The sequence below is a fragment of the Notolabrus celidotus genome, chromosome 20, assembly GCF_009762535.1.
Source record: "Notolabrus celidotus isolate fNotCel1 chromosome 20, fNotCel1.pri, whole genome shotgun sequence".
Lineage (NCBI taxonomy): Eukaryota > Metazoa > Chordata > Actinopteri > Labriformes > Labridae > Notolabrus > Notolabrus celidotus.
The window spans coordinates 11364671-11580738 of record NC_048291.1 but is presented as its reverse complement, the minus strand read 5'-3'; the positions used below and the strand labels follow the sequence as shown (position 1 = coordinate 11580738).

The window sequence follows — 216068 nt, the reverse complement described above, 5'->3', positions numbered from 1 at the left end:
CCTTAGACACGTTTTTTTTTAAGCATTTAGCACTATCAAACCAGATAAGTATTACCTTGGGACCTCTGGTAAGGTGAGAATTACCCCTGACAGGCAGCCATATTGTCTGTTTCTTTTTGGTTGGGTGGCTGTGGCATGGTGGTAGAGTCGGTCGTCTCTCAATTGGAAGGTCGGGGGTTCGATCCCAGGTCCAGGGTTCGATCCCAGGTCCAATTGTCCACAGGCCGAAGTGTCCTTTGGCAAGACACTTAACCCCGAACTACCCCCGGTGAATAGGATTAGTTAATACTGATTGGCAATGACATACGTAGCTGCTTCTCCCATCAGCGTATGAACGTGGTGTGAATAGGTGAATGGTGACATGTAATGTTAAAGCACTTTGAATATTCAAAGGACCAGAGAAAGAGTAATATAAACACAGTCCATTTACCATTATTATGTGTTCTTAACACAAGTCTTTATGGAAATTCACCGGACGTGGATGTCTTCTTCTTTCATTAATTTCCAGCAGGCTGCGCACTGTAGTGTCACGCTGTGCCCCGAGACAAGGTGGATGTCATGCAGCGCCTCAATGTTTTTAATCAGAAATGACAGAAAACTTGAGTAAATTACAGACTTTGCTTATCTAATGCAAACGCACCAAACCAAACACTGACATAAGGGGTAATTCTCATATTACCATATCATATTGAGGTCCCCAGGTAATATTAATCCCTAAATTACACAAATAGGGCTTAACACTCTGAACTGGGAAGTTGCACGACATAATATCTACGTTCATGTTTACCAGCTCATTGTTTTCTTCATGGTGTTATTTTCTCCGGTCAGGAGCTTTTATCTGGCCATAAACAGACTGAAATGAAAACTGATGCCTCTGAATGACTCATAAAAGCGAACCAGGTCACCAGCGAAAACATAAGCTATTGCTTTTTTTATAGTGATTTTTAATGACCTTAACTGCTTCTACAGAGTCTTTCTCAGTCGAGGCGGTTTGCAGCACACTGAAGAAACAGACTTTTTTCATTTTCCGCAGCAAATATTCAAAGTGAGGGATACATTTGGGTGTTTAGATGAGAGCAGGATGAGCCTCTGATAGCAAAACTGTCTATGCATGTACTGGACTAGATGAGCAAAGAGAAAATACATACTGTTTAGTCAAATTAATTCTGCATACATTGTCCACTCTGTGCCAAAATCCACTCAAAGCAAATTCCTGACGATTGATTTAAGTATATGTGTATATATATATAAATATATATATATATTTTTTTCAAGTAATGTTTGTTTTTGGGGGGCATTTTTGCCTTTAATGATAGGACAGCTGAAGAGAGACAGGAAATATGGGGAGTGGAGAATGGGGGAGGACATGCAGCAAATGGTCGACCGGCCGGGAGTCAAACCGGCGAACTCTGCGACGAGGACTGTAGCCTCTATACATGGGGCGCTTAGACCACTAGGCCACCTGCGCCCCTTTGAGTGAATATTTAATGTTTGAGATGATCAGCTGCGTTTGAGAATTTTTTATTTATTTATTTATTTTTTTTTTTCACAACCCAGATGTCTTCCTCCTCTGTCACCGTAGTTCAATATGACAAGTCAGCATCATTGTAAAAATATTCTTCTGTCTGACCTACTAGTCCAAAATATCTGTATCATCCTGATCTCAACAAAGTCATCCCCATCATTCTTGAAAGTCAGGACAGCACACACTGAACTGGAAAAACACTGGATTAACCAATCGTATCTGAATGTTAAATTTTTTTTTTCCTTTGAACAACCCGTTATCAAGACTTGATCCAATCCTACAGCCTTAACTGCTCCTAATAGTCTCCGTGTCTGTGAATCTCTATGCAGCATGTTGGTTTCTCACACTGCTTTCACACAAACATTGCTGCTCAAAGCCATGATAGATTCTTTTAATATTCATTGCTCTGTTTTTTCTAACTCTTATCATCTTGCGCAGGCCTCTCAGTTTATTTCCCTTTCTTTCCATCTCTGGTGTTGCTTTTGGTTCACCTCTCCTTATCTGCTGGAGCTTGCAGGTGAGAGAAGGCCGAGCAATCTCTTTCCTGCTCTTTAAAGTCCAACAGGCAGGATACTGCTGAGAGCTGCCTCTCTTCTCCTGCACTTGTTTGTTCTCAATTCATCTCCCCTATCTTCTCTCCGGAGAGGGTGCAGACCAGCGCAGATGTTATGAAAAGACCACTACATACACACAGCTCTGACACACCTACATGTCCTTTACACCTCTGTGTTGGGTGTACAGAGAGGAGCCCATCAGGGGACTTTTCTCTGCATATGCATCCTGCCACGATCACATCCTTTCTGTTTTGAACTGAGCTGAAGAGAGGCCCTGTATGAGGCCATCGGTTGATCAAATGAAAAGTTTCCAGTGGTCACCTCCCGGCTCCTGACTGTGTGTCCGCTCGGCTGTCAGCGGGAGAGCCAGGGAAATATCGGGAGACGCTGCTGTCACACCCAGATCTCTGCTTTGATGAGTCACATCAAACGATGTCCATATCTAAACGTCACCCTCAAAGGAAAAACTGGGGGAGGTGTGTGTGTGTGTATCTGTGTGTGTGTTTGTGGAAGATATACCAAAATAAAAGAAGAAAGGATGAGAAAAACAGCACATAAAAACATAATAAACAGCCTCTTTTGTTTTACTCTGAGCTGTTGATGACTTATTTAGAAGTGCCAGCTGTAGAACTACAGTCTACTTTAAGGCTTTGTGTGCTGAGGATTGTGTGTTTTGTCAAGATGCAAGATGCCAAGCAGAGATAATAGACCTCTAAAGAGATATTAAGGCTTGGAAGTCTCTTGCCGGGCTATTCATAGGTAGAGATTTAACCGCTAACCTCACTAATGTAGCAAATTTGAATCTGAATCTGCAACTTTTCACCCCGAACTTCTCCACAGGAAGCTCACGTGTGAACGCAGCAGGTAAAAGTCCGGAAAACCCATCTGGAGGCAGCAGGTAGAGGTTTTGACATTTATATGATATCACATGACAAGTGTGATTATTTTACAAGTAATGAAGCTGCTTTATACTCTTTGCTGTTCGGCAGTGTGACCTTTTCCATTCATCTGTGTATACTGTGAATACAGATGTACAAGTAGCCTTGATTAAAATTCAAAAAACCTGCGACCATGCGTTGAACTTTGCTGTCTTGGACTTCTTGTTAACACTACACTGAGATTTCTGCAGCATCCTTTTTATCTTATGTTCTTCCTCCTTAGACCCCTTTCCTTCTGTCAGACATTGGTGTAGCAACAAGCAGGCAGGAATGCATATTTGAAAAAGGCTCTGGTTTGAATTTGAACCATGATTCCTAAAGCTGCTTCCCTTAGGGCCTTTGTCCATTAGTCGATTCTTGTGCTGGCAGCTCTTATTTTCTTTACAAAACTAATGCAGGTCAGCATTTTCAGTGGTGTCCTGATGCAAAAATCCCTTAGTGACAGCAGTTTTTTCTCAAAGTGCTCACAGTGCTATGAGTTAAAAATAGTTAAACTTTTGGAACCTTAGTGCTGGTTCTCTATCAACCACCAATCAAAAACGGGTTGGGATTGTGATGTCACCTTTGTCCATACAGAGATCCATAAAGAGGAGAAACTAACTGCTCATGTAACAGTTACTAAAGGTAAACGAAAGTGCAGTGGGACAACTTTTGTCACCTTGCAACAGTGCTGAAGACGTGCTCTGATTTTGAGGTCATGGGTGCTGCCAGTGCAAAACAAAAGGTGTTGAAAGGACACAGGCCCTCACTCTGTTTTGTTGCTTCTGCAGATGATACTTCTCTCTTTGGTACCCCTCTCATTTCCCTCCTTTGTTCTGTTTGCTGGCTCCTCTTTATTGGCATCGAGTTCAAACTACAGCTGCCAATAAAGAGGCTTTTTCCTGTGATGAAGATTTAATGTACTTGTCACATGGCGCGATGGGCATATGTTTGCCCCCCGTCGCTGCCTTCTCAAAATTCAACCAGGGAGAAGGTAGGAGGCATGCATTTATTCATCATTTCCTAGAGGTTCATGGTGGCGATGTCTCAAGCAAATTGACAAATGTAGTAAGACACCGAGTTGGAAATGTTTCAGGGTTGTTTCCGAGTGCGCTGCTCAGTTTTTGAACATGTATCCTCCACTCAAGGCGATATGGCACTTCTTTCCTCCTCTGTGTTTTGACTGTTTGCCGCTGAGTCTTCTCACTTGTTTTCTTTTTGGCTCAGCTTTTCTTAAACTCCAGCTTGCTTCATGCTATTTTTCCCGAAGAATGGAGAGGCGTGTGTTTGTTTCAGATGCCACTACTGAAAAAAGAAAACTGGGTTAAAGTGCTAAAGTGTGTGCAGATCAGGGGAATTTCACCCTCCCTCTGTCTCTTTTTATTAAAACTTTTCTAAAGGCCACTGAGAGGTTTTGCTTTAAGTAAACATGGAACACCTGCGGTCAGGAGCAGTAAAATAGTTGCATTGAAGCTACACACTTAAGGAGTATTCAGACAAATTCAATCAATTACGACACAATCATTGTTTATTGCTTATCTGTACCTAAATCTGGCCTGAAATCATCAAGTCTGTTGCCTTACACAAAATGCTTCATCCTGCCGAATCACCTGCTAAAAAGCTCATTCCACAGAAAAGGCGAAGGGAAGAGGGCTGAGTTTAAAACCCCTTTCACACATGCACCTCACTTCTGAAATTTTCCCACACTGAGCGCAGTAGGGGTTGATCCGTGAATACATAAACATGAATCCATTCATCCTAACTTCAAGGTGGTTTGTCTCTGTAAGCCCTGTCATTGTGTTGGTCTAGTTGAAGTGTGAACACAGACGCTAATAGTCTAAAACCTCCGAAGTGATCAAGTGGCAGAATGGTTTCCACTGTAATGTTGAATACTAAAAATCTCCATCTAAGAGTGGCTTGTGCAAGATATATTTCTAGGACTTCCAGGGCCTCAATGTCCAGAAGTTCATATAGTTTATGTATGAAGGGGCTGGAGATATTTGAAGCTTTATGCCTTCATTAATCTTTTGAAAATGACAAAGAAGGGAAGATTGTGCTTTGAAGAGATATAAGAAAAAGGACCCTCCTGGTGCAGACTTTAAAGGAGAGTCCTGCATGTTTTGTGATATGTGCTTTAAGTTCTTATGTAGGTGCTCCTGTGGCTTCCTGCATATTTGTAAGTTCTCTCTAGCTTTAGTTTTTGCCACCCTGCCTTCTCTGCTGTGTTTTGATGAAAGTGATCAGGCATCCAGTGCCAGCACGGGGCCCGGCTCACTCATTAAAAATGCTAATGTCTCCTGCCGGGTCTTTGATGCGGGACCCAGGCACACAAAGCCAGCCAAGGTTACCAAGGGCCTGTGTAATCCTTTATCCGGGGCCCGACGCAGGGAGACCCCCAGCCGAGAGCCCTGACAGTCACAATCAATCATGTCGGGGATGCGTCACACACGTCTGTTGACCCCCTGCAGCACGCTCTGCTTTAATTAGCTAACGTAGGAGAGTGTGCTTCGCGCGCGCGCGTGCGCGCGCGCACACACACACACACACACACACACACACACACACACACACACACACACACACACACACACACACACACACACACACACACACACACACACACACAGGTTTATGTGGTCTAGAAACATAAAAGTACATGAATTACGGCCTCCTGCTTCTGGAGTGGCTTCAGAAAAAATCAAGCTGTGCATTTCTGAAGTTGTCCAACGTTAGTGACTTGAATTTCTGTTACTGGTGTGTGTGTGTGTGTTAAGTCTAATGGACACAAGTATGTGAGAGTGGGGGAGCAGAAATCTCTGATATCTCATTTTCCGAGAGGGGAGAAAGGGAGAGTGGAAGTTTGTGCGTGGGTGTGCAGGGGGTCGGACCAGAGCAGAGGATTGAGATGGGGGTTGTTTTGAAGTCTGCCTGACATCATGTAAACAAAGCTCGTCTAAACCCTTGATGGGAGGAGGGGCAACAGCTGAGATGATGGTGTGTGTGCGTTTGAGGGTGTATGTGATAAAGTCTGGTCTGACTCTGAACATCACCACAGCATCATGAAGCAGTGTCTCCTAGCCAACGCTCACCTTTGAAAACATCTAATTCTCTTAGGCTATACACTTTAAGGCGGGGCATAGGTTATTGACGCTGCCTTCTTTATTTTAACAGAGGACAAACTATGAAATCAAAATACATGCCAAATAATTCTCTCTCAAAAATGGCTTCTGTCACTGTAGCTGGTTCTTGTCATGCTGATTTATGTCCAAGTGATCATTAGTTTTAATTAGTCATTTCATTATAAAAAGAGTGGATGTGACATTATGATTGACAGCTCTGTTGGCGAATGTGGGCTCTTGCAGCGTTCTGTACCAGATTTGCAGAGTAGAGGAAGAGAGGTGAGAGAAAATGAAACAAACACTAACACAAGAGTCAGTGAACTTTCCATAACCATGAGTGTCTGCTTCAAATCAACACAAGAATCTGTTCAGCTGTGGATTGTACCCACCTGAGGGACCTTTGATGTTTTATCTGTGAGTTCAATGTGTGTTTTGGTTAACGTTGCGGGTGTGACGTCAGTACCCTGATGCTTCCACGTCACTTCTTAGCAAGCCTTGGCTGCACCAATGCAGCATGTCAGGGAGGAGAACTTTTGGCTTCAAAGCTCACAATGTGCAGAAAGTGATGCTGTCCATTTTGAATACAGTCTGTGTTTCCTGTAAAGGGGAAAAAGTGGCAGAAAAACATTACTACACAGGAATGTTTTCCAACATGGTGAGTGGGACTCTCAATAAAAGCATTCACGTTACTATTATTACTATTATACACTATTATTATTATTATTATTACTTATTACTATTATTATTCATATGCTACATTATTAAATGTTACTAACACTGCTTCACAATCATGTTGCTGTTCAGTGATTCTGCATGACATAAGGTCACAGCAACGAATGTTTTTTCAGTGGACAAAAATATAAGTATTTTTGTATGGTGACTTTTCAAGAATGAGCATTGACTCCTCCCCTCTGTTGATCAGCTAACAGACCTCCATGATTAAGAATATCGACCTGTTGGAAGGCGGAGTCTTATTTCAAACGTACCCTACTCCGGAACAAGCGCCAACCTCCGGTCTAAAAATATGAGTCCAATGGAGAAGTGCTAAAAACTGCAGTTCATCGAGGATCCACTTGAGGCTGGCCTTGGAAGTACCGGAAGTCACATACACATGAATGGGAAAAAGACGATCTTTACAGCAAAAATAAACGTTTACAGCCTGCTACAAAAAACGAGTATAGTCAGGATAGTTCATTTTTTGAGAGGCACAAACTGTGAGGGGGTGAATTTTTTTCTAACACGACAATTTTGAAGATATTGAGATTACGAGTCTTCCAATGAGAGGCACAGCTGCCTGCGGGAACACTCTAGCTGTTGGCTAGGAGGCTGAAACTCCGCCTCTTTACGTCACACTGGCTCGACAGCAGCAATATGACTGCCGCCGCCGATAGGCCTCAGAACAGCTCTTCAGAAACAAATGGGTGACGTCACGGATCCTATGTCCATATTTTATACAGTCTATGCTCCGGAGCAGAAAAAGTTACCATATACCCCTTTTCGACCAATGCAAACCTGGTTGTTGTTCCGAGCTGGTGCTACGCTGGTTCGGAGCTGGTTGAACTTGTGAACCAACTCGGCAGCAGTTTGTTTTTTCACCCGCTCGAGCCCTTGGAAGAGCCACGTTATGACGCCACTTCTACGTGACCGCTTTTCCCAGCAGTGCTAGCACAAACTTTCCCTCACAATAACAACGATGGCGGACAACGTAGCATGTTTGCTGGTGTTGCTCCTGGCTTTTCATAATCACATGTGGTCCCGAAGAGAACTTATCCAACTTTATCAACACTTCTGTGCTACTCGTCATGCTTTACATGGACGACGACTTCACCCCTCGCCTCTAACGTAAGTGATTTGCAGTTCTAGACAGGCAAAGAGTTGGTGCTGCTCTGAAAAAACTGAGAAATAATTGAGCACCGGCTCCGAACCGACCCTGAAACTGCCTCGTTGGAAAAGGGGTAATAGTGATCTAGAAAAGAACCACCTTAGTAGAACTGGAGACCTGGACAAAATCTTGAAGCTATCACAGTAAACAAACATCAGAGCAAAATATCTCTCATCAATTTCTTCTCACAGTGGAGAGGACGGTGCATTCAGGGGAATTTGGACTCCTGATCCAGTTATTTCTAAAATCCAGAAAAGGTCTTTGTAATAAAAGCTGAAATATTGTGCACAGAAAAGCCGCTTTTATGTCACACATGTGCTCACACAAGCTACACAGTATTTGCTCCTTTTTACACAGCACACAGTTAGTATCTTATTTGCAGTCTTGTGTCGTGTATTTACATACTTAAAGTGGCTGATATTAGAATTCAGAACAGGCAGCCTGATGCAGAGCTTCCCTTAGGAGCAGAGTTTCTTTGCTCTTTGTAACAAACTTCTGAATCGGCTGCACACACAGTAGGCTCAACTCCAAACAATACCTGAGCATACCTTCTTTTCCTGCTGTCACGCTCTGCTTTTATTTCGTGTATTCTTGGCTTCCCCAGCCCTGAGCGCTTGGCACAAAGCTTGTGTGTGGCCTCATCATCATCCACTGTACTCAAAAATAGAGTGCTGCTCTCGCTTCAGAGCGGGGCAAACTCTTGTTTGCTCTGAGTCCTGACAGCGGAGCAGTGTGGTTGGAAGGTGGCTCAAAGGCAGCAGAGCAGACCAGGTGTGTGTGTGCACGCGTCTGGGTGTGTGCTTTTTCAGCCTTGATGAGAGCAGGTGCCTGCTGGAATGAATGTGATTCGTTTCTATGTGGGAGCAGGGAGCGATCGGTTTGGCATGAAACAACCTGTTACATCTCCTCCTCCTCCTCCTCCTCCTACTCCTCCTCCAGCTCCTCCACTTTTCCTGGTGCCACACGTCAAGAGGAGGCAGGAATGCAGGAAAGGGGAAACAACAACAGAGAATGTCCTTCTCCCCGGAGCTATCTGGCAGGGTTGGATTACAAACTGAACACACACAAATCTGTGCACACACACTCAAGTCTTTGTAGTGAATCTACCTCTTGTCTCACCTTTGCCCATTCCTGGTGGCTGAAATGTGAGAGTGCGCTGGCTCCAGGGCTTGGCTCTGGTTGGGGCTTGGCACAACCTCTACCTTTAAAAAAAAACTACAAATTCCTAAGCCTTTAAGGAAGCACAAGTTTCCCTCTCAGCTTTCTAAACTGTTCACAGAGGTGAGAAGGATGTACACAGTAATCAGCTAGGCACACAGGAGGAGCGGCTATAGAAAAACAGGCAGCCAGAGAGAAAGAGGACAGAGCTGGCTAACTTGTCACCCAGTCAGTCGGCTGATCAGTCGGGCAGCCAGACAAACATTTTGTCAGGCTGTCAGTCAACCAGCCAGTCAGGCTCGCCAGAAAACCCGACACTCAGAAGGGGAAACATAAAATGAAAAGAGAAACCAGAGTGTCCGATGGCAGCTCCAACTTTGAGATGCCAGAGGAAGCGACACTTTGTCACCCAACACTTTAATTACCCATGTGTGTGTGTGTGTGTGTGTGTGTGTGTGTGTGTGTGTGTGTGTGTGTGTGTGAGCCATGTGTGTGTGTGAGCCATGTTTGTGTGTGTGTGTGTGTGTGTGTGTGAGAGCCATGTGTGTGTGAGAGCCATGTGTGTGTGAGAGCCGTGTGTGTGTGAGAGCCGTGTGTGTGTGTGTGTGTGTGTGTGTGTGTGTGTGTGTGTGTGTGTGTGTGTGTGTGTGTGTGTATGTGTGCACCAGCAGTGCCAGACCTGTTTGGCCAGATAGGATGACTGTCACCTCTCATCTTTTCAAATTAGTCCTCCTCCACTTCCCACCTCCTCCTCCACCTCCTCCAGTGGGCAAACCCATACCAAGTTTCTGCAGCGCACTTTTCAACACAGTCCCATGTAGATTACTCGCAGATATTTGACCCTATTTTTTTTCCTTTTCAGCATTGTAAATATATCCCTTTATCTTTTATACATCTGCTCCTGAAACCTGTTTTCATGCTTTTTTATCTCACAGCACATACTCACAGCCCAGAAGTTATGTTTTCATGCAGGAGATTACACGTACCCCTGATGCCTTGGTGTAAGTTCTGATCCTTTTTGCTGTTTTACATTATTTGTAAGCAGATACTGGCAGGATTTTAACCTTTCTTCATTTGAACATTGTCAGTGCATTGTAGAACTTTTGGAAAAATGTGTCCTTTTGTCCACCAAAATTATCCAAATTTGGACTTAGTAAAACTCGGACAACTTACCAGGATGAGTCAAGAGAGCCAAGTTAAAGTCACTCGAACAGCAGATTTTAAGTTAGCTAGCTACTAGCCATCCATAAGGTTAACCTTGAACATGATTTAACTACTGGATCCATGACGTTTCATCAGTTAAAATTCCTATTAATAATGGGTAGACTGAAGGTATTTTTGATGCAGAGAACAGATTGCAGCAGAACCAATGAGTGGGTCTTCCCATTGAGAGAGGCAGGATGCACATTTATTCATGAGACACAGCTCTGTATCTTCATGGATAACTTGTAACAACAAGGGGACCAATCTAAATTCAATGTTAATGAATGAGATGTGTTTTGTAAACGTCCACTAGTTCCCAAACAGTCAGTTGAGGTTTGTTTTGGGTACTAGGGACTCAACTCTAACTCGACTTGAACACTAGGGACTCTAGACTTGACTCACACTTGAAGTTTGTTGACTCAACTGCAACAAAGCAACCTGGATCTTGTTCTTTCAGGTTATACAGATGAGATCATTATTTCTCAGTTATGATAACATGATACTCTCAATATGAATAAGGGACTGTTAAACATGATGATGCTGGTAAAAGTGGTCTTACAACCTTTCTTCAGTGTGTCACTTTTTGCAACCTGCAAGACTGTTTAAACAACAATGTTTTAATGTCTTTTTGTAACAGTAACTATCACCATTGTTCACCTCTAGATTGTTACTTTTTTAATCTTCAAGAATACTCCACTGGTTTGCCTCATTAATTTGTTCATCTAACCACCTCAACATCAGCCAAACCTTCAATCTTTTGATCTCTGCAAAAATTTTTACCAACCAACCATCACTGCCCCCCTGACCCCTCACCTGCACATGCTGACTCAAGGTGTTCACTTACCCTCTTTGCTTTGGTCCTTCTCTTCTGCCAAGTACCTCTGATATGCACAAACACACACCTGCAGCCAACAATAGAGGCCTTATTCAGGGTGGGCACACTGCTGATCCAGTCGGACCTCTATCAAGGACTGTGATCTGGACATGGGCGGCTGCCATACAAAGACCACAGTGCTGCAGAGAGTTACTTTAAAGTGCTCCAGTCTGAACAGTATGATGGTTTCATTCAATCTGCTTTCTTAGCAACAATCTAATCACCCAGAAAAGAAAATATGTTATCTGGTGAGTGTTGTATCTTTATGTTAAAGCTCCTGTTGGGAACTTTTTAGTTTGTGTAAATTTATAGTGACTCATTTCCAGGTTGGGATTTCTGAAAGAAAATTTCATCATACTTTCTTTCAAAAGTCAAATCAGTCCCATCAGGAACCTTGGCCTTGGAAAATGTGAAACAAAGACTGTTTCAAAAGCTTGCTTTCAATCACTGAACTTACCCCCACCATCTACCGGTGTATGCTTACAAACCTGTTGGCTTTTATAGCTCCATAAAGGCATCAACATTCATTTAAGTCTAAGTCATTACCAGATAAAAGCTCCTAATAGGAGCTTGAAATTGTATGACTGCATCGGGGCAGAGAAATGCAACAGATACAGAAGTGCCAATAACTGCAGTTCCCTGTAAGTCCACTGGAGGCTGGTTCTAAAAGAGAGTCAGTCCCCATTAGGACCAATATTAAAATAATAATCTTTAAGCTCTAAATGATGCTTGGTGACAGCCTGATACAAAAAAATGCTTATGGCTTCTTAGGGCCTGGAATTTGGTTGCATATGAAATGTGATCTGAGCACCTCAAAATATATTCAGGAGCATTTGTGCAAGTGCAATAATTGTTGTTGTGCAACCATTGGCTTTGTACAGAATATGCAATGCCTAGCATGCTGTTCACCAGTGTCTTGCTTTCCCTTTAGTGAAGTGGGAAAGTTCAGAGCAAGTTTGCTATGTCTCACTGTCTTAGCCTCTCTACTTAGATAAATACACAAACTCCTGACAGTTATCATTTCAAATCGGATCTTGTTCCGCAGCAAACATGGTGGTTTCCTGGCTGCCAGCTAATGAATAAACCATGGGCACAGAGTGTTCAACTTTGATACCTTGGTGTTGTCCTTCAGCTCCACCCTCTCATCCAAGTATGAGCACCTCCTGATTCAGAAAACCAACACAGCATCAAGGCTTCTGAAAGAAAGTCGACAAACCAGTGGGTGATGTGTTCACAGCCAGTATATATACAGCCTATGTGTTTAATGTGGAGTTGGTTTTCTCCAGCACATTAAAGGAAGATATAGTGTTTCAAAAGCTGAACTGAGCACTCTATGATATAACCGTCTGCTGTCATTGTAGTTAGGATGCTGATGCCAGATTTAACCACGTCTTGATCCTCTGTTTTCCCCCTTCCGGTGCTGCTTGGCCTCAGACATAACAACATCCCCGTGGCCATGACATAGCTGTCTAAATAACATGCTTGTTAGGAATCTCCCTTGATGTCAGTTGCTGCACAGAGGGATGAAAGCAGGCGAATGAAAGAGAGGCCAAAAGCCATCAGATGCATCTTCACCAGCCGCCTTTGGCTTCAAAGTCAAACCTCAGGCGCTGTGACAGAGAACAACAGCTGAGGACGTCATGGAGGACATAGGACATTTAACCGAACCTCCCTGCTGCCCCAAAGCAACTCTGACAGCACAAGCAAGGTGGAAAAACAAAGATGCAAAAGAAGGTTTGAAGTCAAATGAGGAAGAGAGACGAAAACAAGGAGAGCCAGAGAGAGCCAGGGAGGGTTCATGGGGGTCGGTGTGTGCACACATCAGGGTGGCAGGGAGATCAGAGCACCAGAGAGCGTTCCTGTGTTTGGGATAGGAGGGAAAGATAAATAAGCCAGGATGGCTGCACAAAGAGAGGCACGGAGGAAATGGGAATGTAAAGATTCCTTAAGGAAAATCTCTCTCTCTCTCTCTCTCTCTCTCTCTCTCTCTCTCTCTCTCTCTCTCTCTCTCTCACACACACAAATACTCTCACATATGGGTTCAGATGGAACAAACTGGTGAACAGATGTGTGTGTGTGTGTGTGTGTGTGTGTGTGTGTGTGTGTGTGTGTGTGTGTGTGTGCGCGCACGTGTGTGTTCTGTAACCATGGAACACAAGTTTTAGGAGTTTGTTATGGATTTGTTTTCAAAATGACAGGCTTTCACAACAACTCCCTCCACTGCTGCGTGCCAGTAGAGAGCGTATGTTTTACATCATGAGTCTGTCTGCTTCCTTGCAGCAAAAAATGTGCTAGGAGCAAAAGATCTGGCCATTTCGTATCTCTGTCTAAATTATCTTTCACAGGAATGCTTGCTCGTTTCTTGCAGTGAAATCAATTCAGAATCTGAAGTTTTCCTTACCATTCTTCTTATTTTTCTGAAATATGTATCTGTTCTCACAAACTTTTTCAACCCTTTTACTTTTATTTCTTACCTTTAACAAAATCCTGAATGCCTGGTCAGCATCATCTTAGACACCAGCCATTCTAGGCACCATTCCTATAAAGGTATGCCTATAGCAACCTGTTACGTAAACAGTATTTTCTGTATGAATATTTTATTTGCCTGTATTTAGGGGCGACTGGTACAGATGGGTTAGCAGGGCTAAGATTTCAGAAATACTCATCAAACAGATTTGTTATATTTTTGTTGAAACCTAGAGTTGAAAAGTAGTACCATTTATTCCTGTGGTAGAGTACTACAGTGTTTTTGACATTACCACGGCACACTGTACCATTAATACCATGGTACTTGTACTATAGTAATACCCCAGTACTCTTGTTGTAGTACCACTATGTTAGGTGCCATGGGATGTCATAAATACAACAGTACTTGAACATAGAATAGAAGGGGCGGCTGTGGCTCAGTGGGTAGAGTCGGTCGTCTATCAATTGGAAGGTTGGCGATTCGATCCCAGCTCCGGCAGTCACATGCTGAAGTGTTGTTGAGCAAGACACTGAACCCCGAATCCCTCTGTTGTTCATAGGTGTTTGAATGTGAACGAATGAGATCAGCTAATACTGATGGTCCCTTACTAAATAGCGGCCTCTACCATCAGTGAGTGAATGGGTATGAATGGATGAATGTGACAAGTAGTGTAAAAGCGTGTTGAGTGGTCAGAAAGACTAGAAAAGCGCTATATAAGTACAAGTCCATTTACCATTTCCATTTAAACAATAAGAGTGAAAGTACCATAATACTGCCAGTTTTTATCTAAGTACACAAACCACAGTACTGAAATTCCATTGTACATTTTCATAATAATATTTGTACTATACATACATACCATGTGCCAAGGTAGGAACGATAGTAAATACCAAAAAGTACATACTTGACTTACTTTTGGAGCAATCCTCAAGTGGCCACTGGAGGAACTGCGGTATTTGGCACTTCTGTTTTGGCCTCATTTGTCAGCCTTGCTATTTGTTGCTTTAACACCTGTAGTCAAAAATGAGTTTGTCCAATGAGTTTTGGTCATTAGTGTGAGACTGTTAAAAAGTATTGCATCCTTTTGTTAGGCGACCACTTGCTGGTAAGTTGACGGCTAATGTTGCCTCTGATATATAACCAGATGCTTCTGAAAAATATAAGACTGAAGCTGGACTTAATAAGACTGTTTGTGATTTATGAGATATGCTCTCACAAGACTAATAATGAACCTCCATGCTGATTATTCATAGAATTTTCCTTCCTTTTGTGTGTTCAGAAAAATGTAAACCAGCACCTGCTGTAAAGCATTTCCTTACACGGGGAGCCAAAGGGGTAAAGAGAAGATATTGGCTCAACACAATGGCCGTAAAAATCCAAAGCATCCCAAACAAACTTCATCACTCCCCTGCTGGCCTGTCCTCCCCTCTGATCTCTCTCCTCTTTCATCCTCCTCTGCTTTGGCCCCCTCTTCCTCTCTCCCTCTCTCTACGTTGTCCCCATTCTCGCTCCTTTTCGTCTCTAAGCAACAAGGCAATGGACGTCTCAGCAGAGAGCGAGCGGCAGACAGAAAGATAACGAGCTGTTCTTGAAACTTTGGAGACAGCTATGCCAGGAATGCAGGTGCCTGCTGTGAGGACAACAAAGTGAGGAGGACCTCCGTAGGAGCGCAGCGTAGGCAAGCAGCACGTCAGTGTGAGGGAACCCAGCCCACATTTCAACTCTGCTCGCCTGCTTCTCATGCAAAGCAGTTGTTCAAAGTTTCAAAGGTGTGTTTGTCACTTTGCCAGGCTCCTTGAGACGATGTATGACGACAAGTCCGAAGCCCCTGCGAAAAAACAAGATGTGTACTTAACAAGATGGACAAAAGTTCCCATTAAATATTTAGTCCCCATGCAATGCCCAGCATGAAAATAAGCGTCTATAAAACTGAAAGTATGAATTTAACCAAGTAAATGACATCTTCCATCATCTCAGCCTTTTATTTTCAGACAAGGACTAACAGGGTGGGCTGTTGTCCTGGGTGGCAAAGAGAAACATATTTCACCCCATAAAAAACACACTGAAGAAGTTTTGACTTTTTTTCTTGCTCTCTCTCTCTCTTTCTTTAACTCTCCACCTCTCTTTTTCTCTCCGTCTCTCTGCCTCTCAGCCGTCTACATTTCCCTTCATCCCTCTCCTTCACTCTATAGTCTCTCTCTCCTTGTCTGTGTTTTATTCAGCAGAAAACAGAGAAGCCACATCACAGGGAGAGCAGCAGAGTTTGAAAAGGAGGAAGAGAAAAGAAAAAGAAGAGAAGAGTTTAAAACAAAGTGTAGGAGAGAGCTTGAGAGAGCGTGTGATGTGGCTGAGTAAAAGGACACAGATGACAGAGAATACTTGAAATGAAAAAAAGAACATTATTTAGTGGTGTGTGTGTGTGTGTGTGTGTGTGTGTGTGTGTGTGTGTGTGTGTGTGTGTGTGTGTGTGTGTGTGTGTGTGTGTACATTGATCTGTGTGTCCCTTCAAATGCATGAAAGCAAAGAGTGTGAGCAAAGAGTATTGACCTGTTTGTGTGTCATCTAGTGAAAACATGGCCGTGTGTGTGCATGAAAGCTTTTCTTTTTCTGTATTTTTCAGTCTATTTCTCAGTTTCAGGTTCTGTGCACAAATGTGTGTATTTGTGTGTGTATGTGAGTGTGTGTGGGCAGCTGCCCATCTGCCTGGTGGAGTCCTGGGGCCCTGTGGCCCTCAAAGTCATCAACTGATGTGATTTAGTGCTGCGGGTCAAAGGTCAAGAGCCCCTAGTCTCCATCTGCGCCTGAAGAAAAGGCCATCAGGAAGGGATTAGACTGGAGTCAATGGTCCCAGTGACATGTCTGCCACCAGTTTTCTCTCTCTCTCTCTCTCTCTCTCTCTCTCTCTCTCTCTCTCTCTCTCTCACTCTCTCTCTCTCTCTCTCTCTCTCTCTCTCTCTCTCTCTTTCACTTTTATTTTTATCATCCTGCCATTGATGAACCAAAAGAACAAAAATATTTACTCTAGTGTTAGCATTAGAATTGGCTTATATCAATTTTAGAACACATAGGTAATCACTGTCCATGGTAGTCTGGTGACGATAAACTTCATTGGAACAGATACAGACTTCTCAAAAGTTCTGTTGTAGTCAGCAGTTAGCGTTGAACAGCTTCAAACCACAACTTACTTTGCAACGTTTCAGTCTCCAGCGTAAATACCATCATTTCTTGGTTCCTCAGAGTCGCGCCCGTTCATCTCTGCCTGGTGAGTCTCAGTTCAGCAGTGAATTAGCTTGGTAGCAGTAATGCTACCCTCAGTCATTCGACCACAGTGTTGGCAAGCAGGCTGCACTGACCTGTCAAGAGTCTCTCATAAACTGTGAAGAATGTTTACTGTGGACAGTTGAAGTTGTAATCTGACCACTCACCTTTGTTTTCTCTTTCAAACAAATGTCACAAGCTTGGAGGCTTGTTTAAAATCTGAATTATGATCTGACCGCTCATGTTTGTTGCTTTAAAACCTCAGCAGTTACTTTGATGTGTTCAGTGTCACCAAAACCAATGGACTGAGCCACAAGAATAAAGCAATGTTGTAATAAACCACAGTTTTACTTTTTAGTAAGCATTTCATGAGTATTAGCAGGAGCGGTTCTGTAATAGCATTAGCATGCTGTAAGCCATATTTCCCAGTTGTGTTTAGCTCTGAGTCCTGAGACTTCCACAGTAAATTCTTTGAACCTGCACAGAGCTCTTTAATATCCACATTTCAGAAGACAGCGGTGGAAACCTGAGGAAAATGCTATTTATGAGGAGCTGTTTGACTGACAGACAGGCCTGCAATGGCTGAAGACAAGTGTGTTTGATGAAACATGGCAGGAGCCAAATCCCAGTCAGCCCCGTTATTGAACCTCCTGAAGTAGGACTGTATTGTGGAAAAGTTCCCCAAAGTGGTTTAGAAGACGAGCCCGTTTCTCCGCAGGTGAAGGGAAAACTGGCGAGCTGGGGGAATAATGTTTATGTATTAGATTTCAAACACTTCCTTCCTGTGAGGAAATCCAGATGTAAAGGTATGTTCTTCTGCCTCAAGGATCTGACGAATTTCTTCTTCTTTTTCTGCTTTTTTTCTGCGGTTTCTTCTTCTTCATGGTGTCGCTGTGGATTGACAGAGTTTGGCTCTCCATCATCTCGACACAGAGGATGTTTGAGCTAAATATGCATGCAGGTCGCAGCCGAATGTGTCTCTTGGCATTCTTTCAAAATGTATCATGTGGGCAAAGTGTGTTTTCTCACAGCCCCAGACACCTTAAAGTTTGTGTGGTGGAATATTAAAAAATACCTACCTTTAAAAGGCAATATCGGTTAAAGGCGCTTCCAACAGACAAACCAATTTCTGGGCCATTTAAGTGCCTTTTAAGAAAATAGCCCATTGTATGATGAGAGAACTTTAATCTTCAAACAAACCTTATCCAGCTCTTGTGGGTTTTTTTCCTCACCGCTCTTATCTACTAGTGAGCGTTGTCGGCAGAGTGAATTTCTATATAGTCTTACTTTCTTTGTCAGCACATATAAACAAACCCAAGGCCCTCACAAATACGTACCTCCCTGCTTCTGAAAGTTTGATAAAGTCCTTTTTTTCCTCCCTTTCTCCTGCTGCTCAGAGAGGAGAAAAACGGGTTGTTAGCTCTTTGAGCTGGCTATCAGAAAATCCGGGGGAAAATTACGCTGAGCACAGCAGCCGTACAGCAAAGGGTGATTACAAATTCAAATGGATGCTTTTACATCAATGGAAGGCTTTGAAGACCTCTTAATGAGCAGATAGCTGGAGTTAAACATTTGTGGAAGTGCCATCTTCGAAAGAGAAAAAAGGGAGAAAGAGGAGAAGAGGCGAGAGGGGAGAAAAAGGGGGAGAAGGGAAGGGTTTTTTGATCCTGGCAGATATCTGCAGGGCAGTTCCGAGCAACTGTCTATCTCGGACCAGTGATTGTCTTCTGAGAGCTTGCTGTTCAAGGCTGTGTTTGGAAATCCAGGGTTAGACAGGGGCTCTGTGAACAAACTTGCACCAGGACAGCATCCTTGCTGCTGTGTACTGATCAATGTCTGTCAGATTTGAAAGACTGGCGTATGTGATGAAAGCTGGATTGAGATACAAAAAGGGAGAGTGGGAGATAGAAGAGCGCTGCAGAGAGCCGCGTGTACCACAGAATCAAATATTGAAAATAAAAGAAGAAGAAAAAGGCGAAGGAGAAGTTGAAGAAAATGCTAAATATAGTGAGGGATCTTCTGAAAGGAATCAAGGATGAAACTTGAAGGAGGGAAGCAATGAAAGAGAGAAAGGAGCAGAGAAAGAGAGCAAAGGGAAGGATAAACAAACATAGGGAGGGAGAGGGAGATGATGGTGTTGTTCCTCCATCTCAGCAAAGCAGCGGGAGTGTAGTGGAGCTTTGAACTTGGCCCCCATTAGAGGCCTGATGACGGTTTGAAGCGAACGGTTGAAACGAGCCGGAGTATTTTAGATGTTAATTTGTTTGCGTTGTGTGTGTGTGTGTGTGTGTGTGTGTGTGTGTGTGTGTGTGTGTGCGCGTACGTGTGTGGGTGTATTTTCTCAGGGCCTTCCGAATCGTTACTAGTCACACCCAATTTAACACAGCAGGATAAAATGCTTCCTTTAGCTTTGTTGTTTTCTTCTCTTTTCCTTTCGTCTCATTTTCTCTCTTACCTTTTTTATGTTTCCAGACAGAAGAAGAGGCCTCATGGTTGTTACAGCAGGACTTCAAGTTAAATTCAGCTGTTTCATGGAAAGCAGATATGAATCATCTCCACACTGTCATGATGTTATTTAGTTTGTTCTCACTCTGTTGTTTTCAATCATGGCTTGTGAATGCACTGATAGAGAGATACATCTTGATCTGCGAAAGCATGCAAAGTAGACTGCATCAAACATTACTGTGCTCACATTTGTCCATCACCCATTTGTTAAAGATAGTTTCTGTGTGGCACTGTGAGGAGTTTGAAGATGTTACTGAATGAAAGTGTCTGTAAAATACAAACCCCTTGGCTATAAAGTCTCACACTGGTGGTGGAATGATGATGCTCTTCAGTGGTGTGACTTCTGTCGCCCCCCCTTTCACACATAAACTCCTGATATTTTCCTGACAACTTCAAGTCACTCAGTCTGAAAGCTGACTAAAATTCCCTTCAACACATGTATCCCTCACCCAGAGATCATCAGGATCAAAAAGATGAGTCATCTGCGATGGAAAACATGATATAACAAACCAAGGCAAGAAGTGAGGAGTATAAAGCTGCAAAACTTTGCTCAGTGGAATATGTTTCATTCTGCAAAAAATGATATTTAAATAAGGGTTCCTTCATGGTTTCCTTGGCCTTTGGAGCAAGTCTCAAGTGGACACTCAGGGCCTGATCACATCAGGATTGTAAGGCTTTTGTGCCCGCCAAACCTGTGAAAGTGAGACAAAAAGCATCTAATCAAGCCCACAAAAGATGAAAATGTGCCACAAACGTCGCTACATGACAAATAGTGTTCCTGGGCACGGATGCTTTTTGCACATATTTAAATTATGCACTCATTTTTTCTTTTAATTCTCTGCAAGTTAACCCCATGACATAAACACTGGTTGGAACAGCTACATTAGGTTGGAGTAAAATTTTTAATATCCTCTGAAAGTTGGTGGTAACCGTGCTGCAGTTTGGTAAAGGATGTTACAATTAAACTTTATGGTGATCATGACAGCAATCACACCTCTGGATGTTCCCTTAAAGTAACCAATCTTGTCTGTAAATAAATAATACTTTGAAATTACTATTATTGTTAAAATCAGGACTTTAATCAGTCTAGGGCTCAACCCCAAACATATTTGCACACTTTGTCCACATGTGTGGAGTTGTTCTGGAGTTGTTATGCACAACATGTCTTTTTTTAATTTAAACCAGCTGCTCTTGCTCAGCTTTGATATAAATGGTGAAATTTGTATCACATGAATCTACTTCATAATCAAACTATAAAAAAAATGTTGCCTCACCACTCAGCTTATCTTTATGTGAACAGATCTGAGCTTGGTCAGGATGAGAGTGCACATCACAACTCCATAACCAGACATAAAATCAGAGTAAACTGCGCAGAGCTGTTGGACTTTAATAGTGTTTGGGCTTGGGTGTCATTGGACGTTGTGTCGGAAGATGGTGGGGTAAATTCTGATCAATCATTAGTGATATTACTGAATACGACCCACTCATAGTGGATTCCCCCCTCAGGAACTGCAGTTTTTCCCACTTCCACATTGGATAATCCTTTAACACAAGAGCTTGTTGCTTTGTCTACACATCAGGTGACCCCAACTTTGTGCAGACTTTTTGCTCTGGCAGGAAAAATGTGCTTAAATTTAGGTGAATGCAATCAGCTGTTTGCATTAAGAAATGCCTGTAAGCCCTACTATATAACTCAGTACATTTTCAGGAGTGAAATACAAGCTGTGAAAGGGGCTTAAGCTTCAGTTAGAGCTCAGCAACCAAAAGGTTTAATAACTAAGCATTACATCTCTGTTATCACGTAAAAATGAAACGTGTGTTTGGAAGAAGGCAGCTGAGATGGAGCCAAACAGGAGGAGGTCAGCTGACTTTTTTTTTTATGGCCTCTTTGACCTCTGACCCCTGGCTGTATCTCCCATCAGGTCTGCGGCAGTCGGTCAGATCAGAGAGCCAGACTGGCACCACCACCTCCAGATTGACTCCCAGTCTTTGTCCCCCAGCTTACCCAGCCAGGGTGACAGGTTCTAGGGGACACGGCTGGGGGTTGGAGCGGGGGGGCCTGGTTGTGTGTCTGGATGGGTCTGGTGTGTAAACACTGAGTATCCTTGATCCTGTGACACATGAAAGGGGGTCTGCCTGTGGGGTTGCCGGCCGTCGTCTATATGTCATCCCCCTCAACACACACACATATTAACATACACACACATGACAGCAGATTTATGTATTTATGCACTGCAGCGGCACAGCTCAAAGGGAAATGGCTGAAGGGGGTTGGGGGAGAGTAGAAAGGAGTAAGGCTGTTTGGTCTGCAGACAGAGACTGATGGGGTGCGGGGGGGGGGGGGGGGGGCTGAAGGGGGTTGGAGGGGGGTGTATAGGTGACAGGAGAGCTTGAAGGGCAGGAGGGAGACATCTGGGAAGCGATGATGCTGATTCATACATGAGTTACAGCTCAGCCCATCCAGAAAGTGCAGCTGTAAAGGCTTACTCAGAGCGCACAGTGCAACTACACTGAAGCATCTCTGACAGAAACATAAACTACAGAGTCAGTTCCAGTTACACACAGAATGTATTTCAAAGTTTTACTCTCTTTAAATTAATTATAACTCAAAATAGATTATTGATCTACTTAATGATGATAAACCCAGAAGAGCCCTTAGAAACTTCAGAATGGTTGATCCTCCAGTCAGGACTAAACAAGGAGAAGCTAATTTTATCCTCTATGCAGTTAACTTTATGATGATTTCAAATGCGCTCAACCCTCGCCAATTTCAGCTCTAAGTCAAAAACGTACTCTCCTGTGACTTTGATTAAGTTTTCTCCCTACAGCATTTTCATTCCCTCTCTTGGAATTGAAACATCTTACAACTTTACTGCACTTCAGTCTGCACTATATTTAACATATTCTATTTCCTTATAGCTTTAAAAAAAATCATCATACCCATCTTTTTAATGTTTTTAATGCTTGTAGTTTTTCAATGTCTAATCCATTCTGTGCATCTGCAGGGTGCATGGAATGGTCTCTTTGTTTAAAACGCACCATAGATATTAAAGCAGAGCGGCCGTGTTTTGTTTTAAATCAGGTTAGATAAGTAATTAAATGTCCCATAATAAGTTTAATAATAACACTGAGGACACTATGCGTAGTTTGTGGTTTACAGCAGATAAAAAGTAATATCAGGTCATCTGGTTCCTTTTTTCTGACCTTTACCCATTTTTAGTTTATCGATCAGTACTTTCAATTGCAAATACTCTATAATCATATATTGCAATAGGATGCCTTCATGTGTGAAAACTGAATGGTGATGTTAAGATAAGAAAAGTGGAATAAGCATAATTATAAAGACAGTCAGACATCTAGATTCAGAAATATGTAGTACCAGAAACTCAACACTAGAGGGCAGAGATCCTGATGTCCATCCATGTCATATGTGACAAATTTTATAGTTTATGACCAGATTACTTCCTATAGCAAGCATAAAAAAACTGTTTTCTCAAAATAAATAAATAAATAAATACCCTGTTGTGCATAATGGCACAGCCTGTATATGAGGGGTTGAGCCCCACAAAGCCCCAGACTGATTTTACCCAGAGGTTGCCGGTGGACCTGATGCTTTTTCATCTCAGGTCTGACACCTGACTCCGAGACCTGAGGATGTCATAATATGTAGGCTACACTATAGGAGTATTAGACTACATTAATGTGGCCAAATATTCCTTTATTATTTCCATTGCCTCCTTTGTTCCTTCCATCTCAATTAAAAAATCCGTGTAGGGACTCAGCTGAGTAGTAGTAATAGAAACAGGAAATGATGTTGAGCCATCTGGTTCTGTCCAATCAGAAACAAAAAGTGTTGTCCCTACCCTTTCTAGTTTGGTGAAATGTTGTCATGTTTTGCCCTTCAGGTTCACTGTAGTTTTGACCAATCAGAATCATGTATTCTATACAATTAGGTCATTTGTAATCATAATTATCACTCAGCTCTCAGACAGCAATACACATTGCTGAATTATCCTTATGGGGAAATATACAGTGAGTAGTGTATGATTTCAGACATACCCTGAGTGCGTGAATATATGTGAATGATTTTGGTTTATACTGATATGCACTCTTCCATCACTGTATGAATGTGGTGTGAATAGATGATTGTGACATGTACATGTAGTGTAAAAGCACTGAGTTTAAGGAAACAAGAAAAGCACTACAGAGGCACAGCCCATTTACCATTAATATTGCCATGTGATCTGAGAGGGTGAGGATGCTATCATGATCATTGCAATGCACCCACCTGTTAGTCAATCGTAAAAAATATTGCTGCTTATAACACAAAAGCATCTAGATACTAATTTACAACAGACCAATCTATTTTACACTTAATATCAAGAGTGGCTTTCTTTTATACCATATGTTGAAATAAAAGGAGTACAGAATACTTTCTGGCGCTGCAGGGCTATGTCATATAAAGAGTTTCATTACGCTTTAATTCAAACCTATTACCTGGCCTTTTTGCTAATCACTCGGCTGTTTTCAATTCTAATTGGTCAAAACCCTGAACAAACCCTTGATAACCCCACGGCAACGGTAAGCATTTATGAAAAACAATTAATGACAGAAACAACCAGGATGTTGCCACATTTGTCAACACAGCTGTCAATCAATCACCTTATAAAATCTATTAACTAATCGAAACTTGATTTCTTAGCGTGATAAAAACTCCCTCTAATGACAGAAAGCATGTTTGAAAGAATTGATTTGATGCATATTTTATTTCGTACTCATACATCTCTCAGCTGTACGTCTCTTCGTTTCATTGTAACACTGACCCATGTTCCATCTGTTATAATGGAGGAGGCAAGCTTTAGGAACTTTGCAGCAGGCATAGACTGTATAAATAATGGACGTAGTATCCCTGACGTCACCCATCTGTTCCTGAGCGCTGTTTTGAAGCCTATTGGCGGCGTCAGCCATATTGGTAATGCAAAATATCTGTCAAAATGTCAAAATGTCAATTTAATCCTCATTGAATAAATATAAAAACAAGCAAGAGGGTATTTCATTTTGTAAGATTTCCAACTCTGAACTGAACTTTTAGATTGAAGCATCTCCTTGGATGCTCAGTGTATGGGCTGTATTTTGTTTTTTACCAAACCTTAACCCTTACAACATTTTTCAGGTCCTCACTGCCAACATTACATTTCGTCCCTTTCAACATATTTTTTAAAAAGTAAATGACCTGACTCATTGAGTTATATTTCACACATTTAAAACATGAGGTTCAACGCTAGCTGATGATCAATAATAATGGCCTGAATTTAAATGATATTATACTGAACATATTTTCACAAAATAAGTTTAAATAGATATAAAACACTGTGTTTTAATAAAAATATTATTTTGTGCTACAACTCATTTGTTTGTCTTGTTCATATACTTCATGTACATGGTCTTGTGTCTGTCATTATTAAGAAAAACAAACGTTAATTGGTCAAATAGCCTTTGCTCTTTAAATTAACAGCCTCTACATACTTGTAAAATTTTCCTAAGTTTGATTGTTTCTGTTTTTTGGTGACCTCTAATTCCGATCATAAGTTGGTCGGCTAAAGCCATTTGTATTTTAATCTCTTGCCCCCCCCTGTCCAGCTGGTCGATTTCTTTCAAAAGTCACAGAATTCTGACTTCTCTAAAACCTGGTCTACATTCATCAATAAACTTACCTCTATAACTGCCTGATTCCCAATCCACAGTATTAACCCAAACACATAGACCAACTTCTTTTACTTAGACACACCACATGCGCACACGTGCACGCACAGGCACACACACACGCACACACCCTCTCCCTTTATGTCCCCTAACCGCACTCACACTCCCTCACTGTACTATAAAACGTTAAATGTATGTCAACATCACTCAACATATTTGACTTGAAGTATTATTATTATTATTTTTTTAATTTACTTATTTTCTTTGTTATTATCATGTATATGCATGTGTGCATACATGTGTATGTATGTATGTATGTATGTATGTATGTATGTATGTATGTATGTATGTATGTATGTATGTATGTATGTATGTATGTATGTGTATATGTTGTTTTGGGTTTTTTGGGGGGGTTTTTGTACATGTGTGGCTAAAATAAATCAAATAATAAAATAAAATAAATAAATAAATAAAAAAGTCACAGAATTCTTAACCACTGTCCTTAAAGTTGGTCTTTCAACAATCAGCTTTCATCAGCTTCTTGAACCTTTTCTTGATTTAATTGTTATGTTTTTAACTTGCCGTTCATTTTACACAACTGAGTAGACGTTGAGTTTAAATGATTTATTGTGTTGGCAGTCAGGTCTGACCTAACGATCAATCTTACTCAGCTGATATTAACAGTTTATGTTAATTTTGAAGTGTTCATGTCCCAGACATGATGGTGGATTACTCTTCTATAACTTGTCTTGTTAATGTGTACATTAATTCTTAAAGTGATAAAATTAGTAAAGAGAGTTTTGCGTTTGATTTGCCACACTGATTTAAAGTCCTCAGACTATTTTGGGTCATAGGGGTGCTGGAGCCTCTCCCAGCTGTCATTCGACGAGGGCAGGGATCACCCTGGACAGGTCGCCAGCCTGTCACAGGGCTAACATATAAACAGACAACTGACACACTCACAAGACACACTCACGGGCAATTTAGAGTGACATGTCTTGGGCATGTCTTTGGACTGTGGGAGGAAGCCGGAGTACATGAGGTAACCCATGCATGCACAGGCAGAACAGCACTCAACACACTTGTCTTATCTTATTATTATTCCCTCTGAAATGTGACCTGCTAATTTAAGGCAAGACAAGATATAACAAGATAAGAAAGAATGAGACGAGAGGACTTCATTGAAATTGAAGAGATCTAAAGCACCAGAGTGCCCCTTAATTATGGTCTAATAAGTAAAATACAAGGTGTGTGAGGGATAAATGCACAGAAACTGTCCAGAGAAAGAAGGAGCGATACAATAATTGAAGTGCAATGAGTTAAGTACAAAATTAAGCCAAGAAGAAAAGCAGGGACCTTCTTAGTGCTTTTTAAAACGCACTTAATCAATAACAACACAAAACACCCTAAACTGCATCAAAACACATTTTTGAAAAATGAAATCAGGTCATTTTATAAATCCTTTGGATCTGGAGCTATTTCCTGACATGCTTGTATATTTCTCAGCAATTTTTAGTCACAGGTCGAATCTAAACAAAGTTAAAAATTTCAAGATTTTCAAAGTTCTTCCAGTTTCATAAAAATGATCTATGGATGATTTCAGACAATAATTCTCCAGCTAAATTGACCAGAAACAACTCAGGGGATCTCCTCGTCATGGCTTCAATGTTGGACTCTGTGCTTAAAGCTTCTGACTGTCATATCATATTATGTTTGCTCAGAATCACAGATGTTTTTTTCATCATCAAAACACACACAAGAATCATTTCAGCTCCAAGAACAGTCCTGGCAAACAGCTAAGCCTTCAAGAGTGGAGAGAGAGGGAGAGAAAAGGACAGAAATAAAGGGGGATGTCTGGGTAACTTCAATAGCCTCTCTGTGTCCATCTAATATGGAGGGCTTGCATGCTGGGAGTTGGCCCTTTCCATTCAGACAGACCTCGAAATCATAAAGACCTCTTCTATGGCCCCCAACCTGAAACCCACCCACCAAAGCCCTCGCTAGCATAGGCCCCTTCCATGGGAACTTGCAATCTGCAACGTAATCCCACTTTGGCCCCTGGAGAAGCCTTTCCAAACAAACCATGTGAGTCCTAATACCCCAGGCTTCACAAGTGGCTACTGGCTAGGCCCGAGCTCCACCACCAACAACAACTTGGCCCTCCTTCTTCTTTCTTTCTCATTCTCTTGCTTTTCTTCTTTCTCCGGATAGACGACAAAAGAAAGGGATCTCCTTCTAATTGCTTCGAAGATTGAAAAGCTGAGCAGGGCGGTGGGCGGCTACATCGGGGAAATGAGACGGTGGCTCTGGAGGCAGCGGGGGACTGTCAGTCTGGCTTTGCCTGCCTTGGGTGTGCGGTAGCTGGGATAAAGGAGCTGGCAGGATAGGCTCTGCTGCAGAGCCGGGCCGAGTGGATCAGAGTAGAGGCGGGCGACTCCCAGGGCCCGGCTTTACAACTCTGGCCAAATGGAGGACTATGAGAATGTGGAGGAGCTGAAGCAGCCCTGCTGGAGGCCCTGTGCACTCATGGGAAAGGACGTCTGGTCTTCACAACCGGGATTCAGAAACCATAGGCTGCTAAGAACAACGTGTTCAAGCCAAGAAGGAGATTCTGACAGAGAGGAGGCAGAAACATGGAGTATTGGTAGACGTCCAAACCTTTTGCCCTGTATGAACAGTCCAGCCACCATTGATCAGTGTGAGGTGGATGATAGAGTGTGTGGACACTCAGTTGGGGTGGTCCATGACCTTTGAATCTGTTGCTAAGACATGCAGAGATGCTAATAATACACACACACGCTCGCTCTCATACACACACCTGACCTCTGTGGTAGCCACAGCCACTCTCGACCAGCCTGCACGCAGCAGAAGCAGCTCCTCTCAGGCTTTTCGCAGGAGTTTCTCTTCACTGTTTGTTAGCTTAAATGTAACTTTGAACAAAATATATTCTGCTTTCATGATTAAGACAATCAGTCATCTTCCTGTAAGGCCTCAAGGAAACAAAAGTTGGGGAAAATGTGTCGGGTCAACGTAGCTATCACGTCACTTTCAAGTTCAAAGATCAAATATAAAAGAGGCCGCTCCTCCTCATGTGTAGGGACATGAGATCCAAAGGATTTTGGCCTCACTGGCTCCGCAAAGTTCCATCAGCCTCCCCTCCCTGACCTCCTTTCATCCCTCCATCCCTCTGCCTTTCTTCTTTTTAATACAAATCAGCCACTCAATGCCATGCACATGTTTTAGTGTTTTTTGAACTCGGGCAGAGAACTTCAAACAGCTTTCAAAGTGAGCAGACTTTTCTCTCTCGCTCTTTCTCTCTCTCTCTCTCTCTCTCTCTTGCTCTCTATCTTTTCTCTTTTTGAAAGAACACAGGCGTGCGTCTGAGCACACCTGATCACAAGGTCGAGAGATGGGGATTATGATATGCAAATGAGGCTTTGTTATCAGCGTTGACATTCGTTATAAAGCTGCACCTTGGAGAGGTGAGATGAAAAGGTGGCAACTCACCCCCCCACCCCTTTTAGCATAACTTCCCCTCTTGAACACATCGGCCTACCTAACCCCCCCCCCCCCCCCCCCCCCCCCCTCCCTTTTTTTTCATTTAGATCAAAAGGTTACACACAACAAAGAAAGGCCTGAGTAGAAAAGAAGCAAGCACCCAGTACACACTTCTGTGTACTTTTACACAGTCGAGACTATTGATTGGTCAGCTGCCCCAAAGGTGTCCGTACACTCCAACTTATATGTATGTTTGTGTGTGTCCGAATGTATGTGTGTGTGTTGAATTTGACCATGTCCTGATAAGGTTTTCGTCTCTTTTGCTGTTAAGGCAGAACGAAGGTCTTTGCAATTACCAAACACTGTAGAAAGGCTTTCATGTTGCTCCCCTGCTGTGACAGGATAGGGACGAGGACACACATACATACACACACTTACACACACATTCATAGACACGGAGAGATTGAGTCCTTTCAAACACACACAGAAACATGCATATGGTCGCCCCCCCTGTTCAATCTGCGCATGGTTCAGTTCAAAGGAATCCAAGCGAGGTAGCAGTCTGTGCTACTTTTCCAGCTATTAGCCTGGCCCACCATCTGCAGTGATCCAGTGAGGAGTGGGTTTCATGAACTTCATAAAGGCTCGGTTATTAGAGTGTCAGGGTGGAGATGGGCTGTCTGGCCTTTGAGTTTAGCAGCGGGGGTCCTCAATGCTTTGATGTGAATCATTCTGTTAAATAACTTCTGAGAGGAAGAGGGAGCTACTGAAGCCTTACAAAAGGCCAAGTCCCTGTTATATAAGTGATAATTGACCCAAGGTTTTTTTTTTCCTGTTTCTTTATTTAATATTTTTCTTTGCACATTGGTGACAACTGTCTGTGATCAGTAAATATAAACACATTACACAGAGGTCCTCGGCTAAACCTATAATCATCTCTTTCACAAAGTAACATACTGTCTTCTTCACGTTGCAGAACGGCTTTGTTCATGTTTTCAAAACACTGATTGCTTCCTCTAAAAGAAAATAAACCTGACATTATCCAGTGAGCACTAACTGAGATTTCAATGGTGAAATTTAATTGAAAACAGGCTGTGGAATGAGGTCGGAAGTCCAAGACATAATTATAACCAGTTTAAAACCGGCTTAATTACATCATAAACTGATGGAAACACTCTTGTCTTATAATTTTGATTAATGTGTATTTTATAAGTAAACGGAGGACAGAAGGATTATTTTATGAAGTTATTTTTCAGCAAAAACTTTGATATCCATCAAGGCAAAAATGTAACTTCAACACATACTTTTTTTAATACAAAATCATCAAAATTCCTCTTTCAGGCATTGTGGTGTTAACTAAAAGGTTCAGAGACATCGTACACAAAGCAGTTTTAAGCGATTCCCACAGAAGAAACATTTCTTTGCTTTATTTGATCTATGGATTTTCATCCTTGTAAAAGACAGGTTGTTTTTGGTTGTGTAGTTAATGTATAAATATTGCATGTAATAATGTTTAATATTGGTAACATTGTCCAAAATTAACACTCTGACGCACCTGTAACTGACATTTTCAGAGTCAGCTGTATTAGCCAAAAGAGTTTACACATCCAAGAAATGTGCCTGCTTTCTTTACTTACTCTTACAACATCACACATAATCACAACGATGAACAAACTAGGGTAAGGGCGGGGTAAGGGTAAGAATAGGTGGAACAATCATGTTCACAAGTATGTGAAGAAGCAAATTTAAAAAAAACAGCACACAACCAGCAACCTCAATGAACAGAAAGTCTGTATACAAGTCCATGTTTTAACAAATATACTCAGCCTTCTTTTACTTGGACAAACCAGAGATTGTATGAGGTGTGTAACTTTAATGGGATTAAGTGTCTGTCCACTGGAGAGGGCAAACCACCAGTTCAGTAGAGCAAAGGTTGAAAGCTTCCACAACTTCAGGAGTTCACTTCAAAAACATCAATAAGACATCATACACTAAACTGAACAAGTACATTCTGGTTACTGCATTGGTAGATATTTTTAATCATTAAAAGCAATTCAGACCTTATTTATTGCTTTAATATCTTCATCAAGGTGTTTATCTGGACTTTCCAGGTCAATGTGGCTTATGTCAAGCGTATTGAGATATTTTGATCAGAAATAAGACAAATACACTCGCTAAGATGTTAGTCACTGCAGTATTTCTCTCTTTTTGACCCAAAGGAAAATCCTCTTTTATCCTTTATTTGATCAAAAGGGTAATTTAATGTATGCAAGCTCTACTAAGGAGTGTTTAGCAGGTTATGAAACAGACTGATAATAATACTGATGCCCTTTTATGAGCTACAAAAGCACACCAGACCATCAGCATTGTGATTGACTGTTACAATAAAGTCATTCTTTTTAATGTCTTTAACATTGTTGGGGGCTTGGAAGATTTAACTACCCCTTTATTTACTTTATGCATCATGTCCACAACATGAAAAAAAAAACCCAAAACAAATCAGCTGCTCTGTAGTGCACAACATGGCCTGCAGGTGGTGCTGCTAATCAACTTAACAGATATCTTTATACCCATATTTAAATAGAAGCTCTTCTTCTGACTTTAAAACTTAGCATTACCTTGTGGACATATATTTTTGTGTTTTGATATTTTATTTGTATTTTTTTTAATTTTACAAGTCAAATATGTTGAAAGCATACCGCCATACAATAATAATTGAAACACAATTAATTAAACAAACAAATGGTACAGACATGTATTAGCAGAGACAAACAAACAAACAAACAAACAAACAAACAAACAAACAAACAAAAACAACCAAAGAAACAAAAACAGTGCTGCCAGTTCATAGAGATCAAGCGGCAACCTCCGGTCTAAAAATATGAGTCCAATGCGGAAGTGCTAAAAATTGCAGTTCATCAAGGATCCGCTTGAGGCTGGCTCCGGAAGTACTGGAAACCACATACACACCAATTCAAAAAAGATGATCTTTACAGCAGAAAATAATATGTTTACAGCCTAGTACAAAAGACGAGTGTAGTCTGGATAACTCTCAATCGGCACACACTGTACAGGGGTGAATTTTTTTCTAACACGGCAATTTCGAAGATATTTAGATTACGAGTCTTCCAATGAGAGGCACAGCTGACTTGATTGTCAGGCGGGAACACTGTAGCTGTTGGCTAGGAGGCCCAAAGCCAGCCTCTTTACGTCACAATTGCTCAACAGCAGCAACATGGCTCCCGCCGACAATTGGCCTCACAACAGCGCTTCAGAAACAAATGGGTGACGTCACAGATACTACGTCTATATTTTATACAGTCTATGATAGAGATACATAAATAGTGTTTCAAAATTGTTATCACTAAAGTAACAACTCAGGAATGAGGTCAGGTGATATGAACACTTGGTGGAAAGAGGTTTAAGTTTAGGCTCACCAAATCCATCCTATGACGACGGGTTGATGTTTTATTGTGCCAAAAAAGGTCCCGAAACTCTCTCAAATTTACAATCTGCAGTTTTTCCATTTGTAAAACATAAAGTACGCCTTTGAAGAAGCAGTGTGGTGAGGTAGACTTCCATGTGAGGAGAATATGTTTTTTTTTAGCAAAAGCTCAATCTGCATATCATACGACAACTTTAAAGTCTCTGCAGAGCATCCAAAGATGGCCAGGTTGTGGTTGGATTGAATGTCTCTGGAATAGGCTTTTGAGAAAACCCCCAAAATTAAGGTCCCAAAGTTGCGCAGTACAGGGCAAACCCAGATAAGATGTGCCAGAGATCCTTCAGAAGAGCAGCAACTGTCACATTTAGAAGACACTGAAGGAAAGATGTGATATAGTTTTGTCTTTGAAAAGTGCAGTGTGCATCACCTTGTACTGGATTCATCTGTAGCATGAGTTGACAGAACAACAATGAACCCGTAACATTGCTTCTTCCCAAAACTCTGCAGATACCTCCTCATTCAAATCCCTGGCCCAATCTACCTTCAAAAAATACTCAGTTTAACATATTTTTTTGCAATGACAGGGATTTTAAGCAAAGATCTACAATAATGACGTATCCCAATGTATCTCTAAGTTTCTTAATAATAATATTGTGTCAACTACAATCAAAGGTTGAGGCACATTTTTGAATAATATTAAACAAACTTTATTTCTTAACATAAATAAAGTGGACGCCTAGAGGTATTCAGAAGTGTAGGTGGAATTACAAAAACTGTCCCAATATACCTAGATAGATAGATAGATAGATAGATAGATAGATAGATAGATAGATAGATAGATAGATAAATAGATAGATGGATGGATGGATGGATGGATGGATGGATGGATGGATGGATGGATGGACGGACGGACGGACGGACGGACGGACGGACGGACGGACGGACGGACGGACGGACGGACGGACGGACGGATGGATGGATGGATGGACAGATGCATGGATGGCTGGCTGGCTGGCTGGCTGGCTGGCTGGCTGGCTGGATGGATGGATGGATGGATAGATAGATAGATAGATAGATAGATAGATAGATAGATAGATAGATAGATAGATAGATAGATAGATAGATAGATAGATAGATAGATAGATAGATGGATGGATGGATGGATGGACGGACGGATGGACGGATGGATGGATGGATGGATGGATGGATGGATGGACAGATGGACGGATGGCTGGCTGGCTGGCTATGGCTGGCTGGATGGATGGATAGATGGATAGATAGATAGATAGATAGATAGATAGATAGATAGATAGATAGATAGATAGATAGATAGATGGATGGATGTATGGCTGGATGGATGGACAGACTTTATTGATCACTTAGGGGAAATTTGTTTGTTCCAGCAGCTGTTCCAACATGGATCAGGAGAATACAACAATGTGCTTACATAGTTAAAAATAAATAAATGAAAAATAAAATATAATACTAGTAATAATACTAAGGTGAATATAAAATAAAATATAATATAATAAATAGAGTAGATGTATACACTATGTACATTTCTACACTTCTATCTTATGAATAGATATTAATGAATTTTATTGCACGGATAAAATTGCACCAGGTTTTTAAGAGCATACACAGCATGAATAACACACACAGCGATTTCAATATGAGAAGTTAAATATGAGAAGTTTAGTCAATTTGTGGGTGTGAATCCTAGATAAATGACCCGGGAAGACAAAGTAGTTCAAGGTCAATGGCATGGTCAAGACACCCTTTTTGAATATAGGCCAAGCTTGTGCTAAAGAAAAAGTGTCCACTAAATGGATCCTTCACCTCCTCACTTCGGGTGCATCGATTCACATGTGTGCAATTATCTGATGAAGACTTGGGAAGTTTTAATCCCACTTTACAGGTGAGATAGAACGCACCTGCACACGCAGCCCACTGTGTGCTCACGTGGTTTGCTTTCCCCCCTGACGTAATCGCATCAGCCCAGCAGGTGGCAGCCTGTCCAAATATATATCGCCAGATTTATCAAGGAGAAATTCGGATGGACCTTCTAGCTTACCAGAACCACTGAGCACCCGGTGGATCGGATCCAAGAGCGGGTTGTGTTATCGTTATCATGAAAATATGTCGTTTTGTAGAAAAGGATAAATTAAGCCCATGTTTTTTTGTTTTCGAGATACTGGCTGCCCCCTTGCTGATGTAGTCGCAGGTCTTTAAAAGGCTGCTGGTTGTGGTTGAGGAGGGAAATCCGCGTCCGATAGGGACACTGCAACGCCGTGACGCAATTCAGCCTCCGCTGCTGCAACACAATACAATTTGAATCACCATCAAAACGCCGACGACGGGATGCTTCTTCTTCTTCCTTCTTCTTCTTGTGGGTGTAAACAGATTTTAAATGGCAAGGAAGAGGAGGGGGTGTGGCGCTGACCATCTCCCATTCACCAAAACAACACACGCCCAGAGAGCCCGTGCATCTGTGCCGTAAAGATAATAATAAAAGAAGGAGCTGTGCAGAGGATCGGGTTGGATCTCTGTCTGCTCCGGACTGTCGCTGGGTACACAGGCCAGCTGGCCAGCCAAGCAGCCTGCCAGCCCCTCGGCATCCCACCGCAGGCTCTCCACGCAAGAGGATCCTCTCCATTACGCAGATTCAACGCCTGGATGCAGAGAGGACCAGTGGCCCTGTACACGAAGATGCGATAACTACGGTAGGATTGGAGATGCCTTTTGTTGTTTCTGAGGATCAGCTGTTAGGTCTGTTGTCATGTTACAGCTAGGCTCACTCAGACGCACACCAGTGCGGAGCTAAAGCCAAGATGTAGGGAGGACAAAGGGGCGGATGGAGCTCTGACAACAGCCATAACAGCTTTATCTATTCTGGTTATTTGTTGCAATGGAACATAAGAACATGGGGAGAAATGTTCTCTTGTTTTTACAGCCAATACATCAAATGAAGCAACCAGGATGCTACCAAACAGGGCTGGTGTGCACTTCCTTGTTAAAGCACATTTAGGCTTTGACAACAGATACATATGTAAGCCTCTCAGTGTTTGGATTACAGTCCTGCCTTAGCTCCTGGTGAATCTTTTCCTTAGTATCTCTGTGGCTTTTTTGTGAGCTGTCCATGAACTTGCTCACTCCCAACACCCCTCTCTCTTTCTGGTCCTCCTTTTAATAGCAGGCCACGGCATCACAGCCGTACCAGTCGACATTGATCGCTGGGACCTTCATCTCTGTGTCACCTAATTACACCAAATCCCCTCTTTACTCTCTCTATTCCAGGGTGAGATCATCGAGGGCCTGCGTGACATCTCATCTCAGATAATTTAAAGAGAAGTTCTGCCTTGTGTCCTCATCTGAACTGAAATGAGCTCAGATGTAGCTTCTGATACAGATATGTGTGCACACAAAGTAGTTTGATAAACATTTTTGTATCATTTGCACTCGCATCTTCTTATCTCACATCATTCTGAACTTATAGTTCTCAAATACATCAGTTTCCATGCAGAAAAAGCTCAGAACATTAGTGTACAATGTTAGAAATGACAGATGTACATTAAACATATTTATTGTCCTGTCTGTTTTTCTCCAGGCATGTTAGCACCATGATCCATGGCTGTGGGGTTCGGGGTGTCTGTGCAGGTTGTGTTGCAAGAGGAGATTGAATGCCTCTAACATCTCAAGGTAAGACTTTTCCTCTCCTCCTCCTATTGTATGTGTGTGTGTGTGTGTGTTTGTATGTGTGTGTGTGTTTGTATGTGTGTGTGTGTGTGTGTGTGTGTGTGTGTGTGTGTGTGTGTGTGTGTGTGTGTGAGTGTGTGTGTGTGTGTGTGTGTGTGCGTGCTTGCGTGTGTGTGTGTGTGTGTGTGTGTGTGTGTGTGTGTGGGAGGCACTGGAATTGATCCATGGCCTTGAACAGCTGCTCCCTGCCTCACTTATTTGTGTCCCCTTCATCTTGACATATCTTCACTTAGTCCCAAACTTAGGTCACATCTTTGTTAGCTATAGTGTCTCTTTGTTTATACATAGATGCATACATGCTGCATTCTTTAAGGCAACGTCTTGGTCCCACACTGAGGTCTGTTTGTTGTTGGAGGAGGGATGTGTCAGCGAGTCTAAAGGGAATACTCTTTTTTTAAAGCCCTATTAGACAAATTGCTGTGAGGGTGGGAGTAAACAGTGACAGCTGAACCTGAATTGTTGGTGGATAAAAAGGGCCTTCATTCTGTTGCACAGAGACACGCAGTAAAGCCAAATATACATTGATGTGTGTGTACTTCTAAAGCTGAACAAGTGTGAGATGGATGTGTTAGTGTATAGACTGAAGTGTGTGTTTATGTGTGTGCTGCAGGCTGTGAACTCCCAAGTTCAGCAGTTCATATTTTGACAGGTTCAGATAATTCAGCTTAGGGCCCTTTTTTTTGGGATCCTGACATTCAACCATCATGATTTGAGCCAGTGTGTCAGTGTAAACTTTAAGCTCACATAAGTCCTTACGTTTCATTGTGTGTGTGTGTGTGTGTGTGTGTGTGTGTGTGTGTGTGTGTGTGTGTGTGTGTGTTTGTGAGCCACTGCTTGTAGTCATCCAGGGAGCAGTTTAAATGTCAGCCTAATAGATTAAATACATTTGAAGTGTTTTGGGTAAAGAATACAATATCTTGTTAGTAGGGATGCACTGTTAAGGAAAGTCGGGGACTGATTCCGATGCCAATGTCTGATAGGGATAGTTGTGTTTTAACAGATTGTTGCCACTTATTTTAGTTTTGTTGCCAGTCATCTGGACCAGGTTCCCAAATTAATCTTCATTATAAAAAAGATTAATAGACATTGTTTAAGTCCTTTAAGCCATCATTGGACTGTATTTGAGTGACCACAAATTCAAACATAGCAAGTAAAACGAGGAAATAAATATCTAAATAATGATCAACTACAAATCTAAATCAAGCTTCAACATAATTCAGCATTCTTGTGTTTCATTTTATTGTTTCCAAAAGCACAACATTTACAGAAAGCTTAAACAGACAGCTTACTAGCTTGTGATCATTAAAGCTACTGTAAGGAACTTAATGTTTGTGTCAGCTTTGGCGCCCCCTGTGGACAAAGTGATACCTCTCATCTCTTTGCTGCTCTTGTCCTGTACATGAGTTGGTGCTATTTTCTGACTAAATATCTCCTCATGCTTTCTTTAACAGTAAAGTGTGTCACTCTGTTTGAGGATTTGCTTTGGATAAAGTAATTAAAAGGATGTTACTTCAGTGTGATTGCAGTCATCTGGTCTGACACCCTCACCCCTCACGGTGATCACAGGCTTTAATAATTACAATAATCAAAGAGTCAGTCTTGTTGTGTGAGCAGGGCGAGTACAGCCCATTCCAATGCTTAGCTGATGCGTTGCTGTGTCTCTTTTTGTGAGCATAATACCAACTTAAAGATGCTTTCATTCTAATCTTTTAGCCATACATTTTGCGTTATCATAATTGTTTCATAAACGAGAGTCACAGTCGGAGCCTCTGCCACTACAAATGTTCACTTCTGTTTTGGTTTTGCAGGATTAAAAAGGTTGTACAGTATTAACCTTTTAGGGATTTATAAGACACTATCAACATGAGACAACATTAACATGAGATAATGTAATGGGAAAAACTGGTGACAGATCCAATGTTTGTAGTGATAAGTAGAAAGGTGCTACAGGCAGTACCCTGCAGCTCTCTCCATATTAGATTTCTATAAAAGTGATAATCAAGGGAATTCCTCCTACTCAGACACAAAGCCATCTGATTTCAATCGGAGCCAGATAAAACAATTAAAGAGTGAATATCCTGGAGGATAAAAGATAGAAGACAGAAAATGAAACCAGAGAATGAGGCGTGTGTTTTGTATCTGTTACTGTCTGAGTAGTGTGTTTCAGTCTGTTTTCTGTTTAGCCCTCAACTTCTCCTTATGAAAATAAAAATGTCATATTGCTACACACTATTTGATTATATATGCAGTGGTTTAGTGCTTTCAACTTCGTGGCAACAGTTCTGTGAATTCCCTCTCCTGTTTCAACATGCCTTTTCTCAAATGAGGACACAGAGTCTTGACCATCACCCTATGGACTGTCTTTGGGATGAAGTGCAACATGATGTTGAACGAAACGGCAACCTCCGGCCGCGAGAATTGAAACCAATGCAGAAGCGTTAAAAACTGCAGTTCATCGAGCGTCTGCTTGAGGCTGGCTCTGGTAGTACTGGAAACCACATACTACACACCCATTCAAAAAGAAGCTCTTTACAGCAGAAATAAACATGTTTACAGCCTGGTACAAAAAACGAGTGTAGTCTGGATAGCTCATTTCTTGATCGGCACAAACTGTACACACTCACACTCACACACACACACACACACACACACACACACACACACACACACACACACACACACACACACACACACACACACACACACACACACACACATGAATGCTTTCACACATGTACAATAGATGCACATCGTCCTTAAACTGAAAAGCCAGCGGTGAAGCCAACAGCTGCTGTCACTGTGACGAGCCGCCACAAGTGCCTCACAGCTAATTGCTTCTGATGCTGCTGTGTGTGTTTGAGTGTGTGTGTGTGTATGTGTGTGGTTCTGTGTGCACTCACTGACCAGCTACTGTACAGGATGTGAATGTAAGCAGAGCCTCCCTAAAAGCAGTGTTTTATAGGAGCTGGAAAAAGAGGTCCTTCTGCTGTAAATGTGTCTGTTTAGTGCTGACACTACAGAGAGACAGAGGAAGAGTTATGTGAGGTGCTTGCCTCTTATCGCCTTTATCTCCCTAAACAGGAAGTTAACATCAAGAGAAAGGAGGAAGTCTTTGTTTACTAGATCACACACATAGATTTGAACTACATACTGAAAACACACTTGTTATGCACAAATAGCTTGCAACATAAATACAGGGCGCTTATATTATATGTAAACAAATGCACACCTACTATTCAGTTGACATGGACAATCGACTAATCTTAGCATGGTAGTATCAGTTTTTTGTTTTTTTTAAATATATATATTTTTGGGCTTTTTCCCCTTTATTGACCGGACAGCTGATGAGAGACAGGAAATGTGGGGAGTGGAGAGTGGGGGCATTAAATAGTCGACCAGCCGGGAGTCGAGCCTGCGACCTCTGCGACGAGGACTATAGCCTCTATAGGTGGGGCACTTAGGCCGCTAGGCCACCAGCGCCCCAGGTAGGATCAGTTTTACCATAAACATGGGCACTGTAATTTATCTGGACACAATTCTTACATTCACCTTTCTGCTGCTTTGATCATTAATCATGGTATTCAATTTTATTATTTGGATGTCCAGAAGCAGTTAGTTTCCTCTTTATTTAAATGGAAAGATAAAGTTTGACTACCCGACTAGTCTAAAGGTAAGATAACACTCACAAAACTGTCAAAATGTAGAATTATTTACCCACAGAATTACAGTCTGCTGCTAAACAATGTCAAACTAGTTTTTCCTTTAGTCCACCTTGCAGATTAAAGTCCACATGCCTGTTCTGGTCCAGCTATAAGATGCCATTTGTCAACTGTGCTTGTTAACAGTTGGGCAGTAGAACATTACAGCAGTATGGCAGTCACCATTAACTGTAGCTGCAGCTCCACCTAGTAGCACACTATAGCTTGGTAACAACATCCAACCACAAGGCAAGGCAAGGCAAGGCAGCTTTATTTGTATAGCGCATTTCATACACGAGGGCAACTCAATGTGCTTTACATTAACACATTAAAAGCATTGGAGACATTCAGACAAGCATAAAAGAACATAATTAAAATGACAAATATGATAAAACAGAAAAGAAAAGGAAAATTAGAAATATATTAAAAATTACATTAAAATTTTAATTTAAAGTGGGTTAAAATAATCTAAGATAGGAAGGCAGAGGTAAATAAAAAAGTCTTAATCTTTGATTTAAAAGAGGTGAGAGTTTGAGCAGACCTACAGCTTTCAGGGAGCTTGTTCCAGATATGTGGTGCATAATGACTAAACGCTGCTTCACCATGTTTCGTTCTGACTCTAGGAACTGAAAGCAGACCAGTACCTGATGACCTCAGAGGTCGAGGTGGTTCATAAAGTAGTAGCAGATCAGCAATGTATTTTGGGCCTAAACCATTCAGTGCTTTATAAACCATCAGCAGGATTTTAAAGTCTATTCTCTGACAGACAGGAAGCCAGTGTAGAGATCTAAGAACTGGAGTAATGTGGTCTACTTTTTTGGTCCTTGTTAGGACTCGAGCAGCAGCATTCTGTAGGAGCTGCAGCCGTCTGATGGACTTTTTAGGGAGTCCTGTAAAGACCCCGTTACAGTAGTCTAGTCTGCTAAAGATAAATGCATGGACGAGTTTTTCTGCATCCTGCTGAGACATAAGTCCTTTAATCCTTGATATATTCTTAAGGTGATAGTAGGCTGACTTTGTAATTGTCTTAATGTGGCTGCTGAAATTAAGGTCTGAGTCTATGACTACACCAAGGTTTCTGGCTTGGTTTGAACATTTCATCATTGCAGATTGGAGCTGAGCAGTAACCTTTAACCTTTCTTCCTTGGCTCCAAAAACAATCATTTCAGTTTTTTCTTTGTTTAACTGAAGAAAATTCTGGCTCGTCCAGTCATTGATTTGTTCAATGCATTTACTCAGTGTTTGTATGGGACTATAATCCCCTGGTGATATGGTGATGTAAATGTGTGTGTCATCTGCATAGCTATGGTATTTTATTTGGTTGTTTCTTATTATCTGACCTAAGGGGAGCATGTAGATGTTGAATTGTAGAGGCCCCAGAATGGATCCTTGAGGTACTCCACATACGATTTTCATCCGCTCAGATGTGTATTTACCTATAGACACAAAATAGTCCCGGTCATTTAAATAGGACTTAAGCCAATTTAGTACTGCACCAGAGATTCCCACCCAGTTTTCAAGTCTGTCCAGTAGTATCTTGTGGTCAACTGTGTCAAAAGCAGCACTGAGATCAAGTGATACCAAAACACAGGGACTTTAGCCGGTTGCAGATAGATTTGTGTGATATAGTCTTGTGCTGACTCATGTTTAACCACAGTGACTGTTCCATTATTGTTCCTCTTCAGAAGAAGAAGGAGATATCCGCTACTGATGATATAGAAGTCTCTCAGGCTTTTGATTATCACCTTTATGATCTTGTAGCTACTATGCTATTGTCTCTGTGCTCCTGCCTCTTTTGTTACTGTTTGGCACATCACTGTCTAAAAATGGGGTATGATAAACAGATCATATCTTTTTTGAGCTTCCCATGGTTTGAGGTGACAACAGTTTAGCTGTTACTGCTACATCTTGAAACCTACTAGGGTGAAATTGAGTAATAAGACCCATTTGTTAAGACATTTGATTTTTAGCAGCATGCCTGATCCTTGAATACCAATTTCAAATGTCATATTTAATATTCTTCCATTATAAGCTGCAGGTATTATCTCCTTGTTTTTATTCTCCTGGTTTTATTTCAGGCATAATGTGTGCCCTACATCCTCATAATACTGCTTTTCAGGGATACTAAAATAAACGTAGAGCATCTATTCCTGTTGGTCGTACAGGATAAAAACAAAACAGCATTTCTAATGTTAATCCTTGTCTGTCAATACACCCACAGTTGATGTTTTTCTGTCTTTTTACCCCCTACGTATTCCTCCCTCCACTGCTCCATTCATCATGTAATTGATTGGATTATGACTAATAGCAAATCCTCTGGCTGTTTGCAGGCCTGTCAAGCAGCTTTTATAGAGATTATAAATCGCTTAATGTTTTTTTGGATTCCTGTTTGTTTGTGAGCCTTCAGTCAGGTTTGCACGTTCATCCACTTTTTGATCTCTAAACTGCCAAATCGGGTTAGGCAGCAGCAGACATCGATATTCGATGCTAATCCGTTTTATTGTCAAATAGGGGTGTTAAACTTGTGCGGTGCTACTTGAGCAAATGAGCAGCTTTCTAATGATGGAAAATGAGCACATTTATGTCTCATCCCTCACGGAGACGACTGAAAGCAACTGCTGAAGTTGTCAAGAGAGAGTGCATTGATGTTGACGGCATAATTAGAGGTTATTCATTGATGGAGTGCTTTTTGATCTCTGAGAAGATGAACAAACACAGACTTTTCCTCCATCTTGCTCAAAAAGAGGTACATCTTACCTTTTTTTTATTCCCTTTTTTTGCACCTACGCACCACACACACACACACACACACACACACAAACACTGAGCACCCTTCACTGAAGATGTGCTTACAAACACTCCTAGGAGACCGAGGTTACACAATGAGGGGGAGCTGCCCTGCCAAACAAAAGGACCAAGAATGAGATGAAAGCTTCACCATTGGCATGGCAACCACCAGATGATCTGCATGCCGAGGTTTGATTTTTGACGTGTTGATGGTGCATTCTGTGTCAGAGAGAGAGAGAGAGAGAGAGAGAGAGAGAGAGGGAGAGAGGGAGAGAGAGATAAATAAAGAGAAGTGAAGAGAACCGGTTGGATCCAGCGGCGTTGCAGCGTGAGTGCTCTTTATCTCTGTGCTGTAGTTTGTTGTTTTATTCTTCTTTTCATTACGAGGCGACGGCAGCGTTGCCAAACATCAAACCTCAGCTTTTTTTTTTTCCTCTGATGCTGAACAAGCTCATAACTCTGCCAGTCAATGTGCACAGACCCCTGAGCAGCTCTGAGCACACTTTGTGTCCATATCTGCATTTGGGTGTTACACAAATGTATTAGTCCAACAGGCATATTGACGCATCACACATCAATACTGAGCATCAGGCAGTCAGTGTTGTTCACTGTCAATATGATGGAGGTCTCTGCTTGAACAGCTTCATGAAAACAGTCTACAAAGCCTGCTGTGGACTTGCTCAGGTTGTTGAATGTTTGTAGTCCGAGTTTTGACCTCTGCAGAGAAGCAAACCCTGGTTGCATGTAGGAGAACAGTCCATGTGGAGAGAAGCAGAACGCAGTAGCAACATAGCAGTCCAAGACAGCATCAGCCATTAAGAACAGTGGAGAATTCCCAAAGGTTTCATGTGCACATATCTGTTATTATAGTTTAGCTCTGCACTTAGTCTCTGTACTCCAACTCTACTGTTTCCGAAACTGCTGGTCAGTTTACATTTAATGCAGAGAAGTAAGTTTGGCTGTGATGTTTCTTATTCTAATACCCTCTGGCTTTATAGGAATGGAAGCCACAGACTGTCATCACACTGAACCCCCCAACTCCTACTGAACATATTCATACTATCCCTGCACTGTCCATCACTCTTAGACTCTCACCACTCTTTCTTACTGACTCTATTATTGTCTGGCGATAAATTATATTATGTAGCATATTATTATCCTCATATATTATGTCCATATATATTTATTTATACCACACATTACACCTTAACTATTTATACCATGTGTAACATTTAGATTAAATTAGATTAGAGAACTTTATTAATCCCCTGTTGGGGGAAACTCATGTGCCACAGGGTCTGTTCACAGAATCAACAACAATAGACAATACAGTCTCAAAACACGACAAATAAATGCATTTCTTTATACCTTCTTATTGTATTTTTTTTTTTATTTGCACTCTGTTTTTCTGCCTTAATTTGTGTGCTACTTTCTCTACCATTTCTGTGTTGCTGCAACAACCAAATTTCCCCCAAAGATCACTAAAGTATAATATTATATTTCTTACCAGAGATAAGTCGCCACAACCCCATGAAAATAATACAAAATCATTGTCTCACTGTCAGGCTGAACTTCATGTCTCCAAAACTACAGCTTTTCAGGAAACAAAAAAAACCAAACATTTTTTTTCTTAATAATAAGACTCTGAATAAGGCTCTTTTTAATGCTTTTCATTGGTGGAAATTTCGTAATGCCCAATGACAGACACCATAAGTCACCAAAAACATGACCTTTTGAAAAAATAAACACATAATGGCATATGGAGGGACAAGGTTTCTACCTGACAGCAGCGTGTTGTGATGGTTTCTGGTTCTCAAATTTCAATATATTTCATCTACTTATGTAAGTGGACTAGTAATTGGGTTTTAGACTCTAGGTCTTTAACGCTGAATGAAAACATCATCTTGAGAATCAGAGAAATGGATTCACCATTTTCCAGTCTGAATTGATCAATACATTGTACTCACTTGTCACTTCAGTGTCATAATGGAAGCAGTCACTCGTCCACTCCCTGATATCTCAGAAAAATGAAGGCCACTCAGTTTAATCAAACCTTCATATGGACAGACTTGTCTCTTGTGCGTGGCTGACAGTGCTGTGGATGGAGTGTTCAGACCACAAAACGTGTGCTTGCATCACTTTTCCTTTTTATTTCCTTTTTATTCCTTAGTCTGTCCATCCCCAAGTGAGTTGGTTAAGTGTCCAGCCAGGTGTTTTACGACTGATACCTTCACAGCCCCCTGCCTCCCCACAGCTCTTCCTGGAGCTATTTTAAGACCTGCGTCCTGAGTTGTTTCTTCACCGTCTGAGTCAGGTCAGAGTATCCTTTTGAGTTAATGTAATGAGGATGCAGTGCTGCCTACATATCATGTCCCCTTGTGAAAATGATATGATGATGAATCTCCTCATCCATGATTAAGTCTTTTTCCTCAATGCTTTTAGTTCATAGTTCCTACTTTTCTGGTTAGTGTTGAGAAGAAACGATGGAAACAACCACTGAAAATCTTGTCATTAGCCCCTTATTGATTCTGCTGCATTCACCTACATATACATTAACTAAACGTACAGTACAGTTAATGCACACAGACACACATAAATACTAATGATGACAAGTAACCATGACAGATAAAAGCTCTGTGATGTGTTTACCAGCTTCCATTTGTGGGCTGCACTCTCCCCGAGGACAAACAATCCTCTCTAGTCTTTGTGTCTTCTCTTTCTCTCTTTGAACCTGCTGTAGGTGCTCTTTGCCGCTCCACCATTCCTTTGTTTCACCTTTGTTTGCATTTGTTCCCACCCAGGAAGCTGCCTACATCATGTGACCTCAGAGCTCATTGTATTTGTTATTGTGCTTGCTTATTTGTGCGTTAGTCATGACTGTCAGTGTCAAGCAAGTGCTCTCTCTTTCTCTCTGTACATCCTTTGTTCACGTCCTATCTCTGTATCCTTGGGTCTTTCTTTACACCGTCATCCTCCGTTTTAATGTCATGCCAGCTTTCTTCTTACTAGTCTTGTTATCCATTTTCCTACTGCATCAGATTCATCCACTCAGTATGCTCAAAACGCCTGGCTCCATTTTTCCCCCTCGTTTAACTTTTCTGTTTGATCTTTGTAATCTGGCATGCCTACTTAAAGCTGCAGCAGGAAACCTTGGGGGGCAGCCTTTGAGCTGCGCTAAGCTAACACAGTGCTAGCTGTAACATCAAACTTAGAGTACAGATCAAGCCTTGTATCACACTATCTGAAAGTTCACTTCACGTGCTGACACTCTTGCTGACCTCAGATGTGCTTCGACACCAACCTAAAGCTCTTTTCGCACATGCACTCCTGAAAATTTCCGCAAAATTGCAGGACAGCCAGGGCCTGAAGATTTCCAGTTATTATTCACATATGTTCCTCACAGCGAGAAGTTTTCCTTGCCTGACGGGAAGGGGGATAGTCAAGAGGAATAACATGACTGATACTGTGGTAGTCAGTGTGCAATTCTTACAAGATATCATGGCAGGTTAGAATTTTGCCTTTATATCGGTGTTATGCGTAAGCAGACATATTCAGCGTTTCAACACTACACAGGAAGAGAACATGCAGACTGTTAGGAAGCCTCCTTACATGCATGATTACACCAGTCGCATGATATAAACTTCATCATCCCTGATGCGATTAATGTTTCTGACTTTAACCTGCTGCAGAGTCTAGCCAAAATTTTGGTGAAAAATGTGTCAGTTTGGGTTCCCACACCAGGAGATTAGTTCATATGTGAATGCAGCAATGGTCAAACCTGTGAAAATGTACCATAGCCATTCTCATTCCTCACACGGTGAAAAGAAACACTCCAACTTTCACTCCACATACCACCTCAGGGTCTTATATTTGTCAGGTTGTGTGACGGCTCAGAAGTACCATTCATCCATCAAATAGAGAGAGAGGAGGAGAAAAGGGAGACCAGGTGAGTCTGTCAGAGAATATGGAATCAGCTGCTGCATCTGTCAACCGCAATACATCAGCTGTGGTATAAGGGGGAATGTAATACGCACATCAAAACTGTTGCAAATGCTGTTTTTGAGTCACAGCTGGAGTTGTTAAACAAATTAACAGTGCCTCTTGGCTCTTAAGTTGAAGTAAATTAAAGTGGTTTTCAGGGAATCATTCAGCTGAGAGAAGAGAGATGAGTGCTGAAAGAGGCACAAACTGTTGACCATAAATACATCTCCATTCTCTTTGTAGAAGCACTCCTCCCCCCTCTTTAACGCTCATCTCATGTTGTTTTTTCCACTACTGAGCCCAGACATGAAGGTGTTAAAGTCATGGCGTCAATCTATTTCTTTTGGGATAGGACTTTGAGGCTCTTTAACTAACACTGAAATAATTTACAGACTAAGGAGGAGGTGTCAGAAATGCAGAAAAGGAAATTAATTCCAAGTTTTTTGTTGTATTTACTTTGTATTCTTTGCTTCCCTCTCCTGTCTCCATGATAGTTTGCATCTCCCTTCTCCATCTGCAGTCTGTTTGACCTCTTATATCATTCTTCTTTTGCCCTACTGCTTTAACTTCTCCCCCTTTCTCTCTTGTCTCCTTGTGTGCTGGCTTTAGCTGATTAAAGTGGCCCTGCTTGCTTTGATTAATTGGATGAGCCTCGTGTCCATGCCAGACGACTCCTCTCTTCCTCCTCCTCCTCATCATCCAGAGGCAGCTTAAACAAACACAGGGCTTTGAATGGCAGCGGCACAGTGATGGGAGGAAATAACTGAACCTATGTGTCAGCAAACAGGAAATCTATTCAACCAGTGGAGCAGCAGACATCTTTCCAGTGTGCTATCTAAGATTTAGCTCATATGTAGCCAGGGATCTTTTGGGCTAACTTAGAAAGCCTGTTACTGTTTGTATTACAATGATGCACTGCAGAAATGACTGAGCTGTCCACTAACCTCTATGTAGCTTCACATAAGCCCTGAGAGCTAAGACATTTTGCCAATTCTTGCAACATATAATCAATGCATTACTTCAACTTACAATTGTTTGTATCAATCTTTCATTCATTGATCTTTCAAGATTTTTAACAATTTAGGCAATGAGAATGTTGTACTTTTAACTGCCCACTGTCTGGCAAACAGTCCTAAACCAAAAATAATTGAAGTTACTATCATTCAAGACAAAGAAAAATAATAAGTCCTAATTTTCAAGAATCTAGAAGCAGCAGAAAGAAGCTTTGCTAAACTAAATAATTGATCATTTACTATCAAAATACATGCGGATCAATCACAGTTGTATGTGTGGGCCTCTTTGGCCAATGTTTGCAGATTTGAGTTTATGACGTATTATGATGAGAATCACAGAATGATACGATACAGTATAATACGATATTGTATGATACGACATGATGCGATACGGAATGATACGATACAATGTGATACAGTATAATACGACATGATACGACAAGATACAATATAATACGCTATGATACCATGCATTACCATGTGATACAGTATGATACGACACAATATGAAATGACGAGATACGTTTTGATACGGTATGATACGATACAATACCATGCGATACAGTATGATACGATACGATATGACGATATACGATTCGATACGGTATGATACAATACAATGCAATACAGTATGATACGACACGATACGACAAGATACGATTCGATACGATTCGATACGGTATGATACGATACAGTACCATGCGATACAGTATGATACGATACGATATGACGAGATACGAAATGATACGTTTTGATACGATACAATGCGATACAGTATGATACGACACGATACGATACGTCAAGATATGATTCGATACGATTCTATACGATTCTATACGGTATGATACGATACAATGCGATACAGTATGATAAGACACGATAAGATATGACGAGATACGATTCGATCCGGTATGATACGATACAATGCGATACAGTACCATGCGATACAGTATGATAAGAAACGATACGATACGACAAGATACGATTTGATACGATTCGATACGATTCTATATGGTATGATACGATACAATGCGATACAGTATGATAAGACACGATAAGATATGACGAGATACGATTCGATACGGTATGATACGATACAATACGATACAGTACCATGCGATACAGTATGATAAGACACGATACGATATGTTATGAGAGGATACCATACAGTACAATCCAATACAGTATGATACGACACGATACGACAAGATACGATTCGATACGATTCGATACGGTATGATACGATACAGTACCATGCGATACAGTATGATACGATACGATATGACGAGATACGAAATGATACGTTTTGATACGATACAATGCGATACAGTATGATACGACACGATACGATACGTCAAGATATGATTCGATACGATTCTATACGATTCTATACGGTATGATATGATACAATGCAATACAGTATGATAAGACACGATAAGATATGACGAGATACGATTCGATCCGGTATGATACGATAAAATACGATACAGTACCATGCGATACAGTATGATAAGACACGATACGATATGTTATGAGAGGATACCATACAGTACAATCCAATACAGTATGATACGACACGATACGACAAGATACGATTCGATACGATTCGATACGGTATGATACGATACAGTACCATGCGATACAGTATGATACGATACGATATGACGAGATACGAAATGATACGTTTTGATACGATACAATGCGATACAGTATGATACGACACGATACGATACGTCAAGATATGATTCGATACGATTCTATACGATTCTATACGGTATGATATGATACAATGCAATACAGTATGATAAGACACGATAAGATATGACGAGATACGATTCGATCCGGTATGATACGATAAAATACGATACAGTACCATGCGATACAGTATGATAAGACACGATACGATACGACAAGATACGATTTGATACGATTCGATACGATTCTATATGGTATGATACGATACAATGCGATTCAGTATGATAAAACACGATAAGATATGACGAGATACGATTCGATACGGTATGATACGATACAATACGATACAGTACCATGCGATACAGTATGATAAGACACGATACGATATGTTATGAGAGGATACAACAGTACAATGCAATACAGTATGATACGACACGATACGACAAGATATGATTCGATACGATTCGATACGGTATGATACGATATAGTACCATGCGATACAGTATGATACGATACGATATGACGAGATACGAAATGATACGTTTTGATACGATACAATGCGATACAGTATGATACGACACGATACGATACGTCAAGATATGATTCGATACGATTCTTTACGGTATGATATTATACAATGCGATACAGTATGATAAGACACGATAAGATATGACGAGATACGATTCGATCCGGTATGATACGATACAATACGATACAGTACCATGCGATACAGTATGATAAGACACGATACGATACGACAAGATACGATTTGATACGATTCGATACGATTCTATATGGTATGATACGATACAATGCGATACAGTATGATAAGACACGATAAGATATGACGAGATACGATTCGATACGGTATGATACGATACAATACGATACAGTACCATGCGATACAGTATGATAAGACACGATACGATATGTTATGAGAGGATACCATACAGTACAATCCAATACAGTATGATACGACACGATACGACAAGATACGATTCGATACGATTCGATACGGTATGATACGATACAGTACCATGCGATACAGTATGATACGATACGATATGACGAGATACGAAATGATACGTTTTGATACGATACAATGCGATACAGTATGATACGACACGATACGATACGTCAAGATATGATTCGATACGATTCTATACGATTCTATACGGTATGATATGATACAATGCAATACAGTATGATAAGACACGATAAGATATGACGAGATACGATTCGATCCGGTATGATACGATAAAATACGATACAGTACCATGCGATACAGTATGATAAGACACGATACGATATGTTATGAGAGGATACCATACAGTACAATCCAATACAGTATGATACGACACGATACGACAAGATACGATTCGATACGATTCGATACGGTATGATACGATACAGTACCATGCGATACAGTATGATACGATATGACGAGATACGAAATGATACGTTTTGATACGATACAATGCGATACAGTATGATACGACACGATACGATACGTCAAGATATGATTCGATACGATTCTATACGATTCTATACGGTATGATATGATACAATGCAATACAGTATGATAAGACACGATAAGATATGACGAGATACGATTCGATCCGGTATGATACGATAAAATACGATACAGTACCATGCGATACAGTATGATAAGACACGATACGATACGACAAGATACGATTTGATACGATTCGATACGATTCTATATGGTATGATACGATACAATGCGATACAGTATGATAAAACACGATAAGATATGACGAGATACGATTCGATACGGTATGATACGATACAATACGATACAGTACCATGCGATACAGTATGATAAGACACGATACGATATGTTATGAGAGGATACAACAGTACAATGCAATACAGTATGATACGACACGATACGACAAGATATGATTCGATACGATTCGATACGGTATGATACGATATAGTACCATGCGATACAGTATGATACGATACGATATGACGAGATACGAAATGATACGTTTTGATACGATACAATGCGATACAGTATGATACGACACGATACGATACGTCAAGATATGATTCGATACGATTCTTTACGGTATGATATTATACAATGCGATACAGTATGATAAGACACGATAAGATATGACGAGATACGATTCGATCCGGTATGATACGATACAATACGATACAGTACGATGCGATACAGTATGATATGACACAATATGATACGACAAGATACGATATGGTATGATATGATACAGTACAATGCATTACAGTATGATACAATACGGTACAGAACGATCCGACACATTACAATGTGATTCATTACAATACGATTAATTATGATACGATAGTACGATACCATACGAAACGATACAGTACGATCCATGAAGTATGATACGATAGAATATTATAAGATACAGCTTGATACATAAGGATAAGAAAGTGTGACACAATACGATACAATATGATACGATGTGATACAGTATGATACGATACAGTATTATACGATACAATACAGTACGATTAGATATGAAACAGTACGATAAAATAGATTATGATATGATACAGTACGATAAGATATGATATAGTATGGTACAATATGATAAGATACAATATAATACATTACATCAAGATAAGATACAATATTATGCAATAGGATACGGTATGGTACATAAAAATTAAATATGATATGATACTGTACAAGACCCACGGCGATGGTAATTTCACAATGCAGAGTTTCTGAGATAAATTATGCATTGCAATGCAGTCATCAAATTATCACCATATAGGATTAACTTATGACCAGGTTTGGTGTCATACGTGTCACCTGCAGGAATCATGGAGCAGTCAGTGAGTCAAATTTGATATCAATATATATTTTTAATAGATAAAAAACATTGATATTTGGGGCTGGTAATGCAACAATAGTATAGCACAAGTCAGAGCAAGGATATGTTTTCATACCAATATTTGTTCTATGTGTTGTAGACGATAATGTTACACCACTGTATTAGATGTAAGATGCTTTGCCTCTTGTCCTTTGGCTGTCCCCTCTCAAAACCTGACTCCAGGAAAACTTGGAACCATCCTCCTCTGCTCACCTTGTCAACCTCCACAGTGTTCGAGTCTGCCCTTCAGGCTTTGATGAGAACAACAAGCACTTCCAATCTCCGCGGCTCTGTCTCCACACTCATGAACATCCTCCTCACTCTCCTCTCTCCATCACTTTTTCTAGTCTGTGTCATCCTTCCTGTTTTCTCTCCCTATCTCAGCCTTTGTGCATTCTTTAAGTGGATTCCACCTCAAAAGCTTGTCTCTGAAAGGTCGTCTGCAGCCTCCACAGACCCCCCTGAGGGTCTTTGTCTTTTTCCTTTTTGTTGCTCTTTTTTTTCCTGTCTCCCTCTTTCTTTGTCTTTATTCGATCTCTTTTGCTTCGAGCAAAGCCATTGCTGAATCAACACACACACACTCAAAATGACACACACAAAACCCCAACTGTAGCACAGCCAAGTGAATGGCAGGCTGAGAAAGTCAAATGCTCTGTTATTCCATCCCAGCAAATACAATCTCTGGAGATGAAGTGCAAACCCGAGAGCCCCCCAAGGTCTGCCAGGGCTCTCTCAGAAACTCAAGCAATCACAAGAGCAAACTGCTCTGTAGTTTCCCTCTCTTCCGTCTTCTTCCATTACTTTTTTATCAACGTGCAGAGAGCCACAGTGATCTGTGTTTGTCTGTGCATTGGTCTGTATTTGTGTGTATGTGTGCTTGTTTTGCTCTGCCTGTTTGATAATGCTAACCAGGGATGATGGCCTCTGCGCGATGTGGAAGAATAAGCAGGAACAATAACTCAATAACAACTCGAGGCCTCATTCGGTGAAATCACTGCATGATGGATGACTCCGGTTCTGCTGTGTTGAGACTACAAAATAGATTCTTCGTCCCTGTGATCACTGAAGCCTAACAGTTTCTTTGTCGGTGATTATGTCCTGCATATTGTTATGCTTGGGTGGACAAATCAGGGTTTATCATATTTGTGCATGTAGAGGCTTATTAGGATCTCATAAAGCTCAGAAATAATGTAACACATGACAGTCATGGCATAGCGTGAACAAAACGTGTGAACTTAATGACAGAAAATGGTTTTATAGGAAAACTTGCCTCCAAGAATTCTTATTGACTTGAAAGCTGTGCACTTTGTACTACCATTTTACTCAACATTGGGACACGCAGAGTCCTTGGGCATTTCTTTTAAATTGTGTTTTTAATTTAAAAAAAGTAAAGAGAGGAGCTCTTCCAGGGCTATAAAAAGGTGCTCTTTGGATATGAAGCACATGTACACCAATGAGAAAAAATGCCCACTTTATTTATCAAGTACTGAAAAACTTTCAGCATGGTCCTGTGGACTTTAAAACCCCAGAGAAAACAATGCGACAGCTGAGGCATTTAAATTGTTGAGTTATTTTTTGAAGTTTTCTTCTGATTGATGCTAGCTTTTATTTTTCATTAGTTTAAAGGTGTGAGAAATTAGATTTTAATACACAAGAGGTTAAGTGACTTATCACTTAAAAAGTATCACAGAACATGTAGCTGCAGCTTCCTCGGTTGCAAAGAAAATTGTAGCGTCTCTCAGATCATTGATTAAATGGCCAACATTTGTTTCTTTCAAGCGCACTGATCTTATTACCAATATTCCGGAAATAACCATACTTTACAGAGAAATAAGGGTAAGAAATTATTAAAATACTTGCCGCAAGGACTGGTCGTAGAACAAAACATATAGATGAAAAAAGGGGGAATATAGAGAGGCAGCAGAATACATGTGTTTCTCTGGATCTAATAATAATAATGGTAATAATAAATTTAATTTAAAGGCGCCTTTCTTGGCACTCAAGGACACCGCATATATATACAAATATAGTTTATAGTTTTACAATATAAACTGACAAAGTGGTAAGAAAATAGAAACAATAAAAAGTGACAGTGCCATTGGCATCAGACGGAGTAGGCGGTTTTAAACAGATGTGTTTTTGAGTTGTGATTTGAAATGGGGGAAATAATCGATGTTTCTGAGTTGAGGTGGTAATGAGTTCCAGAGACAGGGAGCAGAGCGGCTGAATATGTTAGTGACTTTTGTTTGTTTGCGAGTTCACCTATTTAGGATAATGTCAATGCTTTTTTAATTTGCCACCTAGTCGACAAAATGACCATCGATTTTGGCGCTACCTGTGGACAAATCAGGAAATGTTTGTCATCTCCTGAGAATGTTCAAGTCATGTTTTGTGATGAAAAATATTAACCAGTTTTCTTTAACATCCAAAGTTATTACTGACTTTTATTTTTCTCATTAGAAAAAGTCAATCTTTCTCCTGATGGTCTTGCTTGCTTTGGTTGGAGTTCATATCAGTGTGTTTCTTAAATGTTTTAAAACTCCTTACCTTAGCTTTAGCTTTAACTTCAACCTCAAACCGATAAAGACAGATTTTACACTTTTCCATTCATTCTGTTCTCTTCTTTCTCATCCTCACTATTTCACAGCATTGAATCAGCTGTAGTCTGTCCACAGTGGAGGGTGTGGTTAAATTAAAATTAAATGTTAGAGCTCCCCTTTTTTCATTCCTCATCTGTTCTGAAATAACCATTAATCATTTGGCGTAGAGGGGGTGATTGAGTGAGCAGGATACTGGTGAGACAGGGAGAGGGCAGAGCTGAGAGCAACTCAGTCTGTCAGGTACAGGCTAACATAATGAGGGCTAATGGATTGGGGGGCACAGATGTAAGTTCAGTCCACCCACAAGAGGAGAGCTGTGAGGTAGATATATTCTCTCCTATATGATGTATGTGTGAAGAGATATCAGAAGTGAATCAGTATCACTGCTGTTTCTCACTTCATGGTGTTATATTTTTATTGTTGTGCATTAAGTGGAAAGTGTGCAGTATGAGTATTGTGCAAAATGTATTTATGGTTGCTTCCTCTGTCTTTGTGTCTCTTCCAGGCTGTGAGCCCTGTGCAGGGTGGTGATGAGCACTCAGGGCAGCAGCAGCAGGGGAAGTGGCCAGCATGCCGACACTACTCCCCCCCGCCATGCTACCGGACCCAAGCTGCAGGTGCAGCGCTCCCTCTCCCGTGACACCATCACCATCCACTTCTCTGCTCTGGGGAAAGAAGAAGATGATGAGGACGAGGAACTATACGGGGTCCCTCTCGGATCTGATGGAGATCAACCTGGGCTCGAAGATGCTGGGGGGACCCAGGGTCTGGATGCTTCAGCGGTGGATGAACAGTTAGTCACCACAGGCTTGGAGGCAAAAGAGGAGCTATTGTTTGAATCCGCTGATGTGGAGACCTCCTCAGGAGCTGCTGTTCTCCCTGTTTCATCCACCACCCTGTCTGTTCAGCTATCAGACCCTCCACCACACACGCCCTCTCCAGCCATGACTATTATCTCCACTTCAACCCATTCCTATTTAGACTCCGACACTCCTGCCAGCTCCTCCTGGCCCTCTGAGCGACCCTCAGCCAATCCCCCCTCCACTAGCTCCAGCTCCTCCTCCCCTTGCAAGTCTGCAACACTGCCTTCCTCCAAACCGTTCCTCAGCTTGGTCAGGTCTTTGTCCAATGACGTAGAATCTCGAGAAACCACTCCTGCACCTACTACAAATGCACCACCACACACGAGGCACCGTCACTTAATGAAATCTTTTGTTAAGTCTCTTTCCACGGACACTTCAAAGACTGAACATCAGGATGGGCCTCTGCTTCACTTTCTTCATCAGCCCCCTCATCAGCAACAGCAAGTTCAGTTATCCCAGCGGGCTCCACCTCGTAACATGCAACTCTTCAAACAGTTCTCCCAGCCTCGCCTGTCCTCTTGCCCTGTCGTTGTCACACAAGCAGGTGGCGACTCTAAAACAGCCCCTTCTTCCCCCATCATGTCCCCAGATGGTAGGTCTTTCTTCAAGGTCCAAGAGGTGGAGGCCAGGATAGAGGATACAAAGCGGCGGCTATCGGAGGTGATGTCAGACCCCCTGCAGCTTTTTAGTAAGATCATGGGGGATGAGTCAGGTATGGGAGCTGCTGGAGGCCACACTCATCGTGCTAAGTCGCTGTCCTCGAGTGCGTCGGAGCTCAGTGGAATTACTGCGGTAAATGGACACGCAGAAGGTAACAACAACTACAGCATCAAGGAAGAGGAAGGTGCAGAAGGCGAAGAAGACGAGGTAGAAACCCCCACAGGAAAGGGTCCTGACTCTGTTTTTTTCTCCTTCCCATCACTGGCACCGGCTCCAGTCCTCACCCAAACCACCTCGTCCACTTTTCCCAAGTCTCCGTCCTTCACTCTGGGCCGATGCTCCATGTCCGCCCTGGTAGCTAAACAAGAAGACGAGGACTTCTGTGAACTGTACAGCGAAGACTTTGACATATGTACAGATACAGAAACAGCAGATGGGGATCACCCTGGGTCCCGGCAGCCTCATACTGGTAGCACTGGGTTGTGTAGTGAACTTGACACAGAGGAGGAGGAGATTTTTGAGGAAGAGTTGAACTCTGTGCCTGTGACTAGTCTCATTTTCCTGACACAGTTGGTGTACTGGTATCTCGTCCTCCCAGTGCCTCCATATGTATGTGCAGTGGTGCATGGGATAGTGGCAGGGTTCATGATAGTTTTACTGATCCTTTGGTTTTCCTCTTCTGGACACTCCTCAAGAAGATGGAGGCGAAGGATAGAGCAGTGGAATGTGTCCCAGCTGGACATCAAAGAACCAGGAATCTTCAAGGTAGGGATGTTTGCTTTAACTTCAAAAATAATGTCACTGTAAGGAATTTTTAACTGACTTTGAAGTAATCTCACTCTTATACTGAAGCCTCTTCATGACCTTTATGATCTCTCTTTGACACAATGTTTTGTACTCATGGCTGATACTGGAGCAGTATAACCAAAAAGAAATGTGTCTTCTGAAGAATTTTTGTTTTGGACGATTAAATTTTACAACCAGGGCTTTGCTAGCTAAAATAGCAATATGGCTATGAACAAGATTTGATGCCAAAGTGTGAATGCTTCACTGCTCTTTGAAGAGTTGAGAGTTGAACTGTGTGCATATTTACGTTATTCAGACATTTATTAAGACACCAGAGCACACATCATAGCACCGGTACTGTAATGGTTAACTTTAAATAGGCACGCCTGGTGACTTTTTCTAAGCTAACTAACGGTAATAGATCAGAGTTTACAAAGTTTAGTAATCATTATGTTACAGTTATTAATTTTGCGTAGCTACAAATCAAATGACCTCATTAATCTGCATTCCTTAAAAGATTTTCTTAAACAAAGCAAAGAAGGGTTAAAAGAGAACCTTTGGAAAGACCCATGTCTTTATACAGTGGGTGATGGTGCTCATTGGAAATGCAGTCTTAATGTTTCTACTTCACTTTCATTAAAGGTTTATATTAGGTTTGTAATCCACCGGGGATGCTGGTCAGCGCTGCCCCTTTGTTGAGAAATTGCAGGACAACCTGTACAGAAACTAGCTGATTTTGCTTATTAAACTAAATTTGAGAATCTCCAACCCAAACACTGATGTCAGTGTAAGTGTACCCTCTATTCATAAACCTGTCAGTGCTGTACTTTGCTGTCAGAAAGCCCATTGTTTTTTCACTTTTCCTGGATGTGTATGTGTTCCTCTGCCTCCCTTCAGAGTTTGTAATATGTTAAATTAGGTGGTTACAGGAAAAGTCACAGGTTTTAAGCAAACTTAAAACAAATTGTAACCCTCAATGTAGCAGAGAGTCAATAAAACCTGCATGTGCTAGATTACATATATAGTTGACAGCCCCAATGTGATAAATGACTGCTTTTTCAAATGTAGCAGGTAGGTTGTTGCCCCCAGGAGCGTTAGTTTCATATCTGTAGACCATATTTCCTCCGCTCTATCTTCTAACTTCCCTCCAACGCTAGCAAAGCACAGAAATTTCCCCTGTCCTTCTGAGTGAATTGGTTTTGCTCTTAGAGCCTCCTTTGGGATTGATAAAGTGGGAGTTTGGATGAGAACTAAACTCTGCAGCCTCATGGAGACCAGCAGAAACATATTGAGGTAATATTAGAGTTACAGCTCAGCTTGGAGCGACTCACTCAAATGATAGTTCCACCATGTCTACCCTCTGTTTTTAGCTAACCGCAGTTAGTGCTTCTGTTGAAGACGAAATGTTTAGCAGTTTGAGGGAGTTATGTAACTATGTGTATTTGTATGTGTGTGTGCTTCAGTGGGTACCAAGCTGTTGCGCAGGAGAGCCTTGTGGCTGGAGGGCACAGCTGTTCCAGAAGATGAGCTCTGCTGTTGTGCAGGACATGATACACTAATATTAACAGTATGAACAAGTGCAGGGGAACAGCAGAACGGACAAACTCTCTGTTTTATCTTCTTTCTGTTATCTTTCTGTTCCTGTGAACAGAAACTGAGAGTCAGTGTTACAGATGCTTGTGCTTTACTATTTTTGTAGCACTCTCTTAACGTCTGGGTGATAACTTAAATCGAGATATACTGATACTAGATTTGCTGATGCTGCTAAAAAATCTTAAATGATGCATCTTTTTTTATGACAAGAGATGGCAGAACAAACTTTCTATATTTGTTTACATATTTTTCTGTGATTTAAAGCCTGAAAATAAGTCATGATCACAGACTGTAAAAAACTTAGATGTAGTCTCAGTGATACCACCCATTGGTTTCTGAAGTGGCATCATGAAGCCAAAAGATGGCGATTGCTGTATTGGATACTTAACCTAACTTTTGGTCAACTGTGGCTGCATCCACACTGAAACAGATATTTCCCAAAACATTATTTTCTTTGCATTTAAATAAAAATCCTATTCACCCTAGAGGAGTTTTTGTATATTTCTGTCTCAACAACAACACAGAAACGGTTCAAAATGTCTGCATAACCATTCCAAGCCAGTAAGTGATGAGAGCATGCATTCATTCTTTCACGTCAAACACTATAGTCAAGTCCACTTTATTTACATAACATATTTAAAACTACCAGTGTTGGCCAAAGCGCTTTACAAGGTAAGAAGTACATGAAGACAACAATAAACAGCACAACATATTTATATAAAAAGTGAAATCAAGTAATATCTGTCGGGAAATTAATGTTCTCATCTCGAGACATAGACATTTTAAAATCAATTTAAAATTATAGAAGTGCATTGTGTACATAGTGTTAAATGTCTTCTTGAGCGAGCAGTAATTGTAAACAACAGTGTTCTTTAAACTGTGTATGGAGTGGTGAATCAAAAACTATGGTGTAATATATTTATTTGCCCTTGCGCTGGTGTATAGTGATGAAGAACACAGAAGTCTTCCTCTTCTAAACATACAAATACAGTTCCAAGCAGACACACACAAAACGGTAGCCCACCATCTAGGCGCATTCACAATCAAATAAACAATTGCCATGCACAGGTACGTCAGCAATTCACTTACGTTTAAAAAAAAATCTCCACCATGGAAATCGTTTTGATACTTCAGTTTTCAGTGACCCAAAACTGTGTTAATGAGTCGGCTCAAGGCCAAAACAGAGAGAAAAGACTACGTTTTTAAAAATATCCACATACCTACAGACAGGCCACTAGACTCAGGGAAAGAGTTGGAGCTGAGGCTGACTTTTAGCTTTCAGACAAACAGCTACAACTTGCTCTGTCAGTCAACTCAACCAATGAGCTACTCAGATCACAACTGTTTTTGGAATTGGTCTTCAAACATATAAAATGGGCATGTAAACGTGTGTTAACGGGAATCCCTTGGCTTTTAAAGCCTCAGTTGGACACTCAAAACACAGAACTCAAAACACAGTTTTTTTTTCAACTGTCTTAATATTTTAACACTGAAGGTTGCAGCTTGGTCATGATCTTAGGTTGTTACAGATATGTTGGTCCTAATGTGTTTGTCAATCAGTAACAAGAAGTTGCAGTTAAAAGAAGGTTACCATCTTGTTTACCAGGAAAATTTTAATAGCTCTCTATGTTAAATATTTAAAAAATTGTCCCCTTCTAAAACTTTATTCAAAAGTGTTTATGTAATGTGGTAAACAATGGCATATGGGATATATAGTTATCGAATCATGTTAAATACATCAATACTACCATCAGCCTCAAACATCCATTAATGCTCAGGCTTCAACCTTCAAGTTCGAATACAATCTATTTCCCTAAAATTCTTGGTGTGTGTATATCTTGGAGTCTGATGTTTGTACTAGTACATAGACTGTGAGAATAATTCAAAGTCAGCCTTATGAAAAACCCTTCCCTGTCCTTTCACTTGTTCTCTCAGGGCTGGATGAATGAGATCCACAGCTATGACCCAGAGATGTATCACGCCACCCTGACCCACTCTGTTTACGTCCGTCTGGAGGGCTCCGTCCTGCGCCTGTCCAAGCCCAACAGGAACATCTCCCGCCGTGCCACACACAACGAGCCTAAACCTGACGTCACTTACATCAGCCAGAAGATCTATGACCTCACCGACAGCAAGGTGAGCTGGTTCTTTTAGGGCGAGAACAAATGCTGAGAAATGTCTCATGTTTCTGTGCATGCTTGTGAAATACACAAAGGAGATTTTAATGTGTTAAGTGTGTTTGTCTCGGCTGACTCCCCAGTCTATTTGTGTACTCCATGATAAGCTTAAAAGATAGTGACATCAAGCACACGTCTCCTCGTATTTCCTTTTGCCTGAGTGCATGTTTGCTAATGGGTCATGTTCAGTGACAGAGCCACTTAGAGTCACATACTGTGTGTAAACACAGAGTGAATATCTCAGGTCACTGACCCTGCACTGGCTCGACTTATTTGTGTGCTGACTCGGTGGTTTTGAAGGCCAGACAGTAGGAAGACATTTGTCATGTTTATCGTGGATCAAAAAGGTCATCACGGTCATCTTCATCATTCAACTATCCAACTCTCTTTCCTCTGAAGCAAAGCAGCTCCACAGGGTCATTTCAGCAATGTTATTGTGGATTATAAGTCTGTCTTGAATGCACTGAACCTTCATTTATAAAAGCTTTTTTATACATAATAGTGTCCCTAAACATACTTTTTACTTCTCACAGTCACGACTGATTTGTTTTATCTTTCATGAGATCTGATACCTCCCACGGCCATCTTCATACCACAAGGCCTCACACCTCCAGATAACTTAACAACACTGCAATGCTAGTATTCTAGCATTGTTAAAGCTCCTGTGAGGATGTTTTATCTTGTGATAAAACAGGCTCAAATTAAACTGATGCCTCTATACCAACAGCAAAAGCCAAATAAGACCATCAGCAGGACTCACTATTTCTTTATTCTGACTTTTAATGCCTGTTACCCCTGTCCCTGTATGGGTGTCCAAACAATTTACAGCATGCTGCACAAACAGCCTTTGTTTACATTTGACACCAAAGTTTTGTGGTGAGCCATAAGTTGACTGTTGAAAGACAGCATGGTGGGTTTTTCTTCATAAAACACGGCTTCTGCATGTACAGGACAGGACCAGCCAAGACATAGGAGGTACCACTTTGTCCACAGGGGGGCGCCAAGTTTGACACAGAGTGGAAATTCCTCACAGGAGCTCAGATACTGTATCTGTCTCAGATTCCTGGTAGAATTAAAATAAACATTTTTCTAAAACCAGCTGTACCACCTAAAGACATAACAAGTTGACACAAAACAAAAAGTTATAGATGATTAGTAAAAATGATGCATTTTTACAGCTAAAAAATGGTCCCTGAAGTTCCACAGTGTCAACAGGCAGAGGTGAAATGTGCCAGAACTCCTTCCTACAAATTGATTTGATATGAGGTCTGTGATCAGAGTGTCCTTTGAGTTTGAGGATTAGCCACTGTGGTTAAAGGGTTTTGGCCAATCAGAATCAAAGCATCTAACACAGCCAGGTTATAATACAACGAATAATACCCAATGACAGCTGTGGTGCTAGCTCCTTTTATTATTAACAAAAAAACTAAGACATTTCTTACTTGTACAGCCAAAGACAAATGTAACTTTTGTCTGGAGGGTTTATAATAAATTAGTTATTTGAATATGTATTTTTGCCTGCATTGTTTCCCAGGCTTTTTCCTCTTTTTTAACATGTTTGAAGCCACTAATAGCTGCTCGTAAATTACAGCCTGGGGCAAGCCTGCCACATTCCATTGGTAGTTCCAATGTTCTTTTTGGTTGGATTCATATATTTTTTAGTTTGTACTTTTTTAAATGTTGATATCTAATTGCCACAAATAACACCAAGGCAATCTTAATTTTCCCAATTTTTGTGTTCACATTTTTAAAACTTGGTATACATGTCCTCACAGATCCAGCTGGTGCCTCAAAGCTTGGCCAGAAAACGAGTCTGGAACAAGAAGTACCCAATTTGCATCGAGCTAGCCAAGCAGGAGGACTTCATGTCCAAAGCCCAGGGAGAGAAGCCTGAAGCTGGGGAGGAAAAAATTACTGGGCTGGTTGAAAAGCCAGAACGAACAGACAAATGTGAGAGAGCTGAAGTTTTAGGATCTGCAGAGGAACCCAAGAGGCCAGCATCTGGTGCTGGAGATCTGACTATTTACCTGTTTGGGAGGACGGGTCGGGAAAAGGAGGAGTGGTTTCGGAGGTTTCTGGTGGCGTCCCAGGTGAAGTCAGAGGGGAGAAGTGGCAGTCTGCCTGGCATCTGCAAGAGTGGTGAGTCTGAGTCTGCACTATGTACAATATCACAAACCAAGGTGCAAACTGCCATGTACAGTAAATGGGTTTATCTGTCCCTGTCACGGATGCTGTCAAATACTGTATTTACACACTCGCATCACTCCCTGCAGTCAGAACAGCCATTCTCCGGAGTATGTTACAGCACAGCCATCAGATCGGTGTATAAGCCCCGGCTTAGGGACTGCCAATCCCCTCAACTGAGCTAACAGATGAGTGTGAATGGGTCAGCAGGATTACATGCACAGAGAAGCAGCATATTATAGCACCGGTCTCCAATGTGTGATATAAGCCTGCAAGGATAACGCCCAATTGAAAGGGAAACACTAACACTGTAAAGGTTCAGTGATGGCAACAGTGTGTGTGGAGAACAGGATTACTGAATAGATGATTTAAATATGTGTTGTGGTTATACACACCAATTACATTAAAAATGGCTATTTCAGCGCTATTATGAGTCAGTGGAGGGATCCTGTGCAAAGCATGCTGATTCAGAGTGTTGCTATGTGCATGATCCAAGACTACAAAAAGCCTTGAGCATCCATTGTGCATGTAAAATATGATGCACTGATTAGAAAAACTGACCATGCAGCTTATGAATAAATCGATCCCATTAACCCCTCCTTTACTCTTCACATCCTGCATCACTTCCCCCTCCACTTTTAGCCTTCTTGCCCTCCCACAGCCGCAGCAGCAGCACCCAGTCTGGTGGCGGCCTGGAAGCTGACAGCAGGAGCAGCAGCCGGGGAAGCCTGGAGGAGCTGTCTCAGGCCCGCCTGTCCTGTGCCTCCACTGGAGGTATGAGGCAGAAGATGCTGTTGGACTATAATGTCTACATGGCCAAATATGTCAACCCCCAAGCACCACAGAGAAGTCCAAGTGCCACTGAGAGCCCCGGAAACAGCCCTGAGAGCAGCCCCAAAGCTACCAAGAAGGTAGGTGGAGGAGGGATATATGAAAAATGGAGAAAAGAAGAACGGCACTCTAAAGACCAATATCAATTAAATCCTTCCCTGCATTTATGCTAACCTGCAGAGTTTTGGCTACTAGTAGAGCTAATGAGCAATGGTTTCTGAGAGGGCCCATGTTTTTGTTTGTTTTGCATCTGATTTGACAGTACCAAGTACTAATGTACAAAAACTGGGATACGTTTCAACAAGAGCAAGGAAAAGAAAAAGTTTACACCTTGTTCAATGTGTGCTTCGGTCTGCTTTAGAATATCCCAGTGTGAACACAAAAGGATCCGAGGGAAAATGCAGCAAAGTATGATTTTAACATATTCCTGTTTGTGTTTCCTTTAGATTCGCAGGTGTTCAGAGGAGACTGTGGAGCCTGAGGCCTGGGTGAATGCTTTTCTGGGAAGAATTTTCTGGGACTTCCTTGGAGAGAAGTACTGGGCCAATGTAGTCTCCAAAAAGATCCAAATGAAGCTCAGCAAGATCAGAGTGAGTGCTCTTTTTCACAAGCTTGCACAAATAAACATCTAAAGGAAAACTACCAATGACTCTTGGAGGTCCAGAGCGATCAGTCCAAGAGACATTTCTGTGTCTCTGATCGCTGTGTGACGTGTCTTTCTTTTTCTTAGTTGTGAAGCAAGAACAAATATATTCTGTCTTTCAGCTGCCGTATGTGATGAATGAGCTGACTTTGACCGAGCTCGACATGGGCTTTTCTATTCCAAAGATCCTCCATGCCTCTAAACCCTCTGTGGACCACCAAGGTAAGAACACAAGCTATGTTAGCTACATCATATTTTCCACACAGTCTGCCAGATAATGTGCAACAATAGAGATTTATTAATTTTGTGTCGTAGGTCTTTTTCCACGCCGGATTAGTAATGAATTAATTTTTTTATCAGTTCTATCAGCCTTTTATTTTCCCTTCAATCTATTAATTTTATTAGCATTCTTCTCTCTCATTTTGTATATTACCTCTGTGTTTAGATTTTTCCTCCAACCTTCTTTTCTTTCCACCTCTAGTACGTACCCCTCTCTTTGGGCCTTGCTTTATTAAGCCACAGTAATTAAACTTCACGTTGTGGGTCCCCCTCATCCATAACTGAACCAGTGACTCACCCTGCCTGCTGCTTGACTGAGCTACAGCAAAGGGACTTTGATACAAAGAAACAATACAGAAATATATGGCACATGAATCCCTATTGAGGTGGCTGGTTTGGGCTAAAATGAGGAAATGGAGGTTGAAGATGAGAAAAGAAGGGAACAGGTTGTTGGGGGTAGTTTTCAATCACTGGGGCTGCTTTAAAAAAGAAAAAAGAACAAAGGATGAGCAGTTTCTGTCCTTATTTTTAGATATTCAGGGTTTGTCCGAAGATGGCTCAGTCTAAAGATGTACGAGCCTTGACAAGGTAATACCTATTCCTACTCAGTAAAAAGAGCCAGTCATGAGTCATTCTCCTGTCAGCCACATTTGGACAGAGGAGGCTGCAGTGCTCATTAATGTGTTCTGTCTGAACCTACACGCCCACAGAAATATACTCACAAAGCATAATCAGTGGAGCCCGGCACATAATTAGTCCTAAGGGAACGGCATGTCTAGAAGTGCTGCGCTGTCAACCAGCACAAACAGAATAGGATGCATTTGCTTCGTTAGTAACGTACCTGATTTCACATCTTGTAGGTAGTGATGGTGCTTCTTGACTACTTAATGTTGGGAGAACATGACTTGGGTTTCAATGTATTAAGTGTACCACAAGAAGTTGGGAATTCATAGAAGCTTGCAGAGTAGTGCTCAGAATTCTGATTAAATTACATTTTATTCAGCACCTGTGCATTCATAATGTGTCCATGATTAGTAGGACGAATAATTCTACAGTTTAAAGGCACAATAGAAAATCTGAGAGACTAAAATATGAACTGAAAAGACTATCAAACTTTGGATGAAAAAAAATGGATGTGCAAAACGAAGACTGGAGTCAGAGGTAAGGTATTTGGCAAATCATATTAGAAGGTTTATCTAGCAGTGAAATTACAAATGTTATGGGATGTGAGTTACAGTATTGTATGCCTTATTAAACATCACCTATAAAGTCAATTGCAAGAAATAACCAGTGATTGTATATTAATATAGACAGTGCTTCCATCTTTTGTCTTTGTTAGAAGTAAAGCCATAATACTGCCTCGATGCACGCTGACATGTTTTTCTGATTGGCATGTGAAGGAGCAATCTGGCTAACCAAAGCCAGTCAGTAATTGTCAAATTCAGGAAAATCCGCAGCAGGTTCCCAAATTAAATAACTAATTCAAGTTAAACCTATCTGAAAATGAATACTAGGCATAAGCCAGCATGATAAGAGGTTAATAATAATGATATAATAAGTTATTGCTTCACTTTGGATAGCTGATGTGCTGTCCTTTCTTTTATAAAGTCTGTGGGTATCATGCTGTCAGAGGGTGTGGGGGTGAGGAAAAAAGTTAGGTATATATGAGAAACTCAGATTTTTTGTAACATTTCAGCTTGAAGCCTTCATTATATGCAGTGTAACGGTTGTTATTCCTGTTCTGTTTGAGCCTTACTGGTGATAGCTTAAAACAGATTAAATCAAGGCACAAAGCTGTGTGTGAGGACATGTATAATGAAGCGTGAATTAAAACGTTTTATTTGGCATAGAAATGTTTTTTAGTTCTGTGTCGTTACGTCAAAAGTTTTGGTTTGTACAGTTGAAGGTTGAAACCAGTAATCCGCTTCAGCTAGTAGGCTAGTAGCTGCAGGTTTGGGGGCAAATGTGATCAATGTACATATGTTATACTCATGTGTCAGAACGCTTAACTAAAATGATCCCAAGAGAGATTAAAGTTGTTATTGCAGAAAGACTCGTCCATGCATTTATCTTTAGCAGACTAGACTACTGTAACGTTGTCTTTACAGAACTACCTAAAAAGTCCATCAGACGACTAGAGCTCATACAGAATGCTGCTGCTCGAGTCCTAACAAGGACCAAAAAAGTAGATCACATCACTCCATTTCTTAGATCCCTACACTGGCTTCCTGTCTGTCAGAGAATATACTTTAAAATCATGCTGATGGTTTATAAAGCACTGAATGGTTTAGGCCCAAAATACATTGCTGATCTGCTGCTACTTTATGAACCATCATCAGGTACTGGTCTGCTTTCAGTTCCTAGAGTCAGAATGAAACATAGTGAAGCAGCTTTTAGTCATTATGCACCACATATCTGGAACACACTCCCTGAAAGCTGTAGGTCCGCTCCAACACTCACCTCTTTTAAATCAAAGATTAAGACTTTTTTATTTGCCACTGCCTTCCAATTTTAACTTATTTTAACTAACTTTAAATGCAAATTTAAAATGTACTTTTAATAAATTTCTAATTATCCTTTTCTTTTCTGCTTTATTATATTGTAATTTTAATTGTGTTCTTTTATGCTTGTCTGAATGTTTCCAATGCTTCTAATGTTCTAATGTAAAGCACATTGAGTTGCCCTTGTGTATGAAATGCGCTATAAAAATAAAGTTGCCTTGCCTTGCCTTGCCTTAATAAAATTAGGATTTTTTGCTTTCAAAGAATCACCACTCTTGTCCTCCTAGTATGACAGCTTGGCATGCTAACATTTATTAATTAGCTCAATGCAAAGTTTAGCTGAGTCTGATGGTATTGTTATGACTTTTACTGGTGCTCAGTCCAAAGCTGTATAGCATTGGACAAAATTAACATTGCCATCACTTGTGTTTTCCACTATTACCTTAGCTTAGTGCTTAAAAGTTGTTAATTAGCCCAAGACACAAGATGCAGCTGGAGCGAACCGGAATTTCATTATCTTAGTGCTGCTATATTGTCAGGAGAAAAAACATTAAAAAAGCTGGCATTGCCTCAGTAATGCTATGTAGGAATCAGCAGATTATTTAAGTTTACACAGACAGTATAAGTCTGCACAACCTCTGAATAGTAATCAGTTGAACATTTAACGATACAATGCATCTCTTGTATTATTGCTGTTATAGAAGTATGGTGTTATTTCTTGTTTGTGGAAACAATTCATCCCTGTGTCTGTGGTGCAGACACGTTAGGCACTCCAGACTATTTCTCTATCCTTTGTGTCTTGTTCTAGACAGGGACAAGAAAATGTCTCACTTCTCTTGACGTGAAGTTGTCATTTAGCTCCTCTTTGTCTCTGCTGCCACACACATACAAATCAATGAGCATTTATGGAGACAGGAAAACGAAGAGGAGTCATAAACACCACTTATGAGATGTGAAGGTTAGAAACGGTTGAGAAAACAGCATGGGACTGAGAATCTGCATGATGCCGTTGAGATGCTTGATTAGTAAACAGGGGTAGCCTGTTGAAGTCAGCTGGCTGCCCCTGTGTTGACCTTTCCAGTGTTTGCTGGAGGATGGGACTTCTTTTAGGCATCTCTACAGGGGACCTCACAGCAATTAGACACCAGGCAGAAGGTTATGTTTATTCTCAGTAAATAGTAAATTAGTCCTTTTTCTGTTGAGGCTGCTGCTGTATTGAAAGGGATGTTATGTGGATTGATTTTAATACTGGAACATTTTTTCTGTGTTTCTCCTTCCTCTCTGCCCAGGCCTGTGGTTTGATCTGGAGGTTTCTTACACGGGCTCCTTCCTCATGACACTTGAGACCAAGATGAACCTGGCCCGTCTGGGGAAGGAAGGCGAGGGGCTCGGGGAGCACGGGAAGGATTGGTGAGGCTTTCAGTTACATTTCATATTTTAAAGTTTGCAATAAAACTATTTCAGCTGAGTGATTATAACATACCTCACAGTTTTTGAAGGATATTCACAATGTGTGCTAACTCTTCTGTGTTTGTATTGCTCTTATTATACATTATCAGCTATAAGGACTAAACTAGATGTTCGAAGGGTTTTTGGTGTTAATTAGGAACGTTTGCATTTAGAACCATATCATATGTCAGTTTTTCGCCAATCCTACCCTTCTTCTGTTTCTTCTCTTCATACTCTAATCCTTTCTGGATGCTGACGGATGTGGATTTTTTCAATGACTGGTAAGTTTGGGAATAGACACCTGTCACTTAAACAATAGTTTATTTTTTAAGAATGTCATTGGAGGTTTGTGTCAGGTGGATTACATCACAAGATATACTTTTGATGAGAATTTGCTTGAATTGGTTGTATCCGTGCTTAATTAGTTCATCTGCAACAATCAGTGTTTGTTAATGTGGTTGTGTGACAGGCCCAGGCCGCGGACATACTGCCTGGCAGACAGCGATGAGGAATCATCCAGTGCTGGCTCATCAGATGAGGAGGATCCCCCAGAACTCCTGTGTGACAAAGCTGTCCCCCCTGGAGGCGAGGGGTGAGCAAATGTCTCCATAACACATCATGATCACATTTCTTAATTAAAAATGGGAAGAATCAGATTCACTCTGGTGTGTCAGAGCAGAATGTTCTGCCCTTTCAGTCCACCCATCCGTCTACCCACTCACACCCACATGTTTGAAAGCTTGCTGCTGTTTTAATGTAGCATTCAGTCACTCCCCTCTGTCGTGGGTGCTGAGTAGCAGGAGATGCTGTTATGAATAAATAATGAACCTCCTCGCCTCCCCTCCTTCTTCCTCCATTTCCATCCTCTGCCTCACACAGCTATGTGGGAGGCCACAGGCCCAGCAAGATCATGCGCTTCGTGGACAAGATAGCCAAGTCCAAGTACTTCCAGAAAGCCACAGAGACAGAGTTCATCAAGAAGAAGATGGAGGAAGTGTCCAACACGCCTCTGTTGCTCACGGTGGAAGTGCAAGAATGCCGCGGGACGCTAGCTGTCAACATCCCACCTCCCCCCACGGACAGGATATGGTAAGTTCACTTTCAGGGAGGAGTGCATGGAGGGATGTGGGATGCAGTGGGTGATGCCTTGGAAACCCTGGCTTGAGATGCAACTCAGCACCCTCTGCTGGGCAAATTTAGAGAATACAAAACTATGAAACTTAGAGAACATGTAATCACCAGTAAAATAAAAGTATTTAATAATTCAGAAAACTAGGACACAAAGGTATTCTGTCATTAAACTTGCAATATATGAAATATTTAAATATATAATGAGTGTGGACTATAGCCTTTGTACATTGGGTGCCTGGGTTAACCACTGAGCTTGACAAGTGCCACAGATTATTAAACTTTTAACATGATTGCTTCCCCTTGGCTTTTAGGTATGGTTTCCGAAGTCCGCCTCGCCTTGAGCTGAAAGCACGGCCTAAACTTGGTGAGAGAGAGGTCACTTTAGTTCATGTGACTGACTGGATTGAGAAGAAACTGGACCAGGAGTTCCAGGTAGGAAATGAGGATAAAAAAAAAACAAGGGAGCCGTCGTAAAGGCTATTTCTGTACATCATGTACAAAATGAGAAACTGTATGGTTGGAAAAAAGTGTGGGCCTTCCTAAAAATCTGAGAGTTTACTCCAGGACAAAAAGAGTGTGCCCCCAGATGTTTTAGGACAAGAATTCAAGTAATAAAAGAGGATTCACTCAAGCTGCCCACCTACATACACTTCAAAGCAGTGTGCCTGTGGCTTTTCCACCCCTCATATATTCATCCAAAGTAATGATACTCCTGCTGCCAGATAACCACCCTGAGGCTCACCTGAAAACTACTGTGTCCCTGTCAGGTCTACCACACATCATCATTTACCCCTGCCTGAATCTGCTGGGGGTTATTATTATGTGACACCCCCCCTAGCCATGCCCCCAGTAAAGTACAGTGCTGCAGAGCAATGCGTTTTCGTTCGTGAGTTAGTGTATACATCTGGATTGGAACAAAAGGCCTCAGTGGTTTGCAGCCTTAACAGTGCTGCGTTTCAGGCACACACAGTGACGTAATATTTTATTTTTTTGTTAACAGATATATCATGTTTCTCTCATGTTTGGTGTCAGTTTATCAGTGGTTTATGTTTCATTCTCTTTCATACAAACTGTCTTCTAAATCTCAGTTTCCTCCTCACTCTTTTATTGTTGGAAGAAAGATGACTTCATTTGTTGATGTGCTTTTTTTCCTCCCACAGAAAATATTTGTGATGCCAAACATGGATGATGTATGGCTACCCATAATGCACTCTGCCATGGACACACGTTCAAATACCAATTTGGTTAATGTGACAGATGATGCCTTGAAGGACCCAGAATCCAAGGACTCTTTGGTCTCGGACATGTGATGACAGACATTGTATCACCATGGCAATAGGACAGACTCCTTCGACATTTTTGCACCAGCCTGATGGCGAATCATGAAGTGCGTAAACAAACCGAGAGGCGTCAGTGAGCTTGTTCATTTTATGGAAAATGGAGAATTGTGACTCATTGATTGTCATCCGATCACACAATATTTATTTGTGTGGCGTCAAACATTTTGCTCAATTTTCCAGTGAAATACATTACATGGGGCATGTTGAGACCTTTAAACAAACGTGTGTATTTGTGGATCGACAAATAGCCATCAGATTTAAGTAAAAGAACCAGAATACCTGTGATGTACAGCAGCACCAAACACATAGGTTGTACTGTTACAACTTTTTGTGCAACCTTTTTAGTTGTACAAAAACTCTGCGATGACTTTGAGGCCTCGAATGACATCATAGATGAATTTGCTGGAAGCCCCTGCATCTACTGATACACATCTCACAGGGAAATCAAGACTCATTCACCCTCCCCCATCCACACTGCTGCCTGTGCCAGCCGCCTATATGCAAACAGATCAACGGTAATGTGTCCACAGCAGACACCGGGTCAGTTTAAATCCACTTTGGACACAGGTTGTGTGTTTTGAATAGTGTGGTAGGGTTTAGAGCTAACACTGACTTTGGTGGAGTGATTAAAAACATATCTGCATACACAGCAGCTGAACCTTGCCTCGGTCTGATGAATGTATACATAGGATCACAGCTTCCTAAGCTGTGCAAAGAACAGCTCATTCACTGAAAACGTGCTTCTACGCAACATGCTTCAATACTTCTTTTTGTGTTGAATTCGGAGTTTGGCAAAAGTAATAATTTTCTGTTTTTATTGCCAAAGCAATCTTTCACTCCTGTTTAAAGGCTATTGTATGAGGTAAACAGAGACAAATAAGCAATGGCTTGATTATCTTATGTTCTGTGTGAGTAAGTTTGGATAACAGTAGCTGGACATTTATGAGAGTTCTTATAAGCAGGGAGTGATGATTATGGAGACAAGGTCAGGAAAAGTGGGACGCGCACCCACTCTGTTTTATTTGAATAAAACTGGATATTAGCCATATTATTTCATGTTATCAGCAGACATTCAGCTAAGGCTTATTTTGAAGTATTTATTGATTTTGTGTTCTTTCTGTACTGTACACTTGGATAAGAAAAAAAAACAGCAACTTTGTTATCTACCAAGACACTTGGCTGCTTTACAGGCGACTATTCTTTGAAGTTTTACCTTTAAATGTGTGTTGGCAAAGTGTACGAGGCAGAAAGTGCCTTTAAAATAATCAAACATTCCTCCATAGTGAGCCGCCACATTTGTTGCATCAGTTTAGGAGAAGAGAGAAAAAGTCTTAAATTGTGCCATCTCTGTGTCTGTCAAGACATGCCCTTTGTTTTCTCAAGGTTTCGGTGTTGTTCGTTTGCACAGTGATGAAAATATGAAACATTGCTGTTGTGTTCAGTGATGTCACAGAATGTTTATGGTTCTGATCATTGTGGATCAATAAAACCTTTTGCTTGGAAATAATTCTTGTGACTTTGTCATAAAATGCATCCATATGTGATAATCTAATTTACTCATGCTGTGTTTCTGCATTAACTCTCAGAGCACATTTATAGGGATATGGGATTAGTTCTCTTTTCAACATGGCACCATTTTTTAAATGTGTTTTTATATTGTGATTTTTTTGCATTTACGTTGTTTCTGTATCTTGCTTTAAAAGAGAGACTTGGGAAAATAGCCAAGAAACTCCAGTTATGACAAGACATGATCTTGCACTTCTCTTGACCTGTGAATGGCACAATAGAAAAAGCCATTGAGGTTGAAAGAATAGTGCATCAACAGTTAACACAGGGCGAAGCAAGATAATTAAAAACAACAAAAAGTTTGTTTAAAAATGCTTTATTTAGATCATGTTAATTTAATCAAATACAAATAAATGTGTACATTAATGGGGCTTCTTGGTACACAACACTTACAATAGTCAGTTTCTTCAGCACGGCATTCTGGTTAATGCAAAAGAAAACAGATTTGAGGTCATTCAGTTGTTCAAAAACAGGTCACATGAAAAAAGATAGATTGGACGTATGTCAGATCTATGTTGTCTTCAGAATTATATCAGAAGTCTAACGCATCGTGATCATCATTCATAACCGTCAAAGCCACTTTCTACCCCCTAATAATACTTACAAAGAGGCTTCTCCAAGGCTCCACTGACACCACCACGCATTTTCTGGAAAAATTAAAAGTCTTTGTTAATATTTTTATAAAACAGTCTTATTTTCAAATTAGGGTTAAAGAGGCAAGTCAGAAAAAAATATGTTGACTTCACTTTTACATCAGAAGTCTAACGCACGAAAATCATCATTCAAGAACAACAAAAAGATTTATTGTCAACCAAAATATACTCACATTGGTGAAATGAGGGGAGGCCTTGCACAACTGCCTGCCCACGTGCAGAGGAGCAATCCTCGCACAAACATCACATCTGATCCGAGTTTAAGAGCCCTGTTGACGGTAAGACACACTTTGTAAAACAAAAGAGAAGTTTACATTTTAAAATGTGCATTCTGATGCTGCACAATATCAACTAATAATGGTACCTCCATATTTCCGAGCTTCTGCGGCCTACACACACCGCGTTGAAAAATGCATCTCATTGCATTAAAAGTCCTTTGCCATCTCATCTTCGAGGTTAAGTCAAGTATTATAATGCTGACACGAAAATATGCACATTAAAATGCATTTCCCAGGCATGTTAGTTGCAACCACTGCGATTGCGGCTTGGGAAAGCATGCTCTCACACAGGGAAAGACTGCTGTAGAAAATGTCCCCCGGAACTACTTGTTTGTACCACATCCGGTGTCTGTGGGGAGTTTTCTCATTGGCCCGCACTGCCGCTGCATTCAGGGGGCATCAAAATACATAAGAAATTGTAAGATCTATTGTAGGAATTCACGCAAAGCCTGACTTTAGTACCAAATCCAGAACGAAAACAATGCAAGTGTCAGAAAACATTGCTTTCCGACTTGCCAATTGACAGAATTATTACTCATGGCGGACCAAAGTCAATGAAAAAATATAAAAATTACCCATTATCATTTAGAAATTACTAGATACACATTTTGTTGTATTTACTGTCCATGCAGAGTGTATGTTTATGTTTATGTTTATTTATTTATATATACCTAGTTTATTCCTGAACAATATGCTGATATACACCATCTTTTGATTTGGTCACTTTTATTTTACAATAACTGTCTGAGCTCTTGCAGACACCGCACTGCAGGAGCAGCAGCTCTAAAAAAAATTGCAAACTCCGAGCATTTGAGCAACACGTGAATGCAGCGCACCTCTCCTTTTCCCCTCCTCCACTTGTATGGATATCTATCCGAAAGTCCAACCCCCACGATTTTCATTTCAGGAAGAAGCGGATCTAACGTTGTCCCCACCACAACCGACACTGGTTCAGTGTACTAAACGCCTCAACGTTGATCACAGTAGAAATCATCATACTTTGTTTGAGCAAAACCACGTTTCCATGTAGTCAGCGGCCGTCCCGACCAAGTCTATCCCGGTTTGAGACTAGAAAATATGGACTGGGCAGTGAGCTGTCGGACCCGGCTGTGGTACATTTTGGTGTTGCTTTCCTGCGCTGGTCTCCCACAAAAGGTAAGAGATAAGCTAGCTTAAGTTTGATGACATTAACTGGGAGCCCACTCTTATCTCAGAGCTGAGCTGTTCATTTTCTGTTATTGATCCCCACAAACATTACAACTCCAAGTCTGAACATTATCTCTTAGTGAACCTGTAGTTTAGTCTGCATGCTGCGTGTTGTCTTCACATGACGCTAACGTTAGCTTGACTGCTGAAAACACTCGAATGGATTATTATTTCCTCTATCACTTCAGTTTATCACTCTCCTAACACTGCTTTATAAATGTTTTATATTTTCAGTCTATCACCAGGGTGTCACCAGCCAAGGAAACCCTTTCTTAGTTCAGCATGGAGATCAAATCCCCATCTTCTTTCAGAGAAACCTGTGGTAGCTGAGTTCCCCATTTATGAAAAATACCCCTAGATTAAAAAACAAACAAACAATGGGTTTCTTTTTCAGTCTCATCAACACACGTGATTCATCAGAAAGTTTCAGAATCCCAGTATTATAGTAGTACATTTGAGAAAAGCTTTTGCTGATACTTGTTAATATAAAGATAAATATCAAATGTGAGTAATGTAAAATGGACAGTGGTGGACAAAATACACAGCTTCATTACTTAAGTATAGATACTCCAGGTCAAATATTACTCCAACACAAGTGAAAGTTGCTCTGTCAAATTAGAAAATACTCAAGTATTCAAAGTACTTTTTAGAATATCTAACGTTGTATTTTCACAATATATAAATGCAGTCAAGAATACATCGGAGTACATTCTCTTACATTATGTTTATTTGGAAACCATTACTTAAAATCTCTAAAAACTATACCATGGAATAAAAACAGAAACTAAGTTGCACCAAGCACAGACAACTTAGTTTGAAATGTTCATCTGGAATGAAACAAATGTTACGTAGCTCAACACGCTTTCTCAGGTTGGACAGTGAATTTTTGTATATTTGGGCAGAGTGAGAAACAGGGAGAACATTTCAAAAGACTCGTATCATTTTTCATTTCAAAAACCTCAAACACAGGCTGAAGATATGACCATGGGTGCTCAGGTGGAGAATTATAGCCATTATTACCACCCCTAAGTTAACTGCCTGATCTGAGTGAAATTTGCTCTGTGTTTGCTCCACGTTCAACCGTGGAGACGCACGATATACAGGTACGACTAAACCACTGAGACAAACAGAACTACACAAACACATTTTACTGTCTTAGGGATCCTTTTTTAGAAAAGAGAAGGAAATTCATGAGCTGACTTCAAAACAAAAGTAGTAAGTAACTAGAGCATTGATAGAAATGTAGAAGAGTCAAAAGTACAATAATTGTCTTCTGAATGTAGTGGAGTAAAAATTATAAGTTTCCCCAAAAAATAACACTTAAGTAAAGTACAGATACTCAAAAAATGTACTTAAGTACAGTACCCAAGTAAATGTACCCTGTTACTGTCCACCACTGAAAATGGAACTATTTACAAAACAGATGTTTATTAAAACCTACCACATATCTTAAAATTACAAAGTTTTACTTTCATGTAGAAATCTTCAAAACATTCTTTTCACATCACAAAATAAAGAAATTGGGTTGGTGTTGTTGGTTGTATGATGTGCTGATACTTCCGCTGCTTGCATGATAGCTCTTCATTTCCTTTCTTCTAACAAGATTAAACACAAGTTCTTCGCTCACAGATAAGTATCAGTCTTAAACTAATCATTTAGTATGTTTGGGCCGGGAAGGTGATAGGGAGGATGTGTTGGTGAAATTATAGTTTTGGATTTTGGGTTCTCTTTTAGGTGTCTGTAGACATCAGGAGGAGAGGAGGGGGTAGATGTAATAGGGGCTGGATGCAAATAAATAAGCTTTGTTTCACTCTATTCTCAAGAATGAATTGTATCACTTGCTGTCTGAAGTAAACAGGTAAGATACAGTGTGTCTGCTTCATCTGCAGCCCCTACTTTTAGAAGCTCCTCAGCATTGTTACACATGATGAATCTTTGATGTGTACTTAATTCAATCAAGCACAACCTGCATCAGACCAGTAACCACAAAAAGCATGCAGTCATGACTCATGATGGAACATTACAACTGTAAGGTTCCGGGATAGAGATGTGTTCATGATTCTGTGTTATCCAGTTAGAAATGTAACAAAGCAAATAGTAAACACAGAATGGATTTTGTTGATTCTGCAGCTGGAGCAAAAATAGTGGCACGCTGACTCCCTGAAACTGAGCCAGATGCAGAGAAAGTCTCAGAGCAGGTCTGATAGCTTAACAGGCCAGTACACCACTAAGCTAAGCAGCAGATTTAACCCTCCTGTTATGTTGTGGGTCAAATTGACCCTTTTTAAAGTCTATTATAGGCAATATATACCTTCCAAACCAGCTAAATGCAGCATAAAAATCTGGGCAAAATTTAGGGCTTTACAATGTGTATTGAAAAAAGTTTTAACGTCAATTTTCATGAAAAACAAGTGAGTTATCCTCATTGAACCATGATCTGTGATAATTAAAGAACACCAATGGACTAAATCTTGATTTAAATGGTTAGTAATGGAGTTAAAAATTAGATTGAAAAAATGTGTATTGGGATTTTTAGGGGTTCTGAATATGCCCCAGGTCAAATTGACACAGGAACATTATTGCTGTTCCAGAGAAACGAACATAACAGGAGGGTGAAGTAGCCTCAATCAGGTTCTTCTTTTAGCCTATTAGACAGTCTTCTGGGGAAGCGGGGGGTGTTAGGTTAAAGGTTATCTAAAGGTTTTACATAGGTTTGTGTTTGGTGTGAGAGAGATAGGAGCAACACTTTTTCGTCCGCGTACTCACAAGTTCACTCCGACTTCACTGCCAGGTGAAGCTGGGGTGAAAAATGTGTCTGTTTGTGTTCACATGCAGCTCATCCAGGGTTATTTTAGGAAGTATTAAGGAACGTTGTGCTAGTCTGAATAGGGCTAAAGAAAAGCTTCATGTCTTACTGTCTCCTCCACAATTTGGCTATTTCTGTGGGCAGCAGATTTCCCCCTTTAAGGAAGACTGGTCTGGCTATGAGTGCTGTTTTTAGACTTTACTTCTCACTTCTACTTATTCCTAACTTCACCCACCTGCCATCCCTTTTAATAACAAGACCCAAATATACCTTGTTACACTTATAAGTGATAGAAGACAATATGTCACCAAGCAGGTCTTTGTTCCATCCCTCTCTTTACGATAACAACTGTTACCGTCCATGTTGGCATATTATTCAGGCTGATTTTGCTCGAAAGAGTAAAAGAGCTGTGATCTGACACTATCTTATCACAGCAGTAGATTGGCTGTGCTTTGACTGTGTGCCTGAGTGAGGACCGACACGTGACATCCTCCACACTGAAGCAACAACACGCAGAGAGCAGCTGATAGACGCTGTTGACAAGGGAAGACATTTCTCCTGTAGAATGATAGAATCGCTCTCGTATTATCGGAGGCTGTAAAGGAAATCAAACATCCATAATCGACATCGCATTTACACAGCCCTGAGGAGAAACCGCTAATTACTGCTCTGATGAAGGATTGTAAAAGTGATGAATCATTAAATGTTTTATTAATACAGTGCTGCACACAGAGTCTGTTAACTGTCAGTCAAGACTTATTTTGATGACCTGATTATGTCTTTATAACAGCCCATTTCCTGACGACTTACCATTTGCAAGATATGCTAGTTCCTGTGTTTGTTTTTTCTTACCCATGCATGCTGCAGACAGACTGCTTATTGCTGCACACAAGCTGTTGCAGGGAGTGTTCCACTTTTAAACAGAAAAGCAGTTACAGGCACTTAATACCAAATTAATGCAATGCAAAAATAATTCTCTTGGAAATATCCTTTCCCATAATAAAGCACTATATTGAGACCTTTTTGAGCTCATGTATTAGATAGTTTAATGTGATATGAATGGCCTAATCACAAGATTGATTTCCTGCCTTAACACGTTGCAACTGAGAGGCCCTAAATAGGGAACCTAGCAAAAAACAGACGTTACAAAATGATTCTTTTGCTTCTCTGCATTTCATCACATTTGAAAACTCTTTTCTCATCCCAAATATTCAAATCAGTTATTATTTATTTATTGACTTATTTATTTATTTATTAACTTATTTATTTATTTAATTGTTGTAAGTAATAGTATAGTAGTTTTTTAATATTTTCAAAACATTTTTTAAAGTTATTTTGATGTAATGTTTTTTTTTTCATTTTAAATAATATTTTGTTTACTTTTTAAATCATATTTTTTCATTTTTAAATAGTTTTTTTTTTGGCTTGTTCACCTTTATTTCATAGAGAGGACAGTGGATGGTGTAGGAAACTGGGAGAGAGTGGAGAATGACATGTGGGAGGGAGGCCACAGGCTGCATTCGAGCCCAGTCTGCCTGCTACATGGACCAGATTATAGTTTTTTTTTAAATAATGATTTTGATTTTTTGAATAATATCTAAGAAACATTTTAAAATTATTATTAATCTTTTTAAAATTTTAAATAATAATTTTAAAATACTCAAATAATATTTAATTTTTTAAATGGTTTTAGATAATATTTTTTATTTTTTTAGATAATATTTTATAATCTTTTAAATAATATATATATGTTTTCATTTAAAGTCATATTTTTGGGGCTTTTACATCTCTCAACCTACCCCCTTCTCCTGCTCCTTGAAAAAGTTTCCTAAATGACATGAACAGCCGAACAGTCTGTGGTGTGATAAAGAGAGAAAGAGTTGGCCCTCGCAAGTTTTGTGGACTTGCATCAGGTGACATGTTTTAGTTTCATGCCCTAACACTCTGGAGAACTAAGAAGACAAAACACACGAGTGCAGAGCAGATGACACACCTCTAACATAGCGCTTATTATGCCTGGAAACTTCTCATGTTCTATCCGCTGCATTTCCCTCGTGCGCTGTATGTTCAGAAGAGGTGAGTTTCCCCCCCTCTGTCTCCTACATGTGTCCAGTCCGTCTGTAAAAACAGCTTTTGCTCAGCTGCTCAAGTTTAACCATACTCCCATAACTATTGGTTACTGGTGTAATAGTGTAGCATCTTGATGAGCGTGTCTAACAGAGGGGTTGTAACAAAGGGTAATACTGAAGATCTCGTGTATGCTCAGTGGGATAAATGCCAGTAACAGCCTGTCCAGAGTTCAGGTTGGTCTGCCATGCGAGAGTCCGTGAAGCACAGTGACACCTGCATGTTACTGCCTGTGACATCATGAGTCCCCTTTTCAAGCTGAGTCTGGCCTCCTTGAAGAAGACGAAGTGAAGAATTCAGAATTTGCCAAGACTTTGGTTTCGCCCAGTTCTGCAGTATTGTGTAACCCCCTTGCGCAACAACTTTTCATTTCTGTGCTACACACAGGATGGAGGGAATGCCCCAATATTTAAGTCTGCGGAGAACAGCCAGATATTGTTAACCAGATGCACGATATTGGATTTTTTGCCGATATCCAAGTGTTGCCGATATTTTACAGCTCATTTTGCAGATTACCGATATTTTTTTCCGCACACCTTATGCAGACATCATCAACTCTCTTCTGTATTGGAATTAGCTTACAGTATTATGGTGATACTCTTATCCCATTTGTTATATAATATTCATTTCTTGTGCAAAATAAGAAACATACTTAAAACTGCATATTTATTTATGACAATTCCTTTAAAACTAAATTAATACAAAAAGATACATCCTACTTAAAACTTGGATGATGCTCTCCCTGAGACAATCACAACAATACTCACAACCAGGGCAAATTTGTCCAATTGCAAATTTGACATAGTAAGTAAAACTAGCCTCTGTTCACAGGGAAAATATGAAAAGTGCAACTGTACAGCCATTAAACCCAAATTGAATAAAATGGTTTACTCTTTGACAGTAAATGTGCCTAAATTAGTCAGCTACATGTATATTACAGACTGCTGCTTAAATTCAAATTTAACTTAAAACATGAGCCCAACATGTGTGCAGCAACCCATTATTTTACCGTTTAATTATATCGGCGGATATCGGTGTGTCGGGCGATATCCGATAGTTCACTTTAAAGCCAATATCGTCCGGTACCGATAATGTGCCAGTACTATCGAGCATCCCTAAACCAGATGTTATCTGAAACCTCACACTGCAGTTATATTAAACAGTTGTTGGTTATCAGTGTTGTTCAGAAGTGAGAAACAGATGGGTAGAAAGTTATTTGCATGCAAAACCAAGAACTCTGATAGAGCTTGCACCCAGGGGCGGGGGGGGGGGGGGGGGGGGGGGGGGGCAAGTGAGTTATGATTCTCCCAGTACAGTTGTTTGATGCTCGTGATGGGAACCGCCACAGGTGCATCATATTGACACAGCTCTTTGTATAGGATGTGAGACATGAGCAAGCAAATGTGGAAGGACCCAGTTTCATTCTGTAGACGCTATGAAACTTTCAGTAGATTCATCTTTCATCTTTGTCAGTTTCTAAACGGTTGATTGTCCCCCTTCATCTTCTATCAAGATCGTAGAATAAAATCCTCCCCCGCTCAGGTTGTCATTCCCTGATTGTTTTATGACACGGGTTGAATTCGGAATTGAAAGCTGAGTGACCAGGTGGAAACACTCAGTGTCTTGGTGTTGGTGGTTGCATTTTTCTCTCCACAACACACACACAAGGGTCCCCTCTAAGAGCTCAGGCAGTTTGTGCCTGACTTTCGGAGCACTTAAGCCCACCTTCCTTATCTCCTCAGAAGCAGCTTAATGCTCAGAGGAGCCTTGTAGTTTTTATGGATTGGTAATCTACATCATATGCAGGGGGCTATTTGCACTGCCCCCATGGACTTGTTGAGGATTATCAGAGACGTTGATCAATACTGCTGAAGACTGTCTCAGCTGCTCTGTGTTCTGAGGCCCCCTGTGGTAAAGATGACAGGTTTAATTGAATGCATCCTTTTTCCATAACCAGTTAATCTCCCCATCAGCTTTTAAACTCTGTCAGTTGAGAAAGTAGAAAAAACACAGCCTATACGAAAGTACACAGACCTCTAAGAGTGACTCCATGGACCTCTTCCTGCACATTGGTGCCAAAAACCATAAGAAGCCCACGGCTCGGTTATGAAGGGCAGCGTTTTTTGAATTCCATAGTGGGTGAGTGGAGCACACATCACCCACAGTGCTGTTAATTCAGACATAAGCCAAGTCATGGGGCTGGGTCAGTGAGTTGCAGTTGTGGTTATATACTCTATTGTTTCCTCTGGATTTGCTGTCTTTGCTGGATTTACTTTTCTCTGTGCAGCCACTGTAAGGTTATCTCTCTGTCGCATGCTTACTCCACTTACAGTAGATCCTCTTAAGTTACTGTATGTTTTATGACAGCCGTATTCCTGAGTACAAAGCTCACTAAAGAAGTGTTCACATATAGAAAGACAGCTCACGATCTGTGTGTGCTCTTTGAAAGTTGCATTCAAAAAAAGCCTAAACGACCATATATGGAATAATGGAAGCGAGCATGGTTTCCACACACGTGCTCGTCCCCATGCCCTGTTTGTTTACCTTCCTCCACGGTGCGGCCCTCGTCTCCGGCTGTTACTTTGAACCCTTTCAGCACTCATCCAGCAACCTGCCCTCTGTCACCTAGCAAGGCAGCCCACTCCCACTGTGATCTTCAACTGTCATTGCCAGGCATTGATTTGAAGTTCATTGATTTGTAAAGTGGGGTGAGATGGCGCACTCCCCGGGGCAACCCATTCACCCTAACCCCTGCAACAAAGTACTCCACACGGGACAAGATGAGTCATTTTTCAACAATGCATCATCCGCGAACGTGCCGTCATTTCAACATAATCAGGAATACTTGAGTGATTAGTGGCTCCTCAAAACCCTCATTGCAAAATCATGTTTGAAGTTAAACTGTGGACTTCATTCAGAGCTCACACAAGCTTCCCTGCAAACCTCACAGCTTCATATGTCACAATTTAATAAGTTATCCCATAAATTCAAATGCATGATGCGTAAGAAGGATAGAGATCTTTGATTGTGCAGTTGTTAATCATAATTATTGATTTGTTTTGTGTGTTTGTGTAGGGGTTTTGCAGTGCCAGCACAGTTTCCCTTCCTGAAAGTCTCCTCTTTGTGTCCACGCTGGATGGAAACCTGCATGCTGTCAGCAAGAAGTCCGGCATTATCAAATGGACTCTGAAAGAAGGTAAGAGAAGAGCACGAAAGTCAAGTGGCACAGGGAAAACAACGCCATCTGTTTTCTTTCTTTTTTCAACACAAAGCAGTTTCAGCCTTTGGGGCTTTTCAGAGTTCATAGATGACATGAGTGGCGGGGTGGAAAACCAGAAACAAGAGGGAGGTTGACCGGCTGAATTAGTTAACTTATGATATTACACAAGCAGAAGTGTTAAAAGAGTGAAATGTTGACGATGTTAACACTTGGTACAACCCTGATACCGATATCTGATCGACTACATGAATTATTTAAAGAGTGAAAATGTTTCGGCAAAAATCAAAGACTAAAATGAGTTTCAGTCGACTAAAACTAGACTAAAACTATAAAGGGCTGAAAAGACTTAAATGTGACTAAAACTAACAGGCATTTTCGTCTAAAGACTAAGACTAAATCTAAAATAGACGCCAAAATTAACAGGGGGGGTAATTACAGGTTAAAATATATCAAATTTGTATCTAACATTTGTTATATTTATACTGAGAAAAAATATATCACTACATATAATTTTCCTTATTGAATTACTGCCCAGCCCTAGTTTAAACTATAAAGACATTGAAGGGCCATAGATGAAACAGGTAAATGTTACATTACAGACTCAGCAAAATGATCTGATCAAACTAACAGTGATTGTTTTCCTTATTGATAGAATTATGTACTCTCTGTGATCACTATCAACAACCAACATAAGCAGAAATCATTGATCGTTTCAGATGTAAAGTTGTAAGTTTGTGCCTCATGCTTACAAACATTGCAGAAAAAGGATTCACATGTTCAATAATTGTTGAATTAAAAGTTTAATTAGCCTGTAGCACACTTTATTTTACCAATAAGTTGAACTTATTGTAATGAATTTTGAAAAAAACTACTGAGAGAGTTTTTTTGCATTGTAAATATTGACTTGAAGGAAATGTTTTCAGAGCTCAAGCTGAGGAAAATGAAGTGTACTGTGAGGCACGGGAGGTGGGTAATGATTAACCAAGAGAGGGGCAAATATAGCCTGTAATCAAGGTCAGAGTGGGCAAGGGTGAGGTGTCACCTGCACATGTACTATGGTTACCATGTTAATGTACGCTCCGTGCACTAGGAATTTCCTCTGTATTAACATTCACTGAAGGGTTAGTTTAAAAACATTACCTGCTGTAGAGTTAGGTTTATCTTCCATCAGGGAAATATTTGCTGAAAAGCAGAAGACCTTGTTCTCTTCTTAACATTACAGCACACAATGCTTTGAACCTACGAGTCCTCACGAGTGTCACCTAACACTCTTTAATAACCAGAAGGAGAGGATGCTACCTCCGCATCATCTGTTTTTCGGGAAAAGCTGTTGAATATATTTTCAACTGGTTCTGTACCCGGCTCCACACACACACACACCTGGTGCTGTGTTCCAGTCAGGCAACCATACACCCACATAACGAGGGGGAGGCGGAAATCTCTCCCTGGATCAAACAATACAGCTCAGCCCACATGTACACTCTCTAACTGTTGGTTTGTCACTCTCTGTTGACTTTGCAAACACTTATAAAACTTCATATGAGCAGATTTAGTGTCTTTTGTGCAGCAGAGGAGAATAGCACAGTGTTGTTTTCTTCCTACAATCAGCAATCCGCATAATGAACGCTGGTGCTTTTGGAGCACAGGAGTCGTTCACCACCTTTAAGTAATCCTCGGCCTCTCCCCCTCTGCTAATGTTGACCCCCTTTGGGCACCTCCACGAGATCAACACCATCTGGCCCACACCCTGTGTGTTCACACTGTAGGGAGGTGGTTGTTTGTCTACTAGTAATGGCAGCTCTCGGCTTATAACGCTATTGTAGTGTTTAACCGTCTTCTTGAATACTCACAATGCTGCGAATATATGTTTTTAAATCACAATGAAACAGAAGGTTGTTTTAAAGGGATGCACCTCATTGGCAGGAATATAACTAAGGCAGAAATTATGTTTAATGAAGTTAGAAATCTGCATCAAGTTTTCTGTTTGTGGCTCACTTTTGAACCAAACTGATTTCTTCTGTATTAAATGGGAGGTTACAGCTGTCTGCTAGGCATGCTTAAAGAACTGATGCATCCATTTGGATTTTTCAATCAGATATGACACCTCCGGCCACAAGATTTGAAGCCAATGCGGGAGTGTTAAAAACTGCAGTTTCTCAAGTGTCTGCTCGAGGCTGGCTCCGGAAGTACTGGAAACCAAATACACACAAATTCAAAGAAGCCGATCTTTATAGCAGAAATAAATATGTTTACAGCCTGATACAAAAAAACAAGTGTAGTCTGGATAGCTCATTTCCCGATCGGCACACACTGAATGGGGGGTGAATTTTTTCATAACGCGTCAATTTCGAAGATATTAAGATTACAACGTTTCCATTCTGAGAGGCACAGCTGACTTGATTGACAGGTGGGATCACTGTCGCTGTTAGTGAGGAGGCTCAAAGCCCACCTCTTTACCTCACACTCGCTCGACAGCAGTTAGGTTGACTTTGGCATATCCAATATGTCTCCCGCCGACGATTGGCTTCAAAACAGTGCTTCAGAAACAGATAGGTGAAGTCACACATACTATGTCCATTATTTATACCGTCTATCTTGGTAATACAAGTATTAACATATAATCATGTCTAATGTTATCCTGATGGATCATGCAGATCTGCTTTAACAGTTTACCAAAATGTGCACATGATTTTTATTGCGAAACACGTAAAAATGAAATATTTACCGTACTTTTATGACACAATGTAAAAGGTGCATACCCCCACAGACTGCATCAGAGTATAACATGAGTGGCATTACCTTTTTAAATAGTCAACAGCTTGGCCTTGTCAAAAGTTTAAAAATGTTCATTTACAGCCAATGCTAAGAGTTATTTTTGGTCAATCTGGTATCATCATACACTTTGAAAGACTATTTTTATACATATGTTTTTTGGGGGTTATTTTCACCTTTAATGGACAGGACAGCTGAATAGAGAAATGTGGGGAGCAGAGAGTTGCGGAGGACATGCAGTAAATGGTCTAGGCTGGAATCGAACCTGCAACCTCTGCGACGAGGGCTATAGCTTCTGTACATGGGGTGCACGCTTAGACAGCTAGGCCAACGGCTCCCTGGAAGACTGTTTTTAAAAATGTTAAGAAGAAAGTCTTTTTAAGCAGCCTCTCCTTGGGAAGCATCTCACAAGATAAAAATGCACATCCATTTTTCCTGTAGCACTAAAGTTACACAGTATGACACGAATCACATGTGTTTCCATTGCACCAAGATGATAGTAAACACCCTCCTCTATCAATCCCCTTCACGTGTCAGGTCATTAGAGGCATTTTAGGTGTCAAAGAGGATCCTAAAGAGGATACAATCAATTCATAGCATATTATACGATCATTCTTCTCTTCCCATCATTGGCTCTCCATGTTTGGCATTCTCCCAGAGAATATGTTTGCAGACACGACTGTTTGCCTTTTATGTTTGCCTCTGGGAAATTCCTTTTCATTTGGACTTTGTGTTCCGTGTGGTTGAATGTCACAGATGTTCATGCCATCCTCTTACTCAACACCTTCACCGGTGCACCATGCTTTCCATTGTTGGCTAATGTTCTCGTCAGTCCTGAAATGCATCTTGTCTCTTTTTTTTCCCTCCTCACAGATCCAGTTCTTCAGGTCCCCACACATGTGGCAGAGTACGTACCATTGAGTTATTTTCTGCATGGGTGTATTTATCCTAGTGCTTGTGACAAAAGATGCTGAATGCAAATGGATATGCTAACCTGTTGAGCCTGTCTCATCTGTCACTCACACGAATACATCACATGATCTTTCTCATACTGGTTTTGAGATGTGATGTGTCTTCTTGAATCTTTATTCTAGACCAGCTTTTCTGCCTGACCCCAATGATGGCAGCCTGTACTCTCTGGGAGGGAAGAACAACGAAGGCCTCACAGTAAGAGGAAACAATCTTTTATCACAAACCATAATCTAGAGCCGTTTATATGAACAGGTTATCACTTCCTTCTTCTATAGAAAAACACCCTCTCACCCCATGTGAAATTAAATGCACCCTCATTCTGATGTTGCAGATGTGATGGTGAATGCAGTTTTCCCATGTGTTGTCGCAGTACATAAAGCATGTCTTTGTTTAATGTTCTTTATTTTGCTCAAACAGAAATTACCTTTCACCATCCCTGAGTTGGTGCAAGCTTCTCCATGTCGCAGCTCTGATGGCGTCCTGTACACCGGTGAGTCTAACCCTCTGATCGCATGAACATGTGCCAACCATGCCTCAGTGCGTCTCCTCACCTCATTCAGCCGGGTTTATCTGGCTTTATAAAATACCTTACTGTACCTCTCACCCGCACTCAACCTGCAGACAGAGCCTGTGCTCTTTTGAATTTACAACGGCCTCCAGAGGAAAGTTGATCTACCACAATGACAGACTGTGTGTCTTTGTTGAAAGGGGAGCGGGTGACATTTGCCTCCACACAGTCATTATCAGTGAGGCTTTTGTTTTCATTCAGCTGAAGCTGCAGCTGGAACAAAGCACATAGGAGATACAGAGGTCTTAAAGAGCTGCAGCCTTGGGTTTCTCACTCTTTACATGTGTTCTTAAATTCACACTGAGCTACATGTTTGCTGGTGTTATTAGCCACATCTCTTACCTTTGTTATTTTCCTCTCAGAACAAGCAGCTCCTTCCTGATTTAATAGTGTCAAAATGCCACTCCCCACGTTGAAGACAAACGTGAGATACCAGAACAATGAGTCCATAATGGGTTAGCCGTTTAATGATAGAAAGGTGACACCCATCACTGTGAAGTTTAAACGGTTGCTCGTTAGTTTGCTTAAACAGACTTACACTGAAGCACCTTTTGGTCAATCTTGACATGTCCTTAGAATAGAAAATCTTGTGTCCTTTAAGGCAGAAACAAAGTCACACATTCAACACGGAGTCCAGCAGCTTGTCTTTGCACTTGCTACCCAATACAGAAAATGAAAAAAGGTGTAGAGAAAAGCAGAACAGTTACAATGTGTCAAAACCAATTGACAACCCGAGTATATAATTTAAAAGAACATACTCAGACTACATCTACGACTCATTGATGGGAGTCGCTGGGACACTAAATGTATGTTGTGCTTTAATTAAAACAATATAAATGTTTTGTCATGGCAGAGGTAAAAATGTCTTTCTGTGTTGGTAAAGGTAAGAAACAGGACTCCTGGTACGTGGTGGACCTCTTGACTGGTGAGAAACAGCAGACCCTGACTTCCTCCTTTGCTGAGATGCTGTGTCCCTCCTCGTCTCTGCTCTATCTGGGACGCACAGGTAACAAAATGAAACTTCCACTGAACACAGCACAGCTAATATTCTAAAGTAACCAGAGAACTGTTTTCGATTGGATGTTATTTGGAGTAAAATGCTTGAGGTAGTAAATCTGGATGTTTGATTTATATTATATTCTTAAATTCATTGAGAGCTGTCAAAGCAAAATGTCCTGAAACCCAAACCAAAATTGCAGGCTTTTGACATTTAGCTGAGTCATGATTATCAAATAATCTATAAATACAATAGACTGTGTAAAATATGGACGTAGTATCCGTGACGTCATCCATCTGTTTCTGAAGCGCTGTTTTAAGGCCAATCGGCGGCGGCCATATTGCTGCTGTTTAGCTATTGTGACGCAAAGAGGTGGGCTTTGAGCCTCCTAGCCAATAGCTACAGTGTTTCCGCCTGTCAAGTCATCAAGTCAGCTGTGCCTCTCATTGGAAGACTCGTAATCTCAATATCTTTGAAATTGCAGTGTTAGAAAAAAATCCACCCACCGTAAAGTGTGTGCCGATCGAGAAATGAGCTATCCAGACTACACTCGTTTTTTGTACCAGGCTGTAAACATGTTTATTTCTGCTGTAAAGATCGGCTTCTTTGAATTGGTGGGTATGTGGTTTCCGGTACTTCCGGAGCCAGCCTCAAGCGGATCCTCGATGGACTGCAGTTTTTAGCACCGCATTTGACTCATATTTTTAGACCGAAGGTTGTCGCTTGATAAATACAAAAAGGTGACTACCAGGAATCAAACCTACACTGAGTAAAGGATAATGTATGGTTAGCAGGTTGTTATGGGAAAAAGAATCCCGACAGGGTGAGACAAGTGGAGCCACCGCTCATGGTTTGAATTTCTTTGTAGAGACCGGTAACGTAAAGTGGCTCTCACCTGCTCCTCTGCCATTGCTAATATTGCTGGACAGGATCCAATATGTAAACATCTGTAGCCTGCCGATTTAGCATGCTAACCAAAGCTAACGTTTTAGCCACATTGTTTACCAATATAATGCTAACAGAAGCTAACGGTTTTACCTCACCTTACGGTCTATGGTGTCAACAAGCAGAAGCTAAATGTGCCTGAACTCTTTTCCGCGTATTGATTTGACATGACGTGTGATCAATTTACCTCTGGTGTTGCTCAAGTTAGTGAAAATTATTAACTGTTGTCAAGGGGTTTGGACCAATCAGAATCAAGCATCTTAAACAACCGGAAGATCAGTAAGACAGCCAGGTAATAAGATATCATATCATACAGTACCATAGTAATACTTTAGTCTTACCTGTGCATGATAAAAATACATGAAACTGCCAAATTTTACCATAAATAATTGAGCCAAATATATTTAGCAACAAGAAAAAACTCAACAAGACATTCTGACTGTAAAGAGATCAATAAAGCCAGAAAAAACAAGTAACCAAGTAACATGGTATGAGCTCAGAAAACAGGAATTATGTTCGATGTATTTCCCAAGTACATGCTAGGAGGGTTCCCAGCGTACGACTTCCTGTACCTACAATCACATGATCAGTCAACTAAAGAATGCAGATCAACTCTTTACTCATTTTGTCTTTCTTCCAAAGTAAGATCAGACTTTGTTCAAGATAACTCCAAGATTAACAAATCTCCAAGCTACCTTTAAAAAACAAACACGTTAAAAGAACAAGGCCCCAACCAGCCGTATTTTAGTCTCACTATCACTGCAGCCCATCCCATTCAGCTCTTGATTTAATCTAGCTAATTAACAGGCCTATTTGTCTTGCATGCTGTAACCCCTAAGTGTTAGCAAACCTGTATTTACCTTCAGCTCATCCCTGTCTTTCCACCCCCCCCAGTCCGCCCCTGCAGTGCTTAAGGCTACAGAAACTAGGAAGGTAATTGAGGAGCATGAGAGTCTTGCGAACGGAATACTCTGTCAGTCCTTAATGTGGTGTCAAGTCAGACTTTGCTTTGTCACCTCACACTGTAATCGCTGGATTAAATTTCAGTGTCCCTACATTCTTTTCCTGGAGTAAATACCATTTTCGAAGAAGAAGAAATTCAAAACCACTTTTTTTATTACGCTCAGAAATGGATCCTTGCAGCCTCACTGCCTTTTGTGATTGTTACATAAGAGAAGCAAATACAACAAATGTTTCCTCCTGAGTGAAGAGGCCTTGTTGTTTTATCCTTGTCAGAGTATACCATTACCATGTATGACACCAAGAGCAGAGAGCTGCGCTGGAATGCCACCTATTCTGATTATGCCTCCACCCTTCCCGATGATGACACCAAATACAGTAAGACTCTTGATACACCGGCTTTTTAGAAGTTTCCTGAAAGACGATGATATTCACTTGTCTGCTCTTTTGCCCCTTACAGAAATGGCTCACTTTGTGTCCAACGGTGATGGCCTGGTGGTGACCGTGGACAGAGAATCAGGAGATTTTCATTGGGTGCAGAACTACAAGTCTCCAGTGGTGGCCATTTACATCTGGCAGCGCGAAGGACTCCGCAAAGTTGCCCACACTAACGTGGCCGTGGAAACACTTCGCTATCTCACTTTCATGTCTGGGGAGGTTGGCCGCATCACCCAGTGGAAATACCCATTCCCAAAAGAGAATAAGTAAGAATAAATCTATGTAGGCTGCACACATTTCTTCTTTTTCCTCATATTCATATTCACCTTCATTGAGTTTTTTTAAACCCTGAAAATTCTCAGTTAGATTTTGATCTGAGTTTGAATCAAGCATCCTGACATTGGCAACACTCTTTTAAACATGTTGGAACCTTCCTTCGATTAATCACGGGGCTTAAATTCCTAAAAAGGTGAAATCTAGACGCTCTTTTGTAAGATGAGAGGTTGCTTAATAATTGTGATGGAGTCTAGACTTGTAACATCTAACAGGAAGGTTGCAGACCAGCCTTGTATCAGATCTCGTTTCAGACAGCAGTACTGTTTTTATTTTTAAACATTGTGTTCACAGCTGCTCGGACTGAAAATGTTCAGAAATAGGAATTAGAGCGATTGTTCGAGTCTCTGTGTCCTCCACTTTAACAGCCTTCTTGTACCCTTGCAGTTTCAAACTTCCATTGAGCATGACACACAGATGTTGATTTCTAATCTTAAAATTAATCAGGCAATTCTTTGATAGTTGTTTTTTTTTTTTCTTCAGGGCTGCTTTGTACGTGGGGAAATACTCCAGCAGTCTTTATGCTTCTCCCTCAATGGTGCACGATGGAGTCACTGTGGTGGTGAGTGACAGTTACATGCATATCTTCATATAGTCAAAACGCATTACTTATCACATTAACATAAAACGTGCATATTTACTGTATACATGTTAGTTTTGCTGCAGTCTGACTCAAGAGTTAATCTACTTTTTTCATCAACCTGTCTTCTTTTTTATTGTGGTTTCCAGTTTGACTTCTGACTTTGTATGAATTCATTGTGTTTCAATTTCATCCTGGCCTGCCCCAGTAAAAGTCACAAAGAGGCCTGGTTCCTCAAAACAGAATCAAGAAATACTTCCTGTATTCATATGTGATGTTTTTGTGTGTGATGTCATAGCCTCGTGGCAGCGTCTTCCCCAGGCTGGAGGGTCCTGACAGCCAGGAGACTGTGGAGGACAAGGAGTGTGTTATCACCCCTAGTGTGGAGTTTAACTCGGCCCTCCGCGAGAGAAACCGTATCAACTTCATGAGAAACTACCTGCTCCTAATAGGTACTCTAACATAAAGTAGTATCAGCAATAGCCTAACCACCATTCACATGTTTGATATTAGAAACATATAATGGTTGGATTTTGAATCCAGGGCCTTACATGGTACACTTTGAGTAACTTTGTTGTACTGAGACTGCCCTCTGCTGGTGAATCATGTGAATATAATTAAACACAGATATTTAGAAATACTGCAAACTTCACAACTAACAAAGTATTTGGTGATGACTCATGAGTGTAGGGATTTCAAAGAAGTGACATCTTGCATTTTTAGGTTATCATGAGACGCCTCCTGAAGCTCACACCAAGATCCTGGAGAAGTTTCCTGACAGCTTCCCTCGCAATCAAGGCAACGTCATCCCACCTACCACTGACAAGAAGGTTGAGGAGGTGAGTGAGCCCTGAGATTTTGTGTTCAGAGGATTTTTCAGATATCAACACGTCTCTGCAGATTTGATCATCCCATTCCTCTCTGTCCTCACTCCCTCCTCTTTGCTGCAGAAGGTGAATGATAGTGGTATGGATGATCGCCCGCCTTCCCCTGTAACATCTGTCGGACAAACTGGGGCCGGTGGTCACCCTGCACGTACGGAGGCACCTGTGGACTCGATGCTCAAAGACATGGCCACTATCATCTTTTCCACTTTTCTCCTGGCTGGCTGGGTGGCCTTTGTAATTACCTACCCCAAAGTAAGTCCAACAGCAACACCTAGTGGACTGTTGAGTGCTTGCAGCTGGCTTGTTCTAAGTCTCTACTGAACACCCTACAAACAGGTCCCTTTTAGAGCCTTATAAGAGTCTTGTTTCTTATCACAGAGTGTTCACAAGCAGCAGCAGCTACAGCACCAGGAGTTCCAGAGACAGATGGAGGAAAGGTTGGAGCTTCTACAGAGGCAGCAGCCGTTCCCCCCAGCAGACTTAGGGCTCGGCTTGGCCCAGGACAGTGACTATCTGGAGGTCGCCCGCACTCGCTCGGAATGCTCAGACCACAGCAGCCCCAACGTCACCCCCCGTGCCTCCAACCATTCCAACTTGTCTGTGTCTGAGCTGGGAAGCTCTGCAAATGAGCATGAGGATGGAGGTTAGCATTTGGAAGTTAGGATGACACGCACATCCTGTTTTTTGGGCTTTCCTCAACTCTAAAGTTACAACTCTAACACAGTTTGTCTGGAATGTTCTATTTGTTTAGAGGAGGACTCCAATCTGGTCAGAGTGGGCAACATAACCTTCCGTCCCAAAGAGGTCTTGGGTCACGGCGCTGAGGGGACCATTGTGTACAAGTAAGTGTGAAAAACCAGTCGACAATGACTTGTGAAAACTTTGGCTAATTTGTCCAATACTGCAGAAATAACACTGCATTTTGTTTTTCTTTACAAAGGGGTCAGTTTGATAATCGTCCTGTGGCCGTGAAGAGGATTCTCCCAGAGTGCTTCAGCTTTGCAGACCGGGAAGTTCAGCTGCTGAGGGAGTCAGACGAGCACCCGAACGTTATCCGTTACTACTGCACTGAGAGGGACCGTCAGTTCCAGTACATTGCAATTGAGCTGTGCGCTGCCTCACTTCAAGAGGTAACAAATCGCTAAAAGCATTTCTTAAACCCTTTTTTTGTGTGTGAACTAAAGTCTTTCACAGTAGACACATGCGTTGTGTGTGATTAAAAATGCAGTTGGACTGTGAGTGTAGATGTACATTTTCTTGAATCGTAAGAGGAATGCACTTATTTGTGTCTGTGCTGCCATCATAGAGCACAAAAATGCAAGGAGCTTCTACTAATGTGATTTTGCTGCATTACACATCTCTGTGAAAATGAGACACCCTTCATGGTTAGGGGCTACACTGACTGCTGTCTCTACTGGTTTTTAGTACGTGGAGAGGAAGGATTTTGACCGTCATGGACTTGAGCCAGTTATGCTTCTTCAGCAGACCATGTCAGGATTGGCTCACCTGCACTCTCTAAACATTGGTAGGCCAAGTGGTGTCACCACTTTTTTCATCCTCATCATTATTGGCTGTTATGTACAACATGAAAAACACCTGTTGGTCTTTACTCATGTTCACACTTTTTCCCTTCAGTCCACAGAGACTTGAAACCTCACAATATCCTGGTGTCCATGCCCAACGCCCACGGTCGGGTCCGAGCCATGATCTCAGACTTTGGCCTGTGTAAGAAGCTGGCAGTGGGCCGGCACAGTTTCAGTCGGAGGTCCGGTGTGCCGGGTACAGAAGGTTGGATTGCCCCTGAGGTGCTCAGTGAGGACTGCAAAGACAACCCGGTGAGTGAAACGGTTTTTTGATGTCAGAAAAGAAACACATAATGATGCCTTTGGAAAAGACGTTACAACACTGTCTATAAAAGTGCAATACAACATTCTAGATACATTTGGCAAAAGAAAGTTTCTTACAACCTTTATTACCTTTTATCTTTTAAGAATTCTGTATAGTCTTCAGACAGGCAGAACTGTCTCTTTCTCACATGTCAAACACAGCTGGAGATCCCTTTAGACAACTAATCACGCTCTAGTTAAGACAATGGGTGGCTCCTAGTTAGAGCATCCTGGTGGAGACTTCTTCCATAACTGCCTGATTTTGCATTTAGCTCTACAATAGGTGTAAGGATGTACCTATTGGTAAAAGTGTACATAACTTGATAACTGATACAAATGTAAGTAGTGTACAAGTGTTTTATTATATGCCACTCTGACCCCTGTGTCCTTTCCTTGTCTTGTCCCATGTAGACGTGCGCTGTTGACATCTTCTCCGCTGGTTGTGTTTTCTACTACGTGGTGTCTCAAGGATGCCACCCGTACGGCAAGTCTCTGCAGAGGCAAGCAAATATCTTATTGGGCTCACACAACCTGGATTACCTGCAAACTGACAAACATGGTGAGGACTAAACTTGAGATGTTGTTTCCTCTGGTAGCTCCCTAATGTGTGTATACAATAACAATAATGATGTTAAGAAGATGGTTTGGTTAAAACTAAGCAGATGAAAAATGACTTACAGTTTCACTCGGTGCACAAATGTTTCAACAATTCATTGTTTTGGACACAGGGGACATCGTAGCCAGAGATCTAATAGAGCAGATGTTGGGCATGGAGCCATACAGGAGGCCTTCAGCTGAGAGCGTTCTCAAACACCCTTTCTTCTGGAGCCTGGAGAAGGAGCTGCAGTTCTTTCAGGTTAGTTTTCATGACTGAAATGATTTCAGTGGTTGTACTGGAATACATACTGATCGCTCATTTTAGGCTCCATGTTTTGTTTGTTTTTATGCTGCATCAATTCACATGTTCTTCCTGAAATTTCCATGCAATGTGATTCAGGAAGCAAAGTCATGGTGTTGTCTGCATCAGTCTGTGTTCAAAGTTGAGTTTGGATTATAATTACTCCAAATGCTTTAGTCTTTAAAGGGGACATATCATGAAAAGTACTTTTTCAGTATTTTGCACAGACACGTTGGTGTCTGGAGTATTAACCCACTCACAAAATGTGAAATAAGCCCACCCAGTCCTTAATTGGTGGTCCATTTGAGTCTGATCACACACATCAGATGTTCTCTTTACAATCTGCTCGCCTTGAGACGTCACAAGGCGAGCGACTAAAATGTTACGTTATGTTAATGTGGTTATCTGTATTTGGTACTTTTTCCACCAGACAGTTTGGCCGATGATATCTATATGCCAGACTAACTTGTGTGTGAATTCTGCTTTTACATCTGACTCCGGTTGAGACATATAAGACCAGACAGTGCTGTCTCCTGCAGCCATGTTTCGACACACACTCACAAGTTGCTATGGTAACATGACGCTCTTCTCATGTTGGCACACCTCGCGGAAGAGAAAAGGTCATGTAGATTTAAAAAGACACACACCAAAAACAGAGCATTTTTAGAAATGGTGTTTAGAGCTGGCCCAAAACCTCCTCAGGTGCTTGATTCATATAACATTTTGACTCAAACATGTCGAGGATGTTTCATTTAGACAACAGTAGACTGTATTAAATGGTTGAAAAAGGGCATGATATGTCACCTTTAAAATCCACATTTTAACCTGCATAAGTTTAATACCTTAATATAGACACAGTATGATGGATATGTCAATCAACCCTGTGTTTTTTTCATGTATACTAACACTTTGAATAAAACTGCCTCTGTATAAATTAAAAGGTGCTCAAGTTTTTTGTGGTTTCTTACAGGATGTCAGTGACAGAATAGAAAAGGAGCCGCTGGATGGACCAATTGTAAGACAGCTGGAGAGAGGAGGGAGGGCTGTCGTCAAGGGCGACTGGAGGGAGCATATCACAGTGCCACTGCAGACCGGTATGAGACTGTTGCTGAAGTTTCAAATACAATCCTGTAAAATAGTCTTATTTCCTCGTATTAGGGTTATCGTACAGCATTCTACAACTCTTGATAGAGGTGGCTGCAGGAAGGCTTTGGCATGATGTGTGTTTGTAGTTGTACAGAGTATTGTATTATGCTGCTATCACAGCAGAAAGTGGTGACTCAAGCCTGCTGCTCCTCGTCAACATGACGCAGACTAGGTCTAACAACTTCAGCTGACATGCAAACATGTTACTTAAAAGTCAAATGTTATTCATGAGGTAGTCGTGAATTGATCAGGCTGGTTATATTTTTTTACTTGTTGTACTTTTTGACTGCTTTTCTGTCAGATGAATTAAGTCATGCACCAGATACCAGGACTAGATGTAGACATGTCTGCAAAATCATGACTTAAATTGACTGTGCAAATAAAACAGGAGTGTATATATGTTTAAAAAAATTCCAATTAATAGAATGTATTTGTTGCAGCATTTCCACACTCGCAATAGCTGAAATGTTTCAATGTCTGTGTACATCTTTAGAGCTCAATTTGGGTTCATGAATGTGCCAGAACAGATGGTGTAAGATTTTGCAAAAAGAACCCAAACCATATCCGTTTAAATATTCAGCTACATTTTAGGTATTTTAAATTAACATCTACTAATTCATATCACCTGCTGCATTCTCAGCTAAAAGTATTTCCACCTCATCTGAAGTATTATGGGATCTTGATAATACATGCCGGTTAATGTTAAGGAACTTGTTTTTTGAGCAGTGTTTGTGCAAGCTGATCATTTCTACATTCGGCTCTAGATGTTACAACATTTGGGTACTTCAGGAACTGTATATAATAAAACACGGCTGTATAAATCCAGGACTTAATGTATGTAGAATGGTTCCTTGTTAGATGATACCAAACGGCAACCTCCGGTCTCAAAATATGAAGCCCATGTGGAGGTGTTATAAACTGCAATTCATTGAGCATCCGCTTGAGGCTGGCTGCAGAAACACCGGAAACCCCATAGACACCAATTCAAAAAAGACGATCTTTGCAGCATTAATAAACACGTTTACAGCCTGGTTCAAAAAACGGCTTGGGTCTAGGTAGATAATTTCTCTATCGACACACACTGTACCAAGGGGGAGATTTTTTTTCTAACGCACCAGTTCAGAAGATATTAAGATTACGAGTTTTGCCCAAATAAAAACAAGACTGACTTGACTGACAGGCGGGAACACATAACTGTCTGCTAGGAGGCTCAAAGCCCGCCTCTTTACCTCACACTAAGTTTGGTTGCGTTCAGCATTACCAATATGGCTCCCGCAAACGATTTGGCTTCAAAACAATGCTAAGATACAGATGGGTGACGTCACATATACTACGTCCATTATTGAGACAGTCTATGGATGATACTTATGGATTCATTCTGTGGTTGGTGCATTGAAGTTTTCTCTTTCTCTTTCTTTTGCAGATCTCCGGAAATTCCGTTCCTATAAGGGTGGATCAGTCAGAGACTTAATGCGAGCAATGAGAAACAAGGTAGGAATGTGCTTTTATATTTGGCTTTTTAAAGACTGTGCTCTCAATAGTTTGACTCACTACTTGCTCTCTCTTCAACAGAAACACCATTACAGAGAGTTGCCTGCGGAGGTACAGGAGACTCTGGGCTCCATCCCTGATGACTTTGTCTCCTATTTCACCTCCCGCTTCCCCCACCTACTCATGCACACCTACCTGGCCATGCGGACATGTGCATCAGAGAGGCCATTCCTGCCTTACTACTCCACTGCTGAGCAGGTTGCAAAAACACAAGCTGAACACACACACCTCAGCCCACAAAGACAAAATGAGCCATGCACTCAACCTCTGCAAACACACACACCATCATCCTCCTCACAATCACAGGAACCTACACATTCTGCACAGCCAGTGCAGGTCTCTCACGCAACACCTAATGCACCATTGCCCTCTTCATTACCGGATGAGTCTGTACCCTCACACCTGCCAGTTGAGACAGTGCAGCCAGCAGAGACAACCTTGTCCACTCAGATGCCCATATCTGCCTTGGAATCAGCCACAGACCCTCTCAGGCAAATAGAATCCAAGCAGTCTGAGATGCACACACTACCAGATCGTCCTCCACAAGAAAAAGAACCAGTTTGAACTGGACCAGCGACGGGTGGACCCAGCACAGACGAGAGCTTTGTCTTAAAGGGTGGACGCCAAGTGGGGTTCAGTTGCTGCACCTTGAGCTGGTGTTGACTAGGCCTGCAGTGCCTGGGATCACCTGCTGGGTGAAGCAGCTGCATCCTCAGTTTAAGTGCCTTCCGCTCACCTGAGATATGTTCCCCAGCAGAGCAGTCCACAGGTCTGCCACTGAGGAAGTCTCATAACCAACAGGATGTTGTTGGACGTTATCTTGTAGCAGGACTGAGAAAAGAGAATCTCTGGTGTTTTATAACAGCATGTCCAAAAAGTGTTTGTCTCTAAAATATGTGGTCTCTATTGTGGGAAACATGTCTGAATCTTGTTGGGAAATTTTATTGTGCAATGTTGTATTTCTCAGTGAGCTTGTTCACTGTGCAGATGCTGTATGTATATTTTTGTATAGACTGATTCAGAATTTGGATCATCAATGTTGAATCATTTAATACGGCCAATGTGCCTTTTTTTTTAAATATCACTGTGCTGCATGGGTACAGATCTTTGACTATGCTAAATGTGCTTGATTCCAGTTAATGCTGCTAGACTGCTTCTCTATTGTCAATCAAGATTATTCTGCTGACCTGGAAAGAGGTAACTGTTCCAAAGGGCATTCACTGTGACACCTGAATACATGTATTTTTATTCTCATGTGATCACGTGGAAAATTAAGAGATTAGAGTTTGGGCAGGCTGCAGGAATATCATGTATGAAAACGTTCTCAAGGGGCGATTCAGTGAAGTTAATAACTTGCACATTAAAATCTATTTTTTTTTATACTTGAACTTTGCTTGTTGAGTAATTGCTGCATTTAAAGTTAATGACTTCCTAAAGAAAGACTATTAAATGACAGTCATTGTTTTAGAAATGCTTCTTGCATTTAATATAAATTAAGCTTAATGAATACTGTCCTTCTATCTGCTTTTGCCAAAAAGTTGTCACACTCATAAAGACCCCGAGTGTGAATCTTAAAGCTATCTTGAAGTCACACTTTGACAAAAACAATACCACAAATCAGGATATAAACCAATGGACATGAATTTGATACAAATCACTTCAGCCAGAGAGAGGGAAAGCAAAACAGCAGGAGTCCAAATTGGTTTCTCAGGTGTTTTAATGTGTTGACAGAACTTTGCTCAAAAAGAAAAATGTTCCACGCCCTTCATGTGAGATCATGAAACAATTCTTCCTTTAAAGTTTCACTACCTGTAAACACCCAATGACACACCTTGCTGGTGCTGTATGAGGTTAACCATCATTCCATTTCCAATGTTTGGGTGCGGCTTGGAGGTTGTATAATGTGTTAAAACAGTACAGTAATGTGAATGTCCAATGGATCATTTTATATTACCATTTGGACTTTTGCTCTGAACAGTACAACCCTGGACGCCTTGCACAACACCCCGCATCAGAATGCATATATTCTGTGGTTCTCTGAGGTAGTTATGCATTTTCTTCTGAATTTCTTTGCCGTCAGTGGTTTGTTTGTAGACACTTTGATCATGTGGCGCTTTGTTTACAGTGTGTTTTGTAGACTTGTCGGTGTGAAAATGTGTTGATCGCCCATGAAATAACTGCATGTCATCTGGAGACCTTGCTTCCAGATGACATGCAAAGTATTTGTTTTTTTTTCCAGAATTTTTAGAGAATTTTTATTGCAAATAATATTCAATAACTTCACTGTTATAAAGTTCAGTGTCCTGACAGTCACTACAAACCTTAATCATGTCCTCCTGATTGTTCAGGTGGACATGATTAAGGTTTGCAGTGACTTTCAGGACACTGCACTGTTAAGGAGTGATGGCATTGTTTTTTTTAAGTAGCGTATCTTTTCGGCAGTAGACTTTGTAGACGGTCCCTTCCCTCTCGCCTCACCACCGGCAGCGCATAGAGACAAATGTTATTTGTTGCCCAACGTTAGAGACGGCCTGTATTGATGAAAATTATGTTGTAGCTCGTTGTCTATCTTACACTGATGGGAAAGAGGTATACTTTGTGTTTTTACGACCTTTCGTTGACAAGTTATTGATCCGAGAAGGTCGAATCTGTGAATATCTTTCTAACTTTACCCAACTGCTTCAGGGGGCGCATTTAAGTTTTGTAAGTATTTCCCACAGGTATTTGGGAGTTCCTCAAAAACGAAACTTATGGGGCCCGACAAGCAGCTCATATTGAAGTTGTTCCGTGAATTGCTGAAATTTTTTGTTGAGAGAGGTAACAACTATTCAATGCTACCACTTTCTATCGTTTGACAGCAACTGGACAGTATGACTCCCGGTCACAGAAATATATACCGGAAGACGGCATAAGGCGGTTTCTCCCTGCATTCAGTCAAGGTAAGATAAGTTGTTTCTCATATAAACAACACGAGAACGTTCTGGAAATGAGGGGTTTTATTAGAAGCGTGAACATTAGATGTATACAGAATGATGTTTGCTGTAAAGTCCTCCAAACCATATCACATATAAACTAAACGTATACGTTTGTGCTCTTTCTGCTTTCAAATGACCTATAATCATTCAATTTTCAATTTATAAGTTATTTTACGGGTGAAACCGTGCTTGATTACACAAAAAACCACTGCCTCAGGGGGCGCATTTAAGTTTTGTAAGTATTTCCCACAGGTATTTGGGAGTTCCTCAAAAACGAAACTTATGGGGCCCGACAAGCAGCTCATATTGAAGTTGTTCCGTGAATTGCTGAAATTTTTTGTTGAGAGAGGTAACAACTATTCAATGCTACCACTTTCTATCGTTTGACAGCAACTGGACAGTATGACTCCCGGTCACAGAAATATATACCAGAAGACGGAATAAGGCGGTTTCTCCCTGCATTCAGTCAAGGTAAGATAAGTTGTTTCTCATATAAACAACACGAGAACGTTCTGGAAATGAGGGGTTTTATTAGAAGCGTGAACATTAGATGTATACAGAATGATGTTTGCTGTAAAGTCCTCCAAACCATATCACATATAAACTAAACGTATACGTTTGTGCTCTTTCTGCTTTCAAATGACCTATAATCATTCAATTTTCAATTTATAAGTTATTTTACGGGTGTAACCGTGCTTGATTACACAAAAAACAGTCTTTATCCGTATTCGGAAGAATATCAGTATGACTTTTATGCTATTTGGAGCGGGTTTTTTTTTAAACTCAAAGCTCTCAAAGTCCGTCCATTTGTTGAGTTCTTGTGAATGTGATCTCCTAGTAGGCCTAATGCTTGGAGGGTATATCTTCAAAGCTGGCACAAACATTCCACTTGAAGTCTAGGATAAAATTTAAGTTTTCTGGGATCAATCAATCAATCAATCAATCAATCAATCAATCAATCAATCAATCAATCAATCAAGCTTTATATAGCACCTCATACAAGTCGAATGCAACCCAAAACAAGAAAGAAGCAGAAATAAAATAATGGCAGGACAAATAAAATATAAAAATGGATTTTAGAATAGAGACTAATGCACACTGACACTAATAAAATATGTGTAATTTAAAAAAGTTAAAGCATCAGATTAATATTAAGAAAATAAATAATTAAAATAAATACATTTGAAAAGGGGTAAGGATAAGAGTTGAAAATAAAATTAAGGCTAAAAATGTCAATAAAACTGAGTAGATAAATTAAAATAAATGAATGAATGAATGAATAAATAAATGAAAATAAAAGATACAGTTAAAATTAGTAAAATAATAAAGCAACATTTAAATCAATATAACAGTAAAAAAAAAGTAATAAGATTGTTAAACCCTACGTAAAAGACTGAATAAATACGTTTTAAGTTTATGTTTAAAAGTCTCAATAACGCTATCAGTTCCTCTCAGATCCTCCGGCAGGCTGTTCCATAAAGGTGAAAGGTTAAAGTTACTGTGATATAGGACCCCATGTCCCAGATTTTAAAAGAGTAAAATAATGAAGTGACCTTTGCCGAAATAGGTCAGCCTTAGTTATACACCACATGTCCTAGATTATGCCTTTGATGGTTTTATACCAGATTGTTTCACTGGTTCCAGTTAATATTTAGCCAACAAGATTATAACTGATTGTTGAGCTTAACACTGAGTGTTACATAGAATTTGACTTGAGTGGCTCCTTCTACAATAAGTACTAGGAGGAGGGATAAACGAAAGCTAACTGTAATCCATTTTAAAGTTCAACTTCAAATTTGTACAAGCTGAATTGGCCTGTGGGACAGTTTTGTTTATCACAAATCTATTTGTGTGCAAGATGTTTATAAAATACAAATTTATTGATGATAATGGACTAATTGTAACTGTATAATATATTTTTTTGCAGAAGGAAGGTGGTGATTTGAGAAGAAAGAAAAGAAAAAAGTTGATCATATGAGGAAAAGAACAACACAATAATGGGTGAGTGGGGTGACAAAAACTTTCACACCATGGAATATTTATATTGTCACTGCATTGTGTTCATTTAAACTATGATGAGCTGATCCCAGATCACATCTGTTTATCTCATTTTGCATGGGAGGCTATGTATAATTTACCCGTCTTTTTACAATCCCAATTCCATAAGAGTTGGGATGCTGTGTAAAATGTTGATTTTACAAAACAGAATTTGATGGTTTGGAAATCCTTTAAACTCTATTTTTAATTTGAAATAGTGCAAACACAACATATTACAAGAGGAAGACAATGTTAGCCTCTGCCCACGGAGGTAGTGAGGTACACTCCAGGTTAAAGCCAGATGCTCTTGAAGAATAATGTGTTCCTGTCAAAAGGGGGAAGCCAAAGAGACTTAGCTTAAATCTGTAACAATAAAGAAAAAAATGCTTTTACGTGATTGTTACAGTTTATAAGTGTTATGCCTTGGTCTGTTAAAAGTTTTTTAAACTTATTCCTATAGACTAAAGCTAGTGTGCCTGAAGGCAGCCTCCATGGCTACCCCCTTTGACAACATATCAGATGTTGAAACTGAAAAATAATAGTAGATATGTTATTATTTTAAGTTAAAATTGATTTCTTTCCAAAAAAAAGAGGTTTTGGTCTTTAAAAATATTTTTCTGGAATTATTTTTGAAAAGGAGAGGGTCATCTTATTATCATGGTATTCTTATACTTGGGTCTATATGATTTATACAGGAGAGAAGTGTAATGTCTTTCAAGTATGTGAAGAAAATGATCTATTATGCCATGTGATAGCTGCTGTAGATACAGTGAAAATGAGTGAGAATAGTTGGAGACAAATTTGTCTGCACTTTTCTGGTAGTGTGAATACTGCTTGACCAATGTAGATAAAACGCATCCCTGAACATTTTCGTTAGTGATCTGATCAAAAATGCTTCCTCAATGCTTCCTGGATGTGTTTACACCTGGACTTAAGGCAAGTTAAGAGTGGTACAATGACAAAGGAGAGCTGTTGATACCACATGTGAAAATGGTTTGTCTCATACTGTATTGAGGGATTGTTGTACTGCCCCTTGAGACAAATGTATTTAAAGATTTGTTTTCAGTGAGAGCAAGTTGGTTTGTGGCTAAATGCCACTTACAGCATAGGGAAATTGAGGAGTATAGAGACAGACTTAATGCATAGTTGGTTTTGGACTTGACATATGACTTATTGGCAAAATAAAATATTAACATGTCTGTCTGTTCATCCCCCAAATACCTGCTATAATGAATAATCAGCAAACTTTCTCACTTGGATGAGAAATAAACTGTCCACTTTTATTTAGAATCAAACTTTTTTTTTCTACCCCCCACCTACAGCTGGCGAACTCAACCATTCACCTGAGGATTGGACTGAATCTGAAGTAAGCACGTGGTTGAGACGGATTGGAGTGAAGGAGCCGTACATAGAAAAACTTAATGAGGAAGAAGTAAATGGACAAATTCTTCTGACATTGAATGAGGAGTTTTTGAAGACAAAGATTTGTATGAAATCAGGGCCTGCTCATTTGATTATCCAAAAAAGAGATGAGCTCATCAACTCCAAGCAAAAGTCCAAAGAGAAGAAAAAGTCCACCAGTGCCAAAAAACCTGAGTTGGAACAAAAATCAGTTCAAAGTGTTGCAGCAACAGCTGAAGGTCCTCCAGCACAGACCCATGTGAGAGAGCAAGGTGCTCTAAAAGAGGGGCAAAATGCAATTTCAAAGGAAGACTGTAGACCAAGACCATTTGATAGAGAAGGGATTGATTTCATATATGTGAAGCACAGAGTCCTACAACCGGAATCAGGTGCTTCTAATCTAACATCTCCCTGCCATGAATTCAAGTCATTTGCTGTAGCTGCTACTTTGGATCGCACAAGACTCCAAGCTAAGTTTGCTAAAGAGGTCCTTAAATTTGCAGTTGGCTGTATGAATATCAGATCAAATGGTACAATACACTTTGGTGTGATGGACAGCAAAGAGGATGCAGGGTATGTGCATGGTGAGTTAATTGGTATCCCTGTAAAAGAGAAGGACATCTTTGTAGATGCTTTGGACTACATTGAGAGATGTGTCTCCTCTGACAAGGAGCATGTACGCCAGTGTGTGCGGCCTCCAAGGTTCATTGAAGTTATGGATAGGGAAAGTACAGAAAAGAGATATGTGGTAGAGGTTGACATTGTGCCTTCAATAAGCATTGTCAAAAGCAAGGTGTATGCAGTTCGTCTGCCAAACTTCAAAGAGTCAGCCAACAAGGTAGAATTTGAAAAAGAAACAATTCTGCGAAGGCTGGGTTCAAAAACTGAACCAGTGAATGACAAAGACCTGAGTGACTTCTACCAGAGAGTCAAAGATCGAGATGCACTAAGAGAAGAAGCAGAGAAAGCTAAGTTTCTCAGTGCTCCAGGAATCTGCCAAGACCTTGGAAGGAAACTAACAATGCTGATGACAAGTGGCAAAAAGTTCATTGAAAACGATAAGTGGTTCATACTAGTCACAAACAAATTCCAACCTGTTGACCTTTGCAACACTGACTGGCTGCTCAACTTGAACATATTCTGTGTTTTTGACTTTGACCCAGACTCAAAGATATCTGGTCTTTGCAGTAAATATCTTCAGCATCATGCCTCAAACATGCATTCTCTGCAGAGTTATAGGATATCTGGTGACATGAGCATCAAAGAGTTCACAAACCACTTGCATCTGTTCGAACAAACCAGCTGGATCTTTTGCAATGGCCGCACCGACTTTAAAGAAACTCCATATGATGAAATGACTTGGATCAAGACCAAAATGACTTTCCTGCGAGAGTGTGTCTCTTTAATCTGCAAACAAATCTTGCCAAAAGGAACTTTCCAGGTCATTTTTCTTCTCACATCCCCAGTTGAAAAACCACTCTTGCACACCTTCAATGAGTTTTTCACCGACATGGAAGGCCACGAAGACATCATCTGCATCTGTGAGTCCGAGGAAAACTTCCAGAAGTGGCAATACTTTGCAGAGGGGTCATGTGGAAGAGAAGCTGTGAACAATGCCAGTGTTGTTGGGATGAAAATGAGTCACATCAATGCAACTCTGCAGCAAGTACAACCCTTTAAAGCAGGGGCCAGCAAACACCTGCCAGTCTTTGTGAAAGGCACATGCGTTCTTGAAACACATGAAGAAGAACAGATGTATTCTCTGGAAATTCTGACAGTTGATCATTGTGACGACACAAATGAAGACTTCATCAATGAGGAGAAAGAAAACATTGAAAAACTGTTCTACCGTGGTGGGAAGGTGAACTGGTTGAATTTCTGGCTTGCTGAGCACAAGTATGTGGGAGAAGTCATTGAAAGGGATGCCTATCGTGACGTTGCCAAACTTCTTGATGATGCCTTGAAAGGGAATGCAGATGAAACTCCAGTCAATAGTATAAATATCTTCCATCATCCAGGAAGTGGTGGAAGCACAGTTGCAAGACAAGTTCTGTGGAACAACAGGAAAGATCTGAGGTGTGCTGTTGTGAAGCCCTCATACACAGTTTCTCTTGTTGCACAACATGCAGTTGAACTGAGGGAGTATGAGGAAAAAGATCCACAGAAGTGTCTTCCTGTGCTGCTCCTCATTGAAGACTCCGACAAAGACTATCTAGATGATCTCAGAAATGAACTAGAGGTCGCTGTTAACACCAAAAGAATCCAGTCCCAGTCTGGAACTCCATGTTTCATTTTGTTGAGCTGTAGGCGATCCCATGATCCCGAAAGGAGATGCAGGGAGTCTCCATTAAAGAATGTGTCTGTCACCCACAAACTGTCTGCCCAAGAGAGGAGAACGTTTTCTGGAAAACGAGTGGCACTAGAACAACAATATGAACCTGAGTTTATTCTGACTTTTGTTCTTATGAGTCAAGGATTCAATGTTGATTATGTTCAGCAATTTGTAGAGCACTTGCTTCAAGATATTGATCGCCAGTCTGTTGTCACTCGCCTCATTCTCTATGTAGCATTGTTGAACACTTACGTTCAAAACTCTTTCATCTCCCAGTCTCATTGTGAAGCCTTGCTCGCTCTGACCATTCGCATGGAAAGGTTTCACCAGCATGAGTTTGAGAAATCACTCAGCCCTCAGGCTAAACTAGTCTTCTTGCACCTCCGAGATGAAAAGACATACATTAGATCAATCAGAATCATTCACCCAGTCATTGCAAAGGAAATTCTGCAGCAACTTTTGGGGGAACAGACCCAAAGCAGTTTGGCGAGGAACTTGCTCTGTGAGGATGGGCTTTTCGAACACAGATTTGGAAGAGACGAATACTTGTCGTTCCTGAGAGCACTTTTCATAAGGCGATCAAGAATCAGTAAAGGGGATGAATATGACAGTTTTTTCTCTCCACTGATTGAGCATGTGTGTGAAAAGGAAAGCCCAGACAATGCAATTGATTTGCTTAAGGAAGCGTTTGAGCGTTTTCATAAAGATCCATTCTTTGCACAACAACTTGCTCGTCTTCATTATACTTATGAAAAGTTTGAAGATGCAAAATGCTGGGCTGAGACAGCAGCTAAACAACAGCCACACAACTCATACATCCTGGACACAAAAGGGCAAGTGTACAGGAAATGGTTCCAAGCTAAATGCAAGGCCATTGACCATGACAATGTATCGAAGACAGCCGAAAATACAGCAGATGCTTTGGGAACTGCACTGAAAGCACTTGAGTGTTTTCAAGAGTGTGAGAAAGCAGCTGAAGCAGATAAGGAAAATGTGAACAATTCAGGGTTTTTTTCTGAAGTTGAAGTTGGATGCAGTCTTCTCAAACTGATCTCCTCATTGGACGTGTTTGCCCACAGAGGCAATGGCCATGCAGAGTGTATGAAGTACCTGTTGACAGATTACATTCCAGAGGAAGTTAAAGATGCCTGGGGACCATTTCATGGCCGTTTGAAAAAACTTCATAAAACAATGCACGATGCCTTGGAGTGGATTTCAGAGGACCTCAACTACTTTCAGACAGACATTGATAGAAATGAAGAAGGGATCCCTGAAAGTCCTGAGGAGAAAATTAGCCAGCCATTGACATGGTTGGCAAAAAAATCTTCAGAGTATGGGAAGTACTTCAGTGAAGCTTATTCCAATGTGCCTCAGGGCCAGTCTATCCCAGACAATCTTACCCCCTTCCAAAAACGCATGATCATCTGTCATCTTGGCGGGGGAAATGTAACATCTATCCTCTCCAAGCTAACTGACCAGAGAGATGCAGTGCGTCTCCTGGAGAGCATCCTTTCTCTCTACCCCAGGGATCCAATTAAGGCCAAATTTGGTCAAAGGGATATTGTCAATTACATCATGGCCCACATTTCACTGAACTGCCTGTCACCAGAGATTCAAAAAGTGGCTCCTGTGAAAACTCTACAGGCACTCTGTCGTCAGTTTCCATCTGACAAAAAGAAATGTTTACCAAGTGCTCTGTTCCTACTTACCTTGCTGTTCTGGCCAGAAGATCATGACACGGACCTGGAGAAAGAAACCAAATATGAAATTGTGCAATCGGCAGTTGAACACCTGGAAAAAGACTACTGGACCAAGATGAAGGACATCCCTCAGAGAAAGAGAAGGCTTTACACTCATTTTTTTCTTGGCAGTGGGAATGGATTGGATAAATTTGTCCACAAGAAAAAGTTTGAAAAAGTCACAAAGATGTTTTCAGTCTCTGAGAAACGCATGAAGTGGTTTAGGGGTGAGGCATGGAAAAAGCCTGAGATTGCCACGATGCTGAAACGTGTGTCCGGATGGACTGAAGACGGAGTGGTGTACCTTGATGGACCCAGGAAAAAGAAGTTCAACATCCTCCCTCTTCATGTACCTTCGGTTCCTCATAGTAATGAGAACATCATGTTCTACCTAGGGTTTACCTTTAGAGGCCCTGTGGCATGCGACATCATTGTGAAAGAATAGTTTTCCTTGGCCATGTCTCACAAGGCTGCTTTTCAACTTGCTGAGTGGAACTAGCATCCACCTCATTATCAAGTGCAAGAACTGATTATGGCGAGAAAAAAACACCAACACACAAGCCTTGTTATGAAGCTTTAACCAAGGGAACATTGTGAAAGACTAAACAAATTGTGAAGAACATGGAATACTAATGAATGTGTCAACAGTTTGATACCATCATTTATATTTGAAAATGCACTTATGGACTTTGATATTACCAAATCTTGAATCCCAAGCATAAGCAATGTAAACTGAATTTGGTACTCTTCATTCCAATGCTTCTCAGACAGGAACTTCAAATTATTATTTTCATGTGTATTCACTGTGTTATGTTATTTTTGTTTTGTTTGAAAATCACAGATGATTTTATTTGGATTTTGGTGTCCACACTTGGCATCAAGATGCATTTCATTACAGCTCAAGTGAGCTTTTGTGCTTAGATTTTAATGGCTGTTGCACATTTGGTCTTAACTTTTGAAAGTGAGGGCTAATAAAGGGATTTCAGCATTGTTGTTTGATACCTCAAATCTGGTCACTAATTTTTGAGGTACAACTCAAAATGAGCTTTCAGAACCTAATATATCAGCATTCAGCTTTAAACATAGGAGAAATGAAAGTTCCTGTATGAATCAATCTTGATGGTGCATGTTTCAAGTTGGTGTTAATGGCTCATATTATCCCTGCTGTGTTTTCAATGATACAATGTAATAAACAGTGGAAATGTATGGAACTACTTATAACAAAACAGTAATCATGCTCTTCAGCATTGTTCCTGTGTTCTTTTTTATGATAAATGTTTAAAGAACAGCAGTACTGTGTTCAATCAGAGATCAAATGTGTGTTTATATTGATATGCTGCAGAGAACCAGAGAATGTAGTGTCTGAATACATTGCTTATAACAACCAGAGATGTCTTACAAATGGAGCTACTGGTAAAACCAGTACCACTGTGTAAATGTACACTTTTGCAGCTATGCCTGTTTATTTTCTCTGTTTTTTTATTCTTATGTTATATCAACATAAAGGGATATTTTGTCCCTGCCAACATTAATGTCCTAAAATAATGCACATGTGTTTGAGTGCAATAAAAGTATATATATTTCTCAGTTTTAGTGTTTATTTCCAATGCCATGTGATTCCACTAAAATTGGTTAATTTTTATTTATTTATGAAAAACAGACCTTATAGGGCAGAACAGTTAGGCTTGGAAAAATATTTTTGTGCAGTCTGTGCATTATACATCAACTTGACAAAAAAACCCACTCATAATAAGCTTAAATAATGCAGTATGTATATACAATATTTGACCATGTTTGACTTCACTGTTGGTGTACAGGCAAAGTAAAAACATTGCATTTAAGTTGCAAATGTAAAATAATAACTGGGAGTTATTTGTCTTCTTTGTATTTTACATACAAAATCGTTTTTCTCTATAATCATGATTACCACTGGGTGTGTTGGATAAAAAATATGCAGTTGAAGTTAGGAAACATTGTCCAGAAAACCATGTAGTATTTGAGTTTAGTTTAAAGCATTATAACCTGAATCAGCTTTTGTGATCCAGAGGAAATTTGCCTGTCAAATAGGGGGTTAGCCTATGTCTTCATGAATGATCTAAAAACACTTTTTTTTTTTTTACGTTAACAGAGATGAATGTAAAACAAACTCATTTTCATAGAAGAAGAAACAAGTCAGTTCTCAAACATACAACATAAACATATTAATAGGTTAATGTGTGTGAGTTTGATATTGGTATAACAAATAACAGAATTATATTCAGTGTGTGAACCTAAATTAAACTTGTGTGAGTTGTCCTCAGATTTACAGCCCTTGCATAATTTACATTTTCCTCTTACATGATTGAAATGTTGCTAATTAATTGTAAAAATCACATGTCATACCTGCCAACATTGGAGTGAAAAACAGGGAGATTTTCTGGAGTATCGTAAAATCAACCTATACCCAGCAACCCCGTCCATATATAACCCTGAACTGCAGATTAATATATTTGATAAACAGATATGGAAGTCAAGCACTTTAAATGTCTTAATTTAAAGGTTTGCAGTAAAATATAGCAATGAAAACATACAAAATGAAAAACATCCATGTCTTACAAATATCACAAAATTCATCAACATGTTGAAGAGTGAGATTAGGGTGAGCCACTGCAGTGAGGAGTAACTCACACATATTCCAGGTAGAGTGGTTTGCGTTGACACCATATTTTGATGTTAATACCATTATAGTATTATTTCAATACAGTTTTGAATGCAGGAGTCTCTGTAACATTAATCTACATCTCTATGTGCTTTTTAAAGTCATTTATCTTGGTCCTTTAAATCATATTTATTACCTACAGCTAAATGTTGTCTGACCCTCAGTAACCTCTGCATCCTCAGCCTCTGCTGCTTTCTGCTCTGTATTTAAAGAAGGAAGCTCTGCATCTCCACCTGAGATTATCAGGTAGAGTTTAGTGGTTTAATAACTCCCCCTGTGGTATTGTGATAGTTACACTGTCAGCACTATGTCATCAGATTCACAGTTAAACTCTCCTTATGAACTATGCTGCGTTATTGCACGTCCAACAGCAGGACTAAACCACTTTAATGAGGGATGGATACAATCTTTAAACAGAGCAGAAGTTTGTTAAACTCATAACAACTCAAACACTTCAGCTACCGGTGTCAGATCTATCTGTCGCTCAGTGTCTGTGTTTACCATGGTGTTTACCTGCTGTCAGATACGATCTCATGCAGGCGCAGCGTCTTTTGGATCAAACCACCTACAGGGAGAGGAGGGGTGGATGTTTTGGGGGGTTTGAATATAAGGCTCAAGTAGTGGACTTCTTGAAAAATAAGTCGAGGGACACTCATTTGATTGACATTAACATGAAATAGGGGGATTGTCGGGAGAAATAGCAACTCGGGAGTACAGCGGGAGAATAAGTTAAAAAGTGGTAGACTTCCGCCTAAATCTGGAGTGTTGACAGATCTGCGCGTTGTGGGTGTATTTAACTCATTCGCAAACAGTACACAGCTTGTCCCATTCTGATTGCCATAGTAGGAGGTTAGCCTACACTTTGCTTCGTCTTCTTCTTCTTCTGTATTTCCGTCTCAGACGTCGCTGAACACTGAATTGATATTGCTTTACTGCTTTTCTTCTTAACATAGTGTGTCTTCTGCCAAGCTCGCACATATGACTCAGTTTGGATATAATCCCTTCTTCACACTGCTCTGTAGCTACCTGCTAGCTGAAAGCTAACTTTAACAGCTCCCTTCGAGTCAGTGGAGGCATCCACTAAATGAACAGGACTGTAAGTTTGAATTAGTCTCCTGTGTTTCTAAGAAAGCACAACTTCCTCTACAAAAAATGTACACTAAAGTACGCACAAGGCTTGCATTGCATAGCTCTCTTAACTTGTCCATTTAGCTGACAGTGCATCTCTGATAAGGCAATGGGTCTACAATCTGACTTCACTGTTCTGCTCCTCTCCTTTGCTTTGGCAACAATTGTTCACGCAAACCTAAACTCAGACCATGACACTGCACTGGTTGGATCAGTTCATGTCACGCAAAATAAAACCACAGGACATGCTAGGCTTGTTAGTGCAGGTCCAACAAACGCACAAAATAGTTCAGTGGAAAAGAAAGGGGACAATACAAAAGAAAATAATTCAAGGGATGATAAATGCACCATGGCCCCGGAGAGGCGCTTTGACTGTGCCAGGGACAGGCTTCTCAGTCAGAGAGAGTGTGAAGAGAGGGGATGCTGCTATGCCCCACTGCCCAACTCTGCAGGACCACCTTGGTGTTTCTACCCCAGTTCCTACCCTGGCTATGTAATGGGTCCCCTCACTCCTACTACACGGGGCCAGGCTGCTACCCTGACTCGTGACACCCCATCCTATCTTCCCAGAGACATCTCCACTCTGCAGCTAGAAGTCATACAAGAGACTGCAGGATGTTTGCACTTAACTGTAAGTAACAAGAACTGCACTCTTATTTTCTCCTAGTTTTATTTTATATCATGCACGTCGTAAAATGTGATTGTAAGCATTTCCTGAGTTAATCCAGTCATTTCTGTGTTGGTTTTAAAAATTGTGCTTAAGCCACATTCTTAAATTGGTTTAAAAATATTAGTGTTGTGTTGGAAGCCCATGTGGGCTAAGAACAAATAAATGACACCCTCTTTCACTGAGTACCTCACTGTTACCGAGGATTTTTATTGATGCAATCATGCAGAGCAAAAACCAACACAGCTCCTGCAGCCAACTGTGCTTGAAAATCCTCAGAATTATTCACTGATGACCAAAATATTTGGCATTTAAGTTTCTTCCAATCCATTTAATGTTTTTATAGATTCATTCCGGCAGATCTAATTCTTTGTACATAATTTTTAAAGTTATGCTGATTTAAAAACTGAATACTTTTGTTTTTCTCCTAAGTTAAAGGACCCATCATCTCAGCGATATGAAGTCAAGCTCCCGGCTGATGTTCCACAGAATAAATCTGACACCCAGGATATCCTCTACACCATTGAATATCAGTCAGACCCATTTGGCTTCATAGTGCAGAGAAAATCCAATGGGAGAGTGATGTGAGTAGTTCTATTAGCTTGTGTTTGATCATACTGTTTCATTCAATTTCTACCTGCAGTGTGATCTCTCCTCAACACTTCAGTCACATAGATAGTGTAATGTCTTTTAATTCCAATTCCATTATGATAATCTTGTTATTCCTGAAATATGTAACACAAAAACAAATATGTGACTTTCTGTATTTAAACTTATGTCTCAGGAAGTTTTGACAAAGAGCTGATGCTTATGATGTTTTAAAGGAGAGCATGTGGAAGAGCTGTTTCACCGGATTGTGTTAGAATGTGTAGACTTGACAAAAAACAGTGGCCTGAAAAAATACTTTAAGATCTTAGGCATAAAACGTTTCTGATCCAATCTTGTCTCATGAGTGAGCTAAGGGAGCTGTATGTAATGGTCTGTAATGTGGTGACTCCCTCTGTCATTATCATCGATCCAGCATGAACACCACAGTCGCTCCTCTGCTGTTTGCTGACCAGTACCTGCAGCTGTCTACCACACTGACCTCCTCCCTTGTGTCTGGCCTTGGGGAGCATTACACCACCCTCCTCCTGGACCTAAACTGGACTTCTCTGACCTTTTGGAACACAGATATAACACCTCATGTGAGTCTAAAGCATAAGGTCATATTCTTGTCCTATCTCTTCCACCTTCAAAAAGATCCATCCATCCATCCATTTTCTTCCGCTTATCCGGGGTCGGGTCGTGGAGGTAGCAGTACAAGCAAATTGACCCAGACATTCCTATCCCCAGCAACATTTTACAGCTCCTCCTGGGGAATCCCTGACCAGGTGGGATATATGATCCCTCTATCCAGTTCTGGGTCTCTTCCCCGGGGCCTTCTCCCAGTTGGACGTGCCCGGATCACCTCTAAAGGGAGGCGTCCAGGAGGCATCCTTATCAGATGCCCAAACCACCTCAGCTGACTCCTTTCGACGCGAAGGAGCAGTGGCTCTACTCCGAGCTCCCTCCGGATGTCTGAGCCCCTGACCCTATCTCTAAGGCTGAGCCCAGCCACCCTTCGCAGGAAACTAATTTCAGCTGCTTGTATCCGTGATCTTATTCTTTCAGTCATGACCCAGAGCTCATGACCATAGGTGAGGGTTGGATTTTAGACTGACTGGTAAATTGAAAGCTTTGCCTTCTGGCTCAGCTCCCTCTTTACCACAACAGTCCGGTACAGCACCCGCATAACTGCGGACGCTTCATGAATCCAACTGTCGATCTCATGCTCCATTTTACCCCCACTAGCGAACAAGACCCTGAGATACTTGAACTCCCCCACTTCAAAAAGATCAACTAAACAAAACTTGAAAGATTTTGGAATTGAATTCGAGAAAGGGACATCATTCTTTTGTGGGACAGCTGGCAATACAAAGACATATCAGCTTGAACAAGGGGTTACAAGCACTCATTGTGTTGCTTTTAAAAGCCACAAGCCAAAAAACCACTCATATCATATCAGGCGGGCCCTAAAAGAAAAGTCAAACATTTTTCATTCCCTGTCTGTTACCTGTTGTGTTTTCAAAGTGTTGTCTGCTCACCCACATCTTTCTTTACAGGCTGATGCAAACCTCTATGGCTCCCACCCATTCTACATCGTACAGGAGGAGGACGGCTTGGCACATGGAGTTTTCCTTCTCAACAGCAATGCAATCGGTACAAAACTATCAAAGAAGACACTCACTAAAACCCACTTAATCTTCATTTCCCCAACTCTATACATTTCTCTATGATTAACAAATACCTCATGTAAGATCCATTTTCACTGTGTCTCCTTGGAGAGGTGATGCTGCAGCCTACCCCCGCTCTCACCTGGGTAGCCATTGGTGGTATCCTGGACCTGTACGTTTTCTTGGGTCCTGACCCTCAAAGTGTAGTGCGACAGTACCTCCAGGTCATTGGTATGTATTTTCAGGGTTATCATCCAGTTACACATCAGCAGGTACTCAAAGCAACAGTCTTGTATACATACTAGCATGGGAATGTGTGATTTTTCATTGGAAACTTGTGTGTTTTCTCTAATTTCCTGTTCTCAGGTTACCCCATGATGCCTCCGTACTGGTCACTTGGCTTTCATTTGTGTCGCTGGGGCTACACGACTGCTAAAACAACCCGGCATGTGGCACAGCAAATGCTTGATGCAAAATTTCCCATGGTAAATAAAGTGCTCACAAAGTTCTTCAAACAGGGAGTGACAATCGATGCTCAGGATACTTTTTTTCTTTGAATTAAAATGTTTTATATAAAAAAGTCCCTTCTGAATAAGTGAAAACTGTAAACAAGCAAACATCAAATTCTACCCCTCATGTATTCATTTCTCCTGAGACTATATTTCTTCATTTCTACCACCAGGATGTGCAGTGGAATGATCTGGACTATGCTGCAAAGCGCAGGGTGTTCACCTTTGACCCCTGGCGATTTGCAGACCTCCCTGAGATGGTGCAGGAGTTCCACAAGAGAGGCTTGAAGTACATCCTCATCCTGGTGTGACATCTTAAAGTGTGAAATATCCCACAAACTGATCATTTCCATATATTTATAAATTAATTTTGGAACTTTCAGTCGAAAACGGGCTAATTCTCACAAGGAAGGAGCTGTTTCAAATGGTGGTAGAGAGCTCTTTGAGTTAGTAATCACTAATAGTGTTTCTCCACTAGATGGCAGTAAAATTGTTTTAACTTCTTATCCCTGACTCTTGTTCTCCTGGTTCCTGCTTTAGGACCCGGGTATCAGCAGCACAAGCCCTCCAGGTACTTACCCGCCCTTTGATGATGGACTGAAACGAGACGTCTTCATTAAAAATGCTACAGGACACATCCTGATAGGAAAGGTTAGACTTTTCTGTGTATGGATCCACACTTTTCTGTCCCATTGTGGAGCGAGTGCGTAATATGTGTTACTTCTTAATGATGTGTAGGTTTGGCCCGGCCCAACAGCCTTCCCAGACTTCACCAACCCCGAGACCAGACTGTGGTGGGAGGACTGCATCAGGGAGTTTTATTCCAAAGTTCCTGTGGATGGTTTGTGGATTGTGAGCGTTTAATAACACACAGACGAGTTGTTGTTTAGACTAGACCAATAAGAGATCTGGTATGTCAGGTTTTTAAGGGTGAAACATGCACATGACTTTGTGGTTGTGTGCTTAGTTTGTTCTCGCCTTAGTATTAAATATGAAATGACATATCCTTTGTTTTCGTTCCATCCAGGATATGAACGAACCTTCCAGTTTTGTGCAGGGCTCAGAGGAAGGCTGTCCTGACAGTGATCTGGAGAATCCGCCCTACACGCCCAGTAAGTCATCACTGCAGTTTATTGGCATTTAAAGGCAAACAAACATAATGGATTTTACAAAAAGGTCGCTAAAGTTCACACTTAAAAGAACAAAGGGATTCTGTTTCAACCTGTGTTGAAGCTAAAGTAAAGGCTGTGTTTTGAAGAAATATCAACCCTACCTTATCAAGTAAGGTTAGAAAGTTCTTGTACTTGGTTCTTCCCACCTTTGATTTTACAGTTATGAATATTTTAAAGTTCATATAGTGTTTATAGATACATGAAGTACCTCATGTTGCATTAAATTGTAGCCTGTGTGTCTCTGATTGTCATGCTTACAGGGGTGGTTGGAGGCCAGTTGAACTCAAAAACTCTTTGCATGTCGGCTCAGCAGAAGGGGTCCACACATTACAACCTGCACAACATGTACGGACTGACGGAAGCTTATGCCACGCACAGGTCAGATTCGTTTGTAGCACTGACTTTCCTGTGCCAATTTTTGTTTGCATTAGGAATTTCGGAGCATAGAGTGGTATCAGATCAAGTTTTCCTTTGTTGTTTTAACTTGGCATGTAAACTGTATGAATCTCTGGGACTCGCGGCCTTCCTCAGCGCTCTTATGAAAGTACGAGGAAAAAGACCCTTCGTCTTGTCTCGCTCCTCCTTCCCCGGCATCGGACGCTTCTCTGGTGTTTGGACAGGAGACGTCTTGAGTGACTGGGAGCAGCTTCGATACTCCATCCCTGGTGAGCAGATGTGGTGTCTCATTCATAATACATGTTGTTTCTATTTCCTCCAAATTTACCGCAGATATTTGAAAGTGATTATTCAACCGTATGTTGTCTTGAGATGGTCTGTGCTTCAGTAATTCTAGTTTTTCAAGTTTATTTCATTTATACAGCATCTTAAATATAACCAGGTTTTGCTTAGCTGACACATTTAAGCACAAATTAAAGCATTAAAGAATATATGTGAACAACAAATACAGTTGGAATATGCAAGACAAGAAAAGAAACAAGATGTGTTAAAATAGAAAGTTAAATCTTATTGAAGTCCCCCATAGATCATTTGATAGTTGCATGCTGACCTTTTGCACCTGTTTCCCCCCCAGCCGTGCTGCAGTTCAGCCTGTTCGGGGTGCCTCTTGTGGGGGCGGACATCTGTGGCTTTGAAGGCAACACCACCGAGGAGCTGTGTGTACGATGGATGCAGCTCGGGGCCTTCTATCCATTTATGAGGAACCACAATGACAAAGCCAATGCTGTAAGACAGAAACGCTGTTCATTTGTTTTTTAGGGGTCTGCCATGTATGGTATGTCCACAGTTTCTATGGCGGCCCATCTGTTTCATGTATTATGAATAGAGGTAACTCTATATCTTCTCATTGTGTGTTTGTTTCTGTTTCTCCGTCCCTCAGCCTCAGGAGCCTTATGTGTTTGGGCAGAAGGCCCAGGCAGCCATTCGGAGTGTGCTGAACCTTCGTTACTCCCTCCTGCCGTTCCTTTACACACTCTTCCATCATGCGCACTCTTCTGCTGACACTGTGGCGAGGCCTCTCTTCATAGAGTATGTGTCCATCCTCTAATCTATCTCTTTTAGACAGATTAGAGGAAATATTGAAGACCACATACTCCACTGTTGATGGTGTTTTTTATGCTTCTTGTTTATCCATCTGTCGTAGGTTTCCCACTGATCCAAACAGCCAGACTATAGACCGACAATTCCTATGGGGGAGTTCCCTTCTCGTTAGCCCAGTTTTAGATCAAGGGGCAGCAGAGCTTGCCGCTTACCTGCCCCCTGGCACTTGGTACAGCCTACACGATGTGAGTCACTCCACCCTGCTCAGGGTTCTGTTTCCCAAAGTTAACCGCAAACTTTCAATCAATTTTTGTTTGTTTGCAGTGTGTTTGAAGCTTTCAGTGATAATATATGACTGAAGTGTTTGACTGTTGTCCAGTGAGGTCTGTTTTCTCCTCTGTAGGGTCAGCCTTTCTACAGTAAGGGTCAGTACCTGCTTCTGCCAGCTCCTCTGGACACCATAAACGTCCATGTGAGGGAGGGACACATTATCCCCCAGCAGGTTGGTGTCTCCTCTTGAGAAACTTGATAGGACTATTTTCTGTGTCATGTTTGGTTTAGAGGGGAGGCTACATGTTCTAGATACATTTACATTGGATAACAGACAGTACGTAATTAAAGCAGGTGAAACGGACTTAGAATGTCCGTCTTAAATGTCTAGCTCTTATTAACTGAATGGTTTTTAAAGCTTCTGTAGGATAAAAAGACTGTAAACACGGAATGTAAATGAATAGTCTTTTTTTCTTACTTTAATGAACTAATCGTGGCTTAATGGCAATTTTTACGCCTCCATTAATGGAATTTCATGCAACAATGGATGCCTCTGATCAAATACTCGCTTAAGGATGCACTGCATTGTTACTTTAAAGGGAAGGGTTCATTTTGATGTGTCTTCTTCTATTCATTCATCTGCCTTTTGTTCATGAAGGAGCCTGCTTTGACGACTACAGCCTCACGCAGGAACCCTTTCTTCCTGACGGTAGCCCTGTCAGCAGGAGGCTGGGCCCGGGGAGACTTGTTCTGGGATGACGGGGAAAGTCTTGACTCCTTCGAAATGGGAAATTATTGTTACATTATCTTCATTTCTGGACAGGTAGTGAAGAGACCATCATACTCGATCAGAAAAGCTGATGTGGTGATGTTTGTTGAAAAATGATGTCTACTCCTTTAAATGTTTTGTTCAGTCTCAGGTGGTGAGTGATCCTATCAGGCTGAACGGGGCCCTGGATGGTCTGGTACTGGGAGGGCTGCGGGTGTTTGGGGTACCCTCACCACCTCTATATGTACTTGCCAATGGGGACAAAGTCAGTGATTTCACCTACCGCACTGACACCAAGGTGAGTGTGATATAACTTTAGACTCAAAATTTTAACCTTGGAGAGATGAAGACGTCATTTTACAGATATGTGTCTGTGTGTTACCACAAAACACACATCCACACATATGTGTTGCTTTGTGTCCCATGTAGCAGCCATTGACTTTATTTAAATATGGACGACGCGCCTCAGTCTCTTCTCATTGTAAAAACTAAAGCCTAGATTCAGCTATGAATACTAGTAAACATGGGCACTGACATTTCGCGCTTGTGATGAATATTGTAGTCAAGGCATGCACAGAAGGGATCTGGCTCCTGGAGCTGCAGAATTTAAGCCACAACCCTTCTGCTAAAAGAAAACACACATTTAGCTTATAGATAAAACAGCAAAGATCCCTCAGACTGGTAAAATCAACATCAAAACAGATTATTGTGTTGGTTTGAAGCTGACACTCACGATTATTAAATGACTCTTGTGATGGCGTTTGGTTAAGAGCGCTGCAGGAGCTACATTTGTCAAAAGAGCTGTCCATCATGACGTCACATCCCCTCCTTTAAGCATCAAATAACTAGTTAAGATTTATTAGACTGGTCACTTTTCCAGTTGACCCATGTTCCATCGTGCCACAACAGAGGAGGTGGGCTTTATGACTGTTACTTGGCTTCATTTTTTGGGGTACTGGTGTGTTGTCCATTTATATACAGTCTATTTTTGCAGCACATCAAAAGAGAGTTAGACATGAAAATAACTTAAATTGTTAACAAGAACAGAGAAGAGAGGACTTCTTATAAGCTTTTATCATTTTAATTTTAAACTGGATAAGAATCCAATATTAGGTAGGGTTTCTTCACGCAGTTTAGCATTAAAAAACAAAACAAGAAAAATGTATCATCACTAATGCCAGCATTTTGTCTCAAACTAGACTTGAACGGTCAGAGCAACAGACACCTCACTAGTGTTAGTTCATGCTCCTTTTGTTTGGGTAACAATGGACCTCAAGAAGTGATGTTGCTCCTCTTTACTCATCACACCACCACTGTTTACTGTCTGTAACGGCAGATTATGAATGAATGTGTGTGACCTGTGTGCGTAATTAAGGTTGTACGGGGGTCATTGTCTATTTAGGTAGGAACCTTTGTTGTGTGGTCAGGTGTTCCGCCCGGATGGTTATACAGTTTTTGACCGCTCAAGCAGCATGGTGCTGCGGGAGTTATGCGTGTATGTTTGTCTATGAAATGTCATGTTTTTGGACACTTTTGGAGAATATATCACGAAAATAAACGGACCAAGAGTTCAACTGGGAAATATGACTCAGACTTTCATTCATCAATCACGGTAACCCAAGCGCGTCAGATAGGTATTCCAGGTGCAGCGCCTCAGTGGCTTAAAGCTTTGGCTTGGCCTCTACACTGTCTTTGTACCATGAACCATTCACTCTGTTCTCACCGTCTTTCTTATCCCACAGGTTCTGATAGTGAGCCGCCTGGCCTTGCCAATGACAAAGGGATTCACAGTCCAGTGGGCGCTCTGATGCACTGAACTTCATTACCCAAAAACTTTTGGGGGACCTTTGCTGTTTCTAAACTGCTGATGAAAACAGCTTCATTTTTCTGCACTGGCATCAGCCAGCTGTGCTTGTTGTGCCTCTTGTGCATTGGGCAGGTAATGCTTTGGAAGGAGGGGCTTATTAAAATGTTAGATGATGCCAAACAAAGGGAGCCATCATCTTGTTTTCTTGCAAGAACATTTTACTGCTGTATCTGCTACTGAAAAAAAAACAGTTAAACCTTGTCAATATGCATAGCTTGTAGAGCTGTTCAGAACTTTTTGTATTAAATATGTTTTATATATATATATATATATATATATATATATATATATATATATATATATATATACTTTTTACTAAAAACAGTTGTCTAGTATCTGCTTGCACTGAATCTGTTTTTGCACCCTGAGATTCACAAATGGGTCCTTTTTGTGTTTTCAAGGTCTTAATTAACAAACAAATGTGAAGCAGCTTTTGCAATAAGGGTTTTTTAGTCTTTAGAATAGTCCTGTTTGATTTCTAGTCTTCAACTTTGTGTCTTCTTTTAAGTCACTTAAACTTAAGCTTTTATCATTGATTTTATATCTGTTTATGAAGTTTGTTTTAATGCCTTGTACGATATTGTGTTTAGTCTTGAATTTCTTTCAGGTTGTTTTACCCTCTCTTTTGATGTTCACTCTTTTTATAGTGAATGTATTTATTTTGAATTTGATTTACTTGTTACATTGTTTAGAAAGTAGCTTTAGAAATCAAGTTAATTTTCATCAATATTCTAATTACATAAAACAGAAAAAAGAAAACAGAGCTCATCATTGGGGCTCTGATTGGAAGGTTATACTTCCTGAATGCCAACAGTGAATCGACATGTTAATTTTTTTTACTGTAAAATTAGATCATTTGTACTAGACAATCTTTGTTTTTCTTTTGACTGAAAGTGAGAAAACCCAGCAAACACTTTGCCTGTTTGCCTGATTTGTTAAGAAGGATGCTACTATTGCATTAGTTTTAAGGCTGTAAATTTAATTCTTAGTGGGTGAGTGTGTATACGCTATCCCTAACTAAAAATATATACAAGATTTGTGAAACGTCAGTAATAATATTAATATAATTCATAGGATTTATATAGCGCTTTTCTTAATACTCAAAGTCACTTTACATAAAATAAAAGGAAAAATAAAACAGAACAAGGACAGGGGTGGGGCGGGGGGTAGAGGTCATGTGTTGTATGCTTTTTTGAAAAGGTAGGTCTTGAGGTGGTTTTTGAATGATTGAAGTGAGTCCGAGTTGTGGATGTGTGGAGGGAGAGAGTTCCAGAGAGCTGGGGCAGCGATGGCAAAGGCTCTGTCCCCCAAGCTGCGGTGCTTGGACTTGGTGATAGGGGACAGGAGATTGGCATCTGATGATCTGAGGTGGCGAGATGGGGAGTGGCATTTGAGAAGGTCGGTCAGGTATGAGGGGGTGAGGTAGGGCTTTGTAGGTGATGAGCAGGATCTTGAAGTGGATTCGGTGCTGTATGGGGAGCCAGTGGAGGTGCTGAAGGATGGGTGTGATGTGGGCTCTGGAGTGAGAGTTGGTGAGTAACCGGGCAGCTGAATTCTGGACATATTGAAGTAGTAGAAAATATATATTTTTTCACAACAAATGTAAAATACTGGCAGTGGTGGACAAAGTACACAGCTTCATTACTTAAGTAAAAGTATAGATCATCCTGGTGAAATATTTCTCCAATACAAATGAAATTTGTTCACACAGATTATTACTTAAGTTAAAGTACTGAAGGACTTGCTTTTAAAAATACTTAAGTATTCAAAGTACCTCTTAAAACATTTCAAAACGGTGTATTTTCACAAAGCATGAGTGCAGTCAAGAATACATACAGGAATACATTCTGTTACATTATGTTTATTTGGAAACCAATACTTGAAATCTAAAAACTATACCATGGAATAAAAACAGCAACTAAGTTACTCAAAGCACAGACAACTTAGTTTGAAATGTTCATCTGGAATGAAACAAATGTTACGTAGCTCAACACACTTTCTCAGGTTGGACAGTGAATGTTTGTATTTTTGGGCAGAGTGAGAAACAGAGAGCATTTCAAATGATACTTATCATTCTTCATTTAAAAAACCTCTAACACGGGCTGAGGATATGACCATGAGTGCTCAGGTGGAAAATTATAGACATCATTACCACCTCTAAATAAACTGCCTGATCTGAGTGAAATTTGCTCTGTGTTTGATATACAGGTACGGCTAAACCACCGAGACAAACAGAACTACACAAACACATTTTACTGTCTAAGGGATCAGATTTCAGAAAAGATAAGGAAATTCAAAAGCTGACTTCAACAAAAAACAGTGAGTAACTAGAGCATTGATAGAAATGTAGTGGAGTAAAAAGTGCAATATCTGTCTTCTGAGTGTAGTGGAGTAAAAGTAATACCTTTCCTCAAAAAAATAATACTCAAGTAAAGTACAGGTACTCAAAAAATGTACTTAAAGACAGTACTCAAGTAAATGTAATCTGTTACTGCCCACCACTGCATACAGGGGGTATACAAATACTCCCATTTGTATTTGTCAGTTATCAAAAAGAAACTATGCATTTTCCCTGGATAAAAACACGTTTTATTGAGAGGGGTGAATCCTCTTGCAGCGTCGTGACGAGATGCTCTGGGTCCAGCTCTGGTCCTGATGACGGAGAACCAACTGCATTCAAGCTTTTGCTTGTGACCTTAAAAACGTCACTTGTGATGAAAGGGGTCGGATGATATTGAAGGTAGCCTCGATTGGGAGTCGACTTCAGCTAAATAAAAATAATTTTCAGTGTGATAAAGGTCCGTTGATGCCCCTCTATATGTGAAATCGTTAAATTCCAGGTTAATTTGACAAAATAGCCCTTTGCATCCCGGAAGCGGCGAAATTTAGGGGGGGGGTTGGTCCTTAGTAAAGCTAGACTTACACACCCCAGGGTAGTAACAGGAAGTACGCCTACAAATTAAGAGCGCCTGCACCAAACTCGACAAACCCACAGCTTTACTTTGAAAGTCACAACCGGACGTGTACTTTTGCACCGTTGAAAGCAGCAGTCAAATGTGTGGTGTCACTGTCGGAGAATAACACAGGAATACAAACAACACTTCAGCTCCTGACAGTTGAGCTAAATCCGGGAGTAAGGAGCTGAAACCACGCGGGTGCACGCTGCATGGTCCCCGCCCGCCGGTGACATGGATGTCGGACATGGGCTGCTGTAGACTTATGCTGCGGGACTGAAGGTGAGCCGCTTGGCCCCCTTTTCCCTCTTCATGCTGCTTGCTATTCATTCATTTTCTCACGCTGAAACAGGTGTATGCCAATACCCAAGACGAGGGGCGCGTTTACACCATACGCGCGGTTAGAATTGTGTCGTTTGCAGCTGACGCTTTTGTCGGACAAACTTTAAAGTTGATTGCAAACGTGGACGCCGTGAACCAGCAAATGATTGCGTCCATGGTCTTGGCAAGCCAAACTAAAATATTAATGCTCAAGGTGGAACAGATAGAGTCCCAGCTCAGGCTAACAGTCACACACATTATTAGCACAGGGCCCGGCTGTGCGTAAAATGTGCTGTGGTGGCAAAAGCCTGGTCCCATCCTCCCCTGTCCTCTCCTTCTGTCAGGCGGATGCTGCCTGTCAGACTTTAGTGTAATGATAGCTGATGGAGCCCCCGACATTATGGCACGCCTCTGCTGCACTAACATTACACAGAGGCATTTCCAGGACACCGAAAGACCACCTGCGAAAATCAGCTCTTTTATTTCAGTAAAGGAGAGTTCAGAGCTCAAAGCCCACATTCCAAATCCTCTCTGACTGAGATGTAGGAGATCATCTCAGTTTTCAATCAGTTTTCTTATGAAATGCCACCCGAGTTTCCTGTAACGTTAGCAATCTCTAGAAAGGAGGTGATTCTCCTCCATGTTAATGTTTGAGTCTGTAGTTGAGAGTGTTTTGGTTTGCAAAGTAGTGCAAGGTAGTACTCTCAATTATCAAGAATAGAAGTGTCAATGAATAAGAACCACAGTTAAACTGCATGGGAATACTGGATTTTACATACTGATACAAATGATTAACATGATCACATAATAAAATAGAGAAAAAAATAATTGATTTAGGGTGATACTTCAAATTTTGAAGAATTTTGTGCAAGATTTTAACACAGTGAGACATTTAAAACTTGAAAACCTGAACCTGCCAGTGCTTTTTAAGCATAATTTTTTACACGGCGTAACTGTTCCTATAGAACTTGTAGCATGCATCAGGTTTCAAACTTGATGAAGCCATGGGTGAAACGCATTGTGTGAAATGGAGGATGAAATAAAAAGAAAACGCTAATTTAGCCCTCTTGAGGCTACTCTCCATTTTCTGTCATGTTTTATGATTTCTGCTATCATCCGCACCATGGTATAAGGACTGACAGTAGTGATGGGAATTACGGTCCTTTTTAGAGATCTGGTTCTTTTGGCTTGGCTCATCACAAAGAACCGGCTCTTTCGGCTCCCAAGTGGCTCCTCAGATTTTTTCCTGTTTAAATTAATGTATTACCCAAAATAATGTAAGATTAAATGTAAAATGAGTTACTAATGTAAAAAACATATATTATATCACATTTTTATTATTTATAAGGCTTTATTTACTCAACATGGAGCAGAGTGCTACAAAAATGAATTGTAAAGTACAAAAACAAGACCCACCTCCAGTTAGACAAAAAGCTCCACTCTCTGATTGTATGTATTTATTTATTAATAAACTTTTTAACACCTTCATTAACACCAGGTTCCCTTTATTCTTCCAAATGCACTGATGGATAAACAGTTCTAATGTTCATGACCTGGATGACTGAGAACTTTCACAGACAGATCATGTGCCTTTGCAGGTTTTTTGTGGAGCCTGATTGATGACATTTTCACCTTGCACAGTCAACACTCTGCTTTTGAACTGTCTATACTGTTGAAATGCGTCCACATTGTACTGCGTTTCCTGCAGTCACTTGTTTTCTCACCTTCCCAATCACGTGAGGCTTTAACAGGAAAAGACGAAAAAATAAAAATAAATCGGCTCCCAACCAAAGAGCCGGCTCTTAGAGTTGGATCGTTCATGGCAGACACGTCACTAACTGACAGTGCTGTGCATAGGTCATTTACCATTGGATGAGAACTTTAAGCATTTCGGTTTCTTGTTAGTTAACACATAGTGACATAAACATATCTTAGACAAGCTTGTGTCAATCAATATATCCACCCAGAAATTATTTCCACCAGGCTGTATTTGCTTTTTGAAGAAAGAACAGTTTAAGGCACCACATCTTGGTACGGTGTAAAACTTTTTCAAGAGCAGAAGCATATAATCACCTCTTATTTTCCTTGTTTCAATCAAAAAATCTGCATACAACTTAGAACTACAAAACCAGATACCTATCGCTTATTATGTGTCTGTAATCTTACAATGAGAGGTGTATCCAACCTGCCAAGATAGGTACGTTTATTTGGGGGGATTTTAAGGCACACCATAATTAAGTAGCTGTATAATTTAAAGTTAAATGTAACCCCTAACGTGTGTCTTTACATGTTGTTGTCACTGCGTTGTCTGTAAAGCCTCCCCATAACGTCACTGGTCTTTGCAGAGTTCACATGAACCCTGTTTTTCAGGATTCTCTGTACCTGGTCTCTGTTTGCTGCCCCAGGACATCCCAGTGTAAAGAGGTGTTCTGAATTGGCTTCTCTATTTAAATGTCAGCGTGACAGCTTAATTAATAAGCCCCGAGGTGAGAAGCTGAAAACCTGAAAGTTTGTAGCTTTATTTCATACTAGAGGCTACATTTTCAAGGTGTCTCAAGAGCTTATTGAAATAAATCTCCTGTTTTTGTCTTGCAATCTGTGAAAAGTGTGTCAGGAATATGAGATCTGCAGGTCACAGTGAGACGAGACTGGGTTTAGGATGTGCTAAGGATGTGAGTCATTTCATAAAACAGTTAAAGGTCAGAGTGGAGAGGCAGTGTGTGAGCTGCACACTGAGGTGTTGACAGCATAAAAGATGAAGCGAGGAGTGAGAGGACAGCCAGACTGAACGACTCCTATCAACCTCACACTGTAATCACAAACGGACCAGAATAACCACGGGATCTTCACCCAGCAGTCAGTCAGTGTGCTGTTGCTGTTATGAGGTTGCTGCAAACAGCTGTGTGTCGTGTTGAAGACCCCGGCCTGTTATTATGCACAACATGTTGAAGTAGTATGTTGCATAGGGTGTGCAGGACCAGCATACCGTGTAACTCTGCTATAGTCCACCCTTGTTTGGTTACACATGGATTATTTTGGTACTGTTTGAATCAGTTGACATATAGCCCAGTGACTAATAGGGATGGGTACCTTTCACCATTGAACCGATACGGTACCGATACCCGGTACCTGGGAATCGGTACCGGTACTTAACTGTACCAATTTTCGGTACTTTTGTGTTTATGTGGTAGTAAATGTTAATTTAAAAAAAATGAAATGGTTTAATTGTTTAATTTAACATATTTATTTAATTTAACATGAAATTAACAGAAACAGGATTATATAGGTGATTAGATATATTAGCTGACACGTGCTCGTGGTGTCTCATTGCTCTTTCTGGAGTTTATCAATGAACACACATGAATGCCTGCGAAAGGGGAAAATCAGTTCTCCGCCTCTTTATAATAACATGACACACAACTAACTTGTTGGGCATTCACACACACAGGAACGGTTATAAACAGGGCAGGTAGTCGGAGCGAGAGAGTCCGTCTCAACCATAGACTGTATAAAATAAACTCAATCCTGCAGTTCTGCCTCGCGGTGAGTGCGCACGCCTGTCAGCTGCAGGCTCTGTTTGGCGCGCTCCCGCGCAGATGCAGAGAGCAGAGAGCAGAGACGTCCACCCGGTCAGTCTTGAACTTTATTACAGGGCGAAATTATGGAAACTCGCCTCCTCTTCCACTCCCTCACAGTCAAAGGGATGCGTTCAGGTACCGAAACATGGTACCATTTGATTTTATGCGAGTCGGTACTCGGTAGTACCGACGGAATTCGGTCCGTACCTTTAAAAGTACCGAATTCGGTACCCATCCCTAGTGACTAATGATATTATGACTCTGTCCTTGTTCCACACACAAGCCACACATAGTCACATCAACCACTTCGTAAGTTATGTCTAATGCCTTTACCCCCAGTGCAGTTTTCCTAAAACAGAGAAATGAACTGTTTTTTGTAACAGGCTCAGGCTATAAACATTTTATACCTCATGGTGAAAATAGTATTTTAACATGATTGTTAATGGTGATTCCTTTCCTTTTGGAGCCAGCCTCAAGTGGCCTCTCATGGAACTGCAGGTTTTTTGCACTACAGTACTGGTCCATTTTTCAACACCTGAGGTTGCTGGTTGGTTGAAACAAGCTTTTGATTTTTTTTTTTCACCTGTTTTTGATCATTTAACATTTTCGGGCCTTTTCCGGACAAAAGGTTTTATAACATGAAACCAGGGCTATGGGCTGAAGCAGTAAGAGTTTGTAATGGTTCAAAAACTGTCTCAGAAAATATTAAAATGTCTTCTTATCATGATCTTATTTTCTCGTTTGAAATAAAAATGTAAAGTCAGATGTGTCACTGGTTGAACCAACTCTTTGTTATAGTTTTATCCACTATTTGGTCCTGACACAATAGAGTTCAAACGCACATAAAATGATAACTGCTCTTTTTATACTTTGGTATTGAGTATCAAAATGTTTCGTTTTCTGAGAGTGTTCTCATAAATTATTTATCCTTTTTGGGATGTACGATATTGGATCTTTGCAGAAATGCTGATATTTTTCAACTCATTTTTTCCCCCCATATCAGTCCATATCAATAATTATCAAGATAAAAATGAAATCATTATTTCATTTAAATTTCAAGGCAGATTTTTGCTCCAGAGTGAAGGTTGAAGAAATCAGATGGTTTGTTGGAAATATCTGGATTTAGTTTTCTGATAAGCTTCTTGAATCAATCATTTTTGACAATGCTAACAGGAAGCAGGTTTTTTTTGTGTAGGATGAGATTGTTGAGAAGTTTTAGTTTGTAGATTCTTATTTTTCTCAGGTTGAGCTAATTTGCAGGATCAGATTTATTTACCCACATCCCGAAAGTGTATTTAATTAAGTATATTAAGCTAATAGTAATGCTGAGTCAGCACAATGCTAGATTAACGGCTCTGCTTTGAGCTGGTAAATTTCGCGTTTTCTTCTGTGTCACTGTTGCTCGTTTCAGCAGTGTACATTCCACTCCAAACACATTAAGCTCCGCCTACATCTCACACTGCAACTTGATTGACTATTCAATGCCTTCTCATTCTTCTGTCTAATGTTGGGTGGCAACTAGTGTTTAAGACACACTAGCGCCCCTCCCTTTCCAGTGGTTGGGGCATGTAATTATAGGTTTAAATATATCAAATTTGTATTGAACATTTGTTATATTTATATTGAGAAAAATGATGTCACGATAATTATCGTTATCGAATTATCGCCCAGCCCTACCTACAGTTCATTTAGAAAAGAGGATGAAATTGACTGTACTTTTAGCCCAGGATAGCTGACATGTTTAAGAAGCAGCATCGCCCTTTATTTTACAACATGTGTAGTGTGAATGGTAAAACTCTAACCAAAAGAACACCTACATCCCACATCTATAAATACAGACCAAACCATGGCCTGCATTAAGTCTCCACAGAGGTCAGGCCTCGATTTCATGCCAGTTGACTTCCTGTCGGAGGCCTGGCATCAGGAAGCGGGGTGCCTGCTTAATCAAAGAGAGGTAAACACATCCTAAGAGGAAAAAGGAGGGAACATTCTTTAGAAGGAGAGGAGAGTACGTGTCAGTGTGCAGCTAACAAGAAAACAAAGCTACATCTGTGAAGTGGGTTCACAGATATAGAAGAGCTATGGAAATGTAACAATAGGAAATGAATGAATGAGATGTGTTAGGGATTGAAGAGGAGTAAATAAACCTTCATTGCTTTTGGTGTCCTGGAAAGAGAGAGAGATCCCTCTGAGTCTTTTCAAAGACAAGAACCGCTTCAAAAACATCCAAAGAGCTGCTTTAATTTTAACTCAAAGTTTGTCTCCTCACACACATCTTGCTCTCTGATGTGATGTTATGAGACCTACAAGTTAAACATGGGTGGTGTGACATGCTGATCCTGGCATGATGTTGACGACATCTGTAGGCTGCTGATAAGAGCCTGGAACTTCACACGGATGGGGTGAAGAGTGTTTGCTCATGTCTTTGTTTGATATGTGTTGTTTACAGAAGGTGGGACAGGTTAATTTGCAGAAGTACAGTATCCACAGAGTTTTTACTAGTAAGTGGGGACTGTGCAGGGAAATGCTGAATAAGTGGAGAGAGGAGAGGAGATTCTGCAGTAAGGACACTGCAGTAAATACAGGCACACATGTGACTGAGGAGGTGAGGTGTAGGTGAGGATGAGTGCAGTCCTAGAGTGCCAGGATGTGTCTGGGTGTCCTTGAGTGATCACTTGTCTTGTTCCCTTTTTTCTTTAGAGTCCTCCACCCTCATTGTTTTCTTCTCTTTATTGCTTCAATGCTTTGTCTAACATGTACTATCCTCTTCTCTGCCTTACAGGGATAGTTTGACTTTCAGAAGTGGGGTTGTGTGAGGTACTTGTCAATAGTGAGTGTATAACCCAGAGGGGATACCGGTCAGCTCGGGCCTTCTGTTGAGAAACCAGAGAGCCAACATGGAAGCTAGGCTAAGCTAAGCTAAGCTAAGACGGGGTCAATTTTATTAAATCAATTAGCTAATTTAAGAAACTGATAAAAACACTACTCTTGGTGAAAGTGTATACTATATTTAGATATGTTTCAGTGCTTTACATTGCTGTCAGGAAGCCACTTTGTTTAAGCACTATTTTGAATACATGCTTTTTTTTTATTTGTATGTTGCAATGGCACTTTTTTGGAGGGAGAGTGGCTCTTTTCATTTAATATTTTGAATGGGACTTTGTTGGGATTGCATTTTTGTTAATTTTTGAATGGGTTGGGTCGGGGGATAAATATTTTACTCAACAGCCATGTTTTTGTTCTTCAATGAAATAATTGATTGTTCAATAAAATATTTAACACTTGATAAAGTTCTACTTACAAAGAAATCTGTTTTAATTTTTCTTTTTTTGGATGGATGGACAAAACAAATATTTTTGCTTGGATATGATGCCTTTCCATTAAATTAACCTCAATTCCCAGTTAATTCCCATAAATTCCCAGTTAATTTCCATAAATTCCCCTCAATTCCCAGTTAAATCCCATAAATTCCCATAATTCCCATGAAAAGTTTCCAATTTGGAATATTTCCAAAATTCCCCAGCTTAACTTCCCATGGAAATTTGCAACCCTAGTTTACGGCCTCATAGTTTACACACCTGCGCCCCCCCCCAACATCATAAAATTATCTTCTTGTATCTGGCATGTTAAATCTTTACTATTCCCTGTTCTCCTTTCAGAGGATGGGCCCAGGGTCCCAGTGCCTGAGGAGATGTCTCTGGGTCGGCTCCTGCGGCGCGCCTCCTCCAAGGCCTCCGACCTCCTGACCTTCAACCCTGGGGCAGGGGGCCAGTTGTTGCGCTCAGGCCTGGATGGCGAGATCATCTTCTCCAAAAATAATGTTTGTGTGCACCCTGCAGAGCCCCTGCCCGGCCTGGCAGAGCACCACCCAGGTTAGGCTGGATGTAAACTATGAGTGTGGATGTGCATTTGATATCAGAAAGAAATAATCCCTCAGCAGCACATAGAATCAAGAATAATGTACACATAATGCAGAGATCAAGCTTTAAGAGGAAGAGTTGAAATGCAGCATAGATTACATAAACTAGGTTTCAAGTTGCTCTGTGCTATATAAATAAAGATCTAATAGTAATAAGGAATCTTAAACACATTGCATATCCACATCTGTTGGACGGATGTTCAGCTGGCAGATGGCACTCTCTAGCTGTTGTTACTGTCAAACTGTAAACATCTTTTTTCCTGCAGTACCGTAGCACAGGCTGAAAATACTTTGCCCTAGTTTTGATGCTTTTGAAAGAGAGGTCTTTTCCTGGTTTTAACACCAACCGCATTTCCTCAGTTTCTCCATCTCTTATCTGCTGTCATTTTTTCATTTCTCTGTTTCACTTTGTTGCACTGTCATCTCTCACCTCTCCAGTTTCCCTCTGTCGTCATCATTTTGTGTCTTTATCTCTCCTCAGGTTTCACGTTTGTCTGGTTTGCAGCAGCATGCTTCTTAGAAGATAGTCTGGTCATTTCCTCTCATGTTACCTGATTTTTGTCCTGATCACTGATGACGGGTTTCTGTTGCCCCCTGCAGGCTACCTGTGTGTGCACACGGAAAAGGATGAGAGCTTGGGCACCACTCTGATCCTGACCTGGGTGCCAAACTCTCGCATCCAGAGGCAGGATGAGGAGGCGCTGCGGTACATCACACCAGAGAGTTCCCCTGTACGCAGGAATGCACGCCGAAGAGGTCGAAGGTACATTCATCTTAAATAATGTTGGTGGCTATTCAATATAAATAGTTTCAGTCATGTATGTACTTGTAAAGAGTGAATCAGCTTTCTAGCTTTAGCTTTTATCTGCAACGATCAGCTCTGTATTACCCAGATCAAGAGGATTCCTTTGTAGTTTGTAGCAACATTTTATTTTCATTATCAAAGACTCATCTCATGTAGAACCTTCCATGTCTTAAGTAGAAGAAGTGTGCAGCTCTTTATCAACATTTCACAAGATACTGATGATGTTCACAACCGATACTCCTCTCTAGGCCCCATTCGCGTCCCCCAGCAGCTCAGGAGGAGGATGAGGATGAGGAGAGGAACATAACCAGCAGCACCTCCACAGAGAGCCACTGTCTGGTGGTGGAAGCAGGAGCAGACGCCTCTCTGCACCCCCAGTCCCTGCCCTCAGCAGGGGAGGAGGGTGACGAGGGCTCCTGCGAGCTGTCGGACGAGGTGAGCCGGGACAGCACCATGGGCTCAGACTCGGACACTTTCTCCTCCCCGTTCTGCTTGTCCCCGGTCAGTGAGGCCCTCTGTGAAAGCAGCGGCTCCGTCTTCCTGGACAGCGAAAGCAGGTTAGTGAGAGGTTTGAAACCTGTTTCATGATCTGTAGTGTTTTTAGACAGTCCAGTTCACTGGTTTTACCAAGCTTTTTCAATTTCAGATTCATACCAGCAGAGTTACTGTAGTTGTATTACTATGTAGTTGTAGTGTATCAGCTGCCCCAGCTAATACACTGAGATCTACATCAAGCTATACCAGCGCCCCGCTGGTGTACCTTGTTAGCAGAGCAGGCGCCAGTGTATAGGCCACAGTCCACGTCACATTGGTTGTAGGATCAATTCCCATTCCACACATGGATTGGACTATGTCATCCCTCCTCTCTCTCCCCAGATTTCCCTTCTCCTGTCAAGCTATCTTTTCAAATAAAGGCAAACAAACTAAAAAAGGATTCACTAACAAGAGATGCACTGATTGTGAAAATCAGGGCTGGTACTGATGCTTGAAAAATCAATTTTGCAGATAGCTGATCAATTTTAATTCATTACCTCTTCATAACTCTTTGAACCTTCTTTTCAAATGAGCTATTTGATATTTAATGTGGTTACATTTTTTTTTTTAATAGTCTCTCCTCTTAAAATGTCTCTGAAACATGTTTTACTAACAGCATGTCACTGATCTTTCTCAGAGATGGTGTTATAATACTAATGAAGACAATTTATTTCAAAACAAATCACAGTTTGTCCAACAAAAACCTTCTTCTGAATGAGCTGTTAGCTGCTGAAATTGCTTCATTGCATATTATTTGCTGATGGCCAATGTTTGTAAGTAGGGCCGATGCTGATGTTCAACCGATATATTGGTGTAAGCCTTCAGTTAACAAAATGCCCCCTGCACGTATTTATATGTGGGATGTTTCACTGTTTTACATTGTAGAAAGGGACAGTTAATGTCAAAGGTATTTTAAAAGTCACCAAAATGAATGAAGCTCTGATTAAGGGAACACAAAAAAATTCTCACATCTTCCTTACAGGTCTGCATCAGACACAAACTGTCTTCATTGCAAAAATAAACAGTCTTAATGTTTTTATGTGAAGACAATGCCGATCTTACTACTTGTTAAAAGGACTTATTCACCAAGTGAAACAGTAACTTCTGGGTTAATTTCGGCAAAGAGATTTACTGATGATGGAAGAAGTAGTAATCCTCTAAGTGTGCTGTAATATAATGTATGTGTAAAAATCGGTCAGCTGGGGATGTTCATTCAATTTGTGTTTAAAGCCGAGTTCCCAGATGGAAAAAAGCTGATTTTTGGCACATGGATTTAGTTCAGTGTCTCCAGACCATAAATGTAAGTCACAGTAATTTCTTCCAACAGCCTCCAAATTTCTAGAGTTAGTTTAAAAATATTAAAAGGCTTAACTAGATATTTTTCAGTTATGTTTGCTATTTAAGATATTAGTATCTGTCCTACACTGCCCTGCTTTTCTTAACTGCTACAAAACTTTCAGACAGAACACTTTGGAAGTTAAATCTGCTATTCCTTATTTTCACACATTGAGTTCCTTTACATGCACACTTATACCTGTTGTTATAATAATAATAATAAAAATAATAATAACAATGATAATAATAACAATTAATAATAATAATAATAATAATAATAATAATAATAATAATAATAATAATAATAATGATAATTATTTATAATGCACTTTACATTTGCTCCAAATGTCAAAGTGCAGAACACATCATTAAAGGCAACATAGAAAAACAAGATGAGAAAAACAATTAGAAATTAGAGTAAGCCAACTTTAAGAATTAAAGCAACACAGATGATTGGATTGAACTAAAGAAAAGACCTTTGGAAAAGAAGGTATTTTTTAAAAGACTCAGTGATCTGAGATGCTCTCACATGGTCAGGGAGGGCATTCAACAGACGTCAGCCGAACAAAAGGTCCGAGCTCGATGTAATGGTCATAATTTTGGAGTATCCTCCCGTCTTGTGAATGTAAAAGGTCTGGATAAGATCTCGTGCTTGTTTTCAAAGTCTTGATATTCCTCCTGGAGTACTCCCACAGAAACCTTGTCCAGATATCTGAACTTTCTTTGTTGGAACAAAACACAGTTACTGAGATGTTGAGGAATGAAGACACAACTGCAAAGAGATGAATTCACGCAGTAACAGAAATGACCATGGTTCTTATCTTTTGTGTAAAATTGGGTCCAAAAAAAGATTAAATTAAGACGAGGCTTAAATCTGGGACATGATCAAGTATGTAAACACAGTCGATGATAGTTGGTTGTTTTAAATGTTTTTTCAGTTACTCTAAGTCGCCACAAGGTGGAGCCAAACAGAAAAGAACAGATTTATGAAGGACACTCTGAGGCCTCATGGTTACTCACTGCACAGTGAATGTCTCCTGAGAGTGAGAGCAGGTAGATGACTTCAGCAGGGAGGATGCATGAAACCACATCATATTGATAAGGGTCCTCTCTTAAAAGCAATCTTAATGTTTTGTAAAATCACAGATGGCCCCAAATAAGTCCCCAAATCCCTCAAACCCAAAACCCCAAAGCTTCCAGAGGCGACTTCTCCAATCAAGCGAGCCATCTGGACAGGGACTGTGATGCTTTTTTCGGACCTCACGGCTGTTTGGACTTTAAGATTCCCTCCTTGGTTGTTTCCTCACGCAGCTATTTGGCCTGACATGTTGCCCAGAATGTGAAAGTATGTGTCAGTGTGTGTTGGAGGGAGTGAGAGAGCCTGTCAGTGTGTGTTTGAGCCTTTTTAACCACTCTCAGACCCCAGCTTGCTGTAAGTGCAGTCAGTGTGTGACTTGGCAGCACTCTCTGCTTCACAGCTTCTAACCTTTACTCTGTCCTCCTCTTCCTCCGCTCCTCTGTGCTTCACTCACTGTTAGTGTCTATCTCAGAAATCTGGCACTGGCTTCTATCCTGGCCTGTTTTTTTTATCCTCCTTCTTCTTTCCATTATCAGCCCCTTCCTTCCACTTTGCATCTTTCCCTCTCCCTCATTCACTCTGTTTTTCCTCAATATTGTTTCTTTCGGTCTTGCCCACCTCTCAAATATCTCCCCCCCTCCTCTCTCCTAACTAAAGTCTGTGTGAAGCCCTTTGATTCCCAGTGCTCCCGGGGTTGTTGTGCTGGGCTGAATGTCAGCTCTCCGGATTAGAGGACTGAAGAGAGCAGAGCAGCAGCCAAAACCCTGGAACCCACTCAATCTCTCTTTCTCTCTCTCTTGCTTTAATTGACACTGTTAAGGGGCCAGGAACTGGAAACATGTCACTTGGAATCATTCAAAGAGAAAGAACCGCGTATGGTAGAGCGAGAGCGGATGAAAAGGGGGGAGGAAGAGGAGAGCGGTGGGAGAGGAATCCACAGCAATCTCTGTCAAGCTTCTTAACAAGTTTCTTTCAACTTTGACTGTAGTTTATGAAACCACTGTTGACTGTCAATGTGCTCTGCTTTGGTAGGGCTTTAATCACTGAACTGTGGTATGCCATTATAACTTCGATAAGTAGTTTCCAATATCTTTTTGCAGTGAGACTTTAAAATGAAAAATATTTTTGCTTATCTTTGGTTAAAAACTTAAAATCTACGAGTCTTGACCACATTTCTGTTCTGATGAGGTAAAACGATACCGCTACAAGATGAGATAAATCGTTCTAAACTTATCTTTGCTGCAGAAGCCTTTTTTTTTTCACTCACTTATCCCGTCATAGTGCCAAACATTAATAAGAAGTTTTCAATTCTACCCAAATGCATGGCGCTCAAGTTTAAGGAGACACAAACGATACACTACCAGTGCAGCTAGCTCAAGGATCAAGGATATCTTTAATTTCCCAGGTTGGCCATTTGTTTAACTGCCAGCAGTACCACACAACCATCACACAGACAATAACATATCAACCCACCAAATTGTCTCAAAAGACAATGGCAACAAAAACATCAGAAATAAATATCATATTGAGTTGTTTAAGAGACTGTTATTTAGTCCATCTTGTATGCTAGGAGGCAGACAGAAGCAATGTAAACTCTTCTAACAACGGAGGTCATGTAAGATTGACCAAGCATTTTTAAGAGTCCTGAATTTGAATACCTCTCAAATCAATCAAAGTAATGCCTACGATTTGCAGCATGTTTTTATGATGCAGCAACCTATTTCTGTTTTCAAAACGTAAGTGACAAACAAATAAAAGAGAATTTAAGCACAGGTCTAATTTAAAAAAAAAATGAAATACATCCACAGCTGTCTTTAATTGGCTTCACTGGAGTGATAGCAGTGGGATTCTTTCTACAATCCACTGCTCTGATTAGTTTTGGGCACATTCATGTCTAAAAGAGATCACATACACAAGTGGATAAAATCTGTCCAAACAAACCGTGACCAGGGTCATCACTGGTGAGGAGTCACACAAATCACAGAATCATCAGAAAATGTGGTGATATGACATCTCTTCTGTTGGCTCAGAAATTCATTGGTGCATAAAACAGAAAGGCAAAGGGAGGATTTAACACTGAGTGGATTTTAGAAGTTATCTTACGAGTTCAATGAAGGTTACCTGAATTTTTGATGGGCTGTAGGTGTCTGGAATAAATATTTTCCAATTACTAACACATGATGGGGACAGTATCCAGTCATGATCTCCTTACATTTATCTTGAGATCCCCTTGAGGCCCTTTTTTGAGAGGCCATGTATGAAAACAGTCTTTAAAAAAACACCTGGCTCAAAGGTCCTCTTTCCTGAGATTTTTTGAATACCATATCATAACAGTAAAATAGCAAACTTTCATATTTTCTTTCTTTCTGGCCGTGCTGACCACTTTCCAGTGTGTGCAGAGCCAACACAGCCCTCCCTCCTCCCCTCATCTTTCTGTTCTCTGCTGGGATTAGCTGAAGGGCCCCGGGAGTCCCTGCAGAGCTGTATTGCTTGGTCCTGGTACTAGGATGACCTGGCAGCACCTTTCCCCTGGGTGAACTCTCCCTGCATGTGTAGGGAGAGGTGTTATGAAAAGCCTTAGGGCAGTCTGCTCTCAGTGTGGCCTGGTGGGACGTACAGCAGCCTGACACCATCAAAACAGCGTGTTTACATAATATGCCTCTGTACAGTTTGAGGCTTTCTGTTGCCTAAAACGTACAAACAGAACCAGGCTGCTGACAGTCACAGAGCTTGTAAATCTCTCATTAACTTTCTGCTTGGGTGCAGCGCAGCAAACAATCCACGCCCCAGTGCGAAGACTCATGTGCTTCCTTGCCAAGTTCTTCACAGTTTTTGGTTTTTCGTATCCATGAGGAAAAATATGCAAAAGCGTTTTTGCACGTGCTATAAGTGTCCAAAAGAATGAAGGAAATGTATGCCATAAAAAGGCTCACAAGCCTTGTTAACACCCAGGCTTGACAGTCATCTCATTCTGAGAAAAGAGTACAGTAGTCCTTTAAAAGAGCTCCTGCAGATTTCAGATCACTTAACCAGAGCTTTCTGTGCCTCTCTTGCTGTCTGCTTGTATTCCACAGTCTGGTTTGTGGCGTGATGCATGAGACAGAGAGCAGTAAATCACCAGATAGCAGAGGAAACTGTGCAGCTTGGATTGATCAGCCTTGTTATTTTCCCATCTGCTAACGGGGAAATGATTACCCAGACATGATTGATTCTGGGTGTAATGGATTACAGTTGGGCCACTTCCACCGTGACCAGTACCTCCATGCTGCTGGTCTTCACCTGTAAAATCTGTCTATCTCAGAATAGTTCTTCTGGGGGGAAAACATGTCATTCTTTAAATTAATCGTTCGATAAAATAGGAGAGAGAATATTATTTTTATAATGGAGATTTAATGACATTTTCATATGAAAGTATGTCATGTTTACATGTAACAGGCAATAAGTGTGTTTATGGTTAGTAGAGGGAAAATAACTTAATTTAGACGCCTCCTTCTCAAATGTCAGCGGGCTTAAAGCATTTCAATATAGGTCTGTTTCTCAGCATTAGCATGTCTCGAGACGTGTTTGACAGTGCATTATGGTCATTAGATATGGTCCATTCACTTGTGCATGTGTGGGTCCATGTGTGTGTGTCAGAGTAAGTGTGTAAAGAATGGAAGACATTGTACATGGAAGACAGAGATTCTTATATTTGAAAATCTTGTTTTTTCGCTGTTGTTCAAGATGCATTTTTTTATTGGCGGCACACACACACACACTGCCCTGACTGTTTCTGAGCTGTCGTGTGTGTGTGTCTTTGTAAATATATGTGTAGTGTGTCTCCTCCTGCAGCAGAGGAACCCTCGGCTCGGGTTTCAGTGCCGGGAACAACATGCTGGCCATGGGGGAATGACAGGGGAAATTGGACTGCAGACAGTGTGATTTGTGTGTGTACAGATTTCCTTGTGTGTGTGTGTGTGTGTGTGTATGTGCGTGCGTGTCCGTCCGTCCGTCCTCACAAGCCTCCATGCATTCCTCCCATTCTCAGCCTTTTTGGTGGAACCGTATTGAAACACAAAACAACAGGGTTGAGCTGAGCTTGGGTTAAGCCTGTATGTCTGCACAGTTGTCACTGTACTTAACCCTGCTGGCCACATGAAATTCATTATTCATTTTTCACATTAAGAAGAAGAATGGCTTTGCATCTGAGCCCAGAGAAAAGAGATTTGCTCGGATGAGTCTCGCTCACATAATTTCATGGAAAATGTGACTCAGTTTCCCGTAGCACAATCAAGCTATGAAAAATGACTTTGGAAGTCCCACTTCATAGGAACTATTTCATAATTTTCTTTTGGTCTTTTTGTTCCAGGGAACTTTGCGAAGAGTCCATGACTCACTCTGTAAGCTCTGCCTCCAGCCTAGACAGCCACGCCCCCTCCGAGTGCAGCGGCCAGTCGCAGGGGATGCGGTGGGAGGAGCAGCAGAAGGTGCTGGCTCTGGAGCAGTTGTGCGGTGTTTTCCGAGTGGACCTGGGTCACATGAGGTCTCTGAGACTCTTCTTCAGGTCAGCCAGGAGTCTTTGATGTGTCACTAATGTGCAGCGTTTCACAACGTGTTATGGGTTTCAAGACTGTGTCTGTTTGATATATGATGAACCAGATTAAAACACGTGAGATTAAAAACAGAGATAGGCCTGAGAATGATGAATTGATCCTGGATAAACACATTCCTTACATTTTTCTTTTAAAGGGTCTTATGAGTTTTTAATATTGCAGTGATGAGGCGTGCACCAGTGGCCAGCTGGTGATAGCCAGCAGAGAGAGCCAATATAAGATTCTCCATTTCCATCATGCTGGCCTGGACAAGCTGTCTGAGGTTTTTCAACAGTGGAAGTGCTGCAGGGAAACTCAGCTCAAAGACCAGGTGAGGACATAGAACTAAATCCTCTTCGGCACTGAGTTGAATAAAAATATGTTGTTTGACTTTTCTGTCTAGTTTTCTTTTTCTAAATCTCGTTTCCAACAGGTATCAGTCGAGAAGTCCTGCATGCAGTTTTCTATCCAGAGGCCGACATTGCCATCAGCTGAGACCCATCCAGAGGAGAAGCTTTACCGGCGGCTGGATGTCACCACCTGGCTGCGTCACCTCAACCACAGCGGGCAGGTGGAGGAAGAGTATAAGCTACGCAAGGTGTGTGTTTGTATGAATGTGTGTGCACATGCTTTTACAGCCCTGTGGACCATCAGTTTCTCACGCTGTTGTCCTCACAGCCACTGCAGCCCCTCAAACACATAAATACAGTGGGGCAAAAAAGTATTTAGTCAGCCACTGATTTTGCAAGTTCTCCTACTTAGAAAGATGAGAGAGGTCTGTAATTTTCATCAGAGGTACACTTCAACTATGAGAGACAAAATGAGAAAAAAAAAATCCAGGAAATCACATTGTAAGATTTTTAAAGAATTTATTTGTAAACTATGGTAGAAAATAAGTATTTGGTCAATAGCAAAAGTTCAACTCAATACTTTGTAACATAACCTTTGTTGGCAATGACAGAGGTCAAACGTTTCCTGGAAGTCTTCACCAGGTTTGCACACACTGTAGCTGGTATTTTGGCCCATTCCTCCATGCAGTTCTCCTCTAGAGCAGTGATGTTTTGGGGCTGTCGCTGGGCAACACGGACTTTCAACTCCCTCCACAAATTTTCTATGGGGTTGAGGTCTGGAGACTGGCTAGGCCACTCCAGGACCTTGAAATGCTTTTAACGGAGCCACTCCTTCGTTGCCCAAGCGGTGTGTTTGGGATCATTGTCATGCTGGAAGACCCAGCCACGTTCCATCCTCAATGCTCTAACTGATGGAAGGAGGTTTTGGATTAAAATCTCATGATACATGGCCCCGTTCATTCTTCCCTTAACACGGTCAGTCGTCCTGTCCCCCTTGCAGAAAAACAGCCCCAATGCATGATGTTTCCACCCCCATGCTTCACAGTAGGTATGGTGTTCTTGGGATGCCACTCAGCATTCTTCTTCCTCCAAACACGACGAGTTGAGTTTTTACCAAAAAGTTTTGGTTTCATCTGACCACATGATATTCTCCCAATCCTCTTCTGGATCATCCATATGCTCTCTGGCAACCTTCAGGCCTGGACATGTACTGGCTTAAGCAGGGGGACACGCCTGGCGCTCCCTCTCGGCGTAGTGTGTTACTGATGGTAGCCCTGTTACTTTGGTCCCAGCTCTCTGCAGGTCATTCATCAGGTCCCTCCGTGTAGTTCTGGGATTTTTGCTCACCGTTCTCATGATCATTTTGACCCCACCGGATGAGATCTTGCTTGGGGCCCCAGATGGAGGGAGATTATCAATGGTCTTGTATGTCTTCCATTTTCTTACAATTGCTTCCACAGTTGATTTATTCACACCAACCTGCTTGCCTATAGTATATTCACTCTTCCCAGCCCGGTGCAGGTCCACAATTTTCTTCCTGGTGTCCTTCGACAGCTCTTTGGTCTTGGCCATGGTTGAGTTTGGAGTCTGACTGTTTGAGGCTGTGGACAGGTGTCTTTTATACAGATAACGAGTTCAAACAGGTGCCATTAATACAGGTAACGAGTGGAGGACAGACGAGCTTCTTAAAGAAGAAGTTACAGGTCTGTGAGAGCCAGAAATCTTGCTTGTTTGTGGGTGACCAAATACTTATTTTCCACCATAATTTACAAATAAAATTACAGACCTCTCTCATCTTTCTAAGTGGGAGAACTTGCAAAATCAGTGGCTGACTAAATACTTTTTTGCCCCACTGTACATACTGAGAGTCCTTCTGAAAGTGCTCTCACAGTGTGTAACTTTCATTCTGAATCAGAGCAGCCTGTACATTTTTCAGAAGGTTTCTCGTGGCTAATGTTCCCTCTGAGTCATTTAAGATGTCTTGGTTTGACTCAAATTAGAAGTTTAGAATCTTCCTGAAATGGCTCAGTGGTAGTTACACTATGACTGTGACGTTCCCTCAGTTATCACGCAAATGCATGAACAGAGGAGCACTGTTTTTGCTAGGTATGCACATTTTACAATGTTTGTTCTTTGAGGAGTTTTGGTTTTGCAGCATTTTGCAAGATTCAACAAAACCACAACTCTTGGGCTTAGTTGTTACTTTTTTTAAATATAAGACAAGATGATCAGATTTGAAATCCCACTTCTTGCTATCCATGATCCGCTGCAAAGATACACTGGATTAGATAATAATAATATTAATAATAATAATGATAATAATAATAATAATAATAATAATACTATTAATAATAATAGGAATAATAATATTAATACATTTTTATTTATATAAGCGCTTTAAAAGTTTCTCAAAGACACTTTACACAAAATAAATTACACAATGGATATGCAAAGGTTGTTGTAAGAAGGAAAAAAAATATAATAGATAAATAAAAACATGGGTAAAAAGGCAAAGAGACATTGTTTAAATTCAATTATATGTTAAAAGCCTTTCTAAAGGGTCGGTTTTGAGTCCGTATTTGAATGTGGTGGGAGAGGGAGAGAGTCTGAGGTGTTGGGGGAGAGATTTCCAGAGGGTGGGGGCAGCGACAGAGAAGGCCCTGTCCCCCCAGGATCTGTGCTTGGGTTTGGTGAGACAGGTGAGGAGGTTGGAATTGGTGGAATGGAGGTTGCAGATGGGATTGTATGGCTGCAGAAGGTCGGTGAGGTAGAAGGGAGCTAGGGATCTTGTACTGTATTCTGGAGGTGATGGGAAGTCAACAGAGGTTCTTGAGGACTGGGGTTATGTGGTCTCTGGAGCGGGAGTGAGTGAGAGGGCTTGCAGCTGAGTTTTGTATGTATTATAATTTGTTGAGGAGGGTGTCGGGTGTACCATAGAGGATGATATTGCAATAATAAAGTCAAGATCAACCTCATATGGAAATAAACGTTTTAAATGATACCCCCTGGATTACCAATAATCATACTATATAGTTTGTCTACAGGGGGCGCCAAAATCCATACAAAATGAAAGTTCCTGTCAGGTACTTTAAATGATAGATTTTATGTTTGCGACAGAACTCTGGAGGATTATTTTATGGGTACAAAATCCTTAATTTATTGTATTTACAACCCTTGTATCTTCTCTATGTACTAAGTCACTTCAGTGGTACAGCAATTTAAGAATAGCAAAAGATTAGAAATAGAGCATTGACATCATTGTAAAGAAGTACTGCTCAGCCAATTAAAACTTACATTTTCTCTTAAATCCAGACTGATATTTCTCTTCTGGTTTCTGGAAAATCCCAATTTTTTTTAGATCAAAATTATTCCAATCCTACTTAAAAGTTTGAACAACTCAAACTGCAGCTTGATAAAAAAAAAATCTGGATTGCTTGGTTTGTCCAAGTTAGAGTCCTTTTTCTTTATGCACAGCCCATTCTCAAGATTTAACTCAACCAGATTGCCCCAATCAGATCAGATTACTTTAATTAGCAGTGCCCTGTAGGTAACTCAGACATCAATGTAGCATACACTGTGTCCTCTACATCTACAGTTCACATCCAGTTTGATAAGTTCTCACAGTTATCTCTTAGAAACTACCATGTGCCCTCTGTTTGCCCCTCTGTGCTCACTATGTTTGCTCACCTCCCGCTCCCTGCCAGGCCATCTTCTTCGGTGGTATCGACCCATCCATCCGTGGCGAGGTGTGGCCCTTCCTGCTGCACTACTACAGCTATGACTCCTCATCTCAGGAGAGGGAGGCCTGGAGACTGCAGAAACGCACACACTACCACGAGATTCAGCAGAGGAGGTGAGGAGCAGAAATAGATGTGTGTGTGTGTGTGTGTGTGTGTGTGTGTGTGTGTGTGTGTGTGTGTGTGTGTGTGTGTGTGTTTGTGTTTGTGTTTTTAATTAACTAAAGACAGGGGGATTTCTGCAGGCTGGTGATAACATCTAAACCACAGGATGTTTTTGTATTTGACGTTTTAAATCAATACATTTTGAAATAGACTGACAGCACCTCTGGCACCTCAAAGCAGCAGCTAAACTGTCACACGGCTTCAGTATCAGTCAGTCAAACATTAAACCATATGTGAGTCTGCTGCCGCTTCTTATAACGCACTGAGCAATCAATAGGCACAATCAGGGAACTGTTAAAAGGCGGTGCCTGGTGTGAAATAAAAGGTCTCTAGAGGAACAACATGTCAGTGCTTATCAGATAATATTCTCTCGTCAGAAGTAGGGGAAAACACACACACACTAGCTGATCCCTGAGTCTATATTTGTCTCAATAAACAAAAGGTTGAGTGTGCTCATCTTTTCACACGTAGTGCCGCTCTCTCTGTAATGAATATGATAATTGGACAGGTTTCATATGTATGGCCTATTAACATTTTGAGTACATCAGGCAGTCTTATCGAAGTCAGGTAATTAGGGTCCTTGTTCTGACTCTGATGTGTATTCCTATAAAGACCATTTGACCAGAGCTGCCTCCAGGGCCACTAGTTGATCATTAGGAGGAAGGAAACATGTCTGTGGTTTCATCCTTCGTCTCCTAACCATGTGTCCTTCCCTTAGCAGTGTTGGCTAGGCAGCTGCAGATAGGAGCAATGCAGCTGTAACAAGTAAACAGACTTTTAACTAATCAAAGTGTGAATTATTACAGAACAGTATCACATTAAGAAAAGGTGATAAGGGAGGAATATTGACCTAAAATCATTTTGAAATGTTTTTTCACGACAACTAAGAACATCAAATGTAGAATACAACATATGTGCAGAAACATGCACACTGAAAACAGAAAGACAAATCTTTGTTGGGTAGAATTTCATCAAACTTGCGTATTTATTTATTTTTTTGAACTCCCAGAGTACCTGGTTGGGTAACTTAATTTCCAGATAATGTATTAAAACTATTTTTCATGTTCCCAAGAAATGAGTCTAAGAAGTCATGCTAATATCTTTAAAGGGGACATATCATGCTTTTTTCATCAATATATATTGGTCTAAGAGGTCCCAAAAACATGTATTTAAAGTTTATGCTCAAAAAAACACTTTGAAATCAGATTTTGGCATGCCTGAAAAGTCCTTTTCTTCATTCCTCATCAGAACACTCTGTTTTCCCTCTGACCACGCCCCCTCCGGAAGTGGATGTGCCTCGGCTCTCCAGCACGTTGATCTAATGTTTACATGTTGGCTGAATATACACGGCTGCTCAGAGATCGCGTTACTTCAACCCTCTGAATCTGATCCTGACGGAGAGGCGCCTGTAGCAGGACCTTTCTGAAGGATTGGTCACAGATTTAGTGTTTCTTGTTGTTTTATTTATCAGTATGTAGACGTGTGTCTTGGTACACAGCTACGAGCATGTAGCTATGTGGCTATGCTAACTAGCGCTAGCACTTATCCATGATAAATCATCCACTAGATCTTCAAATCTGCAGACGTGGGGAGTAAACCCGACCTCTGCCAGAAAGGCAGCGGGACCTTTTATGAAGGATTGGTCACAGATTTAGTGTTTCTTGTTGTTTTATTTGTCAGTATGTCGACGTGTGTCTTGGTACACAGCTACAGCTACAGCTATGAACATATAGCTATGTGGCTATGCTAATTAGCGCTAGCACTTATCCATGACAAATAAAAATCATCCACTATATCTTCAAATCTGCAGACGTGGGGAGTAAAACCGACCTTTGCGTTTATTAAGAAAGCCTACAACTAGCATGCCTCCCTCCTAAGCTCCTTGTTGGCACATATTTGTGCAGGTAATGAAAAACGGGGGAGGGATTCAGTATTATTTTATACAGTCTATGGGCTGAACAAGCTCCGAGCTCTGACTCCGTGACAGACCGGATATTGTTGTTACGTAACAAAAACACGGAAGTCTGAAACGGCTCGTTTCACACACATTTACAGAAAGGTGTAGAAATCAAAACAGGGGCAGAATGGATTTTTTTCATTCTTGGGGGGTTTGTAGACATGCCAGGGACACATATTTCAGGTAAAGAACCATTAAAAAGTCAATTTTGCATGATATGTCACCTTTAAACAGCCACAAATTGTAACCCTGGCCTGCCATACTTGCAGTTTCCCAGATTTCGATGATTTAATAGTCACTGAAATTTGGCCCAGCATCACTCAAGCTCTGTATTTCCAACAGGAGAAATGGAAACATCAATATGTACATACTCATTATATCTTAGCCTGGGCGACCCAAACCCACCACTATGTGCCTCTGTTTTCAATTATCAAGGGCCAGTAATGAAAAGTAAGAAGTCTTGTAGCGCCTTTAATTACTTGGTTCTGTTGTGTCTTCTTTGACTGTATTAAATTTAATGTCTCTAAAATTGATTCCTCTGACGATAGTGCACCCTAAAAATGGATTTACAGAGAGGTCACTTCTTTTGGGTCCAGAGATGAAAACATTCCAAGCGACAAAAAAATGCAGCTTTTAATTCAGCCCAATTATCTTACATCACTTATTTCATTTGTCTGTAAAGCATATGTTTCCAAGGGCATGCATGACCTAGCACCTGCACACATAACAGAACTACTGAGCCCTTCCAGCTGCTATCCTCTCTGATCCTCTGTTCTGAGTCTTTGATCGGTTACCTGCTCACACTTCAAATGTAGTGGTAATCATGCTTTTGCAGTTGCAGCTCCTAATCTCTGAAACAGTATTTCCCAGAACATCAGATCTACTGTATCTGTTGTCTGTTTTGACTCATTTTTAAATTTTGGCATTTTTTTATTCTGTGTGACTCTGCTTCTTGCTTGGGATGAGTGCGATCTTGTTCTGATGTATATAATTGTTGTTTATATGTAGATTTGTATATAATGTGTGTATGTAATTATGTAAGGATGCCTGTCTGCCTGCCTGTACTTCATGTTTTTACTTATACTCTCTCTCCTGCATGTAAAGCAAACTGGGTGTTTAAAGAAGTGCTGTACAAAAACAGATATTATTATTATTAAGTTATTATTAACATAAATTCCAACTCAATCTGATCTGACCTGACAGGACGCAAAATCAGTTTCTTGTACTGTCTGCCGGTAGATGGCTTTTCTAACAATTCTTATTCTGGTGTGTTGTACAGTCATGTACATTTTACATTTATTCCACACTGGGCGCTGTTGGCCTAGCGGTCTAAGCGTGCACCCCACGGTGGCTATGGTTCGTGTCGCAGCCATCACAGATATGACTCCCAGCCTCGACCCTTTGCTGCATGTCTCCTCCTACTCTCTTCTCCCCACATTTCCTGTCTTCTTCAGCCTATCCATTAAAGGCGAAAATGCCCAATAATATATCTTAAATGAAAACAAATACAAATATTTAACACGCTGCATGTTTTTCATGGAATGAAATATCGTGTTTGGCTGTCCTAAAGAGAAAGAACTGATATTTGATTTTTCATGCCTCAGGGATTTATCTTCAAAAGAGCTTTATTTCAGTTCAGATTAGAGGAAGAGCAAAGGACGTCCACATCCCTCCACCAGTAACACTCAGTGTGTTTTTAATATTAATGAACCCTGACATATGGACAGGAATCTTTCCTTTTTATATGAACAATTCATTTTTTTGGAGTCTAATTAAATCTCCATCAGTCAATCAATCAATCAATCTTTATTTGTATAGTGCCAAATCACAACAAAAGTTATCTCAAGACACTTTTACAAACATAGCAGGTCTAGACCACTCTGTATCAAATTATTAACAGAGATCCAACACCAAGACAGGGTAAGAGTCGCAATATTTAGCTAGTTACAGCGGCGAGGAAAAACTTCCCTTTAATAGGCAGAAACCTCGAGCAGAACCAGACTCATGTTAGACAGCCATCGGCCTCGACCGAGTTGGGTCAGTATTCAAGTTAGTAAATGTCCTAAATGTTCACCATTGATCAGGTTCATTCTTCAAGCACTGCATGTGTCCTACAAATGGTTCATAATGAATAGACATTCACTTTTTTTAATGTGTAACCCAAAAAGTAGAAAATTCTCACACTGAAGATGCTTCAACCAAAACTTGTTGATGAATAGCCTCACTTTCTTCAATTTTCTTAATGTTTATTGGCTATTTTTGTTGCTTCATTTTCAGCTTTAGTCATGAATATTCTTGTCAGCTTTGTATATTTAATCAGTTTCATGTGAGCAGTGTGTGTTTTATGAAAATGTTTTTGGATCATCACCTGTACTTTGTGCTAGTTTCTGTGTTTTTCCTTGTTGAGATCTTTGTGTTTAAAAACTTAATGTAAGCTACATATTTTTGTTTTAATGCTGTGTAATGTAACTCTAGTTCAGGCTACATACTTTACATACCTATAAGAGAAACCATTTATTAATATAGATAGAAGCAAAAAATGTGATAAGTTGATAACAATCCCATGTTCCTGAAGCTATATTTCTGATAAACCAGCTTTGAACATAATAAATGATAGAAACATGTCCTGAACTCTGGAGTAGCTTCTCCAGAGAGAGAGTGATATATAGAAAGGTGGCTCAGGAGGGTCCAACCTCACAAACACTCGGTGCAGAAACTAAACAGTTGCGTGGCATTGCATCAGGTGTGTGCTCATTATTCCTGGTGGGGCCACATGGAAAACAAACAGTGTTAATTAAATCCCCTCTGCTTGTTAGGACTTGAGCACAATAGTGCCAAAACACAGAGTGCATCACTGATACAGTACCCAACCTTTAGATGGATGGAGGTTTTATGGTTGTGGTATTATCCTTGTGGAGTGCTAACCTGTGAAATACCCCTTCTGTCCACCGCTTGCCCACCCCCACATTTATAGTTCATCTGCAGGTTACTATTATCGTTTTACTCCAGAGAAACATTTGAGGTGAAGATGATTTGATAAGAATCTTTTTTAAAATCCTAATTACCTTCATTTCCTTTGAGATTGTGCTTCAAAAACTTTCTCAAACTTCCTCACCCTCGTCTGTCTTGTTCACCAGAACTTTAAGAGCAGCAGGATTCAGTTGTTTTTTGCATGCATCTAACATTCATAGTATTTGTGTGTGTGTTTTCAGATTGTCCATGAGCCCAGAGGAGCACAGCGAGTTCTGGAGAAAAGTCCAGTTCACGGTGGATAAAGACGTGGTGAGGACCGACCGCAGCAACCACTTCTTCAGAGGAGAGAACAACCCCAATGTGGAGATCATGAGGTCAGATTCCTCCTCTTCATTTTCCTCTCTCACTCTAGATCCTCATCTTTGTCTCTTTCACCCTCTCTGCCTGCCACCTTCTCTCAATCCATCCTTATCTCTCCCACTCCTCAGCCCGACGCACAGGCGTACCTATTCATTTCATATTCTGAACCCTAGGGGAGCCGCAAATGAGTTTCATGCTTTATTGACTCTGACTAAGCCGTCTGAGCACTTTTGATGCATACTCAGAGCTAATGGCTTTCTAAACGAGGAGCAGGAGGATTTAAATAGCATATTAGTTTAGTGACTCTCATCCAGGCTCCTGATATTTGTCTAGGTATTATGCCTTGTGCTGTGTGTGGTGCAGGGCGATAGTAGAACTGCACTTATCATATTGTGCCTCGGTTATCTCCCATCTATTGCACTGATGTGACACAGATAACTTTTTCTGGGTCATTTAATATAAGCATGTAATTTAAACTGCCTCCCTAAATATTCTCCCTTGTCTTAGCTTTTCCAAACGGCATCCATTTTTACTGTTAATATCTCACTAATAACTATTCCTCTGTCCTCAGGGGTTTCTCTTTGTTTGTACAATCCTTACTAATGCATGAGGACCGCCAGGGAAGTTTTCTTCAAAGTGGTATCATGTAAAAAAAAAGAAGGAAGAAACAAGAAAAATCATTAATTAGCTCCCTGGTTACCAGAGGAGTTGGCATAGCAACAGCGAAAGCAGGGCTTGTCATTTTTTTCTGGGCATTACAGCAATGCTGAAACACATGTTGGATCCTTCACAGTGTTTGGGTGGGACTTGACTTTCAAGCGGTCTGGCAGGGCTGCAGGGTCGCCCCAATTTCTGTATTAGAGGCTGTTAAAAAAAAGGCGCAGTGTGTTTTTTGTTCCTGAGATGTTGCAACATCACCAACATTCCTGTGCTCGTTACCTCCCCAGGAGGATTCTGCTCAACTATGCAGTGTTTAATCCAGACATGGGCTACTGCCAAGGCATGTCTGACCTGGTGGCCCCTCTGCTCACCGAGATCCAGGATGAAAGCGACACCTTCTGGTGCTTCGTCGGCCTCATGGAGAACACCATCTTCATCAGCTCACCTCGGGATGAAGACATGGAGAGGCAGCTGGTATGACCTTAGTATGTGTGTGTCTGAGTGTGTGTCTTTTGGTTATCAGAGATGTAGAGAAAAGGAGATACATATCCTCCTTTAGAGCTTAATGGATGGTCCAAAAATTCAGAAACCCCCTCCACCGCACTTTTTGGTCTTCAAATTCGGCCAGCAATGAACCATTTGTGAAACTTTCCAAATCCAACAACCTGACATTTATACCAGGTTGATGCCATCCTAGTTAGGTGAGAAATGAGGTAGCTTTAAGTCTTTGAAAGTTCCATCTGTCATATTTCACCTGAACTACCACCTAACACACCATTCAGAGGAGAAAGTGTCTCACAATGAGCAATAGGTCAGGGGTAGTAGGGGTTCCCCAACTTTTCAGCCTGCAACCCCCAAAACAGCGGTACCAGAGACCGACAACCCCAGCTGTCTTTCAAGGAGGTGAAATGTTCCTCTCTGCTGTGGGAACACACTGTAAGGCAAATCCAGACCCCCACTTTGGGAACTGCTGCCTTAGGTTACATCTTCTTTGTCTCCAGCTGGCATGTTTGTTGTCTTTTGGAACAGTTTTAAAGAAGTTTGTCTTCCAAGTTGGGCACAAGTCAGAAGAACTGTTGTTGTTTGAGTTGTGAAGGAAAGGAAAGAGTGTTAAAGGTAACTGTAGGTAGCAGAGGATGACAGAGGATCAGACACGTGTTTCCCTAATCTTAACAGTGCTAAGTGCTGACTGTGTTTCAAGCTTAATGCTAAATCCAGCATCCTGTAGGGATTTTTTATAGCACAGCGTACAAGCATGAGGAAATAAGTTATTTTAAATGTGTTTTGAAGATATCATGCTGCCACCAAAGGGGAATATCCTGAGTACCATCACAAAAACCTTCATTTCTTTCTCCGAAATAAAACTTTTCTTCATAGCTGATGCATACAAATTGTTAGATATTCAGTTGGTACATCTAAAAAGAAACTCTGAAGTTAACAACTTTGTGCAAATGCTCACAAGCTGCCTAAAGAAGCATAACCCCTGCATCAGAATACCAGCACATCGTTAGAAAAAGCTTGTACGTGTATGTAAAACAGCGTGTTCCTTCTCTGACCGACCCCCGCAGATGTACCTGCGGGAGCTTCTGCGTCTCATGCTGCCCCGCTTCCACCAGCACCTGACCCGGCTGGGGGAGGACGGCCTCCAGCTGCTCTTCTGCCACCGCTGGATCCTTCTCTGCTTCAAGAGAGAGTTCCCTGACACAGAGGCTCTGCGCATGTGGGAGGCCTGCTGGGCACACTACCAGGTCAGGGCGAAGTCTGAGCCGCTCATTTTGCATAGACAAGCTTGTAAGAACAACTTTGCATAAAATGAGTGCATGGAGGCGTGTTACACTGTCAATACAGCACAGCAGGTTTTATGCTTTTTAGGAGGCATGAAGAAATGTGCAGCGTAAATTGCCTGCAATAAAGTCCATGTTATTCCCTTAAATCCTGTCACCATAGACTATTGTAATCCCCCTAAATACTTATAAATTGCCTTATTACATCTTGGTTTTGGATGAGTTTAATGTTTAATTCAACAGGGATTAGGGGATATGTCTGTAAAGATTCAGCATTTCAGAAACATTTCATTAAATCTCACATTCTGATTTCTGTCACTTTAAATTGAAGAGAGCTATTAATAACAGGAATTACACATAGGCTTCACATCCAAAGACTGGCAAACTGCAGCCTCAATTCAGAGCAGGGTACTGAAGGAGTGACCCAAGAATGAACGCTAAGGCAGTTTAGCATTGGTTAAGTTTAGTCAATACACATTCCTTCTTTAAAGATGATACCTTGTGTTTTTCCTACACCCTTTATCTGGTATCAGTGTCCAGCAAACTTGTATCTGTCTTGTGCTCAATGCCGCAGCAAAGAGCACAACACACTGCCTCACTGAGCCAGAGTGGAATATCAGTCTCTGTGTTTCATGCCACCTGTTCAGACTGAGAGGTTCTGATCTTCAGCTGCAGGTGGTGGAGGCAGAGATAGCAGAGAGAAACCTGTGGTTAAGGCATTTGCGTCACATATCAGATGGAACAGAGGCAGAAAAAGCTGATTCATATCAGATTTTTCTAGGAACAAGATGCCACGTCACATCTTTTCACAGCACAAGACATGTGTGTAGAATTAATGACATTACGCTGTAATAATCAACATGTTTAATAAATTATCTTCCTCTTTGTCTTGTTTTGCTGAAAGCTTTTAATTGTTTCCTGCAGCGAGGTCAAAAACAACACTGATGTAATCATTGTGACCCATGATATGGTTCAGGCAGGTTTCAAAAAACAACATTAATTAACTAATTGATTGATTAATTTGTTTATTTTGACAGGGACAGTGTAGAGCCATTTAGCTGTACCATAGTTAGCTATTAGCTAATTTACATCTGTAGTCCCTGGGCAGGAAACAGACAATGCCTCTGTTCAATACAAACAGAACACTTATTTTCACTTAATGTGGTCGTGTTCATTGATATTATCATTCTGGTCATCTGTCCAAACTGAGATCTGGAAATTCATTGGCATCAGAACAGAATTGGAAAGCTGTGTATTCTTGATATTAGCTCCTTATCTGGTCCAAAGGCTGAACTGCTCAATATTATGTTGTACGCTGCCGCCTTTCAATTTTGCAAGTCTGGCTTGATGCACATCCACCTACATTGTCAGTATGGTAGGACAAATTATTATCTATTGTTCCTTACGAGAGATTATCCCATGTACTACAAAGAACCCTTGATGGCTTTATCAAAATGTGGTCCCCCCCTCAGTGTGTATCTTGGCGACAAGTGGTTATCAATTACCTGCATTGGAATAAACTGAGAATTTTTTTTTTTCTTTTCTTATCTTTTCTTTTCTCGACTTAAATTAATCATGTAATATTTCAATATCTCCCACTTTAGTTTTTTTTTTCTTATTGTCTGTGTTCTTTTTTGTAATGTGCTTCAAGATTTCATATGAAAAATAAAATGCTTATAAAAGAAAAAAACAGAACATTGTCCAAACAGCTACACAGTACATAACCACTATACGAAGACATGGTAACTAACTAAAAGTACAATATTAAAATCTTAAAAGCTAAACGCTTTATTTGTATTTGCTCTCCACTTTTCATGTCTTTATAAGTTTCTTCTTCTCTTCACGTAGACGGATTACTTCCACTTGTTCCTGTGCGTGGCCATCATTGTTCTCTACGGGGAGGATGTGACAGAACAGCAGCTCGCCACTGACCAAATGCTGCTCCACTTCAGCAACCTCTCCATGCACATGAATGGAGAGCTGGTGCTCCGCAAGGTACCATAATGAACGCTCTTTTAGGCCTTTTCATCCTCAGTCACTCTGCACCGTTGTAGTTTACATCCCAAACATACTGATCCATTAATCTTGAAGTTTTTGCACAATGTGTGATCATGCTCATAATGATTCATCCACAGACTGCTGCACTGCATTTAGTTGAAACTGCTATTGTTGTGTAATGCTGCAGCAAAGCAGCTCTCGTACACTGTAACCTGCCCACAGAGGCCTTGAGGTGCTAAATGGGATGCTGCCATGCCATGCAAAGATTTATGATCTGCATCTCTGCAGAGCCCGTGCCTGCGTCCTCATGTTTATGGATGCTTTGTTTGTTCTGCTGCAACCACAGGCAGTGTGTTTGTGTTAGCATGCAGCAGGCATAGCTCCTTTTGTTGTTGCCTGAGATTTTGCATCCAATGTTCTTAGAGCAGGCACGCTAGTTTTTCCGCTTTAGGCAACACACTGCCACGCTGACCTTGGGATGGTTTTATTGTGTTTTTAATGGGAGCCAAGGATACAGGCTTATTTTTTTAATCCACTTTCTTTGACAAGTGCAGCTAACTGTTCTGCAGTCTCTTGACTTGTAAGTTTCTCTCACTCTTTTACTCACTTTAGTTCATCTTTCTCTCCTCCAGGCCCGCAGCCTTCTCTACCAGTTCCGACTCCTACCCAGAATCCCATGCAGCCTACACGACCTTTGTAAACTGTGTGGCCCGGGGATGTGGGACAGCCGCTACATCCCCGCTGTGGAGTGTTCAGGTGAACACCCTGACTCACAGAGCTGCCCCTATGGAGGCACCTCCACCCCCCAGCCCTCCTCACCCTCTCCGTCATCCACACCCTCCTCACCAAACCCCACCCCCACACCTCCATCAGAGGGCAAAAAAGGCTCCAAAGCGCGGGATATTTTCACCTTCCGAAAACAGTCCTGAGGTAGAGGCTGTGGGGAGCTCTGCTGGTCTTTGCTCATGTTAGTTCAGCAAAGTTCTGGATCTATCTGCTGGATTCCTGAACTGTTCGCTGCCCTCTCTCTGCAGTCCCTGCTTCTAGTTTCACTGTCTCAAGGAGGACTTTGTCACATGATCCTTTCATGTGGTGCATGGTGGGACACTGTCTTACTAGGACGTTTTTGGCAGCGTTCAGTGTCTCATGATCCTGCGGAGGACAGTTTGCTGCTGACACGCAGGAGGTACAGGAGGTGCTTTATTCAGAATGGACAATCACCAGGCCATGTGTTGGTCTGGAGCTCTTTCAGGTTCAAGTCTGCTGCTGGCTTGGCAAACTTCCATGAGTCTTTGTGGGCAGGGGGTCACATCAGGGTCCGAGGCAACCGGCCTGAATTCGTGCAGACTCTGACCGAGGGTCAAATGAAACTGGAGATTCATTCATATGACTTTAAAAATGTCCCTGTGTTCTCACAAAAGGTTATATCTGTGAATATCAGATTATATACAGTGTGTTCATTTCTCAAGGATGAGCAGGACATTTTTAACACAAGATCCTCACCCTGGTGTTAACAAGAAAGGGTCAAATAGGATAATAAGGAATTACCGGTTCTTTTAAGTTTCCTTCAAACTCATTCCCAAACAAATGAATGTTTCCGTTTCAATCAGCAGATACAAATATTTAGCAATATTATAACCTTGCATGAGCGATTCTCGACATATATTGGGCACAACATGTGTTATTTAAAAACACTGGTGCCTAAAACAGAGGTAAGAAAGTATTTACATGACAAACAACTCACCTCATGTGTTTCCTCATCAGATTGTGGTACGGAACATTCTCATATTTTTCTTTTGTCCTCGACAGGCAGGAGGAAGCCGAGTGTGTGTTTCCTTCTGATAAACGACTGACATTCTTTTTACCTGTGAGCCATAGGCGCGTGAACATTTCTACCTTGTTTTGTTAAATATGTGTTTCCTGGATGAGGTATTAAGTGGATTCAACAGCAATTTCTGCCAGAGGAAAGAATAGATCATGGGTGTGTTTTAGCTAGGGATGCACAATGTTATCAGCATAATAATGGTATCGGCAGAAGTCAAGAGAGTTAATCAGGGGGTTGGTTTGGCATTGTGGTTAAGTTGCGTGCCCCGCGGACAAGCGATAGTCCCCAAGCTGACAGCCTGGGTTTGATTCCAACCTGTGGCCCCTTTACCACAAGTCACTCCCCACTCTCTCTCCTGGTTACCTGCTCTGTCCAGTTTCCTCTCCTATCTGAATGGAGGCATAAAAGCCCCGAAACATAACATTAAAAACTGTGAATTATTGGCATCAGCAAACATCAAAATTGCTGATATTTATGGCCGATAATGTGGCACTTAAAATTACAGTTTAATCGGCAACAACAAGCTTCAACATGTCAGCTGTATGGAAGCATTTTACCGAGGGCAAAATAGCTCTTTCTTGAAATGTTCATCTGAAGAATCGTAATAGTGAAGCACCAATGAGAAGGCTTCTGTGTAAACCTGTGCTAAGAAACCTAGCCCATCCCAAAGATAAAAGAGATTTGTAAGAAAATCTCTGGTCTACTTTCTTTTAACCAGCCTTAGGCATGGTGGAAGAGGCAGGCGTCTGTAGGCTGATGATGTATCTGGATTAGTATTTGTATCGGTATCGGTTACGACCAAATTGAGCTAGAAAATGCTGGCATATCGGATATCAGCAAAAATCCAGTTTGGAAATATCATGCATCCCTCGTCTTAACCTGGCAAGAAAAATGATCAGCACAGTGTTGTTGTTTTTCTCTCTCTTCACTTTCACCTGAAACTGAATGACTTCGCACTATCAACACTTCAGAATCAGTCCACATGAATGTATCTGTGTTTTTCTGCTTCACTCAAAACTTTCCAGTGTACGAGTGGATGTGTGCATGAGCGTGTAGTTAAACTTGAGTGACCTCTAAACATCTGGTAATGAGTTGGAGGGCAGCCGTAGATCCCCCCCCCCCCCCCCCCTTCATTCACCGCCTCCCCGGGCTCGACCGGTCTCTTTAATTATAGCAGTCATCATGTGGAAAACCTGGGAGAGGGAAGAAGAAAGACAATCTGGCTGTTGGGACTCTTAAGAGAGGGGGGAAGAAGCGAGAGATGTGGAAAGGAAAGGGACGATTTAGGCATGGTACGGGGATGTATGGCGATCTTGCCTCTGTGATTTGCAAATCCCAGATGTAAAGATGGTCTCCACTCTGAGGCTTTCCCCTGAGAGCTTGTGAGTGACACCCCCTGGGTATGAAAACATCTTCAAATTGCTCCTAAAATGTAGCATTAAGACCTTCAATCAGCCTTCCTCCACCACCACCCCCTCCTCTCGCTCTCTCTTGTGGTCTCACCCGCTCTCTCACTCAGCGAGCAGTCTCTTCAAATGACATTCATAACTGCTCCTTTTCCCTATTAGTTATCATGTGCAGCTGCTCGCTCAAAATGCCTGCAGAGTTTTGATGATTGGGTGGCAGCGTGGAAATGAGCAAAGTCAGGGATGCACGATGGAGAAGTAATGGAACTGTGTGTGTGTGTGTGTGTGTGTGTGTGTGTGTGTGTGTGTGTGTGTGTGTGTGTGTGTGTGTGTGTGTGTGTGTGTGAGTGTGTGTGTGAGTGTGAGTGTGAGTGTGTGAGCATAAATGAACTCATGAATTTTATTAAAATCTTTGTTGGAATCACATTCTCTGCACAGACACTGAAAGTCACGAGCCTAATTAATGACTTCCTCTTTTTTTTTTTAAAGGGGTTTCGATCAGAATCACTGAATGTAAAATGTTGCTGTAGAGCTCAATGATAGGATGGTGGATTAATGTTCACATCATAGCAAAAACAGAGCCTATTCTTATTCCTGGTATTAACAAAAAAAAAACACAGTCATACTTTGAAGAGAAGAACTCCAGAAATGGTTTGCTGATCACCAAAATGTACCAACTGTACAATTTTTAATGCCTTTCTGACAATAAATGACTCGTGATTGTGATCTAATACCAACTGAAAACACTGCTGGGATTTTCACTTTGATTACTTTTCATCATTAAACACTGCTCAAATTATGCATAAAGTCTGTGTATGTCTTTTTATTTAGTGGCACCAGGAGTTACAGAGACACCTTTTTATTTATATAATTAATTCAACGTGAACAGTTTAGCATAAATCCCAAAATAAAATGAAATGCATTCATAATTTACAAAAAAAGGCATATTGCAAGGTAGATTTTATTTTTAGGGATAGATTTAAAAAGCAAAAGAAACAGTGAAGCCTCTTTTTGACCTTCAACAGCAAACAAGACCGAAAACAACAAGACTGACAATTTTTCTATTTTTTTAACAGGAAGCGCCAGAATTCATTCAAATCAAAAGCTCCTAACAGGAGCTGTAAAGATTAGGTTTCACTCCTCAAACAGAGTCAACAACCACAGGATTCTCTTCTTTTTTTTTTCCTACTCTTGTCTGCATATATATTTCTGGTTTGTGTCATGTTTGTCACAAACTGTCAAATATTAATGCAATTTATTCTTGCAGCAAAAGAAAAGAAAGAAAACATTTTTCTTCTGTGCATTTTTCTCTCCTGCCTCCCTTCCTGCCCCCCCTATTTTAATCCACCTCACTAGCAAACATACATACAAAAAAAAAAAAAAAAAAAAAAAAATTCAAATCATATGACACAAACACAGATCAGGTTTGGCGGGGCCTTAGTGTTTGGCTCGGCCCTACTCGTTGGGGGTCCATCGGGGCTGGGTAGGTGGCTGGTGTCCCGGTCACCCTCCGTCCCCCTGCTGTCCCCTCCCCTGCGGGGGCCTGGTCCGCGGCCGCCCTCGGGGCCGGGTTTCCTGGGGGTTCCCTCGCGGTCCTCTTTGGGGGCTGGGGTGGCGCGCAGCTAGGGGGGTGTTACTACAGCAGCCATTGGGGTGTCCCTCCATGCCCCCGCGGCCTGGTCCATCAGTCGCGGGGCGAGGCTGGGGGGAGTGGTCGGGCCGCTGGGGGGGGCGGGGGGGATTGGCCTTGCCGCCTTCGCCCTCCCGCCTCCGCCCTCCGGCGCGCCGGTTGGCGGGCTCTGGTCCTGACCCTGCCCGGCTGCCTGGCTGTCTGCTCCTGGTGCTGGGCCCCCTCGGCCCTGGTGGCTCCTTTGGCTCTGTCTTGGGGGGCTGTGGGGGCGGTGTTGTGGAGGTGTTCCTTGGGGGGGGCTGCGGGATCTCTCCCCCCTCGCCCCCCTTTCCTCCTGCTGGGTGACCTGGGGGTCGCCCTGGGTGCTCCGGCGGTACCTGTTTGCTTCCGGTCTGGGTACTTGGCTTGTCCCCTGGCCTGGGTCTCCCGCGGCGCGTTGGATCCTTCGGTCTGACTGCTCTCGCGGCCCGGGTGCTGGGCTGAACCGCTTGGCTGATCTGACCCAAGTGGTATCATCTGCACCAGTGGTGGTCTTGTTACACAAATAGAACACAGCACGGCAGCAACCCTCTGCGACCCAAGCTTCAGTAATGATTGTGGACACTAAGGGTTGCTTAATCATTAGTATCACCGCACAGAGTTTTTTTGACGTCATGGTGAGATGGTCCCTCTCCATCTAAGTGTCTTAGGTCTCTCTCTCCTTCTCTTTCCCTGTCCCTTTGTATATCCTTATGTAATCTTTCTTTTACTTTCTCTTATTTTTTTTTGGCCCACCTAGGTGTGCACGCCCTCTTTCACAGAACATGATATTAGCTGTCAATAAAAGATAGGCCAGAGTTCTAAGAGGGATGGTGATGGTCGCATGCACATAGTCACCAACACAGAAGATAAACACCTCTTCTATTGTACAATATAATTCCCTTCTCTCTGATTCAGTATCAAAGGATTCATTTGAATGAAGCTTTCATAAAAATGAACACTTAAAATCATTGTGATAAGGATATAAATCATCGTGATAAGAACTATAATGACAGTTCAGTCAGACAACTCATGTTTAAATTGTTTATTGTAGCAGCAAATACATATTCATGTTTGGCGCCCAGGCTCCGGCCTCATCACTCCCTGCAGATAAGTTTACATGCAGACATTGAGGAGTGATGAGCAAAACATACTGGACTCCCCCGGAGCCTGCAGGTGGGTGCTGGGGTGGCGGTGGGGATGAAAGAAAATTCAGCAATAGGCATGCAGGCAGCAGAGGAGTTGATAGGCAGAGGGAGAGATGGGAGATTTTCCCAGTATAAATAGACTGCCAATTTGAGAGGGCAGGATTGGATGATGGTTATGAGAGTGGGACATGGGGCTACTGTCCTCGCCGCAGAGGTCGCTGGCTTGACTCCCGGCCGCGACCATTCCCTGCATGTCTTCCCCCACTCTCTACTCCCCACATTTCCTATCTCTCTACAGCTACCCAATAAATAAAAGGCATGGAAAGCCCAACAATATAACTTTAAAAAATAATATATTGATGTGTATTATGATTTTATAGTATGGCCCATGTTCTGTTCTGTTAACATGAAGGACGCACGGTTTATGACAGAGGCTATACTAATACCAGTCAGTAAGGGGAGCTCTAAGAACTACAGCTTCACAGTATGTTGACACTTGTGGATTCCATTTTAATGTACAGCATATGAGGATAATAGTCTGAATTAACTTAACACTACCATGTTCATCTGGATGACCAATACAAAAGAACCAACAGACAGTCTGGATCATAAAGTCGCAGCTTTGCCTTGCCTATATCTCCCTCTATCATGGCGCTGAGGACACAGTCAACAGTGTTTTATTAGCCTGGCCCAGCATAACAAAGGTAAAACTTTCATTTTAACCTAACAAAAAGACAAAAAAACCCAACTATTTCATGACTGTACATAAGATAGCAATGATATCAAATTCAGTGTCTAAAGTTTAGATCTCATGCAGATGCATACATCTTTAAAAATATTATACACAACAGTTTTAACCACCGTTTAACATTACACTTGGCCAGCTTTGTTTTTTCCAATCCAAAGCATTGTCACTCCCCTGAGCAGGATGCACAAGATAAGGAGTTGTTTTTAAGAGTGTGCTGTCTTTTAACTCTGCACAGATGAAAAAGACAAGGTGTGAATCCTGCCTCACAGGGGATTTCCATTCCCCTTTTCTGACAAACAATATAAGGCCTCCCGTGAGAAAAAGGCAGCACAGCAGACGGTGTGTTTCTCAGAGTTTAACCCTAAACAATCTTACACAGTCTTATCATCCTCTGCTGCTTGTTTGTGGCTGTTTGACAGTGTGTGTGATTGTGTGTGTGTGTGTGTGTGTGCTTGTGCGTGTGATTGTGTGTGATTGTGTGGATGTATGTGATGGCTGAGGCGTTTGACAGTGATCAACTGTCTGTCACTAACAGCTGTGGAGATATCATCAGACTCCATCGTCAGGTGGCTGCCTCCTTGAAAGCAAAAGTAAGGCTGGAGTCGACAGTCGTCTTTGGGGAATGAGCTCTGGCAAACAAAAAATATCTGTTTTAGACACTCAGTTTGAGTCCAGGAAAACAAAATTTCATCATTTCTCTCTGGAGGATCCACATTTTCGGTGTCAGATTGAGTGCAAAAAAAGCCACACAATTCTCCTCTCAAGTCAAATCTAAGACTCTCTGTCATGCCCTTCATGTCTCTCTGTTTTATCAGCTCACTGTTTTAGCCTTGTGGTTAATGCAGGACATCACTATAGGATAAGTGTAATGGGTTTCAATAGGAAAATGAGCCGGAAATTACTTCAACATATACACCTCGATCGCCAGGGACCCAAGCATTTCTCTGCCCTGTCCGTGTGATTATTCTGCTATCCAGAGACCTCACAGCGTCTGATGTGCGCATGATGAGATTTGGGGGGGGTTGCCTGCCTGCAATTACAACCCATTAGCTCCTGATTGATAGCTTCTCTGAGGGCTAATGCATCACTATAGCACAAAACAAGATAAAGGAGAAAATGATAATAAATGAATAAAATGCCACTTCTTGTTACTCAAATCTCTGCTATTTGCGTCATCTCCGTGACTAAGGTTGTTTTTATCCACAGGAAAAGATGACTCCAAAGGTGCATGATGGAGCGACACATGAGTCAGCTGAATGCAATTAAAACAAAACTCTCTTCATCATTTTAGGTGTGTGAGTCTGAGGCACTTTGCATATTTCCACAGAGCCTGAGATATGTGAACTTTTAGTATGTGATTATAATCGATAGCATCTGTGGCGTAACAGTAGAGAAAAATATTTGAGTGTGACATCGTCCCTGATGTGTCATAACCTCACACTTTTGCCTTTTCACAGGCGCATGCACAGCCACTATCAGTAACTTAGGCAAAGCACTCGAGCTGTGTGGAGGCTCTTTGTGTTGCAGTTGTACTCAAATACTCCTCTGCTCTATCAAGCCTTATGTGCAAACACACTAATCCCGGCCTGTCTGTGTGTGTGTGACAGATTGGGTGTCTGGAAATTGGGCAAATGCCAAGAGGGCCGCCTGACTGTGTGCCTCTTGGGCTGCTCAGAATTAGTCATCCTGCATTGTACTGTATGTATCATTTTTTTTTTTTTAAGTGCCAATTTAAAGCAAAGTTATCTCAGGACACTTCACAAAAAAAGCAGGTGTAGCCCCCATACTCTTTTTTACATTATATACACAGACACCCAACATGAGTCCATCAGTGAGGTATCACTTTGAAAATATTGATGAAGAAAATCATGTGGACCTGTGTGAACATGCAACTTTGGAAGAAAAATCTGGAAGTTTTCAGCAACTTGAGAAGCAAGAATAGAGTTAGTGTTGAGAATCTAAGAAAGGATTGTTTGCTACTTGCCAACAGACATCTATCTACGGGTGTTTATTAAAGCTATTTGCCGTCTGATGACTGTCGAAAGGTTTGCACTCCAAGGATCGTGTTCCAATCTAAAACACTTAGGAAAATGCCAACTATACCACAAACAGAAACCAGAATACTTCTGAGACCAAAATCCAGTCTTGCGCTTTTAGATCGTACATTTGTAGGCTGAATCCGTAAACAGAGATTACTTGGATGTAACATGTAGTAGGGCAAATCAATTGGAACTGTGTCTCTGCAATGCTCTTTTCAGGTTTTGGTGGAGCTGTTAAGCAACTTAAGTGATAGCTGCATCTCTAGTTTGAGTGTTTTTTGTGCTGTCCAAAGATTTTAATGCTAAGCTTTTTATGACAGGCTGTGTGTTGGTTTTGAAAATGAGGCCACCACAGTCTTGGCTCTGTGTTCACGTGTAACTGCATCCCAGAAGCTGCCTTCATTTCCCCTTTCAACCCCCCGCTACCCTCCAATATCTCGCTTTGCTTGGATTACAGCCCTCCTCTCCCCCTCCTCTCTCCCCCCTGACAGAGTGACAGTGTGGGGCCCGGCCACTCTCCTGTCGTGAGGCCTGCATTGAACGCTGGGTTATTGCCCCCTAATTATCAATTACAGAGCTCTGCTTCCACACCTGGAGCAGGCCAGGCTGGGAATGACTTTAGCCCATTAGGAAGGACCTCCGGCTGGGCTGTTTATGGAGGGGGCTGGGCTGTATGCTCCGGAGGTGTTAATGGACCTTCCAGGGTTACAGTCAGCAGGCGGATCCATCCAATGCCTGATAACAGCTTCATGCTGCAATGCCTTCTTTCAAGTACAGATATTATTTGACATGATATAGACCTTGATTTGTTAGATTTTATGATCTGTTTCAACGTTCAAATCTTTGAGTTTTTAAATATTACCAAGCAGGTTAAGAGAAGTTATTGAAACAGAAACAATGTAGCTTGAGTTTCTGCATTAGACATCCATCCCATAGGAATATTATCAGCACTGTAAATCCAGCATGTTGTGAACATCTGTGCACAGATAACTACAGTGTTCAGTTACTGCCAAAAATACCACCAGCTACGTTATGTATATAAAATCAGGAAATCTCAATAGCCCCTTTCACACGGTCACCAAAAATTTGAGTTTACCTTAAAAAAAGAAGATATGCTTAATTATTCCCTGAAGAGAAAGTATTTTTTATTGAACATGACACATGCACATAGGTCGAAATATACACACATGCACGAACAGGACCCTACGGACATGCACTAACTGAGAGCTTCAATAAGTGCACGAGGATCACACCACACTGAATGTGATCATCTTCTCCTATTTGCTAGCAGTACATTTTTACAACATATTTCTCGTTGCTTCACACATTCGCTCAATTTTAAGATGGGGCTGGCAGGAAAAAGGCTAGATGAAGTCAAGGTGAACAAATCTAACTATTTTTGCTCACACCCCAAAATTTCCATGGACATTTTCAGCTGTTGAGTTCATGTGTGAATGAGACTGATGTCTGTCATTCTGCATGGATTCAGAGCATACTTTATAATATATCTCCACCCACTTTCTCACCAACACTCACCTTAAGCCTCTCAATACTATTTTTAATTCTCTTGTCGCTTTGTTTTACGGTGTCCATACCGAACACACCATTGAATCATGTTTGAAGCACTTAATTGGCTTCAGCCTAAAACAAGAAGACAATTTCACTGGCTTCAATTTGTTTTTAAATATATTCATATTAACTGTCCACCCTATCTAAAAGAGTTCCTGGTTCAATATTCATCTTCATATTCCCTCAGACATACGCAACATCCCTTCTTCATTGTCCCCAGAATCCATAAAGAAATTGGTCTCAGGTCATTCAAAGCCCCATCCGATTGGAATTATCTACCCCCCTCTCTTAAATCCATCACCTCCATCCACTGCTTTAAATCAAATTTGTTTTGTCATTTAAAAACAAGCTGTTCCTGTTTCTGACATGTGTTAATGTGCTTTGATGCCTTTTTCTTTGTTGATGCTGTCTATTGTCAAGGTTTTGTTTAATGGTGAGTGCTGGGTGGGTCCAGGAGGAGTAAGGGTGAGGGAGAGCTGTTTTTGTATTTGTGTTTGTTGTGATTTACTGTTTTTGGGTGTATTAATTTGCTTTGTGTTTTTGTTGGGACCCCCTTGAAAATGAGATGCTGCATCTCAAGGGGTTATCCTATAATAAATAATTTACAATTGACAAATTACTTTATAGAAGTACACTAAGTATGAATACTACTTTAAATGAATCCACTGCGGAGGATGTGCAGTAGCATTTCAGACAATAGTAACCAGACTTGTAACCCCAGGAATTACATTCCCAGGAAGTGCTTTCCCTCAGCGCCCCCTTTTTTTTAACCACGAAAATTATGCAGATTATTTTATTTAGGATTGCTTGTTTTACACTTTGCTATTCTGTGCTACTTTATGACATTAATGAATCCAAATTAAGACAAAGCTTGTCACTGAAGATTTCTGTGTCCTATTGCAGCTGGATTTATTCCTTAGATTTTATGCTTAATAAGGCCTCGCCTCATCTTTGGTCCATCTGTGGATGTTTTATGTGTCGCTCCACTGGGGTGGTACAACTACCCTGGTTCATAGCTGCAGATTTTTATACATACGGGCAGAAATAAAATGTTATGAGTTCTTTGGGGGTGAGACAATTTTGCTGGAACTTAAAGTGGTGGTAACACTGAGTTCCTTCAAAGGTTCATGATCCCTAGGGTCAGTTCCTGCAGCGGCAACATGATATACTGTGATCATGAAAGGAAAAGGGCTCTCATTGGTTGCATTAACTTCTCATCTGCAGCCTCAGTTTTTAATGCAGTAAACTCAGAGAAGGTGCAGAATTTACAGTAAAACTACCTGAGCCTTCTCATTCAACTTCAGTGTAATTCTCTTGACTATACAGATATCTTTATATACATGCCAGGTGATGAAGTACGACAGGTGACAAGAATCGAGTGCTGCTTTTATATAGCAGCAACCATCTGTGTCCTCCGCTCTCGTGTCTTCTCTCTATTCATGCACAGAGACACAAAAATAAATGTCGCTTCACCCTTGAATGCAAATAGATTGACTTGGCCTCTTATCATCACAATAGTCACTATTTCAGGCCTGCACTCTATTCAACTGTTAGTGACGTTTAGGTGAAGGAGTGCTCATGGCAGCCGTGCTCTCTATCATACAGGAGATTGAAATGAAAATGAGGCATTTCTGGAAATAGCTGCAGGCAGACGGGGGGAAGCTGATAGTCGGGGGATTGAGGGTGACAGAGGTGAAGATATATGCTGCGACTTTCTGTGTATTTTACAGCTCACGGCTTGTTTGGAGTCTTTGCCATGCTGAATGCTTCTGAGATATGTCACAGGTGTTATGATGGATTGGAAGGCGAAGCATGTACCGCATTAACTTATGCTATTGGTTTACATAGTGTGCATATGAGTGACACACTCTCATACACAAAGCAAAGATGTGTGTGTGTGCTTGTGAAACACGCTCACACATCTATCACATGTATCTGTATATCTTATTGTGTGTTTATTTCAGGTCCCCTCCCTCGCCCCATCAGTCTTCCTGTTGGTGTGTGCGTGTGAAACATTGTGTGTGTGTTTGCATATTTTGATGGCTGCAGAGCAGGAGAGGAAATGAATGACTCAGACACAGTTCTGCATTTATTCTCTTATTATGAAGCTCTATGATTTGCAGATGATTGAAAATTTGCCTTCCTGTTAAAGATGTTTTGTTCTTATAGTTCGTGACCTTTAATACTGCTGCAGAAATCCATTATTCAATGGGGATTTAACATATGAATAAGGATTGAATCATAGGACATGTCACAGTGTTTCAATACCGTCCTGTGGTGATGCCCTGTGCTCTTGTTTCACACTGTAGGTTAAAGGTTGCTGCTTTTACTCATGTTATATGATATGACATTTTCAAATCATCACCAGAGCTGTCTTTTCATACGAAGCCTTATGCTAATATGTCTTGGAGCTCCAAAATCTGTTTCAAAAAGCACAATTCAAACACAATATTGTCCCAAAAACTGGGCTGATTTATTTAGATATATAATTGAACTGTAGTTTATTTTGAGGCATGCCCTTATGTTTCCCCGCTGCTGTACATATTCACTGAAGCACAAAATGTGTCTCAATCTTTTGCCGAAAAAAAGTCCCCAACACATGTACCCCATCACGAGGTCAGACCTGCATGATTATAGCCTGGATGGACCCATCAAATCAATCATCTTATCCCTAGTGTGTCATAGTGAACCACAATCAGAGCGCAGAGGGCTCTGCATAAGCAAAAGTCACAAATGTAAGCAAACAAAATGGCGGAGTGAAAAGAATGATGCAGCTAGATGGAGGAAAAGTTCATCTAGATCTGGCAATAATCTCCCTGCCTTTGTGATGTGTCATCAAGGGAATACTACGACAGACAAAAAGGAAAAGGGTAATTTAAGCGAGAGATTGCAGACGAACTTAAGTAACCCTGGTGAGTATACCTGTATAAGCATGAGCATAAAGCTAGCGTTTCATCCGTTAGCTGAATAGTATTGTACACACTGCTTCTGACGCCATTGTTTAAGTCTTAAATAGAAGGTCAAAGCTTTAGGCATAATGCTACAAACAAGAATTTTAATTCAGACGTATATTTTATGGGATTTATTGTCTAAATAGAATATAGATAACTCTGATCTTCATTAAATGTATTTGTTAAGATAAGCAATAATTGATCCTGTTAAAACAGAATCACCCACCATTTAATTTGAGCTTCACAATGTCTCTTAAATCACCTCTCCCTGTAAAAACAACCAGCTGCTGCTGCTGAAATCCAAAGCTCGGAGCTAAAAGTCATCATGGCAACCATGAGTCATGTTGCCATGATGTGTCCGCACACACTCGGTGCATTAAACCTCCCTGCCTGTCCCCTGTTGTGTTTCACCAGGGGACCTGAGCACTGACGCAAGTGCTGCTCTCTCCTGGGCAGCCATGCAGGTAAATAAACCTGAGAGTGTGTGCTGAGAGGGAACGTCATTTGCACAAATGATAAAAAAAACAGTTTATCACTGATTGTCTAGTCATGCTAATTATGCTCTGTGTCCTGGCTATCAGCATCTTGATGAGCTCCAGATCGATAAAGAGACTGAAATAGAAATGCAGAAAAATGTATTCATGTGTATTTGATTGCTTCCATGCGTCTCAGGCAGCATTGATTTCAATAAGCAGGGTGATGAAAATCGTCTTTCTCCTTATTACTGATCAATAAAAAAAACTCTCCTGTATTTAAAATGTAACACCTCTACTCCATGCTTGTGTTGTGAATGACTAACACACACATAGAGAGTTCCCTTGTTACATGAATTATTCGTCACTTCGTATTAATGTCTGAAGAATCTCTGTGGCTTCTTCGTCATCACTTTTTGGTCACTTCAAACTGTGAACACCTCGGGTCTCTGTGTTTTATACTTTGTTTATTTGTGAACAACTATGATGGTATTTACTTGGACTCAGGGTTGAACTATGTTGCTGTCTGAAATGTGCGTAAATAAGCTCTGTGTCATGACCATGACTGAGTTGTTTCAGGTCCTTTTGATTTGTTTAAAGCAAACAAAAAATTTTCTGCGGAGATGACTTGTTTTCTTAGAATGTGGTGAGTGGAAACAAACACATCTGAGTTCTTATTAAAGCCTCTGGAAACCCCAAACCACAATAACAATTTAACTATTTCATTTTGGCCCTTATGCTACGTTTAAATGTTGCACTTGAAGTTCCTACATGCAGTTATTAGCTGGCTATAAAAAAGCCTGAAATTAATACTAATGCCTCTTAATGATCTTCAAAAGCAAACAAAACCATCAGGAGCAGGATTGATGATGTCTTACTGTCAACAACAGCTGCTTCTTGGTTGATGTCAGACTAGGTGATTTACAGCTAACTGCAGAAACAGTTATAGCTCTTATTTTCCACAGAAAGAGTCACAGTGAAAGGAATATCTGTCTGTTAAAAGACAGCAGGAAAAAAAAAACTTTACACCTGTGTCAGACAGTATCAACAAAGATTTAAAACACAGCTCTTTCTCTAAAATTGAGTCTGATCAAAAGCTCCTCTGTAGCTTTAAGATTCTGTTCACTCTTCTGATATTCGAGTTGAATTGGTTGTGCTTATGCTAAATTATCTATTGCATAATCAATTTTCATTCTAATCATGTTTGACTCTTAACACACAACACTTGTCTGCTGCAGGTTTGGCAGCAACGGATGTTCAGAGTCAAACACGAGTGTCTATTTCTGTCTGCAGGAGCTCAGTGTGGGGCTTCTATATTTTATTTTGGGGACAGGTGTTGAGCGTTGATAGAGAGAATTTAGCTCCTAAATAATTAAAAGGCTAGCACATACAGAGCCCTCATTACGCATTGCATTCATGGCTTTTAGAACAAATATGTAAAGCTTATGTTGCAACTGCTAATCATGATATGGACAGTGAAGCATTTTGTTACAGCATTCAGTGACTGATTGAAATGACTGTATTTCTGTTGGCATTCACACAGAGAGGACAAAAATGCACTGTTCAGGGCTACACAACTTAACTCTTGCAAGGTTGTTGTGCAGATTAGCCGGAACAAAGTATGCCATAGAGCCTTGAGAGGTGGTCTAAACAGCAACAAAAGCTGTTTTTGAGCAAAGTTCTGAACATTTTGAATGCTTGATGAGACCCTCAACCCTGAAATTATCATATTATGCCTGAGCATTTGTGCATTTTCAAGCTGTTTTTCCAAAGGCTTTTAAGACAAAAGCTTTAATTTCCCAACAATGTAATAATTAGAGTGCATCCTGTGCAGACAAAGTGCTTCGTTGGCGGGCGCAGCTCTTCGCGTCCTTGAATCCAAATCTTTGTCACCTCAAATGAAAAGCACTTGTTAGAACACAAGGCTCTCTAACGTTATCCCTCTTTACTATTATTCATCTGAAATAAGCACCGCTGCTTCCCTCAGGGCAACAAGGAGAGATGATATTCAACCCTAATCAGACACTGTTTGCCTGTTTTTGGATTGCCTGTTGTGTTCTCTCCCCACGTGAAAGCCGCAGCGCCTCAGGCACAGCTGACTGTGACGGGGGCCCCCACCAGGGACCCTATGGCCGCTCCATGGGGAGGAGCACCTAATCCAGGATTATTCTCTCAGACCCGCAGCCAGCTGGATTAGGAGGTAGTCAGCGGAAAAGGGCACTGTCAGCACTCTTTCCTCTAGCAGCTCAGTGGATTAGAGGCGTGCAGAGACTGAGAGAGGAACAGCGAACCCGGCCCGGCCGGTCCCCTCGCAGCTACACAGAAGCACCATACATGGAGATGGAAAGAAGGGGATGGATGAGTGCACACACATACACGATGAAGAGTTGATTTTTCCGTTCTTGACTTTGGGTGTTCAAATATGGTGTCAGGAGATAATGGTTCGGCTTCACGGGTGGATGGTGCTTGACTAAATTGAGGAGGAGGGAAATTAAAATAAAAACTGCACTCACTGAATCATGTATTAATATGACATCTTTGATACTGCTGCAACCTGTCATCCCTCGTTAGAAATATGACAACATCAGAGTGTGTGTGTCAGTGCACTTGTACATTAAACAGTGTTCTTTATGTGTGTTGGCAAAGGATGTTTTTTTGAGAGCAGCAACTGGTTGCATTTGTGTGTCTTGTGCTCGTTGTGGTCTGCGTGTGAAACCAATCCCAGCAGCAGAGCAGTATCAGATACCCCCACAACTTTCTCCACCCAATAATCAGCAGCTATTGATCCTGAAGTAGTCAATGAGAGTATAGAGACTCAATGTGCCCTCAAAGCTGCTGTGGACGGATCGATCACGGCCTGCTGCTGAGCCTTTGTGTGACCGGCATAATGGAATGTGCACAGCAGCATGCAGAGTTTGCTGTTTTGATCACAAAAGAACATCTCTGTCTTTTGTCTGTTGTTGGTCTTTTTTTTGCAAGATGTTACAGCCTCTGGATAGGTTTGTAGATGATCCCTGTATACTCAAAAGCAATTTGTTGTGTGCAAACTAATGCACACTATCACCCGTGAGACTGAAATGCCTGCAACCACATTACCTCCCCATCAAAACCACATCCTATCAACTTAATGCACAGAAAGAGGTCATATTGAAATTGCCAGGTGCCTAATTTGGTCTTTGTCGCACATAATTGAAACCACTCATCCCTCCCCCAACTGAAGGGGAGACAGAGAGAGAGAGAAAGGGAGACAGAAGGGGGAGAGAAGAGAGAGAGATAATTGCCTTATAAGGCAGTAGGCTGTTCTGATTGTGACGTCTCATTCCCAGCAGCGTGCTGGCAGATGATACGGTAAAGCCCACATCTCAAATCCATCTGCAGAAAGCTGGCTCTGCAGGCTTTGGTGCGATAGCTCCAGCTGTCTGGTTTAGGTCTGCATGTGTGTGCACGTATATGATGTGTGTATTTGTGTGCTTGAAGGGGGATGGTGTGTGCCTGTGTACTGTGTTATTGACTCCTGAATTACTTCTCTGCAGGGGGATTTTGTTGGAATTTTGTGTGTGTGTGGTGGCAGGCAGGACAACTTGGATGATGAATAGAGAGGTGTGTGTGCATGTGTTTGTGTTTGAACATGTGTGTGTGTGTGTGTGTGTGTGTGTGTGTGGGGGGGGGGGGGGGGGGGGGGGTAAGAGTGGGATGCTGAGTCAGGTGAGTGATTTTGTCTAAGCGCTGGTGCAGAAACACACATAAATGTTTTTCCTTTACATTTGATTTTTCTGCCCTTGTGCCATCTCTTCTTCTTTTTTCTATATCAATTTCATCCTCTGATCTCATATTTTCTTTTTCTCCCCATTTTTACCCCCCTCCCTTCCTTGATGCATCCCTCTCTGTTGCTCCTCTGCTTCGTCTCTCCATCACTATCCCTAGCTGTCTCCCTGCATCTCACTATTCCCCTCCCCCAACCAGGCAGCAGGGCTGTATGTATGTGTGCATGTGTGTGTTGATGTCTGTGTTGGTGCGTGTGTGTGTGTGTGTGTGTGTGTGTGTGTGTGTGTGTGTGTGTGTGTGTGTGTGTGTGTGTGTGTGTGTGTGTGTGTGTGCATGCTCGCAGCTGGGGGCAGCAGTGGGGAGGGATGTTCATTGGGGAAATGGAGGACGGTATGCAGTCTGCTCCTCTTGGAAAACTGTCAGTGTATCATCTCTGCTTTTCTCTTTCCTTTGTCAGCTGTGCATTTCTTCATCTTTTCTTCTTCTTTGTTTTTAACTGTATCTAATTTCTCAATCTACTAAAAGAATATTTCACTCTACCCGTCACTCCCTCGCCCCAACCTCTTTCTATCCTCTTGATTTCCCTCTCCACGCTGATGTGCTGGGATTTTTTTCCTTGTTGCTAGTGTCTTCTCAGCGTGTGTTGCTGTCCCCCACAGAGAGGGTTTTCTCCTGTCACTACACACTCCTCACAGGGTATCCTTAACAGTCTTTTTAAAACTGAGTCTTTCATTTATCTCAGCTCTCCTTTTTTCATATATTATCTCCCCTTCTCAATTTTTTTTTTAGAAGTGCCGCAAGCTCCTTTCAATTATCTTCCCCTACCTCTCTGCAGTCGCTGGGAGACAGCTTTTCTGTGCAAATATTTGCTTTTCATGAATATGCCATCATTAAGCACCCTGCATAGGTGTGGGCGCAGCACCGATGAAATGTTAATTGTGGCTCGGCGAGGGCCCTCTTGCGCATTCCTCCCCTTGCAGGAATCTGGCAGGAGCTCAGACGGGGAACAGACGTCTGGGTCAGGGCAGGCTCAGGCAGAGAGAGAGCAGGGAGAGGGAGGGAGAGGAGAAGGGAACACAGGAGTGGGAATAAGATAAATAAGAGTGAAATAGAGTTAGGCAGGAAGAAAAGAAAATTGCGTCTTGCACCTCTGTTTGCATCAACAGGTTCAGGCCCTCAGGTTTGACATGAACCACAGGGGGTTTAGTCTTTATGAGGAGCTGCTTTGTAGTTCTTCAGCGACCACCTGAAGGCACATCACACACTAAAGAAGACCTCAATACTACTCTATAAGTCATTACAGTATCTCTAAGTGCCTAAAAATGCATCCACTTACTCTTTGTCCCTGTTGTTTTACCTGCTTTTGATTACTGAGTGGCTCTACCTTCCTTTTTGCCCTTTGAGATTTGCATTTAATGAAACATGTGTTATTTATAAAGTGCATTATCCTTTTTATTATTAAGGCCTGAAAAAAATTGAAAGTGCCTTTGCCTGAGGGAGTTCACTTGTCAATTGTAGAACAACTGGATGAGGACCAAGAGGCCAGCATGAAAAGAGGGATTAGAGTCCGTTCAACATCGAGCTGGTATCTGTTGCAAGATCGCCTTAATGTTGCGAACAGCAACGGCTTTGTTTTAGGCGAGGAATGCGGCCGGTTCAGATAAATTGAAGGCAGCCATTTCCGCTGGCATGAAAGGTTAGCAAAATTGGCAGAGCCACTCCATTGGGTAGACCATGAACACAGTGACATGAGGTGAAACTTCAACAGGAGATAGAAATTGTATGATTTTGATTCAGTTTGTTGGCAAAATCAGATTATGTTTGGTTTGCAGGTTTGGTTTTTACTTCCAAGTTTGGTCACAGTCTCTTACACCTGTTGTCTCCCTGTTTACAAGTTAGATGATGAAGATCATGGACCAACAATAGGATAATTACTTCGATCCTTACACGAAGGGAAACTACCAGAACAGCCATAGCTGTAATTCCACCAGAAGTAGCCTGGACATTCGTCGAAAGTAACCATTTTTTTGTCCAGAAATCACTACCCGTGGAGAAAAGACCCTTTAAAGTCCCTCGGATTAACCGTTTGTTGCTGAGTAAAATAAATATATATATATTTTCCCCCTCAAATACATGTGAAATAAGTGAGTATGTGTAGTGCAAGCAAACTTCAGGACTAAGGCACGCCGTCACTCAAAACTACAGCACCAGACAGATGAAAGGTGGAGAGACACAGTGATCGCCTGAAGTAAAGTGGCAAAAGTGGGCAAAGTTAACCAAAGCTGAGGAGAAGTTATGATGGCTTATTAATGAAAATGGTTATCAACGCAGCAGAAACATTTAACAGCTGCCAAACAGTAAAGAAATAAGGCGTCACACAGTCTAATGTCAAAGACGGAGAGCCTGAGAGAACAACCCAAGGAAGTGAGCTCAGCTTGTAGATGCAGGGTGTGACAAGATGAAGCTTATACAGGCAGAAAGGTGTCACTCTGAACTTCTTGTTACTAGTTTTACTTCATTTCCCTCAAGCCTAAGGTCATGCCGATTACAGCTGGAGACAGAGGAGGTGAAATCAGACGTTTTCCGCCTGACATGGTTACAGTTAGTGACATTAAGGCCAGTGTTACTCCACCACTGTAGAACAGAGATGTTTTAGGTACCATCATTCTGTGCTGCTGTGGAAACACTAATACTGTTGTTACAAAAAAAGGTTCAGGTAAAAGTAGAAGCACCGATCAACTTCTGCACTGAAATAAAGATGAGAAAGTACATGCTCTGAAATGTACTCACCGCATGAGAGTAAATACATCTTTATACTGGCCTAATTTAAGTTCAATAAAAGGACAGTATTCTGAATATGAAATTTACTCCAATGTGCTGAGACGTTTGGGAATGTCTTGTTGCTATCAATCTGCTACTATTTTGTTTGCAATTTTGATTGGTTAATTCGTTTTCATCCCTGTCGCAAATTTCCTCCATATTAATTACGGATAGGTGTTCAGTGGAAGCCTTTTTTCACACTTGAATTACGCTGTTTAAGTGTAATTGAGTGTGAATGATATGCACTAATATTCACACCAAGGAATTCTCTTTTTATGTGCTGGTGACCCATGTGATTGCAATGATATTGAGGAAGAATAATGATACAAAAAATGATATTTGTTTGTAAACTTTGGGAGTAAATGTGAAAATGTGTAAGAAAATAAATACTCAATGGGTGAGATACCTGAAATCCTTGCTGCAGATTGCGACTGGTTTGATACACTGGCGCTACTTGTTGTGTTCACCTTGCTGTCATCTCATTTCACAAGTTTGTTTTTATACAATGAGGAGCAGCGGTGCAGGAAAGATGCCCCACTTTTTCCTCCAGGCCTTCACTGAAACAAAATTGACGTTTGGATGCCTGTTTGGGTGGAATCTCTCCAATTTCCCCCTTTTTCATTCTATTCTTTGCCACTCACTCTCATCTCATTCTGTGGCAATCCCTCTTTTCTCCCCTGCTGTCATCCACAATCCGATGTGAGGCTGTCGTGTGCTGGTGCTGCAGGTGTGCATGGATGAAAAGATGCCTCCATGTCCTCGTTAGTCTCCGTTTAATCCTTTTTTCAACCCTAAAGCATCCTTCTCTCCTCCTCCTCTTCCTCCTCTTCCTCCTCCTCTGCACTGTTCTTGCTTCTTTTCCACAGGTGTATTCTTCTGCACCCTCCTTCCTTTGTTTCTTGTCTACTACCCTCCCCCTCCCTCCTCCCTCTCTCCCTGCCCGCTGTTTCCCAGAGAAGTCAACCTGTTATCGGCGGGTCTATGAATAGCACAGGGTTGGAGCTGCGACCCACTCACCTCCCTGACAGAGCTCATGTCTTATGCATTGCTCCTGCATGTGCAATCTGTCAGACTAGTTCTGCAGCAGCACCTGGCTTCGTAGCAGCATATTTTTAGATTTAATAATGTATTTAATACATGTTTGATTAAAGGCACTGTAGCTGCTTTCACACATGAACTCCTGACAATTTAAAGACACTTTTAGAACATTCAGTTCCTGAAATGTTCTGGAATTGCCTTTCACACTTGTACTACACAGCAGAGTCTCATTGTAAACAAACTCTCAAAACTCTCCTTGTACAGCAGGAGAAGGAGTCTGGTAACTTCATAGGGTTAACATTTCTCCATCATGTAAATATAAGGATGTTTCTGCAGTACAAACAATGGTAAATGTTGAATGTTACATTTTTGCCTGCTGCCTTTGAATAGTCTCACCCAGACGTCTTGCTGACAATCACTTTATCTTCTGAATGTGGGTGTCTCATCCTCTTTCTGACACTTTTGAGCCAAAAAAAAGAGATAAAAGTGTGAAACTGCTGATAAATAATTGCCTTCATTTGCATTCTGCACCAGACTCTCGCACATTCTGTATATATTCATTTTTAAGATTGCAGCTCAGCAGTCAGAGCTGCATGCGTACGCAGATGCAGCACGGAGATAAGCGCCCGCTGTCGTCGATGCCATCATTCTTCCAGCCTCGCTCCTGGAAATTCGGTTGCAGCAAGATGCTTTTTTCCCCCCAAAAAAACCTGTTTACAATGCAGTGAGTGGCGGCATCATCCTCCCAGTGTTTCTCCTCTTTGCTGCGGCTCCAATAATACACCAGGGACAAGGAGCTTAGTGGTGACAGCCCCAAATCCCTCTTTCCACAGCACTGATTTCTGGATTAAGGAGGGGAGATTTCCACACCTCTGAATTGTATTGTGTTACGGGGCTCATGCATCTTTTCATGCATCTTTTCTTCTACCGTGTGCATCGAAATGGGAGCATTTCCTTATTTACACAGATTTAGAGCGATTCTGGATGGGGCACTGAAGGCTAGAACATGGATGAGATTTGAGATATGAGAGGAGAAGGTGGAGAATGAGAGTGATTATTGAGGTAAACCCCTTTATGGAGGGATTTTTGGAGCTCCATAAAAAAACAGAACACCTGAACAGAGTGCTTATCATATTTTGGTTCCTGAAAAGCATTTTCGCTCAAGGGGGGGTGGATTTTTTGGCTTCTTTGGTGTAAGGTTCTTCCATTACTATGACAGATTTTACTCCCACAAAACGGTTGGGAGTGTTTTCATTCAAGTGAGATAACACCTCCCTTTTTCACTCCTTCATTTCCTTTTCCATTCCTTGACCACTCCTTTTTTCCTCCTCTCTTCCAGGACCCTCCTGATGCCCTTCGTCATTTTCCCCTCATACCATTACCCAACGTTGTTTTGACTTACCAAGTTCTGCATTCCTCCACAAAACATACCGACCAGGCTGTTGGACTGTCAGAAGAATTCCAGGCCTGTGATTATCCACTCATATTTCACCTACACACACACACACACACACACACACACACACACACACACACACACACACACACACACACACACACACACACACACACACACACACACACACACACACACACACACACACACAGGAGGGGGGCAATAAATTAATGGAATGGGCTGTTCTCTTTTATTACAGCTGGAGAAAGGTTTATTGTTTCTTGTTGCAGAGGGTTGAATTGATTTACTGAAACATTCCAAAATGTCTAAACGCCATTGATCTGCCTTTGAGTGATCAGTCTGTGGAGATTTGCCTTTTTTCACAGATGCTATGTGGCAATTGGAGCATGTTTGTGTGTTCGTGTGTGTGTGCATAGTGCTGCTGTAATTTTCCCCTTTGTGAGCCAAATTAAACACTGCTTTGTTGCCTGTTTGTTTTACGTTTACTGAGAAATTAACTTCTGAGGAGCAATTAATTAGAAGCCGGAAATGATAAAGATCTAAATCAATCAAAGTGAAATTTCCCCCATGATGCAGCTGCAGATATGTACTTCTAATTACGGCAAAACACACAGTTTTGTCAGGGAAACTGTAATTTTTGGCCTCAATGAATAAATAAATTAACGTGGTTTATGTATCTAGAGCAGACACATTATTGCATGCACACTCACACAAACACAAACACAAACACAAACACACACGTAGCCTACCAGTTGGCAGTGGGTGTTAATTGTGTTGGGCCTCAGGGCAAAAATAACATTGCACCAAAGACGGACAGAGAGACAGAGTGTTCTCTGTCTTTCAGCAGCCCACGCCTTTCTATTAAGACAAAACAACACAATCATGTTAGAGCAATAAAACACAGTGTGCCTCCTTTATTAATGCAAACACTCATTATATTGTTCTTTTATCACAGGAAAGATATTTTTACATTTGTTTTGTTCATATTCTCTCTTGTTTTTATTTACAGCCAATAACCCTCAGTGGATTCCAGTAGTCAGTGTTTGCATGACTGTATGAGTGTTAATTGCTAATTAGGCTGGTGTAGCAACAGACCCCTGTGTGAGGTGATAGCACTGTGTCGGTGTACACAGAATAATTACAATGGGAGGTGTTATAGAAGCGTGTCGGCGTCTGCTCCCTGTGAGACTCACGCAAATGTGACAGGTTTGCATGTATTTGTGCAAATTTGAAAACAGTGAAACATGTTTGGAGTGGTTTGCGGCACAGATCACACAGAAGTTTCACTTTTTTAATAGATCAGCTACAACAGTCTTCTCTAAAAGTGGAAACCTTTCAGATAACAGTCTGTATTACATAATGCAAAATGTATGATTTTATCTTTCACACATTGTGGCAACATATGCATACATTGTCTCTTTATGCATGCACAGATTGCAGTAAAAATACATATTTTTAAATGAAAGTTATTAAGAAGAAACAAGTAATCAGGTTGTAGGTTTTCCCTTACAGTGAATTAGTCGTAGTGTTTTGGTGCATAAAAACAGGGAATTAATGTTAATAGCAGCACTCCTGCTGAGAAACATGATTTAAATAGAGGACACATCATGAAATATATCAGTGTAGAATATGCAAAATATATATGTGGTGGATAACATATAGCTGTCGCTAGTCCAGGAATGTGCAAAATGTTGCCTACTGAGTGTGCAGTATATCAAGCATGACTTACAGAGAGTGTGCAATGAGCAGAGATAATAATCTAAAGATGTACTAGTGCAATGTTTGGGAAAAACCCACAACCACATTTGTTTATACACACATCCTCAGCATGTCAGTAGAGGATTATCTTCACATTTTGATTTGATTTCCAAAAAAAATGTTAAACAGTGATGAAAACCTTTAACTGTGTCTGTTTGGTGTCTACATATTTTTGTTCCTGGGGCTGAAATGTTCTTCAGACATTGTCTCATAGGGTACCCACTGTTTCTCATTGCAGAGACAGGTTTACAGGAGTGTTTCTCTCTCTCTCTCTCTCTCTCTCTCTCTCTCTCTCTCTCTCTCTCTCTCTCTCTCTCTCTCTCTCTCTCTCTCTCTCTCTCTCTCTCTCGCTCTCTCTCTCTCTGTGTATGACGGAGTGAGGCTGCCAACATGTGACAGTTAGGACTTATGCAAAGCTAAAATAACTCAATGTCTCAAACATGAACCAGTAAAACAAGATCTAATTGTAGAAGAACAAGCTCATCATGTAATGCACACGTTTGTACACATATCATCACACACATCTCCACAAGTTCTTCTTCTCTACATGTGAAGCATTTGTCTGAGGTCTGGGACTGCAGCGTGTCTGTGGGTAGAACTATTCTGAAAACACATGTTGGCATAATGGATTTAATACGGCTGTAAATAACAGTCAGCAGAATGCTGGGGCATCGGTACCACTCACATGGAAATAAGCTCTACTTAAGGGCCTTTTCACACTGTATTCAGAGCTTTATCACTCCTGTGTGTCTGTGTGTCTCTCTGTATTTGTGTGTGTGTGTATTTGTGTGTGTGTGTGTGTGTGTGTGTGTGTGTGTGTGTGTGTGTGTGTGTGTGTGTGTGTGTGTGTGTGTGTGTGTGTGTATCCACTTATGTATTTTTTTCACCTTCACATATTTGACCTCCCTGGTTTTCGTTTTGTTGTACGTTTCATGCTTTGTTTCAAATGGATTACATAGGTTTATTGTCCCTCTGGGATTCATTTAATCCCTTATATGAATTATTAATATATATGCATTGTCCAAATAGCTACATAAATTAGTTGATTAATCAGTTAGAAGATAATTAGAATTCAAATAATTTGATAATTTAGCAGAAATATTAAACATTAATCTTCAGGATTTGCTGCTTTTTTGTAAAGTCATTTTGTTTTGAACTGTTCATTTGAGGATGTCTGTTTGTGCTCCGTGGAATTATGATGAGCAATTTACACAACATTCTGACATTTTATAAACCTAAAAAATTACAGATTGATCATACAAAATATGGGCAGATTAACTAAAGACAAAAAAAGTCCTCAGCTTCAGCCCTGAATTATCTGCATAGCCCTTCATCTCCATTAAAACCTACACTGTTAACATAAAGGAAGCTTGTCGGAGCTGCTGTGAGCAACAGTAGTCATCTGTGTTAGTACAACTTACATTGAAACAATACTTTTTCTTTGCAGAGGTATCATGCAAGAGTGGATTTAAGCACCTTGGCCATGTTTGTATGCAGGTGTGTTTGTGTGCAAGAGTGTGTGTGTGCATTTAAACTGTTGATCTTAAGAGCGGTGGAAGCACGCAGGCAGATTTGAACCTGTGCCTCTGCCTCATTAGGCCTGCCTCCGTTGCCATGGCTCTCTATTAGAGCAGGGCAGATTAAAGACTGATTTACATGTAAAAGAGGAGAGTGGTAAAAAGAGAGAGAGAGAGGGAGAGAGAGAGAGCACTCCACTGCTCTCTGCTCATGTTGGTGTATTCTGGGGGAGAGGGTCAGATTGGGCAAAGACAAATGTTTGCCAAAGTTTGACTGCATTTTAAACTTTTAAGTGCATCTATTTGTGCAAGCAGCTTGGCTTCTGACCTGCAGAAGATGTTCGATGCAACCTTACTACAGTGAAATGTACGATACCAGCTCTCCAGCTGAAGGTGTGAATAAAAACATTTGGGTTGTGTGTTCTTGTGGCTTGTGGTTTGAGACACATAGCAAAGAACAACATCTCAACAACCTTTGTTGCATGCGAAGAATCTTGCTCTTCTGTTATGTCTTCCTGTCGTTCTCTGGTGTTGATTAATGGCCACTTATGAAAATATCATGACATATATATGTTTTGAATCCAAGATTCTAATACATATTTTTTTGTGTGTTTGCACTAAGTTTGAGGCAGGTGGAAGTTTAGCATAATGCATGCAGCCCAACATCTGGCATCCTGTCACACCTGAGAAATGAGAAGTGAAATTGGATAGTACCTTACAATCAGTGTTTAAAAAACAAACATAGATGGGGAAGTAATTGTCTGAATATGTTGTGGAGCTTGTTTTTTAGAGACCTACCAGGTGGACTTAATGACTCTGAGCATGTAATAACTGAGGTGGTTCATGGGAGCCATGAGTCACCTCCTTCTCTGTCTCTAATGTTCGTCATTAAGCGAAGCAGGAAAGGCAAAGTGGAGCACTTGGTATCACTCTGACTCACTCCACCACGGCCGCTTTGACCAAAACAAGCTGCAAGATCAACCGACTGAAGCTGCAGCAGCTCAGCGCGAGGCTACACAACCTCAACGGCCCCATAAAACCTTACAGTGCCAGAGTTCTACAATCATTACAGCAGAATGAAATGCACATTTTCTATCATGAGTGTAAACCTAAGAATAAACACATTTATATGATGAAGGTTAAGAATAATTTGACATGAATCTTACATCCCAATGAATGTGGGAACTTATCAGTTTATCAACAACCACAGAACCTGGTTTTGGGGATCTTCATTCTAGTCCTACACAGCCATATTGATGCTGTGCTCCCCAATTTTAATATTTGCTTTTGGCTTTGTTGCCTTAATTTCACTCCTCTGGTAGTTTGTGTTCCAGAAGGTTGTTCCATTGCGGTCAAATTTTTCTGAGAGTCAATTTTCAACATTTGCATGAAAAGGCTGGTGACCTGGTTTACGGGGCTTTTGTCATATCCAGTTCCTCTTGCATCATGGTTCTCTTTAAATTGAGTTTTGATTCATGCAGGTATCTTATTGTTTATCTGTTTTGCCTGCAGGATAGGCTGACCCATAGTTAACTGACTCTTGGAAGTTTGTATTTGGTCCAAAACGTAGAAAATATACTCTGAGGGTTTAGAACTGGGCACGAGCCATGCGCTGATACTCTGTCTTGTCTGCCATCATGCTCTGTTGCACGTTTTTGATCATCTCTGCTCCTCTCCTAAACATCTCTCCTTTGAAACAGATGCATGCAGCTTTTTTCCACGTCTCATCTACAACAGCATAACTAAAGGCCCAACACTAAAATCATAAGCTGTCTACAATGCCACAAAAGATGATTTTTATTGCCATTTTAAGTAGGAAAACTCTGAACTCTGTCTTGTCAAATAATTTTGATAAAAGGAATAAATGAACACAAATTGAGGAAAGAGTCAAGGTCTTTTATGACGCAGTTTTTTTTGTTACATTACAAAATTGAATCCTGGTTTTAGTTGTACAAGTGCTAACCACTATAGTCAAAAAGATGAATAAAAAACAACACAGATGGTTAGATGATTGTATGACCCCATCCATGCATGTATCATCCTCACATGCAGTTAATGAAAATCACAATAACCTCTCCCAACAGAGTCTGCTAGCCATATTTTAGCTTCCTAATAAGCCAAGTGTGTGTGCTACAGGCAGCAACAGACAGCGAGGAGAGAATCTTCTCTATGAATATTAATGTGTGTTACAGGGGGAGGTTGAGGGGCAGGGTGGGAGGGGAACCAAAGCCTCCTCCAAATCCTCCACAGATAAACTGAGAGGGAAAGAGAGATGATTACATGCATGGTTTTTCACAGGGCTCCCCCAAATCTCATTTTCTGTAGTGCACTTTAATGGGATCCTCGCACACACCTTAGCCGGCTCAGTCTCTAGATGCTGCCGCTTAAGAGTGGGCCGGTGAATTCCCAGCCCCGGTGAATTTTTAATGTAAGGTTTTTGGCACATTTTTCCTTTTTTATGCACGAACAAACTGGGCCCTGTCGACCTTTTGTCTTTGTAATGTGCCGTATGTATCACTGTCATTGTATTGCGGCCGCAGACAATGGAGGGCTGCAGGAGATGGATGAGATAAGGCCATGAAGAAAGAATCAAAGTCATTCTCGGCTGCAGATGATGGAAGAGGTCAGCAAGTGGAGCAGGCCCAGAGGGAGAAAGATTTGGACGCATGCTATGTGTGACATGAAGACATGACAGAAAATTAGTTCACATGAAGAAGACATTTTAGAGTTTGATGCAGTTGATGACATCTGTAGGAGACACACACTCTAAAATGCTAGAATTTACCACATTTCTCTGATATCTGTTTCAGGATAAGAAGCTAAATTGCGTTTTTAATGTCATACTGCATAGTCATAAATGTAAGATGTCTGACAAATCCTTACTATTTCAATACTACAATATTGATTGATAGCCAAAGGACAATGAACAGAGAAAATTTGGAGGGACAGTGTGCCAAATTTTAAGTGAAAACAACACATATGATGTTTAATGTTAGCATTTAGCCAACTTCTAGCTCAGGGGTTCCCAAACTTTTCAGCCTGCGACCCCCAAAATATAGGTGCCAAAGAGTCACGACCCCCATCTTCCCCTCAAAGTGATTTAATGTGGCTACATCTAGCTGGTCTGCAGAAAATGACCCTACCTATATGAATTAATCTACTGCTACTGATGCTTTTGATAAATAACTGTTCACTAACCCTAAACTTAGGAGTCAACTGACAAAAAGAAAGGCAGAAAAGTCATTACATTTTCTATTTTCAAGGTTTTATTTCAAGTTTAGCAACTATTTTTGTCGATATGTTTTACGATAATGGGTAAATGGGTAATTAAAAAAACAACTTTTTCGTTGCCATCCCACGACCCCCCATTTGTGTCTCGCGACCGTCCAAGGGGTCCCAACCCACACTTTGGGAACCCCTGTTCTAGCTGATATTAGCCTAGCCAGTGAGCACTAACCTGGATTTCAGCATTGAAATGTGGTTGAAAACAGCTCTTGGTATCATTGACTATTTCTCAACCAGCAAAAATATGTGTTTAACATCAATGTGTGTTAAAACACAATTATGTCTTTGAATTTCAATAACTTGATCATCTATCGTTAAAAAGAGGACAAATATGATTATTTGATGGCATTTCTCTGAAGTAATTTTCCAGTGGTACTTCAAATCTCACTATGCAAAAATGTAATTTTCACACATTTTATTTTTGCATAGAAGATAGTGAATATAGCACTTTATGGGCCGTGTGACTTTAACAGGAAGGTTCCAGGGACTTTATGGAGGGAGCGGTTTTAATCATTCTCCAGAGTTGAACAAAGGGAAGCTTGTGCATGCTCAGGCACCTTGTGTAGTGCAACTTCAACTATGAAGACAGACAGATGATTAATACATAATGACTTGGTGACTGATAGAGATGTGTGCTAGACTGACATTTATTTGTTAACTTCCTAGTCTGATCTTACAATTTTCTATTGTGACTGTGATATCATATTTACCTTTATAAGCAGTTTAGCTGCTAAATGTAAGAGATACAGATTGAAAATTGCTGTTAATATGCATGTGAACATGTGATGAATCTTATGATAGATGCAGATCTCCTGCTGAATAATGATCCAAACATACACATTGAATCAATGTCTACAAACATACACATTGAATTAAACTAAACTTTTCAACCATTTTCAATAATTTTTTGAGTGGTAGCTGTTTATTAACTCTCCTGTTATGTTGCAGGTCAAATTGACACATTTTAAAGTGCAAAAATCTAAAAAGAAATTGTTAATAAAATGAGAAAATTTCGAACTATAAAATAGAATGAACAAAAACCTAAGTAATGTAAAACTACTGTATTTATGTTTAGGTCTTTCCAATGTACATTAAAAAAAGGTTTAACATGAATTTTCAGAAAAAACGAGTGTCAACCTCTTTGAACAATGATCTGTGAGAATTAAAGAACACCATTGCACTAAATATTGATTTAAAAGGTTAGTAATGTAGTTAACAATGAGATTAAAAGAATGTTTATTGAGATTTTTGGGGGTTCTGACACTTTTAGATAATGAAATATGCCCCGGGTCAAGTTGACCCAGGAGCATTATTGCTGTTCCTGAGAAACGAACATGACAGGAGGGTTAAATGACATTTCATCGGAAAGATGCTCACTTCTGTTGGCCAAAGTGGCTGAATACGATACACAAGTTTAAAAAAAAAGGTAAAGGTATTAGCATACATAACTTTTATTAAATTGGTTTGATAACCACAGAGCTTATAGCAAACAGCAGCTAATGTTAGCATTCAGTCAACGCTATCCACCAGCTGAAGAAGCTTAATGTAGAATTTTGAAAGTGTTATAAGATTCAGCAGGAACCGTATCGTCACACTTCATCCCGCAAAACAGGCCTTATGATAACCAAAATACTACCACCAGGTAACAGCAAATACTAACATGAAGTCACCACCTAGCTACCAGAACTGCCTCAATGCTTAACAAGATACCTGATAACTTAGCTGCCTTTAAAAGCAACACATGTTAGCATTCGACCACTTCTTTGCTAACACTCAAAAAGCAAATAGTGCCTTTTCTCTTTGGTAATACAACACGATGAATCTATCTTAAATGTCACCAAATATCTGTCTGGATTCCTTCAATCCATTGTCTATCAGCCATTTATTGATCAGGAATTGATGTCATGTTTATTTTGCTACTTCCTTGCTATGAATATTAATATAAAGACAACAGCATGATGTTGGGGGAAAATGGCTGCTATGTAAATATGTTCAATGGACCTGTGCTCTCTGTGAACTCACATGACTTGACTTCCTGTTTTGAAATGTGAGTCTCAGACATTGATCTCTGTTCCCGCTTCATGTGTCGTCCTGTGTTTATTGCTGATAGCCATCAGGGCGACCCGAGCACACACAAGGGACAGTTTAATTACACACTCTTTCTCCACGTGTCCATCAATAATCACACTGATGCGATCAGTCATGTGGTCGCTTCAATCAATACATGCAAGAGACGTTCAGTCAAACTCTGGATCAACACCAGTTTAATGGCGTCGTTACAGTCCTCATTTTACAATCTGCATTTTATATCCAGTTTACTATGAGTCTGCAGGTTTAAAGGGACATTGATTATTATTTTTATGCTGGAGATGCTTACATGAGATTCAAACTCATTAGTAGGTTGGAAACTAGGAGCTAGGTTTCAGTTTTTCCATGCATGAAAGTCCAATTCAATAGATTTATGAATTGCAGAAGACATTATGTCTTAGTACAAGGACATTGGTAGCAAAGTTTTCAGATTTTTATCTGAAAAACATTCTTGTGGCCTTTGGTTTTTCTTGCTGTATCGAACGAACATCCGGCTTTTCATTTATTGAAGACTGTTGAACAAAACGTAGTAAGCCTGTTTCATTTGATAAAAGACATTCTTGACATTTCCACTTGTGTTGCATTTCTATGTTTTTTCAAAGTACTTTGTATTTTTGCATGCCTCCAATCCAATCACCGTTTTTTTTTCTTGGAGTTTCCTCCTTTTCTGATCTTTTTCCCAGAGGATCATCTTCCTTCTTATGTTTTAACAGCATCTTTTTCCCGAAGCTGCTCCCTCTGCAGAAAAACAACCCCGTTACAGGATTTCAGGGAAACATCTACAGAGCTGGTATTGTCTTTAGGAAGCTGTTCGACTTGATGCCTGGTTAGAGAAGGTGAAAAATCAATCATTTCTCTTTACAACTGTGAAGCAGGCTTTTTTTTTATTCTTCTTGGAAGCCTTTGAGTTTTTTTGTTTTTTTTTAAAGAGGACTGTAAAAAATGAGCAGCTTTTAGAGTGTAGCGCTAAAACAGTCTTGTTCTCCTCCTCAGCTCTGAGCATGTGCTACTTACTCATGGTTTATGTGTGCTGAGCAGAGCTGGTATTAACAACACGATCTGGCAGTTCTGCAGAAATATGAGCGAGCAGATGACAAGTAGTTTGATAGGGAGGATGGTGTGTGTGAATGTGTGTTTGTTCTTTATGCATGATTAACAGAAAAACTGTCTCTGTGTCTTGTGGCAGGCTCGTCGAAGAAGTGAACAAGATGGGTAACAGTTTAAAGAGCTCCATACATCAAGCATTTTTCTTTTACCCTATTTGGGTTTTTTTTTTTGTGGGTGCATCAGTCATGTGACAGTAAATGTGAGCAGGAACCATAGACCAGTGTACTTACTTACATATAACTTATGTAGACATTTTTGAGGGTTTTTAAACCTACATTAAGCATAAAAGCCACTGTCACGCATGCACTGCACTTCTGAAAATGTCTTGACATATTATGTGAGGGGTGCATGTGAAAATGCAAATGGTCAAATCTTTTCATACTTTATGATACATGATTTCCTGCCAGTTCCCAAGTAAAATATCTGCCTGAAAAGGTGGGCGGTATATCCAACACACACAATCTCTAACCGGGATGAGCATGCTTAATCAGTAGAGACTTACTAGAGAACAGTGATTTATATTACAATATTAAGAAGATGATGTTAAGAGGTGAGATGAGTGTCAATGATCCATTCTGAAACAGCAAACGGATGGAGCCGAGAAGGGGACAGGCTTTAATTTTGGAAGCAGCAGTATGATTAGTTGATAGAGGCTGTTGCAAAACCTGGTTGTTGAATGAAGGGCTGTGCAGGTGATGAGAGAAGCAGAAGGGGATTGATGGGGAGATAAAGAGACACAGAAAGGTATGAATGAATGATGAATGAAGATGGTACAGTCTTCCTGCTTGAACTTGAACCTGAGCTCCCTTTCCTTAAAAATATAAGGGTCTGGCTTCCTGAATTTGTCTTGGAAATGTCGAGGTTTCCAGATTTCAAGAAGGAGTTCATGTGTTAACAAAGCTAGAGAAATTCTGACTCATTGGTATACCTGTTTGTGCATATCACAAATTATAGATGCAGCACAACAGTGAAGATGTAACAGAAGAATGAAGACAAAACAGTCAAGAAGAGAAACTCAAAAAGGTGCGGTTTAGTAAATGTGTCACCTGGGACAGACAGGGAACCTGCAGTTAAACAGATAAAAGTGTATTCAATAATGTTGGGACCATGTCCAAGCAGATTTAGAGCAGCATCAATGATAAGCACAATTTAACTGAAACCAGAATGATTGAAGTTTTTCTCCAAATTATGCTGTTAAGTTTAAGTAGATTTGTACAGAAACAGCTGGTAGAGCATGCAAATTTACATTTCTGTCAGTGCAGAAGTTTCATGAGTAATTATAATTAAATTTTACTTCTATCTGAGTTATGAATGTGGTCTTCTGCCACCAAATCTTCATCTGTATCCAGAGAAAAAAGCCTTTATTCATATTTTTTGCACACATTTGACTTCATCACAACCGGCTCTCAAATGCTTCCTTCCTGCTCTGTCAGATTAAATGAGTGAGCACACCAGCCTGTATATGTGTCACAAGTCAGACTTGGACCAAAAGGTGTGAGTGGTTTCCCTGCTACAAGGTCGTGGAGTGTTAGATTAACATCACACATCCCTGCTTCTGTCTTCAACACAGGCAGTACAGCATCTGCACAAAATCTGTGTATGCGTGGGTGTGCACGGGAAAGCCAATGAAACCCTGATCTCTCTCCTAACTCACTTTTGTGTGGCTTTGTGTGTGTATGCATGTGATGCATATGTGCAGCTTTTGCAAAAGTGTGAAAGGTGAGACAGAGCAGTTCATAAAATAACACCTCTGCTCTTCGTCGACCACTGTGGTGTGTTTGTGTGTGTTTGCAGTTTGCATGTATGTGTATTTTGTTGTGTTTGCACTAAGAAGAGTCTGAAGTTTATTTTTCAGCGTGTTACCCATCTGCTCGAACGCTTTGTTTCCTCCGTTTGCAGTCACACAGATCAATGAAAACATGAATAAGAGGGTCTGATCTGACAGCGTTCACACTGAGAAAACTGCATCACTCTGACAGCTAGTTAGTCATCCACTCTTCTCAGGCTGCACAAACACAAAAGAGGCTCTTTGAAAATGGCCTCTGCCTAAGGAGTTTGGCGGGAGCTTCGCCCTGACGAGGGCTCTGCAGGCTGGGATACACGGAGGACAACCTTCCCTTTGTCAGAGCGGGAGCGTGGGGAAAGCTGAACAGTCACAAAGTGTTACTTCAGCTGTCACCATATCTGGATGTGAAGTGTTACCCCAGAATTTCCCACCCACAGCATCCACGTCCTTTCATGCCTAAAGGCTATAAGTGGGAATGATTAAGCAGGATTTGCTGTCCATCCTAAACAATCCACTCCTCCTCCTTAAGCAAAAGCAGGTTTCCAGCTCTTTAGGGGTGAGTCATTGAGGGATCGCCAGCTGTGTCAGAGATAAAGACGATGGAGGAGGCTCTGACTGACGGCATGGAAAGTGTAAACACAGAGGACCTCAGGGCGTCTTGTCTTGTGACATCTGTCTCTTCTTCTCTCCCTCTGTGGTTTTTGTCTTCACTGGTGGTTGGAGGAGATTCACTCCCTTGTTTTTCTCTCCTCCTGTCATCCTCTCATCCTTTTCTCCGCTCTGGAAAAAAACAGCATTCCTCTGTGTAACCATTCCTGTCTCCTCTGCCCAGTAGGAAACTGCTGTCCGATCCATAAGTCATGATAACAACCGTCTTCCTCCTGTCCTCCCACACACACACACACACACACACACACACACACACACACACACACACACACACACACACACACACACACACACACACACACACACACACACACACACACACACACACACACACACACACACAGTGTTACACAGACAGTGGAAACGACTCCTTGCTCCGAGCATGATGTCAGACGTCTGCTAGCTGACAGGTCTTGCCATGGGAAAAACATGCATAAGTGTGTTTAAGTGTGTGTGTGTGCACACCACGGGGACCCTGCAGGCACATCGGCGTCCTCATGTTCCACATGTGTGTTAGCACACACTAAATACACATCCAGAGCTGTAACTGAGCCGCACTCACACCAAAGACAGCCTACCAGGGAAAACACTGATTTAAAAATGAAGCAGAGGATTAATTTCTTTGATTTTAGAAGGGAAATCTTGCTATGTGTTGTCGACATAAATTACAGGAATGATTAAACATTTATTTTTAATGCACTTTAAAAATCCATCTGTCCCTTTTTGAAAGAACTTCACTTTAATTTGGCCTCCCATCCTTTAGGCCGCTCTATGAAATGCCCGCTCTCCCCTGTATAGCCTGAGTTATTGATTTGCCATTATGTAGTATGGGGGAGAAAATCCATGGCGCTCCCTTTAAATAACCATCACACGAGGGCGAGAGAGATATATCACGGAGAAACCATATCGAATTGGAACACATGGGATGCACGGTATAAGCAGGGCAATCTTCTCTGTGTGTCTTACGTTTGACAAAGACGAAGCTGGTGAATTATCTTAAGCTTCGCTGAATCAGGATTTTCTGAAGACCCAGGTCCTGGGTGTTGTTGTTGAGGGGGATTCCTCCAACATGGAGGCTCCAAATATAAGTCTGCATGAATAAATATCACTCACTAAACATACTTTTTGTTATAAAGACTTGATCCTGAAAGTAAATCCTCAATTTCTTTTTTACTTGAGGTCAGGTGGAGTCTTAATCACATTGGCTAAACTGAATTTGGATACATAAGTGTAGTGTGGACCCTCTTCACACTAAAATACAATAAAGGGATTGGTTAACATTTGTTAAGGTTACGGGGGCCAGAAGTTTCCAAATGCTATTAGTACAGAGCCATATGGGTTGGCAAATTGTGCCATGGTGTTCTCATCTTTCTCACTTTTTTTAATGTTGTGTTCTTTGTTGTTCTTCTATTTGGTTTGTAGTTTTTACTGGAATGTGCTTCTTTGTTTACATGTGAATTGTTTGTTTTTACAGTTTTTATATGTATTAATACTACTGAGAAGGCAGCAAAATGTATGCAGCAATTGAGTCAATGATACATTTTCCTAAATATCCTGATTGCATTTTTTAAATACAATATCATATTGTGTTGTGTGGTGTCCTAGCATGCTGTATTTGGTCCAGTCATATTGTATCTTTTTGTCTTTGTTGTGTATTATCATATCATATCGTATCGTGTCGTATCGTATTGTATTGTATCGTATTGTGTCGTATCTTATTGTGTCGTATCGAATTTTATTTGACCTTCAATTTTAAACTTAGGATTGGTATCAGTAGGGGTGAAGGTTTAACTCTTTAGTCTTTGAAGTGAACAACCTGTGTTTAATCCCAACCTATGGGTCTTTGCTCCATGTCATCCTACACTCTTGTCACCTATCATTCCACTGTCCTTTACCCTTCAGTAAAAGCAAAAAAAAGATTGGATATCATGTTTTTAAATTAACAGTTTTGCCATTAATACATTTGATGTATACTAACTATCCACTATTTCTTTCAATAATAACCCTATTACGAATCTTATAAGAGCCTTTATTTTCAGTTTCAGTGCACAGGCTGATATATACCATATTGATGTGAGAAAATTAGACAAAAGGAGACATTAAGATATGTGCGTAATAAAAAAGTTTTGGTTAAGGCTCTGAGATTTGGAATTTGCTGATCCAAAAATAAATGAGATACCCCCTAGCATGGTATCAGGGTTGACAATCGAGGAAACATGAAAACGTTTATTTTCAAATAAAATCTCTTATTTGAAAAAAAGTATGAGGTTATAGTGTAGAAAATGATATTTCGATAAAAGCTCAGAAAATCCAAACTTTTATTTACTTTGGCTGAAAATTGTAAGTCAGATACAAACATGTCATCCAGTCATGAGTAGCGACTTTGGCCAGACATGAACCGAGGATTAAGACAGTTTATAGTCATTCCAGTCCCCTTATAGTTATTTTTAATTATGACAAATCTCTATTTTCAATCCAGATTATCTGGAAATTGAGGTTTGCATGATTCCAATTTCGACCTCTTGAACTGAAAGGAGACTCAAAGGAGCCGTCCCAATGATTTCAAACATGTTTGCTTTTTTGAATGTAAAGTCTGGATGTTTATGTCAGCATTGTCTGAGCTGGATCATGATTACAAATGACAGTGAGAGGGAGACAGAACTGTTGACAGTGTTCCCAAGCAACCAACCTTCATATTCTAACCCTGAGGCTAACATTAGCTAGCATGCGACTGTTCGCAAAAAACAGCAGGCACAATTTTATCTTCAGCTCTCACTGAACAGAAAATGAACCTGACCAAGTATTCTGTCATCCAGACTCATGAAGCCTTATGCGTTTTGTTTTTTCTCACTACTGAGCACACTACGACAAGCTAGAGTCTGTTTCTCTTTGTTTACATCTGCTTTGGCATGAAATCACTTGAGATGGTGTGCACTCTCTGGCACATCAAAATATCATTTTGTAAGTGGTGCACCTACGGTTAAGATGTAAGATAAAAAAAAATCTGTGTTTGTAACTATTTCTGCCTTAACTTTAAGAATATTGTCTAATGCATAACTGACACAGCAGCAGTGGGAGTCATTACAGGCCACACAGCAGACAAAAGCCTGTCTGTGCTGTTGTGTTCAGGAAGAGGCCCTATGCTCTGATGTGGCAGGCTGCAGTACCTGCGACACACAACTAGTTCCTGTGTTGAGTGTATGAAGTCTTGTGCATGTGGCAGAGTGATGAGCGACACACTTCCAGCTCTGCCTCTGTGAGTCCTGACAGGTTTGCCAGAGGCTATCAGCCTGAGAGGTGATTATAAAGTCATGTGGGTATTATGGCTTATTGCCTGGAAAGTTTTCTATCGTGTTGGACGTTTTTGTGCAAATATGAGCGCACAGAGAGAGAGAGAGAGGAAGAGGAAGAGGAAGAGAGGAAGAGCCTTATAGCTAGAGAGAACTATAGATAACATTGAGCTGAAGGGTCTCTGTTTATTTTGTGTTATAAAAACTGCAGAGCACAGCAGTTTCTGAGTTATTGTCACCTCTCTTTGCAGAAAAATGGTTCCCTTGCAGCTCAATTATCTCTCTAAATTTAATTCAAATCTTAATCCCTGTTGTGCTCTTTCCTCAAGTACAAAAAGCTCTCTTTATCTTTCAGCTCCTCCTCTCGAGCTCCTTCTCTTTGCTCTCCATGCAGCCAATGAAAACCAAAAGAGAATTATGATAAAGGAAAATGAAGAACAAGAAACGGTAGGGTGAACGACTGCGTGGTTGAATTTCCATATAGATAGACGAGCACATTAAACTTGTCTATCTGCAAGCTCACTGTCCATTCTTCCTCTTATTACATTTTGATGGAAAGATGGCTGCTCCATCTACATCATCCACTTGCAACAAGCCCCCCCCAAACATGTTCCTATCTGCCCCAGACACTTGATTGTTTTTGAACCAGTGTTGACCCCATAAAGAGGAACCATACGCCTGCTTTTTCCGGCCACAGTCTGTTGTGTTCATTTGTAATCTTGAGGTTCTTATTGCTCAATTTTCTTCCTCCTTCAAAAAACAGAATATTGCTTCAGAGGTTGTGGTGGAGTTGGGGGAAGAGAAGGGTTAAAAAAGGAAAAGAAAGACAGCTCCTCATCATGGTGCTTCCAGGCTTACATGTAAATTAAAACGCAATTAAAAACAGGCAAATAAGCTGTTCCCGGGAGATGGGGAAGAAGTGGAAAGGAGGGGGTGAGAAGGAAAGGGCTCTCAGGATAAGGGGCCTGCGTCACTCATCATTAGCATGGCATTAGAGTGGAGGGAGCTAAATCTGAACACTGGGTCACAGGCACATTTAGCTGCGTCTGCTATGAGAAAAATAACCGCAGCATCCTGCACAGAGGGAATCATTTCTGCTTTCTGCTGGAGCAAAATCCACACAATTACTCAGTGCATTATTCAGCCGTTGTTCTCTGAAGCGTACCATTGTGTGCTTACTATTGTGCTTCAAGTACAGGCTCACTATTGTGATTTCCTGCACAGAGCACGAGAGCAGCATCTATCATTGATGTGCGGTGGATGAATAATTTCAACATACAGTAGCACAGTGCTGCATTCAAGAACACAGAGGGGGTGCAGATTTCTTTTAGCAGTCAGACATGCATGCTATCCCCCTCTCTTGTCGTGCTGCAGCTCAATACTGTATCGACAAGTCGGCATTCAGCTGCCGGGATTCCACTGCACCACCTCCTTCCTCGACCCTCACCCCTGCCTGCCCCCCTCCCCTGGAAGCCTGGTGCTCTGTGTAAGCCCTCCCTCCACCTCCCTGCACCCCCTCCTTCCACCTCCCGCTCAGGCTCCTGGGTATGTTGGGGATCAATGGGGGAAGAGTATGCTGGTGGAAGAGGAGGTGGTGGTGGTGGTGAGGGTGGTGGTGGTGTGAGGGGGGTGAACCCCACACGACGGCAGCCTCGCAGGCAAGCAGGCGGTAGGGGAAGAGAGGGGAGAACGAGGGGAGGGTGCATCGAAGGGGGGTAGCCCACCCTGGCAGAGGAGCACCCCTCTCTGTAGACCTGTCGCCTCGCTGCAACAATGGCCATGACAATGACACTGGAGGAGGAATTTCCGCTGCCCCCCCCCCCAGCCAACTCCACACACACACACACACACACACACACACACACACACACACACACACACACACACACACACACACACACACACACACACACACACACACCTCCTCCCCCCATCTTCATAGTGCATTAAAATCTTCATGAATGGCTTCCTAATAGCTTTCATTTGTTACAATTATCATAATTAAACATATGTCAGGGGCAGACAAAGGAAACGGGAGATTTCTGTGTTAGCACCTGAAGCAGAAAGGATGCAGGCACTGGAGAAGGGTGGCTTTTGTTACAGCATAATTAGCCTGAATAGACTTGTATATTGTAATCATGCTGCATATTTACAGCAGCTAATTAAAGAGCTTCTATTTCAGTAACTCAGCATGTTTCTGTCTTGTGTTTTCAGCAGCAGTGTGAACCCTGGCTCTCCTGTCTTTGTGCTGTTTGTGTGCAGGTTTCATCTGGATGTCCTTGCTACATCAGCCTGTTTGATAGTGGAGCTTAATGACCGCCCGCTGAGCGCCGTGAGAATGGCTGTAGGGCGCTCTTAACATTTTTGCAAACCCCCCTCCTTGAAACTCTCTCTCTCTGTCTTTGCACTCTGTCCCTTAAACCAATCAACTCTTTTCTTCCTCATCACTGTAGAAGGATAAATCAGATGTTTGTCTCTCCTCCTTCAACTGCACCTTTTTCTTTTTCTTACCCCCTTAATGCATCAATTTCCCAGCTTCCCCTTCCTCATTTTCTCCTCATCCCTCCACTCTCTCAGTTGGCACTCCTGGCACTGTGGGTGGCGGCTGCCAAGGCAAGGGGAGGGCCTCCTGGCTTCCCCAATGAGCCACCAATTCGAAGCTCTCTTCTCCACTGAGCCAGCTGTGTGCATGAAGAGTGTGTGTGTCTATTTCTGACTCTGTGCCAGTGTGTGAAAGTCAAAAAAGAGGGGATTGAAGAAAGGAATAGGTGTTGCAATTTGTGTCCAAAAAAGGGTCATTAAAGACTTTGCTTCCTGCTGAGATGGGATCAGAGATCGTGACTTAACCTGACCCTGAACCTCCAAACTTGCAGGCACATAAATTCATTCCAAAAACATTCTTTCATGCACTCACAACCATCTTGTTTCCTCTGCTTGACTGTGCAGAAATATCGCCCATGTCCCTCAGACAGCCTCTCTAAATCAGTATAAGTTCAAAAGCTTTTAAAAAATCATATCTTTTTCTGCAATAAAAATCTCAAAGAAATATATTTTCTTTTTCATATGTGAACGACTGGAAGAGCCTTGTGGTTGAAATAAATTAATTCAATGCCTTCAAGCTGGAGATAAAAAAAAAACAGATTTGCTGACCCTGACTTTATCCTCCTGTTTAGATCAACAGCTTGTTTGACCTTGAGGGGCGCAGCAAGGACAGAATAAATGTCGGAGGGTTTCTACAAAATGGAGACTTTAAAAACAAGTCTAAAAATTTCATCTGAGAGAGTTTGACTAAAGGAAAGTTTTGAAAAGAACAGTTACAAGGTGCATCATATTAAGAATAACTGCATAAAAAGGTGTGAAGGAACGCACGAGAAGCCTATCTGTGCTGTTAAATGCGTCGTTTTCACAACTTTTTCTTAATCAAATTACAGAATCGGGGCGGCTCGGTTTTTATGCGCACCTTCACACACGTGTGAACTAGATTTTTGTGTCTTTTTATTTCTATGTCGTGTTTGCTCTCAGCTCTCTGTATCCAAACCAATCAGCTAAAATAAAATCGGATGATTTCAAGTCAGTGACTTGCATGAAGAGCAAAAGCCGCAGGTGAACGTCCAAAAGGGACTCACCTGGGTGCATTCCTGCGGGGACCTGGAATCAGCAGCACATCGTTAATATTTATATTAACTTATAAAGTCAAATGATTTGGTCAGGATATGATAACATCTCATGAATCACACAATGCTTCGGGTAATTTTGATCTTTCACATAGCGTTTCAGCAAAATTCAGAGCTATGGAGATTTTTCGGGGGGGACGAAAGGTTCCTTGTCCCTTCAGCCCTTATAATTAAAGTAAACCTGAGAAATGTTAATAATGAAAACCTCGTCGTTCTGCGCAGTGCTGATGAAAGTCTACTACCATGCACTACATTGATTTTTTTTTACAGGTGTGACCAAATGTATCGAGCTGTGATCAGCTCCCGCCTTCAGGTTGACTCAGAGGATTTTCTAAATGATTATCTCTGTCTTGACGCAGACATCTGGCGTCATTCCCGCCTGTGCAAACACTCAATGACACATAATTTGTATTTTGGGTACCTGGTGAGTAAACAGAGCTGACAGAGAATACCTCCCAACTCCTCAGAGGTTTCTCTACAATGCCCTGAGATCTCTGTGCTTTTCGATACTGCATTTCGATTCAATAGGATGCATTCAAGGACATAATGTTTGAGGAAATGGCACCATCGCTGCGCTATTTTAATCAAGAGCTTGTTTGTTAGTCACAAACTTAAATTCCCTCTTTCTCGGTGCTCTCTCGATCTCCCTCTCTCTCTTTCTCCTTTCATGCTGTTGCTGGGGAAGCAGGGCGTATGCGCTCCCTGGCCGCGGCTGAAGGGCACAGGGAAAAAACAGGGATACAACGAAATGTAGAGGCTTAAATCGAGCGCATTTGCGATAAATATACTCTGTGCCACTTCATGCACCAGTATCAAGACAAAAACTCGGGAATGATTGAGTGTTCAATGCGATATTTCGCCTCTTTTTCTCCATTACCTTATATGGCAGGGCAGGGATATATCGTGCCTGTATTTAATAGGCTGGCTGCTGCCGCTCTACTCAGAGGCTTCATTTAACCCTTGTGCTGCTGAATTATTTTTTGAGCAAGAAATGCATTGGTTCGAGCTCGTTTAATTCTCATTTAAAGCCATTAATACGACAATGTCGAACGAATCGCACTCATTGGACGACAATCATGCGTAAAAGTCGCAATTTACGCACATAAACAGGCAATTGATGCACGTTGCGCGTTTTCTCTTATGTTTCCAATCAAGTCTCCATAAATCCTTTGACTTGATGTGGCTGACATTTACAGCACCGAGTACACATGCGTTTGGGTTGTGGTTTATGCTTATGGATTTAAACTGTCAAGTCAGACAAGCTACAACCAACATTACACGTAATAACCGACTGAGTTACTTTGGGGGGAATCAAGCTATGCGCACTGCAGTTTCCCATCAGAAAGTTGCCACAGGTAGACAGTGTGCTGCACGGCAGTCTTCTGCTGCTGTGAGTTGAATTAATGGCAGTTGAGCCCAGAGGACATGGCACCGGTTAGATGATCAGAGAGGGTGTGTGACCTATATTTGCAAGGCGCTGTTATAGAATATCGGAGTGGAGGTCTACACATGTAGCCTACAAAGCTGTGCTGCGTTGTGGGGGATCGGAAATAAAAGGGGAACTTATTCTTTATGAGTGTGTCAGCTTCAGTTAGAGTGATCAACAAGGTTTGGTTCCACAGTGCAATCACTTTCAAACCATAGAAGATTGCTTTTTTTACATAAATCTCCTTTTAAAAACGGTTTATTCTGATGTAAAGACAGGTTTTCACTAAAGAGACAACCTCAAATCCTTCAGCTAGTTTGTATCTGTCAAATGCCCACATAACAGCTTGTCTGATCTTATTTCAGTTGGAAAGTAACAATGACATCTATTTTTGTGTCTGATCTCAACTAACATCAATACATAATTTGGACTTCAATAAAACTTAACCACTCGAAATGTTCACCTTAAATCAGCTATTTGGGGAGGAATTTCCATGCTGGAGGCAGCTAAATAGTATAGTGGACTTTATGCATATGTGCTGTGACAGTAATAGTGACTGGATTTGAATTTAGAGACATCCCTCCTGCAGTCCAGTACGCACGGGATAAACACCAACCTCTGTGCAAGGTCTCCACCTCCCCCTCCCCTCCTGACGTCATACACAGTGCTGAAGCTAGTGCACGAAAAGAGCTGCCCGAGCCGCACTACTGTATACTACTCTAGATGCTCAGAGCAAGGAGCGAGGAGTGTGCAAAAGAGAGAGAGAGAGAGAGAGAGAGAGAGAGAGAGAGAGAGAGAGAGAGAGAGAGAGAGAGAGAGAGAGAGAGAGAGAGAGTGAGCGAGCGAGCGAGAGAGCGAGTGAGAGCAGGCGAGGAGGAGAGGTGGAGGGAATACTGTTGGATTGGATTTGGATACAACTGGAAAACTACCAAGCGCGCACAGCACGCATCGAGCGGAAGGCACATTGACGGGTGCGCAGCCAACATTTCACCGACTCCCCGTCCCCTGCGATCGGATTCAGGCGAGAATGGAACTGCCTGCCGCCGGAGAGCACGTCTTTGCGGTGGAGGGCATCGAAAAGAAGCGCGTCCGCAAGGTAACAGAGAAGGAGTAAAATGCTTGCAAACCGCCCCGACCGTTGAAATATTGCGTGTAACAAGCTCCTCACCAACATTTTCTCCCTCCCCACCATCACAGGGCAAAATAGAGTACCTGGTCAAGTGGCGAGGCTGGTCCCCGAAGTAAGTCAACATTTTATTTCATATAGCGTAACCCTGCAATGAAAAAAAAATCATAGCCTAGATTCGAAGCAACATTTGTCGTTATACTTTGAATTGAAATATGGAGGGTGTGCGCGAATAGTGTGTGTTTATGGAAGAGTGTGCGTGTAGGTGTGTGTTTGTGTGTGTGTGTGTGTGTGTGTGTGTGTGTGTGTGTGTGTGTGTAAACTGTGAGAGCGCGGTCGGTATGTGCTTCAGTGTATCCGTGGATGCCTTCACTAATTTATGCGAGGGAAGGGGGAAGGCACAGCCATGTAATCCCGTTTTAATTATTTCTGCTCTGCCAGCGAATTTACGAGACAGTGGTGCTAAAATGGCCGACTGTGTGTTGGTGCTGGAGGACCGTTTGGAGAGCAAACACTGCCAATTTTTATTTGACATTTATAGTGCGAGGCTTCCTCGAAATAGAGACTTACATGTGGTGTTTATGGTGCTCGAAATTCACCCTGAAGTAGAGCAATCTACATAACCAAATCATCTGACATTGAAGTGGAAGCATGCTTTACCTGTGCACGGTGCATACAGAAGATGTATAAATATGTGTATGTTTTTGTGAGGGACAGAGGCCTATGAGTTAAATGTGCACGTGATATCTCCCTGACAGACATTTGTTTGCTCCTCTCTGCAGATACAACACATGGGAACCAGAGGAAAACATCCTTGACCCGCGTCTCCTCGTCGCGTTTCAACACAGGTGAGGGAGATGTGGACTTCGGACGAGGCCCGCGCGCAGCCTCCAATTGAGCCATGACCATATAAGGTCATGGGAGGAGGGGCGCTCCAGTAACTCTACCACTGAGCCCCATCCCTCCCCCCTTCCCCCCACAGGACTGTGCTGTGGGGAGCAGGCTGGGGATGTGGTAGTGAGAGATCCCCAATCATGCCAAAGGAGGGCTGGACATGTGGAAATATGCACGGACGCGTTTTAAACCGAAATTTGTTTCAAATTCTCATCTTATGACGTGATTTTGGGTCAAGTCATGGATTGACCCAGTTTTGAAAAGGGAGCTGAGGTAGCTGCCTTTCTTGGCCAGAAGCCGCATGATGGACCAGTACAAATAGAAAAGCAATGCTCCACATTTGAATGAAACTACACATATTTGTTTAACAGTGAAACTGCTTTAGAGCCTTAGCAGGACAGGTGCTCTTATCAGGTTTTCATGTAGCGGATTGTTGTGGTTTGTGGGAAGGCAGAGCTGTTGCCTGATTGGATTCTCATCAACAGTATAAGAGCAGGACGAGCTGTCTTCTCCTTTTTCAGGCTAAAAGAAGCAAGAAAACTAGTTTTAGCCAGTAGTCATGTGCCAGTATGTTGTTATTCAATGTTTTGGAAACAGAATATCTCCCCTAGTGCTTACATCATAAACCTGCCTTCAATCTTGTGTTTAGACCCTTAATAGAGGCTTGTAAAATAATCACATGCATGTAAATGTCGGCCTCAGAGGTTGAGATGTTAACGAATACAAATGCTGCCGTCATTCTAGCCCTGTGGCACATGCACTTGCAGGACCCATGAGGCCTGTGAGACACACACTCTCAGTAGGCCATCAGGCCGCTTATGAGACTCGGTAAAGACACGATGACTGAGGAAAGGAATTCTTGTTTCTGAAAGGCTAATTGACACGCAGAGCTCTCCAATGTTTCCAGTGTACCGCTCTCATATTCCCCCTCAGCCTGCCCGCCTTACTGTGTGTGAATTTGTGTGTGTGTGCCTGGTTCTCCGCTGATGGTCATGGAGTGCTGCCTCTGCACTGTGTGTGTGGATTCCTCTCTGCTCCCAGAGGATGGGGGAGGGGATCCGACAAGGGAGGCTGTAATTGCCAAATCTGCTGTGAATAGGGGTCACCCCGTTGGATGTTGTTTGCAATCGCACACATTAAAGCATTAAAATGTACAGTTTATTGTGGCCATTTTCTGGCAGCTCTGATAGTTTGAAGAGGCCAACAATAGGCTTGGTTTTACACATGCAGGGGGAATCCTGTGTGCAGTCGGCCTTCACCCATTGCTGGTTATTTATGAGCCAATGATGAGTCAAGGTTTAAATCAGGGAGCGATATTTCACTGACAGCCAAGCCTTTGCTCTGTACTCAGTACAAGTACAGTAAAATGTTTCATTCTCTCCTACTTCTCCTTCAATAAAAGCCTTTCCAAAACATGTTCCATATTAGTCCAAAATGTATCGCCCTGCATTCTCAGATTATAGGCATTCTATTGCACAATGCACGGTGGTTGTAAACAGCATTTTGTTTCCCCGAAGGACCCTCCATTGTTGTTTTTATCCCACATCATCCCTACCTCATGACCCTAATTAGAGAGTGAATGTAAGAAGAGGAAGGGCATCCTGAAGGAGGGAGGATGTTTGAAAGACAAGGAGAGATCCTCCCTGCTGTAGCCTTAATTGAATTTCTCCGGGATAATGAGAATATGGAACGGGCCGATTACCACGGAGAGCTATGCAAATAAGGACCATAATGCTTTGCAGCGGGTCACATGTGGGCATTCATTATTCCTCCAAATCAGAATTCCACTTTTGACCTTGAATTGGTGGAGAATTTAAAGGAATATTCCAAATTGCAAAACCTGGCATTTCCATCATGATTTAAATACATTTGTAATGTTTGAAGTTAAAGCAGAGTGTTTTATATGAGATGTTGTAAATTGAAGGTAAACATGGGGCATGAAATAACGTCATTATCCTTTGTTTTCGCAGGGAGAGGCAGGAGCAGCTGATGGGATATCGCAAACGGGGGCCGAAACCAAAACATCTTTTGCTGCAGGTAATTATCATCTTCATCCTCTGCTGCTCTTCAAAGAGATCCTTTTTACCTCTTTCTGAGCCAAGCTGTCTGTCACTCTGCAAGGTGCCAAAAGGGGAAGAGGGCTGTCAGGTGTTTGTGAGAGGTTGTCTTTGTGGTGGTGGATATATTTAGATGTCTTTAAGAGGGGTGGAGGTAAAGGAAAAGAGAGGATGGGGCTCTACAGCTGGATTTCTGCCCACTTTCATCATGACACTGGGTGTGTTGCCTGAGGTTTCGTAAGCATCGCTTGAGTGCACTTATTTAATCTGCATGTTCATTCTTTCTCTATGCTGCTAAATAGCTTCATAAGCAAAACGATAGAGGAAATACTTCTTGAACCAAGTGCACACTGTCAGGAGAATGCTCTCAATCATTCCCTTTGTCAAAGACAGAAACAGAGCTGAAAGTAGCTCTCCAAGATGCTTTAACTATCTTAGCTTAGGTAGATTCTGAGCCCAATGTGAGTACGCATTTTGAGAGACTGAGCTGATTGCTATGCAGTGTCACTCCTTAAGAGGCATACCACTCTGCCAGAGTCACATGCGGCCGGCAATCAGGGATAAAGCGTGACATGTCTGGTGGCACTTTTCTGACCTGAGGTCACAGCCAAAGCGTCTTGAGCGTTCCGCTGCAGTGCCCCGCTGACGGCCTGAGGGGTCAGCTTGTACAGGAGGAGGGGGGAGGGGACAACATGGTGGGGAGGGGAATCATAAGCTGAGCACTGATTGGATGGTTTGGTTTAACTGTGACAGAGTCAGGTTGTGTAAATTGTATTTGAATCGTTTAGCTGTAGCTTTTTTGCTCACGAGGATACTTCCACCTCTGTTTCTTTTATTTGTGACAGTTCTTTTATTACTCTGAACCCTTTAATTAATGGAATTGCAAAAGTAATCTGCTTGAGTACTTCTTTAATTTAAGACAGCACCAACTATTTAGTTTGCTCTTTGAATCCTCAAACTTTCCTTTTCTGCTTCTGATTTTCATGAACTGAATGATTTCAAGATTTGAATGAAAACAGGCAACTTATTTTTACCTTGTCTTCTTGCTTTTGTCTTCAAGGTTCCCTCGTTTGCCAGAAGGTCCAGTATCCCAGCAGGTTTTGAGGAATCATCTCAGCATTCAGAGGGTAGCCTCAAGTCTGATCCAATCCAGGTCCAGCGCTGCCAGCCTCAACAGTACCAGCTGAACAGCAAGAAGCACCACCAGTACCAGCCAAGCAGCCAGGAGGTCCCCCCTGATCAGCTTCACAACGGCAAAAAGAAGTTCATCTACCAGCTCAACAGCAAGAAGCACCACCACTACGAGCCTGATCTGAACATGTACGACGCACAGGCTTCCAGGCTCAAAGAGGTGGTCAAAGTTCAGGAACCGGCCAGTAAACCTGCAAATCCCGGTTGGAACTTACCGCTGGCCTTGCAGCAGAAATGGGTCCGTGACAAAGACACTGGTTGCTTGAGTAAAGTCAAAGAGTTGGAAGTGGAGGGGAGGAAACCAACTGTCAAAGAGGCTGAGAGTGAACATGCACTCAAACCCAATCCTAAAGATGCAACCCTGCCCAGTGCTGTGAGCAGCAAAATGAAGATAATCAAGAACAAAAACAAGAATGGGCGTATTGTTATCGTCATGAGCAAATACATGGACAACAACAAAGTTCATGGAGCAAAGGGTAAACACGGGGAATCATCGAGTGAAGAGAAACCCCAAAACACCAAACCAGCGGAGAACAATCCAGCACACACGACCAAAATGGTGGAGTACCCGGAGAATGGTATCCCCAAAGAGATCTGTAATGGCAGCCCGCTCCCTGCTGCAGAGCATCCGAAAAAGTGTTCCCCAAAGGACAGGCATTTCTCCAAACCTTCCCCAAGCACAGCTGAGGAATACAACACAGAAGTAGCTCGCGGTCAGGCTGATTTACCTGAAGATCTACCACTTCAGCTGACTGCAAGCTCACCCCAAACATCCTGGGCTGTTGACACAAACATCCCCACCCCAACAGCTGTGGACCAGATCAGGATCCCTTCTTTTCCCAATGACCGCAAGAGAAAGATATCGGATACCACTGAGGACAGGAGTGTTTGTAAAACCTACCTGACTTCCAGAAGCTTCAGTGCTCCCAGCACTGTGGTCACACCACCTCAGGACTCACCTATGGACCTCCATTGTAGTGGCCCGCGTCACAGCAGTACTTGTACATTTGAGGTTTTGGACTCTGGCAGCCAAGAGGAGCCGATGGATCTTAGCTGCCCAAAGACTAAGAAGCAGGTGGAGCATGAAATACAGCCAGAGCCTGTAACTGTTGAGGAAAACACACACCCTGTTATGGAAGAGATGACAAAAACCACAGAGAAAGCTAAGGAAGCACCTGTTAAAAAACCCTCTCCCTTTATGGGAAACATCATAATAACTGACATCACAACAAACAGTCTCACCGTCACCTTCAAGGAATATGTTTCCTTCTGAGAAACTTGAGTAAATTTGGACTCCCAGCGACCAATTGGATGATCCTGTTAATATGTACATATGTAAAAACATCAGAATTTTGTATATGTGGAAATTTATAATTTATCATTGAAATTCAATATGTTTCTTAAAGTGTTTTATACTGTAACTCCTCCTCTGTGACGTAGCCAAGAAAGTGCCCTCGAGGATTTAAGCGAATGCATTCTTGAGGATGTATTCCACTTAGAAAAAAAAATGTCGTTTCATACCTGTACAAAACTTATAACCTGAGATGTATGAAGGTTTATACATATTTTGTATAAAAAAATATCACTTATTTTGGTCCTGATAGAAGGAGAGAGGAAGCTGTTGCATATATGGTGATCAAAGATCAAATTGAAAAGCACTTAAATTACATTGTTATTTGTTGCTTTGTGCCATTATTTAGTGGAGAAACAGCTGTTCACTTAAAAGTGGAGATGAAACAGCATTTTTTAGAGCTAGCATCCATGTTGTGACACAGAGTGAAACAGGAGAGGCAAGATGGAAAATGTTTGGAGGAATTTGAATGGGAAAGCTGAAGACACAGACAAACCATGCTTAGCTAGCTAGCTAACTAATGAATCTTAGCCCTGTGCTGCTAACCGTTAAAAATGTATTGTTGAGTGGATGTCAAGATATTGAAATTTGTTGGCTCAAGCTTACCAAAGCACATGTCATATTTCGTTTAACATAATTGAAAGATGATTCGATTTTGATAAATGAGCCGTGGATGTGATCTAAAAGGATTGAAATGTTTGTTTTGTTTCCATGTATCTCCTCTGAAGTCTTATTTTACTGATTTTCACTCCACACAGACAGATCCTCAGACTGAGTTGGTATAATCTGTTGCATGTTTAGCAAGTGGTTTTCAGAAGACAATATTCCTATCAATGACTTGCAAATTTATGAAGCAGGTGTGTCTTACTGCACAGTAAACAGTGTGTAAAACGTTGAATAGTTGACAAATGTCCCAGGCTTTTCCTTTCACACATGTTTGTCCTGCCATTGAGATGACACGTAACATCAGTGAACATGCAGTTGCAGCCGGATCTGTCGTTATATTTCGCATTTCACCTCCAGCAGACATTTATCAGGATAAAATATGACACGTTTTTCCGCAAAAATCCATTACCATTAAGAAACTGGTGTCATTTATCAAACCTGTGACTTCATGTTAGGGCTACTTATTGATTCCTGACTTAATTAGTTTGATTGATAACCCTAATGTTGACCTCCTTTACTGTTGTCTTTAGAAACACATGCTAGTCACCTTGTGTCATGCAGATTAGCAACTCATCTCATTTTGTTTTTGATTATAATGATTCAAAAAAACACAATACTGCTTTTTTGCTTTAGGTGAAGCTACTAGAGTCATTATTGAGTAAGTTATGCAGATTAAATGTGAGTTGCGAGGCTGGTTTTGTGTACACTGTTACTGGCAATCCAATCAGTGCAAGCTGTTTTGATTATGCTGCTGAAAACTCAAATGTCAGAGCTGTTGGATGTAAAGTAACATTTGAGCCTAAATTGCCTTCCATGCACAATTAATGCAAAACCAGAGCGAATGCTAAAATGTTATAATGATTAAAATGAAGAGTGCATATTTATTAATGTTCAAATTGTGCAAAATCAACAATGTTTGCTGCATCAGAAGCTGAAAGTGATTCCATTGGACAGCTTGTTCTTTTTGTATGTTTGCTTTTTAGTTCTCTAACTTTTTGTGTTGTTTGTTTTTTCTTGCACTTGGTTTAAAGTTGAAAAGATTGTTATCAAGTTTGTTCTACCATGAGTTGATCTACTTACTGCTGTTGGTACAGCTTATTGGATGGTATGTTTCACACCAATAAAGAAACAGAAATGACCTCTGACATGTTGTTTTTCATATTTGGTGTACATTCTGTTTGAGGAGATCAATACTCTTTCGCTTTACTTCACGTGCAAACGTTTCATTGTTTTTCCAGTGCTCTAGTGAAGTATGTATGTATCATTGTTGTTCTGAGGCCTTTGTGCTCACACAGGGAAATAATGGAACAATAAACACATGAAACACTAACATGGTTGTGAAACATGAATAGAAAAACAGATCGTGTTGCATAATCACAAATGCTCCTGCACAAAGGGCCCTCTGTATTGCATAACTGAACCGGCCACTTGTATTATTAAAACTTTACACATGCATTATTTTTCTACTGCAGCTCTGACCCCGAGCAGGAATGTAAACACACAACTTGACTGCAGGAGGGAAAGGGTAGATTATGTCATTTTTAGATTTTATCAAGAAGCTAGAGTTCATGGTGCGTAAGTATTTGGCAAACCATGAGAATGTGAGTGTATGTGTGTCCAGCACATTGTGGCAGGGAAGTGCGTGAGTGATATGTCATTTAAATGTCTGCAACAAGACATTTCAGCAACATTGAGGCTGTGTCACAATGACTCAGCACTTCTCCTACATTATCATGCTGTAAAATCCAGACACAAACACACAAGCAGAGCTTTTGATTTACATTTGTGAAAATTGAGGTTGTGTGAATGAGTTCTGGACATTGGCCTTTATGAGACACGTTGTTCAGTCCTCTCAGACTGCAGGAGGATCCAACACGTCATCCTAAAATGCAGGCAGGAATTGTTTTGCTGTTGTTCTGGAATCTCAAGCTGTGATAGAGATAAACCTTTGAATGTTTAGAATGATAGCAAGGCCCAGGAATGTGTGTGCGTGAGTGTGTGTGTGTCTTTCATTCGAGTGGCCAATCAAAGAATGCAGACACAGAGACATCATTAGGAGGAGAAGCGACAGAAGGAGCTAAACCTCTGTCTTTGCTTTTGCAGAAAGGTGCTGGTTTCCTCAGATTACGGAAAATAACCAGGGTTCTTCAGCTTTTACAGATATTTTTGCAGCACAACCTTCCTCTTAGATTTGTTGTCAGTTGAGCGTAATATCTCTAAGCAACTGCCTCCGAGACTCGGACTCACATGCGCGTAAAATCCACATGAAAATGATGTTCAAATCTAGAAGGCCAGAACCGTGTGGCTGTGGAGATCTGAAACCAGGAGGCTTTAGGTCCCGCGAGATATTGCGTGCAATTTGGCTGAGTTTGATCAAAATTAAACCCTTGTTTGACTCATTTATCATTTTCACAAAGAGAAAGAGACATTTTCTCCTCTCTCACTTCCTAAGATCTTGTCAGTTAAGTGGGGAAATTAACAAGATCAACTAAGAACAACTAAAAATTAGGGTTTCTTGTTGTTTGGTAACCAACGGGTTTTAAGGGCATACTATGACAAAAATATCTATACGTATCAGATCCATATAGGACTGTTTAAAACTCTCACTCAAAGACGCATTTTCTGAGATGTGAAACTGAGTTGATATCGGTTCATAGCGGTATTTCAAACCGCACCCAGGCACCCTGCTCGCATTTCTCTGTGCAAGAGGCTATCTCTCATAGGCCTTTTCATCGTGGCTTTGAACCAACTATGTGTCTCTGTCAGTCAGTCAGTCAGTCAGTCAGTCAGTCATGCACCAGTAGGAAAGCGAAACATCGTTGAGTGGTGAACATATTTATAGACCAAGTGTGATGTTTCACATTCCCCCTTTATCAACGCAGCAGCAGCATGCAGTGACGGTTACATGTGCAGCCTCGAAGGATCGTTTGGTTCATTTAGAGTCCTTGCGTGTGTCTGTGTGCGTGAGTGAGTTCAAGGAGGCCTGTTAATTAAAAGAAACTACAAAAGATCTTCATAAAAAATGACATTCACTCCTTTTAATGAAATTAAATGACGTTGATTTGATGATTGTTTTCTTTCCGAATACACAAAATAATAAAAAATACCATCAGAGGATCTTTTATGAAGCATTTTCTGTAGACAGAGCAGTTTAACACAAACAGATCTAACCTAGAGACAAATATAGTTCTATAAGAGGTAAGAGGTGATGCTGTGTGTAAAGGATGATTTGTATTTCATGGCTGTATTGAGGAACCACACCGCTTCACAGTTTCACGCTCGAGGTGTTTTTTTTTTCTGCCTGATCCACCTTGAGCAGAAAATGTCGCCCGGTAAGTAGGACAGCGCGCAGCGAGCTGAGCTGCAGCAGTTGCCCAGAAACCAGAGAGGCAGTAATGTTCTCACAGAGCCAGCTCTGTTCATTCATGTGCGCTTGACGCCATTTCGGCTCCTTGCACACTTTTCATCGTCTCGCTCCAAATATGGAGAACCACCACCACAACCGCAGCAGCTTAGTCTGTGTGAAGCTGCTGCCTCCTCAGCATTAACCGTGCAGGCTATAGAGCCATTCTTGCACCGACAGGAAATGTCGGTCTACAGTCTATGACTATCAAAATGGTGGTTCATATTTCGACTGCAGCCACAACGCATCTTTTGTCCGCGGCGCGCCCGCCTTTGTCTGCTCCACTGCGGGGAGATTTTCAGCAAACACACAGCAGAGAATAACTCAGTTGATCAATCCGAATGAAAGTCTGTATCTGTCACAGGCTCGAGGATTCAGACACGCTACTGCGCCTCTCTCGGGAGGACTGACCGCCTCCTGTCAATGCTGCCGTTTCATTTTACGCAAACATGATCGAACATCTACATCATCTCATAAAAATCTACTGATCAAATGAAAGCTTACTTTTTTTCTCTCTCATGTGGGATTTAATGTGAACACTGAGTCCACTTTAATAGGTCGGATAGTATAACGAAAGCGCAGATCTTGATAATTGTGTATAAATGCGCTGTTAATATTATATATTTCTCAGTAATTAGAATAATTCGTTGGGATTTTTTAAAATAATAATTCGAGGGTTTCTGTCCCAATGTACCTTTAAGCTGTGAATGATCATTTAAAACGCCTCAATGGCTTTACATACTTGTTCATGGACATTTTAGTTCCTCATGCTTAAAGAAACCCTTTAGTGACAGAATACGGAAGCTGAAACTGGAAAAAATGAATACTTTTTAATGAGTAATCACTTTGATGTGCGCGGAGTGCATGTGTGGTTGTGACCAGTTTAAATAGATCATGCAGATAAATAAATAAAGAGTTGAAATCTGGAAATATGAATGAGATATTTCCCTCGTTTTGGTTTTCTGTTTAGTCAAAGGCATTCTAAATCATTTCTTTTCAAAGTTGGATCGATCTGACCTTCCGCTCCGCTCAGGTAGAGAAGTTGAGGATGATGAGGGCCTCAGGGTTGGCAAGTGTAAAGTGCGTGTGTTGAAGACACACTGATGTTTCACTTGGTTACAGTTTTGGGCTCAAATGATTCCTGTCTAATCTAATTTGTATTTGAGATTTCAAATGGTAAGTTAAGGAATTGGGAAAATTGTACCCGAGGCCTCCAGAAAATTATCAGCAAATTTATGTGTTTTAGATTGATGTGTGTGGCAAATATTTACGGCTAAATGTCACCACCAATAGCTGTTTAATTCATTCCTGAAAGGCCTGACGGCCAGGGAATTACAATAATATGATTAAGATTAAAATCTTACATTTCTACTGAGTGCAGGAATATAAACCTATATTTGATTTAATCCTAAAAGCTTTATTTTTATTTGTTAAATTAACTTCAGGCTGGAGTTATAATTAAATCACACAATTATAATAACAACAATAATAACAACAATATTCATATTTAAAATTAACAATAACCTATTGCTTCAGTATTTGAAGTTTTTAATTGATCCCACTCCAGAATTAATGAAACAATAAATTAAGATTAAGATTAAATCAATTTCAACTGAATATTCAAAATCTATACACGCACATTAGACTACCGAATTATTTAAAGATAAAGAGCTTACCACTGTGTGGATTGTTTAACATAATGGGACAGATGTGTAGATTTTGACTAAGAATTTAAATGTATACAAAACTTCACATCAAAGTTTTCTCTGCTGGATGAACTCCAGACCACCAAAAAAGCTTAATGCTTTCCAAAAAAATCATACCTCACAAAGGACTCGAAAATGCAATTTATCTCCTAGATTAAAACTCGTGACTTAAACAATTTAAATCTCTTGCTGAATTGTTCTTAAAGAAAGAGTTTTATTTTTCCACAGCGTTCGTTTTGACCATTTTGATTTTTGTGTCCTTCGATACATGCAAATCTTGACAAAACTCTTGGTCAAATATTTTCCAAACAAACGGACTTCCTTTTTCTTTTCTCAAAGTGCAACATGGAACAGTTTTTTTTCCCCTTGTGGATTCATCAAAGGAATCACAGCATATATTTCTTTATTTAACCCAGTCTATTATAAACTTTATTTTTATCAGACGTCAGGAGATTGTGTCTTGGCTCCGCGTACTTAAATTGTTTATGTGTAAAAATATCGGTCCCACTTTGAATCGCTCTCCATGGCAGCTCATGGAATTTTTTTAATGGAAATTCCGCACTTTAGATATGAAGCAACAGAAATTGTTAGTGCAACTGTTTTATCAGAGTCTGTCAACACAATGAAACAACCAATAATGAACTGATTTACTGATTAAATCAAAGAGAGTCTGTTGGAGATTCAGGTCATCCGTGCGAAGGGTTTTCCCTGGAGAGGACACACATCAGATCAGTTATGGGCACAGTTTGTTCAGATTTTATGAAGTTGAGTCTGTTTGTGATTTTACTTTAAATTCTTTTTTTTAAATATTCATGATAATGAGCTTAAATACTACTATCAACATATCATATTAACACATGTTTTATGAAAGTAGCCGTTTGTGATGATGTAAGCCTTTATTAAACCAGTCATTCTCCAGCCTCATTGGCTGATTTAAATATTTTTTAATGCTGGTGATTTTTTGTTTCCTTTAGTTTGGACTCTGTGGTCCCTTCAGGGACTTCAGGGGGTCCGTGGATCCGCTCCGGGAGCTTCTGACTCTGCCTGTCTCTCTGTGCCAGACATTCCTGTACAGCAGCCAGAGCAGCAGCGGGGACTCCTCCTCCTCCGCTCACAAACCCGGAGCACGTAGCAACAACTGAGCCAATGTGCACCACGGCGATCCGTCCTACCGACTGTGGTGCCTGGCAACAGAAAAAGACGTGATGACGTCTCTTCTTCAGATTGCGTATTATGGGATGTAGGGAATTAAACAACCCGAAGAGGACACGGGAAGCCAAAAATAATAAAAGAGACAGACATAAGCGGGGTGCATGGTGAATCATGGAGCTCTCGGCTGTTGGCGAGAGCGTCTTCGCAGCCGAGTCCATCATTAAACGGCGAATCAGACGGGTATTCGCTGCTTTTTCACCCTCAGGCTGTGTTTCCACACCTATTACGCAACCATTTGTTTGTACATCGCCGACAGGAAAACGCTTTGATAACCTGAATGTGTTACCGATCTGTTTTGCAGGGTCGCTGGGAATATCTCGTGAAATGGAAGGGCTGGTCTCAGAAGTGAGTAAAATATCCGGGGCTGTGAAGGACAGCGCTCCATCCTGGACGCTCGCACAACTGCACCACCTTACACTGTCGTTTTTCTGCTTGTGGATGTTTTCTTAATCAAATCTGCCCCTTGTGCTGTTAACTGGACTTCTGTTTTCTCATTTGCAACAACGTAGAGCTGCTAATGCCTGAGCGTCAGCCTGGGGGCACGTATTAAAGTCTACACTAGCTTTAGCAATGGCTGGGTTTCCCCATGCGTCAATGTCCGCTACGTAGTCTGTAATTGCAGCTGCACGCAGCAAGATTGCAGTTGATAAAAGTGTCAAGAGTGCGCGTATGTACGTTCTGACCTGTGATCCGCTGTCTGTGCGGCCACTAAAACCTCTCCTCTGTGCTGTCATGACGCAGGTACAGCACCTGGGAGCCGGAGGAAAACATTCTGGATGCACGACTCTTCGATGCCTTCGAAGAGAGGTGATGGTTTGACAGCACCGATGTAGGCCTCTGTACAGAAACGAGACGGCACCGCGCACTTGGCGCAACAAAAATGTGCTCAATAATTAGAAAGTCGGTCCAGGAATGAGTCTGTTAATCGTATTGTTTCGCAAAGAAAGCTATAACAAGTGTCAGCGTAGCGAAAGTTTGCATATCACAGTTCAAAGAAGTGCAAAGACTGATGCAATTTTCTTTTAAAAAACAGGCCATCTGTTTAAACCGGACACATTTCTAAATTAATTTGACTTATTTCTAATTAAAACACAATTCTAATGAGGAAATTTGGTACTTGTAAAAATAGATTAGTAGATTTCAGTACCCGTGATCTCCAAAACATTTTTAATGATTAGTAATGAATCTAGAAATGATTTTGTTCTCCAGGGAGCGGGAGAGGGAGCTGTTCGGACCCAAGAAGAGGGGACCCAAACCCGAGACATTTCTCTTAAAGGTGGGTGAAGGTTTTTGCATTTTCATTTTGGTTTCCGTTTACTCTTCTCGCCTTTCTGAAGAGGTACAAATCATTCCCTCAATGTGACATATATACTGTCACAGTCATTTTGAAAGTGTGCTTAAATGTGACTCAGACATGTACATGAATTGCTGCCATTTTTCCATTTGGGTTTCATAACATAAGCTTGTTCACAGTGTATACAATTCAAGCATTTTTTTAATTTACATCTTATTCATTTCCCACGGTTTCTGGTCCATTTTTTAAATGTGGTCTTCAGCATTCAGTATGACAAAACATATCTCATATTTTAAATTTCCACCTGTGAAAAAATTCATCTCATAAACGGTATTTGTTCTGTCCTCAGGCCAAAGCCAAAGCCAAAGAAAAGACGTATGAATTCAGAGCAGAGGCCCCCCGGGTGATCCAGGTCACATATCCCATCCCGGAGCCCGTCGTAACACCGAGGGCCCGGGAGGGTTTACGAACCGTGGTTCCCACAATCTTCCCACCGAGTGCCATCAACAGAGGAGAGAGCGTCCTCATACGGCTACCGGAACCGGAGAGAAGGCCCAGACCGACTCCAACTTCCCTCACGGTCCAAGAACCCGTCCGGATCCCAAAAAAGAGAGGACGCAAACCGAAGCTGCATTTACATTATGATGAAGGCGAATCAGAGGAGCCTGATGTTAAACAGAGCAGGCCGCTGGAGGAGCCGGGGTCACACAGTTTCTCCAAGCTGTCCAGACGCTTGGATCACCATCATCACCGTGGGGAGACGTCAGACCACAGCCTCAACCAGCTGACCAGGAGGTTTCAAGAGGAGACCACAATAACACCCAAATCCAGCAGCGAGCAGAGGCACGCTGGACTGTCATACGGCTGCGCGTTCACCCCAGATGTGCGCACAAGCGAACAGAAACTTCACAGGACTGGTGGCTTGACAGGCATGTCTGTCCATCCCCACAAAAAGCTGAAATACTCCACAGAACAGCGGAGACACCAGGTGAGAGAGTGCTGTCCCCCCAGGGATCAGCCTGAGGTCATCTCAAGCAGCCACGATCCAGCCACGAGCCCAGCATCATCCTGGACCCCTAGTTTAACAAACCTGGACACTGTGACCGTGACAGACGTGACCATGAACTTTCTGACGGTCACTGTGAGAGAGAGCAGCACGGACAAAGGTTTCTTTAAGGGGAAAAGATGAGTGCGCGCGTTAGGAGGCTGATGTCAAACCAGATGCTTACTCACAAGCTCACTGTTATACTATATTTTTTCTATGTTACTTTCAAACGTGTACATATTCAGATATATAAGACGCTGCTGAAAAAATTAAACATGAATCTGAGAAATTAAAGTCTGCTTTGTTCTTCTCGTTTTCACTGCTGTCAGATCATCCAGATCCACGAAGGATGCTTTTTGACCACTTCATCATAAACATGCTTATCATAGCCTTTGAAATACAATCCAGTATGATCCGTTTTTTTTAAAAGGACCCTGGAATTGACGTTGCTCCCCTTTACCACCATATTAAGTTATAAATAATAGTGATAAATAAAAAACTCAGTTATATCTTTCGCCTTTTATCCACACAACGTGATTCTATGACAGGTCTTAATTAAAACCTAAACGATGCAGAGACCGTTTATATTTAAAACAAATTATAAAGAATATTTGTATTCTGCTGTACAATGTCCAAATTCCCGACATAAGTGAACAATGTAAGGAAGAAACTCCAACATATTTAAGGACCTGGAAAAATTATCCATGCGCCGCATTACCAATTCTGGTATAACCCCTAATCTGAAATGTCTGAAATAAGAGGTAGAACATGATATTTTTGGTTAAGGCTAAACAATTATTTACAGAATAAAATTCGCTGATAATTCCTCCTGATCAAGTTTTTGGTTTGTATGATTTTTTCTGAGATGGATTTAGGAAACTTGAACACGACTAACTTGCAAATTTGGGATTAAGAAAGAAAAAAAACAGGTTGTAATTTTTAGTTTGGAGCAAAATCTTCATCCTTTTCCTGACCCCTCGGATTTTAATTCAAAGAATGGCCTGATTTCAAGTTGAATTATCACTCCAGCCAATTTGCTTTCATTGTTAATGTTTTGTCTTTTGTGGCCAAAAACATAAAAACATCTTGCGAAAGTGAAAATTCGTATCACAACTTTAAAGCTTTGATGCCTCATTACTTAATCTAACTAAGGTTTTGTTTCAGCATCATAGCAGAATTCTCAGACAGGTCACAGGGCAGACGGAAAGGGCTCAAAGGGCGAGTTAGGCCTTAAAAATGAGAGCGAGACTACAGGAGTGAGTTCATTTGGAACAAGGTAAATTATTTGAACAGGATATTTGAATTCTGCATGATCAGAGCGAACACTTTAAATTGTCCCCCAAACTGTGACCCCGTTTTCAGTTGTGTTAACTCAGGTTTTATAATGTGATCTTTCCTCATTTTTGGTGACGCAGAGGCCTTTATTTTCCAATCGGTGACCGTGCATGCTTTTTTACAGCACAATCTGGAACACCTCGCTCCATTTCAGGCCTTCTAACAGCAAGAGAAGGATACCGGCTGCACTGCGCCGATAAGAGGCCACTTCTTTCACGCACAAAGCCTCCATTCATTTGACTTTGCTTTGTCTGTCTGGGACACAGGACCCAATGTGACCGTCCGGTACTCCTGAGAGGAAGCTGCGTCTGGGTCATGGCTCATCATTTTGAACAGGCGCCTCACACCACTTTAATGCGAAAGTTGTTTGTAGGATTAAACCCTGATATTGGAGTCGAATGGTTGAATGGAAACAGGCGTGCTAAACTCTCTAGATTTGCATGTTGCAGTAAAATCGTGAGATGAGATTGTACAATGACCTTGGACATTATTTTGTGTAGTTTGATATTTTTGCATTATTTCCAATGTCTATGATGTACTTTAAACATTCGGTGGTGCATTTCTGTCTTCATCTCGCAATTTCAACATTTGTTGAACTAAGCAGCGATTTCCCCCTATGCAGCTGAGAAAACATCAGGCCAAATTCACCATATGAGTGTAATTTACGCAAAGGCTAACCACCTTAGCCCTGTGATCCTGTTCTGCCTGAGGGCCTAAATATCAGCCAAGAGAAGCTGCCCTTACAGTGTCTCCAATCTCCACAAGATGTCGCCACCAGCAAACATCTTGAAACAGTGCCAAGTCGGTTCTTTTATTTCTGTACACAAAGACCCCTGCAGGTTAAAGAGAGGTGAAATATCCACAGTGGATTAATCATTGATGAAAGCTGGTCACGCATTCCAGTTTCGTGTACAATATAAGAGACTGTTGAGTTACAGGCTCCTGCTGCTGCATTTGGTCCTTTGAGCAGATTTTGTCCTCCAGATGTGGGGACTTTGAGTGCCACTAGGTGGAGCTAGAGCAGGGAAGCACACATTCAAATTTTGCATTTTTTCTTTTTTAAGTCCGCTTTTTTTTTTCTTAAATGATCATAAAAGACAATTGTAGCCTAACTGTTAGTTTCAATTGAGGAATAGAGGTCACATTAGTGTGTATGTTAGGGGGGTACATTTTGAATTTCAGCTATTCTATT

The 216068-nt window shown here is 41.2% G+C and overlaps 7 protein-coding genes and 1 long non-coding RNA gene across 12 annotated transcripts; 7 read left to right on the top strand and 1 right to left on the bottom strand.

Annotated features, from left to right (window-relative positions):
- The first annotated feature begins 34116 nt into the window (after positions 1 to 34116).
- Positions 34117 to 71623, top strand: LOC117832573 (testis-expressed protein 2-like). 2 transcript variants are annotated; one of them, XM_034711770.1, is made up of 13 exons: positions 34117 to 34831; positions 35716 to 35807; positions 55034 to 56816; positions 60366 to 60566; positions 62383 to 62746; positions 63434 to 63702; positions 64069 to 64212; positions 64388 to 64487; positions 68335 to 68455; positions 68964 to 69086; positions 69374 to 69583; positions 69937 to 70057; positions 70786 to 71623. In XM_034711770.1, exons 3-13 carry the CDS (start codon positions 55059 to 55061, stop codon positions 70933 to 70935), a joined length of 3561 nt encoding a protein of 1186 aa, XP_034567661.1. In that variant the 5' UTR covers positions 34117 to 34831; positions 35716 to 35807; positions 55034 to 55058; the 3' UTR covers positions 70936 to 71623. The 2 variants fall into 2 exon arrangements, with proteins under 2 accessions (XP_034567661.1, XP_034567662.1); XM_034711771.1 differs by having other exon boundaries at positions 34139 to 34831; positions 68970 to 69086.
- A 1208-nt stretch (positions 71624 to 72831) lies between these two features.
- Positions 72832 to 73794, bottom strand: LOC117832574. Its single transcript, XR_004635204.1, has 4 exons — positions 73549 to 73794; positions 73358 to 73453; positions 73136 to 73178; positions 72832 to 72951 (listed from the first exon to the last, which is right to left on the bottom strand). It is a non-coding gene; the product is annotated as an uncharacterized LOC117832574 (long non-coding RNA).
- A 546-nt stretch (positions 73795 to 74340) lies between these two features.
- LOC117832406 (serine/threonine-protein kinase/endoribonuclease IRE1-like) lies at positions 74341 to 99142 on the top strand. 2 transcript variants are annotated; one of them, XM_034711507.1, is made up of 22 exons: positions 74341 to 74617; positions 82677 to 82797; positions 86467 to 86500; positions 86688 to 86760; positions 86983 to 87055; positions 88017 to 88139; positions 90312 to 90413; positions 90496 to 90739; positions 91290 to 91368; positions 91685 to 91838; positions 92110 to 92225; positions 92340 to 92525; positions 92652 to 92916; positions 93025 to 93115; positions 93214 to 93403; positions 93699 to 93798; positions 93909 to 94108; positions 94571 to 94718; positions 94888 to 95015; positions 96028 to 96151; positions 97627 to 97694; positions 97776 to 99142. In XM_034711507.1, exons 1-22 carry the CDS (start codon positions 74540 to 74542, stop codon positions 98316 to 98318), a joined length of 3240 nt encoding a protein of 1079 aa, XP_034567398.1. In that variant the 5' UTR covers positions 74341 to 74539; the 3' UTR covers positions 98319 to 99142. The 2 variants fall into 2 exon arrangements, with proteins under 2 accessions (XP_034567398.1, XP_034567397.1); XM_034711506.1 differs by having other exon boundaries at positions 92337 to 92525.
- Positions 99143 to 100230: 1088 nt separating this feature from the next.
- samd9l (sterile alpha motif domain containing 9 like) lies at positions 100231 to 109825 on the top strand. Of its 2 annotated transcripts, XM_034712224.1 has the most exons (6): positions 100231 to 100343; positions 100440 to 100457; positions 100613 to 100693; positions 101120 to 101200; positions 102657 to 102730; positions 104089 to 109825. In XM_034712224.1, the coding sequence occupies exons 5-6, from the start codon at positions 102727 to 102729 to the stop codon at positions 108681 to 108683; spliced, it is 4599 nt and encodes a 1532-aa protein (XP_034568115.1). In that variant the 5' UTR covers positions 100231 to 100343; positions 100440 to 100457; positions 100613 to 100693; positions 101120 to 101200; positions 102657 to 102726; the 3' UTR covers positions 108684 to 109825. The 2 variants fall into 2 exon arrangements, with proteins under 2 accessions (XP_034568115.1, XP_034568116.1); XM_034712225.1 differs by lacking the exon at positions 100440 to 100457.
- A 1896-nt stretch (positions 109826 to 111721) lies between these two features.
- gaa (glucosidase, alpha; acid (Pompe disease, glycogen storage disease type II)) lies at positions 111722 to 121194 on the top strand. Its single transcript, XM_034712164.1, has 19 exons — positions 111722 to 112695; positions 113164 to 113315; positions 113753 to 113918; positions 114876 to 114972; positions 115098 to 115217; positions 115353 to 115471; positions 115669 to 115800; positions 116036 to 116146; positions 116234 to 116347; positions 116523 to 116607; positions 116928 to 117045; positions 117199 to 117332; positions 117698 to 117849; positions 118004 to 118152; positions 118268 to 118409; positions 118568 to 118666; positions 119093 to 119257; positions 119349 to 119501; positions 120946 to 121194. The coding sequence occupies exons 1-19, from the start codon at positions 112174 to 112176 to the stop codon at positions 121009 to 121011; spliced, it is 2796 nt and encodes a 931-aa protein (XP_034568055.1). The 5' UTR covers positions 111722 to 112173; the 3' UTR covers positions 121012 to 121194.
- Positions 121195 to 123990: 2796 nt separating this feature from the next.
- tbc1d16 (TBC1 domain family, member 16) lies at positions 123991 to 158124 on the top strand. Of its 2 annotated transcripts, none has more exons than XM_034712065.1 (13): positions 123991 to 124306; positions 131583 to 131795; positions 132443 to 132605; positions 132896 to 133204; positions 139943 to 140137; positions 140349 to 140496; positions 140569 to 140763; positions 144220 to 144368; positions 149587 to 149721; positions 150655 to 150841; positions 151936 to 152115; positions 154000 to 154146; positions 154782 to 158124. In XM_034712065.1, the coding sequence occupies exons 2-13, from the start codon at positions 131615 to 131617 to the stop codon at positions 155076 to 155078; spliced, it is 2286 nt and encodes a 761-aa protein (XP_034567956.1). In that variant the 5' UTR covers positions 123991 to 124306; positions 131583 to 131614; the 3' UTR covers positions 155079 to 158124. The 2 variants fall into 2 exon arrangements, with proteins under 2 accessions (XP_034567956.1, XP_034567958.1); XM_034712067.1 differs by having other exon boundaries at positions 123993 to 124306; positions 140599 to 140763.
- Positions 158125 to 198304: 40180 nt separating this feature from the next.
- Positions 198305 to 206211, top strand: cbx4 (chromobox homolog 4 (Pc class homolog, Drosophila)). Its single transcript, XM_034712322.1, has 5 exons — positions 198305 to 198692; positions 198794 to 198837; positions 199505 to 199570; positions 201587 to 201653; positions 202734 to 206211. Exons 1-5 carry the CDS (start codon positions 198624 to 198626, stop codon positions 204135 to 204137), a joined length of 1650 nt encoding a protein of 549 aa, XP_034568213.1. The 5' UTR covers positions 198305 to 198623; the 3' UTR covers positions 204138 to 206211.
- A 4889-nt stretch (positions 206212 to 211100) lies between these two features.
- cbx8a (chromobox homolog 8a (Pc class homolog, Drosophila)) lies at positions 211101 to 213835 on the top strand. Its single transcript, XM_034710993.1, has 5 exons — positions 211101 to 211382; positions 211504 to 211547; positions 211944 to 212009; positions 212412 to 212478; positions 212846 to 213835. Exons 1-5 carry the CDS (start codon positions 211314 to 211316, stop codon positions 213683 to 213685), a joined length of 1086 nt encoding a protein of 361 aa, XP_034566884.1. The 5' UTR covers positions 211101 to 211313; the 3' UTR covers positions 213686 to 213835.
- Positions 213836 to 216068: the final 2233 nt, after the last annotated feature.

What these genes read in the sequence shown, in the direction of transcription:
- cbx8a (XM_034710993.1), top strand. Translation starts at nt 211,314, where the DNA reads ATGGAGCTCTCGGCTGTTGGCGAGAGCGTCTTCGCAGCCGAGTCCATC. An exon ending in TGGAAGGGCTGGTCTCAGAA is followed by an intron (nt 211,548 to 211,943) that starts GTGAGTAAAATA and finishes GTCATGACGCAG; the next exon opens with GTACAGCACCTGGGAGCCGG. An exon ending in TTCGATGCCTTCGAAGAGAG is followed by an intron (nt 212,010 to 212,411) that starts GTGATGGTTTGA and finishes TTTGTTCTCCAG; the next exon opens with GGAGCGGGAGAGGGAGCTGT.
- gaa (XM_034712164.1), top strand. Translation starts at nt 112,174, where the DNA reads ATGGGTCTACAATCTGACTTCACTGTTCTGCTCCTCTCCTTTGCTTTG. An exon ending in AAATCCAATGGGAGAGTGAT is followed by an intron (nt 113,316 to 113,752) that starts GTGAGTAGTTCT and finishes TCATCGATCCAG; the next exon opens with CATGAACACCACAGTCGCTC. An exon ending in GAAGCTTATGCCACGCACAG is followed by an intron (nt 117,046 to 117,198) that starts GTCAGATTCGTT and finishes GGCCTTCCTCAG; the next exon opens with CGCTCTTATGAAAGTACGAG.
- LOC117832573 (XM_034711770.1), top strand. Translation starts at nt 55,059, where the DNA reads ATGAGCACTCAGGGCAGCAGCAGCAGGGGAAGTGGCCAGCATGCCGAC. An exon ending in AAGAACCAGGAATCTTCAAG is followed by an intron (nt 56,817 to 60,365) that starts GTAGGGATGTTT and finishes TTGTTCTCTCAG; the next exon opens with GGCTGGATGAATGAGATCCA. An exon ending in AACTGGACCAGGAGTTCCAG is followed by an intron (nt 70,058 to 70,785) that starts GTAGGAAATGAG and finishes TTCCTCCCACAG; the next exon opens with AAAATATTTGTGATGCCAAA.
- cbx4 (XM_034712322.1), top strand. Translation starts at nt 198,624, where the DNA reads ATGGAACTGCCTGCCGCCGGAGAGCACGTCTTTGCGGTGGAGGGCATC. An exon ending in AAAAGAAGCGCGTCCGCAAG is followed by an intron (nt 198,693 to 198,793) that starts GTAACAGAGAAG and finishes CCACCATCACAG; the next exon opens with GGCAAAATAGAGTACCTGGT. An exon ending in CAAAACATCTTTTGCTGCAG is followed by an intron (nt 201,654 to 202,733) that starts GTAATTATCATC and finishes TTTGTCTTCAAG; the next exon opens with GTTCCCTCGTTTGCCAGAAG.
- tbc1d16 (XM_034712065.1), top strand. Translation starts at nt 131,615, where the DNA reads ATGTCTCTGGGTCGGCTCCTGCGGCGCGCCTCCTCCAAGGCCTCCGAC. An exon ending in AAGAGTATAAGCTACGCAAG is followed by an intron (nt 140,764 to 144,219) that starts GTGTGTGTTTGT and finishes GCTCCCTGCCAG; the next exon opens with GCCATCTTCTTCGGTGGTAT. An exon ending in GAGAGCTGGTGCTCCGCAAG is followed by an intron (nt 154,147 to 154,781) that starts GTACCATAATGA and finishes TCTCTCCTCCAG; the next exon opens with GCCCGCAGCCTTCTCTACCA.
- LOC117832406 (XM_034711506.1), top strand. Translation starts at nt 74,540, where the DNA reads ATGGACTGGGCAGTGAGCTGTCGGACCCGGCTGTGGTACATTTTGGTG. An exon ending in TTGTAATTACCTACCCCAAA is followed by an intron (nt 92,526 to 92,651) that starts GTAAGTCCAACA and finishes TTCTTATCACAG; the next exon opens with AGTGTTCACAAGCAGCAGCA. An exon ending in CCTGCACTCTCTAAACATTG is followed by an intron (nt 93,799 to 93,908) that starts GTAGGCCAAGTG and finishes TTTTCCCTTCAG; the next exon opens with TCCACAGAGACTTGAAACCT.